This window comes from Canis aureus, chromosome 19, assembly GCF_053574225.1.
Source record: "Canis aureus isolate CA01 chromosome 19, VMU_Caureus_v.1.0, whole genome shotgun sequence".
NCBI lineage: Eukaryota > Metazoa > Chordata > Mammalia > Carnivora > Canidae > Canis > Canis aureus.
In genome coordinates, this window is record NC_135629.1 from 28,249,551 (window position 1) to 28,493,343 (window position 243,793).

A 243,793-nucleotide genomic window follows, 5' to 3' on the forward strand; every position below is an offset into this window, starting at 1 on the left:
AGTTGTCCCCATTCTCACTGGTGTGAGGTGGTATCTCATGGTGGCTTTGATTTGTATTTCCCTGATGGCAAGGGATGCGGAGCATTTTCTCATGTGCTTGTTGACCATGTGTATGTCTTCCTCGGTGACATTTCTGTTCATGTCTTTTGCCCATTTCATGATTGGATTGTTTGTTTCTTTGCTGTTGAGTTTAAGAAGTTCTTTATAGATCTTGGATACTAGCCCTTTATCTGATAGGTCTTTTGCAAATATCTTCTCCCTTTCTGTAGGTTGTCTTTTTAGTTTGTTGACTGTATCCTTTGCTGTGCAAAAGCTTCTTATCTTGATGAAGTCCCCAAAATTCATTTTTGCTTTTGTTTCTCTTGCCTTCATGGATGTATCTTGCAAGAAGCTACTGTGGCCAAGTTCAAAAAGGGTGTTGCCTGTGTTCTCCTCTAGGATTTTGATGGAATCTTGTCTCACATTGAGATCTTTCATCCATTTTGAGTTTATCTTTGTGTCTGGTGTAAGAGAATGGTCTAGTTTCATTCTCCTGCATGTGACTGTCCAATTTTCACAGAACCATTTATTGAAGAGACTGTCTTTTTTCCAGTGGATAGTCTTTCCTGCTTTGTCGAATATTTGGTCTTTTTTTTTCTAATTATTTTAGTAATCTTATGCCTGCCATGGGGCTCAAACTCATGACCCTGAGATTGAGAGTCACATACTCTACTCACTGAGTCAGCCAGGCACCCCTGTCTTGGTCTTTTTTTAACGCCAAATTCAAGAATAAAGTTGAAGGCTACATTGGCTGGCATCATGTGCAAATGAGCCAGTGCCCTGGAGACAAGGCTGCAAGCCATTCTGAAGGCAAAGTCAAACCTCTCTAGCTGTCAGGGGAGGTGGAATTGCCTTGTCTTAGGAAGAAGCTGGATGCCTCCGTATTGCATGAGAGAGTACAGAGAGGGCTCTTATGAATCTGACCTACAGGTGACTTTTCCTTAAGGCTCTTATCTTCCCACCTCTCGCTGGCATTAACCACTGATTAAGCAATACAGATCCCTTGCCAGCTCACCTCTCTGAAGGGTACTGAAAAAAAGACCCCCGCTTCATTTCAGTTTTAACTTCATGAAGCAGGCAGGAAAATGACCTCTTTCTCTTTGCTCTTGATTAGTAACGAAGAGCCCTCTGAGTCTGGTGGTTTCTGCCTATGTGAGCAAAGGACCACCCTAAAAAAAAATAGAACAAAGGTCTTTGAAGTTCTATCAATATGGAACTGACTAAAATTGAAATACTAAAGCAATCAACTTTGGTATAGAACAAGTTGTCATGACTTTTTCATCACAGAATTGCCCAGAGCTTTGGCATTAAACATTACCATGTGGCATATAAACTGTAACTGTTTATTATGTAGCATCAGCTCGTACTCTCTCACCCCACATAGGGCTCCATAGCAGGCAGGGTCATGTTTTGCTTTACAGTTTGTGAGACACTTTGATGTGTATTAACTCATTGGGCTTCTCAGAAATGCAACTGGGGTGGTGGTGGTGTCCTTTTACCCATTTTACAGATGAAGTTATTGAGTCTTGCAAGAGCTTAATATGTTTATTTGTTCATAGTTCCTCTGACAGAATGTGAAGAACTTGCCTTTATGTGTCTTCCTCCTTCAGCCTGGTCAGTCCCCTTACTGTTCTGACTGAGGGCAAGCTGGCCCTGCAGTTTGGGAAAAAAAATGAGATGTCACCACGGTGCCCAAGCACAGGGATGTCCCACAGGACTGAGCAGAAAATGTGAAAACACCAGCATACACACATGTATTTATGTACATGTGATAAACAGAAAGAGTTCTGGAAGCAGAATGACCGGTAACAGTGGTCCCTTCTGGAGAAGTACAGATGATGAGAGATGGGACCAGCTTCACTATTTATTTCATATACTCGGGTACTGTTTTACTTTATAATAACTAAGATAAGTTACATTTATGACCCATTTTTTTCTTTTTCATTCAGTTTTTAATTTTAATTCCTGTATTGTGAACCTAGTGTTATATTAGTTTCAGGTATAAGATAGTGATTCAACAACTCCATCTATTACTCTGGGCACATCGTGAGGAATGTACTCTCAGTCTCCTTCACCTATTTCACCCATCCCCTCACCCACCTCCCCTCTCCTTCGAAGTTTCCTTTATTGAATATACAGACTAAAACATCCCCCTACCTTAAATCTCTGTTCTCCCTTCTGTCTCCACTTCTGTAGATCTGCAATAAGCAAAAAGAACATAATTATTTTCCATGTTAAAACTAATCCACAGTGACACACATGCACATGGCTGGTGTCCCACGGTACATCACACCTGCTCTTGTGAGAGGTAGTCCGTGAGTGTAAAACGAGGAATGAACAAACATTAATTCCTTTGTATGTGAAAGGCTCTTTCCACTGTCAGGTGATGTGAGCCGTAGGTATATACAGAGAAGGCACTCATAGCCCTGGTTCTCCTGTGATAAATCCAGACCTCCAGAAGAGCAGGCGACTTGCCCGTGATCACATATAACATGTGGGAGAGCTGTGATTGTGCCTCTTCTACACTGCAACGCCTTCTGGAAACTAGCTTAATAAAATTGTATTTCAGTGTAATGTACAATCCAGATTAACCATCATTTGGTTTCTATTTCTGCTTTTGTGAGACCTTTGAGTTTAATTCCTCTTGGCAATAATCTGTGTGATCCTCGCTTAGAGAAATAGGGAGAGTCCCCTGGGAGAAAGACCAGGGCCGCTGGTTAGTGTCATTTTGTTGTTGTTCAATATAAATTTTATTAGCTAAATAGAATTTTTGATGGTGGAGGCACTGAATGAGAGTTGGTGATAGCAGCTCTCATGGAATTTAAAGCTGCCTCTTAGCTTTGAATATTCAATTTCTACATTGTTGTCTCTTGTGTCCCACTGTCTTGTCCTTGGCCCAGACCTTCTCTAAAAGGCTTCCACCTGGGAGGAGCAGATAGGTTGCAACTCTAGAGGTATCTTTGTCCCCAGATAATATTGCATATCCCCTCAATTTGTATTAAGCTCCTTGACTTTTCCAGGGTCTTTAACTGAAATCTTGGATAAATGGTACTTGAACACTTAAAAAATGACCCCACTCTCTCATGTGAATCTAAAAGTTTGTTAAAGACCAAGGGAAAAAAATCCTGGAAGGGAAGGTCACCAAAATATTAACAGTGATTATGTGAGGTGATGAGATTCCTAGTGATTTTTTACTTCTTCTTTACACCTCTCTAGTTGTTTTCAGATTTTCTACAATGAACATGCATCTGCTTTATTTTTTTAAGATTTCATTTATTTATTCATGAGAAACAGGGAGAGACAGGCAGAGACATAGACAGAAGGGGAAAGAGGTTCCCTGTGGAAAGCCTGATACAGGACTTGATCCCAGGACCGCTGGATCATGACCTGAGCTAAAGACAGATGCTCAACCACTGAGCCACCCAGGTGTTCTGCATCTGCTTTTTAGTCAGAATAAAATGTAATTTTTTCATCTAAAAAGCAGGATGCAAAGGCTTACTGGTAATATTATCCTATGTAACAAGGGTGCTTAAAAAATTATTGGGGGAAAATAAGCCAAAATGTTTATGATGTCTGTTTCTAGGTAAAGGCATTATGCTTGGATTTTGTTTATATATATATATATAAAGTATTGGCTATATTCTCTCTCAGGAGCCTGTGCAGGATTTTTATCCTTAAATAATAAACATTTTTATAGTATTGAAGTTTGATGAGGAATGTGTGTGGCAGGGAAGAGATTTATTAAACTCCAAAATGTTGTTGTTATTATTCCCATAATAATGGCATATCTTCCTAATTCCTGGAATAGTTGAAGTTTCTCCAAAATATCTAATATATACTTGGGGAATAATGTATTCATCTTTTGGGATCTGATGCAAATATGCTCTTAATTCCTCCCAAACAGACCAAAGTCATTTTGCTCACAAAGTACATTAATGAACCTCTACTTCACACCAGATATGGTGAAGGACACTTTGAAGGACATCCTCAACTTCAAGTGGCCTTCCTTCATCGGAATGCCCTGGTTATCTTGATTTTCCCTCTAGACTTCTGCCTCAAAAAATTAAAGGGGTCTGGACACATACCAAAAGTCCTTCCATGCTCTTCCATTCTTTCTTTTCTTTCCTTCACTCCACAGCTAGAGCTATGTTTATGGCTTCCATTCCTATTAGCGTAAATGAGATTTCACATCCTAGACAATGTGATGATCCTTTGACTTAGCAAGTTACCATCTACTTCATTTCAAAATGGTATCAAATGCAGTAGGTGGAGGTGAGAGGGCAAACTTGATGGAATTCATGTAAGAAAGGTCAGCATTACCTTCCTAATTCTGTGAGTCCTTTGTTCATCCTTGAAATTAGGACTGAATCTTATCTAGCAGTTGTGGCTTAGAAAAAAAGTCCTTTGGCCAGCTGCATCTAATTTGAGACCTTGTTTCATTAAATACAGTAAGGTCTGGCAAATATATGAATTAATCTATTAGGCTAGATCCCTTTTTAAAACATATAAAGAAAAAATAAAACATATAAAAAGTTCTGATTTTATGTCTTAGTTTAAAACTGGAATTCTTTGCTTTAAATGAATACTTTAAACAAAAAAAGGGGGGAGATATTTTTTTCTATGAGGAGGAAACAGTGACTATAAAGTACAGATGTAAATCAAAGCACCATACCAGCATCAAAAAAAGAAATCTGTTTTTGGAGCTAAACATTCCTTCTTTGACACAATACAGTAAATGCAATATGGTGACACAAACCATTTAAGTAAATACCAGCTCTAATAATAGCTGTGTATCAATTGGAAAGTATTTTTATCATGTGTGTGCTAGCTCCCCAGCCGTAGCCTTTATCAAGCTGAGCAAAACGTGTGATCACTCTGGCCCCCTTTCAGAGAAAGAAATGATTGATTGTTTGATCCGTGGAAGCATCGATGTTGCTTAATGGGTCCTTAGCAGGAAGAATAATGGAGGAAAAAACGCTGTGTGTCATTTGATAGCCTCCATGGCTAAGGAGAAAGGTTTGGAAGGGAAACGAGTGGAACAAGAAAAGAGATTTAATTCCCCAATTAATCTCACTCTGCTTTTGACATAATTCTGGATGGCATAGAATATTAAAAATCAGCATGCCCAATATTCACATTCTTCTCCTCCATCCTGTCTCCTATCCATCTCTGTCAGATTTTCCCTATAGAATAGGGACAGGATTTCTCAAGGACTTGTGAGAGAGAGAAGACAATGAGTCCTCCCTACATTTTATATTCTTTGATTCAGTTTTCACCTGAAGTTATCTCTACGTGGTTCTATGAGATTAAAGGTGTTCTCCTCACAATGGTTTTAAATATGCCCACACTCTCTGACATTCCCTTTAAAAAGTGGAGCTTAATTCCCATGAGTGTGGGTTGGATTTAGTAACTTGATTCTAACAAATAAAATATGGCGGAAGTTACAGCATGAGACTTCTGAACTAAATCATGAAAGTCAGAGTTGTCTCCCTACCACTATGTTGAGAGGCAACCGTCATGTTGGGGTCCAGCAGCCATGTTGGGAGAACACCCAAAGTGGTCCCGTGGAAAAGGGACTTGATAAGGGACCTCTATCAAGAACCTCTGCAGGAAACTGAGACCTACGGCCAGTAGCCACATGGGGGAGCCATCTTGGAAGCCAGCTTGCCCACCTCAATCAACCCTTCAGATGACTGCAGTCTAGCATCTTCAGGAGACACTCAAGTAGAAGCACTGAGCTCAGCCATTTCCTCTCCCAAAGAAGCTGTACGATATCGTAAATATTTGTTGATCTTACTGCTGAGATAACTTGGTCGATAACATAGCAGTTAGTTCTTCACCTTTCCTCTTGAGGGCTGAATAAGAACACATTCCTCATAAGGATGTTGATGACAAATTTAAATCTTGAGCTTGTGTGTTTATTTACTGTGAAGATTTGTGTACCTTTATATTCCTATATTTGAGGTGGATGTAGGTTCCCTAGCTGCTTTTGGACAGACTTCATCATTTTTATGTCATTCAGCCATCTAGTTGACACTTATGGTTTTGTAGATGCTGGATATCATCTCAATCATCTCATTTTACAGATACATCAAAAGTGACCTGGTTGCGCCCCAGATGATGGTTGTTGGCAGAGATGCCAGTGTCTGATCAGGATGAGTGACTTCAACCATTTAGATGTGGTGAATTTTAACAAATGGAATAGTAGCAGGGACCAGGGTTCTCCTTAGGAAGATAACTGTCTCTGAAAAAATACCTTGATGAGTTTCCAAGAGAAAAGATAAAGCTTTAAGGGCATAGATTTGTCAGGAGTAACAACAGCATTTAGTTATTAGGAAGAATTCCATGTAACAATAGAAGTGGTGGCGGGAAGAAGTGAAAGACCAGGAGACTAGGAGGGACGCTACAACTAATTCAAGCCATAGAAATAGCTGTGGCTCTTTTAGAAACAGGATTTTTCTAGTGTTAGATTTTTAGTGGTTTGAATTTCAGCAATAGAAATCCCTACATACATCTTCTAGGCTTTTAATAAATGCTCTGGTTGTGTGAGGGGTTCATTTAAAGGGAATTAAGAAAAGACTGAGAAGGAGTGGGAATGGAGATAGTAGAAGATTAATTCAGAACTGGAAGTTCAGGACCATGGTAATTCATTGACACCTAAGCCCCCCAAGGAATTTAGAGAAATCTTGGAGATAGCAGTGAACTTCTCAGAATCTGTGAAAAGCATGTGTGGTTCAAACAAGGTAACCCAACTGACCTCCATATTAGGAGCATAGCTCATCTCAGACTTTCAGATGATTATAAATCCTAACTATGGAATTTTGCACATGGTCACACATTTTCCTTTGTTTCTATGCTCAGAGACCTCTCTCTTCAGAGTGTGATGTTACCTAGACCTTATTTTTTTCATGACTTCCTCTACAACATACACATAGTGATTATCATCTAATAGCATGATTTTATCCTTTGTGTGTCCAGTGTGTGTTTCTTAGCTTGCTCTGAAGTGTTACATATGGGGTGCTGAGTAATGCAGTTGATTGAACCTCCGACCCTTGGTTTAGCCCCAGGTTGTGATCTCAGGGTTGTGAGATTGAACCTCACACCAGACGTACGCTTAGCACAGAGTCTCCTTGGAATTCTCTCTCTCTCCCTCTGCCCCTCCTCCTTGTGCATGTCCTTTCTCTAAAATAAACAAATAAATCTTTAAAAATATGTATTTATAAAACATTTATATTAAAAAAGGTGTTACATACAAAAGTCTATATGACAATTGTGTGAGGTAGACTCCTTTACTATCATCATTTTATAAATAAAGAAACTGAGACTTGGTGAAGTTACATACATGTTCCAAGACATACAGCTAATAGATGAGATCAAGACTCAAATTTGACCTTGTTCAGCTGAACAGCCTCAATTGTTGAGTTAGGTGCTGAGCTATCTTTCTACTGAAAAGGGGTGAAATTTTGCAAAAGATCCCAAAGAGGACAAGAAGGCCTGAGAACAAAGCAATGGATTGAGGGTCAAATAGAAAATAACAGGCAGCCAAAATGATTAAAGCAATGTATTATGTAAATACTTGAACAGGAGAGATCATTGACATGGCAGGTCATCTAGAAAGGCTTTGAGGAGGTAGGTTTGGGATGAGTACTGAAAAATAGAACCAAGGGAGGCATAAAATATTCTAGGCAGGGACACGTCAGGCTGGTTACAGCCAGAGAGGTGAGAATGTTCTGGCATATTTACAGAGCAAAATGGCCTTTCTAGGGTGAAAGGCAGTGACTGGTGTATGGGAAGAGCAAGCTGGATGAAAGTGGAGAGAAGAGGGGGCATTATGAGAGATCGCAGCTGCCAAGTGAAGAGCAGGGAGGAGTGTGAGGCTCTGGAGCTGGGCCGTACCGGCTCAGAGCTGGGGTCCCTTTGCTCTTGAGATACTTTAATACCCTACCAAATGCTTCTGTTTCTTTTTCAAGAAGGTTCATTTCTTATTCTTCCCAACATCTGCCCCCATTCATAACAGGGTACCTGATGCACAGAGGCACTTATTCATAGATGAATGAATAAATGAATGATCAAAATACGAAGAAAGACAAAGGGTGGTAGCACAGAGTAATGGTAGAGTCAGATACACCTGACTGCCCACTTCCTTTCCACTTAGTGTCTCGGTACCTTTGGACAGATTTCTTCCTAAGCCTCAGTTTCCTTGTCCGCAAAATACGATGAATTGCAGTCGCAACCCCATTGGGTTATTGTGAAATAATGTGTGTAAAACATTCACTGTGGTGCTTTCCATAAAATAAGCTTTCACTACAGTATGTTAATGTTGTAAATCAACTTGAGTGAGTCTAGAAGAGAATATAAACTCTAGAAATTAGGAAAAACCTTAGGAAGAATTGTAAACCTTTCTCAGGAACCAAGAGAGGGGCTCATATTGCATTTTGGATAGGTCTCAAGGAGACATGTTGACCTCAGCTGGCCTCTCAATTTTAATTGGAAAAATGCCAGGGAATGTGATTGTGGAGGGCCTTGAATGTCCTGCCAAAGGATGTTGTTGAGTAAAGTAACAAGACTGTATATCTCTTTCAGAACGATCTATCTGGTGGCCATGTGAGTGATGGCTTAGGGAACAGCAGGAGTAGGGCAGTTCCTTGAGAGGCTACTGCAATGGTCCTGGTAAAGTTGATGAGGATTTGCATTAATGCTGTGACTTTGAGAACATAGAGAAGTCTGATTTAAGAGGCCATGAGAAGAAACTGCCCCAGATTTAGAGACCAAATAAATGTTGGGGCAAGTAAGGAAAGAAGGCAAGAATCACTGAGGTTTATTTGAGCATCTGGGTGGCAGGCAATGCTGGGGACAGGAGTGAGGGCAGAGGCAGGAATAACTGAGGATTTTAGTTTAAGCAACCAGGTAATTGATTAACAAAGAGAAATTAGGAGTGGATGAATTTTATTTATCTCTTTATAACCTCTCCTTTCAGGAACACTTGTCCAGACAATGAAGGCTGGCCCTGACTTAATTTCCAATGGACTTTATCCAAAAAAAAAAAAAAAAAAGGAAAGAAAGAAAAAAAAAAAAACAGTCCTTAAGACAGTCCTCTTATTCACTTTTGACCTGGCACCTCTCTCCACCCCGTATTTCACCATATGAGGGAGATCTTTGCCTCAGGGAGGTCTATAGCTACAATGAAAATTTCTGTGCAACAGAAAATCTTCCTCCTTTCAACTCATGACCTCATGAGAAGTAAGATAAAAAAAAAAGTCAATACTAGAATGACATTCCTACCCAGCAAAAGAATCCATGATTGGATTTGGCTTGTGTGTCCATGCATCACCCCTGAAATACACACATAGAGAAATACGCAGACACAGAACACACAACACTTCAGAAAACTCCCTTTGAATCGGTCTGGGTATTGCCATGGTAACATGAACAAAAGCCATCCTCCTAACCACCAAGGGGAAAACCTGCAGTTCTGTGATAGGCGCCTCGGGGGAGGACTCCAGCCGCTGCAGGGACCTGTTCAGCTCATGATGCTCCAACAACCTCACGGGCTGTGTTTATCTAGACTCTTCCTAATCTTCCTCCTATCTGCTCTTTCGACCGGCCTTCCTCTGGGACCATGGCACTCCTCCCTGCTATGCTGCTTGCTTCCAAGGAAAAATGCTTCTCCGAGGTTCTTTTGGCCACTGTAAATGGGGCCTTTCCTCACTTAGAGGAGTGTGGTGCAGAAATAAAATGATTCTGCTGTGCCTTAAAGTTATTTAAAATTATATATCATTTAAAAGTAATCTTTAAAAAGAGGCTTCAAAATGCCAGCAGCATCCATTTCTCGGGTTACTTATGCACGCACTCATGAAAATGATGTGTCTCTGACCTACAAACTTGAAATACCAAGTCAGAGGTCTGCTACCTGTCGGTGAGGCTTAGGAATGCCTACTCAATCCCTGCAAAAGAAAATCAATCTGGCCTTTATTATTTTTCTTAGGAGAATCAGAAATAGCATTCATTAGAGAAATCTACTTCCCTCCAACTCCCAGGGGATTTCAAGTTTTCCAATTGTACTTAAATATTGTATCTCTGGTAATAATTGTCCTAAGGGAGAGGTTCTTTCTTCGAAATAACATTCAAATAATAATCTTTGAAGGCTTCTATCTGCTAAAACTGATATGAAAATTGCTTTTTACTTAAGAATTTGTCTTTAAGTACCAAACCGTTGTTTTTGCTGCTGTTCTGTGTTGTTCAAACCTAAAAAAAACCTGTTTGTTGTTGTTCAACCAACAACAGGTTGTTGTTCAAACCTGTCAATGATTTTCTTCTGAGGTTTAGTTGAAACAGAACTTGAAAAATTTAACAGTTTATTAAAAAAAATTCAACAGTTTAATAATTTTAGAATGTTTTATGGTAAAGATAAGTTTCTGTGTATTCACACAAATGTGCACATATATACTTGTATGTACATGTGCATATGTACATATGCACATTATATGGCATAGAGGTGAAGAGGATGGGTTCTGGAATCAAACTGTCATGGTGTGATTTTTCTCTCTTGTGTGGCTTTGTATAAGTCATTTCTACCTCTCAGTTTCATCTGTAAAATAGAAACAAAACTAGTAACCACTTCCTAGAACTGTGTGATGATTAATGAGTTAATAAATATTTGTGCTTAAAACAGAGCCTGCCACATAGTAAGTGATCAGTAATATTAGCTAGTTTTAGTAGAAGTAGTCTAAACTGGCTGATTGTTTAAAAAATTGAGTTACCTGCAAAGAAAAAACTTTTAAGTTACTGGCATGTTTTACGTAATATACCCATTTGTAAAGGTAATGGCTTTTTGCTATTATTTGCTCCGACTGCAGAGCATGAGTAAATGGTGTCCTTCTCCTGTCATATTCTCTGCTTTCATGACACCATAAGGAGAATCTGGATCCAAGGCTCTCTTTTGCAGAATTTGCCATTCCGGTGGCAATCCTCCTTTAAAGACTTCAACCTGTAGAAGTGCAAATGACATCGATGCAGAGGAACATGGTGCAGGGTGGTGACTTGTCATTATTAGTGGTGGTCCTGGGGGCACTGTTTATTTTGAAAATTCCTTTCATTGTTGGTGTAAGAAGAAAGAAAAAGAAAGAAAGAAAGAAGAAAAGAAAGAAAGAAAGAAAGAGAGAGAGAGAGAGAGAAAGAAAGAAAGAAAGAAAGAAAGAAAGAAAGAAAGAAAGAAAGAAGAAAGAAAGAAAGAAGGAAAGAAAAAGAGAAAGAAAGTTTCTACAGTGGGCACCTATATTCAAGCAAGGTTGGAATCTCAGAAAAGGTTATAAAATGAAGACGATTTATAGATCTGCTTATTTTGAAATCCAGAGTCAGGGTGACTGGGTGATGGGCACTGAGGGGGGCACTTGGTGGGATGAGCACTGGGTGTTATGCTATACGTTGGCAAATTGAACTCCAATAAAAAAAAGAAAGAAAGAAAGAAAGAAAGAAAGAAAGAAAGAAAGAAAGAAATCCAGAGTCAGTGGTGGTGGATGATGATCGCAGTTATGGTGGGGAGTCTTTCTTCAGCTTATTAGTATCTTGGAAGTTAGACACATACCTTCTATCTTCATAAAAGCTGGACTCAGGAAAGGCTAATGACTGAAATAAGAAAGAGAGAATGAGGAATGTTGCGCCCTCTACCCTGAGCTCTCCCTCTGAGCCAGGCACTGTACTCTGCTCACTGGGGACCATTCCTTCCCCACGACATCACCCAGGGAGGGCCCAACTGGGCATTACCACAGCCCTTACCACAGTTCCGTCCACACTTCTACTTTTGGGTCTTCAGATGGCTCTGCAATAACACTTTCTCTAACCATGTATAGAGTGCTCTTCCAACTCATTTTTAATAGACTTTATTTTTAGAAAGCTTTTTTTTTTTTGACAGATAAATTGGATAGTACAGAGAGTTCTGATATATCAGGTGCCAAGTTTCCCAGTTACTAATGTCTTAATTAAAATGGTACATTTGTTACAGTTAATGAATCAATATTGGTACATTATAATTAGCTAAAGTCCATATTTCCAATTGTCTGTTTTTACTAATGTCTCTCTCTCTCTTTTTTTTTCAACCTACTGTCTCTACTTTATTTTTGCCTAGTTTTCCCTAATGCCCCAGGACTCCAGATTCCATTGAGTTGTCCTATCTCCTTAGGTTCCTCTTGGCTGTGACGGTTTCTCAGACTTGGCTTCCTATGACCCTTACAGTTAGAAGAGAACTGGTCAGATATTCTGTAAGATGGTCCACTATTGGAATTCTTCTGATGTTTTTCTCATGGTAAGCCAGCCAGGAGGCTGCCTGGCTGGCTTAGTGGTTGAGTGTCTGCCTTTGGCTTGGGTCATGATCCTGGGGTCCTGAGATCGAGCTCTGTTTTGAGCTCACTGCATGGAGCCTGCTTCTCCCTCTGCCTATGTCTCTACCTCTCACTCTCTGTGTCTCTCATGAGTAACATCTTAAAAAAAAAAAAGGCTGGAGTAGAGGTTATTGAGAGGAAGACCATGGAGGTAAAGTGTGTTTTCATCACCTCTTACCAAGGGTGGGAACTAGTAACATGATTTATGACCATTTGTGGGATCTTGGTCACTTGGCTGAGTCAGTTGTCCAGTTTCTCCACTATAAGGCCACCCCCCTAATTTCTTCATACAGCGCTCTCCAGAGGGAACCCACTATGTACAGTCCACATTTAAGGAGTGGGAGTCATGCTCTCCCTCCCTGAGGGCAGAGTATCCACATACATTATTTGGAATCCTTCTTCATGGGAGACTTGTAAAGTCATTTTTCAAGTGAGACTGTGCAAGAAAATTGGTCAAAGAGAAAATTATGCTCAACAGATGTGTAGCGATGAAGAGGAAGTATTGAAAATAACAAAGAAGAAGTCTGAGGAAACATTTTTTGTCTACTTAGAAAAATTACCTGGATAGCCAGACAAGGGCTCAGAAATACGTCCAAAAATGTTCATTGCGCATAATCCCTAGAAACAGAAAGCAAAAAAAAAAAAAAGAAAGAAAGAAAGAAACAGAAAGCAAGGAGAGTATCCAAACAAATTATAGTACATTCATGTAAGTCAAAAACCATTTTTATATATGTATATATATAAATTATTGGCACAGAGACAACAATCTGCTGGTAAATGAATTATATACAATATGAGTACACTTGTGTAAATACACACACTTATATGCTTAAATAAGAACACACGTATATAAAAATACAATATAAGTATATGCACAAATGTGTGTGCAAGTATGTGTGTAAACTTAATGCTTGCAAGGTTAGTTTATACAAAAAAAAAAAAAGGTCATTATCTCCAGCTGGCAGGCTTATACGTCAGTTAGAATATTCCTTTTAATACGTATACCTACCTTCTTTTTTCTTCAATAACTTTTTATTCATCTAATAAACCTAAATATTAACAGAAACTTGCTTAAAGCAAAGGCTTTACTGACACATATAACACTAGCACGTGGTGTCAGTAATCTAAATCGTTAAAAACCCACTATGTAAAGTCAGCCTCTGAAATGCCTCTACTAGGACTCATGACAAGTAAGGAGGGTAAGAACTTCCCTAGTGTTTCTATTTCTCTAATACCAGCTAATCCTGACCAGGTAGCTCTCCATCCATCCTGGGACGCTAGACGCCGAGACCCACAGAATAAAGGGCTGTGTCACCCCGGCCGTCCCCCATCTCCTCTGCTACCCCAGTGCCTTCCTTCCACCCCTCACAACCTCACAGGATCCTCCAATCCTCTCCTCTGATTTTTCACCTCCCAGTCATACTCCAATATGCCCACTGTAACTTTCTCTGTGAACTCATACCATCACCTCCCCCTCCAGCTGCAGGTCCTCCACGATACACCAGACTCCTTATATCATCACACAAGACCCTTCATCATCGTGCATCGAGGCCTCTTCAAAGTCAACCTAACCCCTCACTTGAATCAAAAAAGTCTCACTCCAGCCAAGGTGTCTACGTGGCATGTGTCATCTTCCTAAAGTGTCTTTTTTCCCGCCTTCCTGCACCTCCCCTCCATGCCATCACCTCGGTTCCCCACTTTCTGACCCCTCTCTTTCCTTTCCCCCCATAAATACACACACACACACACACACACACATATACGCACACACACTTTCCCAGCTACCTCAAAGCTTGTTCCCACTTTCCCTTATCTTCCTATTGTCTATCAACTGGGTCTTACTGGAAGCTATCTTGGACCATTACATTTTCATCATTTTCCCCAGGAGCTGGCAGGTTCATCTTTCAATTACTCCTGGTGCCTCGGGTAATGGAATGAATGCATGTGGCCCTCACTAAATATTTGTTGATGCTTGTGACTATGTGACAGTCACAGAGAGAAAGAAGTAAAGGTGTAACAAGTGGGGTTTTTAAAATAATTTTTTAAATTTATTCATGAGAGACACAGAGAGAGAGAGAGAGAGGCAGAGACACAGGCAGAGGGAGAAGCAGGGTCCATGTAGGGAGCCCCACGTGGGACTCCATCCCGGGTCTCCAGGATCACGCTCTTGGCTAAAGGGGGCGCTAAACCGCTGAGCCACCCGGGCTGCCCTAACAAGTTGGTTTGAGGTAAGAATCAGTATCATATAAACCGAGCATTAAAAATAGCCACTGGAGCCAGACTGTCTCTGAGCTCATTTGCCCACAAGCTGAGTCATCTCACACTTCTTCCTCACCCTCTCTGAGTCTGTTTGCTCCTGTGTAAAGTAGGAATGATGATGGAATGATGATGGCACCTAGTGTGTAGAGTTGGTTGAGGATGAAATGAGTTGAGCCCTGTGAAGCGCTCATGATTTGCAAGTCGTTAGACAAGGTTGGCTGTAATCGTAATTACCTGCTTGGTGAACTCGGCCTTCAAAATCATATAGACTATGAGCACAAAGTTTATCTCACAGACCACTGCTGCACCAACACAATTTAGAAGCACACATGCTCTCGAGGATTCAGAATGATATCTTGTAGCTGTTTTAAATGTACCCACATTCTGTTTTCATCAGGAATGATAGTGACAGACATAGAGACAATGGCCTTTGAAAGAAGACTTTATTGCTCACTGTTCTCAAGAGAAGGGGGACACACCACATCACGTAGGGCCATGTGGAGAGGCACCAGAGTTGCTCAGGAGGCAAAAGGAGTGAAGGAGAAGCATGGATGAAGGCCTTTATTAATATAGCAGTGGGCAGCTGGCAGATGGGCATATCCCTTATTGGGCAGGAAGTGAAGCAGAGTTGGGATTTGTGGTTGGATGATTTGTAGCATGAATCCCATGTGCTAGCAGAAACCCAGGGCCAGTACTGTTGTCGACAATTTTGGCTGCTAAGTTGGCCCCTGACTTCACAATGCCAAGTCATCAATTACAGGATATCTAGAGCAATTATGACAGAAGTGTGAGCCACTGCCTCACTGTGATTGCTCTTCATCTGGTCTTCAGTGACTCTGATCCTTTTCACCAAAGTTTGGATCTCTTGCTATCTTCTTGACATGACCCCACTGGACCTTGGGTTTTATTTAGATCTTCTGTTCTTTGGCCCATTTTGGTTTCTCTCTCTCCTACTCTGACTCTGCTTCCGTTATACCTAGAGATTTTCTCCATTTTCCCCCCTTTCTCATACATAGGAGAGCTGCTTCTTTCCACAGACAAGCATAGAAACTTGGCAAATAGCGGGAAGCTCAGTCTGTGTTGCCATGTCAACCGAAAGCAGAGCTGACTTTTCAGCATCACACACTAATCGTTCCGGTTTATGGACTGGCAGGGCCCTAGAAGACCATTTTCATCCACTGGAAAGTCTCCCGTCAGTTATGAACGGGCTCCAAGGCTAGCCCATCCTGGCTGTGGGTGAGCTGCTGGTGGGACCTTGGTGAAATTATCTCACTGCCAAGACAGGACCCAAACCATGGCCCAACACCCACCTTCCTTTCTCCCTTTTCCTTTTTTTTTTTTTCTAAGATTTTATTTATTTATGAGAGACACACACACATGGGGGGGGTGGGGGAAGAGACATAGGCAGAGGGAGAAGCAGGCTCCATGTAGGGAGCCCGATGTGGGGCTCAATCCTGGGTCTCTGGGATCACCCCCTGAGCTGAAGGCAGACGCCCAACCGCTGAGCCACCCAGGCATCCCCTTTTCTCCCTTTTCCAAAGAGGAGCCTCACTTAATATCCACAGCAGCCCCTGGCTGCATAATTACAGGAAATCCTGGCTCCCCTCAGCTAAAAAGACAGAATTCTTGAGGAAGAATTTCAGGCTCTTTTACTATTTCCCTTTGCCCTGTAGTCTGGCTCTGCGCCCTCATTTTGCTTTCTTTTCTCTGTGGTGGTGCTGTGCCCCCCCCACCCCTACCCCTCACCCCTGCCACCCTCCTCTTAGAGGAACGTGAGACTCTTGATATGCAGCCTTCCACTCTAAATTAGCTGAAATTCTTTCTCTTTAGGGAGAAAAGTATATATATTTTACTCCATAGCTCTTGCTTTCTTCTTTTATTTTTTGGCTTTTTTTTTTCTTTGAGATAGGAAAAATGTATTGGTAGCTAGCAATCTCTCTAGTTTTGATTCTGCTCCCTTTCATGGGGCGGGAGGAGGCTCTTACCTGATTATATCCTTTAATGATGGCAGCAAAAGAAAGGAGGAGATTCATTCAGAGTTCTAGAAGGACCTCTTGGTTTAGGTATATATTTATGAGCAGAAGAACAGATTCAACAGGAGCCCGGGGATTTATAGAGTGAGTGTCTTTCTCTGACAATTGTACTTTCTACAATTGGGCATCCTGTTACCTCACTTGGAGTGTCACATTGCAGGTTTCAGCAAACGGGACAGAGCAGATCCGTGTTGGGTGCATGCGGAGGGGAGCCTGCCAGTGACCCACTGAAACCATCCGAGTTCTGGTGATGGAACTGATTCCAGCATAGGTTCCAGACAGAAATGCAGCTGCATCTTTGCTTCGTTTGACTGAAGCAAATGCAATCAGTTTTCATCTTCTCTGACATTTATTATTTTGGGGAGGGGGTGTCAGGGGAAGGGACATTAGCCACAAATATGACAAGGTTAAAGGACAATGAGTCTGGTCTGAAGCATTGCATTCTAGACGGTTGACATCCTAAGTTCATCAATCAATATTATTGACTTGGCCGTGCTTCAAGATGGAGTAATTTCTATAATGCGATTTAGCCTGTGCCACAAAATGGTGTGTTGGGGATAAAATGTCTGAAGCCAGTCAGTCGTCTGTGAGATACATTTTGGGAAACATTCTTAATCTTAAAAATAGAACTTGAAGTGTTTGCAGCCAGGAAGATGCTTAATTAGATTCACATAGGAGCCACCAGCTGTTCATAAGACAAACAGAAATGTCTGAAGTCTCTTCCGGTTCTCTGGAGACAGGCAGAATGGCTCCCCTTTTCCGAGCCAAATCTGAGAGACCCTTCAGTGAAAAGCTCTCCAGGCCTGAGTGGCCAAGCTCGGCACACAGAGCTCACGTTTTCCTCTTCCTCTGGCCTCTTGCTCTGCTCTCAAAACCTGAGGAGCTTCTAGTTATCCTGGTAAAATGTCCACAAAGTGACACTCCCATGGAACGGGCCACACTGTGCCATGTGTGCCCGGCCCTATGCCCACTCCTTCCTCCCTCAGCTTCTCTCTCACTCAGTGAAATCTTGTCTTCACCAGACTGACTTCTGGATCTTGGTGATGCAGTTGAGGAAGAGTATGGGGGAGGCAGGAAGAGGACCCATGTGAAGGAAGCTGGGAGGCAGGAGGGGAGGCAGAGAGACTTTTCCAGAAACATAAAGTTGATCTGTATAACCAAGATTTGGGAGAGAACAAGAGAGTAGGGAGGGAAAGTCATGAGGCTCTGTATTTTGGTAAGTCATGGCTCCTGAATTGGGGAGGGGAAAAGGAGACTGTGAGAAGTATGGTTAGGAGTTTAGAACCTATCGCGAAGATTTGGAAACGGGGGTGCCTGAGTGGTTCAGGGTGTTGAGCATCTATTTGGGTTCAGGTCATGATCCTGGGGTCCTGGGATTGAGCCTCACGTCAGGGCTCCCTGCTCAATGGGGAGCCTGCTTCTCCCTCTCCCTCTGCTTTTCCCGCTGCTTATGCTCTCTCTCTCCCGCTCTCAGATAATTAAATAAAACCTAAAAAAAGAGAGAAAGAAAGAAAAAGAAAGAAAGAAAGAAAGAAAGAAAGAAGAAAGAAAGAAAGAAAGAAAGAAAGAAAGAAAGAAAGAAAGAAAGAAGAAAAGATTTGAGATGAGTTACCAGGCTCACAAGTTGACAGGAGAAAGGGACCTTAGAAGTGATGTAGCTTAGCCTTCCATTCAATGCGGGAAACTCTTTTAGGGCATTCCTGCAAATGAGCCATCCTACCCTCACTCAGAAACCTCTGGTGATAGGCACTGTGCTATTACTCTGGCAGTATAGAAAAGTGGCCAGGAACACAGATGCTAGAGCCAGACTGCCTAGGCTCAAATCCAGGAGCCACCAGTTACCAGCTGTGGCACCTTATGTATTTTGTTCCCATAAATTAAAGATAGTAATAGTAGAGGGTAGTTATGGCGATTAATTTTACATGTATCTTTAATTCTTCCTAAAGGATATGTATCACTTAGAACACTGCTTGGCACGTATCAAGTATCCTACAACTATTTGCTATTATTATCACTATGGTAAGGTGGTTCCATGAATCAGGTTCCAAATCTAAGAAATTGGCTTCTCTTATTCCTGACTGTTGATCCCATTTCTCAGCTCTGAGATAACTCAAACCAAGGCTACTCTGCCTTCCACACGGGTACCACCAAACATCTGAAGATAACTATCCTATGGCTTTTTGTTCTTATGATACAGAGGAGAGTTTTTTTTTTAATTTTTTTTATTTATTTATGATAGTCACAGAGAGAGAGAGAGAGGCAGAGACACAGGCGGAGGGAGAAGCAGGCTCCATGCACCGGGAGCCTGATGTGGGATTCGATCCCGGGTCTCCGGGATCGCGCCCTGGGCCAAATGCAGGTGCCAAACCGCTGTGCCACCCAGGGATCCCCAGAGGAGAGTTTTTTGCAAATGCTATTCCTTCTGTCTAGAACACTGTTCCTGCCCCCATGTTCTTCATGTTTGAAGTCAGATTCCTTCTTCAATACCCCTTTGCACATCTGAGTAATTATACAATATTTTATCCACATTCTCTGTGTATAAAGATGAAAGGACATAGAGCAGATTCTCCTAGCTGTTGGTATGTGTTGCCATTGTAACATGTGCCTTGTGCATCTCGGTAACCAGCAGCTAGCACACAATTCTTATTGAATGAATGAGGTGGAATATGAAAGATGAATGGGTGTACAGCAAAGGCCCTCTTCATTTGCCTTGGAGACTGGAGTCTTGGGAGTCAGGAGCCAGGTGAAATTGTCAAACGATTGTAGGAAGCAGGCATGCCCAGAATTCCTACAGCTCATAATGTTGTCCCTATTAATTCAATCAGAAACGAAAGTTTTCCTTGGATTCTTGATTTTTTTGATTGGTTGGTGACAGTGTCAGATTCAATTTTCTTGTGCAGAATCCTGTTCATGGGAGAATTGAAAAACAAGAAATAAAGAAGAAAGCAAGAATGAGTGGGTCTAGATAATGAAGAAACAAGGCAGGGAGTGAAGATAGGGACACCAGAGGTAAAAGAGCCCCCAGGTCGAGATGTGGGCAGAGGGTCCCTTGGAAGAGGAGAGAGACAAGACAGCATTCTGGTAGATGTCTCTGGCAGCAGTATCAGAGACTTTGAACCTGGAATATCATCTAAAGAGGCTTAGGGAAACTTGCTTTACACTAAAAACATTTTATGCAGAGTTTTCTTGTAGGACTGAGCAAGATTCACTGGCTTTTGATGTGCATTTTCTATGAGACTGCTGTTTCTTTAACTATGATGGAGCCCAGAGCCCCAGCTGTGTGGATCCCCTGATATTTAGGTTATGTTCTGCTTTGGCTGGTCAGTTGGGTCGACACTCAAATCCTTGGGTGCTTTTGTTCTGTAGGATGCTGATTGGTGCTTCGCTATAGCACCTGGCAGCCTTGTAAGAGAGCAGCTGTGACATAGGGCAGCAAGTCTATGGTGATAAACGTGTGACATAACCAGACATGGGTACAGTTCAAATAGCCCCGAGGCCTCCTAAGTCTCCCCTTTGTATTAATGTGGGTTGTTCCTCCTAGCTTCCCAAATGGATCCAGTCCTCATCACCCTCTTTGCCTAGAGACTGGCCCAACTTGCACATTATTTGGAGGTTAAGACCAGGGCAACGATATTTGTTGTCTCTATCTTTTTTTCCTATAACCTACTGGTGGCAATGTTAACCAAGACAGAAATTTTATGTAAAATACGAGCATTCTTTTCCAGACCGAGCTACTGAATTCCACCAAAAGATATTGGAATTAAGTCTTTTGCTGCAACTTCTGCTTAAATTTGCAAAAGCCACCCATCAGAGGAAATATATACATGCTCTGGTTGCACAAAATGTAAAAGGACTAGCTATTCCTATCCAATTATGGCCACATGTTCATATTTTCAAGCTGCTGTTTTAATTGTGCAAAGAAGGGAAAATCGACATTCTCTAGTTGTTCAAAGGAAAGGTGATGCATACACCCTTCCCATTAGAGGATTATATTCACTTTTAAGAAAAGCATCAACCAAAAATACAGAAGAAATGGCATTATGGTAATACATGGAAAAAGGATCTTTAAAAACAATTCCCTGTTGAACCATTTCTTAGAGAATGTCAGTTTCTGCTTGTGTTATACAAATCCAGTCATCTTGCCGGTTTCTTAGTTTGTTGCTCTTTTGGGGTTAAGCTTTTCCACCTTCATTACAGAACACTTAGCATAAATACCATAATTAGCAACTTGGAATTTGTATTTAGGTAATCTTCCCAGACAGCTCCATCAGAACTGGCCTCAGCTTTTCAGGAATATGTTTGAGTTCATTTATTATTTGACTGTTGGAACAATGCCAATTTGCTACCAAATCTTGACTTCATTTTACCATTAAAATTGACTTTAAACATTTGCAGAAAGCTTTTTCTGAAATTCTCTCTGTTTTTAAGAGATTAGATTACTAGACACCAACACGGTAAAAGTGATTATCTCTAAAAGGTAAAATTACAATTTTAATTTTCTTCTCTTGGATAATAGAAAGAAGCCTAACGAAAAAAGTAAACGTTATTTTTAAATATATTTTTAAGTACATTATAAAAGGAGACTGTTTCCTTTGTGTTCCCAAACTTTCAGAAGAGGTAGAGGGCAGATTTCTCTGGCATCATTCACATGTGTTCTAGATTGTTTATAAAAAGAAAATTCAGCAAAAAGAGAGAAGGGGGGTAAAAAAATTATGCATGGTGACATGCAAAACTGGTTGTATTATAAGTGTCTGTAAAGTTTGAAAGTGATTTAAGCTTGGTCGATGGCAATTACTCAACCAATTTAGGTCAAAAGCCACACTTAAAAAAAAAACAAAACACTGGCAATTCAAAGAAAAGTTTTTCCTGGGTTTTTTTTTTTTTTTTTTTGATGTATAGTTGACATGCAATGTTATATTAGTTTCAGGTGTGCCACATAGTGATTGGACAAATACATAACACGATGCTCATCGCAATAAGTGTAGTTACCATGTCCCCAAACTTTTACAATATTGTCAACTCTATTCCCGAAACTGTACTCTCCATCCCTGTGACTTACTAATTTTTAACCAGAGGTTTGTCCAATTTTAATCTCCTTCACCAAACAGAAGCATTTTATCTTCATTAATTTCTATTCCGTATAAATGTAAAATTAGCCCAAGCTTTTGGAAGAAAAAAAAATAGAAGCATTCTCATTCTCTCCATCTCCTGCTCAGAATGTGAGCGCATCATAGATGAAAATAAAACAGGTAAGGTCAGAGTTTCAGCAGGTATCATCCTGGGAAATCCAGGGAAGGCTGAGAGTGGGTGGTGGGTGAAGAGATATTAAGAATAAAATCTCCTAAAAAAATAAATAAAAAATAAAAAAAGAATAAAATCTCCTCTTCTGGGTTGCTGGATTGCCGGTGGAACTGTGCCCACCCTCTGCTTTGCTCTGGCGGAGAAGCTGAGCTCTCACGTGGCTCTGTGACATTCCATGACATGTGCCTCAAAGCTCTGAGACATGGCAGGGAAAATGTCACAGTGTAAGGGCAGTCTGTCTCAGGGCAGCACAGCAGGGCTCTCCGAGGTACTGCTTGGGGACCGAGTGAGTCTCAGAACACAAACACTGAGCGCTATCGATCTAAGGACAAGACGCTCCTGAGGTCGGGAGATGCTCAGCAAGTACAGGGAATTACATGGCACACGCGGGCCAAGAAGGAAACTGGGGACAGGAGTCTACGTGCAGGCGACAGAAGCGATGACAGTGTGTTGACAGCAATATTTTGTGAACCACTGGCAGTTGTTAATAAAGGACACTCTTCAGAACCACCAGAACAAGGACATACCTAAGTGAGCCCAACTGATAACCATATCCTAAGGTTTGAGTTTTTTTGTGTTTTTTTTTTTTTTTTCAGCTCAAAGGCAAATTGCTTCAGAGCAAGCGAAATGCTCTATTTAAGATTCATAATTGGAGGGCACTTTATCAACCTAATGATCAGGAGCATGCTGTTATTAGCAATGCCTGCATTAAAGACACTAAGCACATTTGCGTTCGGTTCAGAGTTAGAATAAAGTGAAAATAATCAGGATGCTCTTAGGATATGGATCTTAAGTTCTTTGCAGCCCTTGTGTCAATGGCTCTCTTGGAGTTCAGCCTCAGAGAAAGTGAGCGGAGAATAATCCCCCCAGTAGCCAGCGTGGACGCTGCCTCCCACCGCACAGAGAGCTGTGCCCCGGGTTATCAGCAAAGGCCGTGCTCCCCGCAGAACCCGGCACCGGCCCGGGCCAACCCCGAGAGCTCACAGGCAACATTGCACGGGGCCCAGCAAAGGAGAATCCAATCTTGTTCTATTCACAGTGAAGAATAGGTCTGCTCCTCACTGCACACCCACCTCCTCTCTCTGTTTTCCCTCATCATTTACATAGTTGAGATCAAAGTGGCATTTGGGGTCTGACTTACCGAGCTAATGACCTCACTTTCTCTAATTCATTCCGAATACATATATGTAGCCTTATTTTCAAAAATAACTTAAAATAGTGACTTGGTGCCTATGTTAAGAGGTGTCATTTTTTTTTTTATTTGAATAGATATGATGAGCATATGTTTAACACATGATAGGTACTGGGCATCTATGAGTGTGTGCTCTCCCCACTACACACACACACACACACACACACACACACACTTTGATTATACTGTCCTCAGGCAGAGAGACTGGAGGCAGGGAGGCCAGGAGGAAATCACCTGTACAGTTGTCCAGCAAACAGTAATAAGCAGTAGAGCATTGGGAGTCATATGTTATATTTCGGGATCTTGGCCCTCTTTCCTGGTTCGGGCACCAGAACTCCCAGATCCATTTAAGAGGGAATTAACAGGATGTGGTAACTGAGCAGATCTAGAAGAAAAGAGAAAAGGAGGAGCTGAGGATGGGCCTGATTTTTCTGGCTTAGGCAGCACAGTGGATGGAGAGGCCATTACCAACAGCAAGGAAGTCAGGTCCTCGGGTCATCCTTGAGAGCATCAATCACTGTGCTGTGTTCAGAAGCCCCTGAGGGTTATTGAGCTGTGCCGGACTGTTTGCTCTGCTTTTTAATTTTCTTGCTTCTTCCTTAGCTGACAAACTGTCAGCTGTCACTTCTTGCTACTGGCAGTATGCCTGCTTCTAAGCATTTCTCTCCTTTACTTTCTAATTGGCTGCTTCTGGAAAACCCAAGAGGCAAGGTTGCTAGAAATGTATGTAAAGCAAGAGTCTATAGGGGCAAAGTGATGGCCCAAGGACTGATGTGTATTATAAAGCACTAGCCATATTTTTTTAAAGATTTTATTTATTTATTCATGAGAGAGAGGCAGAGGGAGAAGCAGGGTTCTCGTGGGGAGCCTGATGCAGGATTCGATCCCAGGGCCCCATGATCATGACCTAAGCCAAAGGCAGATGCTCAGCCACTGAGTCACCCAGGCGCCCGAGGACTGGTATATATTATAAAGCACCAGCCTTTGTGCCTGCTGTCTCGGCTGTGCCAAAGACTCTAATTTTAAATGGACTAGGTCTTCACAGAGCTGGCATTCATATAGCTAAAGAGATATTAATTTCTATCCGTATAGCAACTCTGAGAATAAAACAGTTCCTCACATCATCTGGTGATAAATTTTTAAGGTAGGATTTTAAAGTTTCTGGGCTGCCACATAATAAATACTAGCTGACATTTATTGGGCACTTAGTATGTACCAGGCCCTGTTCTAAGCGTTTTTCTTGAGTATCACGAGGAATGAGCATAGTAGCACTATGGATCGGGCAATGTTATTATTACTCATTTTATAGATAGGAAATCTGAAGCTCTAAGTTAATTTTTCCAAGGCTACAAAGTCCATTAGCAGCAGAGCCAGAATTCAAATGCAAGCCGACTGACCTCAGCCCCCGTATTCTTAGCACTTTGCTGTGTTACTCCACAAAGCGGGCCCTGGGTGGAGGGCGGCAAACCCAAGTGTACTGTAGTCTCTCTGGTTAAATCAGTGAATGGGGCTTAGAGCAAACTTGCGAATTGTTTCAGTGAGTCTTTGGGGCATTAAGATTGTAGTTGATCAGTAGCACAACCCAGTCTTAACTCCCCTCCACCTTCCTCTAAATTCGCCACATACAAGCCTCAGCCACATCCGACCCGTGCGCAGTGCCCCGACATGGCTAATAATGCAGAAAAGCAAAACAAGGATGAAGCAGTGTTCAGAAGTTAGGGGGGCAAAGTGAGTGCTGACTTAATAACAGAGTGTCCCCAGCTGGTTCCTGAAGGCATGTGGATGTGCGTCGCCCTCCCTGATTTTCTCCCAGCCTGCGCCAAGCAGCTTCTCACCATGTGTGTCCGTTCTGTTACAGGTTGAATTCTGTCTCCTGATAATTCATATGTTGAAGTCCTAACCACCCCCCACATTACTTCAGAATATAACTGTATTTGATGATAGGCCTTTAAAGAGGTTATGAAGGTTAAAAAAAAAAAAAGGTCATATGATGGGTCCTAACACAAAAACTGGGGTCCTTATATGACCTGTTTAGGACATAGACACCTACAGAGGAAAGACTACGAGAAGACAAAAGAGAGCCATCTACAAGCCACTGAGAAAGGACTCAGAAGTTAAGCCTGCCAACGTGTTGATCTCAGACTTTCAGCCTCCAGAACACTGAGGGAGTCCATTTCTTTTTGTTTTTTCAGATTTTATTTATTTATTGATGAGAGACAGAGAGAGATGGAGGCAGAGGGAAAGGCAGGCTTCTCATGGAGTACAAAGTCCGATGCGGGGCTCAATCCCAGGACCCCGGCATCATGACCTGAGCTGAAGGCAGATGCTTTTTTTTTTTTTAATAATAAATTTATTTTTTATTGGTGTTCAATTTAAGGCAGATGCTTAACCAGTTGAGCCACCGGGTGCCCGAGGGAGTCAATTTCTACTATCTAAACCACCTCACATGAAGTACTTGGTTCCGACGGCCTTAGGAAACCAACCCAGCGGCCACAGGTCTGTTTGCAGAGCCTAAAGTAGAGATTTCCTGAAAATAGCCATCTCTCTGTCATTTTCCCCCCAAAGCTTAAGTTTATTTAGGAATGACCTTAGGAAGAAGGAAAGAAGTTGAATTTCTTGATGGAGTTGGAGGGGTGGAGGCTTAGAGGTCAGAGGTGAAGAAGGCTGAGGGGTGAAGAAGATTCACCCAGGCCAGCAGGGCACCTGGCTCGGGGAGCAGAAGGCCTCCTAGACTCTGGGGCCCAGGTGTTTTCACTTGCCAGGGACAAGTATGGGACCAGCTGGACCAAATGGATTGTCCCCACCTTTTGAATCTTGAGAAAAGTGATCTGAGGAAGAGCAGATGCTAGAACTAATTCAGCCCGACTTTCACTCCCTGAAGTAACTGGCCAGATGGCTGGAGTTCCTTGGCGCCCCTGTAATGAAACTAATTCTGCAGGGTCCACACTTCCCTCCAATAAGTTTCCTTTTTGCTTAAGTCCACCAGAGGCCGCGTCTGTGGCTTACAACCACAGAGCCTTAGTCAATATAGTGACTGTGGAAGCAGACCCTGGAGGTTAAGCGGGAAACAGCAAATATTGACCACCATCCTATTGGGAATGTCATCATTGCCTGCTGTTTATTGAGATTTTCAGCCACCCATTTCCTCATAGGGGGGTCAGTATGCTAAGTTGCAATGTAAAAATTTCCAGATGAGAGACCATTTGCCACTGAATCTGGAGTTGAAACCATGATTGTTCTGTGCAACCAAAAATGGGCGTTATTTCAGAGCCATGTGGTGAAAGTAGTGGTTCTAATTCACTGACTTAATTTGTTCAGCAAATGCCTATTGAGTGCCTGTTTTGTGCCAGAACCGTCTAAGCAAAGCGGATACAGCAGCAGATAAACCCCCTGAAAAATCCCTGCACTTGTGGAGTTGGATTACAGTGTAATTTTGAATAAATAAGCTGAGAACTCAGAATTGCGTAATGTTATCTGTCTATATCTGTCAAGGCAACAGAGGGGAGGAGTAGGGTCTTCCTTTTACTTATTTAATTTGGTATCAGTTTTATTGAGATACAATTTCTACACAACTCACCCACCCAAGTGCAATGCATTCCCTTTCAGTACAGTGCTAGGATTGTACAACCATCAATACAGTTGATTTTAGTACTTTTCATTACCCCCAAACAAAACTCTATAGTCCAGCTATCAACTTCTAATGTCCCTGTCCTCGGCCACCCACCACCACCCTCCAGCCCCAAGCATCACTAATCTATTTTCTGTTTCTATAGATTTGCATGTTCTGGACATTTCACATAAATGGAATCATAGAATGTGTGGTCTTTTGTGAGTGGCTTCTTTCATTCAGAATAGTTATTTGGAGATACATTCAAATTGTTGTGTGTACATTGCTTTTTATTGTTAAGCCATATTCCATGGTATGAATACACCAAAATCTGTTTAATCATTCATCTCTTGTACATTTGGGCCATTTCAAGTTTTGGGCTATTTCAAATAAAGTTTCTAGGAATGTTTTTGAATGCATGTTAATTTCCTATCCCCTTGGTTATAACTAGAACTGCCGGATCACACCTTTTAAGAACGTGCCATACTATTTGCTGAAGTGTCCTAACATCTTATGTACCCACCAGAAAAGGGTTAGAGTTCCAGTTTCTTCACATCCTAGCCACCACTTGGCATGGGCAGACTTTTTAATTGTAGCCATTGTAATAGGTATCTCTTGAGGTCTTAATTCCTATTTCCCCAATGATTAATGGGGTTGAGCACTTCTTTATGTGCTTATTTGCCATCTGTTTATATCTCCTTTGGCAGTGTATCTGTTCACATCTTTTGCTCATTTTGATTGGGTTGTTTCCTTTCTTATTGTTGAGTTTTGAGATTTCTTTAATCGGGATACAAGTTTTTATTTTTTTATCTGATATACACTTTCCAGAGAGTTTCTTCCAATCCGTGGCTTGTCTTTTTATTCTCTTATCAGTGTCTTTTGAACACTAGAGGTTTTATATTTTCATAAAATCCAGTGCATAAATTTGTTCTTTTGTGGATTTGGGTGTTAAATCTAATAAATCTTTTTTTTTAAAGATTTTATTTATTCATTCATTCATGAAAGACACACACACAGAGAGAGAGAGAGAGAGAGAGAGAGAGAGGCAGAGACACAGGCAGAGGGAGAAGCAGGCTCCATGCTGGGAGCCTGATATGGGACTTGATCCCGGGTCTCCAAGATCATGCCCTGGGCCAAAGACAAGGGTTAAACGGCTGAGCCACCCAGGGATCCCAAATCTAATAAATCTTTGTTTAACCTGAGGTCACAAGGATTTTCTCTTGTTTTCTTCTGGAAGTTTTATAAACTTAGATTGTAATGTGCTGAGAGGTAGAGATCCAAGTTCACTTTTTTGCATATGTATATCCAATTGTTCTAGGATCATTCGTAGAAAAGTGACCATCCTTTGCATTGCCTTTGTCCCTTTGTCTTTTGTCAGTCAGTTGTCCATGGGGTGGCAGGGGCGGGGTAGTATTTAGGGCCTGTCTAGTCTGTTCCTTCAATTACTTTGTCTATCTTTACACACTAGTACCATGCTGTTTTGATTATTGTAGTTTTATGATACTGCTCTGTGTGTGTGTGTGTGTGTGTAGATTACATATATCATGATAATTCATCCCTAAATACTTTAGCATGAAAGTTCTTTTGTTTTGTTTTTAAAGATTTATTTCTTTATTTGAGAAAGAGAGAGAGCACATGCAGGAGCAGGGGCAGAGGGAGAGAAAGTGAGAAGCCTCAAGCAGACTCCACTGAGTGTGGAGCCCAACACGAGGTTCAATCCCAGGACACTGAGATCATGACCCGAGCCAAAATCAAGAGTCAGATGATGCTTAACTAACTGAGCCACCCAGGCACCCCTAACACAAAAGTTTTAAGGAGAGGGGCTTTGTCATACTTGTGACAGCAAAGAAAGTTAGTGGTAATACCCAAATATCATTTAATATATAATCAATATTCAAATATCTCTAATGTCTCCCAAACATCTATAGCTTTTTGAAGAAATATGTGATAGATCTTTTATCAATATCTTCAGGGCAGCCCGGGGGGCTCAGCGGTTTAGCGCCGCCTTCAGCCCAGGGTGTGATCCTGGAGACCCGGAATCGAGTCCCACATCAGGCTCCCTGCATGGAGCCTGCTTCTCCCTCTGCCTGTGTCTCTGCCTCTCTCTCTCTGTGTGTCTCTCATTAATAAATAAAATCTTAAAAAAATATATCTTCAGCTACATTTCGATCATTCAAAAGTGTAAACTTTTTGCCTAGGTCAGTTTTTATAACCGATCATATTGCTAAGAATTTGTCCTTCCAAGTTTTGAAAATTGTTACAATAAAACTGACTATTCTCTTAATTTATTTTGACCACTTCTGTCTCTGTGGTTATTTCTCCTTCCTCCTTTCTAATCTGACCTGTTTCTGCTTATCATCTTCCTTTACCTCTCTCTCTTTCCATTTCTTAATCATGATCTTAAAAGGTTTTTAAAAATTTCATTAGCCTTTGCAAGAGGCAACTTTTGGGTTTATTTATCAGCTCTCCCATCTACTTTTTCTACCTTATTACTTTGAAGTTTTATCTTTATCTCTCTTTCTTGTTTCTTTGGGTTTGTTTTATTGTGCTTGCTAGGAAATGATAACTCCTTAGTGCCTCTTGGTCTTCTGTCTTTAGCCAGGAAGGCATTCAAGACCGTGAACTCTCAGGAGGAGTCTTACTGTCTCTAAAAGGTTTTGTATGCTCTGTACTCTGTTGCATTCTAGATAGCTATTGATTTTTCTTTATGACTTCTTTAATCCAACCTTGTCTACACCCCTTTTTCATTTCCAAATGGAAAAGATTTTCAGGCATTTTTAAGTTACTTATACCTGATTTTATTTGATTATGAGTTGGAAAATTGTGGCTTATAAAATCTGAATGCTGTTGAATTTTTATTTTTCTTTTTTCTATTTTATTTTACATTTTAAAAATTTAAATTCAATTTGCCAACATATACTATAATACCCAGTGCTCATCCCATCAATTTCCCTCTTATTGCCTGTGACCCAGTTACCCCATCTCCCATCCACCTCCCCTTCTGCAACCCTTTGTTTATTTCCCAGAGTTAGGAGTGTCTCATGGTTTGTCTCCCTCTCTAATTTTTCCCACTCAGTTCCCTTCCTTTCCCTTATAATCCCTTTCGCTATTTCTTATATTCCACCTATGAGCGAAATCATATGATGATTGTCTTTCTCCAACTGACTTATTTCACTCAGCATAATACCCACTAGTTCCATCCACATCGAAGCAAATGGTGGGTGTTCATCCTTTCTGATGGCTGAGTAATATTCCATTGTATACACAGATCACATCTTCTTTATCCATTCATCTGTCAAAGGACATCATGGCTCCTTCCACAGTTTGGCTCTTGTGGACATTGCTGCTATGAACATTGGGGTGCAGATGTCCCGGCATTCACTATATCAGAATCTTTGGGGTAAATACCTAGTAGTGCAATCGCTGGGTTGTAGGGTACTCTATTTTTAACTTCTTGAGGAACCTCCACCCTGTTTCTCCGATACTTGCCTTCCCAGTCTTAATCAGTGGTGGAAGAATGGTCTCAGAACTATTTGTGTCAGTTGACCATTTAAGTTTAATAGTAAAAGACTGGTTAATGATAACAATGCATCGTAAAACCTTCAGAAGGAAAGGAGAATGTTTTGTGGACCTCTTGTTTTGTGTGTATGTGCGGCAGTTTTAAGTTATTAGTTTTTTTTTAAGATTTTTAAAATTTATTTATTCATGAGAGACACACACAGAGAGAGAGGCAGAGACACAGGCAGAGGGAGAAGCAGGCTCCATGCAGGGAGCCTGATGTGGGACTCGAGCCCGGGGCTCCAGGATCACACCCCACCCAGGCTGATGACTGTGCTAAACTGCTAAGCCACGGGGGCTGCCCAAGTTAATAGTTTTTAAAATTGGTACTTTTTAATGGAAACAACTTGACCAAAGATCTGTCACAGAATTTTGAGACCCATTAAAACAAAAGTTTAATGAGAAAAAAAAATGCTGTTGAATTTTTAAAGTTTTAATTGTGGACTTATGCCACTTCTCTTGATACCTTTGAGGATATTCCTGGACTTTTTAAAATTTTTTTTTAATTTTTTTATTCCTGGACCTTTAAAAAGAATGTATATTCCCTCAGAACACCTGGGTGGCTAGGTCGGTTAACTGTCCAGCTCTCTATTTCAGTTCAGGTCATGATCTCAGGGTTGTGGGATCGAGCCCTACATCGGGCTCTGGGCTCAGTTTGAGATTTTTTTCCTCTCTCTCTCTCTCTGCTTGAGATTTTCTCTCCCTCCCTCTGCATATGTGTGCATGCTCTCTTTCTCTAAAATAAATAATTATTTTTTAAAAATGTATATTCCCTCTTCAATGGATATAAGTTTCTGTAAGTACCAGTTTCCTCAAGTTTATTGATTGTATTTTTTAAATTCCTTGTGGTTCTTAATTTTACTGCTAGATATGCTAAGGGAGCAACCTAGAAGACTCTGATTATAATAGTAATTTTATCAAGTTCTCCTTGAATTTGTAATCATTTATTACTTTATGCTTTTAGCTTCTAGAGTTTGGTGCATAGGTTGCTATGTCTGTTAGATTGGTTTAACAAATACCAGCTTTGTGGTTGCAACATGGCACTCAACATCCTATTGACTGGTTGTGACCTCTCCATTTATCTTCTTCCATCTTGGGATCTCTCTTTTGGCTCATCTGTGGTTAGTTTTGAGTCTTTATTATTGCCTTGGCAAGTGGTATCTGGGTATTATGGTTTCAGGCTATTTGCTTATCTGCAGATATCTTCCTTTCAACCTGACAGATGGGAGATATCTTGGCTGGGTAGAGGAATCTTGGGTCCTTCTCTCTTTGATGCGACCCTACTATGTCAGTGTTGCAGGTGAGAAGTCACAGGCCCTTCTGATGAGTTTTTCTCCATGTGCATGTTGGAGGAGGAGGTGTAATCTGAGAGGATGAGGAAAAAATATCAACCAGAATTGGTACCATGCACAATTCCAGGAGGCATCAGCCATGTTAGCTGTCCTCACAAGAACCACACAGGGCCAGGGGTCAAATTCTTCCCAGCATTTGTCATTCTCTTGTGCTCACCCAGCTCATGGGGGAAAAATACTCCCACAGGTTTCTCCACTAGAGCTTCCACAGAGCTGAAGGCTCACCTCAACCCCATTACCCTGACTTCAGCAGAAGGACCCCAGAAGATTCAGAGAGATGGAGGCGCACATGAAGATGCAAATAGTTGCTAACTTGCAGCCTTGTTCCCAGAACCCTCCTCATCTTTCTCGGCACAAAGCTTTTGGAGCAAGGCTTGCTTGAGATGTTTCGTGCACTCTGCATAATGAGAGATCTCTCAGAGATGACAAAGCTCCTGGACAGTAATTGTAGCATCCTTTTAAACAGATAAGGTGCTAAATTATTTTCCCCCAAAATAAAGCTGAATGCGTGGAACCAATGTTCTCTATTTAAAAAAAAAAAAAAAAAAAAAAAGGAATGCTGAAAATTTCAGACATTTGGCTTGTACATGGTCTAGGAAATCTCCCAGCCAACTTGCTTTTGAAAAGGGATAGATAAGATTCCTCCGTGCATGGCGTGGCAGTCCAGAGCCTTGGTGACCCCTCTTGGAGAAAATATGCCACAAAAGACCATCTGATTGGAAAGCAGAGTCCGTGAAATAAACTTGGTTGACTACTTCTGTATCCTTTCAGAAGGCCTGTGCTCACTAAGAAGAAACAAAAGACTGTTCCTATAAGCTGGGGACAGAAAAACAATAAAAACCACTAGAGACATTCTGAAAGTTTTGTTTTAATCTTCCACGGATCAGAGGGAGGGAGAAAGCAGGAAACCTTGCATGGTTCAAGAATTAGTGGGTTGCGTGGAGAGTTCCCGTTTTCTGCATTGTATAAGGGTGAACAATAACAGGAGGAGGGAGGTTCAGAGAGAAGCAGCGATTGGTCTCTTGGACTAGAATAGAGCATATTCTTGAATTTTTTATTATAAAATATATATAACATAAAATTTGACATTTTGATCATTTTTAAGTGTTCAATTCAGTGGCATGAATTATATTCACAGTGTCGTGCAAGCTTCATGCTATTTCCAAAATGTTTTCCTCTCCTCAAACTGTCACTTTGTGATGATTAAGCACGGACTCCCCACTTCTCCCTCCCTCCACCCCCCTACCCTGTAACCTCTATTCTCTCTGTCTTTATGAATTTACCTATACAATGAAGCATTTTTTGGACTGGGGAGTAGTAAAAAGTTGGAGCTCAGGTGAAAAGACTAATCCTTAATGGAGTCAGTACTTAATTCTGCAGACAAGGGAAGCCATGTAAGGTTTCAGAGCAAGAAATACGGCCTCATACGGATGTTGCTTTCAGATGCTTCCTCTGGCAGAGGTTTTCAGGACGGATGGGGGTCTGGAGACCAGTTGAGAGGCTGTTATAAAGGCCCAGGCTGAGGGGAGGGAGCATTTGAAACTGCTACTGAAATGGAAAAGATTTAAGAGGTGTTTTAGGGAATATAGTAGGGGAAGCCACTGTATGACCTGGCAAGATTACCTTGGGGATCAGGGGAGGGAAGATGACAGCTGTTTTGAGTCTGGGTGTAAGTCAGGTGATTAATTTCTTTTCATTAACTCATGTTTGACCTATACATTGGAAATTCGGCTTCTATTTGGAAGTCACAGAAGCAGTAGTTTAAATTACCAACACAGAGTACAAGCAAAAGTTCAGATGAGTGAAACCCACAGGACACAAGAGAATTCGATCTTCTCTTAAAATGCCAAGGTTCATGCGACGTGGCACCTCCGCAGAAGACTGAGAGGCAAAAGATTGAGGTCATCTGTCTAGAGAGACAGAAGGTTAGAATTCAGGGGAAGATGGGACGCCTGAGTGGCTCAATGGTTGAGAGTCGGCCTTTGGCTCAGGTCATGATTCCGGGGTCCTGGGATCAAGTCCCTCATCTGGCTCCCTGCAGGGAGCCTGCTTCTCCCTGTGCCTCTCTCTGTGCGTCTCTCATGAATAAATAAATAAAATATTTTTTTTAAAAAAAGAATTCAGGGGAAGGAGAGTGAGGTAATTCTATGGGAAGGTTTCATGCTTGCGGGGGCACATGGTGTGGTTAATGTTTGACACCAGGAAGCACGATATCATGGATGGGAGCATCCACTGGGATCCAGACTTCCTAAATTGAAATCCTACTCCGTCATGGACTAGCTGTGTGGCCTTGGTCAAGGTAGTTAACCTCTCTGAACTTTTGTAATACAGGAAAATAATAGTGGCTACCTTATTGAGCTGTACTGATTAAATGACTTAATATCTGTTGAGTGTGTAACAAGGTATCTAGCACACCGTAAATGCTGTGTGAGCTTGGTGCTATTATTATTTGTAGGCTAATTTAAAATATAAACCAAAATAAAAGTTTCCCTGTAAGTCTGAACAACTCACTTACCAAGGACATCAGGAATGAAGAAACCAGAAAGTCTGAGAAGCAGCCAGGACTCAAATGTCTACTCTCTGTGGTTTGAGTTAACCGAGAGCGCTAGCTTCCGGATCACTGCTAAGTATTCTCCTTTGGGTTAAACATTATTTTAAAAATACATAATTAGGACCTTCGTAAGTCAGTTTTAAAAATTCATTGGCTGAGGGGATCCCTGGGTGGCTCAGTGGTTTAGCACCTGCCTTGAGCCCAGGGTGTGATCCTGGAGTCCCAGGGTTGAGTCCCACGTCGGGCTCCCTGCATGGAGCCTGCTTCTCCCTCTGCCTGTGTCTCTGCCTCTCTCTGTGTGTCTCTCATGAATAAATAAATAAAATTTTTTAAAAATTCATTGGCTTAGGACCTTTTTTTAAAAAGATTTTTAAAATTTATGTATGTATATATGTATGTATGAATGACACAGAGAGAGGCAGAGACACAGGCAGAGGGAGAAGCAGGCTCCATGCAGGGAGCCTGATGCCAGACTCAATCCCAAACTCTGGGATCACCACCTGAGCCAAAGGCAGATGCTCAACCACTGAGCCACCCAGTCATCCCTTGACTTGAGAGAGAGAGAGAGAGAGAGAGAGAGAGTTTTAGATTTGTGTCCAGGGCCAGAGGCTACCTTTTCTGTCGTGTTTTGTCTCCTGCCACACACGTGAGAATGAGTCAAGCCCATAGCAGGGGCTGAAGGAATGAATAGCTTCATGCTTGACTGTATGCGCGATATACTCAGTTATGTCTGTGTTTTCCGATTTTCAATGGTCAGGATCTAAAATTAAGAATACAAACCTTGGGGCAGCCCTGGTGGCGCAGCGGTTTAGCACCACCTGCAGCCTGGGCTGTGATCCTGGAGCCCTGGGATGGAGTCCCACATCAGGCTCCCTGCATGGAGCCTGCTTCTCCCTCTGCCTCTCTCTCTGTGTCTATGAATAAAGAAATAAAAACTTTAAAATATAAAAAGGAATTCAAACCTTTACGGATCTTTTGCTTCCACTGTAACTAAAACTGGGGGGGGGGGGAGGGTTGCAAAGGTCATATTCAACTTTTAAATGAGGGGGTCTTCCTGATTTTTTCTCCTGTGAAATGAAGAAGAGGCCCACATTTGCTGTGCTTAGAAGTGGGGGGCTCTGCGCTGCGCAGGGTCGCGGGGAGGGGGTGGGGGGCGCTCGGCCCAGTCCTGGGGGCCCCCCCGCGCGCGGGCTGGGCGGGCGCTGCTGCCCTCTGCCGGGAGCCGCGCCAAGCACCGCGCGCCCCGCGCTCCGCAGGGCTCTGCGCGGGAAGGGGCAGCTCGGGGCTCCCTCCGTCCCCATCCGTCCCCATCCATCCCCATCCATCCCCATCCCCACCAAGCCAGCAGGGGCTGCAAATAAAAGCGCTGCTGAGTAGTGCAGACGAGCCCTAAGAAGCGCAGCACCCGCGTGATTTATGCACAAGGCTTGTTTAAATATTCACTATTTAATTTGTTCCCAAAATTCCCTTCCTCGTGTCTTTTCCTTGCTGAATCTGCTGGTGGTTGAAACAGCGGCTATTGCAATGGGTCCTCTGTAGGGTTTTCCAGGTTTATCTTAAGAAGAACAAGGAGCCCCTGTGGTGCAGCGGTTTGGGCCCGCCTTCAGCCCAGGGCCTGAATCTGGAGACCCGGGACTGAGTCCCACATCGGGCTCCCTGCATGGAGCCTGCTTCTCCCTCTGCCTGTGTCTCTGCCTTTCTCTCTCTCTCTGTGTCTCTCATGAATAAATAAAATCTTAAAACATATATAAATTCAAAGGTAACTAAGGTGGTGGGCAGTGTAAGGCATTAAGCAATGTATAAGGTATAAATTCAAAGGTAAGGCCGTAAGCAATGTAGACAGTGTAAAAGGTACAGAGGTAGGCAATGTAAAAGGTATAAATGCAAAGATAACTTATAGGACACAAAATATCAAAAGAGAGAGAAGAAAAGTGGGCCTCTGATTTGGGTTATCAGAAGAGTCTAAGACAGGACAACCGTGGAGCATGACTGGAACAGGGTACCACCAGCCCAGTGGAACACATGGCACCTGAGTTCCTCCTCCTCCTCCTCCGCCTTCTTCTTCTTCTTCTTCTTCTTCTTTTTAAAGATTTTACTTATTTATTCATGTCTGACACAGAGAGATAGAGAGAGGCAGGGACACAGGCAGAGGGAGAAGCAGGCTCCATGCAGGGAGCCTAACGTGGGACTTGATCCCGGGTCTCCAGGATCACGCCCTGGGCTGCAGACGGCGCTAAACTGCTGCACCACTGGGGCTGCCCCAAATTTATACTTTTTACACTGATAACTGTTGATTTCTGGAAGCCACTCCATAAAAGGTCTTAAAGATCTCCTTTACTCTTTTTCGATGCTGCATAGTATTTCATTGTATGTTACGTGCCATAGTTTGTTCAGCCAATTTCCTATACTTGGCCATTTAAATGGTTTCCGGCACTGTACAGTTTCAAATGCCCTCAGGCAAATATAACCATGTGCAGGTATATTTTTGTATTCCTGGAGGTGTGTCTTCAGGGTAGGTTCCTAGAAGCGATTGCTAGATGAAAGGGTGAGGACATGTGTAGTTTTGTTCACCTTTACCAAAGGGCTCTTCCTGTGGGCAGAGAGGCACCCTGAGACTGTTAGTGAGTAGCATTTAATGTAAGGATCCCTGTGATAAAGAAGGAGGGAAGGGAGGGAGGAGGAAAGGAAACTGGAATATTAGCCGTGTGGTCCGAAATGTTTCATGAGTCCTCCAGAAAGTAGGCTGGTTGGTGAGGTGGGGGCGAGGCTTGCTCTAGAGCTCGTTGGAAGGTGGCAGTGGCACAATTCATCCTCATCCTCCTCCAGCTCGATTTGCTGCTGGTTCTGGACCTAAAGCACCCTTGATCCCTTCTCAGTGTGAGGTTGATGAATATTCATTCTGGTATGTGAAGCTACTCCCTTCTGTCCGTCTGTTCTGCCAGAAGACACGACCTTACGTCTTTGCCCTACCAGACGTAAGCACACTCCTCCTGCACCCCCTTGCCCATGGTTTCAGCTTGCTCCTCACTTATGGCTGCTCTGTCCACCATCCTCTCTCCTCCACAACCATGGTTTCTGTGACCACTACTAAGTGGTGATTCTCACCCATTTCTAATTCAATTTCTGACAAGTCCAAGTCTGAGTGCCCCATATCTTCCCTTTGGGTCAGAATTTTTCATGCCAGGACCTCTCCTAGGCCACAGGTAGATTCCCACCTGCAGGTCACACTGCTGTACCCAGGGCCACGTGCTTACCTAGAGCAGCCCGTCCTAAGGGGCTCTGGGGAGATGAGAGGTACCATGACTGATATGTTCAATTTAGCAATTTACCAGAAATGGGAGAGTGGCCACTCTTCAGACTTTGGTGTGTTCTCCAAGGCTGCATGAGGTCAGTTGCAAATTCCTGCTCTTTCCCATCACTCTTGCTTTTAAACAGTGAAGGGAAAAATGCTATAAAACCTTTCCATCACTACTTATATTTTATGTGAAAGGAAGTCATTACCAACGAAATCAAGAGACTTGGCATGAGGTAACTTGTTTAAGTATGATCCTAAACCAAGCCCATCCTTTTTTCTTACCCTAAATGTCACCTCACCAAAGAGCCTTTCTTAGTATCTCTGCTCCACTAATGTGTCCACGTTATCATGGTTCTGGCCACTATCTGAATAATTTACTTACTGGTTTAATGTTTGCATGGTCTTTCCCCATCCTTCCCCACCAGAACACAAGCTCCATGAACCTAGTGGCCACTGGTCTGTTCCACACCCCGGCATCTAGAACACAGTAAGAGCCACACTTGGCACATAGCCACAGCTTGGCACACAGCAGGAGTCCAACAAATATTTGCTCAGAACATCAGTGGGGTTGCGTGATAGCGTCATATTGTGCCAACACATTTGCCACTTCCTCCTCTGTGCCAGTGGCTTCTAGCAATCCAAAAAGGAAAACAGACATGGTTTACATCAATTACTCAAGCTTGATAACCAGATCCAGGAATAAGAGCATTTTCTAAGCCCTCTTCTGGCTCCAAAATGATCCTTTGGAAAGGTGTAATTTAGTGAGGAAGAAATGAGCATGCTCTATCAGTTGATCATTGTGTTGCAATAACACTGAAATTCTGTGCTTTCCGAGCAGATGCTCTATGTAAAGAATGTGTCCTATAAGGTGTCATGAATTACTACCCACCAGGAAAGCCACTCACAGGAGCAGAGATAATTGCCCACACACACAAACCCATCTCGGACACAAGCAGGGGAGCCGTGACCAGAGCCTCTCACATCAAGTCTTTGAAACTCAATGAAAAACCCCAAAGTGCATGTAATTAAAAGTGAGCACCACCACAGCCAAGCAGATAGAGTTAATTATACAGTAAAAAGAACACTTTTTTTTTTTTTTTTTTTTTGCAGTGGGTATGGTACTCATCACAATCAACAGCCGGCAGGGCTGGTACGCGGAGCAAACTCCATTCTGCTCAGAATGAAAGAATCCAGCACCCTGAAACAGAACATCCTTTTCAGAGCCAGATGCTCAAACATAAAGGCAAAGAACAAAGGCTGTGAAGGAGGAGGAGGGCTTGCTTGCTAGGATCTCTAAATAAAACCAGGCCTGAAGAGAAAAGGGCTTGTGATACAGCTAATAAAAAATGAAGAAAGTCTGATTTTAAAATAAGCCCCAGAAGCAGAGCAAATAACGAAGGCGTATGTGCCCTTAGCTCATCTTAGCCTGTTTTGATTAAACAGTCTAATTTCCGTGGAGCCACATTCTACAAAGAAGATGCATATTTATTTTTTCTCTGTGATAGCACATGGATCCCAAAATTCCAGGTAAAAGAAGGGTCTTTGTAAAAGAAGTTAATCCAGTCCACTTGAGTTAATGGCTGCAGAGAGGTTCATGGAATGGGTGATTTAGTGTTCAATAATGAGTTGTCGATAGGGGCAAAGAGCCACTTTGGTCAATGAAATCATAGCAACAGGCCAGGGTTCGATTGATCTCTCAGCAATTAGCGGTAACAGTGCTAAAAAGCCAAGAAAGAGACACATTTGACTGGAAAGGTGTCTCCCCTGCACTGAATGGAAAACCTGGCAGCAGGACTGTGTGAGTGGTTCGGAGGATGTTGGCACCTGGGGTGGGCACCCATCACGGATCCCCTGTAATGTTGATCCTCCGGCGGTGGCGATCTCAGTTTGATTTATGAATCTGTACCAGGAAGAGTAGGAGACCAAACTGTATCAGTTCTAGCTAATTTAAACTGCCTTCTCTCTATAAATGATGATAAAGGCAGGTTTTCCCTTTAAACTTAATAATGAATCTTCCACCATATACCCAATTCCTGTCACAAATCTGAATCTCTGATGATCACTTACTTTTTAATTGTTTGCTGATGGACTTGAGTTAATCCAACCCCTCCCCCTTTGAATGGAAATATTTCTTGTCTTAGCTCTTAATTTTATAACATTGGGTAATATGCATATTGGATTTTGTGTAAACCTGGGATTCACCTGAACTAATCAAATTACAGAAATAGGGTGCCTGGGTGGCTCAGTGGTGGAGCATCTGCCTTTGGCTCAGGTCGTGATACCACAGTCCCGGGATCGAGTTCCGCATCAGGCTCCCTGCAGGAAGCCTGCTTCTCCCTCTGCCTGTGTCTCTGCCTCTCTCTCTCTCTGTGTCTCTCATGAATCAATTTAAAAAATTACTTATTTATTCCTGAGAAACACAGAGAGAGGGGCAGAGACACAGGCAGAGGGAGAAGCAGGCTCCATGCAGGGAGCCTGTCACGGGACTAGATCCCAGGGCTCCAGGATCATGCCCTGGGCCAAAGGCAGGTGCTAAACCTCTAAGCCACCCAGGGATCCCCAATCTTTTTTTTTTTTTATTACATAAATGACTATTTTCACACAATTAACCATGAGATTTATCTTTATACACACACACAAAATGTGGAAACTTGGGGTGAGAGAAGTAATAAATGACCACTAAAAGCATCCCACGTATAAAAGTCAAAATGTCTTCTGCATTTGCTGCAATCTGTGCATTATTTTCATTCAGGAATGCTCATTGGTGTTGGAATTTACCTGTCTGTCTGTGGGGGTAAAAGTAATTCCTCCAGTGGAGAACCTCCACCAGTGATGCAAGTTTCCAGAAGTGTCAACAGTGAGTACTGCATTTACAAAAGCACACTCATAATGTATCTGTGAAGAAGAAGAATTTTAGGAGGCAAAAAGTTGCAGATTAAAAATCTTCAAAATTATAAATTCAAAAGAGAGTTTTAAGACAAAAAAGCAGAGCCTAGTCTACTTTTCTCAAATATTTAAATATGTTCCCCAAAGTATTCAAGTCATATATGATTTACAAAGATTTATTTTGGGGAAAAAAGAAAACCCACAGTGCCTGGATGACAGCATTGCCCTAATAAAATTCTGCTGTCTGGAGACCACGGCTTTTCACCTTGTGTTTTGGGGGGTTGGCCCTCATATTTCTAAATGATTTACTTGTGCTACTTTTTTCTTCTTTTCCAGTTTTACTTATTAACTTTTAACTCCCTACTATGGAAGATAAAGCCCCACAGAGACACACATTTTCTCAGACTCTCTAAGAGTAGGTTCAGTCCTGGCTTGTAACGGGGCGCAGGGGTGCCAGGGCACCTGACCCCAAGGTCCTGAACAAACACGGCTCAGCTACTCACCGCTGACAAAATCCAAAGGCAGAGATGTGAGTGGTGGTGAAACTAGAAAGTAATTTATTTCAATGAGGCCAACACTGGGAAGATAGTGAACTGGCATCTCAAAGATCACCCCCAAAGAGCCGAAAATACTTCTGGATTATATAAGGAGAATGTAAGACGAAGGCCGGTGGGCGGTAGGGACTTGCAGGTGGGCAGTAAAGCAGGTGGATCCTTACTTTGGGGTTGATCACGTGGGGTCTGGCTGACGCCAGGGCTGTCCCTATTGCTTGGGGGCATAGTTTAGGTTCCCATCACAGTATGCTTTGCCCTCTGGGTCTTCTGCTAGAGTTAAGAGATAAGCTGGAAAGAGGAACACAATCAATTAGAAAGTACTGACTGAGGGGCGTCTGGGTGGCTCAGTTTATTGAGCATCTGCCTTTCGCTCAGGCCGTGATCCCAGGGTCCTGGGATCGAGGCCTGCATCAGGATCCCCACAGGGAGCCTGCTTCTCCCTCTGCCTGTGTCTCTGCCTCTATTTATTCTCTCCCATGAATAAATAAATAATTTATTTTGAAGTCAAAATGGAAGTAGTTGGAAGTTCCTTTGTCAGGCTGAAGAAAAAAAAAACTTAGGACAAGAACACGGGAGTCGGTGCTGATGTAGAGCACAGCAATCTGCCTCCAGTCCCAATCACTGGTCTGGCCCTCATCGGTCCCGGCCCCCTCTCTATTCTTCGTGTCTCTTTATGTCACAGCTTCGTGTCCATTCTTGCCCAGGCTTTACATTTTTACAACTACATAAATGTCACCCCCAAGGGAGCCCATGGAGTATTTTGAAGTTACACTTCCCTTCTTGTACAGTTTTGGTACAGTTGGAATTCATAATTGTCTTGTGTTCCTTTGGCATAGTTTTCCAAACTCCCATGACTGTCTCATCCCTGCTATCTTGGGCAAGAGTATAGATGTGTTCTCAGGATTTTCAAACTCATTATGTATTGATCTGTTTCTTCTTCTTCTTCTTGGCGACTCTCTTCTGGAGCCCTACCCCATTTATTCACTCATTCATTCATTCCGGAAACATCTGTGAGGGCCTGCCAGATGCCAGGCTCTGCTCTCAGCACTGGACGTGTAGCAGTGCACATGTCAGAATCACCGCTCTCCTGGAGTTTACTCTGGAGTTGGGGGAGACAGAAATAGCAATAAGTGTAAGAAAAAATACGACTTTAGAAGATAGTATGTTTTATGGGAAAAATTGAGCTTGATAAAATGGATTGGAAGGGCAGGCAGGGAGACATAATGAAATTCTAAATAGATGGTGGTGACTCCTCTGAGAGGTAGCATCTGAGTACCCTTGAAGAGAACGAGGGTATCTTGGGACAGCACTTTCCAGGTAGGGAGATGGTCAGGGCAAAGGCCCTGCTGGGAGAAGATGCTACGTTGTGATGGGGGCCAGACAGGGGCCAGGGGGACAGTGGCGGGCAGCAGGGTGAGTGGAGGGAGAGGTCGAGGGGCACAGCAGGGACTTCAGGAAATGATATCTTGTAGGGCCTCATCGGCCACTGTAAGGACTTGATTTCACAAGTAAAATGAGCAACTTGAATTCTGAAAGGATGATGCCTTACTGGGAGATCGCAAGAAGATCGCAAGGGGTCTCAGGGAGACCCCTTAGGAGAGCACAGTGATCCTGGTAAGAAATAATGGTGGGCTGGACCAGAGTGTAAATAATACAGATGGTAGAGAGAGTGGTCAGCTTCTGGATAGATTTGGGAGTTAGACTAAGATCTCCTTGTGGACTGAGTGTGTGTGTGTGTGTGTGTGTGTGTGTGTTAAAGACAGAGAGAGAGATAGAGGCAGAGAGAGTGTACACACACAAGAGACTTGTCAAGGAGAACCCACTTCTTGCTGCACTTCTGATGGGCAGCTCTCCAGGTCACCTGCAAGGTTGTCCTGAGGTCTACCTTTACACCATCCTAGAGATCCCTCTTCTCTTGGGGGGGATTCCTCATTTTCTAGGGACACTTCATCCTTACTTCATGGGAAGTAAGTTTTGAGATGTTGCAGGTCTTTTAATGCCCATATTTGCTGCAGAATAAAAGCTGAGTATGGAATTCTAGGTTGGAAACCATTCTGATCTTTTTTTGAAGGTCTCGTTCCATTGACTTCTGGTTACCAGTGTTGCGTGTCCAAAGATACCTTTCACTCCAATTCTTATTCCTAAGTGACCTTATTGTCTTCTCTTTGAAAACCTTGAGAATTTTCTCCTTGGACCCAGTGTTCTAAGCTTTCACAATGAAAATTTTAGAAAAAAATTCTGCATTGCTGGATGTGCAGTGGATTCTTTCAAGCTAGAAATGCCATGTCCTTCAGTTTGAGGATGTCTGCCCCCTTGGGTTTCTCTATTCTTTCTAGAATTATTATTCAGGTATTGGCTTCCCTGGACTGGTTCTTTCTGAACACCACCAGGGAGTTTCCTAGTTCAAATTCTCCTGAAGAAAACAGAATTCACCCAACCAGCTCATCTAGTCAAGACAAGCCAGATTAGTCATGAACTGCCAAGCAGACAATGAATTGGTTTCCTTTGGCTTCACTTGGTTTAATCAGCTCTGGGTCATGTGACACAGAGCCACCACTCCTATGAGTTCCATTAGCAGGAGGGTAGGCATTTGAGAACAGGCTTGTTTCATTAAGATAAAGCTAATTGCAAATATTCTTTGCTGTCAAATCTTATGTCAAGTAATGGGTTCTGAGTTTAAAAAAATATGGTTATACTGTGTATATATATATATATGTATATTTTTGACTAGTAAATTGTAAAAACATTTTAAATATGACATACCATATTCTTTAGACATATATTCCAGATGGATCAAAGATTAAAGCATTTGAAGAAAGAAAAGACAAAAGAAAGAGAAAGAAAGAAATATATTAGAGGAAACACGGGTTAATAATTTTCAAACCATGATGTTGGAAAGATCTTACTAAGACTTGACAGTAAGAACAGAGACCATAAAGGAAAAGGAAGATAAATTTAACTATATAAACATTGAATATTTATGTTGAAAAAATTTCATAAAATGTAAAAAAAAAAAATAACCAGGAGGAAATTTGCAACACTTGACAAGCAGTTAGTATCCTTAAAATATGAAGAGCGCTTACAAATTAGTAAGAAAATTCCATAGAGGAATTGACAAAGCAAAACAGGCATTTCTTTTTTCTTAAAGATTTTATTTATTTATTCATGAGGGACACAGAAACAGAGAGGCAAGGACACAAGCAGAGGGAGAAGCAGGCTGCCTATGGGGGGCCTGATGCAGGATTGGATTCCAGGACCCCAGGATCATGACCTGAGCTGAAGGCAGACGCTCAACCACTGAGCCACCCAAGAGTCCCACAGGCATTTCTTAAGAGGAAATATACATAGTAGAAATGTGAAAAGAATTCAACCTTATGATAATGAATGTAAAGGATAAACAACATTGTTATAATTGTCAAAGCTTGAAATGGTTGATAAAAGTGTACTGGCAAAGAGAGAGACATTTCCTCTTTTTTATATTGGCCAGAATATAAATTGTTATATCGTTTTTTGGAAAAATAATTTATATAATCCTTATGTAATATGTCAAAATACAAAGTGCTTAAGACCTTCTTTTTTTTTTTTTTTTTAAAGATTTTATTTATTTATTCCTGAGAGACACAGAAAGAGAGAGAGGCAGAGACACAGGCCGAGGGAGAAGCAGGCTCCATGCAGGGAGCCCGATGTGGGACTCGATCCAGGGCCTCCAGGATCATGCCCTGAGCCGAAGGCAGGAGCTAAACTGCTGAGCCACCCAGGGACCCCCAAGACCTTCTTATTCAGAAACGACACCTCTAGGGATTTGGGTTAAGAAATGATTGTACAGGAGCACCTGGGTGGCTCAGTTGGTTAAACATCTGACTCTTGGTTTTGGCTCAGGTCATCATCTCAGGGTCCTGGGATCGAGCCCCACATCAGACTCCATATGCTCATCAGGGAGTCTGCTAAGGATTCTCTCTCCCTTTCCCTCTGCCCCTCCCCCTGCTCATTCTCTCTCTCTCTCTCTCTCTCTCAAATAAATAAATAAATAAATAAATCTTAAAAAAGAGATGTTTGTATAATTGTGAAAACATGTGTACATAGATGATTAACACTATGGTATTTATGAGACTGAAGACATAATAGTTACCCAGATTGATAGCAGTTAAAGATTGATGAGACAAAATTTGGTACATAAACACAGTGGAGCCCTATGAGGTCATTAGAGGTGATGATGTCAATCCGTATTTATTGGCATGGAAAGGTATCTACACTATGTGGTGGATGAGCCACCCAGGGATCCCCGATGATGATGTTTTCAAGAATTTCAAAAGCCCGCCCGCCCCTAGACGTTTACGAGCAGAATGACGGACTAGCTAAGCGTGGAGCGAGCGAGCGGGTCCGGGAGTCGGCCCGAGCCCGGATCCTGGCACCGAGCGAGGGAAAGCCACACGGGGGCGCCGGCGCGCAGGCCGCGCCGGGCGGTCCAAGCATGTCCAGCAGGGGGCGCTGCCGGCGGAGGCCCACCCGGGGCCGGCCGGAAGCCGGGCCGGAGGCGGCCGGGCGCCGTCGCGACTCCTCCCGCTTCCGCTGCCGCTGCCGCTGCCGCTGCCGCTGCCGCTGCCGCTGCCGCAGACGCCGCGGCCCCGCGCCGAGCCGCAGAGCGCCGAGCCGCAGTCCGCGCCGCCGCCGCGATGCCGCTGGAGAACCTGGAGGAGGAGGGGCTGCCCAAGAACCCCGACCTGCGCATCGCGCAGCTGCGCTTCCTGCTCAGCCTGCCCGAGCACCGCGGGGACGCGGCCGTGCGCGACGAGCTGATGGCGGCCGTCCGCGACAACAGTGAGGCCCGCGGGAGCGCCGAGTCAGCGGCCTAGGCCTGGGCTGGCCCCGGGGGGGGGGGGGGCGGACGGCGGGGGGGCGGCTCTGGCCGTGCGGGCCTCCCCGGCAGGCGGTGCCCGGGCTGCCCGGACGGGAGCGGGGAGCCGCGTGCGAGGAGCCCCGGGGGGCGGGGGGTGGAGGGGCGAGGGGGCGCCGGCGCCGCCCCCGCCCCCGCCCGTGGGTAAGTCGGGGCCGCCCTCTCTGGCTCTCAGACATGGCTCCCTACTACGAAGCCCTGTGCAAATCCCTCGACTGGCAGCTGGACACGGACCTGCTCAATAAAATGAGGAAGGCCAACGAGGACGAGTTGAAGCGTTTGGACGAGGAGCTGGAAGACGCGGAGAAGAACCTGGGGGAGAGCGAGATCCGGGACGCCATGATGGCCAAGGCCGAGTACCTGTGCCGCGTCGGCGACAAGGTGAGTGGCCGTGGCGCGCGTCTCCGTGGGGCTCGCGCGGGACACCGGCTTCCGGGGGCGCCCGCTTCTCCCTCTCCTCCCGATCAGGCGCTCGGTCCCTACTAAATAAATAGCGTCTTTTTTTTTTTTTTTTTTTTAATATTTTACTTATTTATTCACTAGAGACCCAGAGAGAGAGAGAGAGAGAGAGAGAGAAGCAGGCTCCATGCAGGGAGCCCGACGCAGGACTCGATCCCGGGTCTCCAGGATCACGCCCTGGGCTGAAGGCGGCGCCAAACCGCTGAGCCACCCGCGCTGCCCAAATAAATAACATTTTTTTTTGTTTTTAAAGATTTAATTTATTTATTCATGACTCAGAGACACACAGAGACAGAGAGAGAGAGAGGCAGAGACACAGGCAGAAGGAGAAGCAGGCTCCATGCAGAGAGCCAGATGCGGGACTCGATCACAGGTCTCCAGGATCACGCCCTGGGCTCAACCCCTGAGCCACCAGGCATCCCCTATAAATAACATCTTTAAGAAAAAATTTATTTCAAAAAAAATTTAAAAGTTACCTTCTTTTTAAAAAATAATTGCAGAGGTAATGTGCTCACCTGGCCTAATGCAGCAGCACAAAAATGAGTGACAAAAAGTCGGTTTTCTTGCTACCCCCTCCCCCCCTTCCTGGCCAGGTGTGTGTGTTCTGTGCTGTGTCCATGCCAGTAAGACCTTAAGGGCACTTGCAGAGATTTTTGTTGGTTTCCTGCTGTTACAAAGGTGGGATCATTCTCAGTGGTGCACACTTTTCTCACCTTGGCGGGAAGCATTGCTTCTGCTGAATTTGAAGAATTATCTCTACAAGTAATAGTCTCATTATAAGAAACTGAACATTACAGATAATGCTGAAGTTCTACTTGATTTTTATTTCCTAGCACCTCAAGGTAACCTTTTAGTTTTATTGTACATTTACAAGCACATACATTAGGTAGTATTGTGTTTTTAAAAATTGTTTTTAGGGGCACCCAGCTGGCTTGGTCAGAGGAGCTTGTGACCCCTTGGTCTTGGAGTCATGGCTGTGAGCCCTATGTGGATATTACTTTAAAACAAACAAACACCAAAAATGTTTTGTTTTTTTTTAAAGTGAGACCATACTGTACTCAGGTGTTCCCATTTACTTTTTCATGCAGCATTGTATCAGGATCTTTCCACGTTAATGTACATGAATCTTGCTGATTCTGGTTAACTGCTAGCCAGTAGTCTGTTGTAGGGCTGTGCCAGTTTGCTTACCTCTTCAGCTGTTGATGGACACGTAGGTTTGTTTTCAGCTGTATTTGCTTGTACAAGACACTTTTGTAGAAATTTGATTGAATGTGTCTCCTGGGAGATAAATGCTAATGTTCTCTAGGGTATATTCTGGGAAATTCAATTGGTGGGACAAGGTTATGATCTCAGGTTGGTGAGATTGAGCCCCACAACCCCATGACTCACTTTGCACTCAGCGGGGACTCAGCTTGAGGATTCTCTCTCTCTCCTATATATATTCTTGCAAATGAATGAATAAATCTTAAAAAGAAAACAGCTACTAGTTTGTGTGGTTTTCTTGGATTTGAGGAATTTCAACAAGGACGTGCTTGAGTCAGCATTAGGAGTTATAAATTGGTGATGTGCCCATGTCATTTTCCATGTTTATTAAGTTGCATTTTTCTAAAAAAGAAGAGCTTTCTTTTTTTTATTCCTGTTTACTCTCATCTGAGATATATTATTTACTGTTACCTAATGGATTTTTATCATTCACTGTGTTACCACTGATCACAGTCATTACTCTTTCATGGTGCTCATCTTGTTACAGGCGTGTTAGTGGGAGCTCCTTCAAGAAGGCTTCTTTGTTGGACATCTCCTTGGTCTTCCTTATTTTCTCATATAGCTGGCTATTATAGGCTCACCTGTTATTTTTACTCTCCAAACCTGGAATCATCCATTTCTCCAAGGATCCTTGGTTTTAGTGTGTGGGGGGAGGTGTATTTAGAAACGAAGATCTGTGTGTCAGCTGTGCCCATTACTGTCTTGCGAGCCCATATTACTTATGAGGTGTAACTTCTATAAAACAAACCCAGACGCATACTAAGAAGTATTACATAGTCAAATGATTTTATTCATGTTTGTGTTTTTTAAAGCAGTAGGAACATTTTATTCTACATACTTTGACAGACCAGTGTGTTTAAATCCTCCTTTGTATTCTCATAGTCAGTGACTAAGAGAAAAAAATGCTGAATATGTGGAAGAAAGAATGTTGAAACGATTATGAATAGATTGTGAATGTTTTTCGTATATTATTTTTTAGAATGTTAAGTATATGCTTAAGTATGTCTGATGTATTTTTTATATTTTATACAAGTGGAGAGAAAAGTATAATGAATCCCCATGCAGTGGTTACCTGCTTCCACAGTTATCAGTTCATGGGTATCTTATTTTATCCCTACTCCTACGTTTTCCCTGTATCTCTTCCTAAGAGAATTCCAGACAGCTGATAGTGTTTGAAACTTTTAACCTTTTCTCACCCGTTGCCTTGGTTCTCTTGACAGGATGGTGCTCTGACAGCCTTTCGCAAGACATATGACAAAACTGTGGCTCTGGGTCACCGTCTGGATATTGTGTTCTATCTTCTTAGGATTGGATTATTTTATATGGACAATGATCTCATCACACGAAACACAGAAAAGGCCAAAAGGTATTTTTTAATCATGGCAATATATTCCCTATAAATTACACTAAAAAAAAAAGAAACCAATGTAAGAAATTGGCTTGTTTTATTTACAACTAGTAAATTAGGTCAGATAATTGATGTGCTTATTTAGTAAAATATTTTCTTTAAATATTTCCTTGTAGCTCAAGTTGTTTTCTGTTTGAAAATAACACAAAACTTTAAAAAAGTGGCCTTGTCAGTTTCTAGATTGTGACCTTACTATTTTTTATTTATAGCTTAATAGAGGAAGGAGGAGATTGGGACAGGAGAAACCGCCTAAAAGTTTATCAAGGTCTTTATTGTGTGGCTATTCGTGATTTCAAACAGGCAGCTGAACTCTTCCTTGACACAGTTTCAACATTCACATCCTATGAACTTATGGATTATAAGACCTTTGTGACTTACACGGTCTATGTCAGCATGATTGCTTTAGAAAGACCAGATCTCAGGGAAAAGGTAATGACTAAATCTTTAATACTTCTATTTAGAAATTACTCTAGGCTTTTCTATCCTAAATAAACATGAAAGTGTACATTTGGGGTTTTTTTGGTTTTTTTATTTGTAGGTGATTAAAGGAGCCGAGATCCTTGAGGTGCTGCACAGCCTTCCAGCGGTCCGGCAATACCTATTTTCACTCTATGAGTGTCGTTACTCTGTTTTCTTCCAGTCTTTAGGTAAGGATAGAGCTGCTCATTTCAGTGATCTGTCTTGTCTTAATTCTGATCCTGTATGCAGATAACAAAGATGTCTCTTCACATCTGTGACAAATATACTGTGCAAGTCTTTGCTGCAGGTCTTTGGTTAGTGTGGCTAAATGTTTTGCCCCCGCCCCCTTTTTTTTAGAAGAGGGGCTTAGTGGGGATCCCTGGGGTGGCTCAGCGGTTTAGTGCCTGCCTTCGGCCGACAGTGTGATTCTGGAGTCCAGGATCGAATCCCACATCAGGCTCCCTGCTGGAGCGTGCTTCTCCCTCTGCCTAGGTCTCTGCCTCTCTCTGGGTTTCTCATGAATAAATAAAATCTTAAAAAAGAAAAAGAGGGGGTTAGCAGACTGTGACTTGTTTTTATATGGCCCGAGAGGTAAGATTGATGTTAACACTGTTAAAGGTTTGTTTAAAAAAATATTTTTTCTAAGATTTATTTATTTTAGTGAGCAGGGGGAGGGGCAGAAGGAGAGGGAGATAGAGAATCTCAAGCAGCCTCCACAATGAATGTGGAGGCAGATATGGGACTCGATCTCAGGACCCTGAGATCATGACTTGAGCAGAAACAAAGAGACTCTTAACCAACTGAGCCATCCAAGCACCCTCGTGCATATTCTGTTTTTAAGCAGGTTTTTGCCTGTGTTTAAGGAGTGCTTACTCCATGCATAAAAGGCTGTTTCCTGAGAATTCATACTATCCCTCTGTATGTGGGAAGAAGGCCCTTTAGGCATGATGAGTCACCTGCTTGGCCTCATCTCATATTTATACACAGGTGCATTTGCACATGAGATCATATTGCAGAATTATTGTTCATCCTTTTTTATGCTTGCTGCTTGCCTGGTCATTACTCTGCTCAGATGTGGGGCTCTTAACCTTCTTCCTTCAGTCAGAATGAATCCCTTCCCTGCAATTCCTGGGGAGCTTTTATTTTATGCCCCCCCTTTTTATTGAGATATAAATTACATAAAGTTCACCGGTTTCAAGTGTAAAATTTGGTGGCCTTATTATCTTGATGAGGTTGTGCAGTCATCATCACTAATTCCTGAACATATTCACTGCAAAAAGGAAATCTGTACCCATTGAGCAGTCAGTTCCCATTCCTCCCCCAGCTACCACTGGTCTATCTCCATGGATTTGCATCTTCTTACTCTGACAACTGATATGAATGGCATCATATCTTTGTGGCATTTTGTGCCTGGTTTCTTTTCCCTAACACTTCCATGGGTCCTCTGTTGTGGCATGTATTAGTGCTCCATGTAGTTTTTGCAGATGATGCTCCATTGTATGGATATACCACATTTTTTTTTTTTTAAGATTTATTTATTCATGAGAGACCCAGTGAGAGAGGCAGAGACACAGGCAGAGGAAGAAGCAGTCTCCATGCAGGGAGCCGGACATGGGACTCGATCTCGGGTCTCCAGGATCAGGCCCTGGGCTGAAGGCGGTGTTAAACTGCTGAGCTACCCGGGCTGCTCAATACACCAACATTTTAAAAATCCCTTTATCCATTGATGGATATCTGGATTGTCTCCCCTTTCTCGCTGTATAGAACACTTGTGTACTTTTTGTGTAGACCTATGGTTTCAGTTCTCTTAGGTGTGTATATATTTAGTAGTGGAGCTGCTGGGTCATATGGTAACGCTTCGATTAACTTTTTGAGGAACTGCTAACCTGTTTTCTAAAGCAGTTACACCCCACCAGCAGTGTGTGAGTTTGTCTCCTCACATCCCGTGCTTGTTGTGTCTTTGATTATAGGCATCTTGGTGGGTGTGAAGTGGTATCTGGTGGTTTTGATTGACATTTCTCTGACTCATCTCTATGATGTTGAACTTCCTTTGTGTGCTTTTTGGTTAAATGCCCCATTTTTAAAATACTACATTATTTTGTGATTCTGTCTTAACAGTTTGTCCCTTCTCCTAACTGGTATTGGGAGCAGAATGTTTTTTGTTTTTTTAATCTTCATAACGAACTTGACAGTAGCTCATTGCCTATATATTATTGAGTGCTTGTGCAAATCTGTTGTATTAATTACATAATTTAAAACTGAGGGGAAAAAATGGTATCCTTGTATATGAAATTCATGGCTTTGGGAAACCTTTTGAATTGTTAAGGTATTAACCTCTTCCTACTCTTCCCATTTCTTTTTTTTTTTTTAATTTTTTTTTTTTTATTTTTTTTATTTATGATAGTCACAGAGAGAGAGAGAGAGAGAGAGAGAGGCAGAGACACAGGCAGAGGGAGAAGCAGGCTCCATGCACCGGGAGCCCGATGTGGGATTCGATCCTGGGTCTCCAGGATCGCGCCCTAGGCCAAAGGCAGGCGCCAAACCGCTGCGCCACCTAGGGATCCCACTCTTCCCATTTCTGATAGCAATCTTTTATTTGAACACGATGGATGAAATTTTTCTCTCTACCAAATTTATGTTTCTCAGAAATTTTAAATGCAGAAGACAGGATAGTTAGATTTTCTTTTATGGCAGAGTCATCATTATTCATATCATTTATTCCCTCTAGTGTAGGGAGACCTGTAGGGTTTACTTCCTTTTTTTTTTTGTTTACTTCCTTTTGTAAGCCTTTTTCCTTCCCCAAATAGTTGTAGTATGTGTACTTTAATATATTTCATTTGAAAAAGGAAACTGCATCCTTTCCTAGGTAAAACCCGATTGCTTTGAAAAAATTTTTTTTGAACTTTTTATTTATTTATGATAGTCACAGAGAGAGAGAGAGAGAGAGAGAGAGAGAGGCAGAGACACAGGCAGAGGGAGAAGCAGGCTCCATGCACCGGGAGCCTGATGTGGGATTCGATCCCGGGTCTCCAGGATCGCGCCCTGGGCCAAAGGCAGGCGCTAAACCGCTGCACCACCCAGGGATCCCTGCTTTGAAAATTAAAAATAAATTGAAAAAGTCCTGCTCCCAGATCTATAACACGTTTGCTCACAGAATTCTTCCAGAGATGATAACCATTTTGAAATTTTGTTACATATTTTTCCAAACCTTTTGTTCATTTACACGTGCTTTAAGAAATGGAAAACAATATACCAAAAAACCCAAGGTTATATGTACACATGGAAAAATTTTACCCAGTGTCCTATAAAGACGACAAAGGCTCTTTGCTAACTAGTGATTGCCAGGGTTCTTTTCTCTAGAGGTGACTCCCACTATCAAGTTTCAAGCGTGTCCTTCAGAGACATTTGTATCTGGAGATACAAGCACGTAACACTATTAAACATATGTGGGTGTATTTTACATGCTGTTTTCCAGGTAGCTTTTCTCTCTTCATAATATAATGCAAATATCGTTTCATGACTCTATAAAAATAGTCATTGAGTCAGTAAGTATTTTTAAGTAGCTGTCATGTATCAGACACTGTGTATGTAGTGGCAGATCAAACAGGTGGAGCTCCTTGGAGCTTCTAGTTATCCTTTTAAAAGACCTTCTATTTCAGTGTGTTGGATGTGCTAGAATTTAGACTTTACTGCTAAAAAAAAAATGTTATTTTTCTCCTTTGTGAGCAACTTTGTTTTGAACATTGTGTTATAATTCATCTTTTCTACTTCCACTTACTTCCTTAGGAAAACCAAGAAGGTGAATTTTACAAAGTGTAAATACATTACATCTTGATCACCGTTGCCCTCCAGAAATATTGTGCTAATTTACATTTGCACAATTTTTTAATTGAAGTGTCAGCTTTGGGTGTACAACACAGCAATTTGATATTTATATATATTATAAAATGATTACCTTATAACCTAGTTACCATCTGTCACCATACAAAGATCATACCTTACTGACTATATTCCGTATTGTATAATACATCCCGTGATTTATTTTTATGTATAGTTCCAGTTTCTCTCAATTTACATCAGTTCTTTTTAAAGATTTTATTTTTAAGTAATCTCTACACTCAATGTGGGACTCAAACTCATGACCTTAGGATCAATAATCACCTGCTCCTCTGAGCCAGGCACCCTTCAATTTACATCATTTGAAGAGAGCCTTTCCCCTACCAATCTGAGAGGAGAAGAATAATATTTTACTCATTTCTTGCTTGTTTCCAAGGATAGTTTTTATTGAGTCTTTTTTTAATGGCACATAAGTGATAGAAGAGTTTTATGTTCGGCTTATGAATGTGACATCCTCACCATGACCAAGAAACATTTTTCTTCCCATTCTCTTCCATAGGTTTTCTTGCTTTTTTTTTTTTTCCAGTTTACTGAGATCTGACAGATAACATTGTAGAAGTTAAAGCTGTACAGCATAATGACTTGACATTTATGTATTTCTTTTATCATTTGTGAGAAGGAGCATCCTCTCATTTTTAAGGCTATCAGTTTCCATGTTGCTAAACCATGTGTTTCCTTACTTGTCTTAACGTCTTTTGATGTTGACCAACCTCTGCATCTTGCCACAACTTCATTCTCTTGAACAGTAACACACCCTTGTTTTCCCCAGACATAACACATCATCCTTTGTTGTGACTGCCTCAGACTTGGTCATTGCCCTTGTCACCATCTTTATTTTGTCTTCAAATACAACTGGATGGCAGTAATTACTAAATTCATGTCTCCAGCCCCAAACTTTCCAGTGAGTGCCAGACTAATGCCTAAATGTTTCCTTGGTATCTTCATTGGATGTCTGATAGGTGAATCCACTTTATCACTGAAATCTCCCTTGCCCTGCCCTAAGTAAAAAGTCTCCAAAACCAGAAAACAAAAATTCTTCTCCAGGGATTTGCTTCTTGTTAAAGCCAGAAACACAAGTATATTTTTTATCTTGCTCACCTTCCACATCCCCTTGCTGCATTATACTGTATCTGTCATCCTTTCTCTTCTGGGGCTGAGCCTGGCTCTTACTGACTTGAGACTTTACAGTATTTGCATTGCTCTGTACCTCCTGCTGTTTGGCTCCTCAGAGATCTTCCCTATCCACTCCAATCCAGGGGAAGGCCTCCTCCTGGTCCTCATGTTACTCTTTTATTTCCTATGCAGAAATTTGTTACTAAGAGTATCTTGTTTATTCATTTATCTCTGCTCTTTGAAATTTAGTTTCTGTGGCAGCAGTGATCTTTTCTTTTGGCTTACTGCCATATCCTATTAAGAGCAATGATACATAGTAGTTATTTAGTAATTTGTATTTCTGTGGATTGCTCATCAGTATCCTCTGAGTTTTACCATTCAGGCTTTTTCTTAGTGAATTTTTTTTTTTTTTTTTTAGTGATTTCTAAGAGCTGTCTATAATCAAGGCTGTTAATTCTTACATTATAAATATGTTCTCCACCTTATCCCTTATAATTTGTCATCTTCATTGCAGCTATTGTGGAACAGGAAATGAAAAAGGACTGGCTTTTTGCTCCTCATTATCGATACTACGTAAGAGAAATGAGAATCCATGCATATAGCCAGCTGTTGGAATCGTATAGGTCACTGACTCTTGGCTATATGGCAGAAGCCTTTGGTGTTGGCGTGGAATTCATCGATCAGTAAGTTTAAATAATATTACGTTAATATATTATTAGAACAATCATTTGTCATCTTTGCCTTCATGATGTGCCCCCTTTTATTGACAGATGGGGAAACCGAGTTGTAGAATGGTTAAGTGATTTTACAAAAGGGCATCAAGTGAGTTAACACAATAGTGTTCTGTCCCTTTTTTCTGGACTGCACTGCTGCTATAGTAAAGAGTCCTAAGGTCGCATTTTCTCTTGTAAGGCTTTCATTGGTTTTGGTTGCTGCTGCGGTTCTGGTCACATTAAAGATGGGACTTTTAGCCTTTAATCAGTGATTCATTAAATACTAACCCATTACTGTATGGTTGGCATTGTTTTAGGTTCCTGTCGTCATGGTCTTTAATATTTGATAGTCTTTATATGGGGATAGTTAGCAACTAAACAAATATATAAGGTAATTTTGGATAGAAATTAATCTCTGGAGATTACAAAATGAAATAGAAAGATACATGGCTGCAGTGTAGTGGTAGCGGCTGGAGAAGGACAGTTGTGGGAAAGTCAGGCAGTTGTATATTTGTGCAGGGCCTGGTAGGCCATGGTACGGAGCTTGGGTTTTAATCTAGGTCCTTTGGAAAGCCACTGAAGGATTTTAAGCATGAGTGATATGATTTCATGCTGTATCTTTACAGACTGCAAGGGGACAGGGGGATTAGTTGGGCTGTTCAGTACAGTAGCTGATGGAGATACCATGGTGGCTTCTAGGGTGGTGGCAGTGCAGTGTGGGAGAAGTACATATTCAGAATATGTGCAGTTAAATTTTGTTGTAACCAAAAAAGAAGCTGTGGCCAGATTATCATAGTTCAGAATGAGCATACCTCGGAGTCATTGAATTGGACTGAAGTGCCGGAGAAATTGATATATCCACAGATGCTGCCTTGTGGGCCTTTAGACCGGATGTTGTTGCATTTTTAAGGTTTCTGTAAGAGGCTAAAGAAAAAAGTGCTTTCCCAATGGAAGAAGTGGCACAAATAAATATAGGACCATGTTTTTGAAACCAGTAGTCTAGTTGTACTGGATAGAGTGTGTCGCGGTATATACAGGAACTGAGACAAGAAGTGTTTTAAATGCCAGGCTAAGGAGTTAAGCAACTTGTGTAGAGTCTTGTCGAAAGCCTCAAGTCTGGTGAGGCTAGGCATGGGCAGCAGCAGTTGTGCTGTCAGCATCCATATACCCACAGTCAGGCTCTTAGAGTGGGATGGGTATTGTCCTACTAATCTAAGCAGAGGGCATTCTTGCATCAGAGTTTGTCTCTAGAAGCTTGTTTGGAAAGTCAGAGCCCTTTCAGAGGTTTCCCCATCTTAGGTTTGGGTGGGATTAGGAAGGCTGCTGGTGGTTAAATCTTGTCTGATTCTCTGAACCTCAGCCCCAGAATAATAGTTGCAAAAGAGTTAGCAGCTCCCTGTGGAGATGGAACTATTTAAGGTACAGGAAAATGAACACAAGTTTAGAAAGCCACTCAGTATATAACTCAAAAACAATTGAAAATTGGATCCAGATATATTTTGATGGAGAATATAACTATGTTTTAAGTGTGTGCTAGTTTAGGATGACTTCTAGCTTAAAATCTTCCAAAAGCATAACTTTTTTGTCTTTCAAGATTTTTGAAACTCATAACCAGATATTCCAAAATTATACATACCCTTACTAAAAACATTTAATGCTTTTTCATTCTTTAAGTAATAAGAATTAGTTCCTTTTCATAGAATTTTTTTTTCATTGACACAGCTGGTACAGAAGGCATAGTGGGTCATTCACCACTGACTACCAGGGGCAATTAGTTATGATACTTGATATTTCTAAAGCACAAATCTAAGTAACACACTTTCTCATCCAATGATATTTGTCTCTGACCTTCAACACTGTACAATGGCATTTCCTTACAGCTCGGAATTTTAGTGAAATTGATCTTTTTTGTGTATGTACTTTTTTTTTTTTTTAATGATAGTCACACAGAGAGAGAGAGAGAGGCAGAGGGAGAAGCAGGCTCCATGCACCGGGAGCCCAATGTGGGATTCGATCCCGGGTCTCCAGGATTGCACCCTGGGCCAAAGGCAGGCGCTAAACCTCTGCGCCACCCAGGGATCCCTACTTTGTGTTTTAATGAGCCATTTGTCTGGTTTGTTGTTGTTTTTTTTTTGTTTTTGTTTTTGTTTTTTTTTTTGCAAGCTCATCTGTCTACATGGTTGTTTAGTCCTATGTGGACATTCTATTTTCTTGCATAGTTTCTAGGATTTGTTATAATTAGGTTGCTTCAAAACTAAATGAGCCCTTTCCCCTGGATTTTGTTAGAAATTTGTTTAGGATTTAGTCTCTTTTTATTGGTGTTTATGTGCTAGGATCCAGATGTTTTACTATCTGGGAGAGTAATTATTTTTATGTTAAAGGCATCATCTTTCCATTTAATCTCTTTGGTAGCATCGTAAAGTCTTCATACAGTTTTTAAAAATATTTTATGTATTCATGAGAGAGAGAAAGAGACAGGAGCAGGCTCCATGCAGGGAGCCCAACGTGAGACTTGATCCCAGGACTCCAGGATCACACCCTGGGCTGAAGGCGGCGCTAAACCGCTGAGCCATCTGGTCTGCCCTTCATACAGCTTTTGTTCCTTTTTCCTCATTGTTGGCAGACCATCCTTGATAGTGAGTCAGTTTTTATGTGTGAGGTTTGAGTCATAACTACATAGATATTCAGAAATATCTTTGTCACAACAGACTAATACTGGCTGTGCATTCCTGATCCTTATTTATTGGGGCTTATTCTTTAGTCTTTATTTTTAAAGATTTTATTCGTGAGAGACACAGGCAGAGGGAGAAGCAGGCTTCATGCAGGGTGCCCGACATGGGACCCGATCCAGAATTTCCAGGATCACACCCTGGGCTGAAGGCAGGTGCTAAACCGCTGAGCCACCCAAGCATCCCCTTATTCTTCAGTCTTAAAGTAATTTGGAAGCTTTTTTTCCTTCCATGTTCTGAAGGATTTTGAACTCCTATCATGAGGTGACCCCCCATACACACACCCAAGATATCTTATTTTTCTGCCTCCAAGTTTTTCTCTGAAGCTCTAAAGATGTGCTTATGAATGATTTCATTCTTAGACACCTACACTCAGTATGAATTTGCTGCTTTTTCCAGTAAGTGATTTTAATCTCTTGGGATGATCCCACAGATCCTGCAGTGTGCCAGCAAAGATCTTCTCAGCTGCTGCATAGTCAAGAGTGCAGGCTGGAAGCCAGCTAAATGGTTACTTTGAGAGAGTGGAAGCATGTATTTAGTGCACTATGTTTTTTTAAGAATTTTGTATAAGGCTCACGCTAATGCCCTTTTCTCCTCCTCTTAATTATAGAGAGCTCTCCAGATTTATTGCTGCAGGGAGACTACACTGCAAAATAGATAAAGTTAATGAAATAGTGGAGACCAACAGGTACTGCAAAGTTTGTGTGTCATTTGTGTGTTAGAATAAGGGGCATTCTTAAGTGTTATCTTTTAAAAGTAGGTCAGTTCTTGTTATGGAATATAATGTGACTGGTAAATAATTCATTTTTTTCTTGTATTTATTTATAGACCTGATAGCAAGAACTGGCAGTACCAAGAAACTATCAAGAAAGGAGATCTTCTACTAAACAGAGTTCAAAAACTTTCCAGAGTAATTAATATGTAAAACCACGTAAACGAGGGATTTCCTTTAGAGATAACTATTTGGAATTTTTATAGCTTACTTTACCCAGTTCAGCTGAATAAATACTGCATTGTTGTTTCTTTCAATTTACTTTTTTCTTATTAATATATATATACCTTTTAAAGATGGGGTCCAGAAATATTAAAATAATGTCACTTTTATGTCATCTGAACATCTCTGGCTTACTCAGAGACTGTAGTGCCTGGGTTCAAATCCGAACAGTAAAACAGGTACAAGTCTCTTGAATTTTAGAAGTATAGTAGTCCATAACTAAACACAGTGTCTCCCACTTAGTATACAACAGACAGGACAAATAAAATGGAGGCTCACATAACCCTGGATTCCAGAATCTACCGAAAAAAAAAAAAAAAAAAAACCTATGTCAATAGTAGCAGTGGGATCTTTTTTCCCCAACAACCAACCACAGTAAGAGAAACAAAGTTGTTCCTTGTTTTTCTCTTAAGTGTAAGCTCAGTGAGTCAAATGGGAATAAGTGCTAGGAAAAAAGAAATCTAAAACCAGATTAAAGGAGACAGTGAAGTAGGGTGTGATGGGTTGTCACAGAAGGCCTCTGCTAAGGTGACATTTAGAAGGAGAATATCTGGGAGAAGGAGAGAAAGTCACTGCAGGTTTTAAGCAGAGGAAAGGCCTGATTTGACTTACCTTTTTAAGTGTCACTGACTGCAGGAGATGCCTGATACTGGTGTCATGGACCCGGGGGGCAGCTGGGTTTGCTGCAAGATTAGAATGGGGGAGAGGGTGAGAAAAAGTCTGGGATGATCCCAGGCTTTTGGATCCTGACTCTGACATAGAAGTTTTGGTGGAGCTGAGTTAGAATGGGAAATGGCATTTTTACTGTAGAAGGAAGGGGAGAGAAGTATGCTCTTTTTAGTTTACATGGTGTTTTAGTTATATGCTGATTGGAATCATTTGTTAACATCAGAGAAGAAAACCTCTTAGTCCATGGAAAATAATTTGATACAATTCAACATTCATTCATGACAAAAGCCTACGTAGACTAGAAATAAGGCTAGGAAATCAAAGCACGATTGCCAAGGACACCCTTAATGGCAACGTGTTGGCAGGATTACCTCAACTATCCTCAGGATGGTACTGCAGGAGGGGCTGTGGGATGACCTGGCAAGGAAAGCAACGCGCCTGGAGCTGTGCACTGAGCAGTTTCCTGCAGGCGCGGAAAGTGCTGCATATGCCTTAAGCATTTAGGAATATCCACTTGTGCATTTCCAAAAATGCTTATGTATTAAAAACTTTAACAATGATCCACTATAATTTCTTAAAGAAAATGTGACTATAAGGACTCTACAGACTTGTGATCCTGAAAATCCAGGCAATTTGTTAAATCCAAGTCATTGAGAAGAACTCTGTGTTCCTTGTGTCCATTTAAAAATTACAAGAGTTGTTCCTAGCAAATTGACTCATTGTAGTTCACACTAAAGGGAAAAAAGTAGGAGTGAAATGTCAGTTTCTTAAAACAGGCTTTTCCCTGGACTCCCACCTCTAAGACCATTGGGACCGATGCAGTCACAGAGCAATTCTGGCTTTTCATTCAAGGCTTAGGCTTACTCTTGGTTTAGACAGGAAATTCTCAAAACTCTCCCCTGGGTTGCTTAAAATGTACTTGATTTTATTTTTCTTTCACTACTTCAGCCCAACTGCCTTAAATTAATAGGTGAAGAAGACAGGTAAGAGAAGCTAAAAGAAACAAGTGCTATCCATTCCCAGTGCATGATAGGAAAACTGAAAACTCAGGAGTTGATAAAGATCTAGTAGAATAAAATACAAAGGAAACTACGGATTTGAGGTGAGGGAGTCCTATTTTTTGCCTTTTTCTGAAAAATAATGTAAGCTAACTGCAAAAAAATTGAAGATTTTTCAGAAATTGAAAAAAGGTGGTTTGCTTTGTGGCTCTACCTGGCATGGATAGCTACTGTCAACTCTCCACATTTAATCCTAGGCATATGTAGTTTTTAATACAAAACTGGAGTCTGTTACACATTTTAATAAGTTATTCTATGTAATCACAAATCCCAGGGGAACACTGTTAACTTCAAAGTATCAGTTTGGAGGTGAAAATAAAGTTAGAATCCAACATAGGCTTTTTAAATGAGGCCATATGGAATGGGGGACATAGCACTTACACTAAAGCTAGAAAAACCAAATTTTGGTCCCAGCTCTCCCCATACCTGCTGCCTGATGCTGGGAGAAATGAGGCTTATGCAGTTAGTTCACCTTCGTGACTACTAAAGCACTACACACGAAAGCAGTATACCACAGCATGTATGTCTTAGCACACTGAATGTTAGTAGAAAAGCTCCTGTCACATGACGAATAAATTGGGCCACCTCAGCCAGCTTGTATAGGATAAGCTGAAAATTTGAGGTTTTTTGTATTTGATCTGGAGATTAAACAAGTTTTTAACAAATACACGTTCATTACATAATTATGGAATGCTGTCTGCCTTATGGACAGGTGAGTATTTTAAACCCGATAAAAGCCTTGTCAGAAATTTTAGGTCCAGGCCCATGGTTCCCACAGGTGGGGATCAAAAAGCTCAAAAAACCAAAGCCAGGATGGCGAACGATGCCTCCTAAGGACACAAAGTTGCATAGTGGTTGCCTACAAGCCCTCCCTTCCCCCAGTTAGTTTTCAAGATAAACACTCATTTTTGGTCATCATCAGAAAACTAAAAATCAGCTATCCAGCTTCTGTGGAATAAGGGACAGATTAGGCTGACTCTGGGCTCCATTTCCCAGTAACGCTGCAACACAGCCTGCTGACACCAGGGGCATTGGAGCTTCTAGTTTCTGCATCACCACCCCCGTGCCGCCATGGTGTACACGGTTTATGATTGAACACATTTAGTCCTTCAGTAATCCGACCAAGCACTGGTATTAACTGATCAGGTTACTGATAATTAGTAAATTGCGTAGCTTTGAATTAATCCTTGGTGTTTTTAACCTGTCTTCTAAAGAGGATTAATAGGCTGATAATTGGAATACTAGGTTTCCCCATGATTAGGAGAGCGAAAGGAGGGGAACTCAATCTCCCGCTTTCCTGATGCTGTACAAATTACAAATTGTAGCAAAGCTGCCACCTCCACAATGGCAATGGGGGAATAAAGTTCAATCTCTGTCTGGAAAAAAATGTGAAAACCTTGATTAAGCAGTAACGTGGGTTTCAAAGGTAGAAAACCACAGGTCTGCATTATTCTTGTGTTTCTGAAGGCCTACAAAAGATATTAAGAATCGTAGCACTTTGGTCCAGCCCACCATAACCTTGAAATACACGGTCAAGGGGGAGGGTTACCTTTGGTCATTCAGAAAACTTTGCAATAGTTTCCCCTGTACAGACTAGTCGTGAGAAGTAAAAGGGACAACCTGCCAAGGAATGATCTGCCTCAGCGTAGCTGCTACACCCTGAGACTGCCTCAGGGAAGTGACCACTGTAGTCAAGACCGCCAGTAGGTGGCGTCCTGACAACTTTAGCAACCCCCTTCGGGTTCACCAGTGTCCAGGCTGATGAAACACTTGGGTTTTGAGGATTCTGCATTTCTTGACGTCCTCCTCTGGCTTAGAGGCTCTTCATTCATATAGACCTCAGGAACTTGGAGCCAACGCTAAGTCTGTGGTTTCCCACTCGGCTGCTCTCTCCTGACCATGGGCTTTCCACCCTCATTCAAAATGCTTTCTCTTTGAAGCTGCTCACCACCCACCTATACCACCAACTCACTGTGTTCACTGCCCTCAGACCTCCAAGCTGCTCTATCCTACTCACACCAGACCCAGCAGCTGGCTCTGTTTTCCTCTCAACCCCAACTACTTTGGAACTGGCAACCTACACAGTCAGACCCTCGCCTCGCAGTTTCTTAGCCTGAACTTCAGTGCTCTTTTCCCCCAGACCACTTCTACCCTCTGCTGTGGTCTCACCCAGGACCCAGGAATCCCAAGCACCTCTGAACAGCTGCTGTTTCCGGAACTGTTCCTAGAAGTGCTATGCCACTAGCATAACTCCGTAACCCGGGTCCACCTCTATCAGCCTCTCTTCCATTACCAGCCATAGGGAATTGAACATGGACTTAGCTCTGTGACCAGGATTAAATCACTTAACTTGTCTCATCACAAACAAGTTACCTGGTAGGAAGACTTAAGACTTATCAAGAGGGCAATTACAAATAAATGTCTTGAGAACATCTGCAAGGATTCACTACATGGCAGCTTCCAGTCCTATTCCTTGAATTCCCCAATCAAGGCCGTCATCAATGACTTAGCCATACCCTCAGATGTTTTCATTCCTTGGCAAGCTCCCTGCCCAAGTTCTAACTTTTCCACTCAACTAATACCTATTGTTTCAATTATCCTGGAGAAAGATGCAGGAGGAAAAACAAAAAACAAAAACATTACCTGAGTGGGTTGGTAAGGTTAATTACAATGGAGTCAACTGTCTAAACTTCTAGCCAAATGTCTTCATTTCAACCTCATCTTCTTCACCAAAAATACGCTGCTTCTCCAGGGTTTCATCTTGGGATTTCTTCTTTCCCTGGGCCATGGAGGATGGACTTTAGGTTTGTGACGTCCTGGACATGAAAAATAAAATGTGGTGTGTCTGTGCCTCTGGCAGAGAGAATCCATACTCCTTTCATGCAGTTCTCAGAATCTGTGAAAGAAAGAAAAAAAAAAAAAAAGATGAAGAACCACTGATCTGACTGACGTGAATTCACAGCCCGGCAATGCTACCAGTAGTTGTGGAACCGTAGGCAAGACACTTCACTTCTTAGATGTTCCCCATCTACAGGGCTGTGATAGCAAATGCCTACCTGTAGGGGCTGTGAGAGATCGTGTCTGTGAAATGCTTCAGTGAGCATTTTAAGCATCCAACTAGATGGGCATTATTTTAATAATTTAATAATTTGGCCCTAGATGGGCCAAATCTAATAGTTACCTATTTTCCCTAAGTAAGCTCATGCTCCCATGACCTCCCTTACCACCTAAGAATGAAAGACAACCCTTCCTTCTACAGCGCACACCTTTCTCTTAAGCTCCATCCAGACTGTACATAGAGCCACTGGATACTAAATTTATGTTTCCCAGTGGCTTCTCAGGATCATCATTGTAGGTTTTTTCTCCTTTGTCGTATATCATCTATATAGGGCTCATCAACCAGCTTGGTTTATTATCTTGGATTCAACCTTCCCCTTAACGTTCAACATAATTAGGCCTCAAGACCTATTGGTTCTACCTTTAAAGTATCTCTGCCATCAGTTCTCCATTTATCCCCAGAGTCACCGCCTTGGTTTGGAAACTCAGTAGCTCTTACCTGGATTATTACGACAGCACTGTAACTTATCTTTGTCCCAAGGTTCTCACCTGTCTGTGCTGTCCTCCGTAGTTACTGGAGGGCCCTTAAGTGATGGGGATTTAAAAAAACAAAAACAGGATTAAATTATGTGTTTGATTCTCCCCTTCATCCTGAAAACTTTTTCCTTTGGCTCAGTATCACCCTCTCCTGAAAAAGAACCTCTGCTAGTGCCACATTTGGTCCCTGGGCTTTGGCTGTGGAAAAGAGGGGAGGAAGTGCCAAGAATCACTTAGCCTTACGAAGTGAAAGACAAGTTTAATTAAACCCCATTACCAACAGGAGCAAGAGTTTCTTACTAGAAAGAAAGGACTGAGTAGAAAGTATGGTAAGAAGGAGGAGCACTGTAGGCTTAATTTAGGAGAGATCTTTTTGATTAAGATGGGGAGGGGGAGGAGGAAGAAGAGGGAAAGGTATAAAGGATGAGGTGTTAGGCAAAAGGGAGGAAAGTGCATGAAAAAGGAAAAGAGATTAAATGCTTTGTTTTTCTGGCCCCCAGGAAAGATCTGAATGGCTTTTACTTTTGGCACCTGCAGCATGTTTGCAATGGGCCCTGGGAATCTCTGGGCTCTGACAGTTACATTTGGTTAAAGTGTATTCCTGAGGATGAAGGTCCCATGACCCCCTGAGGTCCTTGACAATCTGGTCCCAACTTATGCAACCCTTCAGCCCCCTCCTTTCCAGACGCTTCACCCAGAATGGTTCTCTTCCATATTATTCCCCAGCTGTGCATGCCCCGTCTGCTCCTTCTGCTGACACTGACCTTCCTACTCTGCCTTCCTGCCAAGCCCCTTTCCTTGAATCGGGAGAGTCCCTGCTGTCCACAGCCAGGTTACCTAAAGGGGAATGGACGGTAAAGAGGGTTAAGAAACCGAGTGAACCTCTTCCCAGGAAGTTTCAGAAGGGCTCCTAAGGTGAAAGGAGCTTATTAGAAACGGTTTTAGGGAGCTGGTGGATCTAAGGAGGGAATGGGAAGTGCATCGCAGGGTGGGGGTTGAAACCAGACTGACTCTTCCAAATACTCTATGGACATTTTCTCCAACACACATCAGTTGCTTCCCTTACTATCTGAAGCAACAAAAATAATTTTTAATTTCTTGAATGATCTGCAAATGGAAAAAGTGGCCCAATTTCGAGAGATAAAAGATTATGTTGTGCTCTGAGTAATCCCAAAATGTGCTTGCACTGCCAGTGAGGGAAGAAGGACATAAGAGCCAGGAAGGGATCAGACCAGCTGCGGTTAGAAAACTTACCTCTGGAGAAAAACGAAAACTGACCACATGCCATCAAATTGACACATAAGCAAGAACAGAGAGTACGTGTTTCTCAATCTATCACTTCCCTTTTGTTGACAAATCTGCAGGGTAAGAATGCAGCAGTATTCACAGTTTACCCAGTTCCAGTTAAGGCATCCCTTAACAGAGGCATCCCAGTTCTTAATTTATCCAAAGCAAAGCTGTGTCCAAGAATGGAAATATCTTAAGCCTGGTATTTAAGCTTACACAGAAGGGAAGGAAAACAAAGGTGCTTCACAAGGGTGTCTGATGCCAAAAATGAAGACAAGTCAGACTAGATTGAAAGGGGTTTAGTGTCACGAGGCAGAAACATGTAAAATATTTCATGCAGCCAACCTCATTTATTGAGAAGTCCTAATTTTATTGCCCATTTAGTAACATGTTTGTTCCACAAACTAATTTCTCATAAAGCAAAGCACAACCTTTTCTTATAAATAGTATAAATTATTTTATTTACAGAAACTTGTTACAAAACAAATAGACTATATATTTCTTCTCTTTTAAATATCCAAAGTAATTTTCTATCCCTTGACATTTGTTCATGTTCTATACAGCAGCCAACACAAAGTCCAGCTGAGATGCTCTTGATTATGTGTACAAATTATCAAACTATTCACACATTTTAACACAGGAGATTGCTTTTATAACCAAGCTCAAAAAAACAAAAACAAAAACAAAACAGCAAAATGCTTTTCAAGGCCCTACATTCACACTGACAGTATGTAGTGCTCATTTAAATGATCTGAAAATGTAGAATGTTTTGCACAAAATGTAAAAATGATTATTTTTCTGCTAAACAACGAAACTTTAACAATCATTTTCCAAAGTCCCCTACCCCCCCGCCCCGGACAGAATGAGATAGTAAGAAATTCCTTGGCAACAGAACTCTTGCAGGAAGACAGCTGCCTTTAATAAGTTACATTTTTCAAATTATACATTTTTCAATGTTCTCAGAGGTACTTTGTATTATATTTTTGGAATATAAAATCTTTTAAATATTCTATTTAAACTCTGTATTTCATGAGGGAATAACAAAACGGACATATTGTGTAAGTTGCTGGCTGACAAAAAAGATTTGTAACCCTTGGTGCCACCAGGCAATCCGTCACCAGTTCAATTACTGTGAACCAAAAGGCCTTAATTTTAAAACACCTCATAAAATTACCAGCATTGGTGGTTTTCAACTCCTCCACTAAGATTTTAGAAACAATATTTAGGTGGAAAAAGCAAACTCCAAAAGTTGAACTGAACATTCAAGTCTTTTTAAAGAATCTGTCGAAGCTTAAAACTAGGTTCAGGCACTTTCAGTTTTTCCCGTTAGTTTTAAACCACATCACACATGAACACACATGTGCTCAGAGTGTACACATCCAAACGCACAGGCACGCGGGCGCACTCACACTCACACATAAAACACGAACAAAAGAAAAGCAGTGTGTCACTTCGTTACATGTAGTCTATCGGGAATCAGGCAACTAGAGAAGCAATGCCCACTTAATCGGCATGAATCCGCTCCCGAGACATGAAAAGGGACAAAAAGACTTTCACAGAACAGAGGCATCCCTTAAACTGTAAAGGAGGCAGGTTCTAGAACTATTGGCTTGGCAGTGAACCACTTCAAATTATAAAAAGGTATTTACTTTTATTAATTAATAAATAAATACTAGATGATCTCAATTGTACCAAAACAGGATATCAGAAAAAAAGACCTGTGCAAAAATACATATTTAAATATGTACAATTCATTTTTAACAAAATATGTCTTCTGAAATAGGGATACTTCCATATTTATAATAGAACAAGAAATTCCAAAATAAAGATACAAAAGTAGGTTTTGTAGAATTCTTTGTTCATCAATGCAGCACTTTTTTTTTTTTTTTTTGTAGGTTAAGAAAACTGCAGGAGTTGTCATGAAATTCTATTGGAAAGAATATAAAAATTATCTTGGTTTTAAATTGATACCAAAGTCTGTCTAGAAACAACCCAACCACTGCAAATTTGGTTTTCGCAAGTTAATTTAATTCAAAAAAATACTTGTACTCCCGTGTTTTAAATGGTCTTAATTGTTCATTATAATAAAAAGTAGTTGTAGGAGAAAATAAAATATTTGAACAGTCTAAAATTCAATAGCACTGTTTAGAATAGGTCTGTTTGTGGCAAGCAGAATCCAAAATGGCTAATTTCCTAGTCCCGATGACCTGTGTTCTCCCGGGAGACATAGTGAAATTCAATTAAAACCTCAGTCTAAGAAATCAAATGATCAACACTCGCTTATCTAAATATCTACATAATTCTGAATCAACGTGCTATCGTGGATCCTATTCACATCTTTCGGAACAACATGATCTGTCTATAAATTCCATCGCTAAAAGCAACTTTATATCCATCAAGTCCCCTTGGCTCTGAAAATAAATTCTACCCAAACCCCATTGCACTTGTCACCAAGGAATCAACAAAGTACGTTCTGATTCCCTCTTACTTCCTTCTCTCCCTCCACTGGGATGGAACAACCACGCTGATTTCTCCTTAACTACACCAAACTGGCCCATCCATGCGTTCTCCTTACTAAGCTCTCCTATAGTATCATTTTTAAAAAATATTTACTGATTGCATAATAAGTGAACAAGATACACTTCTCCCCTTCCTTTAAAAAAAATCAATATTTTACAACAATTTATATCTAAAGTATCTGCATAAAGTTTTTGTTGCCTTACATAATAAGAATAATTCTGTAGCAATTCACATTATTAGGCTGGTAACCAAGTATTTATTCATTCTACTTGTTGACTTGAAATTCCCTGAAACTAAAGTTTGTAACCCAAGAATTGTAGGGAAAAAAAGGATGCACTCATTGGCTCGGTCCAGGCCCTGCCCAGAGCAATGATCGGAGCCTGGGGAAATTTACCCTGTGATGTTCAGCAACTTTGTGTGTTCTTCTAAGTAAAAGTGCCTGGGTTCTTATTTCAGGAGCTATGATCATGGAATCACCAGTTAAAATGCCCCAGCTCATCCCCCAAATTCAATGATACCTTCTCAAGCAATGATGTTTTAACACAGTAAGCTCTTTCTTTTGGGATGGGGTATTCAAATAATAATAATAATAATAATAAATAAATAACTTCGAGGGACTCCAAAACTCTCTCAGAAAAATGGCTGGTATTAATCCCCAGAAAGGAGGGTTTGTTGGGGAAACATCTGCATCACATCATGTTTGCCTCCTCCCCTCCCTGGGTGCCTAAACTCCCCACCCAGCGGCATCCAAATGAACGTATGGAGAGGAAGAGGAGTGCACACACACACACACACGATACGGGGAGTGCTGAAAGCAGAAGTGTACACTGAGTCCCAGGACGGTAGCCACAGAAACTGAGGGTAATGCACACAGTGCCCTGGAAACATGAAGTATCTTAATGACTTAGTGAATGACAGTTTCTGCTGCATCCTAATAACTTCACTTTACAAAGGCATTTTTTTAAAAATAGAGGAGACTGGGCAGGGCAACCAAGCCAATCTGCCGTACTGTGTAATGTGTAACACGAAAACTTAAAGGATAAAAAATTCCATCTCTTTGGAAATTGTGGAAAAACATTTCCCCCATACTGATTTTATCCACCTCCCTTCCTCCAACTAAAATTTGGCTTTCCGTTATCAAAACTAGTTTGCATTTGCATTTTCTTAAAAAAAAAAAAAATCACACAGAATTGCTTTTGTACCATGAAAAGTAAGCCTCTAAAATGTGGTATACTTGCTCTCTGGGCATCAATGGTTTTAAACCAGTTTGTAAGTTAGAAACTTTTGACACCGTCTTGCCCCAAATTACTTGCAAAAGGCTGGGGAAAAATACAGGCTATTTTGTCATGGTGCCTCGTGCTACCATCCATATTCCATTCCCAGAATATTGCTCTAAAAACCTAACAACTCATTGCTTCTCTGGAGGGTTGCTCATGGTGCAGCTCTGCTCTCCTCTGGAAGGTGTCTCCAGATGGGGTACCTAATTGCTGGAGGGTGACCTACAGAAGACAGTGTAAGGTAAGAACTGGGACGGGAAGGGGGAGGAGGGAGAAAAGTCTACAGTAATGCTCTTGCCAAGACATTCTTTCGCCCAGCCAATCTACTCAAAGAGTGGCTCCATAATTTACTACAAGTTAAAAATCAAAGCAACAACTTCTCACAGATTGGTAGCAAGCAGTCCAGACCACTTTAACACTGATAAAAGCAATTCGGTGGCTGAACTTGATCCAGTGTCCTTTACAAGTACTCACTGCTACAGACATAGCTTCAGGGAAATCCTCGTTACAACAACAGCCCGGCAGATTTCTACCCTCGAGGCCCACAGGAGGTTGGGAAAACAGACTCAAAGGCATCGTGGAGTCCATAGTGCTGAGTGGAGGTGTAACTTGTCGTCAAAAGTGTCCAGATTATTCCTCCCCGCGCTATTTTCAGCTGTCAGGGACGTGCCTTTGGCTTTCAAAAAAGAGGGGGTAGGGAAACAATGAAAAGGTAAGTAAGCAGTTGTACGCGGCACCGCCCCAACGCCCAACACCATTGAGCGTGCCGAAGACCGCTCCGCTCTCCGGGGCCAGGAGCTCTCAGCTACGGCATTCCGCCTTAGCCTTCACTGCCCTTGCGCACAATCATTCTAAAAGTCTGACTTTTAGGAAACTGTCTAGAAAAGATGCAGGCCAGGTTGCTAGCTTAGCGAGAAGGCTCTGATGTTTGCCTTGTGGTTTTATTTGCTGATTTCCTTTCCTTAAAGGTCTTCCAGATTGTCAGGTGAGAACTGAACAAGGTTATTTGGGGTGCTCACACCCAAGGCAGCGCCCGTGCCCAGGGCAGGGGAACTCAGGCCCCCAGTGACCACAGTGAGCTATCTGAGCCCTTGGCGGCAGAGGCCATGAGCAGACCAGCCGGGGGAGGTGAGAGTGGAGGGGCAAAGCTGCCAAGTTCCATCGGCCAGGCTTCCCAGGACAGCCCGCCACGTTCCCAGGTTTAGGGAGCCTCTACCAGCGCAGTTATCTCTGTTTTAAAATCAGCTCCACCAGGGGCACCCGGGTGGCACAGCCAGTTCAGTGTCTGATTCTTGGTTCTGGCTCAGGGCATGACCTAAGGTTGTGAGACAGAGCCCTGCACTGGGCTCCATGCACAGCATGAGGTCTGTTTGAGAGATGCTCTCTATCCCTTTCCCTCTGCTCCTCCCTCTCTTTCTGAAAAATAGATTAATTAAATCTTAAAATCCACTCCATAAGATACAGGGAATTGAGGCTCCTACTTTTCCAGGAACAGCACTCTCTCAAGCATTTTGGAATCATGCTTGGAGACTCTGATGAAAGCTATAGGATCCCTCCTGCATATAAATGAACACAAATATTGAAAATATCCAGCGTTTTTAGGGGCTCACCGATCTTCCAATCTCCAGCCATGGACCCCCCACCAAAAATTTATGCAGAATAAAAAGGTTTTCTACTGCACAGAGGAAATCTTTCTGAAACACACACTTAAGTTAAAACTAATTTTAAGGGCAGCCCCCGTGGCACAGCGGTTTAGCGCCGCCTGTAGCCCAGGGCGTGGTCCTGGAGACCCGGGATCGAGTCCCATGTTGGGCTCCCTGCATGGAGCCTGCTTCTCCCTCTGCCTGTGTCTCTGCCTCTCTCTCTCTCTCTCTGCATTTCTATGAATAAATAAATAAATTTTTTTAAAAAAAAAAACTAATTTTAAGAACCCAAACTCAAGACTGTCTTAGTGGGGCAGAGCCCTCCTCGCTGGTGGCTATCAGAGGTGGCAAACTGGTAGCTCAAGAGCCATACCTGGTCCAAAGGTGTGTGGACTGTACCATATTCCAGAACAAAATACTACATAACTTTTAAAAATGACCAAATTTCTCATGCAAGTCCAGATCTGCAGTTTCAAACTGGTAACAAGTTTCTGGGAGCACCTGCTCTGCGGAAATGGGCTCCCACTCCCTCATTTTCCACAAGCAGTTTATCTCTGCTGCACCCACCAGCCTCTTCCTCTCCTCTCCTGTCACTTGTAGGCATGGATACACCCAGGCAGAGAATGTGTTGGGCATCACAGCACAATGGAACATGCCTCCTGCAGGTTCAGGAAGCTACACTCAGAAGGAAGCTACACTCAGAAGGAAGTTTTTAAAGGATGGCTATACCACTTCCTGCAGTATTTGAACTGTATTTTTATGCTGATAAACTATAACGAATAACTACAAACCAAGAGGTAAAAGCTAATTTTCCTATATCCAGGGACCCCTCACCCAAGGAGCCAAGCAACATACAAATGGCTCCTACATACTTGAGGCTCAAAGAGAGGAATTTTAAAAGTTGCTATTTAAATTCATGGATAATTCTTTCCCCACCCCTTTGGCACTGGGCATTAATTAGTTCACACAGGGGGGATCCCTGGGTGGCTCCGTGGTTTAGCGCCTGCCTTTGGCCCAGGGCGCGATTCTGGAGACCCGGGATCGAATCCCACATCGGGCTCCCGGCATGGAGCCTGCTTCTCCCTCTGCCTGTGTCTCTGCCTCTCTCTATGTCTATCATAAATAAATAAAATCTTAAAAAAAAAATTAATTCACACAGATAGTGGAGGGAACTCTATCCTGGTATTTTCTGACAAAGTCCCAACCTGCCAATTGAATTAAGTTCTGGAGGTAAGGAATAAAATAGGACAGAACAGCCTCACCCTGTAAATCTGGGCTCTGGAGGGTGCTGCTGAAATCCCGGCACACAAGTAAGCACAGGAGATACGCTGATGAGTGAAGGGACAAGATGAGAGATGAACTGGGACTCAGAATGGAGGAAGCAGCTCCAGAAGAGGGGTCGGGGACAATGTAACAGGTGGAAGAGGGGGGAACACAGAGGGCAAGACACAAAGACACGGATCATTAGGAACCTGACACCCAGTTAGCCACTGCTCTATAAATGGGCCTGCATCCACATTTCTACTCTCCTAACTTCAAGGAGGTTTTAGTCTTCGTCTCTGCCCACTCACTGCTGCTCCCCTGCCTCCTCAGAAAACTGGGAGAAAAGATAAGGAGAAAGTTAACCAGAAAATCTGAAATCCTCTGATGGGAAAATTATTAAAAGGTCTTTCTTTCTTAAAATTTAAAGCATCCCTTTCTAGATCAGTGTGCTTGCAGGCCAGCGTTCTTCAGAGGAACAAACGAGAGAGCCACTCTCTCGGAACACACAGCCTGCATCCTCCCCAAATGGTGTCATGGGACACACGTGCTTCCCTGGGACTGCACTCACTGGCTATGCAGGGGACCCCGCCATCACGTAGGATGGCTTCAGCAGCTTTGGCTACTGAAATGTACATCGTGATTTCCTAACCCAGGAGCACCTCCCAGGTCATAAGAAATTCTGGCAGAGACACACTGTTTCACCTTCATATGGCCATGAACCCCTCCTTTGTGAAAAGAGACTGTGAAGCTGGACATGTGCTTACAGCAAACAGACCAACCACACCACACCGATCTCTGAGTTGGTGGAAGGGCTTGTGGGAGAGGACACAGGCACACCCACAGGGCTCACAGTCCATTTCCTACCTGATGGAGAAGGGGACTGTGCGTCAGTCCCTGCGCCCCTGGGCTGGCGCCTGTGTGTTTCATGTGCACGTTGTTCATGGCTGGCAATTTGGCAACCTTTGTGGGTTTGTTGCTGCTGTTGTTGATGCTGCTTGAGCCAGGCGAGCACTTCCTTTTCTTTCCTATGAGTCTGTCTAGAGGAGTGTGAGAGTGTGAGTAATTGGTGTGGGAGTTGACGGACAGCTCACTGGACTGGTGGATGAATGGGCCGAGGGAGAGTGTGGAGTCGCCACTGTTCACCATCACACTCATCCTCTTGATGGACTCAGCGGGGCTCCCACCTGGGGGCCCCCTCCCTGACTGGTCGTGCCGGACGCTCACAGAGTTCGCCTTATTTACCACACAGTTGAGGCCCATGCCATGGGAAGATGTTACCGTTGAGGGGTAGGGAGGCACAGAGTGTGCCATACAGTTTTTCCTAAAAGACTCCATGGAATGAGAAGAAGACGAGGAGGAGGAGGAGGAGGAGGAAGAGTGAACTAACAATGGGGAGCTGTTTTTGCGTTTCTTTCCTGAGCCGCCGCTGGTACTGCTACTGGCGTTGTGACAGTTAGTGCTGTTACCAGAAGACTCCTTGGGCCTTAAAGACTTGCTGGATTTCAACTTCTGAGGTTTCCTGGACATAGGGGAGGAGGGCACTGAGGAAAGGCCAGAGGGTGTGGAGGGAGACGAGGATGAAGAGGACACTTGTCTGGATTGCATACTGCACACAGGATCCATTGCCCCAGAGGTGGCGGGCTGTGCATTTAGTGTGGTTCCATGAGCTGGTACCGATTTGCTATTTGGGGAGATGCAGGTGGACGAGAGCAGGACTGGGGATGTAGACACAGTGGCTGCTGCCAGATAGCTGACCCCACATTGTGATGTCGGCACAGAGTTTGTCCGGTGAGGAACACGTGTGGAGACAGGTGGGGTGGTGCTGGGCACGGGTGGGATTTTCCTACAAATGAGAGGGCAGTGAGTAATAATCACCACATCCACTCACAGAAACCGTCAGCTGGATGTGCCCTTCCCTTCTGGCACGGAGTAGCACACCCCTGTCAGAAAGATCAATCTGAAATGTACAGCCAATCCTACCATTTCTCTCCTTCAAATTCCTTACTGCCTGCTGGGGGCTCTCAGAATAATGGTCTGTAAAGCACTGTGTACCTCACTCACTTCTGGTGCCCAACCTCACACTGCCTCTTCCCATCCACCCCCACCCCAGATCCCTGATTCTACCCACTGACCTTTCTTACGTTGCAAAACAGGCCTGGATGTGAGGCACTGTCCATTTTCTGCCTACAGCACTCTGCCTCCAAATTCTGCTCACCCTTCAGTTTCAGCCCATCACCACTTCCTTAGAAAATCTGTCCTGACCATCCTGACTTGCTCAGTTTTCTACAGACGCACACTGCCTGTTCCCAGACTTGGGGGCACTCAAGGCAGTTTCCATATGTGACTGCAGATCCCTGTCTAACTTCTCCACAGACAGAGCAGTCCACAGCGTATTTATAACTGTAGCCCCAGTGCCCAGCACAGTGTCAGGAGTTCAGAAGGCACACAGATGTTGAAAGAATTCATGAATAAGTGAGGAGAAAGGAAGGGCACAGCAATTTAATAGCAACTGCTAGGTCCTACCTATGGGCTTGAATCACATCTCAGGGGGCTTCCAGTCACAGTGTTGGAACAATGTATTTGGTTAAATAAAGTCTGGGCTAAGTACCCATCTGAGGATAAGAGGGTTATTCAAATGGCAAATCAGGGAGGTCCCCTTTTATTGCTCTGATTTTAAAATAGGACAAACCACAATTTCAAAAACCACTATGGCAGAATTAACACCAAGGTAACAACACAGAAAATGGCCCGAATGGAAGGCAAGTGTGGATACCAGCCTGCTCCTGACTTTATGGGGCAGCTCTGGCAGGTCCACGCACTGCACTAGCCGGAGCTCCAGCTCCTCATCCTCCAAATGAGAGGTGTCCTAAACTGCTGCCGAAGGGCCTTCCAAATGCTCTCTAAGGCCTACAGCTATTAATAAAAAGGAACTATTTACTGCATTTGTACCAGCTGTAACCGCCCCATTCACGAGTGGAGTCCTGGCCCTAGAGACCAATACATCCACACTGACCACACCCAAATCCCTGTGGGGCAGGGTCCAGACATGAGAAGTTTCTCAATCTCTCCGGGAGATTCCAACATGAAGCAAATACTGAGAAGTTGGGCTCTATTCCATACCTATCACAGAGGACAAACATGGAAGTTATCAGAAAGGCTCATGAGAAATGAGGAGTTCCTGCACCCCACCCAGACCTACTTCATCAGAATCTCTATCTCAACAAGATCCCCATGCTCTCGTGGGCACTGGCCCTCTGGCAAGGTGCATGCAGGGGTGTAGTACCGCTCCTGCTCACTGGGTGCAGTGGCTGCTTGCGGCCACCAGGTGGCTCAGGGAGACGAAACCTAAAGGTGCTGAACTAAATCACAGGAAAATGAAAAGCTTCCATAGAGGGAGAGATGCGGATCTATCTGCACAATATATTGCTTCTTGGTATTAAAAAAAAAAAAAAAAGTCTTTTAATTCACTCATTACCTTTCGTATAAAAACAAGACAAAGAAAATGTAGCATACTGACCCATGTCTGTATAAATGAACTGTGCAAAGATATACACGCAATTCACAAAAATGCTGTGAGGGTGGGAAGGGAAACAGGAATGTAGGGACCAGGGGCACTACAACTTTGGACTGTATACTTTATGAATGTAAAGTATATACTTTATGAATGAAAGTATAATTTTATGAATGTAAAAAATTACATTCAGTTTTCTTTTTTTACCCAAGTGAATTTATTACCGATCTAAAAAATTATGTACCAATGCCCCCCATCCCATCCCTCACCCCCACCAAAGAAAAACCCTTTGCTAAGGATCCCATCCCTTCCTTAGGGGATGTGGAATAGCAGTCCCCAATCAATAGCGGACTAGCAGTTGACAGAAACCACAGGAGCTCAGATCGGCCTCTTGGGTCATGGCCATACTCCGGACAAAGTGCTGGTTTAATTTCACCACTGTTCAGACTCCGACTCCATACACTGAAGATGACTTATTTCATGGCCATATTCAAATCCCATTTCCATTTATCCCCACATTAACCACAATTGAAAGGTAAGGGACTGAGAAGCCTGCCACCCATACTGGGGGATCTCCTGGAAGGGAAGACTTTTGGCTGAGCCAGTAGGACGGGACCTGGACCATGGTGGGAGTTTCCCTGAGTACATCAAAGATGCCACCTGATGACCATTCTTGAGCTGAGAAGTGCTGAGCTCCTTTCAGAAAATCTCAGGGGCTACATGAGAAGCTGGCCTCTGTTGGTCAGTCTGACTCCCAGCACCTTTCTCCAAGCTCCTGTCTGCCCCAGGCCTGTGTGCCAGCTCATCACTGAGCAAAATGTCTGTCTCCACTGTAGTGACTTTTTTTAAAACCAAAGTTCAAGTTAACACAAAGGCATGATTTCCTCCTTCTAAACTCTTAGGAGTACACTAAACGCACAGCTCAGGGAGCTCAATGAACTCTTCAAGTCCTAACAGGTAGTCTAAAGAATAAGAAGCTGAGATTTCAACTATTTGGGAGGGTTCTGATGTGGAGGGACCCCCTAGAATCCCAACAAACCAGTGCCTAGACTCATTTTTCTGAGCAAAGACAATGTGTCTTCATAAAGAGGGAAGAGGAGTCTCTTATCTAGTAAAAACCAGGAAGAAATGTGAAACAGAAAAGCAGAACAGCATTGCTCTGGGTTTGATTTTTCTAAGAGAACAAATGCAAGTCCTATTGATGATCATGAAGCTGGTTCAGACAGTGGACTATCTGAGGCCCCTGACCAGCTAGCTTCCTGACTTTTATGAGGAAACCAAGGCAGCAAGGCAAATGGATATACTGGCAGAGTCCACTCAGGAAGTCACTAGTAAATGATGCCCAAATGGAGAATATGGAGTGACATATGGATGACTGGATAGCCCCCTTCCATTAGCAAAACTCAAGATTTCCCAAAGTAGGTTCCACCAAACATTAGTTCCCCACGATGCTCCCCTGAAAGAGGTTCCTGGGTCAAAGGAACCTGGGAGATGTTCCACATTATATATGATAGCCCCTGCTTTGAGAGTTACAGTGGACAATATACCCCCTTAAAGGCTCTGAGAAGATCTCAGGGTTGTGGGATTGAGCCCAGAGTCTGGCTCTACACTCCTCAGAATGCCAGCTTAAGCTTCTCTCGCGCGCTCTCTCTCTCTCTCTACCTCTGCCCTTCCCATGGCCCACTTGCTGTCTCTAAAATAAACAAACAAATAAATAAATCTTTAGATAAGCTTATCTTCATTAAACTAGTCCCCTAAGAAACAGAGGATGCAGCACCAGGTAAAGTCAGTCTCCAATCCCTACCCCAGAGGTGGTGTGACAGGCACTCACTTCCACAGCTGCGCGTTCAGATGCTTCTCCACCATGAGGTTGAGGGCGCAGCGAAGCCGGTTCCACCTGGAGTCAAACACGTAATAGCCTCTTCCAATCTGCCGGCTCCCGAATGTGCAAAACTGCAAGAGAGAGCACAATTGCACATGCTTGCTAACTCTGACTGTGGCACAAGCGATGAGGGTTCTCTCTCCTTTAGGAAAGGAGCTAACCATGAAAGAGCTGACTCTGAGTTATCGCAGGCTGTGAAGCATGAGAGTGAAGATGCCTGGCCCTGAGTTTCATGGAAGAGAAAGGGAAAAGCACGAGGTGTCCCAGGAGAGAGTGCATGCCACCTCCGGGGCACCCTGTTCTGAGCTGCTCTCACACCTTGATCGCGTCTCCCACACGTGCGGGCATGCCAAGGTCCCTGGCACGCCCCCCTGCAGTGCCCTGTCCCTGCTGCGTGGGGAGGGTCAATACGGGGGTGCATGTGGAACTTACAGATGCTGGCTGAGGATGATGACCTGAATAATGACAGTCCAGTTTTTCAACAGACTCTTCTTTGTCATCGCCTTCTCCCTCCTCACTGGATAACCGAGAAGCTGGCTCAGTGGCAGGCAGGGGAGGGTGTGGAGATTCATGGACTGGAGGAGGGTCAATGGGGGCACTCCCACCTTGCTGAGCAGGGCAGCCTGGAGGCCTTGGTGAGTAGAAAGTGCAGCACCGATCAGATCACACATCTGGGAATCAGCCGCCTTAACCCAGATACAACAACGTGTCCGAGATCACCTAGGGAGGCCTGGGGTCCCCCACTAGCACTGGCTCAACAGATGCTGATCAGGTGGCCTGGGAGTGAAGAATCCACTCTCCTGAACCGCACGATGTCACATGAAGCCGTCTGCCAGATTTATCCAAAAGTAACTTGTAAATGGTTCTCCTTTCTAGAGACAATTGAGTGGCTCGGGGCCTCTTCCTATTCTCCCCGAAGAAGAGGAAATAGAAGTGGAACTTAAGACCGTTCTTTCTTTGACTCCTCTTCAAATTCTACCTGGACTTGGGTTACTAAGGCAATAAATAAGACAACTGGCAATGTGCTCTAAACCTGAAAGGGACAGGAGGTGATAAAAGGAGGAGGCAGCATGGCCACTGCAGGTGGCTTATCTACAGCCTACTAGTCAGGGGCAGTACTGTATGTTTCCCACATATATAAATGCCTGGTGATTCTACAATTAAGCTTACTTTTTTACAGATGGAAAAATTTCAATGAGAAGATGGCTGAAGAAAGGACTTGCCAAGAAACTGACAGCCTGGGCTTGGCCATTCTCGGGAGCCGCCTCCAATTGCGGCTCACAAACCACTGTGCTCCTCACAAACCAGAGAGCTCTTGTTGGGATGGGCTCTACCACACACAATTGGAGTTCCATGAGCAGCCACTTCTACCCCTCAGGCAGCCATGGCAAGGAGCAGGCACGTGAGGGGAAAGGTGAGGCATGGCAACCAAGCATTGGCACGTTCCTAAGCAGAAGCCCTCGCTGCCAGTGGCCAACAGGGAAGGCCTTCATTCTCTATAGCTTTCTCTTTCCCTTCTCTCTAGAAATTGGGGACAAAGTCCTTTACTTCAACTTGGTTAAATATACAAGCACAAACACACACATTTTCAAGTCCACCTTCACGATCTCCGAGGAATGTAAATTCTCATAAAACACCCTGATATCCATCACTCACTAAATAGCTAAGATGCCTAATACATGCTTAGGCCCAGGTCTCAAATGAATGAATGAAAAAAACAGGTTGATAAATGGATGCTGTAAAAACTCAGGCTGAATGCCTATTCCCAGCAAGGACTCCCACTGCTGTGTTTTGCAAGAAGTGAGACAAGTGAATGGGAAACTGCTGCCAAAGCTGTGTGAGATGTTCCAGTCACTAACCTGCAGTCAGGACCCGAGTCTCAGCCCTGCTCAATGGGGTTAAGAGACCCTTAACGCTGAGCAGGGGTGGAGCAGATCATTCTTGCTTCATTCTGCTGCTGGCATTTGGCCAAGAGCCCTGTTTGAAACTTACTGATAAACTCAGCATTTTTTTTTTCTTTAAATTAAAACCCAATTAGAAAAGTCTCTCATCTTCTTAGAGTGAGCCTGATGTACATTCCTTGACATCATGACTACACTGGGGTTTTACAGCATCTGCAAGTCTGTTCTCGGAAGGGGGAGAGAGTTGGAGGATTTGTCTTACCTTGGAAGACTGGGGGTGTGAGGTTTAGGTTTACTAGCTACGAAAGGCTTTGATTCAGAAGGAATCACTCCGTGAGAGTTTTGGTGTGGCTCCTGTGAAGGTCTAGGAGGGGCGGGCTGCGGGTCCCTGAGAGGCTGCGTTGGTTGCTGAGAGTCCGGATGGCGAATCGATTCCTTTTCCCTGGTTTTGTTTTTGTGCTCGGCTAATAACACATCAAATCGTTTTCTTCTACCCTGGACAGCCCTCCGCTGAGTTAAGGAATGTGTCTAAAGACCAAAAAAATACAAAAACTGAGGAATCTCAGAAATAACTGTTTCTCTGTAATATACCCAAAAACACCATTACCCATTCAGAAACAACAACAAAAAACCAAAAAAACAATCTGGACCACTAGCATTGTTGAAGGCTGCTCACCACTTGATGAGCTATAAATCATAGGAGTGTGACCTTCTTTCTTTTGCTAGAATAGAAGCACATATTCCAGGCTCCAAATACATGAGAATTTGGTGATGTTACTTCCACCAGAAGAAAGGAGGAGTGTTAGCTGTGCCACCTGGTATGTAAGTGAACGGCAAACAGTAGAAACAAACAGGTGTTAGGTAGTCATGTTTCATGCCATTATAACAGCTTATTTACTGGGGCTCTTAACAACTCGAATAGAAAAATCCCTCTTTGGGCCACTTAGATTTTAAATATTAAAAGGGAAGAAACACTTATGCCATAAAAATGTACGAGAGGAGTGCCTGGCTGGCTCAGTCAAAAGAGCATGCAACTGGACCTGGGGTCATGAGTTCAAGCCCCACATTGGGCATAGAGCTTACTTTAAAAAAACAATGTATCAGAGACTCCTATTTCATTAACAGCCAGAGAGTAAAAATTAGACAAAAGTTTCTCTATGTTCCAGTGAAAATGCCATGTTGAGAGAGAAAGTGGCTCAAAGCACCCTGGATATGGGACTTCTTCAGCTGAGGAAGCCTGGAAAGAAGCAGACTACCAGACCAAGAGGAGACAGGTGTGAACAGGAAGAAAGATGAAACAGAGTCAATCCCTATAGCCAGATACTCACTATGCAAAGAAAATAAGACAGCAGTTCTGGATCTTAAGACAACATTTAACTGCAGAATTAGGAAATGGATACAGTGAGAAAAAACGGTCAATGCTGGCAGGGAAACTAACATCACCAGTGCTTGAGGCATGTCTTATAAAAAAATGTCTGTTCTCCAAATGCACTTGATAATTTCTGTTTTTGTTTGTTAAGGCTCACTTGGAGCCAATACTATTCCAAGAAGAAGATAAAGTTAAGTTAACCTGACCATTTCCTATTGCTGGGGTCTTAGTCTGCAAAAAATGTAAGAAGACAGTGGCCACAAATCACACATAGCAAATACAAGTCAATTTATCTATAGATGCCCTCCACCCTTTTATGTTACAAAAGTAACAAAAGGGGTACCTTGTGTTTATGACCTTAGGCATTATACAAATGTATTACTGCTCTAGATGTTTAGAGGAGTGATGTAATTTAAGGGGCTGGAGGGGAATTAGGCTTTTAATGTCCTTCTGAAATTCAGTTAACATATCACAAATTATGCCTGCCCCAAATTTAGGCTGGCATAGATAGTTATACCAGTGAGTTTAGTTTCTTTTTCAATTTTTACTTTATTTCCTTTAACATGTAATATATATATCCACAGTAAAGTAACCCAAATGAAGATAAGGAACTTTGTTTAGTGCTGTATTAGCTACCTAGTTCTATACTTGTTACTCAATAAATGTTTCTTTTTTAATTTATGATAATCACACAGAGAGAAAGAGAGAGGCAGAGACACAGGCAGAGGGAGAAGCAGGCTCCATGCACCGGGAGCCCGACGTGGGATTCGATCCCGGGTCTCCAGGATCGCGCCCTGGGCCAAAGGCAGGCGCCAAACCGCTGCGCCACCCAGGGATCCCTCAATAAATGTTTTAAACAAAAAGTATATTAAAATAATGACCCTCTATTATGTGTTAAACAAATGAAAGAATATATAACATCATTGGTCCACCTGTCTCTCTAGACAGATGTAAAAGCTGTTTCTCACCTTTGAATGTCCCCTTGTGCTTAGGACAGAAAGACTAAAGTCAAGAATGGAGGCAGAGATGACCAATAGTTCCCCAGCTTGAAGAACAAACAAAATTTCCACTGAGCTCCCTCCCCCATTAGAACTCCTCAGGGCTGCCCAAGTATCACAGGACAAAGGCTGGGTATGTAACTAAGCTCCTGAGGCCCTGCCCTCTCTAATAGTCATGGCCCCCCAAGTGCCTCCTTCTCCTCCTACTCCTTGGCCTTCTGGCTGGCCTTTCAGACCCTAACATGTCTACACTGCCCCATCACAGGATATTTACACATGCTGCTTCCTTGGCTTCCCCCAACCTTCTTTGCCCAGATAAGTCATGTGTATTTCAGCCCAGTATTCCTGTGGCAGAGGAGACTTCCCTGGCTTAATCCCCTACTGAAGGCTGTCATAACATAGGCTTCCTTCCTTTTTATTACTCATCAGTGGTAACTTGACACATATACGAGTGATTATGAAGTTAACCCCCACCTGGTTCACTCGATGGTAAGCCTCTCATGGCTAGGGCACTGTGCCTTGTTCTGTTAAAGCCTCTATCCACTGAGACCCAAAATGAGGCCCGGGTTCAGATGTATGCAATAAACCTTCCACAATGACTGGCAGGCAAGGATACTAGAGCCAAAATCTATTTGCATGGAAGACAGAGGGGACATGAAACAGGACATCAGACAGACAAGAAGTCAGGAGGGGGCCATGCAGGTGGCAGGCAGACAAAAGGGACGAGTGACAGGAGTGGGCAGCAGCAGGTCCCCTGACACTGAAGAGGAAGGACTACATTCTCAGTCTGAGGCAGGATAGACCTGGGCAGCAACAGGGGAGACATTCAGTGGAGAGGTACTCAAGCATGGGCAGCCTCAATAATGTAACAGATTCAGGCCAAAATGGAGGCAAAGAGACGGGGAGGCCGTGGCAAACAAACCACAGAAGGAGAGGAAGGACAATGTGTGAAAGGGCAGGCCTGCCAATTCTATGATGAACTCTGTGACACACCAGGGCTATAGATGTGTACTAATGTGAAAACAGGCCTGGCACCATGCTATGCTGATGAAACCCCTCACAGAACACACGGGGAGCAAATGTGACTTAAAAAGGAAGACAGGACAACAATTCAGGATCCATACGAAGTCTGTTCACCCATCAATACTGGTTCAGGAAGAAGGCTGGTCAATCTGGCACATCAGGAATTGATAAAAGCTTTTGGTTCACCAGCATGTCCTGGAGATGATTGAAGGTGAGGATCTTGGATAAAGCAAGCACCCTTTGTTGACCACAGATACCCTAATACTGAGAGATCTAGGGTCCTGAGAGCCAGGGAGGTAGCAAGGGAGCCAAGTGCAGTCGGCAAGCTATGGCCACATTGTGGTACTGGACCAAGGCCTACTCTTGCAAAGTCCCTCAGGGGTGGCTGCAGCAGGCCCCAGGTCTACAGAGCTCAAATGGCTACCTTCCAACAACACACCACTATATGTGTACAACTAATGGTACATAAAATAAGAGCAATTTGTCCTGAGAAAGGAGTCTTTAAGCCGAAGATTCAATGGTGGGGCTTAGGGTGAAAATGTCTATGAACCCTTGAGACAAAATGCAAAATTCAGAAAATATGTAAGTATGTAGATATTTTTCCTAAGGGGCAAATGATGTGATTTTTTTTTTTAAGTTAGATAGTTAAAGGAACTCTTGGCCAACACCTTTCCTTAAAAGATTCAGAACCACTGTTGTAAGATAAAATCTACATGCTAAAATTGAATTAGAAATTTAAACTAAAATAAGAATCACTTAGAAACAACATTTCCACATTCTAAAGATTTTAATATTCTTCCACTGTTAGGGGTTGGAGTAGGCCCTGAAGTCCTTTACTCAAACCTAATCTTTGGTAACATTTAAAATAATAGACCGAAAATTTTATTTTTAGAAGACAACACTGATTTTTATAATTCTTACCCCCTCCTCCAAACAAGCATTTTTAAATTACGTTAAAGCAATGATTCTGAATTTTCAAACCCTTCTCTGAAGGCTAGCTGGGGACATTCTCCAGGGAAATGCACTTGAGCATACAGGCTTATTTATGTAGCAAGTCCACTGAAGCCACTCCACATCAACTCTTATTTTACAGCAAATAGACCACCTTCTTATTAACATACCGGAATTTTAAAGGAAAATCAAGGACAGAAAAGAGGGTCAGAATATTTTCTTAGCTTAGTGAGATTGTATATTATCTAGTACTTTTCTTAGTACTGGAAAAATAAGTCTACCTCAAAATCAGATCATCTTCAAGTGGCTCTTTAAAACTGAAGAACCACAGATTACAAGCATTTTAAGAATATTCACACATATGCAAAGGAAGTTTCCAGACCTGTTTCAAGTCCACAGTAAAGGGTAACTGCTTATATTAAATTTCCCTACAGAAACATTAACAGTCTTTGAAAATAACAGACTGATGAGGAAAGAATGCTATTGCACTGGATGACACTGGAAGCTGGTAGCAAAACATCTCAAGATTGCAATTTATAACAAGATTTCACATTTCCTGAACCGGAGGCATTCTTCATCAAAATCCTGTTACTCCCTCACTGACGAAATTCAGAACAGCTCCCCTCTGGGTTAAAGAGACTCTGGGGGCCGTGCCATAGATCCCATCTCCTTGAGTTTACCAGGAGTATTCGGTTCTGCAGGAGACCACCTACCTTGCATGTCAAAGAGCGGGTGCAGGGCTTCTTGGTGTCGAGATCGATGACCCCACAGTGTATGTCAGGATCAAACTCTCTTTCTGTCAAAAGCACACTGACATTACAATGGGCTCATCAAACATTACTTATTTTGAAAATAGGAGCAATCTCTGAAGACATGTTGTAACTTGCATAAAGTCCATCACATCATCAATAAACATAAAATTACAACACTTGAGCACTGCAGAGCAGCAGCAACAGACCCCAGTAAGAGCATGGGGGAACACTGGCAACACCTGACAGGCAAGAGAGTGTGCCAGGCAGCACTACTACCCCACTCCACTCAGAAAGATGCACTAGAATGCTATTTTTACATTACCTACAGACACATGTACTTTTAAACGCAAGACTGAAGAGGTCAGGTATATTACCTAAGTAACTTCCTCCTAGAGCTGAAGCTGACCAGTTCTAAAAAGAGGACTTAGAGACAGCAGTCCATTTGCTTGCTCGTGAATGCCCAATCATATACAGAGAAACATTAAGACAAAAAATGTGAAGTTACCTGATAATCTCTTATTTAAAAATTTCCTGTTGTTGGAATTATCTTCAGACTTCTTTTCCAGAGTGGATGGTGCAGGAAGCCCTTTGCCATTCAGAATCTGTCCAGGTGAAGGCAAGGTTGGCTTTGGTATTGAGGAGCAGTTAAGGCCAGGCTTGACTGAGGAACTCACAGTAGCAGGACAGGTAGGCCCCACCGCAGATTTCAGTAGTGTGCCATCCATCTTCGGATGAATCTTTTCCACTTTGACAGAGGGCGTCATGCTGTCAGAGGGGGAAGCAGGACATCAGCACTCGAGGGCCCAGCAGCCCAGGTAAATGGGGAGCTAGAGGGCAAAAGGCAGAACCCGGATCTACCTACACACTGCAGAGACCTAGGTTCCCAAAGGCGACTTAGGAAAAATGCATTAGGAATAGCTAGAAAACTCAGTTAAGATTCACATTTATTCAGTCTATAAGCTCTCCTGGTGAGACAGAAAGCTCCAGTAAACCATCAGATTTACCTGGCCTTTTCATTATCCAGGACAACCTTACACTTGAGCCTGTGGGAGATCTAGACCTGATACTCAACTCAATGCCTGCAAGAAGCAGAACATGAAAACACCTAAAGGGACCAAAGACTATCTGCAAAACCTTTAGAGAATTTCTTTTGAGAACTATCATGTTTAAGAAAGGATTCATCAAAACAAAGTAAACCGAGTGAACAGAGGAAAGAATAACTGGAATTAGAGAATATGCCCAAGAAACATCACTAAGGACATACAAGAATTCAAATGAGCCCAACCATATCTCCGAGAAGAGGCTCTCTGCCTCTGTCAATGAAGGAGAACAATGTTTAATTAGTTATGTGATGTGTCACTGAGGTGACAATTCTCCAGTCTCTGAAAAAAGTTTCTACAGTAAGAGCTCAGAATTTAAGTGTCTGGCACACAGCTGGTGAACAGTGAATACTTAGGCCACTAATAAAGAATTGAGTTTTCAGGGGATCTTACCGACGCTATCATTTGGGTGGCAAATGTTAGTACAGTTGGCCTGGTCCCCTCTAAAGCCCAGCTCCAAATAAAGAAAATTTGGACTGATGAGGTTTTATAAACTTTGTTCAGTGAAGTCAGTGCTCAAACAGCTGTTAAGCTGGCGAGTGACTTACACATAGCACTGGCATTTTCTTTGGCTTTCAGACAGGTCCAGGAACGAAAGTCCAGCTTGCTGTACTTGTACTTCTGACAGATGAGCAGAGGCTGGGGGCCTAGCAACCAGGACAAACAGCACCAAACAGCTGTACCTGGGACAGCCCGACAGCAGCAGAGATACTGCAAGAAGCCATGGCCTCTCCCAGCTGGCAAGGTCCTTGAGCAGCAGCAGGTGCTAGACACTGCCCAGAGATTAACCAGGTTATCAGACCTTGGGACTGAGATGTGTGGCATACCCTCCAAAAGGGAGGCAAGCCAGAAAAAGCCACCCACCACCACCAGGGCTGCCGTGATGAGGCAAGACAGGTTTCTATGGAGTGCACGGCTGCTCCCTCACATGACCACGAGGAGCCTGGCAGCCTACAGATCCACTATGAAAATGTGCCAAAGCCTCTCCTGGCAGTGTGAACTTCTTCCATTCTTTCAGTCTTTCCCCGTCACTGCTGTGACGTGAACCCAAGACTGCAGGGGAAGGAAGCATTGTTTCCCTATTGCTCTGCGGGCTTCAGAAAATCCTACAACAGCATCTGGGAATCACCTCACCTTTTTATTCCTATTGTTATCAATGGCAGCAGCAGAAGCACCAATGTCCATTCATTTATTGTCTCCTGGGGGCCAAACACTATGCCAGGTACTTGACGCTACCATGTTAATTCTACTTCTCCCAGTAGCTCTTCACAGTGGCTTTTATTCTCAGACTGAGAGAGAAACAGTGCCTCACTCAAAGCCCTGCAGTTAGGAAGTGATAGAAGGGGTGTGTGAAGCCAGGCCTGTCTGACTGGAGCACTCCTTGGCTAAAGCTCCTTGACCTTATTATGTTTCCTTCTCCTTATCTGCAGAATGGGGATAACAACAAGACCTGTTTCATAGGGGTGTTGTGATCATTAAATGACAGGACACCAAGAGAGCCAAGTTTCCCTAGCTGGCACACACACAATAAAGAATCAATAAATAAGTATTGTTAACATTCCTATTACTATTCTGTGAAGCCTCCCAAAACAGGATAGGGAACAAAAGGAGGAAACAACATATATTTGATTTTCCCCCACAGCAGCCTGTCTTTGACACTATCCACAGTACTCCCAGATGCCACTGGAGCACACAGTTCCACGCCTGGCAGGGGAGCTCTCAGAACCTCTGGGCCATACTCACATTCTACCATGGGGGACTCGACTCTGCTGAATGGGATGCATTGGCCTGCTGTTCCCCCTGAGCTGCAATTTCTCTTTGGGTGATTTCAGCAACTTGGAACTTAATGAGGATGCGCTTAGAACACCTCCACTGGAAGAACGGCTGCTTCCACTTCCGCTGCCTCCTTTGCTTTTGGACAGAGAAGGGAAGAAGGAAAATACTGAAGTGGGAGGAACGGCCAAAGAAGGCTTGCTGGATGAGCTATGTCTTCTTTCTGAAAATGAAAACGGGGGGAAAAAAAAAAAGGACATGGTTTTAGGCAAATCGCCAATGGAATCCTGGAAGAGTCCCCTGAAATCAACACATTTAGGTTCAAATATGCGTCACTAAGTGAAAATATATTTAACTCAGCAGCTTTCAGAAATGGCTTATCTAGGCCCCACAGACTTATTTAGGATTCTAGGAACTGGTCCTTCTGCTTCGGAAACATCTCAGCATAAAGCGGTTTATCACACATAGATAGCCATTAGGAAATTAAACAGCCATTCTAAACCTGAGACTATTTGGTTTTGCATGCTAGAAATGACCCTCACTCGCTCCAACTTGCAGTTGGAGGCAAATTATTCATTCATCTGCAGAGCTGTACTAATTGACGCTGCACGGATTTCTTTCTTCCTTTCGAGCATACTATCTTTCCAATTTTCAGAATTGCAAAATGTTAAGAAACAAGTTGTACCTTAAATTTTTTTGTCACTACCCACCAGCATATGATACCAAATAAGAATGTTTCTAGGGTTATCTTATCATTCTTTAAGAATCTGTTCTGCAATTTTTTTTTTTTGTTCTGCAATTTTCCAGTGAATCACTTTACTCACCCCTCCCCCCCTTTTTGAAAGATTTTGTTTATTTGTTCATGAGACACAGAGACAGAGACGGGGGGGGGGGGGGGGGGGTGGGGTGGGGCGGGGAGGTGGGCAGAGACAAAGGCGGAGGGAGAAGCAGCCTCTATGCAGAGAGCCCGACCCAGGACTTGATCCATGGTCTCCAGGATCCCGCCCTAGGCTGAAGGCGGCGCTAAACTGCTGAGCCACCTGGGCTGCCCTCCCCCCTCCCTTTTTTTAATAATCTCACTTGACTACAGATGGCATAGCTCTGGTTCATGCCACTAAGATGCCAAAGGCACAAGACAAAAATACCACAAATAGCTACGCCTGTTTTTTTAAACCAGGAAGTAATTCATGGTTAAATACAGACTACACAGGTTTAACTGAAAATAAGTCTACTCAGTGGAGAATCAGGTTTTCTCAGCATAAGGCTATCCACACTAAATAAATTGAGAGCTGCTGAAGAATGTTACTATCTGAAACACGTAAATTATTTAGTGACTTTATCTACTTAAGTACCTTATGACGGTAGCTTAGTGAGTGACTTCAATTAAACTTGCAATTTAAAATGACACATGGCTTAACTGTAAGTTTTAAAATGCAAGGGATCCAACATTTACTTATTACAGTACAGAAGCTATATGAATATTTACAAAATTGAGCAAACTAGAATCAATAACTATAAGCATCACATAAATGGTTTATTTCTAAAGGTCATTATATACCAGTCCTGAGGCTCTCTGGGAAGCTGAGATGACTTATTCCCAGGAGGCCATTAGTTCAACAATGCTTTATGTCGTACTTAAGGACCTGCACTACAACAGGACAAAATTATACCTATCTACAGACAAAATTCCAATTGTCCAACTAGACTACACAAAAGCCACAACCAAGTTAGGATGGCTAAACTGATAGTGATTTTTAAGTGCCTGCTGCTTTTTTTTCCCCCCTAATGAAAATTGTGTGTATGGGAGGGAAAATTTTTAAAAATTGAGGTTTAATAACTTTCTAAATTTGGCATCCTAGAGGTTTCCCCCTCCACATTCTTTTTTTTTTTTAATTTTTATTTATTTATTTATGATAGTCACAGAGAGAGAGAGAGGCAGAGACATAGGCAGAGGGAGAAGCAGGCTCCATGCACCAGGAGCCTGACATGGGATTCGATCTCGGGTCTCCAGGATCGCGCCCTGGGCCAAAGGCAGGCGCTAAACCGCTGCGCCACCCAGGGATCCCCGCCCCCCATATTCTAATTTAGTTTCTCTCTCCTCTGTCATCCCAAAATATTGTCTGAATATCCTTCCAAGCATCAGCACTTGTCAGCCAGGACTGTAAAAATCAGTTTCCAGTTGCAAAAATCAGTTTCCAGTTGCCACCTCCCTTGGATGGTGAAGCTTCCTTTCTGGGTCATCTCTGCCCCTGTGAGGCATGGCATAGAACAGACCTTCAATTAACATTTGCACTAGTGGTACAGCTTTTCTTGTGAGGAGGAGTGATTTTCAAATGGCCCTAGACAAATGGTTCTTAATCATGGTCACACATTGGCACTGACTTAATGAGCTTAAAAAATACTGAGTCTCACCCTCAGAGATTCTGATTTACCTGGTTTGGGGTGTGGTCTGGGCATCGAGACTTTTATAAGCACCCCAGTGTGATTCCACTGTGCAGTCAAGGTTGAGAGCCTTCCTTCTACAAGGCTAATGCTCCAGACCATTAGACATGGCTGAGTAAGTTAACATTTGTAGAGCACTGAGAACACTGCCTGGGCCATGGCACTCTATATCAGGGCCTATTAAATAAAGCTCACTGCTACTACCTGTTCTCAATTTGTGCTTTCCAGACTTCCATCAACTGCAATTTTCATCATTCTTACCAAAGCTACATAAAATACTATTTTTTACTTTACACTTTTATTTAAATTATCAACTCTACGATTCCCTCATCCTCCTTAGCCAACATTAACTGGTCTCTCTCATGGAGGCATCATTGGTATTTCTGACAGGACAATTCTTGTACAGGATTTCAGGATTAGAGAGAGGTCCTGTCCACTATCCCTTAATCACCAGCAGTGCCCCTATGCCAGGGGAACCTGAAACTACCCTCCAATTTTCACATAACCCAGTGTGAAGCATGGTACCATCCTGAATTGAGAGCTATTTCTCCAAACAACAGTATCTATGAAACAGTAGGTTTGATAAGCTTGTTACAAAGATTTTTGAAGTACATTATAATAAATAATAAAATATTCCTCCACGTTCATCCACAGCAATCTTCTGTGCTTCTGATGGAAGCGTACTAAAGAAATACCATGTTTCTGCTATGAAGAAGGAATAAAACCCCAACTAAAACTTTTACTTTAAGGGGCAGCCCGGGTGGCCCAGCGGTTTAGCACTGCCTTCAGCCCAGGGTGGGATCCTGAAGACCCGGAATCGAGTTCCATGTCGGGCTCCCTGCATGGGAGCCTGCTTCTCCCTCTGCCTGTGTCTCTGCCTCTCTCTCTCTCTCTGTGCCTGTCATGAATAAATAAATAAAATCTTAAAATAAATAAATAAATAAATAAATAAATAAATAAATAAATCTTTTACTTTAATGAAGTACACTCTTTTTACTATTCTCTAGGGATCAGAATTCTCAAGTGTCTTAGAGAACAAATTCTCAATCTAATTCAATACAGTTTTGCTTGTAATGCTTGTGTTGAGAAAGTAAATTTATTATAAAGCCCCTGATATACTAAGGAATGATCTGAACATAATGAAATACTGCACTTGCTTTTGCAAGATCTCATCTGCAAAAAGCACTACGTCAGAGCAGAAAATTATACCTGGCTGAAATGAGCCACGGGGGCGTACATAAAACATACCCCTCCCCCCAAACATCCACCATCTACCCCAGTTCATCATGGATGTGAGGAGCCACACCCATCCACAACTGGTGCTATGACCTTCCCTCGATTTCAGATAACCTTCCATCCACTACTTCACAAGAGCTCACAAGCTGCAGCCTCCCTTCCAACACCTACTTCCAAAAGCAATTGTCAGGTTATTTTTTTTGCATTTACCTACCCTTAACCACTTAATCTATGTAAAACTGTGCTACCAGTTTTGTTAGGTTGCTACCTTTTTTGTATCATTAATGAAGTTTTTTTTTTTTTAAGATTTTATTTATTTATTCATAGAGACAGAGAGAGAGAGAGAGAGGCAGAAACACAGGCAGAGGGAGAAGCAGGCTCCATGCAGAGAGCCCGACGTGGGACTCGATCCCGGGTCTCCAGGATCACGCCCTGGGCTGCAGGCGGCGCTAAACTGCTGCGCCACCGGGGCTGCCCCATTAATGAAGTTTTGAGTGTTGTGCCCATAACCCCATTTTGCCAATGAGTCTCATGTGGATTCTATGACACGATTTTGCACAGTGCAGTAATTTCTTAGGAATGTGTGCTGTGTGACAGCAGAACTGACTGTAACTTCAAGCTTGTCCTTTTAATTCTCCATTCCCATCCTAGTCCACTCCCAGCATTTTCTTCAGCTAATGCTTTTCTAGTCTACTAGCTCTTGATACGGGATTTTGCACTAGAAAAATCAAGAATCAAAGCCTCCTAACATTAGAAGTCAGCTGATGTATCGAAAACATTTCCAAAAAATTGTGTTTTCTATTTCAATAATAAAAACTATTTAAAGGGATGCCTGTGTGGCTCAGTTGGTGAAGCGTCTGCCTTCGGCTGAGGCAGGTCATAATCCCAGGGTCCTAGGATCCACTGCTGTGTCAGGATTCCTGCTCAGTGGGGAGTCTGCTTCTCCCTCTCCCTCTCATCCAGGGCTTTTAGAAAAAGCATTTTAAGATGCTAAGAATGGCAATCTATCATGTGAATTTCTTTCATTCACTAAAACTTGAAACAGACTTGTGGGGTGTGCGTGTGTGTATGTGTGTGTGTGTGTGTGTGTGTGTGTGTAACAGATTCTGGCTGAAAAGTGCCAGCTCAAATCCTTGTCGTGCTGCTGAATTAAGCTGTTCCTTCACATTATGGTCTGGTAACTTACTCTCTGGAAAGGGCGGTATCTGGCTTACCCTTTGCGAGAAAGCAAAAGAGGAAAAAACAAATTTAATTACAGCTGAGTTGGACTCTCATCTTTTCACTGTGGGCCTTTATTTTTCATAAGATTTTAAGCTGGGCTTCCAGCTTAAAAAAAAAAAAAAGTGTTTGTTCCTAGATCAAAAGAGAAATGGGCAACTTATGGGTAGGGTTAGGGACCTTATATTAAGTGGGCAAATTGGTGGCCAGATGCTAAGCATAAACTGCAATGTGGTTTGGTGAGGAGTCCAAGTTGAGTTTTCAAAGCACTCCTCTCTCCAGGGTCTGGCACCAGCTCAGAGAAAGCACACTGTTGTCCCTGAATGAGGAGGGCACTTTGAATGGCTCCAGCAAGAGGGAGAGAGAGTTAGGCAGACCAACAGAGAGACAAATACAGATATAGGGAAACACAGAACAGAGAGAGCCAGACTGAACCGACAGGCATGGGTGAGCTGGAGTGGGGGTGACATTGGAGGTTTGGGTTAAACAAAGCAGACAGGCAGATGTGGGGAGAAAGAGGCAGACATAAATGGTTGTGGGGGAGGGAGAGAGAAAGAGACTGTAAGCAAGCATAAAAAGATGGATGCACTGAGCTTTCTTCCTCCTTATGCCTTGAATGTGTGCTACCACTGAAGGCAATGGCAGGATATTGGGGAGGGCTAAGGTAGAGGACAGCTCTTTTAAAGTCTTCAAAATGGAGCGGCACGTGGATGGCTCAGTTGGTCAGGCATCTGCCTTTGGCTCAGGTCATGATCCTAGGGTCCCGAGATCAAGCACCACACCACACCAGGCTCCCTGCTCAGCAGGGAGTCTACTCTCTCCTGCTGCTCCCCTTGCTAGTGCTCTTGCCCTACCCTGCCCCCAAACAAGCAAAGTCTTCCAAAATGGAAAGCAACCAAGAATACTTACAACCTGGGATTTATGCTGAGGTTTAAAAATAAATGTATGTACGTGTTGACACCCAGGTACAAACCAAGTAGGAATTCAAAGCAAATAATTAGATCGATCTTAAGTCATAAATAAATAATGCTTTGAAAATAACTAAAAATAATTCATATGCACAAGTGTCAAAGTTAGGGCACAAACCTAAAAAGCTGTCAAAGCAAATTGTAACTTCGAACCACTCATTCAGGGGGAAAAATTTAGAAGGATGTATGTCAAATTTTAAGTGCTTATTCCTGGAATTAGGGTCTATATTTTTAAAATTTTTTTGGATAGTTTCATTTTTCTATAATGACTATGGCTTACTTGATTACACTTTTGAAAAAAAGAGAAATTTCATGTGGCATTCTAGCCTCAGTTTCATACATGCCAAAATACAGCAAGACATATTATCATCTATGAAGAAGTAATCAATCTGTTCTATTCTCAGTGTTCATCACATAAGAGCAGGCAAGAGCACCTAACAGCTATGAAGACCACTTCACAAACTTATTTTTGCTTAGGGCTCTTTTGTTAATGTTTTATAATTCAAACAACTGACTGATCAGAAGTCTCACCTTCAGCAATCTCAACAATAGTAGCCATTGTTTACTGGGCAGAAAACACATGTCAGGCATCATGCTGCATAATTTGCAGAGGTTATCTCATTCAGTCCTGACCATCTCTGTACAAAGCAGATACTGTTGTGATCCCATTTCCAGATAAGAAAGCCAAGACTTTATTTTTTTTTAAAGATTTTATTTATTTGTTCATGATAGACATAGAGAGAGGCAGAGACACAGGCAGAGGGAGAAGCAGGCTCCATGTAGGGAGCCTGATGCGGGACTCGATCCCAGGACTCCAGGATCCGCCCTGGGCCAAAGGCAAGCGCTAAACCGCTGAGCCACCCAGGGATCCCCGGAAGCCAAGACTTTAAAGGACTTATGTGGGTTATCCAACATTACCCAACTAGTTAAGAGGCATAGTTGGGACACAATCCTAGGCAGGTTGACTCTACCACCCAGGCTGGATCACACTATAACCCACCTGCTCTCAAGTGGTATTATTAACAAACCATAATATGTTGTCCAAAGGCAGGCAGAAGAGAGAGGCGAAGGTGAGGGCTGGGGCATATAACGGTAAGAAGCCCATCTTCCCAGGTGCTCAGCAAAAGCAGGCTAACTGCCAGCACAAAAGATTGCAGAGGCTAAACACACAAGGTCGAGACAGAATTTTAGCGAATTCAGGAGAGGGATCCAGAATCTGTTTAAGGGAGAACCAGGTTGTTGTGGATTTCATCTTTCCATTTTGTAAGCTGCTATCCCTAAAGATTAGCTATGCATGTCAGCCAGTGTAGCTTTTTTCTTTTTTGCTGGGGCGGAGGGGAGGGGGGGTGGGCAGTGTTTAAAGCATCAGAGATGGTTTGAAAAGTGAATTTTTGTAGAAAGTGCCAAGCAGAGCTGTCTTTCTGGCTAAAAAGAAACATTTTACAAAGTTCCAAGATGAGTCTGTTTTACTAAGAACCAGCAGGAGGGGCAGCATATACCTGTTCTATAGGATTAGGCTGGCCCCCTCTGGACCAACACAATGCATGCTTATTGTCACTCTGGGCTCTGGAAGGTCATAGTCACCTTTCCAGCAGAGGCTCAGGGCTGTTGGGCACAGTCTTGACTTGGACTAAGTGACTAACCAGCTTGAAAAGAATCCAAACTAAAATAAAATGTCCCCTGAGAGTATAAGAACTTTTGGAATCAGACAGATGGGTTCAAAGCCTTGCTCTGCCCCTGACCAGCTGGGTAATGCCGGACAATCACTGGATTCCACCCACCTTGGCAGCCCCTTCATCTGTTAAGCCTACCCGGCAGGGCTATTGGAAATTGAATGATGGAGTGTAGTCGAGCCCTAGCACAGGGACAATTATGGACCAGGCACCATAACACCACTCAGCAGACATGGAGACACGTGGCCCCCGGTCATTCAACTATAGATTTCTGTGAGAAAGGTGTGCATATGATCAAAACAGCCAGAAGTCACCTACTACTAAACCTAACCCACTGTAAATGATCTTCTCTGGCGTGGGACAGGTAGAGGCTTCATACTGGGTGTATATGTCTGTCAGTCCAGCAAGACACTAAGCTCTTCTCAGAAAAGCTCAGAGGAACAAGTTTTAAAATTCATTTTAAAATGAGTAAATTTACACCAACCAAAAAGAATGTTCATTCAAGCTAAAGTTATTTCATAAACAAAAAGTTGGCTCATTTTCCCGACAGAAATAAGTCACTGTGGAAGAAGTGCAGGTGAATGGAATGGAATAAAGTGAAGATCAAGTCTCAAATTCAGCTTATATATCCAAAGGTGGAAATCTGAGGCAGATTATTGAAGAAATGACTCCCTAAAACTCACAAATTTTCCTCTAAATGAAACTGACACTCCTGGATAGCTTTGGTTAGATAAGGTTACAAAGAGTGTGTACTCTGTACAGAAAGGCCTTATGAAAAATACCAATCAACACTTCAAGGAATGTATGATTTCATGGGGTCTCTGACAGCCCCAACCCACTAATACTCTATAACTGCTCTCTTTTAAACAAGGATTTTTAAATAAGTGTGTACAGAGCTATCAAAAGTTAAATGTGCATGTGTGGATCATTTGGCTAGGCATAGCAAATAATAACTGCATATAGCAAAAGGTTAGGTTTGGAAACTTAGGGTCATTCTTTAAGCAGGCTCTTCACAGAATTTATTAAGTTGTTTATTTTAACATCCAGGTTGAAAAATAACCATAAATGTGCTATTATTCAGCTCCCAATTAACACAAACTGTCATACTTCACTTTCAGGCTGCCAGACACAACTTGTGAGGTGTCAACTGGCATCAGCTGTCTGTCTTAAGAATGACCCCTAAAAAAACATCCAAGATCAGGAAACTATAAATCAAGACTACATATACATTTTTCAATTTGCAGAGCATCTTCCTTGTACATCTCCCTAGCTCCACATCAGCATTTGCCCTAGACTTTTGACATTCAAAGCTGAATCCCACTTTGGACCTTTTGTCATTTCTGCACATTATCTAGATTATCTACTTACTATATTTTTCAAGTTCAGCAGCTGACTAGGTATATGTAATTTCATATTATCCTAATAAGCATTATCTATAAAATCATGACTTGGCGTCCAACACAGTATTTATTTTTTTCCCTAATAACTTTTTTTTTAAAGATATTATTTATTTGTTCATGAGAGACACCAAGAGAAAGGCAAAGATACAGGCAGAGGAAGAAGCAGGCTCCCTGTGGGGAGCCCGATGCAGCACTTGGTCCCAGTACGCCCGAGCTAAAGGCAGACGCTCAACCACTGAGCCACCCATGTGCCCCTTACCTAATAACTATTATAAAAAATACTTGGCATCCTATCTAAATTCACAGCATGGATATGAAATCACTGCACGTGGACATGAAGCATTTGATGATGTCTTCTCACTACTTTCATGGTCAACTTTTCCTTGTAAGTTTCCTTCTTGTAAAGGCACTCTCAAGCGTCTGACCAGCAAATATGGTCCTACCCTACTTCCTGTCCTCACATATTCTCTTTAATCCTTGATCTGCTTTTTCCTTGATCCAACTTCTTTAGTATCCCCAGACACTCAATTAGACTCCTCCAGAGAGAGCCGGGTGTAGTCTAATGCTAAAAAAAAAAAAAGCCAATCCATGAGACTGTCCCTGGAACATTCAAATCACAGGTTGAGGAATCCAAAGCTGACCTCTGACAGGCAGTGCCTCAAAGGACAATTAGCTAAAACTGGAGCTGGGACACAGCCTCAGGAAGGCATGCTTAGGTGGGTTACAAACGGCGCTGGAAAACAGAGAAGAAGAAAAAGTCTTTACCACAAAGCACTCAGCATCATTTCCACTAGAGAGATTTAATTGAAAAGGATGATTTCAACACTGGCTGCCCTAACAAATTAGTCTCCAACTGCGACTTCTGCCAAATGCATTTCTCCTCCCCCTAACGCAGAGGTGCTTTTAAATTAAAACATAAGGGGAAAGTGCAGAAGAGAGAGTCATTTATAGCACTTGGGCCACTTGAAACAACTTTTCACCAAAGGTCTATAATCAAATTATCAAGCTCTTCAAGTCAGTGCTTTATGACGGAAATAAAAGCCCCACTAAAGTATTCCGGGTCTCTTGGCATTTCCACGTCTCTGGGCAGGGTGCACACTGCAGCATCCCCATTCACACTAGCTGCATGAAAGAGAACAGATCACAAAGGGCAGATTACAAGGGAGAACAACTCCAACTCCAGTGGGGGAAGGGACAGGCGTGAATGGATTGTAAATAATGTTGCTAAGAAGGGAGCAGAAATATGGCAACTTCAAATAATCCTCTTGCCAGGAATTCTTCCCATGGGGAGGGACTGTTCTTTCTGTACTTTGCTTTCAAGTATGTGAGAAATACGAAAAACTTACTACCTGGGGGTACTCCTACCCTGCCATCTTAACTTGTAGCCCTTTGCAAACATTGTTACAATAACTTTTTTTAAAAACCCAAGTACTTTATTAGAGGAGAGGAAACCCGAGAGAAAAAGAGGAGGCGCTGAATGGTATTACAGGCAATTCTTGGTTGTACGTAATAACATCCCTTCTTCATAATCAGTGTCATAAAGCAGTTTGTTTTAAGGAAAAGTGAATCGTCTTAAAGATTAGTTCATCTCCTGATGTGGGCCCTTCCTATGCATCTGCAACTGTGTTCAAGGTGCAGACTCTGAGCTAAGGATTATCATGATCACACACAGGCACACACAGATGTTTTCAGTACAAGTACCTTTGGGGAAAAGGCTGCAGCTGCCTTGAGCAACATACAGCCACCGAACTCTAATTTCACAGCCACCATTTCTGACTATAAGATATCACACCACAAATGACATGCTGGCTGACACTTCTATGTTGCTAACAGTCACAAGGACTTCTCTCTGCCGTCCTCAGGAAGCACAGTGTTACCCAAAGGATGCTAGCAGAGTGCAGCAAGCAATCACCCTGACTGAAACAAATGTGATCTGAGTGGTACATGGCATTTCCCCCAAACTTGCTCCCTGCTCTCTCTCACAGTCATCAATGACTTGAAATACTTGCATTCCTCAGATATCAACATGTGGGGAAAAAAAGAGCCAAAACCAAAACTAGACCAATCTCCAGCTACTTCTGATTTAATCCTTCACTGGTTAGGGAAGGAAGCATCCTCCAGTTCGGGGAGTTCTCATTTGAGGTTTAGTCTTCCAATTCATTATATACCATGTACAGCTCAAGCATCAACATACTCAATCCATACCCAAACTTCTCTGTAGTCACATTTTGGGCTGAGGTCCCAAATGAAAGACACAAGGTTTTCATCAAAATGCAAACAGTAATCTAAAAAAAACTAAAGTATGCCTTTCCCACTCCAATCCAAATTTCACACACACACACACACACACACACACACACACACACACACACACACGGGTAGAAAGAGACAATTAAAAAGAACCCGGTAAAACTTAAGAGTTCTCCTTTTCATTGTTTTCATTCTGTTTATCTTTTAAAATGAAAACTGCTGTGCAGGAACCCCCACAGGGAACACTATTCCTAGGCCCAAAAGGAGTAGCAAGTCCAAGGTGCAATGGAATGCCAGCTCCATCTGCCATCGAGAGCTACACTGAGTCTAAGTCACATCCTTATTGGTTTTCCCCACTAATTTGGTATCCTTTTAATTTCAATTTATTCCGGATGGGGGAGGGAAGCAGACTGAACATGGGAACAACAGAAACCTCAAACTCAGAATACCGCTCCCCAAGCCTTCCTCATTAAGCACTCTGGTTAATAAGGAATGAGTGATTCATTACTTCACAATGCCAATGTTTTCAATGAATTTGTGGCACACATTTTTTTTTTTTTTTGAAAAGAGAAACAGTATCTGCCCCACCTTCGGGCTGGGGCTATCAGCTAATAAACATCAAAAGCAATATTCAAAAACGAAACCACAAACAGCAAAACTAAAACTGTCTGATGAGAAAGTTCTTAAAAAATAAATTTTAGGGAATTAACAGCAATTTGATTAAAGATTTAATTAAGACCTGCCGATATCGACAGACCTTTAAAGTGGTGGGAGCTAAATTTCAACCTCAATTAAAATTATCTGGTCAAGCTCATTAATGCGTAAGCCATGAAAAGTGAATCCAGGGAAAGGTAAAGAACTCCACGGTCACCTCACCCACAGAAGCATGGGACAGGGCAACTTTGAGAACAGACTCCTAACAGCCAAAAACAATTAGCTGAGCTGCCCTAGCTACCTTGATAACAAAACTGAAAAAAATCGTTCTTTCTGGCAGTCAGTATGTAATTAAATTTTTATACACTCAATTTAAGTTACTGAATGACTTTCCAGGGCTACTGTTTGTATTTTGAAGCTGTTCGTCCTCTTGACACAGTGTTCTGTTTGAAACTTTGCTGTGGATTTGAAGTATCTGACAAAACAGCTTTCAAACACATTCTACAGGAAACACTATGAACTGCCTGTCATAAAACCTCACTTACCACAAGTGAGATAAAAAACAAACAGTTAAAGCGTGTAACAGCGTTCCTCCATTTTTAGAGAGCAGCGTAACTAATGCTTTCCCTGTTTTGAGATACGGGAACTGTTTGGTGCAAACCTCAGCATTTTGTTGGAGTTAATAACAAACTAGACTCCTGTCTGCGTTTGAACTTTGTCCAGACCACTCAAATGACATTTCAGAATGGCTCCGGCGAAGGGCTTGCAGCAACTAATCCCCCTCGTTGCGATTACCCACTCTGATCCACTAGCTCTGCAGAGCTCACTCCCTCCACCAGTTCAGCAACATACAGCTCACGGCCTGCTGGCAGGGGAGGCCAAATGCCAGGAGGAAAGAGGCCTGCAGGAACTCTTCCCGCTCCGTTTGGTTCCATGTAACATTAGCAAGGACCTAACCCACCTCCCACAAGCTCATCCACAGCTGGGCCCAGAGCCAAGCCCAGCCTCTAGAAACTGCCTCCGAAAACTTACCCAGTGGAGCTTTCAGCCCTCGTGCGGAGGAAGGGCTGTTCTGGAGAGGCTTCTTGTCACCTTCCATTCACATAATCTGGCTGTGCTTCATTGCACACTTGCTACTGCAAGCTTGCATCATGACTTGGGTCTGCCCACCAACTCCAAATATGCTCCATGTTTGGTCTTATGTAACATTTGCTACTACTGTAAAAAGCACTTGAATTACAAAGGTCCTGGCAGATCAACAGAAAACAAGGGGTGGAGTCTAATTTCATCTAATATGGTCATACAAGGCGTCCTGGCTGGTGTAAATTAATCCTTCTATTTGAAAGGCAATTTACCAAAACTGGGGAAGATGGAACTTACGAATTTAACCTGCTAAAAAATGTGAATTTACTCACACCCTGATTTTTCTAAATACCTTTAAATGGATGCTGCTACCAGGTATATTAGAAAATTTACATGATTCATTATACAGCCTACATTTTAAGCCTCCACAAACCCAGAAGTTTTAAAGTTAATGCAATTTCTATAAAAATCAGCAGCCTCTCTCATCATTTCATTTCCCCATGATCTACACTTAAAAATAATTAAAACTTGTCATACCAAAGCTTATTTTTCCTTCCTAAATCTAGTAACAAAAATCTTAACCAATTTTCTATGCACATTTGTAAATACATCTAATTTCAGAAAGATATACACCTGATTGGGAATTTGGTGTTCAATCATTAGGTGACTGACTAAAGCTGAGACCTTTTATGCTTTTAATCCAAAAACTTTTCTAACTAATGGCTCTTTATAAACAGTGTCTTCCTGGTCTGTTTCCCTCTCTGACCCCTATTATACTCCCCACAGAACTACCCTCCTCTTCTCAATCCCCAAATCTTACTGTGAAATAGATATGGAAAAAATAGCCAACTCTCCTGAGTTTTATGATGATAAAGGCTGCATACATAGATTTGGATGCCTGATAGTTCAGAATGAACACTTTTAAATGTCAAAGGGGCAGGGGGCGGGGGGAGGCTGGAATTCCTCTACAGAATCCCATCACCCCATAGAGAATATTTGGCAAGAAGTCATGAATTATATGTGTGGAAAAGATTTGGCCTGGGAGGGGTGGGAAAGAGTCGTGAGGTGTAGGAAATGGTTTCTATTAGACCAGACACAAATTCCAAATTTAGTCTAAAACACAAGGATAGTAGCCACACTGCTTTATTTTCATGGCAAGCATTTAGATCCCAACCATGGCAAAAAAAAGTAAGATCCAGAGGTTTTCCTGAAACCTACTTTCTTTCTTTTTTTTTTTTTTCCCAGACTTCTCATAGTCACAGTCAAACAATGCCAAAACTATGGCGGTCCTTAAAAGACACCAGGAACACCAGGTAGGAGGCCTCAGCAGGTCTCAGAAGCGCAAGATAAGAAAATCTTACAAAAGTTTAGCAAAAATATGAAGTTTAGAGTTAATTCACCAAAAGTCTTCTTAAGTTGGAAGAAAAAAAATTTCATTGCTATCCTGATCGCAACAGGTCTTAGCATTGTTCACTGCACCCACCCGCCCTCCCCAAAGGGCAGCTGAGGAGTCTCTCCTTGATGTCATCAGCCACAGGACAAAGCTGAGATAAGAAGCCCTTTCTCAGACTAAGCTTCGGTTCCACATCACCGCACCTGTCAAGCCAGACCCCAGAATCCTCGCTGTTCTAGCACAAATGCTTGCCTTTCCACTGTTCCCTTTTGTAGATGGCGGTAGAACATACTGGGGGAAAAATCATTAAAAATCCAGCCAATCCATGAGTTCCAAGAACCAAATCTTTTTGTAATTCTGATGAAAACTAGGGAGAATTTCTGCATACTTAATTGCTACGGTACAATCTATATTTAACTTCATAGTTAATTGATCCTTGAACAACATGGGGGTTAGGGGGCCTGACCCCCCATACCAAAGGGCCAAAAATCTAACTTTTGACTCCCCAAAAAGTTAATTATGAAAATCTACTATTGACAAGAAACCTTACTGTTAACATTGTTAATTAACACACATTTTCTATGTTATACATATTATGTACTGTTTTCTTAAAATGAGCTACAGAAAATTATAAGGAAGAGAAAATACATTTACAGAACTGTACTTTATTTATTGAAAAAACTCCACACATAAATAGGTAAAATCTGCACAGCTCAAACCTATGTTGTTCAAAAGTCAATTGCATAAACAAGAGAGAAACAATTTAAACTTACTTTTAAGATCTATATCCTAAAAGGGATGAATAAGCCAGGAAAATATAATTTTGTACAGTAAGAATATACACAAATACACAAAGAATGGGCATAAAGCTTCAAATTAGATTTTTGAACACACACATTCTCTCTGAATGTCCTGAGTAAAATGTTTAAGCAAATACTTCAATACCACTTTGTTCTGCTTGGACAGCATTCTTATGATTTTCTACCAACCATCTCCCAATATCCTATCCAAATAAAGTTTATTTTCATACTAAGTTTCTCAGTGACAGCTCATATTTAAGTGTCTGGGTCTGGGGACATGGTCACATTTCATTTTTCTTATGGAAAAAAAATTCAAAGACTACAGACTAAATAAAGGCTACAGACTAAAATACCATTTTAATAGAATAACATCCATGCCTTACAGACCAAAAATTATAGGTATTGGCTGTGTTATGGATGGTGTGCATTCATCAATTTTATTCTGGTGGACAAAGGGAGTCCTGAACTAACAAAAATTCTTCTGTGAATGAGCCTGCTCACAGCAAACAAGCACACCAGCAGCAGCCAGGAAGGGCAGTGCCTCAAAGGTGTGGGTTTAGGGGACAGCCCGCAGGCTCATCACTCCAGTTGTGCAGCCTAGGCCAAAAGCCTTCTGTCCCTCAGAGCCTGGGGCCTCTCCTGGGAAAGTGCCACGACTGCCTCTTCCCACTGGGCTGCGGTGAGGAGTAAGGAGGTAACGCACAGAATGCAGTGTCTGCCACCCTTTCAGTGCTCAATAAATGTTAGCTCTTATGGTTGAAATCAAGGAGAAATTAGATGGTGGGCATCAGTTCAAAGAAAGGCCAAAAAGGGAAAAGAGGTTCCTACTACAGAAATTAGTGACGTCACCAACAAATCTTGGGATTTCCTCAACAAACCCCTGAGAGGCCGGCAGGTGTCATCTGATTTTCAGCAGGGCAACCAACAGGCTGCTGGCAGCTGGGAAAGGCTGTGTTCCTGTCCTTGGTGGCAGCCAGTTCTCTAGTTTACAGGAGCCCAAGTCTTTACTGACTCCACTTCAGTGTCTCAGCAGGCCGGGCAAGTTATAATTGGCCTTAATTGGCACTTACAGGAGCTTTAACATTCCTTACCTGCTGCCAAGGAACACTTGAAAGGGGGAGAAAGTATTTTCAAACTTGGAAATACCAAGCAATTCATTCAGCTGTGGGCCTGGAAGCCTGCTATCCAGAATCAGATTAGCTTCACCAAGAAATGTTGCTACATTATTATCCAGTGCTCATTAGGTACTCATGCTGGATTAGGAGAGGTGGGAGATGAAGTTTAAATGGGGATAATTCACCTTGAGGGCTAATACCATGCAGCAGCCTTCCTATAGCTGGCATCATCTGATCTTCTGGTGGATGGCTCTTCAGGGCTCAGCCACACTGTGTGTGTGTATCCCTTTTCAACTGTTCTCATTGTTCAAAGGCAGGCAAATAAAGTAAGCATAACTTCATGGTCTGATTTACAAAGGCTTTATGTTAACCACGGTCCAACCTCAGTCCAGTCATTATTTGACACACAAGGTGAACACTGTTAAAAGGTGACCAGTCACACCAAATGCAAGGAGGATAATGAGATCAGAAACAAAACTGACAACAGATTAACTAACATCATCAGTCCTACAATTAAATCTACCCAAAACTGTTATCTTCCAGGAGCCTAAACATGTTGCTGAGAGGAATCCCAGCCTAGCAGACGCAGATTCTCCCCTAAGGTAAATTCCAAGTAGGATGAATAGAAATTTCCCACAGATGCCAGGAAAAATTGCTGATGACTGCTTAAATGAATATTTTTTTTTAAGTCACTGCTCGTTTTGAAAGATCTCCTTGCCTCATATCATTCCATATTACTCAAACTCAGAAGATATATGCCTGGTAGTAAAAACATTTGTGCTTGTTTCAGAAACTTAGTTCAAAGTCAAATTACAATGAATCACATCTGTGTGTGTGTGTGTGCGTGTGTGTGTATAAAACACTTTAAGATGCTTTAGAAAAAGAAACTGAATTTTAGAAAGATAAATAGAACATCTACTCCTGGTGGTGACACTGTCATACATGTCTAGTAGATACAAAGTATTACAACCTTTGTGGAAAGCAATCTAGTAGCAGCTATTAACAATGCATATAGATATCCTTTCTGACCCAGGAATCCCTTCCTGAGACTCTAATCCCACAGAAACAAAACCACCACAGGAGTTAAAGATGTTATATATGTAGCAGGAGGGTTACTACTGTTTTGCTCCTGGAGGCAAAAAGCAGGAAATACGTGTATGTCCAACAGGCAGAGGACTTCAAGGCGGAAGCTACTGCCTGGCCACACCTTAGAATAGTAAGCAACCATTAATAAGGGGGGATTCGTGTTATATCCTGGCCTGTGAATGAATTCTCTTGTGGTATTGTTGAGTAGGAAAGAAGCAGAAGTGTATATAATAGAATCCATTTTCCATAAAACTATGACCAAAAGTCCTTAACTAATAAATCACAGGATATGTGCCCAAATTCATTAGCATGAGAAAAAATATAGTATATACTAAGTTAGGTACTAACACTTTCTATATATATAGAAAAAATATAGAAAACGTACTAAGGTACTAATACTGTACTAAGTTATAGATGGTTTACAGAAAGAGAAGACTTATAGTTGGAAAGGGTGGGCAAGCAGAAAGAGCCAATAAAATAAGTAGGCTAAACCGAAAATAGCTTATTTGAGATCATGTTTGTGTATCTATGTAAAAATATGTTTATATATTTAATATATTCATGCATATTCAAAAATCCACAAAGAAACTAACAAATTTTTGTTCTTAAAGAATGCACTGTGAAAGGAGCTAGAGAAAAATTTAGGCAGCCTTAAATTCTGGTATTACATCAAACAAGGAGATCCTGATTAGGGCTCCTATTTCATTTGTTTGGCTAAGCCAACTGAGATTCAAGTAGCACAACTGAGCACACTAAGAATCACAAAGAAAAAAGGCCTATTAGCCACTCTGGTGAAACAATATTTTAACATTCTAAAGCTCACTACAGGGACGCCTGCGTGGCTCAGCGGTTGAACGTCTGCCTTTAGCTCAGGGTGTGATCCTAGGGTCTTGGGATTAAGTCCCACATCAGGCTCCCTTCTCTCTCTGCCTGTGTCTCTGCCTCTCTCTGTGTCTCTCATGAATAAATAAATAAAATCTAAAAGTAAAATAAATAAATAAAAAGCTCACTACAAATCTTCAGTACTTAGACATTCTAACAATCTTTTGAAAATATCAAGCATAAGAAGCAATAAACAAATTTCATTCCAGAGTTTGTTTCTGGCCTTAGGAGACTACTGATCAAGAACTCTATCGTGTATGATTAGGGATTTACTGCTTTTAACTTTTAAAACTGAGATAATTACCTTCCCTGCCCTCTCTCTCTCTTTTTAAACATTAAAACACAAGAGGAAAAGGTATAAAATTTCTTTTGAAATTCAATCTGAGAATTGTTATCTTAATAACAAAATGTAGAAGTAAGCCTAAATACTGGGGTTTCTATATACACAATGTGAAATGAGGAAGGAAGAGCTAAATTTAGTCACTGCTCCCTTGCCTCAAACCAGTTTGTTTTGTGGGTGTGGGCTAGCACATGCACGAGAGGAATTATTCCAGCCAGGTAGTAGGTATTAGCGCATAAAGAAGCAATAAAAACTCCCTCTTCTGGTCATAAGTAAGACCACAGCTGAACGAGTTTTGAAATAGCAGCTGTGTAACCAGTAAACATACACGTTAGTCTTGTGAAATGACTCGGGAAAAGTATCTTTTAGCAAGTTTAATTAAAATGCGGCTTTATATACTGAAATATCCCCTTTAAAATCTGCAGCACAGCCATCCTGATGATTTCTATATATACTAGACAGGTCAAGAAGAGCACTGGTGAATAAAAAATATTTATTTACTTATTGATTAATGCCGCTAGAAACTCACATTTTCACTATTTTATTCTGGTGACACACATTAGAAGAACTGTTGGAAGTATTTCGTTAAATCACAGTAAAAGGGCAGCCCCAGTGGCTCAGCGGTTTAGCACTGCCTTCAGCCCAGGGTGTGATCCTGGAGACCTGGGATTGAATCCTACATCGGGCTCCCTGCATGGAGCCTGCTTCTCCCTCTGCCTGTCTCTGCCCCTCTCTCTCTCTCTCTCTGTGTGTGTCTCTCATGAATAAATAAATAAATACTTTTAAAAAATAAATAAATAAATCACAGTAACACTAACCTAGAGGGCAGCTCTGAGCAGCCTCCATGTGGAGAATTAATACACTGAAATAAATGACAGACGCTCCCAAAGAAGAATGTTCTTTAAAGCACTGCCTGTCATAAAGCAACACTGAGAAACTACAGGTCTACCAATAGAGGACGGGTGAAATTAATTTAATTACACCAATAAAGTGGAATAATAGTCTTTAAAAAGAAGTAGTGTAGTATGAATTCACATGAAAAAATAAGATTAAGTTATTAAGTTAAAAAAGTAAACTTATAACAAATCCAATATTAACATGTATGAGGGAATAAGATATATACAGCCAAATATGTCTACATGCAGGGTCTAGAAACTTTTATTCATTCTGATTTCATATTCATCTTTCTCTTTCATATTTATTTTTCTTTTACAATGTATACTACTACCTTAATAATGAAAAAAATCAAAATGCATGTGTTTTTGCTTTTTAATCGGCATGTTTTTGTTAGCAGAATGAGAAGCTAAGAAGTCCCAGGAAAGCGTGCACATCCTCTTTAGCTTCCTAGCTTCCAGGGCTAGATAACTACCGTTCCACTAAAACAACAACAACAAAATGCCAAAGTTTGGCATCATTGCAATAATCATTTTCAGCCCCTACAATATTTACAAAATGCCTAAAGAATGAATATAATACATCAGGACCCTTCATTCAGGTCAGAATACCACATTAAAAAAAAAAAAAAAAAAAAAGTCCCACACACAAATTGGAAGAACAGCCCCTTGATTCATCAACTAGGTAAAATCATCCAGCTGCCTGAGCCAAAAACCCCATGAGTCGTTCCTCATCCCTTCTTTCCCCATATTGCTAATCCCCAGTCCATCAGCAGGTCCCGCGCTGCCTGTCTACTTCTATGCAGACTGCAATTCTGGCCACAACTCTCAGCCTCTGCTCCAATCTTCATCTAAGCTTTTTCTCCTGATCCAGCTCTCAACTGGACTAGGGCAAAGCAGCCCACCACCTGGTCTCCCTCTTCTGCTCTTGTTCCTATGTTCCACAGAGCAATCATCGATCAAATCAGGACACTTTGCTGCTCAAAACCCCAGCAACTTCAAATTACCTGCACTGTCCAATCCTGATCCTTTGGTGGCCTGTAGGGCCCAGTACTCCCTTTTCCAAATCTTAAGCCACACCCCTCAGGTCCTTACACTTTGCTTCTCCACCTCCACACTGGCCTTTCTGCTATGCGCATTTCCACCTCAGGGTCTTCTGCACTTGCTCTTTTCTCTGTGTGCAACAACAGTCCTCCACATGTTCACATGGGGGACCAGAGACCTTTTTCTTGCTGACCTTCAAAATCAACACCTCAGAGAAGCTTTCTCTGACTAGCCTTACCTAAAGGGCCTTAACCCGGTGGTCGTTCTCTCTCACATTACTCCTAGCATTTATCAATACCTGAAGTAATCTTATTTTACTTGATTTTGTCTCCACCCTTCCTAACTAGAATAAAAGCTACATGAGAGACACTGCTTTTATAGTTCAGTGGGAGCAGGGACTAGAGCAGACATTCAGTACTCAATAAATATTTGTTAAATGCATAAATTACAATTTACTTATTTTTTAAGCAACTGGAAACACATATTAATAAAGGCAGAGATTCATTAAGAGGAAAAATCAATACATTTTATAACTATTCATTTAAATGTTGCTTCTAGGGATCCCTGGGTGGTGCAGCGGTTTGGCGCCTGCCTTTGGCCCAGGGCGTGATCCTGGAGACCCAGGATCGAATCCCACGTCGGGCTCCCGGCATGGAGCCTGCTTCTCCCTCTGCCTGTGTCTCTGCCCCTCTCTCTCTCTCTGTGTGTGACTATCATAAATAAATAAAAATTTATAATAAAAATAAATAAATAAATGTTGCTTCTATAAATGGCATAAATAACACCACTTAAAGATACTGCTTATTATATAAGTGAGGAAAAAGATAAAATTATATTAGCTAGGGACAAAGCAGTCCTTTATTTGATGCTACTGAAGTTATATGAAAAAATTAATTAGCACTATTTGGCTTGTGGCAAAGAAAAATTGAATTCACTGCATTTACTTTATACATGCCATTTTCAATGACAAGTTTAGGTCAAATGGTCAACTGTAAATTTCCACTGAGAGTTAAACTAACATCCACCTTGACATCATTCACATTTTGATATGCCTGCTCTGGTTAGCTCCCTTCCCTGACTCAGCCCTGACTGCTGGAGAAAGGCCTGGCATATGTCTCAGCAAAAGAGTGAAGTATTTTTGGCTCTGCAACAAGTTTCAATCTTTATACTGACTGCAGAAATAAATATGCCAACCAATTCTCTAAAGAAGCTACAGAATGTCATGGGGCTGGAACAAAAAGAGAAGGAGCTTAGCTTTGGTTACTAATTTAGGGTTAAATAGAGTAGGAGAAGAGGCTGAAGAGAAATCCAACAACTATGCTAAATCAACTACCTACTACTCATTACATCTTCGAATTACTAAATGTTCTCTCTGAGGTAATGGGCTCACAATGCCGACCCAGCTACTCTACATCAACTTTACAGTTCTACCTGGGCTAGGACATCTGTCACCAATGATGATTTTTGTGACATGTGGAATTCATTACATCTTCCCTGGATTTTCTTTTAACTCTATCCATCCTTATTACATGCAAGAGAAATAGATATGAGTTGCCGGAAAACCTGGCCTGGTACATTTTATCCATGTGAAAGAAATATAATTTAGGAGTTTTATTTGTAAATTGGTAATATAACTATCCATTCACTGGGTCGCTAAGAACAGGAAATGAGACATACATACAATGATGCTTTGTGAATCACCAAATACTATTAAAAATCATCATTAGTCTGTGGACTTTTAGATGAATGGCAACCCTTAAAAGATTAACTATCACTAAACGTTTCCAAGTAGAAAAAGGCCCCAATTATAAAAATACAGTGGCCAGATTTAGACAGCACAATGGACAGAACAGAGAAACATTTTCTTCTTTATCCAAAAACAAAGTTACTTAATAGCCAAATAAAATAACTCATTTAAAACGCCTGAAACTGTTACTTTCAATCAGATAGCAAAAAGAGGAAGGGTGTTCTTTAATAAACAGCAAAAACCTCTGCTTTGGGATGTAGATTAATTCAAAGGGCAGCAATCACCAATCACAACCATGTGAAATGCTGTACACAAAGGGAATCAGCAGCATTTATGCCAGAACCAGCCCATGGGATCTCGTAGATTAAGACTCATTTTGCTCCCCCACTAACATTCTCTGAAATCAATTTAATTAGCTCAAAAAAGTATGAGTAATTTCTATTTACTCATCTTCATTACATTTTTGAAAAATATAATTTATGCTGGCATCTAAAAGAATCCAAACCACCTCAGTGTACTTCAAGGAACATTAAATCCAAGCAGCGTGTGTGGGTATTAATTTTGCGTGATCTTAGTATCTACAAGTAGAGAAAGTTTAAGATCACAGCAGTGTTTCTGCTAACACTACTTTCACAAAGTTAAGAAAAACCCAGACTTATGATATTACACCCTCTCCAACCCCCATCTATGAACAGGTCTGAGAGAGGAAATATGTTTTAAACTGAGGACCAGACTTACACACCATTCATGGTGACTGGCAGGGACTCAGTACATAATCAATACATAACACCAACTGATAAAAGACCAAAGATATTTGTCCTCTGTGATGTGAGAATTCTGCTTCCTAGACATGACAACTTCTTAGGGCTAGAGTTGGACAGCTCCTTAAACAACAGAGGAAACCAAATCCAATAGCTTGAGCTGGTGTTTCCCAAAACACGGGGTAGGTATCACTCCCCATCATTAACAACATTAAATCTCAAGTGACAACTTACTTCTTTCCCAAATCTCCTTCAATTCTTCTGATAATATCACACTACCATGCGGATAACACTGCCTAAAATGTGCTAGTTTCCTTTTCCACAAAGGGAGCAGGTCCCAGGCCTCAGCAAGAACATCAACTGGGAAGAACATCAACAAAGAATTTAATCATCTTTTTACTACATTTTTTTTGACACTTAGCATCTATGGCAAACACAACCACCAGTCTTCCTTTTGACGTTTCTGGTAAGGTTCTCTTTGTAAGGACTTCTTTAAACAGAAGTGGTCTGATTTAAAGAAAAATATTAAGTGGAATTATGTAAGCAAATCATAGAGAGCCCGACTGATTAAAATCAGGGAAAGGTGGCAGAGGCAGGTGTGACTACGAGGCCTTGCTCAGGGACCCAGGGCTGAGCCAAAACGTGAACAAATGGGTCAACTTAACTAACCTGGGGCAAAATACTTCAACAGCTGACATTCAAGCAGGGTTTCAATTCATTAGAGATTGTAAATGTGGCACCTGTCCCAGCTGAATTAACAGCATTCACTTATTTCACCTAGGTAAGATCACCTCATGTCTGCATAAAAGATAGATGAGAGAGGAATTAAGGTATTCTTCATAAGCAAACTCAAAGAGAAGGAAGCAGCAGAGCAAAGAACAGCACAAGCACACAGCATGTCAGAATCACTGGGGAAGCTCTTCCAAAACAGAACCCCAAAGGCACCCCAAGTCATCAGCTAGTCCAACCTGTTCAGCTCTCTAGCCAATGTATATAAACAGGACCACACATCTTATGCTCCTTAGTAGCCAGCATAGGACCAACACATTTCTTACTGAGATTCCTGCCTTGGTAAACAATCTCAAAAGAAGGGTGCTCCGCCCTCCTCCAAACTCAAAGTTTGAGGCAATTAACAGGACATTTCCAGCATGTAATACCAAAAGTTAAAAATCAGTTTAAAAAAAACAAGGGCCTCCGTTCGTGCCATCCTTGCTAGACTCAACACATTTCTGAGTGCCAATCTACGTCAGCCACTGTGCCAGGCGCCAGGAATACAAAGCAACAACCCTGCCAGAGAGGAGGGCGGCTGTTATCACAATGCATCCCAGCCAGCCTGTGGGTCAGCATCGGTCTCTGGAGTGGTTTAGAATATAGAGTCCTAGGGCCTATCCCAGAGATTCCCATCTAGTTGGTCCAAATGGTCCTTGGGAAGCTGCCCACTTAGAAAGCTCCCCTTTGATTCGGATGCACAGCAGGTCTGGGATCCAATGATTCAAATTATACTTTTAAATCTGAAATTAACAGTAAGGAACATCTTGCTCTCAAAAATACCAAGTAACTAAAAGAAAATATGAAGTATCTTGGACTACTTCAAAACATTAAAACAGCAGCAAGAAAGTATGGTATTACTATGAAATTTCCAAGAAAAAAAAGCAATCTATACTTAAAAGCAAAAAGACCTATTAGAACCTGGGAATGACACTACCATCAATCACCATCACTGCTCACATGGAAATCTGGGTTAACCATTAGCTCCCTTTCTAGGCAGTTTGGCTAGCAAAAAAAAAATATATTATCTCTCACTACTGTGGGTAATAAGCTGCTCACCAATTCCCAGTAACACTACCACCACCATGAATCGATTTATAAGCCTCGTTGGTTATTATTGCTTCCTTCTCTGTCCTGGCAGCAGTAGCTTTAAAGGAATTGCCTGCTGGATTTCATAGCAACAGCTCACTTGTTCATAAAAGCCACAGATGAGTATCAATAATCCATTAATTCACAGAAGACTGTCTGCATATTTTCACCAATTTCATGCAAAGATGAGAAGAGAATCCTTCCATTGGCAGGTATGGATTCTTCCTAATACCTAATACAGACTATAATGGCCACTGGGAAGAATTTTGAATTTGAAAAGTGTTTTCGGTATTGACAGGTTAAGAATGGGCCTTTGGGAATTACAACAACAAAAAACACATGGATTCCAAAAAAACTTTTCCCTGTTACAACACCTATCCCCAAAGAGAGGAGAGACACTGGCAGCAATGGAAATGCTCCCTGGTACTGGGAACACTGCTCACCCCTCCTGCCCTCTCCATAAGTGGTATTTCAGTCCCAAACCTCTCCAGGGTCATCACATGGTGCCTCTCTCGATTTCGTGCAGTGTACCCAACCCCCAACACCTACCCACGTCCAAACCTCCGGTTTGTTTTCCATTAGCTTTCTCCTTGGTGCTGCCTCACAGAGGGAACTCCTTCACCAGTTCCCAGCCGAAAACCTCTCTCCAAACACCCAGACCCCATCTTTCTGCCAGGGACTCCTCTCTTCCAACTCTTCTTTCAGCTTCCGTATTTCCCTGGCCACTAGAGGGACCAAGCCCCACCCCTCCTCACCCAGTGGCTTTATCAGTCCCATTCTAGCTCCTGCATAACCATAGAAGGCATGTGAGCACGTGAATCTTGCATTCACATCTTCTCATTTACACGTCTGAAGTGACCACCATTCCTTTCTCCTCCAACAAGTATCTTATTAGAAGATGGTGGGTAGACTAAGTACTAGAGAAAAACGGCAAAAATATGACTTTCTGGAACTCCCTCACCTCTGCCCCCAGTACACATTCTTAAAGAGAGTGAGAAAAAATCACCTCCGTAAGATGTGCTGGAACAACTGTGTGAAGTGCTTCTGGAAGAGGGGACCAAGGGAGGCCCCTTTCTGCCTGAGGGAGTCTTGGAAGAGTGAACACCTTTCAGTGGGCCTTGCCCCAAGCTGCAGCTGTTTACACACTGCCATTTGTTCTCCTGCTCCTTGTCGATCCATTCTGCCCACCACTCCTCCCTGAAGGATCACTAAGTCATCACTTAGAAAGAAACCTGCAGCAGGTTCCCACTGCCACATCAAGGCCAGGGGTCTCTAGTGGGCACTGAAGCTCTGAGAGCTAGTCCCAGCTGGTCTCGGCACACTGCTCATCCACATGTGGTAAAATCAGCTTTGGCCAATGGAGACTCCATGCAGTATATCCCAGACGGCATGGAATCTCCTGCCTCTGTGCTTGCTCACATCATTGCTATTGTCAACCTGAGGCCACACGGTGGTTCAGCGCACAAACTGTGAAGTTATATATGGCAGCCCTATCTAACCCCATCAAAACACTGCCCATTTTAGGGGATTATAGGTGATTTTTATTTTTTTTTATTTTTTTATTTTTTTAAATTTTTTAAATTTATTTATGATAGTCACACAGAGAGAGAGAGAGAGGCAGAGACACAGGCAGAGGGAGAAGCAGGCTCCATGCACCGGGAGCCCAATGTGGGATTCGATCCCGGGTCTCCAGGATCACGCCCTGGGCCAAAGGCAGGCGCTAAACCGCTGTGCCACCCAGGGATCCCTATAGGTGATTTTTAAAAAGTATTTTCTGCATCTTCCACATTGTACATGTATCACATACCTAAAAACTGAAAGATAACATTTGCACATGGGACAACAGATCCATTCTACTCTTTGGAATAGCCTAACCTTAAGGTAATGTTCTCTAAGAAGCCTTTTCATCAAGAAGCAATCTGTGTTCCTCCTTATTCTTAAGACACTGGACCGTTTTTTCACTTTAGACACAAATCTTTCTGTATCCACAGCTGTACTTTTTCTCCCTCTCTCATACCTATCATGCGTGAGGTGTTGTAGAAGGCACTTTACATGTTGTTTTCATTTAATGGTCACTGAGAACCTATGAAGTTGCTATTACCATTCGGACATTGTAACAAAGGAAGCTGAGGTTGGAAAACTTGCTTGGGGCAAACAACCAATTTATGGTTTTTGCAAGTTTAAATTTAAATCCAATCTAGTTTGGCTTCAAAATCTTGAACTCCAAAAAAATTTGGTAATTGATTAACTACTTTTTCCAATACTAACCTCTATGAGTCTTAATCAAAGAAGACAATATCTTATTCACCTTTGTACTCACTCTAGTGCCTACCCCAGGGCTTCACTCAGAATGAGAAACTCAAAAAACCTTTTTATGGTTACATAAAAAAATCTATTCCTTTGTGAAAACATGGTAGGACAATTGGTATGATGGCATGACTCTTAAAATGACTTTTGTCCCAATAGCAAGCCTTGCAGATTTTAGTCTTAAAATGCATCTCAAAGCTATGTTGTCTCCCCAGCTCTGGTGTCCCACCTTAGCCTTACTTAGTCTGTTTTCATGTCTTGCCTTTGAACTATTTTCCCTGCTTTTACTCTTCTCCTACAATTTACTCTCAGCAAATTAACCAGTAAGGTGGGCCTGTGTTACTTTCTTATATAATAAGCCCTACATTATATGCATCTTATATAAAGCCCCCAGGCTGCTTCTTACTCTGTCCTTCAAGGCCGTGCACAATCAAGGTCCCTGCCTACAAGGGCAGACTTCTCTAGTCTCTACTTCCCTTCACTATCCTCCATCTAGTGGTCAGCTATGCATCACTTCTTCCCTCTGTATAAGAAAGCTCTTATTCCAGACTGCCACATGGCTCCATCCCATCACTTAAAGCTCAGGTCACCAGGGTCACTTCCTCACTTCAGAAGCTTTGCTTAAACACTCTACCTATAGACGGATCTCATCATTCTGTCTCAAAGTTTGCATAGTACCGAGGACAACGAAGAAACAACTTACAGTTATTTAAAAAGTATGTCTAGTTAGTTTTGCCCACCTCTTAATCTAAACTATAAACTCCGAAGAGGTAAATAAGGATTATAGTATATATCCCCATGCCTGAAACAAGGTGTACACTCAAATACTTCTGAGCTGTAACTGAACCCAACTGGATATAAAACTATGTCTTTAGGTGGCATTATGACCATGCAAAACCATCTTATTTGGATTCTTCCATGATTAAACATCCAGACAGCAAGTGTGGAGCCTAGAAGCCCAGAGATGGTTCAGGGTTCATGAAATCCCTAAAGACACAATGCTTCATTTCTCAGTACATGTGAATTTTAATGGAGAAGATGTGACAGCTTCATCATATTCACAGATTAGAACATGATGTCAAGCTGGATTTCAAACTACTGCACTTGGACGTTTCAAAATCACATTTCTTTTTAAAAAGACATGTATCCATACTGTGTGTGCATGTATAATTTTACCATCTACTAAATTCACAACCATGAGGTGTAGAAGGAAATAAACCTTTCACTATACTGACTCAATATTTCAAAAGAGATTTTATAAAATACATTTTTCCCTGTCCAATTTCAATAAATTAGAAAATGCACATCACTTCCAATAAAATTCAGAAAATACCCAACATCTGACAGGCATTAACCCATTCAATGAATTAGAAAGCCTACCTCCTGACAGAGGGAGGGATATTATATTCTATCCCTGCTGTCACTGGCCTTCAGTTTAATCCTGCTTTACCTTTTACCCTCTAATAATGATTTCTGAATGGTTATGCACTTACCATAATGTGATTGAAATGCCTGCGGTTTGACAACCTGATTACAGTCGTTACACACCACCAAGTAGAAGTCATCGTGGGCTGGACACAGACCAAATATTGGCATGTCTGCAATAAAGAAAGAGCATCACTCACTCATCTGGTTCTGATTAATATGAAACCATTTAGGCTAGCAATACTTTCTAAAGGAGCTGCTTTAAGATGAAGTACACCAGTACAAATGTTACTCCAGTATCATTTAAAAGTAACTGATGTGGCACCATGACTATTAAGAGAGAAGTCAAATCAGGCTTACAGAATCACTGTTCAGAGAGTCAAAATAAAAGGCACCAAAAGTCATCAGTAAGAGGTGAAACAGACAAATCTATTAAAATGCAAACAATGCATACACTCACACAATAAAACAACTTTAGATAACTCCACCAAGGGTTATAGGGAAGAATCTGCAACCACATAAAATGCCTAGCAAGTTACAAAGCTGTATCATCTAATGATTTTATTTAACTATGCATTCTATTCCAGCCATTTGGTCTCTGAGTTCTATGGAAAATTTAAGAAAGGAAGCAGAGGTTTCACTAAAGAGTAAAATTGCTGGTTTGGTCAGTGTGTAATACAAAGAAATTTATTTTTATACTATTTTTTCAGGTCACAGGAACCTCTAGTCCTTTTGCTCACATACTGATGCTCCTGAATACATGGAACTTTGGTACAAACACAGCATTACATACATTAATCTCAGTTCAGTTACCAGAATAGGGCAAGATACAAGTTGGATTTTTTAGTTAGAAAGTTAAATTAATTAAAACACAAATGTGAAACTAAACTATCTGCATATATACAAAAACTGAAAGTGACTTGATATATGGTTAACTAAAAAGTCCTAACCATGAATAATTACTTATTACAACAATCTAGGTAGGGAATAGCACTAACATTTCAGATCCAGAATCTAATCTCTTAAATATTTCAAAAGTGGTGATTTTAAGGGTGCCTGGCTGGCTCAGTGAGTAGAGCATGGGACTCTTGATCTTGAGGTGGTGAGTTCAAGCCCCACACTGGGTTAAAAGATTCCTTTAAAAAAAAAGACAACTGCTGATTTTTTTTTTAATAAATTTTTTTTAAGATTTATTTATTTATGATAGAGAGAGAGAGAGAGAGAGAGAGGCAGAGACACAGGAGGAGGGAGAAGCAGGCTCCATGCTGGGAGTCTGACGTGGGACTCGATCCCGGGACTCCAGGATCACGCCTGGGCCAAAGGCAGGCGCCAAACCGCTGAGCCACCCAGGGATCCCCACAACTGCTGATTTTAAACAAGTATTGTGTACACTATTTAGAATATCTGCAATAAATGGATAATTAGCACATTTCAATTAGGCAAATAGTTGAGTACATCAAATACCAAGTTTGAAGGGGGAAAGAAGTCCTAAAACTAATTAGCTTCTGTTTTCCTTCCTGTAAGATTTAATTTCACACTTTCTCCAGCTTGGGTGATCATGGCAGGTTTACAGGAAAAAGAAAATACCCTGAGAAGATATAAAGTGATCATAGTCTCAAAAGTACTAAATTACTTATCTAATATCTACACACAAGATATAGCTCAGATTTTGTTTAAGCAGTTTCTATTACACTGAATTACACAGATCGCTAGCTATAAATCTGAAATATACCAGGGACCAACAAGATTCTGAGATGCAGTGGCAGCACTGAGCAGCTTCTAGGTGCTATTATCTCAATTCTTTTCTCACAACTACCTAGGTAGATACCATTACAACCCCACTCTAAAAAGAAGGAAACTGATTCACAGAGAGATGAAGTACTTTGTCTACGTCAGAAGCTGGGATGCCATTCTGACTCACAACAATGGCTTGGACCTGGTCCCTTGAAGATCAGAGGAACGTGATTTCTAGAAATTCCTTCCAGTTTCCACCTCCATTAAGTTGGAATGTCAGACCTGAACACCTTTGATAAACTGATTAGATAATGTAAGAAGCTTCTAGTAGACTGCTGACTTCTGTGACTAAGCTTAATAATTTAATGAAGAATAAGAACCAAACAATGTGCTATTTTCCTTGAAAGCATGCCCACATTGAGTTAATAATAGTACATGTGGGAGAAAAGGAAAGGTTATATCCATGCAATGATCAACATGTAATAAGCCATTTTCCATGGCTACAATTTGACATGATATTTCATTTTAAAAATAAAATTTAAGTAGTTTTCTTTTAAGTTCCATATACTCCTATGCTAAATGCCTCTAACACAAGACCAATTAAGAAAGAAAATCTGAATTACAGAACATAGCATTCATAATTAACAGTTGTAAAGTATGAAATGTCTATAAATATCAAGTTTCATTAATGAAATTGACTCAATTAATTTTATTAATTAAATGGTAGTTAAAATGGCATTAAATCAAGTGTGGTCTCAGTTTAGATTTAGGCAACTGCGATGTGCTGGTTTGTGTGGTTTCCCACAGCACTCAAAGTTAAGCAATGCTGTTTAAAATATATCACTTTGTCAGATACTAGCCCCCCAACCCCTTTATAAATAAAGCAATTTGAAAAAATTAAAAACTATACCAATCCTTTCAAGTAGTAGCAATTCAACTGGCTACAATAATGTTTATACAGAAAACTGTTCTTTTTTGAATCACAGATTCCTTTCTTCCTTTTGTGAGACTTAGAAACATTATTAAAAATAAGAAGGTAGGAATCATTCTGTAAGGGACCAGGAACATAGACTTCTGTAAAAACTTCAATTTCCTCAGTAACTTAAGATCATTTGCAATCGATGATGACAGTAATGAAGATAAAACAGTTGGCCTTTACTGAGAGACTGCTATGTACCAAAGGCCCCGTGCTAAGGACTTTTTATATGGTTTATCCTACAATATAATCTTCGTTTTACCCATGGAGACTTGAACTTGTTTACTATCACTCACCAAGAAAGCATAATCATGACTCAAACTCAGGTGTGCTCTTTCTGTGAAGTCAGTTCTTAATATCTCACCAGCACATCACACTCCCTAAAAAGCCTGCATAGGCAGGAACTCTCTCTCTCTCTCTCTCTCTCACACACACACACACACACACACACACACACACACTCTCTCTCTCTCTCTCCCTCCCTCCCTCTCTGGAAAGAATCATGGTACACACTTAAATCCAATTCATGCTACCCTAAGAAACTGAGTTCCAGTTATGAAAATCTAAAGCAACTTTAATTTTAGCTTTCTAAATTCTTTACTTTCAAGATATCCATATTTGGAAGTAAGCTAGAAGATACAAAATAATTTAAATAAAATGTCTTCAGGAGAAAAAAAAAAAAAGAGTTCTATATCCTTTTTCTGCACTGGGACATTCCAGAGGCCTTAGCAACAGGAACAGAATGTGGAATGTTGTGGCAACAGAGAAAATGAAATTTTTGTGAGAGACAGTATGTATGTTTCTGAATATTTTTAAAGAATGTTTATAATCAGCCCATCTACAAACTAACATATAAAACTTGTCCAAATGCAAGGAAGTAAAAGATTTAAATCAAAAAATGAAATAAGAGTTGATAAAAATGTTACTACTGAGTTTTTTTTAAAGTTAATAAAATACACTGTAAACATACAACTTAGACCATTATGTACTTCAAAATAATGAAAAGTTTTTAAATCGTACACCTGGCTCCCTGGACTCCAAAATAATTTGAAAGAATGGATTTTATTGTGTGTGAGCCCTAAATCTTTTTCAGGATTCAGGTCATTCCAATCTTCCAATTAGCAAGTAGCCCAGCACCCACATCTAGGCCATCATGTACTTTGTGGAGACCCCAGGCCAGCATACAAGGAAGGACTGGGTTTAAGCACATGGACACATGAGCACCTGTGCAGAACCTCCACAGACAAGTGTAGAATGAAGGCTCTCTACCTGAAATCAGATCCTAAACAGGAGGGAATGTATTCAGTTACTTTGGTGCTACTATCCCCAACTTGAGAACTGAGTTCAACAACAGAACGTGTGTGTTGTAAGCAAAAGCATCCCACCTTTGCAGCACCCTGGGTATCTCCCTTCTCCCATACTCCCCGATTTCTACATGCCAATGACTCCTACATTTCTATCTCTAGCCCCAGATGGTTCCTGAGCTCTGTCTACACTCACATATCCAACTGCCTACTAGACACTGCCATCTGGATGTCTTATATACATCTCAAAAGGATAAGCATGTCCAAGAGAACTCCACTTTCCACCCTGCCCTGTTCCCACCCCCTAAAACTTCCCCTCTCTTGGGTAAATGACTATTCATCTCCTTGATTCCTCAAACTAAAAATCCAGATGTCATCTCTTGATTCCTCTTTCCCTCTTCACATCCAGGCTTGGCTTTACCCTAAAATCTCTGTCCACTTCTCCCCATTATCTAAGCCACTGCTCTAGAGCCTCCCACCAGCACCTTGTTTCTAATGGACTATGGAGGTAGTCCATCTACCAGGTGGGTCTACAATCTCTTCCACGCAGCTGCCTAAGTGATTCTTTGAAGTCCTCCAACAGATCGTGTCACTACCATTAACATTTCTCCAGTGGCTTCCCACTCCTCTAGGAATAAAATCTCAGCCCTTACCACAGCCCCCAGGGCCCTGCCAAATATTCATCTACCTCTCTCTCACTCTCTGCTCCCTTATTCCTTCTCTGCTCCTCTCTCCTTGGCTCATTCTGCTCCAGGTACACTGTCCTCCATTCTCTCCTTAAACCAAGAAAGCTTTCTCAGCTAGTCTCTGCCCTTTCTCTTCATAAAATGCCAAGTACATTTGTACATTGTCAGGTCTGGTTCAGCTCTCTTCTCTTCAAAGAACTCTCCCACTAACCATTAGTTAGTTGCTCTCTATCACAAATAAGCAGAGGTGCTAACAGAGAGGATCCCTCCCTATCACTCTGAATCCAATGTGTTGATGGACAAGTTCTGTAAGCCCTTCAAACTTCAGTTTCTTCATGTGTCAAATGGTACTGATAAACAGTACCTAATTTACTGGGCACTTCATAGGATTGAAAGATTAAGAGTTAATACATGCAAAATCCTAGGAGACCTCCTTAGGCAGTGCTCATGTAACAGTCCCCTCCCCAGCCTGTGAGATAGGAGTCATGCACCCACACTATTGCTCAGGAAACAAGGCACAGACATTGAGACTTTACAAGCTCGTAAGTGGCAGAGTTGACATTTGAAGCCAGATGTGTGGGGCTCATGAGCCCAGGCAATTCCCAACAGTCTCTCAGAAACACTGCCTAAACCTGCCTCCTCCATGCTACACCCACTGCCAGTAGCCACGGTGGTAGCTTCCGCACACTAGGACAGATCTCCTAACAGAACCTGTTTCTTCCCTTTTCAGCCTCCTCTGCCCTACTGCCAAAGCCACAGACCTATAAAGCAAGAACACTAATCCTCTCCTCAAAGACCTTTGCTGGCTCCAAAACAGGGCTTGGAAAAAAAACAAACAAACAGGGGTTGGACCCCTGACCAACCTCTCCTTGACCAAGGGCCCTAGCATCTGGCTTCTCCCACCTCTCCGGTTTGAGTCAACCTGCTCTAGCCTTCTCAGAGCTAAAAGGGCCACTCCCCTGGCCTTCTCAGAGCCTGCCTTGTCTTCCTACAATCCCATCTGTTGCCCAGAACCGTTCCTAGAACATAGAAAGCTTTCCCCTCTTCTTCCTGGAACTCCTACTATTTATTATTTAATAAGAACAGTTTCACTGCCCTCTCTACTGTGCTCTTACTCATATCATTCATTATCCCATTGGAGTCCCTCCATCACTGATTTATGGATGGTAATTTACAAGCAGCCACCTCTGTAATCCTGCCTAACAGCAGACTCCTTCTTGCTTTCCCTAGCCCAGATCCTGAGAAGCAAGCTCTCACTGTGTGTTAGTGAAGTCATGACTGGCACTTGGAACTTGTCTGTAGCTTCCAGTTGCTCTTAGCATAAAAACTGGATCATGAGGCCTTAAACAGCCTTAACTTGCCTCTTTGCAGCTGGCCCCTCTGGCCTTTGATTTGTTCCTGGAGCACATCATGCTCTCTCCTGCCATAGCACCAGGTGCTTGCTGTTCCATCTGCCTGGAACCACCACCTTCTCCACATCTTTACCTGGCTTGGATGTCAGGTCTCAGCCTGGATGTCACTGTCACGGAGACTTGGCTAGGCAGGCCCTGTTATACGTTCCCAAAGCACTGACTTAGTTATTAGCCTTACCACAGCGAACTATGCTCAATTTGTAACGACCCATCTCATCGTGTGAACCTTAACCACCTCCCACTAGAAAAAGTTCTGTATTTGTCTGACTTCCTACTCTAGGGACAGTGCCTGACAATGCCTAAATTGACCAATAGGAAGCAGCAAATAAATGTGTCATATATTACCTGATGAACAATAAGTGAAGTATTAAAGTCCTTGGGGGGCCATCATAAGTCAAGGTTATAATTGTGCCTTTATGTCATTTAACGACAGAGTCATCCACTAGAATTGAGTATGCCATTTAGTGACACAAACATTTGAGGTGAGAAGGTTTCCCTTAAACATGTGATCAATCCCATTCCTGTGGGATGGGATGAACCAATTCATGTGTCAGGGTCTGATTCTCAGAATGAACAGCAGCAATTTCTCTTTTGCTGGTTTATCAATGCAGCAACTAAGAGCAGTTGTAGAGTCAGACTACTTGGACTCATGTCCTTATTCTTTTTCTTACCAGCTGTGTGATCGTGGTTACATTATTTAACCTCTTTGAACTTCAGTTTCCTCATTGGTAAAATACCGTTAACAGGACCTGTATTTCAAAGTGTTATTTTGAAGATTAAATGAATGAATCCATGGGGAGCACTCAGGGCTGAGCAGGTAGTAAACCTACTCAATAAATATGAGCAAAAAACCCCAAAACACAAAAATAAACATTTGCAGTGTCTGCTGCAAGGGCCCCAGCTCCCATTAATTAAACTCACAGAAGACTGATATATACACAGACAGGGACAATTTTACAATGCGAGCTGAGCACTCAAGTGGACTGATGCTCCTACTGCTGACCACACTCTACTCTCCGTAAGCAAGAAAGGCAGCGGGACAGCGGAGAGGGCTCACTGGCACTCCTCTCCCTGTGGAGGGTCAGGGCCCATGCTTCCGAGTTTAAGCTATGCCCCTGCAAGCCACAGAGAATCCAAGATAGTAAGTGAGGAAGCCACATTATAGAAAAAAATCACTCTGGCATAAGTGTGGATCAACTCAGGTGACAGCAAGGGGGTAGACAGATCGAGGACACTGGTCCCTAGGACTAATGCACAGAGTGAGACATGAAACACCTGTGCAATGAAAATGGGGGCAAACAGGCCAAAGACAAACTCTGGAGGACCCCGCCAAGCCCTCAGATTATAGGTGGAGTATAAGGCCAGGGGAGGAAGCCTAAGATGGCGCTGCACTTCCTTCCACACTGCAGCTAATGTGAACGCATAGACCCTGGTAGACACGGATGGAAGAACTTGGTGTGCAAAGGCAATAGAGCCCAGTGGCTAAAGGTACAGCCTCTGGAGCCACACTGGCTGCATTCAGATCCCAACCATGCTACCTACTAGCCTTTACTCAGTTCCCTCCTCTATACATGGGTAATTGTACCTACCTCATGGGTTGCTGAAGGGATAAGGAATACGAAATCCTATAACAGTGAAAAGTACTTTAAAATGTGAGCCACTTTTTATCCTCTTCCCTACCACTGCTCTCTGGCATTTGATCTAAATAGTAGCTATGCTCCCTTCACCTTTTCCAACCTTCACTCCCCTACAGCAACCAGTGATGTTTTTAAATCAAAATATCACCTAGTCTGACTTAACCCCTTAGTAGTTCTCCAATGTAGTCAGAATGAAAACCAATGCTTACAAGGCTCTGCTTGACCTCTGCAACCTCAAGACATAGTATTCACCCCACAATTTCCACTCCAGAATTCTAATCTCCTTGACAACTACACCAGCATGCCAATCACAGGGCCCTTGCTAATTCTGTTCCCTCAGTATGGAATGCTTTGCCTGGCTGGCTCCAGACCTGGCTCCAGGTCTCAGCTTACATTCCAACAGAAGGATCTTCCCTGACCACCCCCACTTAAAGCAGGCCTCTATCTCTTCAGATAATTCTTCTCTTCACTCATTAGTTATTTCTTATTTGTGCTTTGGCTCTTTCCCTAAGATGTAAGCTCCATGAAGGTAAGTGCCATATCTGCATAGCACAATGCCTAGCACACAGGTTCTCAAAAAAAGAACTTGAGAAAGCCCTCTGTATCAGACCTTCCGAGTTTAAATTGCAATGCCATCATCATTCACTAGGAGTGTGACCTTGGGCAAGTTCCCCTGCTTCAGTATTCTCATCCATAAAATGGAGATAATGCTAGCAGCTATCTTAATGGGTAGTTACAAGCGTAAAGTAAGGTAGTATGCAGAAAGCTCTTAGAACTGTCGGACATGTGCTAGGTCTGCTACTTTTACTGTCAGTGAATTACATTAGTCACTGCTTCCAATCTCTGCCATCAACAGCCAGCACCTCTTATAATACTATGTATTAAGTACTTACAAGTATCATGGCAAGTACTCTATATACATTAATGCATTCATTTACTCACTCATGTACTGAACCCCTACCCTGCCTATACACCATTCTGAGTACTAGGTAGGTACCAGAGAACAAAAATCACAACAACAAGAAACCCTAAGAAGCATTAATACATAAAACAAAAGTAATAAAAGTTTACACTTACTAAATGCTGCCGATGTTCCAAGTACAGCACTAAGTATTAAGTCATTTGATCTTCATAATACTACACCTACCTTTCACAGTAACAAAAGTATAAACTTTTGTTACTATATCCACACTTCACCAAAAAAGCAAGAAAGGCACAAGGTGATTACCTGCCTGAAGTGACAGCATCAGGAGGTGGAGGAGTTGGGATTTGAAGAAGGTGGCTTTCAAAAGTCCATGTCCTTCTCCACCTCAGTAAACAAGCTCTCCACTATCCAGTGCCCCCCTTACCCTTCAGGATCGCTCTACTCTTCTGCCTTGTTTAATCAAAGCCAACCAAGGCATTCTATCAGAAAGTAGACTGCTTCATCCACCTCTGGATGGTGTGCTCTCATCACTCCTTAAAGGCTTCCTTATATACCAGGACGCTCAGCCCTATTAGCTTCTGAAACACTTCTAAATAACCTGACCAACCTGGAAGGCTAGTCTGCACATACTAAACTTTTATTACAGTCAGCCCCAAATTGATTTCAAATGCTAACTCTTTTTTTTTAAGTTTGTTTATTTATTTATTTATTTATTTATTTATTTATTTATTTATTTATTTATTTATTTATTTATTTATTTATTTATGATAGACAGAGAGGCAGAGACACAGGAGGAGGGAAAAGCAGGCTCCATGCCGAGAGCCCGACGTGGGACTCGATCCGGGGACTCCAGGATCGCCCTCTGGGCCAAAGGCAGGTGCCAAATCACTGAGCCACCCAGGGATCACCCTCAAATGCTAACTCTTGATTCTAGAAATTTAAAAGTAATATCAATAACATAAAAAAGTGTTTGCTATTAAATGAGCTTTAATGTCTTAACTGGGAAAGGATAAAATAGAACTTTATTTCTACCCTCCACACACATTTCTCCTGAACTCCTATCATCTGCTCCAATAATTAAAGGCAATCAGACTTTCCTTTGACCATAAGATGTTACATAATGGAACTAACTAGGGACAAAATATCCAATCAATAGCCTGCTAAAATATATGTTGTTTGGGGCTCTATCTGAACTAAAGTAGTCAATAAAGATTGGATTAAAAAGAAAACTGACATATTTTAAGTCAAAGAGCAATTAACCAAACAGCAGAGGACCAAAGAGTTAGAGCAAAGAAAATAGTCCTAATATTTATGAATCACTAACCACCAGTGGCCAGCCTCACATTGACCCTCCCCAGAAAAGTCACAAGTGCTGATGTTGTCACTGCTTGTACCGAAATTGAGATACAGTGCCTGGAACAGAAAAGAAGAGGCAAATATCGAAATCCTAGGGAATCTGCATTAGGGAAGTCACATCAGGCTACAAGGGTGACCAACTGGGCAGTACACATGACAGGCTGTCTCATGTGTACCTTAAGCTACTCAAAATACTGTCAGTAAATTCTGACCTTTCAAATCAGAACCCAAGCCTGAAATGCCATGCATCCTAAATCTGGAAGTGCCTGCCAAAATCCTTACTGAATCTGATTTGCAACATTACCACTCAGCTAAGCTTGTAGCCTATGGGTGAGACATAGGCTAAAAGTCTACCACTTTGCTACTACTGTAACCTCAAGCAAGGAACTTAACCTCCTGACTTCCAATTTCTGGATTCGAAAAATGGTAAAAACAATGGTATCTATCTCAGTGGATTGTTGGACTGTATGAGATACTCCACTAAAAATGCTTAACTCTATTCTAAATACAGTAAGGAGAGTGTATATAAAGGATTCAATAAGAGTACTGTTAATTTTACCATCATTATTGTTAGGGTTACAGTTACAATTTCATGACTGAATTAAGAATACCCTTACCTCTTTTGTTCAAAAGGCAGTCAATACTGTAACACCACACCTGCCAGTATCTTGTAGGCAGAAAATCCATGGCTCTCATATAACTAAGTACAACTTTAACTATAAAATGGCACTGCCTACTGACCTATCTCTGTTCTTAAATGATCAGCCTTCTACAGACCATACCCTGGGACATAAAACAAACCTCAATAAATTTTAAAGAACTGAAATCACACCACTTATGTTCTCTGTCCATGACAGTATCAAATTAGAAATCAGCAAGAGGAAGATAACATGAAAAATTCCCAACACATGGAAACTAAAAAGATATTTCAAATAATCCATAATCAAACAATGTAGTTATATTAACAGGCCAAGGAAGAAAAATCATACCATCATAAATGATGCAGGAAAAAGTATTTAGGATAAACAACCACCACCTCCACAAAGCCAGGAAAAGAAACTGCTTTAACTTGACAAAGAATATTTACAAAAACACCTACAACTAATATCACACTTAATGAATGAAGAAAGATTATATGCTTTCCTCCTAAGCTCAGAAACAAGGATATCCACTCGCACCATTGTCATTTAGCATAATAGTGGAAGTTCTAGCCAGAGAAATAAGGCAAGAAAAGGAATTAAAAGACAAACAGATTGGAAAAAGAAGAAATAAAACTGTCCCTATTTGCAGATGACCTGACATTCTCTGTATAAAATCACAGGAACCTACAGAAAACCTCCTAGAATTTACCAGTTTAGCAAGATGACAAAATACAAAGTTGCCTTAGTCTGTTTGGGCTGCTATAACAAAATATTATAGAATAGGTGGCTTATAAGCAACACACTTCTCACAGTTCCAGAGGCTAGAAAAGTCCAAGATTAAGTTACCAGCGTGCGTATTCCATGTCTGGTGAGAACCTGCTTCCTGGCTCAACAGTTTTCTTTTCTCTATATACCCTGCTGCTTAAATACGAGCCATGGACCATACCTTCCATATCACCAAGAACTAAGAATTGCAGAATTTCAAGCCCTGACCCAGACCAAACAAACCAGAGTCTGCATTTTAACAAGATTCTCAGATGGTTTACATAAATGTTTGAGATGTGCTGAAAATAGAGCATCATACAATGTAGACTGAAAGCTGAATAATGTTAGCAATACTGGAGAAATTATTCATATCATAATTCGTATTTTTTCAATCTATCCATCAAATGCACCTTAAGCATACTTGCTCAAATGTATATGGCTCTAGTGTGTACTGACTATATGTGCATTGTAGAATATAATAAATGTATACTGTATAATGTATACTGAGTATATTAGCCTGTAGTTTTGGTCTTTGGCTTCATATATCAGAGTACTGGTCTCATAGAAAGAGTTGAGAAGTATTCCTTCCTTTTCTATGTTTTATAAAAGGTTGTATAGAATTAGCGTTAATTCTTTATACATTTAGTAAAATTCCTCAGCAAAGCTGTATGGCCCCTGGCTTTTCTTAGTGAAAAGTTTTAAAGTTACTAATTCAAATTCTTGTACTAAGTCTATCTGGATCTTCTAACTCTTCTTGAGTCAATTTTGGTAGTCTGGTAATGTCTTTCTAGGAATCTGTCCATTCCATCTAAGTTATCCAACATGTTGGTACACAGTTGTTCACAGTATTCCTTTATAATCCCTTTCCACTCTGTAAGGTCAGTATTGATGTCATCTAATTCTGGATTTTAGTAATAGGAGTAATATGGTGAAATCTAGCTAAAGGTTTGCCAATTTTATCAAAATCAGAGCCTTCTGATCTTGTCAAAGTACCAGCTTTTGGCGTCACTGATTTTATCTTATGGTTTTTTTTCTGTTCTCTAGGTCATCTATTTACACTCTAACCTTTGTTATTTTCTTCCTTCTGCTTGCTTCATACTGAGTTTGCTCCTTTCTCTAGTTTCTTAAGGTGGAAGGTTAGAGGACTGATCTGAGATCATTCTTCCTTTTTTATAGAGCTGTTTATAGCTTTATATTTTCCCTTAAATACTGCTTTAGCAGCAGTGTAAAAGTTTTGGTACATTGTATTTCATTTTCATTAATTTCAAAGTATTTTCTAATTTCTCTTATTTCTTCTGTAACCCATTGCTAATTTAGTAGTGTACTGTTGGGGCACCTGGGAGGCTCAGTCAGTTTAGCATCTGACTTCAGCTCAGGTCATGATCTCTAGGTCCCAGGATCAAGCCCTACATCGGGCTCCCTGCTCAGCGAGGAGTCTGCTGCTCCCTCTTCCCTCGGTTCTTTCCCCGTTCTTGTTCTCTGTCTCTGTGTCTCTCAAATAAATAAATCTTTAAAAAAATTTTTTAGCCTTTTGTTTTATTCTTTAAATTTGTTAAGGATGTTTGTCAATTTCTCAAATTTCCTTCTGTTGTTAATTTCTAATTTTACTCACTGTGATTAGAAATTGTACTTTGTACTTACATGATTTCAGTCTTTACATTGAGGCTACCTACATATGATACTGGAAAATATTCCATGTACATTTGAGAAGAATGTGTATTCTGCTGTTGTTGGTTAATCTAGTTGGTTTATGTTTTTCAAGTCTTCTATATTTTTATTGGATTTTCTGCCAACTGTTGTGTCCATTCTTGCAAGTGAGTTACCAAAATCTTCAACTATTATTGTTTAATTGTCTGTTTCTCTCGTTGGTATCAGGTTTTGTTTTGTTTGCTTCATGTATTTTGAGGCTGTGTTGTTAGGTGCATATGTCTTTATAATTGTTATTTCTTCCTGATGGACTGACTTATTCATGATTATATTATGTCCTCCTTTATATCTAATGACATTTTTTTTAAAGTTTATTTTGTCTAATATTTGTATAGCCAGTCTAGTTCATTTGTTTGTTCTTTCTCTCTCTGTGTAATCTCTATACTCAATGTAGGGCTCAAACTCACAACCCCCAAGATCAAGAGCTGCATGCTCTTCTGAGAGTCAGCCAGCCACCCCCTTGACTAGTTCTCTTTTGACTGCTGTTTGCATGATATGTCTTTTCCATTAACTTACAACGTATTTCTGACTTTGAACCTGAAGTACATCTCCTGTTGACAGCATATTATTGGGTGATTTTTAAAAATCCATTCTGCCAAAAACAAAAACAAATAAAAAAAATGACAAAAAAAATCCATTCTGCCAATTTCTACCTGTTGATTGGTAGTATATTAATATTTAATGTAATTATTAGTAAGATAAGATTTACATCTGCAATTCTGCTTTTTTATATCCTGTCTTTTGTTCTTCCTCCATTACTACCTCCTTTTGTGTTAAACTGATATACTCTACTTTTTTTCTTGAGAGGGAGTTGCGGAGGGGAAGGGCAGAGGGAGACAGAGAATCTGAAGCAGGCTTCACATCCAGTGCAGAAACTGATGCGGGGCTCAGTATCACAACCCTGAGACCATGAACTGAGCTGAAATCAAGAGTCAGATGCTGAACTAAATGAGCCACCTGGGCACCCCTCTAGTATAACTTTTTAATTCCCTTTTTCTTTTGCCTTTTTGTCCCAAGTTATTTTATTAATGGTTGGCCTGGGGATTGTGATTAACAACGTCAAACAATGTAGTTTGAATAAAACCAACTTAATTTTAACAAGATAAAAAAAGCTTTGCTTTGACATGACTCTAATTTGTGCTCCTAGTAGTAATAAATATGGCCCAGCATGTGGGCCATATTTTGCTGTGTCTTTGCCATTCTTATAATTTTTTGAAGACTGGACAAATACTATAATGTGGCAACTCTGGAAATCACAATCACTGTCCTTGTTTGTTTAGTGATTTACCTGGTCTAATTGTTTTAAAGTCTATTCTGTTATGTGTGGTTAGCTAATTATTAGACAGGGATTTCCTTAAATATGTTGAGCCAGTGAGTCTCTGGACCTTGTCGAGGGGCTCTATGTGTATGCTGGAGCATGCCTTCAACGCTCTAGCAAGCATTTTTTTTTTCCATTTCTTTTTTTTTTTCTAGCGAGCGTTTTACAACTCTGCTTCAGCCTTCATTTCCTGCTTGCTTATGGCCTTCAAGGTCAGCCAGAGGTAAAAAAATGGGGCTTCCTCCCCAGTTGCAATCTCTTCCCTAGTGTTTCCCACTTAGATTGTTAGTCGACTCTTGTCTGAGGTGGTGATACCAATTGAGGCTAACAACTGCAATGTTCAATAATTGCCACTAGTCTGAGGGGTTTTTTTTGTGTGTGTGTTTGTTTTGTTTAATAAACAGAACGCATAGTAAACCTTAAGCCAGCACAAGTAAAGGCAAGTTCTGGGAATGGAACTTTTTAGGGCACTAGCAGGCAGTTCAAAGAATGACAAATGCCTGGGAAGAGGACTCTGGGGGAGCTCCAAACTCCTTCTGTCCCTTCTAGTAGCTTCTAGGCTGCTGGTTTTCACCACTATCACAGTTGTAGAGGAGTTAGTTGGTTTTCAAAATTACCATGGAGCTGGTGATGGGGTTTGAGCAAGGGTGAATTAAAAACCCCCAGAGTTTGCTGTATTACAGAGATTCAGCTTTCTTTCTTGCATAAGTGTTCAAAAGATCCTGCCACTCTTAATTTTCAGAATGCTGACAAAGTTAATTTTGACAATTCTTGACAGTGTTCTTACCACTTTTATGGAGAAGATTTTCAGGGGTCCTTACTCTGCCGTTAAGTACTTACTGCAAGAGTATCAATCAGACTGTTTATCACTATTTTCAACACTGCTCAGACTACAGTGTGGAGAAGGGAGGTTCATAGTTCAAAGCAGAAGTAAAAAAACCAGACAGGAGCTGTTTGCAACAGTACAGATGAGAGACATGGGTCGTGTGGACTTGGGGATGGCAGTGAGATTGCACAGAGACAGTTCTGAGACGTTTAGAAGGAAATGTTGCCATGACTTTGTAATGGCCTGGACACAAGGGTGATGCAGAGAATGACGCCACATCTCCTGTCCTGCAGAACAGGATGGATGGGTGGTACCAGTATCTGAAAAGGAATTCTGCAAGAATGCCAGGTCTGCAAATAAGGAACATACACTTGGGACATTTGAAATCTAGGTGACTCTAAGACTTCCAAGAAGATACTAAAGAGGCATTCATCCAGAAGACTCCCCCCTAATTTTAGAGCAATGTTTTATGAATTCTATGAATGTCTTATAAATTCATTGTTTCCTCCATATGGGAAAAACAAAAATAGGCAAGGCATGAATACTAAGTGTCAATAATTCAGTCACCCAGGAATTAAAAATATGGTTCCAAGAATGATGAGAACCAGGCATAAGTGCCTGAAACTACTCATGGCTTACACTCAAGTGAATTAAAGCTTTCCCCAAAGGCAGATATATTTAAAGAGAAATTACAATAAAAAATAAAGATAAATCTTCCCTTGTGTCTAAAAAGATGCTGTTGCACTCGTACACATGTCAATGTAATGTTCTCAATGATGCCTGTGAAAAGAGCTCAAATCAATCAGATTCATTCATGCCTCCACTCATTGCATGAATACTAGATGCTTCCTGACTGGCAGCACTTGGTCTGACCTAGGAGACAGCTGGATCACACCAGGTCACCAATGTGCAAATGGTTCTTTTAGTCTTAACACCGACTTTTCTGAATATCATACATTTTTAGTTGTATAAATATTTCTGGTAGTCCTCCCTTTATGCAGGAAATTTTCCTGTAGAGTGGCTGTCTCAGGAGAGGTGGGGAAGGGGGTACATGGGGAGGGGAGAGACTTAGAAGGAATAGTAAGGGGAGAAAGAAAGAAGAGCGTTGACTGCTAGTTAATTACTTTTACTCGTAATCTCTCCTAATGTTACAAAGGCTTCCTCTGTTTAAACAGATCTGATGTAGTTTATTACTATTGGGAAATATTTAAATATCTCAAGTTTGTTCTGACTGTTAGCTCATTTCTGTTTCAAAAACTCTTAAGAGCTAATGGGTAATACCTTCACCAGAAAGCTTCATGCATTCTTCTATCTCAGCTGTACCTCCTTAGACAGTGCAGCTTCACTCCTTATCCTTCCAGGGCAAACTGCTCAACACACCTGAACAAGGTACTCAAAGCTCAGTTACCACAACCATATGCAAACAGATGTGGTTGGCAGATAATACCCTGCATAGCCACAATTGAGAGGGATGCCACAGGTTAAACACCTGTTTCTCCTCAGTTGTTTGTTTGTCTGAGTGCTTATAAAATAAAATGTCAGACAAATGTTTAAAATACAATATAATGATATAACACATCACACATTTATCGAGCCCTCACTGGGCTAGGCAGTGTGTTCAGTACTTTACATGCTTTATGTTATGTAATCTTCACAACAACCCTGTGACATATGTGCTGTTATTAGCCCAAGTTTACAAATGAGGAAATAGGCATGGAATGATTAAGTAACTCACCCAAAACTGTACAAGCTGGCAAGAGATGGGCCTGGGGTTAAAGGTTACAAAATAGTTGGCTCCAAGATCCTAGTCTCTAACTGGCATGTACTCACATGTCACTGGTTACAGAGCTTCAATCTCTCCTTCAACAAGTTATTAACTAAGGGTCCCACTATTTTCACCTCTGGGGAAGAGTAAACAGGAAACACAAAGATTCAATCCTTGCAGAATTGACACAGCTTCTGACATTATGAAGACGGTTAACTTTAAGACACTTGTGTGGGCAAAACTGTTCATATACGTTACTTTATACACACTACTTAATATTCACCACTGGCCTAATAATAAATCCCAGTTAGCTTAAATTATAGTGTAAAAAATTACAATGGAAATGATTTCAGTGGATGGGGGTGAGATCTAAATATGTTCAATTTGGGGATCCCTGGGTGGTGCAGCGGTTTAGCGCCTGCCTTTGGCCCAGGGCGCGATCCTGGAGACCCGGGATCAAATCCCACATCGGGCTCCCGGTGCTTGGAGCTTGCTTCTCCCTCTGCCTATGTCTCTGCCTCTCTTTCTCTCTCTCTCTCTGTGACTATCATAAATAAATAAAAATTAAAAAATAAATAAATAAATATGTTCAATTGAAGTACAAAGCATTCAGCTATATTCTTGAAAGACTAACATGACAATCCACACTTTCTCCCCTCATTCAACACATCACGAGGCACTTAAGACAGAAAAAGAACTTTATGTACTAATAAATGGAAACAAAGTAAGCCTTTTCACTACAGTAAGCCTTTGGTTTATTTTATTTTAGTTAACAGGTTTCTGTCCTTCCTTGTTTCAGAAAAACAGCCAACACGCTGCCTTATTTACATCTATGCTTATCAGTAATGACATGGCTATATCTCTGCAAACAGTTGGTTAATTAATTTGTAGCCCTATCTTCTGGCAACCTGCCTATGCAACTGAACAGCAGAAATAATTACACTAGGCTAAAGTGGGAACATTTTCACTTTTCTTTTTGAGATTTCTTATTGTGGGGCTTATGCCGTTCTTTAACTGGGCTTAACTTGCAGAATGCTTGCAAATCAGATACAGTCATTAGAAGACTGTAATGTTTCCATTCTTCACTATAGCCCGAATATGCTATCCGAAAGAAAAGGGATGTACTCAAAACTGACCCATCAGTCAAAGGCACAAAATGTGAGCTGAGTGGAATCATGAATGAAGACAAATCAAGCTCTATTACAGGAAAGACCTTCATCTCTTTCATTACATTATAATCTGAGATTAATCTACCAACACATATTTACCTAGAAACTACCACAAGCAATTCCCTACTTCCTTATACCACACCATATGTTAAAAGTCAAACAAGAGGTTACTGGGATCCTGTATTCGACACCACAAATCACAGAATATCTAATTAGGGATCACCTTTGAAGCACAGTCTCGAGGAATATACGTCTAGTACTTGAAGGTAAACACTATAGTCCCCTGAGTCCAGCTAAAGCCCACCTAACATATAGTTGATGTTACAGCTTTCTTCATGCCTAATTATTTTCATCTGTCTTGATTTTAACAGTGGAGTTCCACTGGTTGGTTTCTAACATCAGTTGAAGTCATCCTTGGGAATTTCTCAGACACTGCGTGGAGGCCAACCAGTAAGTCCCACACAGCCAGTTGTGTCACTGTTAGAACAGATGGCTATTCCTACCAAATGAAATAGCTGGCTTGTATTTAGAGGCCTTACTACACAAAAATATCCATGTAATTGAACACCAGAATCACAGGACAATGAGATGCTTGCACTTGGACTCAGTTCCCACAAGCATCTCCAAATAAAGGAAAAGCAACCAATATTCATAATTAATTGTTTGCTTACTATATTCAAAACACTCCTTCAGGATGCTGAAGATATAGCTGTGAGGAAAATCCTGTCCTAGTGGAACTTACATCTTAGTTGATTCACACCTCCCTTTTCAAGCTCATTTCAGGACAATATGCATAGGAATGACTGGTAAAATTAGCCATACTGTTTTTGCTCTTTTGTACCACCGCACAGTATAATTTGCACAAGTTACAAGAAGGTATGATGCAACCCTCCTGTAAAAGTTTAAGACCTATGTTTCTGTTATCAGCAGTGTCGGAAAACTAGTTTATACTATATGTCTTTTTTTGTGAGTAAAATGCAGTAAAACAGTCACATAGCCACTCACAGACTGCTGAAATGGCAAAACAGGAACTATTGCATAAAACACTGTTGGTACTGACATCATGTGAGAGACTGCACTGCTTTTTGTCCTGAGTTGTGTGAAGGTCCAAAACCATATGAAAAGCAGTTTAAAGGCATCATCACAGAACAGTGAAAAGTGCAGGCTGTTCAAATGTTCGAGATTGTATGTTTGTGGCATTGTGCTGAGTACTGGGAAAAAACAGCATTAAAAAAACATCCTTTGCCCATAAAGAGCTTCCAATCCAGCTGCAAAGCTGAGACATTCACAGAAATACATCCCTTCATTTCAAAGCTGCCTCCCAAGTTTGTGTCAATTATCAGCCTCTGAGGAAGAATAAAATAATGTACCTTTCAACTTTATAATCCACTCTCATTTCAGAAATATTAAAAGGAGAAAGAAGTGGGACACCTGGGTGGCTCAGTTGGTTAAGCATCCACCTCAGGCTCAGGTCATGATCCCAGGGTCCTGGGATTATGCCCCACGTTGGACTCCCTGCTCAACAGGGAGCCTGCTTCTCCCTCTCCCTTTGCCCATCACCACCCTCCTACCTCCACTCATGTGTATGCATACTCACGCGGGCGCAAGTGCTGATAAATACATAAAATCTTTAAAAAAAATAAAGAAAAGAAAAAGTGGCATCTAGTGAAAGGTAATAAAGGGGAAAGGAGAAAAAATAAGTGGGAAATATCAGAAAGGGAGACAGAACATGGAAGACTCCTAACTCTGGGAAATGAACTAGGGGTGGTGGAAAGGGATGTGGGTGGGGGGTGGGGGTGACTGGGTGGCGGGCACTGAGGTGGGCCCTTGACGGGATGAGCACTGGGTTTTATTCTGTATGTTGGCAAATTGAACACCAATAAAAAATAAATTTATTATAAAAGAAAAAGAAAAAGTGGCATCTTGGAATCAAGGATATCCAATAACAGTTAACTCTGGGACTTCTGGGGTATGGCTGTGCAACATCAGTGAAGCTCAGGATAAGGAAGAGAGTGCTTCTCTTGGTAGTCACCCAAAAGAATGTAGTTAATGTTACGGCCACAACAATCTCAGCAAGGTATCTCCTCTGTAATACGATTTCTAAGGAAGGAGCTAGCTGTCTTTCAACAGCATCACACCAGCAACAGCAACATTACGTTATTTGTTCAAATATTTAACAAGAACCTAATAGGCATCAAATACTGAAGAACATTCAAGGACCTGAGTGAGGGGCTTTATATCATTAAAGTAGTGGCTCTCGGGGATCCCTGGGTGGCTCAGCGGTTTAGCGCCTGCCTTCAGCCCAGGGCGTGATCCTGGAGTCCTGGGATCAAGTCCCGCGTCCGGCTCCCTGCATGCAGCCTGCTTCTCCCTCTGCCTGTGTCTCTGCCTCTCTCTCTCTGTGTCTCTCATGAATAAATAAATAAAATCTTAAAAAAAAAAAAAAAAAAAGATAGTGGCCCTCAACCAGGGGCAATTTTGCCCATAGAGGGAGGCTGGCAATGTTTAGAGACATTTTTGGTTGTCACATCTAGGGTGTGTGGTGCTACTGGCATCCAGTGCAAAGGCCAAAAATGCTGCCAAATACCCTACAATGCAAAGGACATTCCCCCACAACAAAGAATGATCTGGCCCCAAATGTCATGAACACTAAGACTGATTGAGAAAAAAAAAAAAAAAACCCTCCATTAATTAAAGCACCCTCAAAACCCCTATGGGGGAAAGTCTATTTTAACCCATGCCCACTTGTGAGGAAATGGAGGCGAAGAGGTATTAAATAACTTGCCCAAGGTCAGTGGGGAAGTGATGGAACAGGGATTGTAACCCAGGAAATGTGAAGCACGGTGCAACAAGCATTAACACCCTGCAAAACTCTTGATGTGATTACAGGAACCCAGAGAGGAAGTACTTAAAAAAACTGAGTCACCAGGATGTAACACTTTTCATTTCACCCTCTCTTCCCTCAGTCACCATCCAGAAGTATTCCCTTTCGGCCTCTCACAAAAGTCATCTCTTTCCAGTGCTCCCCTATCCCATCTTGATCTCTGGAAAGAGGTGTGTAAGTAGGATGACTGATTTCTGATTCCTCCTTCCATTGTTCAGAGTGGTTCCCATCAGCATAAACAAAACCACCCCTTGCCCCCAAGAACCCAGAGAAACAGACAATTCTTTCTGTGAATTCTCTTCCCGGAAGTGGTGGAACATTGACACACAGTGCGTTGCGCCAAAGAGGCCAGACTCAGTCATAATCTTGGAGTACACAGGAATGAAGAGGTGGTGGGAGAGGCTGCCAGCCGGCAGGCAGAAATGAAAGGACAGGACATAGGGGGCTGGTTTTCAGACTTCCCCAGCTCCTGGAGGAATCAGTCTTTGGCTTCTCCAGGCAAATGCAGGGTTAGCCATTAAGTGCAAAGGAGCTAGGGCAATTGATGATTCTGAAAATAAGGATGAACATCAATAGCTTTTCAAGTGCAAAATCTACAAATGAATCAATCATCCAACTTCCAATTAATTTTCTTCTTCTAAAAAAAAAAAAAAATGAGGGTCCCATCTTCAAATGATACGAACTAACAGCAGCAACAATAAAAAATCAATAAAGCCACTTGCTCCGTTAGGTACCTGTGAGATATCAATTTTATTATCCCTTCAGCATGAACCATTACCCTTCTTTCTCAGAAAGGTTATCTAACAAACCGCTCTGCAAAGGCTTATTTCAATAACCAATGAAGATTATCATTTTTTTTTTCCAGGAGAAAAAACAAGGGAGACTACCGCAATCACAGGGAAATTTTATTTCCTCTTTTTTTTTTTTGTAAAAGAAAAGTAGCTGAGACTACAGTCACTTAACATTCTGTTCCTTATTCAACCACAAATCCTGTTATGAGATGTGCAGTTTACAAATCATGATGGACTTTCTAGAGGGAGGTAGAAAACAGCTTTTGCCTTTGAAACCATGAAGGCTGGCCATTTGCAGAGTGGATGAAGAAAGTCAACAACAGGTGGCAAAAATGGTACCCTAGATTCTGTGTGTATTAAAGAGGGAATACCCCAGGTACTCTGATTCTCAAATGAAGACAATCATTGTAACCAGGAAGTATCCAATGAATTCTTCCTTTAACAACAACACTTTGAAGATCAGATTGCATTTTCAAATCACAGGGCACTAAGTTTCTACAGGACAGAAGACTGCATTTTCAAGAGCTCAGAAATTGGGGAGTAGGAAATCAGGGGAAAAAGCCAAGCCTGCCAGTTTCTTAAGAAGAGACAGACTCCAAGAGAAAGGAACTGTGTGTTCTCCAAGCCATCAACAAACTTTTCGGGATCCCTGGGTGGCGCAGCGGTTTAGCGCCTGCCTTTGGCCCAGGGCGCGATCCTGGAGACCCGGGATCGAATCCCACATCGGGCTCCCGGTGTATGGAGCCTGCTTCTCCCTCTGCCTATGTCTCTGCCTCTCTCTCTCTCTCTGTGTGACTATCATAAATAAATGAAAAAAAAAATTAAAAAAACAAAACAACAAAAAAAAAACTTTTCTGTCATCTAAATGGACCTCTGACACAGAAAAGCCTTTCTGGAGGTTACTCTGGCATTATCTGCTTAAATATACCTTCCATTTGTCCGTTCACTTACAAAATCAGCAAATAAAAATTTCACTAGTGCTAAGAAGCTTGTAAAAGTACTTTAACTGTACCACTACTGATAAAAGCAGCAAAACTACCAAGAGCCTAAATATCCATCCACTAAGATCAAATTTATACAACCATAGTATATTCATAATACAATCTACAATGCAGTAGTTTAAAAAAAAAAAAAAAAAAGGCAGAGCTCTATGCAATGACATGGGAAGCTCTTCTTAATGGTTGAACACAAAAAGCATGCAGCAAACATAAAGCTGGACCAAAGCTCCAAAAGGCTGCCTGGAAGAACTATGGTTGAAGATGGGACCTAAGAGATGAAGGTTAATTTTCTTTCTCTGAGGGGAGAGATGGGCGGGTGGGGGTGGGGAGCAGAGCAGCGAGGGAAGGAGGGAAGGGAGTCTGGAGCAAGGGGGTAGTTACCGTGCAGAGGGACAGACATAACTCAGAGGGAAAAGCTAAGGAGCTGAGAGGCTGTGGTGGCCTCAGGCAAATAGAACCTTGTCCAGAAGCCATATTAAGTAGTTTTAGCTTTACCCCAAGGGCAAGGGAATCCATGAAGTCAGTTAAGCAAGAATATGTCATTTAAGCAATAATAAACATTATTCGATGTGAGTCTCAGATTACCCTGACTGCTACCTCATGTCCTAAAATCTGTCCTTTATTTGTCCTAAATTTATAAACAGGTTCATTACAAAATGTCAGGTGGGACTGAGCTTTATATCTATCTGCCTGTCTATCCGAAATGATGCAGATCCACAAGGCACCACAATAGCAAAAAAAAAAAATAAAATAAAATAATAATAATAATAATAATAATAAAAAAATAAAAAGGGTGTCTTCTCTTCTCAGGCTGGCCAGCCATGACTCTTAACTTTTAATGCAGCCGGAATACTATATATTTCTAATGAAAATGATAGAAAATAATAGTGCATGAAAGCATTAATTAAGCAAAACAAAAGATTTAGGAACTGAATAGGAAGGTAGCCAGGGTGGCTCAGTGGTTTAGCGCCGCCTTTGGCCCCGGGGCATGATCCTGGGGCCTTGGGATCGAGTCCTATGTCAAGTCCCATATCGGGTTCCCTGCATGGAGCCTGCTTCTCCCTCTGCCTGTGTCTCTGCCCCTCTCTCAGTGTTTCTCATGAATAAATAAATAAAAAGAAAAAAAAAAAAAAAGAAAGAAACTGAATAGGAGATTTTTAAAACTATCTTGAAAATGGACAAAAACACCTTTAATTTCAAATAATATAACAACAGAGACTTGCTCTTTGGGTATTTTTATTGGTAATGCCAAACCCTAAGGGGTTTTTATTTTTGTTTTAAGATTTTATTTATTTATTCATGAGAGACACAGGGAGAGAGAGAGGCAGACACAGGCAGAGGGAGAAGCAGGCTCCACACAGGGAACCTGACGTGGGACTCGATCCCAGATCTCCAGGATCATGTCCTGGGCTGAAGGCGGCGCTAAACCACCAAGCCACTCAGGCTGCCCCCCTACTGGGTTTTAAAAGGCTTCTGAGTATCTGTTTAAAAGTATATTCTTTTTTAAAAACTGTACTTAGGCAAATATAGACACTATTTTGCATATATCTACAAAGGGGTTGGAGGACCTCCCATCGCTCAAATAAATCCAGTTTTAGAAACCACTTATTTCAAAGCCCTTGCATTAGTTAGTTCTTTGTAGGTCTACTTCCACTTGTACACTTAAAGGCGACTCTTTCCTGACACAGTTGTGTGTCACAATTTACAGTGGTTGCCTACATCAGGATAGGAAATCGGAAACATTAAAAGGGAACAGGATATCATATGAACTCTTTTCCTCAAGTAAAAGTGGAGGGGTTGGGAAGGGCAATTTAAAGAGGGTGTGGGTGTACAAAGGAGACCACGTAAACCAGAAGAAATACAGCCAAGAGTACTGAAAACAAAGCAAAAAAAAAGAGATGGCAGTGATGTCCTTTTCTGAAGAGAAGGCAAAAGGCTGTAAGGAAAGGGGAACACTGGATTAGTCCCTTAGTAGCCTCAGAGGCCAGGACTCTGACTTGTTTTCTGCAGGAAGGACAAGTCCATGAACAGCCTCTCTCTGGTCTGCAGGGGCTCTTCCTTCCTGGCACTGTAGTCAAGGCCAGGCACCCTTCATGCATAGACTCCACGCATGGGTAATCACAGGTACTGCTCACAAACCCTTTATCAAAATTAAGTTAAAATTTCAAGTAATTAAGCTTCATGTTTTCCCCCCACTTTTTCAGAGGTGGGGGGAGGAGGGTAATGCTTACAAGAAAGAAAGAAGATCAACAGTAGAAACAAGAAGTTAGAACTTCCACTATACACTCCACTGACTCCAGCTCTAAGGGCTGACCTCTTCTAAACCCCTCTGTGTTTCACTTTAATTCCTTAGTGGTTCTCTGAAGGAAAGTGCTCTTCTTTCCCATGCCCTATATGGTCCTCTACTGCCAGATTTAACAAAATCAGTACAAATGCTCTTAGTAGGTCTCCACAGAAGTAGCCACCTGTCCACTGTCTTTTTTTTTTTTTTAAAGATTTTATTTATTTATTCATGAGAGATACACAGAGAGAGGCAAAGACACAGGCAGAGGGAGAAGCAGGCTCCATTGCAGGGAGCCCGACGTGGGAATCGATCCCGGGTCTCCAGGATCACACCCTGGGCTGCAGGCGGCGCTAAACTGCTGCGCCACCAGGGCTGCCCCCTGTCCACTGTCTTAAACGGTGATACAAAAATCCTTAAGCAATAGGGGTATGTTAGAAGCCATCCCAAATTTTAAACTATGGGATCTGAAAAAGATCAAGTGGCTATTCTTCTACCCTGGCTCTTCTCTTCATTTCACAGTGCCCAGATACAGACATAATTATGGCCAAGGCCTTCCAGGGAAAGCTGTGGAGGGGCCGCACACAAAGGGATCTTATTACGAGATATTTTCATCAGGCAAATAGGAACTTGAGTGATGATGCCAAACCAACCACTTGCAAGACATATTCCCTACTCACTCCCTAATTACCTTTTCATAAAACTGACAGCACTGAAAGTTTCCTGGGGATTTGGGAATAAAAATAAAAACTTGTTATCATTTAAAATGGAAGGAAAAGCTGTCTCTGAACAGGAGCTGCTAAATTTTACCAAAAATCAAACATTAAAGTCTGACCTCTCAAAGTAATCAGCACTATTTGAAAACCATTACAATATATATTAAGATCTATTTTTCCTGTGGAAGAAAGAAAAAGAAAAATTAATTAATTATGTCCAATTAGTCATAACCATTTAAAAACCCTAGATTCCTGCCAAAGGCTAAGGTAGGTAATTCCCAGTCCCTGTGGATGGCTGGGGAGCCTCTCAATCATCTCTGCACTGACAACAGGCAGTGTGAACCCACTGTGCGCAAGACAAAGACAGAAGGCTGGGAGTGGCTCTGCGGCCAGGGAGAGCAGGCTGACCTGGCCTTCAAGAAAACTCCCACTTGCCTCTGCCAGCCGGGCTGCACGTAGGCAAGACCACAGTAACGCAATATGACCAAAGCAAAGAAAAATATCTGATGGAAAGTTTTGTTGTTGTAACCTATTTCTCTTTTGGGAAGCACTACCAAAAACACCAGCAGAACCAGAGATGCAAAAAAACAAGAATGAGAGATCAGATCAATTTAGCTACTTAATACCAACCAGAAAAATGGTTTGGTGAGACAGTAAAATTTTCAGTCTCATTTTCAAAAAAAGACTTCCTGGAGAATCTCTGGATTACAAGCATCTCTGTGCATTATTATAAAAGACTGTATTGGCTATGTTTATTTATTTGCCCAGATGAAGATACTGTCCTCAAAGGTTAGTATATATGCCACTTCCTGTTACAATTAAGAAATGTCTCTATTTTTTTTGTTTCGATTAACCATTAGGATTTACTTTCAGAGTTAACCATTTCTCCACCAAGTACTCCAGAAATTATATTTACTACACATTTTAAATAAATCCCTGTATGGCCTAATACATATATATACCCATACACATGCATGTGCTCTCTCTCTGACCCACCATCCCCAAAGTTCTCAGACAATACACCCACTCTCCCCACTATAACTTCACTGCTGCTGCTGCTGTTGCTTAAAACACCAACCAAGTTATTTCCTTGATTTTAAACTGCTCTCTGGAGTGTGCACTGATACTTTACTTGCTTACCAATAAATTAAAGCCTATTCTAAGTGTCCCCTCATAAAGGACTGTTCAACGAGCAGAAATCAGCCACCACCAAAAGCAGCAAATCAGGGAACCATCTGGCTTTGGGGTCAGTCAGACCAAAAATCCCAGCTTTTCCACTTATAGACTGTGTGATTTGGGGGAAGGTAACTTTCCTGAGCCTCAGTTTTCTCACCCTTAAAATGGGGATAATATTGGGGCACCAGGGTGGCTCAGTTGGTTAAGCGTCTAACTTCAGCTCGAGTCATGATCCAGGGTCCTGGGATGGGTCCCAGCTTGGGCTCCATGGGGAGTCTGCTTCTCCCTCTCCCTCTACCCCTCCCCTTACTCCTGCACTCTCATGTGAATAAATCTTAAAAAAAAAAAAAAAGTAAGAAACACAAATAAATAAATAAAATGGTGATAATGTGAAGTACCTTCTTTGCAGTACTTTGTAAGGACTAAATGGGGCAAGCCATGTAAAGCTTAGTATAGTGCCTGGCACACAGGAATTGGTCAAGCAATGACAGCCACTAATACTATTAGGTACTGGCTAAAATGCTTACTTTCTCAAGTTCTAAAATACTTCTTAAAAGCATTTTCCCAGTGCTAAGTAAAATGGGTATGTATACCATATAGCTATCAGGATTTGACATGTTTTCATAATTCTTAAATGCCATTTGTTGAAATCCTATATTTACGGAGCCGTTTTTATTTCAGAATTACTAGTGAGGAAAAAGAAAGGATCTTTGAAAAATGTCTACAAACACATACACAGCAACTGATGAATACTAGTACCTACCAACTTGAGTAATCTATCTGGATGGTTTGGTTTTTAAACTATAAAAAAATTCGTTGTTTTATTTGTTACCCTGGCATAACTATCTCTTTAATGAGAAGGGACTATGATTCATGGAGAGATTGTAAACTCACACAACAGATTATTTTCAGCAACAGCCACCAGCTTTTAGGAAAACATCTACCAAACACACAAGATCTTTTAAAGAAATAGCCATTAGAGCTGCCAGTTAACAATGAAAAGCTTCTTGGACATGAGGCAAGATAAGAAGAATAGAAAATGTAGTACATAAAATCTAAGGTAAACTCTGAGCCTGCCCCTAGTACAGTGGTTCATCAGAGGAGACAGAAAAAGACCTAGAGATAGGAATAAAGGGATGGAAGAAAATAAATTTCCTATTCAGAGGCTGAAAAAAGCAGTTTATCCTGGGAAAGAAAACCCCGATGACGTAATAGAGAGATTCAAGCACACTGTCATTTATTCCTACAAAACCAGTTATTCCAAAACCAAAACCATTTCTCTCTTCACAGCACAGTTACTCAGCCAAAAAGAGGGTGCTAGAACACTAGAAGCAAAGGCGAACAAGGGTCTATCAAACTTTATATCCAACAAGGTAAAGAATGTTATTACAGTGAACACTACCCGCATTTCCCCAACAAGAGGCCAAAGAACATTATTAGCAGGTGATCTACACTGGTTCTTCCCTCTAGGCAGACCAATTTTGCAAATTTATTCAAGACCTGTGTTGTGATAATTCCTTCTACCCAGTATTTATACCCCAAACCTATCAGCATGCCACATTTCAGTAAGAGTGATGGCTTGCTTTACATCATCACAAGATACTAATGGACAGTTTTTGATAAGGGCTACAAAGGGATAATGATATGGAGAACTCCTTTTAGGAAAGTGACCCCTAAGCTAAGGAAAGGTGTAGGGGCAGGAGAAGCTCCCCTCCAAGCAGAGGGAGCAGCATATGCAAGGGTTCCCAGAAGTGGGAAAGAGCCCAGAGTGTGTGAAGAACTGGAAAGAGGCAAACACACCTGAGGTGCTGTAGGCAAAGGGGCAAATGGAAGGTGAAGAGGTTAGATGGCCTGGCAGCGGCCGGACCAAGCAGGACCTGTGGGCCACAGGAAAAGGATCTGAATTTGCACTGGGCTACGAATCCCTACAGGATCTGCCTCCCCAACTCAGCCCAAGCCCTCAGCATGTGACTTCTACCATATTTCTAATCAGCCTCCCCAGACACCCTGACCTCCTGCCTTTCTGTCAACACCCTAGAATCCTCTCCCAGCAGGGCCTTTGGAGTTGCTGTTCCTTCTGCCTGAAGCTCATCCACATCCAGATGGCTCATGCTTTCATATCCTGTAAGCCTTGGTTCAGAAAACTCACCCTATTTTAAACTTCTCCAGAGCACTCATTACCACCTAACATATATGTATTCTTTTTTTGTTTGTTTGTTTTTGTTTTTTAATTGTTGCCTGTCTCCTCCACTAGAATAGAAGCTCTATGAGGGCAGTTCTGGAACACTGGCTATTTTCCTGAAAATTAGAACAGAATCTAGCACAAAGTAGATGCTCAAGGCAGCCCTGGTGGCGTAGCGGTTTGGCACCACCTGCAGCCTGGGGTGTGATCCTGGAGACCAGGGATCGAGTCCCACATCGGGCTCCCTGCCTGGAGCCTGCTTCTCCCTCTGCCTGTGTCCTCTGCCTCTCTGTGTCTATGAATAAATAAATAAAATATTTTAAAAAATAAAATATAAAATGAAATAAAAAAAAAAACAACAAAGTAGATGCTCAATAAATACAGGCTGGCTGACTGACTGAAAAACAACAACAACAAACACAAGTTTTACCAGAAACAATCCACTTTAGACTTTTTTAGAAACCTCCCTTCCTCAGTTTACTCACCCTTACCTAGACATCTGAAAGTTTCACATGAAGGAGGTAGGCTACATGCCCCACTAGCCTCCAACCTCTACATTAGCCAGGGCCAGTTCAATCTCCACACAGCCACCGTGCTGATCTCTCCACATCTACCCTCTGGGGTGACCTTCCTCCTCCTGTAATCAGCTCTACCTCCTGCCCTCCAGTGCTCCCCTCCTAGGGCTGTAGCCAGGTTCCAGGCTCCTTTGCAGAAGTGTCCCCACTCAGAAGCTGCTTCCATATGAGACTGGCTAACTCCTTCAAGGGTTAACAACAGCTCCAACTCTCCCTTTTCACCTCCTCCAGGAAGCCTTCCTTCCTTCAAACCCCTGTTTTCCCACCAACTCACTGTGTTCTCTGTGGCAAGTTACTGAGATTCTTGATTTTCTGGGGTGGCCCACTCACCATCCAAGGCCTCAGAGGCCTTGCTAAGAAGTCTGGATTTCCTCTAAGTGAACTGGGAAACCTCCAAAGGATACATAACTGCCAGTTTACTTAGCTATCCATCCTCCCCTGAGCCATCTAGATGCTTTGAAAAAGTGGCAGACAAAATTCTTTCTATCCACTCTCAACTGATGACCTCCTAACTTTTCTTTCTTACTTCACAGGAAAGAACTAATTACCTTATCTTCCCCCAATTCCATGTATCTACCTACAATCAAATCTACAATCTCTCATTAAAACAGAAAAAAAGCTTCAGTCTATCAAAGCGGAATTGTCTACTTGGGCTCTGATCCCATCCCCTTTTCTCATCTAAAAGTATTATCCTTGTGATAATCCATTTTCTCCCGTGCAACTATCCCCACTCCGGGATATTTCCAGTGGCAAACAAATATGCCCTAATATTATCCAAAATAAATAAAATAAAATGGAATAGAATAAACTATTCCCCTTTATCCATGCACCCACCTGCCACTGCTGCATTGCTCTGTTCTCTTTCAGAGCAAAACCCTTTGGTAACCTGCCCGCATCTGTCCTCTCCACTTCCTCAGTGCTAGTCCTCCCAGCCCACTCCAACAGCCTCCTTCAAAACCCCTCCAACGGCCCCTTCCCATGAGGCATCTGCCTCTCCAACTCATCCTGATTAAGGTCATTAACCACCGCCACACTGACAAAGCCAAAGATCAATTCCCTCACCTGCCTTTGCATCACTTCACACAGCATCTGACATAGGCAATCACTCCTCAATTAAAGGTGTTTCTTCTCTTAAATTCTACACCAGCACATTCACCTGGATTCCCTTCCCACCTAGCAGAGATTCCTCCCTCCTCCTGTAGATTTCTCCTCACCCACCCATCGGCTCAATGAGAACTCTACTCTTTATGGACACTGACACTTTGGAGGAACACACCCGGTCCCACAGCTTTCCACATTCTCTGTGCACTGGTGACATAGATATACACAATGCCGCCAGCCAGGCTGTCCCACTGAGCTCCAGACTCTATATTCACTGCCGACTCCACAGATGCGTGTGAATGCTAAGTCCATCAGACATACTGTGGCCCAAACCTGAGCTCCTAACCAAGTCTCCACTTTCTCCACCATTCCTCAGATTATGGTACCACTTAGCTATTCAACCCTTACCCTTCTACCTAACCCACATCCAATTTGGCACTAAATCACATCAAAATCACCTCAAAAACATACCCTTAACAGACACCCTGTCTGCACTGCCACCACCTCTCACCTAGCTGCCTGGCCCACACTCTCCCCTCAAACCACTCAGCATATAAGAGCTGATGGTTTTCACACTTCACAATCAGGGCATTCTCCTGCTGTAGGCTCCCATTACACTTAGGATAAACCCAAATCCTGAAATCCTGACCTTTGTAAGCCTCATTTTCCTCCACTCTTCTCCATTCCCATCTTAGAGGCTTAGGTACTTGCTTTCTCCTTCCGCTTGGAACACTCTTCCCCCTCCATCCCAGAAGATCCAGTGGCCACTTTCACACCATTCATATCTCAGCTTGAATGCTAAACTCTCAGAAAAGCCTTCCTTGATCATGTTAGCTAGAACCCTCCTCCCACCCTCACATCATTAGCCTACTTTACAACGCTCTATGTCCTTGAAAAATGTTTGTGTATTTACTGTGTCTCCCTTTGGCAGAGGGCAGGGGCACTTTCTGACTTGTGTCACTCTATCTTCAACACCCATCAGAGAACCTGGCACTTAGTGGGTAACTCCATAAATATGTGCTGACCAACTGCCTGACTTGGGGGTTAGAGCTGTGCCTTCTTACCTTGTTTGCAGTCATACCCTCAGACTCTAGACCAGCAAAAGGCACACATAGAATGCCTATCAAACATTTGTGGGATAAAAACTAAATGAACAAAGGCAAAACAGCCAGAGGATTCTCAAGACAGGAATCATGCTGGACAAAATATCCTGAGGCCTGCCAAGAGACAAGGTCTAGACCTTGTCAGGAAATAAAATGACCAGGCTAGCAAGTTTGAGTCCTGCCTATTGTGAAGTGCCCAAAGCAGTTACATAGGTGTCCTTGATCAAGCAGGAATTGCCCTATGTCCAAATCCTGTAATTGACGATTTGAAATTGGCCAGAATGGGATTACAGAGAATGATGGCTTTCATGTTCCATTAGTAAAATCTTAACAATGAATATGTATTAACTTCTATAATAATATTTTTTTTTATTTTTTTTCCCATTAAAACACATATATCTATACAGTTTCCAAAGAGAACAAAGTAACTTAAATGAAGAACTGCTTCAAGCTGAACTGGAAATTTCTAAGAATTAAAAAGGCAATTTTCTAAATTCCCTCACCAGGCAGAAAACCCCTTGTGACCACCCCCCCCGCCCCCCCCCCCCCCCCACACACACACACACTGTCATCCTATCTACTTCACAATTTAGTGAGGATGATTTGTTCTACTGGCTGTAATTTACCTTTCTTGCTCAGAAAAAAAAGGTCTGTAAAACTTTTTAAGAAGCTACCTGAAGACAAACTTCAGGCTTTCAGAAGAGGAGCAGTGCCACTCTTTGCAAGCAGGAAAGCACAGATAACTACACTGGGCTGCTCTCTGTAAGTCAAACAGAGAGGACTAAAGGAGGAAACAAGAATTGTCAATTCCCACTTCTCATTTGCACTGGAGCGCAAGAAAACTCGAAACTCGGGTTTGTTTCCTACCCACTGCTCCCCTGAACATGCTGAGGTTTCCTCTCACTGCCAACATACCACTTGCTAAAGGAAAACTGGCATCTCACTTCCTGCTGCTCCTCTGACAGTCCTGGACCACCACTTGATTATAGGCTTGCTCGTTACACTGCATTCTCAGTACCCATAAAATTAACAGAATTAGCAATTAACCTTTAGTGGAACAGTTAACTCTGCTAGATGCTATACAAAGTGCCGGAACTGCATCATACCAATTAAGCCTCCCAACCACTATGAGGTACTACTACTATTCCCATTTTACAGGTCAGTCAACAGAGGCTTAGCAAAGCTATGTAGCAAGTTACTCTGCAACTACAGCTGAGATTTGAGCCCACATTTGTTTAATGCCAGGGTTGGTAGTTGCTGCCTCCAAAGCTGCCTTTTTCAAACTTACCACATGGAACCCCTTTTCTGCATAACTCCTAATAGCAGCACACGGAAGGAGGCATGGCAGACACTTTGAGAAGCTGATCTAAAAGCACTGGTTCTCAAATGCCAAAATACCTAATAATCTCCAAGAAGTCCACAAAGAAATGAGAGAAGGACAATGCATTGTGCCTTTCTTAAGCTTTCAATTAAACAAAAACCAACACTGTCCTTTATTCCGAAACAGTGGCCCTCATACTTCACGATGGCAAGAATTATATGCATGTCTAATTACATATATTCTAAAATGCTAGCAGCCCTTGCATTGGTCCCAAATTTATTTAGGAAACTTTCTGGTTTGAAATATAAAAGCCTGGGACCACTAGTTAAAAGCGTTCTTCTTTTTTCCTACTGTGTTACTGGAGCTCCAGATTGTGGAAAACATTCATATAACCTAGGAGGGAAATATTTTCTGTTTTAAGACTGTGGATATAATTGATAGTAACCTATGACTTTTGCTTGCCATAAGCTTACACAGAACAGAAAAAGCATTTCATGTTAGCAGGGTCTTTATTACAAAGAGGAACAAGAACACTTAATCTAGTTTTACGTTGAGTGCCTGAAATGCAAAAACCATTCTTTTCCTTCTATCGCTCATTTATAATAATCCCTGCTGTACAAGATGAATATAAATGTAATCCTCTGCCTTTCTCTCAAAAGTACAGTAACTCCAACTGTTAAGTCTACTAACAGGCTTCTTTTTCTCCTTAGAACTTCAATCAAAAAAATACTTTAATAATCAGAGGGGTACATTTATTAAAAATACTGCCATAAACTTTGAATATCAATGTGATTAAAAGCAATCTTGCCCTGAAATGCTATTTAAATAGTGAAATTTCACTTCTTTTTTAAAGAATTCTTTCTAATGGTACAAATCCCAGATGATTGTGTTTGCTATCTGCTGCAACCTTGGCTTTCATTTAATCTTTTTTTAAAGCCAATTACTTCTAACGCAAACCACACACACTACCCCTCCCCCTCAAAGAAACGATTTTATAAAAGAACTGCTAAACACAACGTATAGACTACTCTAAGGCACAGCAAGGAAAAGGCTCTGGTACCTCTAAAATAAATTGGGAAGGGGGCAGTAAAGTTCAGTTTTTCTAGCTGAGGATAAGGAAAACAAAGTCACAGCAACCTGCTCAAGCTCATGAAAAGCAGGTGAGCATTCTGGAATGGGCTCAGCACAGCATAGGGTCAAGCATTTGGGCCATGGAGTTGTGCAGATCTGGGTTAGTCTCTTACATGCTTTGTGATCTTACCAAGGTACCTCATTTCTCCGAGCCTCAGTTTCCTCCTCTGTAAAAGGGGGAAATGATAATACCTAGATCACACGAGTGCTATAAAGATGGTAAAACTTGTACTGGCACAGAATAAAAGGTCTCACCAAACTTAAGCTGTCCACATATGTACAGGTACATTGTGAGGTATGGCAATGAGAAAGCAGGATATCCTTATAAGAAATGAGGCCACAGAACATGTAGGTCACACTCAATAATGATGCATAAATTCCTCATGCTTCATCCCCAAAGTTAAAGTTCACAAGAAACAGAACTGTAACTGGGGTAAAGCTTGTGAACCCCATCCTACTATAGCTAATGTACATGATTTCCATTAATGACAAAGCCTTCAGGGTTGAGGAATTCAGCATGGATTGTGCTTGGTGTTACACTCTTCAGCAAGTACAGAACCCTAAAAATGTGAGATATAAGAATGCTATACACCCTCTCCACCCATCAGAATGCAGATTTCTTTCCTGGTGGACCTGCCTTTTAATTCCCAAGATGATTCCAACGGAGCTTCAGCTTCTCTAACCCAAATGCCAAGGGCAGAAATTCTTAAGAATTTGAGTCAGGTACCCCTTTGAAAATCCTATAAAAGTTTGATTCTTTCTCCAATTGAGCTTAACAGAAGCCAAGCAGCATCCTTACAGTTTAAGGCTCTTGAAAGCTGAGACAATAACAGCTTTGTTGATGCTGTATTTGAATTGCCCTGAAACAGACCTATGTCCTAGAGAAAGAGCAGTGAATGACAGAAGTAGACAAGGATAGGATCCTTCTTACACAAAACCTGATATAGTCTCACAAGTTCCTTCTAACCCAACGTATTTCTTCAATACTGAATAAACTTTTGGTTTAAGAAGAATGGATTTTACTAAAGATTCTCCACTTCAGAACAGAAAAGTTCAAGGAGTACCAGAAGCACACTCTGCAGAATGAGTTTCCCTTCATTAACCAAGGAATCTATTAGAATAAGAATTGGCAAACTCTTTCTGCCAAGAGTCAAACAGTAAATTGTGGGCCTGGCCGACTGTATGGCTTCGGTTGCACCTACTCAACTCTTCTGTTCTTGTATGGAGAAGCCGCCACAGACATTCAGTAAATGAGCAGCTGTGGCTATGTTCCAATGAAACCTTACTATGGACTCTTAACATCTGAATCTCTTATGTTTTTCACAGGTTGTGAAACAATCATTTTCTTTTGGGTTTTTCCTTCAATGATTCACAATGTAGGAACCATTCTTAGGCAGCAGACAGGGTTTGGCCCACACACAGGCTATAGTTTGCATTAAAGAACTAAGGAGGGTGCCTGGGAGGCTCAGTTGGTTAAGCGGTTAAGCGTCAGCCTTTGGGTCAGGTCATGATCCCAGGGTTCTGGGATCAAACCCCATATCAGGCTCCTTGCTCAGTGGGGAGTCTGCTTCTCCCTCTCCCTCTAATCCTCCTCCCCATTTGTGCTCTGTCTCAAATAATAAAATCTTAAAAGGAAAAAAAAAAAAAAAAGGAGCCAAGGAGCCAGAATCAAGGAAAAAGGAATCCCTGTTGTGGGAGGGTCTCTAGGCCTCTAGGGGTCTTTCACTCCCAAGTTAGACTTTACAGGTAGAGAGTTACATACATGAACTGTCAGCAAGGGCACTGTAAACTGTCAATACAGCCCTAACTCTCACCCACAAAGCATCAAGTGTGGGTGACCTGCAACTGAATCACCTAAGTGCTCCGTAAATGAGTATTAACATAAGTCTGATGCAGTGAACTTGGATCTCACTGATTCCTGTGTCTGAAGCTCAATTTCAAACTCCAGTTGAGATGCACGCAGAATGCAAAGACTGCCACCTGTAGAAGCTTTGTACCATGGAAGAGGTCAGGAATGGCAGCCTGGCTTGCCTCAAAAGAAGGCAGAGCTCACATATAGGCTCTACTTTGCAGGACACAAGTTGAATCCATGTAAGCAGAAAAAAGAAAACCAAAAGAAATGATATGCTGTCTGGGACATGCTTCACAATAACTCAGTGTGGGGAATAGGACAGAGATGAAACAAGATTGGGCCATGACTCATTAGTTGTTTAAACTGTGTGATGGATACAAGGAGGCTCATTAAAATTTTTTTCTGTACTTTTGTAGATTTTTCAAATTGTCCATAAGGAAAAGCTGCTAGAAAAATCAGGAGAGAACCCTAGAGAAAAATAGAAATGTCCTCCACTTCAGGAAGAGGGTTTTATGCCTATCATCCAATTACTTTAACAATACTTCACACAGTTACCTATTTGTTTTCACTTGACTGAACATTTTTTTTTTCCCTAGGAAAGAAACACTTGGCATTTTTTTTTCCTAGGAAAGTCAACACATCCATGTTGACTCGGTCTTTGTTGATTGAGGATACCCACCTCCTAGTCAGTTTTTTTTTTTTTTTCTTTTAATCTAGCTGCTTGTAGATGCCAATAACCTCTTTTTCATCTTGCCCTAGGCTCAATTATGTCACCCTTATTATGACAGGGAAATCACCTGTCATCAAGTGTGGCTATCACTCTGGGTTGCCATCCTACTCCCTTGCCTAAATATCACAGATAAGAGAGGTGGTGTCCTGTCTGCACTTTCTGGAAAGTGTAAATGGAGTGCTAAACTCAGGACAAAACAACAGGAAGTGCTGAAAGACAGCCTCTGGCCTTCCCTGGGGCCATAAAGCCTACCTCCCACAGAACAGGTACCTTTGTGGGGGGGGGGGGGTGTCACAGTGGAAAATTTATCATTTGACTTCTTCATCCTTGAGTGACTCAGTTCAATCTTTCTAAATAGCCCAATTAATTCATTTTGGGCAGCAAATATTTACTGAGCACAAATGGTGCAGAAGCTGAATATGCCTCCATCAACAATGCTCCTGTCCTCTGGGAGCTGACATTCTAATGAATGAGCCACCACATAATACATACTTTCCACTGGTGACAGGATAAGTGTCTATTGGAGAGAAAAATACAGGCTACTTTGTTTTACAGCAGGTGGCTTAAAAGAAGTTAGAGATGCTTTTCCCAAGAAAATGTCATTTTTCCAACTCTACTGCTGACTCCCACAATTACATGATTTTTAAAAAAAATCTGCCATGAAATTAAGACATTTAACATTTTCATTTTTTAAGGCTCCCTATATGTTGGGGCACTAATATGGAAACCTTAATCAGTTACTCATACCAACTGATTTCATCTAAAAACAATTTTGTTAAACATAGAATTTCACAAGTCACCTCTGGAAGAAAGGGTCATTTTTCTTCTAAGTTTAATTGTTTGAAAAAAGTAAAAATGTATTATCCATTTTTTCCTATCCAGGTCAACTCTGCTATCAACTAATATTACAAATTACAGAAAACAAAAGGCAATAAAAACATGAGGATGCAAACGAAAAATAGGCCGACCTCTGAGAGATAACTGAAATTTTATCCTAACATTTGCCTACCTGTGCTAATTGGAAGAAAAGGGATGATATATTAGGTAAACCACAAATAATCTCACTTCCATTTAAATCAATAGTTCTAAATTCTCCTGCAGCATTAGCCCTTAGGCAGTCTTGCCATGAGGGAACTGGCCAAACTAAGCTACAAGAGGAAAAAGAAAAGGACAGAAATCCTGGCTTAGCAGTTTTAAATTCTGGAGTTATGAAGGATCCTCGAGAATTCAAGAGAAGCTGTGGACAGCTGCCCTAGAAAGTAGACATACATACTTCCACTTAGAATTTCAGGGCAACTATAACAGCCCTGAAGCCCATTCAAGTCCCAGACTAAAACCCCTTGACCCAGATAAATACAGAAATACTGAAATCAGAAATCAAGTCTAAGATTATCAGCAGTTTAAAGGGTTGAAAGAATTAGTATGCACTGAGTCATTTTCCATACGTTATCTAACGTAAGGTCCACACTCCGACAACCTTGAGAAGTAGGTACTATCATCTCTTTTTACAAAGAGGAAAGCTAGATTCTGACAGGTTAAATAACAAATGCCAAAGTTAAGCAATCTGCTGTCACATACAGGTTTTTAACTCTTAGGTCCACAATCACGAACTGGATGAGAACTCAAGAAGTATGGTTCACAGTCCTAAGCATTTTCCAAGATGGGAAGTTTCTGATTTTTAGTGCTTCAACCATATGATCAACTTATCTACATTTCTTCTCCATGTAATCTCCCTGCCAAGCAGAATTAGTACAGATTTAGCTCCATGCACCTCTTCTTGTAAGGAGATAATCTCAACCAGAGACAAAAGACAACTATCTAACAATTTTTGATAATTTTAAAATGTATTTTGGAGTGCCTGGGTGGCTCAGTTGGTTAAGTATCTGCCTTTGGCTCAGGTCATGATCCCAGAATCCTAGGATGGAGCCCTGCACTGGGCTCTCTGCTCAGGGGGAGAAGCCCACTTCTTCTCCCTTCTCCTTTCTCTCTCTCTCTCGCTCTCTCCCTCAAATAAAATATTTAAAAATTAAAAGGTAAAAATAAAATGTATTTTCATTTCTTAAAAAGTCTAACATGAGCTGCTGGTTAGACAAAGCCCACTGCGTGGGTGCTGAACATTCTCATGCCTGAATTTTAAAACTGGCTCAGAAAATCATAAAGTCACAAATGAATTAAAAACTGACTGAATTGGGATCCCTGGGTGGCGCAGCGGTTTGGTGCCTGCCTTTGGCCCAGGGCGCGATCCTGGAGACCCGGGATCGAATCCCACGTCGGGCTCCCGGTGCATGGAGCCTGCTTCTCCCTCTGCCTATGTCTCTGCCTCTCTCTCTCTGTGACTATCATAAATAAATAAAAATTCAAAAAAAAAAAAAAAACTGACTGAATTAAAAACTTCAGTCTCAAAACACCAAGGTAGGGGATCCCTGGGTGGCGCAGTGGTTTGGCGCCTGCCTTTGGCCCAGGGCGTGATCCTGGAGACCCGGGATCGAATCCCACATCGGGCTCCCGGTGCATGGAGCCTGCTTCTCCCTCTGCCTATGTCTCTGTCTCTCTCTCTCACTGTGTGCCTATCATAAATAAATAAAAAAAATAAATTAAAAAAAAAAAAAAAAAACAACACCAAGGTAGAATTTCGGCCATCCTGTCCCATTCAGCATCCTCTGAGTAGTTAGAAGAGCTTTTAAAACACAGCACCTTTAATAATCACTAATCATTTGATAGGTCAGATGCACACACAACCAACTCTTATGACCCCATTTTGCCTCAAGAAGATAGTCAAGAGGTCTTAGATCCTCATGGTAAAACCTGCTGAAAATTACATATATGGCCAAAACTGGGTTCAGGCCACTAAATTTGGTTGGGTCTCACACCAGACCAAGTTGCCCAGTGAAACACGAATGTACTTACTCATCCTCTATTGGGGAATTACCAATAATTAGCACGCTGTTTTCACACAGATTTAGAAACCCTTTATGGGAAATGTATCCACACCCAAAAGAATAAAAACTAAGAACAGGAGTGGGTCAGGTCCTCTAATGCTCTACTCCAACTGCTTCCTATGAGAGTTGCCACCTAGTGATTTTAATTTTTTAAGCCCAGGCGGACTGCCAACTCAACACTAAAACCGGACTAACAACTGATTTTTCCTATTGCAACATCACCAGCAAGTCCTTTGCTTTCCCTCTCTTTCCTTCGCAAACACCTATTCTCATTTTCAAAATCAACTAATTTGCTCTATAATCTGTTCCAATTGGAAGCTCTCACAGAGCTGCCACTGGTATTACTCTTCCTCCCAGTGCCAAGAGGCCAACAAGAGGCCAGTTCAAAACACCAAAACAGCAAACGTGAAAAAAAAAAAAAAAAGAGAGGCCCTAAAAACAAGAAGTAAATATGGAGACAGTAACAAAGGGCCAACTCTGGACTTTAAAACGTTCAGCTCGCCAAAAATTCTACCTATTCTTGGGTGCTGGACAGTAACTGCCAAAGTAGATGGCTACACATGAGGAATGAAATTGCATTGGGGAATAGAAACTCAGTATTTTGGATACCAAATCTCATGTAAGGCCTTGTCCTTACTGCCACTGAAAGAGCAACTTAAACTGAACCTAAAATCGATTGGCCTCCAGAAATCCTTTGTGACCACAGTGTGCCCAGGCCTGGCACAGGCATTAGACAGCAAAGTTGACTATTCAGGGAAAAATAAAATCGGGAAGGGGAGTGGAGGGGACGGGGGGGGGGGGGGGGGGGGGGGGGGGGAGGGGGGAAGGAAGTCGGCCCGTTCCTAGATACCTGACCTCTCATTTGGAGACACACCTTCAGCTACAAATATTTTCCTAAGCATCCTTCCCTAAGTATCAAACAGTTTTATTAAAAACTGACCAATAATTAAGATCTAGGGTTTCACTAACTATGGACACTAAAGGCTCGTTTCACCATATAGAATTCTGGACTTTTTCCTGCCCTCATCTTGGCCGCTCACACGTACATAAAGTCTGACCAATTCCTCAGTTGTGATGATCCTTCTGTGGCATCCTAAACTCTGTAGCTTAAATCCCATGGAAATAAGGCTGCACAGATAACGTGTTATCTTTTCTAAGGTTTGCAACCAGTTTTGATTGCCAGCAGACAACAACTGGTGGAAAGATTTCCTTTCCAGAGACCCCGAAAGCATTCGTGGACACGCTTTCCAAAGCTTGAGAATTACTTTCTCCACTTGTGTTTCTCAGGAAGAGGGTCAGACCAGAAGGGATTTGGGTTAAACTCACCGCCCGTCCCCAAAGCTTATCATTGAGCAAGGCGGCTCAGGCTGCACCACGCCAGGCCTCGACAGAAGGGTTCCGGGACGCTCCCCATTACAGGAAGCCCTGGAAACCAGATTTTCCAAACGTTCCGCTCTCCCCCTCTTCCTCCTCGGACAGCAGCATCCTCGCGAGGGTGCGGGGCGGGTAAGGTGGGACAGAAATCCCCCACCCTGGTGAGGCCGGCTAGTAAAGTTCCTCAAGGTTTTGCAGGAACTCCAAAGGGGGGCTGGACTCACCTTCGCGACAGAGCCCCATGACTTCGCGGTTTTTCCCAAACTCCTTGAAACTTTCGTCCAATTCCGTCCCTAGGAGACACACACACACAGGGGGAGGGAGAGGCAGGTCAGTGCCGGAGTGTGACGCACGCGCACGCACGCACGGAGTAGGTGCGGGCACCTCCGCGCACCCCAACCGGGCGGCAGCATCCCTGACCCCGGGGGAGGGGGCGGGTCGCAGCGGGGGCACGGGGGACCTGGGGAGGGGGCGCGCGCGGACACTCACCGTCCTTCCCGGGAAGTTTGGAAGCCTCGACCCACAGATTCCACGACTGTCCCAGCATCGCTTCTGGGCTGGGCAGGGGCCTGCGCTCCCCGACGGTCGCCATTGCGGCGGCGGCCGAGGTGGAGGCGGCGCCGGGGCCGCCGTCCTCCGGCCGGAGGCGCCGCGGCGGCGGCGGCGGCGGCGGCGGCGGCTGCCGCTGGGGCTGGGAAGGCGGCTGCTGCTGCTGCTGCTGCTGCTGCCGGGCGGCCGCCGCCGCTGCTCCGCCCGCTGCCGCCGCCGCTCGGCGCGGCTCCCCCCTGACGTCATCCACGGCCCGCTCCGACATTCTTTCCGCTCCTACAATGTAACAAAAAAGGGGGAAAAGAGTCGCGCGGGGGCCGCTTTTAAGGAGGCGCCGGGGAGTTCCGGCGGCGTGCGCGGCCCGCAGGCCGGGTGGGGCGCGCTGACAGCGCCCCCCGGCCGCCCGGCCCTCCCAGCCCTCGCAGCCCGCCCCCTCCGGGCCACCCCCCGCCCCGGGCGCAAAGTCCGCGGCCCGGCTCGCTTTCGCTTTCGACTCCCGCGGCCCTCGGGGGAGGGGACGGGCCGCCGGCCGCCCGCCCGCCCGCCCGCCACCGCGGCGCAGGGTCCCCCGCCCGCCCCTGCCGCCGAGAGCCGCACGCAGGCCGGCGCCCCGCGCTGCCCCCGCCACGGCTGCCCGCGCCGCGAAGGCCGCGGACGCTCCCCGGCCCTCGGCTGCCCACCCTGAGGCCGCTCGCATCCCCGGGCCGGGCCGGCGGCCCCGCTCCTTCCTTCCGTCCGCGCGTCCGTCCGAGCGGCGGCGCCCGGCCGGCTCCCTTAAGCAGAGGCGCCTCCCGCCGCCTCCTCCCCCTCGCCGGTCCCTCCCTCTGCTCGCTCCGGCGAAGTTTGCACGTCAAGCCCCCGGAGCGGAGCCAGGGCCAAGTCGGAAACGCAGCCGCCTATGGAGCAGCCGGCCGGCGGGCCGCGGGCCCCGGGCCCCGCCGAGCGCAGTCGCCGTCGGGCCCTCCCGCCCCGGGGCTCGGGTTCGGGTTCGGGTTCGGGCCGGGGCCGCAGGGGCCGGGGGCGCAGGGGGCGCAGGGGGCGCAGGGGCCGGGGCCGGGAGCGCTCGGCTCTCGGCTCCGCGCTCCCCGCTCCCCGCTCCCCGCTCGCGGGCGGCCGCGCAGCTGTCAAGAGCATGAATGGCCAAGCCGCCGCCTAACGTAGGAAACCACCGGCCGGCGAGGAAACGCGGCCCAGGTGCCGGCCCAGGTGTCAGCCCGAAGCCCGGTGTTCGCCCGAGGCCCACCACTAGAGGTCACAGCGTGCGCCCTGGGAACTTGAACTTCTCGTCTAGCAAAGAGACCATGAAATCTGTGTAAGATGGAGAGAGGCGGAGGCGAATTTTGGAGACACGACCCGAAATTTCTCTACTTGCCCTTCCACTGCTTCTAGAAGTGATTTGTTCGCCCCGGGAAACAGCAACAACAATCTTGACATTTTAAAATCGGACTTTTTTTTTTTTTTTTTAATCGGACTCCTTTTTAATTCAAGTTCTTAGTCCCTCCCTCTTTATGGTTGCCTTTGCTTGGACAGGGCGCGAACCCAGGGCTTAGGGAATATACAGCATTCCTAGAAAATGTGTTTATAAGATAGTGTTTTGTCACATTTTGTACTAAACACTTGTCCACAAAATTTAGCCCCCCTTCCCAATACATACACACACACAGGATGCAAAGCTTTTGCTTAAGTGATAGGTAAAGATAGCAAAATAACAGGCTACTTAATGAACTGAAGTATGTGAAGTACTTGAAACAGAGGCAGACCACACCAACCACCTTCAAGAAGTACCGTGTTGTTTCAAACTGACATGAGAATCTGAAGCCTGACACAGAAACAAGGATTTTTTTTTTTAAGATTTTATTTATTTATTCATGACAGACATACAGAGAGGGAGAGAGAGAGGCAGAAACACAGGCAGAGGGAGAAGCAGGCTCCATGCAGGGAGCCCAACATGGGACTTGATCCTAGGTCTCCAGGATCCGGCCATGCGCTGAAGGCCGCGCTAAACCGCTGAGCCACCTGGGCTGCCCAGAAACAAGGATTTTAATCATGTTTCACATGGCAATAATATCAGCACTCTTGTGGCACATGTGTCATAATTGTTTGCTTACAGGTGCTTTCTCTAGGTGGAGAGGAAGAGGGTTTCATGTTTTTTATCTCGAACATCTGGCATGATAGAAGTGGCCAACTTCTCTGCTAAATAAACAAAGTCCAACTTGCAGAAACAAAAATATTTAAGTCAAAGTAAAAATTAAGAAGGAGATGTTATTGCAACCTAAACTTAATGCAGGGCTCCCATAAGAAAGGGTTTAAGTTGAAATTTTACAAGATTTAAAAATACACACATACACACACACACATTTATTTTTAAAAAGATTTAGAAATAACTGTGTAAAATTTTTCCTGGATTGCATGCAAATATAAATTCCAAAAAGTGAAATTATGCATGCTTCCTGTCCTTAACTAAGTAGTAGTAAAAACAGGGGTGTCTGGGTGGCTCAGTTCATTGAGTGTCCGACTCTTGATTTCCGCTCATGTCGTGGTCTCAAGGGTCCTGGGATCCAGCCCGAGTGGGACTATGTGTTAAATGTGGAGTCAACTTGAGTTTCTTCCTCTCCCTCTGCCTGCAGTCACACACTCTTCTATCAATAAAAATAAAATCTTGGGCAGTCCTGGTGGCCCAGCAGTTTAGCGCTGCCTTCAGTCCAGGGCCTGATCCTGGAGACCCGGGATAGAGTCCCACGTTGGGCTCCCTGCATGGAGCCTGCTTCTCCCTCTGCCTGTGTCTCTGCCTCTCTGTGTGTCTGTCATGAATGGATAGATAGAATCTTTAAAAATAAATAAATAAATAATAAAATAAAATATTTTTTTAAAGCAATAAAAACAAAGCAACCAAAAATGGTGGAAATTACTGAAAGGATAAAAAATCATTTCTAAGGCTTTGACTTCCTACATGAGTTGTCACTGAGAAAAACAAATGGGCAAAATACAGAAGTCCTTTGATATTAACAGGGCTCCTCTTTTTTTTTTTATGGTTTTATTTATTTATTCATGAGAGACACAGAGAGAGAGAGAGAGGCAGAGACACAGGCAGAGGGAGAAGCAGGCTCCACGCAGGAAGCCCAATGTGGGACTTGATCCTGAGACTCCAGGATCATGCCCTGAGCCAAAGGCAGACACTCAACCGTTAAGCTACCCAGGCGTCCCAAGGGTTTCTGACTCTTAAGATAGGCCTCCAATATTGGAAGAGAAGTCCCCAGTACACTTTGAATTTTTCATTCATCTCAAATCACTGAAAAGTTTGTAAAATTACATTAAAATGTCCAATTTCTCTGTTTTCCTAGATTAAAGTGCAGTTTATTACTTTGAATTTTGTAATTCAATATTTAAGATAAATGAAAATTTGAATTTTAATGTCACTTGGAACTGCCATTACAAAAACAACTTAGAGCAACCCAGCTATATAGACACAAAAGGGAGCTTGCCTGTTGAGTACAGCCCTTCTGATCTCTGAGAGAACACTGTGAGAACGAAAATAAGGGGAAGAATGGCAAACATGAAGTACAGACTCACTTCCCCAAGACACTGCTTGATTTCCCTCTTTTTACATGTGAAAATCCTTCAAGATTCATTAATATAACCTCTAGCCAATGGGCTCAATATGGCACTTCATAATACTTCAACTTCTGTCTTTAGTGATGCTCAATACTTTTTTTTTTTGAGTGGTTTAATAAAGAAAACACAACAGGGCATTAACTGTAAAATACTAAGTATCCTCTTAGCATTACAATAGTTATTAAGGAAACTATTACTAAAAAAAAAAAAAAGAGAAACTGTTACTAATAACAACTATCAGTTATTGAGTACCTACTAGATGCCAAGCACTCCCAGAGGTACCTTATTGCATTATCTCAATTAGTATTCAAGATTGTATAAGGTAGAAGTTGTATTACTTGCAACTTACAAATAAGAACAGTGAAGGAGGGCTCTGGAAGCTAGGTGCTATGAATTCTTTCTGGATCCATATACTGGCTCTTCCACTTACAAGCTGTGTAACCAGAACAAATGACATAACCTATCTGCACTTCAGTTTCCTAATATGTAAAATGGAAATAAAGCCAGGCTTCTTCTGAGGAAAAGATCCATAGGAAGCACTTGGTACAAAGCATAACACAAAATAAATATTATACCTAAGTGTCTTATATCAAACTAAGCAATCCAGATCAATTCTTATCTGTGAAATTTATTTAAAGTTGAAGATGTGGGAACCAAAAGAATAACAGGCAACTCCTGGCATCTCCCCACCAATTCTATTCTGCTGCAGCCAATACGTTTTACTACACTTTCTTCACCCATAAGTTAGTTCTAAATCCTTCCAGATTCTGATATCCATGGTTGGTCTGGGTTTCCCAATAGTTCAACTGAGTCCCCAACAAAACTCAAAACTGGTAAGCTGAGAACATACACTGTTCTGATATGCAAATTTGGGCAACATTTTCCAAGTACTCCTCATCAACAGGGCACAGTCTATAAAAAAAAGAGTACAGCAGAAACAAATATTTTCCCTACCAGGTCATAATAAAAAAACAAAACAAAAAAACAAACCTGAAGACTTCCTACCTAAATACCCCTCCTCTATATTCCAAAAACATAAAAAGAAAATTACCAATACAATTTGCATTCATTTCATATAATTATTTTAATACAGTAGTGTCCCTTGTATGCTATCAATCAGTATTCCTGCCAGTGTACTGATGATGTCTTACAGCTCTGCGGATCTTCAATATCCATCTGCACAGATAAATGATATGTTTCATAAGGTTTGAGTAATGAGGACACTTCCTGATTGCCTAACACATACCTGGCACTCTGATAGCACAAGGTAAACACAACATAGCAATTTTGCTGAAGACATGAGAGTAAGAAGTAGGGGGAAAAATTTAATTCATCAGGATGCTCGTATGCAAAACGCTGTCACCACCAATTAGACTGTATGTGGCTTAAGAACTAGGCCGTCAGAAGTGAAAGGCTGCCAAATTCTGAGCATTTCATCCCTTCCAGGGATGCATTTAAAATATGGCCTTACTTCACCATCCAAATTTAGGGATGTTCCCAGTAGGTGCCAAGGGTAACAAGGTCTCTCTTTACAAAAAGTATTCTTTGCACAGCAGATTCACTTGTAAAATGCTTTGTTCAAAGGCCAAAGGCATCAATAAGTGAACAAAAAAAAAAAAAAAAGTTGATCTTTTCCAGTCTTTAAATTCAGTTTAACGTAAAATGGCTGAAACTGTCCAAAATTTCTAAGATGTAAGACCCTACACAACCAGACTCTGTATTTGGAAAACAAAACAAAACAAAAAGCCCACTGGTCCCACTACAACATTTTAATAAACTTGAAAACCAGTAACTACAGTATATTTATCTGTGCAAATTACAGGGTTGGTAACAGAGATTCTCCATTATCAACCCCAAAGGACTGCAGTTATTTGAGTAACAAGAAACTCAGATCCCCTGAATTAGAAATATGTTGGCTTTGGTCTATTTCTCCTAAAATTGGCTGAGCCTTTATTCATTTCCTCTCTCCCTCCTCTGACCACACCTCTCTCTCTCCCTCTTTCTTCTCTAAAGCCAGGGCTCTGCTCTCTTCTGCATGTGGGGCTGGCAGGCAAGGACCCTTTAACCATGCTCCCTCTAGTGAAATACTTAGAGCCTGTCATGAATACTTCTATTCCAGCAGGGGGAGAATAGTGGAAGGAAGAAATTGAATTCAGCTCAGTGTCTGGCATTACTGACAATTAAGTACAAAATCAGAAATAATAAGGATAGCCACAAAGGTTTGGAAACTTAAAGAGGAAGGTAATACACTTTTTAAAGATTTAACCTGTACACATATTCATTCTACAAGCTGTGTCCATTGCTAAAAAGTTCAAAATTTTGAATGTTTTTGTTTTCTTAATCATATGCATAAGTTACAGACAAGTTCTCCCAAAGAAACATTCACCAGTAATAGCAAACTGTTTGGAGGAAGAAACGATTTAAAAATACAAAATAGGGGATCCCTGGGTGGCTCAGCGATTTAGCACCTGCCTTTGGCCCGGGGCACGATCCTGGAGTCCCAGGATCGAGTCCCATGTTGGGCTCCCGGCTTGGAGCCTGCTTCTCCCTCCTCCTGTGTCTCTGCCTCTCTCTCTCTTCTCTCTATGTCTATCATAAATAAATAAATAAATAAATAAATAAATAAATAAATAAATAAATAAATCTATCTTTTAAAAAAAGACATAACCCAATTTATATAAAAATAAATAAATAAATACATACATACATACAAAATAATAGGGGCACCTGGGTGGCTCAGTAAGTTAAGTATCTGCCTTCAGTTCAGGTCGTGGTCCCCGGTCCTGAGATCAGCCCCATGTCAGACTCTCTGCTCATCAGGGAGTCTGTTCCTCCCTCTCCCTCTGCCCCTGCTTGTGCTGTCTCTCACTTATAATAAATAAAATCTTTAAAACACACACACACACACACACACACACACACACAAAAAAAAAAAAAAACAGTAAGTCTTAACTTTAAACTGACTAAAGACCAACTGTTTCTAGGGATTTAATACTGGCCTGTAATTTTAAACTTGATTGAAAAATCTTCATTTAGAGCCTTTAAATGGTTTTAAAAAGAGAGAGAGAAAGAAAAGAATAAAAAGTTATGGGAAAAAAAATGAAAAGTCAGACCAGCATTTAGCTATAAAAAGAGGCTGACTATATAGTTAAAGCTCTAGTGCACTGCTTCAGATGCAATAAAATGCAAAGATTAAACAAACTTTTAAAAATAGTTTCCTGGGCAGCCCCAGTGGCGCAGCGGTTTAGCGCCGCCTGCAGCCCGGGGTGTGATCCTAGAGACCCGGGATGGAGTCCCATGTCGGGCTCCCTGCGTGGTGCCTGCTTCTCCCTCTGCCTGTGTCTCTGCCTCTCTCTCTCTAGCTGTGTCTCTATGAATAAATAAATAAAATCTTTAAAAAATAAAAAAATAAAAAAATAAAAATAGTTTCCTAAGTCTTCTTTGTACTGATACAGTTTTCACTGAAGTGACTGTAAATACCACCACATTACAGGCCCAGCAGTTAAGAACATGAGTTCTAGAGCTGATATGCCCAGGTTAACTAAATCCCTGTGCTACCTCTTACTAGCTGTGTAACTCTGGGTAAGCTATTTAACCTCTCTGTACCTGTTCCCTCATCTATAAAATCTGTAAAACAGGAGTATCCACCTTATGAGGACTATTAGGAAATCTCATAGTGCAAAAGCACCCTGTTAGCGTTAGCGATTCTTATTAATACTGTGTCTGTCATACAGAAAGCCCCAATTTTCATCTATTCATGCTATACTATCAGGTCAGTCTTGCAGAATGAAGAAATGCTTTAGTTATGTCAGTCCTCGCTCTGACAGTTTCAGGGGCTCCCCACCAACAACAAAATTCAATCAAAACTTCTAGCACTCAAGGTCCTCTAAAGTTGGTTGCATCTCACCATGTCTACAGTGTTCCCTCCAACAGGTACTCTACAGTCCAGCCAAAATGATCAATCTATAGCTTCAAACATGCTCCAGCACCCAAGCTTTGTTCAGAGAGGTCCTATTTATATTACTTTGCCTCCCTTGGCTTAAATCCTACTATTCAATCAAGTCCCTACTCAAACTCCCATTTCTTTAACAAAATCTTTCCTGATCCCTCACACTAAGCAAATGAGAACTCCTCTCCATCTCCAAATCACAGGACTTCATGGACTAGGGGGTTCAGAGTACATGCTCTGAAATCAAGGTGGCAATGAAATCTATGCATGGTCTTCCCAGGGATCAAATGTCTGCATTCCCAACATAAGGGTGTCATGGGAGCTCAGACCCTACCTACCCACAGACTGCAGATGTGTGGTGACTGGTTCCCAAAGCTAGGCAGCAAAATGCCTTGAGGCTGAACTCTAAGGCTAACAGAGCAGGTGTGTTAGTACAAGAAGGAAAGTACAACAACTCTTTCTTTCCCCTCTCCTCAGCAAAGTTCCAGCTCTGAGCAGAGCCCTAGATCCCACAAATACCACCCCCCCTGACTTTTCCCCATTCTTTGTATGCACCCTGAACCCATAGCCATTTGGGTCTGTATTGCTTCCCAAAGGACTGCTCCACAAAGACTTTCATCCCCTGTCTACCTCCAAAATAAAACATTCCTTTTCTTGGTGGACATAAATGGCATGCAGATTAACTATTTTTCACTAAACATGTAAAGGAATGAATATAGTTTTCTGTTTTCAACAATATGTTTTAATCCTAACATATTCTCTCATATAGAAGGGGAGACCTTAACCCAGATGACTTTCTAGATGTAATGGTTCCTAAACCATTCTTCCTAGAAACACACAACTACTGCATCTCTAAGGCCATTTTGATATTAAATGCCACAATCTATGAAAGAAGGCAAAGTTTCTGACATTTTAATCTATTTAACCTATTTTAACCCTTCTTTTGATCAATATAAAACCCGCAGGACTCTTCTCCACTTTCTACCACAGCCTCCTCCCCACCAAACTGCTCTAAGTAAAGGAACTCCAGGAGCAGAAAAAAACAAAATTGCTACTGGTGAGAAATCTACCTTTCCTACTTTCCAGAGCCTCCTGCCTCTCTCCACTTTAGAAAACAGGTATTTTCACAAAACATCGGGATATTTCCACATGGTTTCTGTGAGGACTGGAAACAGAGCACCAATCACATGTAAGTGGTTAGTAAGCTAGAATCTGACTTATCAGGTATTTCTTAAAAACAGAGCCAAATAAGTAAATTGGGCTTCACCCAAACCATTAAATCTTTGTGCTTCAAAGAACACCTTCAAGAAGGTAAAAAGATAACCCACAGGGAAAAAGTTTTTGCAAATCACTTATCTAATACGAGACTTGTACCCAGAATATATAAAGAACTCTTGGGCAGCCTGGGTGGCTCAGCAGTTTAGCGCTGCCTTTGGCCCAGGGCATGATCCTGGAGACCCGGGATTGAGTCCTATGTCAGGCTCCCTGCATGGAGCCTGCTTCTCCCTCTGCCTGTGTCTCTGCCTCTCTCTCTCTCTCTCTCTCTCTCTCACACACATTCTCTCTGTCTCTCATGAATAAATAAATAAAATCTTAAAAAAAAAAAAAAAGAACTCTTGCAACTCAAGAAAAAAAGGAAGGGGAGCAAATAATTCAATTTTTAAAATTGGTGAAGAATCTCAACAGACATTTGTCCAAAAAGATAACATAAATAACCAACAAACAAATGAAAAGATATCCAATATCATTTATCATTAGAGAAATACATATAAAATCCACAATGTGATACCAATTCCCAATCATTAGGATGTTGATTATCAAAACAAAACAGAAAATAACAAGCCTTGGCAAAGATATGGGAAAATTGGAATTCCTGTACATTGCTGGTAGGACCGTAAAATGGTACAATCCACATTGAAAACAGTCTGACAGTGCCTCAGACTTACAATAAGATTCTATAATTCTACTTCTAGGTATACTCAAAAGATCTAAAGCAGGGACTCAGAGATTTGTCCATCAATGTTCATAACAGCTTTACTTACAACAGCAAAAAGATAGAAGCAATCCAAGTGCCCATCAACTGACAAATAAAATTGTACACATCCACACAATGGACTATTATTCAGCAATTAAAAGGAGTAAAGTACTGATACCCTACAACATGGATGTGTCTCAAAACCAAGCTAAGTAAAAGAAGCCAGATGAAAAGGCCACATATAATATGATTCCATTTATATAAAATATTCACAATAGGCAAATCTGTAGAAACAGAAAACAAATGAGTGGCTCTCAGGACCAAAGGGTCCTGAGTAGTACTACTTAATGGAAACAGGGTTCTCCTTTGGGAGTGATGAAAATATTTAGACCTAGAAAGGTGGCAGTTATATAACATTATGAATATATTAAAAACTATTAAATGGGTAAATCTGTGGTATTTGATTCATATTTCAATAAGATTTTTTTTTTGTGGGGGGGGGGGAACGCCTGGTTGGCTCAGTTAAGTGTCTGCCTTCAGCTTACATCATGATCACTGGATCCTGGGATCAAGTCCTTGCTCAGCAGGGAGTCTGCTTTTCCCTCTACCTCAGTCCCTTCCCCTGCTCATGTTCTCTCGCGAACACACACACACTCTCTCTCTCAAATAGTCTTTTTAAAAATATTTAAAAAAAAAAAAAAAAAGCCAGCATTAAACTTGGAAAATTTCACACAAAATTCCAGATTGACTGCTGAGAAATCTCTATGATCTCACATCATTGGCCACAGGTTCCCTCAGCACAACCATCAGTGGGAGCTAAAACTTGTCCTGGAGCCCATCTCTGCCACTGCCTAATTCTGGACCTTAACAGGACAGGTTTTGTCTCTGCCTCAGTTAGCTCCTCTGTAAAAGGAGGATTGTAACAGTATCTACATTTCCTCTCTGCAGTATCATAACAGTATCCTACCTTATCAAGTGTTATAAGGAGTCAGTTTTATGTAATATGCTTAGAACAGCACTTGTCACATAACTGTAACACTTAACTCATTAAGTGTTAGCTATTTTATATTTTGTGATACCTCATCCTTTTTATAATATAAATAGCATTTGCTTTTCATTTTTTGTTTTTACAAATCAAAGTATAGCATATAATGTAGCAGTCCAAAAGAAATGGAAAGACAGTTGTAAAATTTTTTAAAAGCAATATACAAAATACTGTCCACAATATGTGCTTATTTTTGTGTAACAGTAATAATGATGAGGATGACAAGTCTATACATAGAAAACAGTCTAGATAACTCTGGACTTATGGGGAACAAGGAAGGAAAGAATGTAATTAAAGGGACTTTTTATTAACATACATATTTATATAATGTTTCGATCATTCCAGTTTTATTAGAATATAATTAACATAACATTATGTAAGTTTAAGATGTACATATTTTGACATACTTATTGCAAAATGATTGCCACAAAAAGGTTAGCTGACACATTCCATCCCCTCACATAGGTACCTTAATTTTTTTAACAACAACCTTTTATAAGATCAGGAACTATAATATGGATATTATATTTTCAAGGAGAAACTCTAAATTAATTTTGTTTGAGACCTCTGTAGGATTGTCACAAAATTCTACTGCTGGGATTCCCAAAGCACCAGGCTCTCTTCAGTCTCATTCTTTCTCATGAAATATATGCAGCTATGTTTTACAGCTGCCAATAAAAGAGATTCTGAACTCCTTGGTTCAGCAGGCAACACCTTTCATTACCTCGCCCAACACCCTTTTTCCAGCTTTATCACCTATCAGTCCCCCTTACAAAGGCTCCTCTTGAGCTGAACAGGACCGAAAATATACATGCCTCAAATGTTTTTCTGCATGCCATTCTTTTTTTTTTTTAATTGAGGTAAAATTCACATAACATAAAATTCACAATTTTAACCATTTTAAAGTGTATAATAGAGTGGCATTTAGTATATTCACAGGGTGCTACATCATCACTATGTGGCTCTGGAGCTTTTTTACCACCCCAAAAGGAAACCCTGCACCCATTAAGCAGTCAGTCACTCCCCATCTCCCATCCCTCCCTCAGCCCCTAGAAACCACATCTGTTTTTGTCTCAATAGATTTGCCTATATTGGATATTTCACATAATTAAAACCACACAATATGTGGCCTTTTGTGTCTGGTCTCTCTCAGCATAATGTTTTCAAGATTCATCTATGCTGGAGCACGTATCTATAATTTATTCCTCTTTATGGCTAAAGAGCCCAGTGTGCGGATGTACCCCACTTTCTTCATCCATTCATCAGCGATGAGCATTTGGGTTGTTGCCACCTCTCAGCTACCACAAACAGTTGCATGCCATTATCTTTCCCTTCCTTCAGTTTTACCTGCTAAACAAAGTCAAGCCCTTACCTGAGTTTCAGATCAACTCCAACCCCCCACCACCATCAATCAGCCTGTCCGAAGTTCTCCTCTTTTCTGAATGACTTCTCTACTTCTATAGGTGACATAGCAAACTTCCAGCACACGGCAGAGCCCCCACGGACTTATTTAGGTTTATTCAAACTGTTTTCTTAAATTAGTTGCTAACATTGAAAAACTCATGAAAAATAATTGAAATCGAGTTCAGTTCCCTTAAAAATTTGCCTGGATTATTACACTAACCACAGCTGAACTGGTTTTTATCCCTGCCCCCTAGAGCCTATCTCAATAGCATGGCCGCAGCAGTTTTATTAAAACAGAAGTCAGAGCAAGTCATTCCTCTACTCAGAGCCTTCCAATGGCCTCCCACTCCTCACAGAATAAAAGCCACGGCCCGCTGGATGGCCTTGAACCTGACTTGATTTCCCACCTTTCTGCCTGCCCACGAACTCCAGCCCTCACCCTTCTTGGACAGCCCAGGAGGCTCCTGCTTTAGGCCTTTGCACGGAATGCGCAGGTCTCGCCTTCCCAAAGAGCCTACCCAGACCACCCTAATTTAACAACACTGCAGTGCCACCCCTCATCAGCACACCTGGTTCTCATTACCCTGACCTGCTTTGTCTAACCAATTATCATCATCTAGTATAACATATTTACTTACTTACTAGACTTTCTATTATCTGCTTCTTTCCATGAAAAAGTAGGTGGCACAATGGCAGGGACTTTTATCCCTTTGATTTACTAATTAATCCCCAATGCCCAGAGAGCACAGCATGACATAGGTGGGCACTCAAAAACCATTTGTTGAATGGGTATTGGGTCTATAATCTGCTGGCACTGAAAAGAGGCTGCCCTTTAAAACTGTCCATGATTTTGACAGTTCCTTCCAATTCTACCTGGCCCATTTCATTCCTCTACCTGTCTGGACCTGAGTCTGTCACACTTCTTCCTACAGACTGAGTTTGTTACACTTCTTCCTTTCCTGACCCTGGTCATTGACTTCCTGGTATCAAATTAATCTTTCCATCTGAATGTTATTCAAAAAAGGATGTCATAATTGTAGCCTGTGAAAACCACCTCTTAGTCTCTTGTCTTCCTGAAGGACAATCCCTCTGCTCATAGCAGAAGCTCAATAAACAACTACAGATTAAAAAGATCCTTTAGCATTTCTGTCAAATGTGTTTTCTCCCCACCTTCCCCACCCTAACCCAACCTCCACCACTACCAGTTGCTCACTACCATCTAGGAAAACGCTGCTTCTTTCTTGTCTGGTACTTTCCAGACATTCCACAATGAATGCCATCCTTTGTGATGACTTTAATGATCCCTGAAGGGTACTTCTGAATCGCTGGCCTTCCAGCTTTAGGTCAGAAAATTTTAAGGCCCCTTTTATTATTTTTTTTAAATTTTTTATTTATTTATGATAGTCACAGAGAGAGAGAGAGAGGCAGAGACACAGGCAGAGGGAGAAGCAGGCTCCATGCACCGGGAGCCCGATGTGGGATTTGATCCCGGGTCTCCAGGATCGCGCCCTGGGCCAAAGGCAGGCGCCAAACCGCTGCGCCACCCAGGGATCCCTAAGGCCCCTTTTAAAGGTAGGGACTCCAGAGCTATCCAGTCACTTGCTCTAAGTACCTAAACAGAACTGCTACATCCTTCCTGAAGCTCCAAAATGTTATCTTTGAAGATTCATGGTCATGTTGTTCAAAATGTTTCCATCTTTGCTACAGTTGCCTAAACCTGATTAAAGCACTGCATTTTTTGCCTAAATATACAAGCTGACCAATTTCAGAAGCTGAAACACCTTTGGTCTTCACTTTTTGAATCATGTTCAGTTTTAACCCTCAGCAACTCATCTTAAACTACTTAAGCTCCTTATTCCTTTCAGGAGTAGATGGAAAGGTGGATTTTTTTTCCTTCTTTTTTCACAGTACGTAAAACTTAGCACCCTCCTCCTCAAATAGTAAATGCACAACTGCAAATATGTAGTAAGAAACTCAATTAATAGTGATCTAGGACTGCTCATGAGCACACACTGCCTGGCAGTCTGGGCAAAGGCACAAGGCCCAGAGCATGTAGCTGAAGAACTCCTGCTTATTTTACAATTTGCTTAGGACCTTCCCAACTCTGAGTAGCTGGTTCTACATTGCTTGCAGACAGAGAAAACAGGAGTGAGGAAAAATAGAACTGAAGAGAAACACAAGGGCATGCCTTTGGACAAATTGTTAGGAAAAGGTAGATATGGACGGAGGGTAGGAAATGTTCCTATCTCCAAAATCCTCCTACAGTGTTGATAAGTGGAGGATGGTTACTTAGCACTTTTTCTTTTGACAAACACACACCTAATTATATTGTACTCTTAAATTCATTGAAACTTCATATTCAGGGTTATACTGAAGATCTTACGCAGATAACCTGAATTTTAAAAACTATCATCCTTTTATAAAAGTCAAACTCTATTATAACGAGAAGCATTGCATTTATTTGTCTGTGCTATGTTGGGATAGCCAATTACCTTTACTTTGGAGGGCAGACCAAAAATCCTAATCGATTTACCAGTGGATCTTCATCTGCTGTGATTGTGGAAGCTCTTTCTTCTTAATTCTGTTCAGATCTACAAAAACAGAAAAGGAAAAAAAGGATGAAACAATGGATAAAGCTAATCAGAAATCTACAATCTCATTAGTTGCCAGATGTTCCAAAATTATTATGTGTTTTGAAACGCCAAAGTGTTAAAATTAGAGGCACTTTACCAATTTTACAACAAATGTAATTCAGTTGTGTGGTTTTTTTTTTTACAGTGAATTTAATTGGCTATATTTACAATAACGTAAGAACAAATGACTATTCAATGTGTACATAGAGTCAGCCTCCTGGGGCTTAAAATTATTGTGTGTAATTTGCCACTAATGACTTTTCACTTAATTTTTGAAATGGTTATTCAGAAAGTCTGCTCCTGTGAAACCTGTCAGTATCACAAATTTAAAACATACACACAGACACACACACACACACGCTGAATGGAATTACTATTTGGAGAGCTCACTCTACCCTTTATTATTCAGCAATTTATAAAAGCAATTCATAACACTACAAATAGAAAGCAAAAATTCAATTAAACCATTCTCCTAAAAAGCACAAGGGAATTATGTGTTCCATCATGCACATATTTTCATACACATGCACACATACATATTTCAAGTAGAATGTGGCTACTATTAAAATTAATTTGGAGAGGAGCATGGAGTTCAGGAATCAAGAGAGTGAAGGTTAACAAATTAGAGTTAGAAAGCCAGTTTTCAAGTTTGACATGCAGCACAAGAGAAAGAACGGCAAATATAGGTAATGACACAGCTATGAAGCAGATGCTGCTAGGGTGTAGAGCACAAGGCAGGCTTACTTCATAAGAAAAATTCACTATTGATACATTTTTCTTCCTATAATCCTCACAAGCTATATACCAAGGTTGGGTGGCAAGAAGATTGTTTTAACTTTTATTTACTTTCATACTCTGAGATAGTAAGCCAAACATTTCTATGGTCTGAGACATCAGATAATAAAGCAACTCTGAAAGTCAGCAGTTGAAATTCTATGCCATGTTTCAAACATTTATTCATAATTATCTTTACTGGCTCTAAGTTATTCATGGATCACATCCATTCCCTCTCCCTTTTTAAAACAGTTTCGGTTTCATTCACCCACAAAATGTTATTCAGTAATGTAAGCGTTCAGTAATCATTCCTCCAATCTTTATAAGCCAGATGTGTCTCTTCTCTATATTTCTAATTCCTTCCTAGTGCCCTTTTAAAAATTTTCTCTGATTTCCATTTTAGTGTTCTTTTTCTGCCTTATTTCCAATAAAAGCCACTATCTAGCTTAACATGTCTGTCCAGAGCCAAAATTCATTTCTTTGCATCCTAAACACTTTACAGCTATGCAAAATCACTCAAAGGAAGCTACAAATTACCAGGATAGACAGCCAATAAAGATGTTATGTTAGAGATAACCATTCAGCCTGCTGACAGTGATTCCTTCAGAGTAGACTGGAGATGGAACAACACTGGCAGCAGATTAAACTCTGTGCTTGATAGGATTTCATTAGGTCAAGCTATGTTTCCATTTTCCATCAGGACACTCCAGGCATATCTCCAAAGTATCCAAGGAAGTCATCAGATTTTGGGTGCCATGAAATCGCCCCCAAGATAGCATTTACCTTTAAAAGAATTCCTCATTTACTAGCCTGCATACCTTAAAAATGCTTTAAGGGAGACTCTATTCTTAGAGGGAAAAAAAAGGTAGTGGCAGTTACTAAAAATAAGCAGTTAAAAATAGTAACTTCTCTTAGAATGGGGGCAGAAAGACAACTATCGTATGTTTGTATATGTCCTTTTTTATCTTCACAAGAATACTATTCTCAAAAGAGCTGTTGTTATGATCCCCATTTTACTATCAAGGAAACAGACTGAGAGAGGTCATAATTTGTTCAAGATTACCCAGTAAATAAACGGTTTGGAATTGGAACTAGAATGGAGGCCTATGATGTAATTTAGTTCCCTTACCAGTACACCATACTGTCTAAACAGCAACTTAATTTTGTTTTGCAAAGACAAAGAAATTGTTTTTTTTGTTTGTTTGTTTGTTTAATATTTTATTTATTTATTCATAGAGACAGAGAGAGAGAGGCAGAGACACAGGCAGAGGGAGAAGCAGGCATCATACAGAGAGAGAGCCTGATGTGGGACTCGATCCAGGGTCTCCAGGATCACGCCCTGGGCTGCAGGCGGCGCTAAACCGCTGCGCCACCAGGGCTGCCCAAAGAAATTGTTTAAGGGGAAGACTGAAGAGCATGTTCTAAGAATAGAAACATAAAACTGGACAGCTTTTATTCATTCACCACCTAATATGTAACAAATAGTCAATAAATATAATTTTTAATAAGATAATTTTTAAATGACTGAGATGGGAGAGAAAGAAATAAAAAAGATATAAGGGTGCCTGGGTGGCTCAGTCAGTTAAGCATCTGACTCCTGGTTTTGGCTCAGGTCATGATCATGGGGTCCTGGGATTGAGCCCCACATCAGACTCCACATTTAGCAGGGGAATCTGCTTGAGATTCTTTCCAAAATAAATAAATATATCTTTTAAAAAAGAAAAAAAAGATGTAACTTGAGTTTCTCCAAAGTCTTGAGAAGCATAAATCTATTTACTCTTTTTTTAGGAGCAGGGGGCAAGATTACAGAAGATGCCTTTCTTCTAAGAGCTGCCTAACCCATGGTGATCCTTTTTCTAACTACTATGCCATATTTTCTATGTTCTCAACTCTATGCCAAACGGTATTTATATTATGCAACTCCAAACTCCTCCTTTGTTTTGGCCAAAGTTGGACACATGACCTAATCTGAGACATTCCATTTGTTCTCCTTGGAACTAGAATTGGAATGAAGAGGGTCTACTCTGGTCTAGGCTGCAAGCTACCCCCATGCACTCTCAGTCTATAGGAAAAAGCCAGTCAGCAAAGAGAAGAATAAACACAGTGCTCAGAACAAATCTAACCTAGGAGGCCACTAAATCCCAGAGGATAGAAAGGGAACCAGTTCCTGTCACGGATGGGTCTTGAACTTCCCTGTCTCAGGTATGGTCTTCCAGAGGCCCAAAGCATTTCCTTCCCAAAGGGTTTAAGAATTCCACGGACCTATAAAGTAAAAGGCTCCCTCTTCTGAGCTTAAATGTTTTTTAATTGATTCTTGATAAGTGCAACAAAAATAATCTTGCTCAAGACAGCAAAAACTTTTGTTTTTAAAAGGGCAGATATCACCAGAATTTGTTGTAAAAAAAGGTTCTGTGGAATGCCCAAGGGTTTGGAAAAGTCCTTTCATTACCTTTAAACAGAGAAAAGTCCACACTGTTACATGAGCAGTGTTATATCAACATTTATAGAGAAAAGGCCTTATTTTCTAGAACATTTTTATGTACTTTTAAGACTCTGAGAGCCTCGCTGTAATCTGGATCACTTATTGTACAGTCAAGTATGTCAAAATTAAACAAAAATGCCCTAGCCATGATAGAAGAAAAGCAGGCCGAACTGAGTCACTCTTGTATCGAAGCATAACATGAATTTTTTTATTTCTTAAACCTTCTTAAAATCTAGGGGCTTGAACCCCTAAGCACCCTAGGTGCTTGGAAAGGGCACAAAAGGGAAAAGAACAGAGTAGAGAGGGCCCTGCAAGGAGGATAATACAAGTTCTAACTGGAGGGAAGGCCAGCTCCAATCTCTCCATTTTGCGCATGGAAAGACTGACAACCAACAGAGGTTTGCCCCATTTATTTACTCAATAAAAACGTGCTGAGCATGTGCTCCATGCCAGGTGCCATGCCTGGCACCAGAGCAACTCCATGTATAACCTCTGGGCTATCCTCTACTCTTTGACCCTCACTACAAACAAAGTCCACAGGCCTAAAACAGTCCACTTCACTGTCTCTATTACTTTAGTGATCTTAGGGGAAAAAAGGAATTTGTTGCTAATATTTAAAAGGTGGGAAGATTCACATAAAATTCCACATTTCCTTTTTCTCTTGGAAAGTTAAAAAATGTGGCCACCGGTGCCAGCTCTCCTGGGTGGGGATAACTGGGTGATGCTGTCAATGGGATGCCCCTTGCCACTCCCTGAGTACCTTCTTTTCAAAGTTCCCACCTGGCTGCATCACTTATTTTCCTTATACACCTATCTCCTGTGTGTGACGTTTAGCCTATGATGTTATCCTCAGGCTCTTTTACATGAAACACCACAGACCAAACATTTCCAAATCAGATTGCATGTTATCTGTAATTATTCAGCAATATGAATTAGCACGGCCCTGAGTTTACTCATTCTCTTCCTTGCTTTCACCCTGACAGGCTTTTTCCCTGTCAAAGCAAATTTAAAAATGAAACTCTATACTCCACACAATCTGACTTCTCAATGGTGCTAGATGTCCACCTCTTCAAAGACCAGCTGAAGTTCTCCCACTTACTGAGCTACAGGGTCTGCTCTCAAGGTCACTCCACTAAACACACAACTGCTAAACCAGGAGCTGACATCACTTACTAGTAAGGACTCCAACACCTCTGGCCTAGGTTTCAAGGAGATATTTTAGTCATAAGGCTTTCTTGACCCTCCATGAAACTCCATTAAAGCCTCCATTTTCTGTCAGTGCTTGGCACCAGAACATTTCCATACACATTCAGCCCTTCTCAGGAAAGATTTCAATATAGCCATTTCTCACTTCCCTTGCCATTTCAGGTCACATGGCTCTCCCATCTCAAGCCCCATCTTTCCCAGGCTTCACTGACAGGGCTCTCCTTCCATTTGGCTGAGGGGTAAGCCATTTGTCCATCAAGCATAACTATAGTACACTATTTCACCATTAGCTGAAGGAGAAACAAAAATATAATTGTCAATAATTCCCCAGGTTGTGTAAAACGTTTGCTCAAGCCAGTAGATTTGCAGGTCTAAAGCAGAGTCCAGTAACAGTGGCTGACATTCACTAAGCACTACTTGCTAAGTGCCCAGTTTCAACACAGTAAACCCTTTAAATACATTCTCACCTAATCCTCCCGGTTCTATGATGTAACAACTTTTACTATCCTCCTTTACCAGAAAAAAATACTGAGACTTGTGAGATGAGGCCCCAAAGGGGTAGAACTGTGGCAACTGCATACTAAAGTGGAGCTGAAAACCATTCCTTCTACTGCTACCCTGCACAGCAATTCTTACCTCTTTCCTCCACACTGCTGTTCCTGCCATCCTAAACTACTTCCTACCTTCCAAGTAACTCCCATCCAGCCTTTAAAACAAACTCTGATAAACCTCTTCAGGTCATCACACCTACATCCCTAAGTGGGCTTCTTAGAGGCAGGGTCTGCAACATTTCACCCTCATACCCCCAGGGCCTGATATTCTAAGTGTTAATGCCTGCTGAATAGAATTGAATTCAATGAAACCACTGGGTCTGACAAGCTACCCAACCACTCAAGATAATGTGGGCCTGGGGTGGGATGTTCCTGCCTTGCTGAGAACTTGCAATTAGGCCTGAGCAATACATAGCTGTTGTGGCATCTACCCACACTCTTCCCAACCAAGTCCACCTATAGACGAAAAAGGGGAAGGAAGGATGAAAAGTAAAGTCCATGATGCCTTACTGTCCTCTTGACAGGGCAATAAAAAGTCTGTGGTGTTGACAGGGAAAAGGAAGGCCTGTGAGGGACAGAAAGGGTTTCTCCCCCAATATCTGCCAGGGGGACATCAATCTCCTGATCCTGGAGTAGGGTTATAGAATTCTAAAATCCACATAAATATACTCAGTCAAATCATTCTTTGCTACTCTAACACAGTCCTTTAGGAATGATGTCAAATAAATGAACAGCTAGCAAGTATTTAACTCTGGAGGCATACTTATTAACACTACCAATAACAGTAACAACTTTTACTGAGTGTCTATTCTGGGCCAGCCCCTGTGCTAAGTACTTTACATGCACTGTCCTGTTTAATTTTCACCACAGCCCTATGAAGAACGTTTAGAAGTGAGGAAATGGAGGTATAAAGTAGTTAAATGGCTTGCCTAAAGGTCACTACCAAATGGCTCACAATAGAAGCAGTTCCTAGTACAATAAATATGTAATTTTTATCAACAATGCCTGCAGGGTTTTTTTGTTTGTTTCGTTTTGTTTGTTTGAACTTTTCTACCCTTCCTCCTTAAGTAAGGCCAGGTAAATAAAAGCAGGCGGGGCTACCTACTGCAACTTTTACTAGCTTCTCTAAAAGATCCAGGGAAAGTCCTTCCTCTTCTGTTAAGCCTTTTAAATATTATTTGTGATAAAGATTGCCAATGCCAACCTGTATCCACATTCTTCATCTTCCTGAACACACAATTAGACTAAATTTCCCAATTTCCATTGCAGTAAGATGTAGCTATGTGAGTCCTAAAATATGAAGAGATGTTGGGTTCCACTTCTAGGCTTGATCCATGTAAACCTCTTTGTTTTGATCCTCAGTCTCTCATAACCTAGGTTAGTAAAATGGAGAGGGCTCCAAGCCCCTAGAGGGCAGAGCCACAAAACTTCAACCCTTAATAACTAGGTAGAGAAGAGTCTCCTTGCCAACCCATACTGAGCTGTGACCTGAGAGAGAAATGAACATGTATTAAGCTACTAAAGTTTTAGGTAGCAATAGTCAGGCCACCCTAATACAGTATTAGTATTGTTGTCTAATAAGGCTTTTACTTACACAGTTTATTCATTTCTCACTATGAGGTAGGTATCATCTGCATTTTATAAGTGACAGAACTAAGGGTCAGAGATCAATAATCTTGTCCTCCTCTGAACAACTACAGCATTTACAATCTGAAGGATCTATTTGGTAATTACTTATGGATTGCCTTATTATATATGTTGGTAGATTGGTAGGGCATTGATGGGTAGGGCAGTTTTCACTCCTGTAGTTAGCTGATTTTTTCTTCTACTTATAACTGGTTTTCCAGAGAGCTGTTAATGGGTGGGGTAGGTCCTATATCCCTATACTCCATATCACTTCACACATTGCCTCATGAACATACAAATTAATCTAAAAATCTATATTCTTTAAATTATCTACTTATATATAAATTAACATACATGTATCTTAATAGATACATTCTGTTTGGGGCAGAAGGGCTCTTAAATAAATCTGACCAAGAAGGGCAGCCAGGTGGCTCAGCGGTTTAGTGCCGCCTTTGGCCCGGGGCATGATCCTGGGGTCCCGGGATTGAGTCCCACATCAGGCTCCCTGCATGGAACCTGTTTCTCCCTCTGCCTATGTCTCTGCCTCTCTCTCTCTCTCTCTCTGATGAATAAATAAAATCTTTAAAAAAAAAATCTGATCAAGAAAATTGTCTTACGTGCTACAGAGTTACTTACTACATTTTTATACAGTGCCTGGCATACAGTTGATGATCAATAAATGATGGCTTCCCTCTTCCTCTATCCCAACCACTACTTCAAGTACAATCATGCTGCTTGATGAAAATAAGGATGATCAGAAGAAAATGTTAAAGTGGTAGGGAGCCGGGTGCCTCAGTGGTTTAGGCCTCTGACTTTGGCTCAGGTCATGATCTCAGGGTCCTGCGATTGAGCTCCCTGTTCAGCAAAGAATTTGCTTCTCCCTCTCCCTTTCCCTCTGCCCCTCCCTCTGCCCCTAACGTTGCTGTATCATCACTCCAGCTCGCATGCTGGCACTCTCTCTCTCCTTCTCATAAATAAATAAATAAATAAATAAATAAATAAATAAATAAATAAATAAATAAATCCTTTTAAAAAGAAAAAATGTTAAAGTGGTAAGTAGAGGTTGATTTTAACTACAAAGAATAGTTTCCTATGGGGAGGAAGACTAAAACATTAGGAGCTAGAACCAAATGAAAATCAATTGCCAATTACAAGAGTATCTCATTTATAAAAATCTGTTCTGACACGGTCTTCAGAAACATGAATTCTGGGCAAGCCAACCGGTGAGTGCTCACATCTCCCCTTCATTGCTAGTGAGCTGCAGAATGGTGCTTGGGGACTCACCTTCTATTTGCTCAGTTCATAGGTCTGGCCATATTGGATTCCCTAGAACTATGATATCATTATTCGTAGCAAAACACTAATGTGTCCTACAGCATCTAGCATATTTTTTATATTTTGTTAGAAAACAACATACAGTCATCTGAGGAAGATTTGTTCCTTCTGAGGCTGTTTGTTCCCATCCTTCATCTACCACAGTAAGACAGTATTAACAAGATGCAGACACTGGCCTTCATATGGTGACATTTCACACTAACCACATACAGAAGGTCCCTGACTTAACAATGTTTTGACTTAATGATTTTTCAACTTTACAATGGTGTGAAAGTAATATACATTCAGTAGAAATCATACTTACAATTTTGGATTTGGATCTTTTCCCAGGCTAGCTATATGTGGTATGACACTCTCGTGATGCTGGGCAGCAGCAGCACCACAGCTTCCAGTCAGCCATGCAATCATGAGGGTCAACAACCCACACACTGACAAACATTCTGTACCTATAGTCATTCTGGTTTTCACTATCAACACGATATTCAATGAACTACATGAGATAGTAACATTTTCTTATAAAATAGGCTTTATGTTAGATGATTTTGCACAACTGTAGGCTAATGTAAGCAGGTTTAAGGTATACTGGGCTAAGCCATGTTAAGTGGGTTAGACTGTTTTTTTTTTTATTTTATTTTTTTTAAGATTTTGGGTAATCTCTACACCCAACATGGGGCTCAAACTCACAACCCTGAAATCAAGAGTCACATGCTCTACCAACACTCTACTGACGGCCAAGAACCCCAGGTTAGATGTTTGGTTTTTGTTTGTTTGTTTTTACGATTTTATTTATTCATTCATGAGAGACACAGAGAGAGGCAGAGACATAGGCTAAAGGAGAAGCAGACTCCCCATGGGGAACCTGATGTGGAAATCGTGGAAATCGATCCCAGGACCCCGGGATCGAGATCTGAGCTGAAGGCAGACACTCAACCGCTGAGCCACCCACGCGCCCCAGGTTAGGTGTTTTAAATGCATCTTGGAACAACTTATGATGGGTTTATTGGGACATAACCCCATTATAAGTCGAGGAAGATCTAGCAATTCTTTCATTAATTAATGTAAATATTTAAATTGCTGTTCATGCAAATATCATGTCCCAAAGAGTCTCTCTCTGCAAAGCTCTTTCAAGAAGAAATGAACACAAATGAGTGTCACTTTATTTGGTAAAACTAAAGTATACACTTGGTTTTCTTACTCCTGCTCGGTAAACAGTTGCAATATTTAACTTAACTTGCTGATGGAATGGGCTTTTCCCGGGGTAATTTTCCCTTTAACGTTGCTGTATCATCTGTAACAGTAGGCAATAAGGTTAATGCTATAATCAGCTATTACCTCGGTACATACGACTTTAGCTGCTGTTCAAATATAGCAACAGAGTATAGGACAACCAAGCAAGAAAAGTACAGGTTTGAAAATTAGTGAATCAAACTCTGGACAACAACTTATTTTAAAATAAATATGTTTTTAAATGTTTAACATTGATGCTCTTTTTAAAATAAAATTCTTTTAAAAATGAATGAAAAATGCCAATCTCAAAAAAATCACATTTATGTAACATTCCCAAAATGACAAAATTAGAGTTGGAGAACAGATTAGTGGTTGCCAGAAGTTAGGGACTATATGGGTAACATGAATGACTAAAACCATTAGAGGACAGCATCAGGAGATTTTTGTGGTGCTGGAATAGCTCTGTATCTTGTTTGTAGTAGTGGTTATACAAATCTACATGAGATAAAATTACACAGAACTACACACATACTCTATACCAATGTCACTTTCCCAGTTTTGGTATTGAATTGTAGTTGGGAAAGATGTAACTTATGGGAGAAACTGGGTGAAGAGTAACCAGGTCCTCTCTGAACTGTCTTTGCAACCTGTGAATATTTAATTATTTCAAAATAAAAAGTCAAAAATAACTAAAAGTATGTTAGATTATAAACAGACTTCAAAGAATAATTTATGCAACCTATAAGATTAAATAAAACCCAAGCCTGTGCAATTATTTTTTTATCATCTGATTTTCCATTTGGTATACAAACTACAGATAATCTTAATAGAGGCAAGAGTAGAAATGAAGTAGGTTTTTTAATTGGTTTTGCTGTCAGGATGGTTACTGTTCATGACAATGTGAGTAATATCGAGCACTTGGGCAGCAAATATCTGGACTTTTTACAAAAGGCAAGTAGTACACAATGTAAAAAAATACAAATATATTTAAAGGCTTATCTTAAAATCCATTAAAGACATTAAAAAAATAGAAAGCAAAAAAAAAGTCATGGAACGGCATACTTGAAACTTAAAAATAAAAAACATATTTTCTGATTTCTGTATGCTAATGAAGATAATCTGCAAAATACATTATTAGACTCAATGTGATTACCAAACAAGAGATTTTTTTTTTTAATGTACACATGGGAATAGTTTCTACAATTCAAATTATCTCTGGCTAAATTCATATGAATTGCTGTAATACACCAATAATAAATAAGAGACAAAAAGAATTCCAGAAGCCGGGAGATGCAAATGAAACAAAGCCAGTACAAGTTATTCTCACTAGGGTTTTAGACAGAAATCTTTTTATCACTGATTAAATGTAACATTCTGGGACTACATCAAAAACATGACTCTCTGATTCCATGTATCTCACACCTAAGCTGGCTCCACACTGGCTCATCATAACTCGGAATCTAAAGAGAGGCTGGCAGCACTTCATAAATACCTTCCTGTTCGCTCCTTTCTACAGTGATGCAATTTGACCTACATTTCCAGTGCCCATTGAAACTTCATAGGAGGGGGAAGAGGAGAGTTTTTCATTTCTCCTACCCTCTGATTAACTAGGACAGCAAATGCCACTCAGGGGACTGCTACCAGGCAGAAGCAAAGGGGAAAAAAAGTCATGCCGGTAGAAAATTCCACAGGAGAACATTTAAAAATCCTGCATTCTCTGATTCTGCAAATAAACTGTCATGGCTTTACAAGATGACAGCAAAGAAGAGTTGTCCCACTTTACACCATAATCAGCCTAGAACACCAAGGGCTTTTATTTACTTTAGGCTCCCAGCATGATGAAAATTAAACTTGAACTACAGACTCTTGTCCTTGCCACCATCTTTTTGTAAAAATAAGCTTTCAATTTTAGAATGATGCTAAGTTTACAGAGAGTTGTAAAGACTCTACATTGTTCCTATATACCCTACACCCCGTTTCCCCTATTGTTAACCTCTCCCGTTGGTGTGCTACATTTGTCACAACTAATAAACCAATATTGACACATTAAGTCCATACTTTATTCAGATTTCCTTAGTTTTTGCCTAATGTTCTTTTTCTGTTCCAGAATCCCATCCAGGATATCACGTTACATTTAGTTGTCATATCTCTTTACTCCTTTTTAGACTGACAATTTCTCATACCTTTTTGATGACCCTGACAGCAGTTTTGAGGAGTACTAGTTAAATATTTATAGAAAGTCTCAATTTTCTAAAGGTTTTCTCAAGATTCTAATGGGATTATTAATTTTGAGGAGGAAGACCACAGAGGTAAAGTGCCATTCTCATTACATCATATCAAGTGAACACTTATCATTGTTCATGCTAACTTGATCATCTGGCTGGGGTAGTGTTTGTCAAGTTTCTCCACTGAAAAGTTTCACACCCCCTTTCCATACTATTCTCTTTGGAAGGATGTCATTAAGCACAGCCCACATTTAAGGGATGGATAGTTATGTTTCACCTCCTTTTGGAGGATTATTGACACTAATCATTGGAATTCTTCTACATGGAAGATTTATCTATTCTTTCCTATTTGCTTACCCATTCAATCATTTATTTACATCTGTATGGACACACATATTTTCCTTTTATATTAATGTTTTATTATATTTTTACATATTTATATTATCATTATTACATATTATATGTATATTGATTGTATCTTTTATTTATCTTTATTTTATATCTTGAGTTACAATTTTTTTTAAAGATTTTATTTATTCATTCATAGAGACACAGAGAGAGAGAGGGGCAGAGGAACAGGCAGAGGGAGAAAGGCTCCATGCAGGGAGCCCAATGTGGGACTCGATTCAGGGTCCCCAGGATCACACCCCAGGCTGCAGGCGGCACCAAACCACTGCGCCACCGGGGCTGCCCTTGAGTTACAATTTTAAATGATATTATTTGTTTAAATTGTCCCACCTTGGACCCACTAGGAGCTCTTTCAGGCTCCTGTGTTCATTTGACATACCCCATTATTGTGTGTTTTGTGTTTTGTTTTAACACTTTTGTGCTTTCTGGGATTAGAAGATGCTCCAGGCTCAACTTGCTTATTCCCTGCCCCCGCCATAGAATTAAGTCATGTCTAGTTCCTTTTACTGGAGAATGGAACTAGAAACCAAGGTCTGGGGATCCCTGAGTGGCTCAGCGGTTGAGTGCCTGCCTTCAGCCCAGGGTGTGATCCTGGGGCCCGGGATCAAGTCCCATGTCAGGCTCCCCGTATGGAGCCTGTTTCTCCCTTTGCCCATGTCTCTGCCTCTCTCTCTTTCTCTCTGTCTCTCATGAGTAAATAAATAAAATCTAAAAAAAAAAAAAAAAGGAAAGAAAGAAACCAAGGTCTGGGCATTGGGTCTTACCAGAGTCTTTGAATGTTTTACACTTTAAAATTTCCACACATGAACTACTTCTATAATAAATTAATATAATTACTTCTTTAAGTATCTTCATTATGTACTCTAACATGATAAATCATAGAGAATACTTAGTAATCAAACTACCATCTGACTGGCCACGTTTCAGGTTTGATATGTCCAATAAATGCCTCACCATAATGAAGTTCCCCCTCCCCCACAAAAATAAGATTTTTTTTTCTGTTGTTATGGGGGAGGGAGAAGAAGTCTAGATTTACTTTTTTCTTTTAAGATTTTATTTATTTATTCACGACAGACACAGAGAGAGAGAGAGAGAGAGGCAGAGACACAGGCTCCATGCAGGGAGCCTGACGTAGGACTCCCTGGTCTTCAGGATCAGGCCCTGAGTTGAAGGCGACACTAAACCACTGAGCCACCCAGGCTGCCCAGAAATCTACATTTAAATGCAGCATGCTTGCTGCTCTATGCAAGAAGGTCTCCTCTCCTTCCTCCTTCATTACCATTACAAGGTTTGCCAACCCTGAATTACCTGAACTAAAGGAAAATACAAATACAGTTGGATCTGGCTTTGAAATAGATTAGTGATGAGTTATGACAGCAACTACACCTTCCTATTTATGGTTTGTTTATTTTAACATTACACATAGCTTTTCTTCGTTGAAACTAAACTAATTGGGGATACCTGGGTGGCTCAGCAGTTTAGCGCCTGCCTTTGGCCCAGGATGTGGTGGTCCTGGAGTCCGGGGATTGAGTCCCACATCGGGCTCCCTGCATGGAGCCTGCTTCTCCCTCTGCCTGTGTTTCTGCTTCTCTCTCTGTCTCATGAATAAATAAAGTCTTTAAAAAAAAAACTAAACTCATTAACCCAAAACAAGGACAGAGCCAGGAGCTTCTTAAGCAGTGGGGGCACCCAGAGGGAAGCAAATATATTTCTGTAGATAACAACTCTACAGACAGGAGTCAATCCCCTGCAACACACAGGAAAATTCGTCACCTCAGACTCTAACCGTTAGTCTGTGTAAACATGCTATGCTAATAAAATCTTTAGTGACCTCAGATTTGTTTTTTGGGGTTCTTTTTTAGTAGAAAACAGGCTGGGGCCAGCCCCTAATACTGCTTTTCTCTGTCATCCTTTTCTCACTCATTCTGATTAAGATTTATAGTCCATAAATATTTCCTTGAGCCTCTACTATGTACTAGGCAGCACACTATGCCTGGTGCTTTCAATTAATCCAATAGACTAGAAAAACAATTAAGAGCCCTAGTTCCCATTTTTACCTCCAGCAGAGCTGCTGAAATTGCTGGAAAGTAAGTCAGCCTTTTACAATGCTAAAGGAACAAAATGGTTTGGAGAAGCACATGGTTTAATGCCTACTTCTACAGCTGTCTGATAGCAACACCTTAGAAAGATCCTAACTTCCTTATCTGTAAATTAGACACAATCAAACTACTTCCCAGGGATAATGCACGGAAAGCACAGCCCTAGCACATACCATGGGTTCTATAAGTATCAGCTCAGGTTCACATTTCATCATAAACACATCTAGGAAACACTAGGACTGCTCCAGTAAAATGGCTCATTGTCTTCTTTTCATTGTTATTTTATTATCTTTGTAAACACTGAAATCACAATCTTAAAAAAAAAAAAAGTCAGTTCCTCCTGTGTCCCAGTCAACCTGTCTTTGATAAACAATGCACATTCACTCAAGAAACATGGGCCAGAAATTGACAAAAAATAGATATTGATAACAGTAACAGCTAACATTGCCTAAAAGCTTATTTTGTGCCAGGTACTGCATGGATGTTGCACAATAAGCCTATGAGGTAGACATTTTAATTAACCCTAATTTCCAAATGAAAAGCTGAGGCTATAGAGGTGAAAGTAAAGTGACTTGTATGAGGTTGCTACCCATCTAGGCTAGGCAATCTACCCTCACAGAAAGACAATAACAATAGAATTATACCAAACAACTGAACATAAACATCCATTCCTTACCCCATGCTGCTAATTCCTTTTTCATAACACTACTGTGCTGGGTTGTACAGTGGAATGAAAGAACTAAAATGCTTACTTTGTTCCAGAGATGCAAAATGAGAGAAAAGCTATGAACACCCTGGCCCCTAATGGGGACTCCAAATTGGGACTTCTTACTTTCAAAATATTTTCAATAAATAAAAAACTCATTGATGTTTCCCTACAGCATTTTACAGCACATTAGCAACTCCTTGGCCTACCCTGCAAGGCTTGTCACTCTCTACCCCAGTTCTTGCGTTGGGGCATTTGTACTACTTTTGGCTTCAGGGCCCAGCTAACTTCTTCAGGATAGTTTAGAAGTCACTTGACCCTGGGGAGGGGTAGAGCCGTGAAGAAGTCACTTACCCCTTCACCTAAATGGGAGTTAATCCCACACTTCAATTCCCGAAAAGTGATTTAAACCTGCTTCTTCATGAATGTCAATATCTTCAGAATAGGCATCCATACTACTACCTGCATCAAAGACCTTCTCCCCTACAGGTTTTACCCCCAGGAATCTTCTGTCACTCCTTTTCCCCCAGGAAAAGGTATGGAGAAAAGCAATCAGTTTTTGGAATTAAACAGATCATTATTTAAATCCTGTTTCTTTTTTTTTTTTTTTAACATTTTATTTATTTATTCATGAGAGACACAGAGAGAGAGACAGAGACAGAGACATAGGCAGAGGGAGAAGCAGGTCTCATGCAGGAAGCCTGATGTGGGACTCGATCCCAGAGTCCTGGGATTATGCCTTGAGCCAAAGGCAGACACTCAACCACTGAGCCACCCAAGCGTCCCTAAATCCTGTTTTCTATTTACAAACTGTGTGACTTCAAGCAAGTCATCTCACCTCTATAATGAAGTTCAGTTGAGGAGATAACAGATAAAGCATAGTGACTAACTTGTACTAACTGCCATTATTATGCCCATTCTACATGGTAAGAAATTAAACCCTAATTAGCATGATACCAAAAGCCACAGAGCTGGTGAGTGATAGGGGTCAGGGCTAAAAGCCAGTTCTCTTTCTTTCTTTCTTTCTTTCTTTCTTTCTTATAGGCACACAGTGAGAGAGAGAGAGAGAGAGAGAGAGAGGCAGAGACACAGGCAGAGGGAGAAGCAGGCTCCATGCACCGGGAGCCTGACGTGGGACTCGATCCTGGGTCCCCAGGATAGCACCCTGGGCCAAAGGCAGGCGCTAAACCACTGCGCCACCAGGGATCCCCTCTATAATTCTTTATTGAGCACTATTACTAAACACCATGCTTGGCACTGAAGACATAGCTCTCATAGCACTTATGAAGGCACCCATCAAAAGTTTACACTAATAAGTTTTAAAGTATTTGAGGGAGAAGAGGAAAGTACCTGTCTATATACGGGTTTTAGAATAAGTAAAAAGATCCCTGGATTTTGTCTGGAAGGTCAGGGAAGGATCCTGTGAAGAGGCAGCATTTAAACTGGGACCAGTGGGATCCTGAGTGGCTCAGCTGTTGGGCGTCTGCCTTCAGCTCAGGGTGTGATCCCGGGAGTACCAGGATGGAGTCCTGCATCGTGCTCCCTGCGTAGAGCCTGCTTCTCCTCCCTCTGCCTATGTCTCTGCCTCTCTCTGTCTCTTGTGAATAAATAAATAAAATCTTTTAAAAAAATAAAAATAAAATAAATAAACTGGAACCAGGAGGCAAAAAAGGTGTTCTGAAATGAAGTGGAGCAGGCATCCCAGGCAAAGGGAATTTCAAGAGAAGACTCTAATAATGGTTTGACTGAAGAACTAAAGGCCAGGCCACCTGAGGAGGCTGGAGAGGTGGGGCCAGATCAGAGGACCACAGAGGGACATGATAGATAAGGGTTTGAATGTCAGGCATCCTTAGAGCAAAGGGGAGACGGGCTGCTCTGGCTGAAATAAATAAGGCTCATTCTGAACCCAGTTCCTTGAGCTTGGGGCCCTTTGGTATCTTTTTATCATCTGTATTTCTAAAACATGGCAAGTGTAAACTTTTGATAAATATTTGTGAGCTATAGGAATCTCTGGTAAAGACACATTGAGTAAACCACTTCTCCCTCTTATTAATCCTACAGCTGATGCTTCTATTAAAGGAACTATCAATGATTATTATAGTTGGGTGTGGACCTCTTCACTGGTCTTAAGTTTTGGGAAGCAAAGTATCTTATTTACCGTTTAATCTCTAAAAGCCAAGTGCTCAATAAAGTCATGGGTTGAAACAGATCCTCTTTTAATAGCTTAAAATCTCTTCTTGGGATCCCTGGGTGGCGCAGCGGTTTGGCGCCTGCCTTTGGCCCAGGGCGCAATCCTGGAGACCTGGGATCGAATCCCACGTCGGGCTCCTAGTGCATGGAGCCTGCTTCTCCCTCTGCCTGTGTCTCGGCCTCTCTCTCTCTCTCTCACTGCGTGCCTATCATAAAAAAAAAAAAAAAATCTCTTCTTATATTTCTAGATTGGCTGAGTAAGAATCTTCATGCCAATTTATCCACCTTAAATAGATCTGAAGGGATAATATGCAAGGAGTTAAAAAAAAAAGTTCCACTTTCCTTTTGCAGCCTAACTTTTTAAAAATATATATTTCATTTTTAAGTAATCTTACACCCAATAGGTCTTTTCTTTTTTTAAAGATTTTATTTATTTATTCATGAGAGACACACAGAGAGAGAGAGAGAGGCGCAGAGACACAGGCAGAGTGAGAAGCAGGTTCCATGCAAGGAGCCGGATGTGGGACTCGATCCTGGGTCTCCAGGATCACACCCCGGGCTGAAGGCGCTAAACCACTGCGCCACCGGGGCTGACCCCCAGTAGGTCTTAAAATCACAACCCCAAGATCAAGAGTTGCTTGCTTTACTGACTGAACCTGCCAGGGCATTCCTGCAGTTTAATTTTAACAACAAAAAACAAATTCACAATGTGTAATTAAAAGAATACTCTTTGGGGATCCCTGGGTGGCGCAGCGGTTTGGCGCCTGCCTTTGGCCCAGGGCGTGATCCTGGAGACCCGGGATCGAGTCCCACATCAGGCTCCCGGTGGGTGCATGGAGCCTGCTTCTCCCTCTGCCTGTGTCTCTGCCTCTCTCTCTCTCTCTGTGACTATCATAAATAAATAAATAAATAAATTTTAAAAATAAACTATACTTTTTGTATTTGTATTTGTATTTTTTTTGTATATTTTCTACAGTTCACATGCATATTTTTTTTAAATCTTAGTTTAATTTTAATCAAAAACAAAATGCCCCCAACAGAAGGTCTTTGGTGATTTTCCAATTCTTCTGAGAATTATTCAGATTATTTCTTTGACTATTTCATTACTCTGATAAGGTTAGAGTAACTGCATGGACTATTTATATTAAAAGATAAAACGGAGTCATAATCAATAGTTCACATGCCTTAAGGTTTATTTTGAGGTTTCAGGAGATGAGATTGAGTTAACAAGATGAAGTGCAACTATGAATATGCTACTATGGTGTGCTAGTAACTCTCCATTTGATCGCCCTCTCCCCATCGCAAGAGCAAATTTCCACCACTCTGGCCCTGCTCTGTGCCCCCAAAGACTTGACCTCTATGGGTAGCATCACCGCATCAATGCAAGCAGGCCTCCAGATAGGTCTGGCCAAAGAATGGGACTGGAAGAAGATCAAAGAGGGAAGAAAGAAAGTGGGGAGGGGAGTATTGCTTCCTTACTCCCTCTCTGCTCCGGGCTACAAATTCAGACAGTGGCTGAATCCATCCAAGGCCATAGTTCCTGCCAGACAGACCCCCATCCCACCCCCAGGTGTGGCTCCAACTCTCTCGCTGGACTCCAGTAAAGCTATTTCTTCTCTTTGCTCCTTTGGACCTAATAGTGATAACAGATTTCCACTGCGGTTGGTTTTGTGGATGACAGGAACCACATGTCACCCTTAACTCTGGCCTTCCTCGGAAAATAATCCTTTCATTAGTCTCCAGAACCATCTGAATGGGCCTGGTTTCCTGCCAGACTTAAGAATTGAAACCATAGACTTGTAAAACCAGCAATCTCCCTCTTTTGCATCTAGCAGTTATCATCACAATGGTTATTCATCTGCCAAAGCAATTCCTTCATACCAAGCACGGCATGTAAGCTGTTAAGATCCTCAGGCAGAAATGACACCTTTTAAACTGGTCAGTGCAGGAGAACACAGGAGGGCGCTCCTGAAAGACAGCTGGCAGGATGGAGAGGCTGACACAATTCTCTAGGCAGGAGTCTGTTACATGTCAAGAATAAAACATTTACAAAGAGATGCTACTTCCTCCTACTTATCCCTGGGTTTCCTTTCGCTAAGGGCTTGGGATCAAAGTCAGCATTGTATTTTCACACAGAACACCAAGAAGCTGTATCACTGCCTGGGTAAGTTGTCCTGCATGTCACTTCATTTTGCTAGTTTCTCAGACCCAGGGATCTGCTTACCACTAGGCCAAGGCACACAGAAAGAGAGCCAACCATCTTGTATTACTAGCCACCTGTCCATGATCTTTCCTTCTTTCTGTTTCATCCCAGGAGAAATCCTTCTTCTATGCTAGGGCAAAAATGAGCAGGATGAGAAAATTCTGCCTTGTTCAGCCTTGCCTGTCTCTTTAACAGATCTGACCAGATTAGCACTTTTCTTTTCCACAGGAGAGGACTGGCATATGCTTATACCATAATCTGCTCTGAGCTCCTTCAGATTTTTCTCTTATCAAGTCGACTGGATTTGAGGTTAGATGTTAAGTGAAATCACCTGGGTGTGTCTAACCACTTCACCTTGTTTTCACTTAGTGCAAGTAACCTGAATGCGACTGTATTTCTGAATATTGGGACAGTTTTTTGAGTAAGAGCTGATTTAAAGAATTCTTCTAGAGATGCCTGGGTGGCTCAGCAGTTGAGGGTCTGCCTTTAGCTCAGGGCATGATCCCGGATTCCTGGGATCGAGTCCCACATTGGGCTCCTTGCAGGGAGCCTGCTTCTCCCTCTGCCTGTGTCTCTGCCTCTCTTTCTGTGTCTCTCATGAATAAATAAATAAAATCTTTAAAAATAAATAAATAAAAGTAAAGAATTCTTCTAGGAGGCTGAAAAGAACTGATGTGGCTTATTCAACAAGCTACTCCACCAAGAACTCCAAAAGTCTCCTACTGCAACCAGTAGCCATTTAGAGTTAACAAAGTTGTTAAAATAAAAGACCTAAGGCAGAGAGACTGCAGTCTGCAAAAAAGATGCTCTGCCTCACTTCACCCAAGGCTAGCCAAAGGGCCCACTAGCTCTCTTCTCCCAGCCTGGGGTTGGTGAGGAGGAGCTCCTCACTTCAGCCTTTGGCAACACCTGTGAGACAAGGAGATTAACAAAACTTGATTCACACTGTATATCCATTTTTACCACTCATTACCCTTTCTTGTAGGCATTCATTCCAAAGGATACCCTGGGGATTCTATAACTAGTAGAGTGGATCTATATCAAATATTAATAGTAGTTTCCTTGGGTAGTAGAAGTATGAGTAACTGTTATCTCCTTCTGTATATTTGTGAAATTTTCCAATTTTTTTATGAACACCCATTTTTTTTCTGTTTACTGTTCTAAGAAGAGATTAACAAATCAAACACTTGATTTTTGCAATCAGAAAAAAGTTACTACACAAAAACCTTGCAAGCATTCAGAAACTTCAGTTTTGCATAAGAACCAAATTTATATAATTCTTTTTTTTTTTACGGAATTCTTTTTTTAACCTTTTTTGTTTTTATTATGCACTCCATTAATACACTGCATAACCTTCCAGCAGGGGTACATGTACATAACTGAGTTATTTTTCATCAATCAGGAAAATGCTTTTCTCCAAACCCTTTGACACATAGTTAACGATTAACTCCAGAGACACACCTATCTCTTTGGATCAGACTCCACTGATATGGAAAAGGATAAATAGGGAACCCTTTTCTTCTTGCCCCCTTTACTGAACCTGTGGATGTGCACGGTGGCTATGCAGAGGATGACAAAGTACAGAGCCATGACACCAATTCCGGGCAGAACATTTCGCATCACATTATGGTTACCAGGACCAAACTTTTCCTTCCTGGCCCCCTTTAGGTGACCCAGCCATGGCCCCTTCCTGGTAGGCTCCCTTTTTTTAATGGAATTCTTAAATCAAAATATTTTTTAGCTCCTGTGTATTTTAAGATTTTCAATACTACATTTTATAACTTCCTTTAAAATTAAGAAACCGGGGATCCCTGGGTGGCGCAGTGGTTTGGCGCCTGCCTTTGGCCCAGGGCGCGATCCTGGAGACCTGGATCAAATCCCACGTCGGGCTCCCAGTGCATGGAGCCTGCTTCTCCCTCTGCCTGTGTCTCTGCCTCTCTCTCTCTCTCTCTCTCTCTGTGACTATCATAAATAAATAAAGAAAAAAATATAAAAAAAAATTAAGAAACCATCCAAAATGTGAAAAACAAGAATGCTAAATTAGACTTAATGTAATTTTTCTCTAGTACACATCACAACCTTAATTTAGATCATTTAGACTCTTCAAGGTCAAAGTTCACTATTTTCATACTCTTTTCATACTCTTCATACTGAAGTAGTAATACAGTTTTTTTTTTAAAGGATTTGTTTCTCTTTGTAAGAACACCACAGAGACAATATCTTATGCAGTTATGTGGTTAAGAGACTACCGATAAAAAAAACAGACTAGTGTTTCTTCCACTATAAATGCTAGCCAATAAAAACTTTCCAGTCTACAGTTGATTAATACTTGACACCAGATCTATGGAAAGAAAAGCTAATCGTTGCTGACTATTAGCTAAAGCAACAGACGCACTAAGAAAATGCCTAGTATCACATCATGACTGCTGTTAACTATGACAACTGATTTTTCAGTTTAGCTCCACTATAGTTCTAAACAGAAAAATGCAATACTATCTTTTCTAGGAGCTACTGTTCTCATAATCTATAATAGTTAAACAGGTGTTACTCACTGTCCTGTAGTGTTGAAATATATTCACAGGGAATTTTAAAAACCATAAACATTTTTACTAGCTTCAGGAAGCTAGTAAATTTGAACAAGTGATTCTTTTTCAACTGTCCTAATGTAATGGTGAATGGTCTCTTTTCTAACTTCGATATCCAAATGATTTATAGTTATAACTACTAGAACAATAACAATCAAGAGGATGGGTAGTGGAGGGAGTAGCGAATGGATTCTTAAATATCTCCTTTTAGAGCATCTAAGAGGAGCTATGTTCCCAAACACTAAAAATGTCTTTGTGTTCAGAACATAAAAACTTAAAAACAGGAAAAAAAAAAAAAAAAAAAACCTTAAAAACAGTGTGAACAAAATGTAAACAGATGAAAATACGCATTTTTCTTTTTTTCTAAGAGAGAGAGAGGAGCAAAGGGAGAGGAACCAGATGACTCTGCGCCCAGCACAGAGCTAGATCCCAGGACCCCAGATCCTGACCTGAGGCAAAATCAAGAGTCGGCCATTTACTGGACTCAGCCACCCAGGCAGCCCAAGTATGCATTTTTCAATGAAGAACTTTGCTAGTACTCTTTTCAGGATTAAATTCAAGGATTCTAAAAATTCAAAATGCCTGCAAAATGAGACCATGAGACAAACTAGAAATGCAAGAGAAAAAAGACAGTTTTTTTACTCGCATTAAATGTTAACATGTTTAAAAGCTTTAGAAATCAGCACCTGAAACAAATTAGAAAAAGATAACTTAAAAACTAGTGTTAAATGTTAGGACAATGTTCTAAAAGCTACAGAAAAGTCCTGAGATGTCTCTATTTACAAAAAGTTCTGGCCAAATTAAGAACCACCATATTAACACTATGATCACGTTAATGGTTCAGACTACAGTGAAACTTTACAAGCAAGGGGGAAGGGCCTCACATACAACCCTATTGTTAAGAGCCCTGTCTACAGACCCTAATTAAACAAAAGTGTCAAGTACTCCTCTCAAAATCCCTTGTAGTGGTGGGCCTGAACAGCAGAAAGCAGAACAGACCATTTAAGAGTCCAGGGTTTGGGAAGACAAGTGACTACACCACAAGGTGGTAATTACACCGTGGGGAAGTAAAAAAAAGCCAGACTGAAGGGCTCCAAGAGGTACTTCAAAACCAGCTAATCATGGCAAGAAGAGGTGGGACAAATTGGCTTCTCAACTGACTATCCATGGGGACATAAAAAGACCCTGGGCCTCCAAAGCAAGAATAAACAAAGGTGACTACTAATGGCCAAGATGACACTAGATACATCCATTACATACCAATGTCCCCACAGTAATAAAGGCCAAACATATATTCACCCATCTCCAATTCAGCCCAAAAACCTGAGAAAGCAGAAGAGAGGCTTCTCCAGTTGGCAAACCAGTGTTCTTGAACTGTCCACAGCAAAGACCTGGTAGTCAGAACACCTAGGTTTTCCTGCCAACAGTCCCTATCTTGGAGGGGAAACCGCTTAATCTTTTGTAGACCATATGCTCAGCTGAAAAATAGGGAAAATATGCTTTTCTCTGACTTCAAAAGATTATAAAACAGGACTATATATGTGAAAATGCTCTGAATAAAATCACACTATTTTTACAACATTTTAACCCTAGAAACACGGTTTAACTCATAAGCTAAACGCTATATAAGGGCAGGTTGCTCCTTTCCCTCATGAACTTTAGGATCTAAAATGTTTAAGTATTAGCAAGGCTACAATGAAAGCCACTAGATACCTGAAGAAGACAGAAAAACAGAAGCAGGGCATTGTGGGGACATTGAGCACAGGGGGCAATAACTGTATTTATCTCACTTTGTCCTAAGGGAATCATTATGCACTAGGTAAGACTATTCCTAAAAGGAACGCTGCTACCAATAAATGGTTAAATTACAGTTCATGTGATTTTCTTTTAAAACTCAGGGAAATGGGGCAATGGGTGGCTCAGTCTCTGGGTATCCGACTCTTGATTTTGGCTCAAGTTATGGTACCAGAGTCATGAGATGGAGCCCCACTTACGGCTCACAATAGGCATGGAGCCTGCTTGAGATTCTCTCTCTCTCTCGCCGTCCCCAGCCCCTCCTCCTCCTTCCTTCTCTCATAAATAAATAAATAAATAAATAAATAAATAAATAAATAAATAAATCTTAAAAATAAAAAAAATAAAAATCAGGGAAAAAAAGGAAAAGATTACCTTGTAAAAAAAAATGGGATAAATATGTTATTGCCCTTAGAATGGTAAGCACTTATTATTAGTGGAAATGGAAATAGGTGGCAAAGTCACAAAAATGCTTCTCAAACTGGGGTTTAGGAACCTTTAGAGGCATGTGGGATTGGAAGGGAAAGGGGTGAACCAGAGGTCATCAGGGTGTTGTAAATAGTAAATGTGATCGATAATGCACTGAGCAGCTTGCAAAAATGTTCAGATAGTGGACATCTGTTGGTTTTATCAGCCCTGCATTCACTCCCCTGCTGGGGAACACACCGCCTCCCCTTCAGTAGGTATTCTCTTGGTGAAGCAGGAAACAAGGTACCTTCCAGGACCCAAGCTGACCCTAAGATACACTCTCAGTAGATAGTGGAGTTACAAAGAGTTGGAAAGGTTAGTAAGGCCAGGACCCTGTGAACCCTCTCCATTGAACCCTGGTTCTTCAGCTCTATTGTCAATTCGGGGAGCTACACCACATCCTTCCAGTAAACTCCTTTCTTGCTTAGGGTAGGCCAATTTTGTTTCTACTACTTACAACTAAGATCTTTAGCTGATTAGTTATTATCTTTGGTCTAGGAGAATCCATTTTCTCAAAGATTTGGGAAGTAAAATTTGACAAGTAATTTTAAAACATTAGTTTTCTGGTAAAATAAAGGGAAGTATCATGGAGTAGAATACAGACTTCATATAAAATTTTAAGATGTTCTATTTTTCTTTTGAGATTTCTAAAGATATGCTTCCTTCCCCTCCCTCCCCACTCAAGTTTCTTTAGCAATGGATTTAAGAAGCACTGGTATAGGGATATACTTTCCTTAACTTTTAGGATCTGCCCCTAACTAGGTAAAAGATCTAGGGCAAGTTACATAACCTCCCTAAGGCTCACTTATCACAACTTTAAAATGGGAGTAATAATAGTACCCACCTCATAGAGCTGTTATCCAAAGAGATAACACAGGGAAGCACTTAACCTTGTTTGCAATCATGGCAAATAAGGGTTAATATACAATAGCCAGAATCACACTGTTCGAAAAGATAGACACCAGAATACCACTGCCTCTCCTCACTGCTGTCAGCAAGCCTTATGATACGTACTTTGCAGTACCTCTCATCAAAAGGTGGTGCCTTTCAACCCTTAAATCCAGACTGGGCTTATGGCTGGCCTTGATCAACAGAATGTGGCAGAGTGACCCTGTGTGACTTCTGAGCCTAGGCCTCAAGAAGCCCTGCAGCTCTCACCTTGAAACACAAAGTCTCCATATGAGGAAATCTAGTCTAGCTGCTGGAAAAAGAGATGGTGTGGTGGTCAGATGAGTTGTCCCAGCTAGATCCCTAGACCAACTAGCTCACTGGAGATTTCAGATGACAATAGCCACATTAATGACCTCAGGCCAAACAAGAGCAATGGAAGAACTGCCCTGCCCTAATTGTGCGCAAATAAAGGGTCACTATTGTAAGCCACAAAGTTTTAGAGAAGGTTCTTCTTATTCTGCAATATGTAACTGATAGTATACTTCATCAATTATCATAGTATTTCTACATATTTAATTCCATGCATTTCTTAAAATTTCCTACAAACAAACCCAAAGCCCCAGTGTTTGCAAGTAAGTATGTCACAGCCAGATGTGGTTATACTTCTCATTCTTCATGGCCAGTTCGATGTTTCTAATTTCATAGAAACATTAAAATGTAGCCCAGAACATGGGGGTTTAGAGTAGAAAGTAAAACAAACTCCTAAACCAAAATAACCTAAGTGAAAATAAAGTTGAAAAATTTCTAAAATTATCACAGGTGCACCACAAGGATGCAGGTGCACACATAGTTGAGCTAACACTGAAGTAACTAAGAGAAAAAAAAGTGAAACACAATTGCTATGTTTCATTCAAATAGTAGAAATCAAAACAGATTCTCCCTTTTAACAGTTTTTACACCTAGTCTTTTCTTCCATATACTTTAAAAATGACTAGAAAAGAGGAAGGAAATGCTTGCTTTAGGTCACCATCCATTCATCAAATATTTACAAAGTACCAACCCCCTGGGCAGCCCAGGTGGCTCAGCGGTTTAACACCACCTTCGGCCCAGGGCGTGATCCTGGAGGCCAGGGATCCAGTCCCATGTTGGGTTCCCTGCATGGAGCCTACTTCTCCTTCTGCCTGTGTCTCTGCCTCTCTCTCTCTGTTTTCTCTCATGAATAAATAAATAAAATCTTTAATAAAAAAAAAGTGCCAACTCCATAAATGCCAATGAGTTGTCAGCCCCTGAATACTTTTTTCGACAGTGTACACAGAGATAACACGCGAAAGGGAGCATGACTGACGATGACTAGGTTAACCTAGACCACACTCTTGATCAAGGTACCCTCATTAGAGGGTTTAGACTGGTCAGTGTAGCAAACAAGGCTCTGCCCTCATGCAAGCCTCTGGAAGGAGGGAAATATTAGCAGCTAATGTTATTATCACCAATATTATCATTGTCATTATTATTATTATTATTATTATTATATACCCTTACCCATCCCATCACTTCTTCCTCCTTAGTTACAGCAAAGCATCTGGAACTCTGTTAAGCACTCACCTCGTTTAATCTTCATGACAACTTAGCAAGGTATTGCCTACATTTTCATTCATTCATTCAGCTGTACACGCAATAAGGCTTGAACTCATGACTCCGAGGTCAAGAGTTGCATGCCTGTTCTACGGACAAGGCCAGCTAGGCACCCCAGTATTGTACACATTCTACAGATGAGGAGACTGAGGCCCTAAATGGATAAAAGTAACAAAGACAGTAAGTAATGGAGCTCAAGCTTTTAAACATTACCCTTTACTCCTCCCATACATGTGAACTCCTTATGATTTTAGAGGAATTTCAATGGGGAAAAATCTTTCACAGCAAGAAATGAGGCACAACATACTATCATGTAAATGTCTGTGTTTCAGTGAGTTTCTTCTGAAAACTATTATTTAGTCGTGTATGGATTTTTTTCCTTTCCTCTTAGAAAAGTCTGGAAAATATTCTTGCTTATTAGCAAAACACCACCTTCGGCGGTATAAAATATATAAAAATGGTATATGGTATATACCATTTGGTATATGGTATAAAATATACTTTTAAGGTATATGAGAAAGCATATTTCACCTCAGATACAACAGACTATGAAGGGAAATAGTCATGATAATTCAATTGGCCATAAATAGGATAGATTTTAATTACTGTATTTATTCTTCAATAGCTTTTTTTTTTCAATAGCTTATTTTTTCCTGATTATAAAAGAAGCACATGCTACAGGAAAAGAAAAATTGAAAAATACATTTTTAAAAAAAATCACCCACAACTTTATTACCTACAGATAACAAGTTCCTATTACTTGGTATATACCCTTTCAGATATTTTCCTTTAGGTTTCTATACACAGTACTTTTGATTAAAAAATCATTTAAAAAATTTTTAAAAAATTAAAAAATCATTTAAAAACTCACACATTGGGACGCCTAGGTGGCTCAGCGGTTGAACGTCCACCTTTGGCTCAGTGCATGATCCCGGGGTCCTGGGATCGAGTCCCACATCAGGCTCCCTGTGAGGAGCCTGCTTCTCCCTCTGCCTATGTCTCTGCCTCTCTCTCTCTGTGTCTCTCATGAATAAATAAATAAAATCTTTAAAAATAAATAAATAGTCACAAATTATATATATTCTCATGCTACCCTCTTTTTTCTAAACATCATTCCATGTCAATGAATGTTGACCTGCATCATTTTTTTTAAAGATTTTTTTTAAGTAATCTCTACTCCCAATTCGAGGTTCGAACTCACAACCCCGAGATCAAAAGTCACATGTTCTACCAACTGAGCCAATCAGGTAATCCCTGCATCATCCTTTCTAAAGACTGCACAGTGTTTCCCTGCATGGGCAGGTCCTGATAGACTTAATCCTTTATTATAGGCACTTGCATTACTTTCTTGTTTCCTATTACTAGAAAATGGGGCAGTGAGCAGTCTGGTACACACATCTATATGCACATTTGACCAATTATTTGCCATTTTATGACTTTGGATGCACATTGCCCAAATTGTCATCTAAGAAATAGGTACCAAATTTAGCTTAAGAAAAAAAAAAAAGGAAACTATTAATATTTAAGTATAACATGTTTTACTACTGTCTACATAAAGTATTTTAAAAACTGCATCTTATCTCTAAATATCTAAAATACTGATGCGTAACTCTGCTATTATGTGTACATATAGAAGGGGGAATATTCTAAAATACCCAATAACTTCAGCATAATGTAGTTTTGAAGTTAAACTAAAAAAAAAACAAACAAAAAAAAAAAACTTGCTGCAAATTAGTAAAGAATGTTAAAAGGCAGGAAGGGAGGCAAAAATAAACCAATCAGCTACAGCAATTGCCAGGTCACCAAATCTGCATCCCATACAATGACCAAGGGAGAAGGGTCAGGAGAGAGAGAAAAGGTAAAACTACAAGCAGCAGCCCTCAGAACTTCAGGGATGGCCAGATGAAATCACACACAGACATATACACCTACATGCGCTGTACACATCAATCCTGGAACTAATCTCCAGGGGTTAGAGCACAAGAGGACTCTTTGTGTGTTTAATTTAACAAAACATCATGCAGAAATTGGGGGGAGGGGGGAGTCCGAATACAGATTTCCTTAAGGTAAGAATGTCTTGTTAGCAGCTTGAGAGCCTAGCATCAGTTACATCCCTTCCAGGATAAGGAAACAACAGGAACTTGAAGCATGAGACAGCTCCAAAAGCATAGATTCCTTTCAAAACCATCACACAGGACAGGGTTCAAATATTAAGCCTTATGGAAAACTGGGCAAGGTGAGAACATTTTTAGCAATAAATAAAATTTCCTGGTGATATAATAATGCATGTGCTAAGAAGGGAAGGCCGCTCACCATAACTAGGAACAACTAACCTGATGGGAGTTTCATCCTATTGGAGGAAGACAGGGGCCTTGGAAAATGCTGCCATACCAAAAGTATGGAATGCTTGAGGTGGCAAATGGCAACACATGTGCGGTGGTGGTGGTGGTGGTGATGGTGATGGTGATGGTGGTGATGGTGGTGGTGGTAGTGGCGGCGGCGGCTTGGTGATGCCACAGACCCCTAGAACTTAGGAGTCTAACATTTTTTCTAGGCAAAAGGTCAGCCTATGAGTCAAATCCTCCTGCTGGCTGTACACAACACATTAGTGGAAGCTATACCTATAACTTTGGCTGTCTAATTCTGGCATCTTAGAAATGCCTCCACAATTGGGTACCTGCATTGGTTTTCATTTAAATTACAAGTGAAGAGTAAGAGTTAAGAGGAGTCTTACACAGAGACAACTATGCTGTTGGTGGGCTGCTACTGTCTCTTTCTGCCCAGCACCAATGTCTCCAGCTTTACCAAGCGCACCACTATCTTCCTTCAACTTTCCCTCTGGATATCTACAAGGTAAGGACGCTTAATCCTAACTCATTTTTGAAAACCTAATTTTCAAAAAAGTTTCAATTATTGAGAAATAATATATATCATTACAATGTACCATGTTTATACATGTTCATTCTTATGTGTATTAGTGGTTACTGCATCTAGCTTCCAAGGCCTTCATATAGGCCCAATGAGGGGTTCAGATTTTTTTTTTTTTTTACACAGGGAACTTCATTCCTGCCTCTTTATGCTTCTACTGCAGTAGGCTTTATCCACGTGAGGAACTGGAGGGTCAAGTAGGTTAAGCAACTACAGCAATTGAAAAACCCAGATTTGAACTTAAGTCTGCTTTGATGAGAAACCTTTTCCTATCATGCTCTGCTGCTTGGCCAAGGCAAAAATACATTTTCTTAGAATGATTACCTCTCAGTCACATTTGAGATTTGCTGGAGAGCAGTAAGAGAGGGGAGCTGAGTGACCCATTTGCTCCAAGAGCTGGTTGTCAAGATCAAATCTCTGCTTATTGACCATCAATCTATCTGTTCTAAATTTTTAAATATAATTTAAAAACAGCCACAATGAACCCAGGACTAGCATGTCAAGCCCTTTATGTGTGTGCATGGTTTATCAACTAATAGGCAATACTTTATTATGGCAACAAAATGGAAGTATTTTTGCACCTCTAAGACCATATGTTTAGACTAAAGACAAGTTTAAACAGCAAGTAATGGGCACAAAGATCTCTATTTTCTTTTTTTTTTCCTTGTAAGAATTATTCTAACTCCCATTTTATTTAATAAAAACATACAACTGTAACGTTTTGGGGCTCTGGATCTCTTTTTATAACCACAACCACAGACCTTCTCCCTAGAAAGACACACATACACAAAAAGGTTTGGTCACAATTATAGGGAGTTCAGGAACCTTTGAAGCCCATTCATGGACCCCTAGAGGTCCAAAGACCCCAGGACAACCTTTGCTCTAAAAACATACTGCAGGGGCAGCCCTGGTGGCTCCAGGGTTTAGCACCGCCTTAGCACCGCCTTCGGCCCAGGTCCTGATCCTGGGGTCCTGGGACTGAGTCTCACGTCAGGCTCTCTGCATGGAGTCTGCTTCTCCCTCTGCCTGTGTCTCTGTCTCTCTCCCTCTCTCTGTATCTCTCATGAATAAATAAAATCTTAAAAAAAAAAAAAAAACTTTTAAAAACATACTGCTAAAATGTCTACATCGTTTCACAGGCCCAGGGTAAAGACCTTAGAGCCAGCTCTCTCACCATCCATTTCAGAAGGCTAATGTTAAACACTTAAACTTCCATAACTAAACCACCATACTCTCCAAGAAACCAGCAATCTAATGACTTGAGTAAAATCACCAAATCTAAGGTCATGTAAGTTCAAAGTTCAAATCATTTTTGTTATAGCTTAGAACCTGCTACTTCTTTCTGTCCACAACGGTTTCCCAATAACAGAAACATTAGTATGGCCCAGAGCTTGAGTCCTTCCTGTGTTTTTGTTTGTTTGTTTGTTTTTAGATTTATTTATTTATTTATTTATGAGAGAGAGAGAGAGAGGCGCAGAGACACAGGCAAAGGGAGAAGCAGGCTCCACGCAGGGAGCCGGAGCAGGACTCTATCCCAGGTCTCCAGGATCAGGCCCTGCGCGGAAGGCGGCACTAAACTGCTGAGCCACCCAGGCTGCCCGAGTCCTTCCTGTTTTAACATTCATGAATGCTTTAAGATATAATTATATGAAAAACGACTACTTTTAAAATTCACTAAAACATGTCCTTTTATGATAGGAAGAAAAGTCAATTAGGAGAATTCTTAAATGTTCAACATACAGATCTATATCAGTGCAGTTGCAAGTTAAATTATGTGGTTGGAGAGCAGATTTTTAAAATCTCACAAAGGCTCATATTTTGAGGTGTTTCAAACTACTTGGATCAAGAGCTTTCAGAGATGTTTATATTTTAGGTATACCTCAAACTTTAAAGTCTTTCAAATCTCTCTTGGTCTTACTGCTTTACAAAATTTCTAGCACTGTCCACCGTATTTTTAAGTAACAAAATGAACATATACAAGTGTCTGGCCAGGACTCCATCTATGTATATGAGACTGGATGTCTTAGGAACATTTAACAGTTACAAGGGATGGTGATATTCTGCTATGCACAACACTAAAGATTATTTTAAATCGCTAGATACTGTTTCAAAATCATTATATGATAAGATGAAGTTAACAGGTAGCTTACACAGAACACCATTTCACCACTCGACCAATTATCTTTTAAACAGTAACCATCCCCACCAAAACGCAGTTGGGATATATAATCAACTGGCACTCTCCATTTACAGTGTGTAGTACCAAAGATTCAAAGTAAGTCTTAAGAGTATCTTCTCTCCTTCTAAAACCAAGATGAATTGAGCCTGATGCCCATACACATACACACACACACACACACACACACACACACACACACACGAGTTTCAGCCAGTCTTATTTTAAGGCCGGGGGGGGGGGGGGGGGGGGGGGGCTTCACACCCTTGAGGAGGGCAAATTATACTTCAGAATCTTCAAACTGATTTGTTTGTTTGTTTGGGGTGGTGGTGGTGGTAGTGGTGTTATTTTTTCGCTTGTTTTCGCCTTTCTGCCAAAAGTCAAAGGTGCTAACTGTTGAGAACACCACTGAAGAACAGGGCTGGAGTTTCGACTCCATACACGTGAATAAAATCTCGCAGATGCTGATCTCCGGGTAGAGGTTCAACACGTTTCACTGCCATATACGTTGGCATTTACGACTTCTTCCTCTTTGAAAGGACCGGAGAGAAAACTGGGAGAATGAACCCAAGTTTCCCAAGGAACCAGAAAAAAAAAAAAAAAAAAAACCCGTCCAACTCACTTAACTGCTTCAGCCCGGATGTGAAGAGGTGGGGGGGGGATACTGGGGGGGGGGGGGTCAGGAAAGTTGGGCAATAACTCCACAAATCAACCAAAAGCGCGGCTTGGAACTCAGGCTTCCTGCAGCTTATGCAGCTCCCTCCATCTACCCCACTGGAGATCCCGTCAGCGGTGCCGGCTGTCCTCTCCTCTCGCCTCTCACCACCTCGATGTCGCCGTTTACGAGAAACTCATCCAAGTTGAAGCAAAGTGACTTTTGGGAAGAGATGCCGCCGTGACCTGCGCGCTGCTCCGGAAATGTGTCAACTCGGCACACACCAGGCAACGCTTCTCCAGGAGCACCCCCCACCCCCCACCCCCACCCCCCACACACACTGCACTTTCAACTTCCCCTTAAGACGGGCACAATCGCATAGACTTTTTTTTTTTTTTTGGAAAGTCAAAGAGGAAAAATATATATAATAATAATAATAATAATAATAATGGAGCAGCCCGGCCGGGCCACGGACGCGCCCTCCGCGCCCCGGGGGCAGCCGCTCCGCCAAGTCGTCCTGCAGGTCTGCAAGTTTCTCGTGGCCCCGGTCGCCGAGCACCCGGAGGGGAGGGGAGGGGGGGCTGCCCCGACCTGGAAGCGGGGCCTCGGGCTCGCCGGCCGCCCCCGCGCGAGTGCCCGCGTTCGAGCCCCGCCCCGGCGCGCGTGGGCGCCAAGTCCGCAGGAACCCGCCCCCACGCGCCCCGCCGTGCCCCCCGCCCCGCCGCGGCCGCCACCCTTCCCCGGGCCGGGCGAGCTCACCTGGCGGCAGGCGGCGGCCTCCGGGGCGGCCTCTGGGCGTGGGCCGGGCGGGGGGACCGGGGCTGCAGCCGGGGCCGCCGCCGCCCGCCGGCCTCGCCCCCACACGCGCCGGCCGCGGCCGCCCCCGGGCAGTGCGGGAGCGCGGGGAGCGCGGGAGCGCGGGTCCCGCGGCGGCGGCGGCGGCGGCGGCGGCTCAGGCTGCGGAGCGGGCGGAGCGGGCCGAGCGGGCGGCCGCGGGCGCCGCCGCCTCCTCCTCCATGGCTGTTTACCCGGCTGCATTGTGGGAGTTTGACCTCCGCCGCCGCCAACCGCCGCCTCAGCCTGCGCCGCCGCCGCCGCCGCCGCGCACGCCATGGGAGCCGTGACTGACGGTGAGGCCTGCCCCGCCGCTCCCCCAGCCCCGCGGGCCGCCCCGGACCCCGGCTCCCCCCTCGGGGCCGCGGGCGCCCGGCCTGGTGCTCGGAGGCCGCGCGGGGCTCGGGGCGCGGGGACGGCTCCCCTGTCCGCCCCCCCGGGCCCGCGTGCGCCCGGGCCGCTGCTCGGGGCGCGGGGAGGCTGTGCCGGGGGCGCGCGTGGGGCCCGGGAGCCGCGGGCGGGCGGGCGGTCCCGGGAAGGGGCCCGGGCGGTCGGCGGGCACACGGGGTCGGCGGAGTGGCGAAGGGGAGGAAGCGGGGGCCTGCGGGGCCTGCGGGGCCTGCGCGGCCGGCGGTGAGAGGGCTGTGGGGGGGCGCCACGGCCCGAGCCGTAGCGGTGCCCGCGTTCGGAGGGGGACCCGGGAGGAGCCTTCTGCCCTGTCGGGAGGGGCAGCAGCCCCAGACCGCGCCGCGGATCGCGACAGCCTCGGGGGGGGGGGGAGCGGGGGGAGGGGCCGCGCCCCGCGAGGACCGCCGTGGACCGCGCATTGGGAGACCATCAGGGAGTGAGTGTGCCCGGCCTGGGGGAGAGGAGGCCGGAGGCTTGTCGGTGCGTGTATCTGTGGGGGGGACGCTGGTTCGCGGGCGGGAATCGGAGGACGGAGACTGGGTTTGTGGAGAGGGAGGGCGGAGACCCAGGGACCGAGGTCGGAAGTAGACTAGGGCGCGGGGCGGGGCGGGGCGGGCACGGTGGGCACCTGGAGCGAGCGCCTACGAAGGTTCCAGCGGAGGAGGAAGGAAGTTCTTTAACACCTGGGAAGGGCACGTCGGGGGCGCCGTGTTTATCTGAGGAGCCAGTGGCCGGGAAGGGTAGATGCTTCTGAATAGTTGGGGGACAGCAGGCAGGATCTCCACTTTAAGTTTAAGGAGCCCGCCGTGGGAAGTGGAGTAGCGGGCCTAAATTCATGGTAAGAGGTAGTGAAGTGCGAGGCTCGTAAAGGTCCAGGACCTTCGTGGGAAATTTCAACTTTGCCTCATTCCGGTTTTATTTGTCCTATCTAGGCTAGGCCTTGCTTGGGATCAGGGTCCAGTAACAATAGGCAAGACCTACCCCCCCCATCCCCCCTCCCCCCCCCCCCCCCCCCCCAGATTCCAGTCTGGTGGAAAGACACCTTGGATAATCAGTTTCAAGGGTGGCAAATGTTACTGCAGGGGGGAAGTACAAGGTTGGAACTGTAGGCCTATGTCACAAAGCTTGCTTATCCGTCCTCAAAGATCAGCTTCCCTAAGACAGTTACTTTTAATCTCATTTTTAAAGAATGAATAGTTGTAGTTGGACCGGTGTTCCAGGTGGGGAACCACTTGTGCAAAGGCCCCAAAGTGTTGAAAGAACTCAAAGATGATGAATATTGGCTAGAAATTAAGAAGTTATAGCCAGAGATTTCTGAGGCAACAGGAAACGGGGTTTTTGTTTTTTTGTTTTGTTTTGTTTTTGTTTTTGTTTTTTTATTCATAGACACACACAAAGAGGCAGAGACACAGGCAGAGGGAGAAGCAGGCCCCATGCAGAGAGCCCGTCACGGGACTGGATCCCAGGTCTCCAGGATCACGCCCCGGGCTGAAGGCGCCACCGGGGCTGCCCGGGAAACAGTTTTTAACATTGGTGTGGTGTGGTCAGAATTGCATTTAAAGAAAAAAAAAAAAAAAAGAACCCCGCTACGCTCCACTAGGTGAAGAATGAAAGTAAGGGAAGAGAAGAGTTAAGTTCTAACATTTATGCTCATCATGTGTCAAGGAGTGTTCTAATTGTTAACTCCATTTTACAGATGCAAGGATGCAAGGAGGTTAAGCAACCTGCCCGAGTTCTTGCAATGAATAAAGTATAGAGCCTGAGCTCAAAACCAGGCAGTCTGGCTCCAGAGTTCATGTTCGTCACTATGGTGCATCTGGTTGCTCAGCTACTGCTGCACTAGTCCTAGTAAGAGATGATGGGAATGGATGTGAGGGGAAGGGCTGGTGGTTAGTCCAGGCTTCTGTCTAGTGACTGTGTGATTGTGCTACCTCTCTATGTATTCATTAAGGTAGGGTCAACACAGGAAATGGGAAATGAGTTCTAGTAACTGTATTAACTTCAGTCAAATGCCCTCACACACACACACACACACACACACACACACATCCTTAGAGGCCACAGGAGACCCCACTCTCCCCCTTATAAGCTGTCTGACCTTGTATAGGTTAATTAACCTCTTTGAGTCTCAGTTTCATTCTTTATAAATGGGGATAAGAACAAAATCTGGGGCACCTAGGTGGCTCAGTCGGTTAAGGGTCTGCCTTCAGCTTGGGTCATGATCCCAGGGTCCTGGGACCAAGCCCCACATGGGCTTCTTGCTCAGTGAGGAGCCTGCTTCTCTCTTCTCACTCTGCCCGCTTGTGCACACTCTCTCTCTGTCAAATAAAAAAATAAAACCTTTAAAAAAAAAAAATCTACCTCAGGGTTTTTTAAAGGTTTAAATGCAATAAAAGTTGTAGTGGTTTGCGCTGAGTCCAACATACAGTAACGTTCAACAAACACTATTATTTTTAAGATTTTATTTATGAGACACAGAGAGAGGCAGAGACATAGGCAGAGGGACAGGCAGGCTCCATGCAGGGAGCCCGATGTGGGACTCGATCCCGAGACCCCAGGATCATGACCAGAGCCGAAGGCAGGCACTTAACTGCTGAGTCACCCAGGCGTCCCAACAAATACCATTCAATGTAAGAATTGGTCTATTTCTCTTTCCTTCATTTTCCTTTGATGACTGTGCTTTTTTCATCTCTGTATTTGCACAGATTGATTGCCCTTTTCTGCCTGGTAACTGCCATTTGTTCTTCAAGGCCCACTTCAAATATTCATCTCTTCCCTTTTCTAGAACAAGTTAGCCTTTCACCTGTTAACCATGTTATTTTATATATATTGCTGTTGTAGCCCTTAATACTTAATCCATTTAAACGACATATTCTAGACAATATTTAAGGCAGCTCACCATAATGTGAAAACAAAAAATAATCCATGAGGAAATAGGGCAAAAAGAGCATTGAGAGGAGGGAAGACAAGAGGAAGTTATAAGTAGGGTAATCCTGAAAATGCAGTGGGTTAAATCTGGTGCATTAAGACAGCCAGAAGTAACTCTTGTACTAATTCGTACCAACAGGCAGGACATGGTCCACTTGTGATCTTGTGTACATGAGAAAAGGCAACATTAGATACACAGGACAAACACTTTCTGATTTTTTTTTTTAAGATTTTATTTATTTATTCATGAGAGAGAGAGGCAGAGACATAGGCAGAGAGAGAAGCAGGCTCCATGCAGGTGTCCCCACTTTCTGATTTAAACACTGAAGTTAAAGTTGATATATAGGTACGCATAAAGAAAAGCTAGTGTCGGGATCCCTGGGTGGCGCAGCGGTTTGGCGCCTGCCTTTGGCCCAGGGCGCGATCCTGGAGACCCGGGATCGAATCCCACGTCGGGCTCCCGGTGCATGGAGCCTGCTTCTCCCTCTGCCTGTGTCTCTGCCTCTCTCTCTCTCTCCTCTGTGACTATCATGAATAAATAAATAAAATCTTAAAAAAAAAAAAAAAAAAAAGCTAGTGTCGTATCCTTAACCTCTTGATGATCATAGGGCTGTTTCTTGGCACATCCCTGGCTAGGTCAAAGAAGGCTCAAGAAGAGCATCCGAAAGCCAATAGCTCAGGTGGTTTAACTGAACACTTCTGTTGCTCTGCCTTATTTCAGAACAAGGTTTTTTTGCTAATTGGTTTTAAGAATACTTAGGTCATAGAAGAATGGACAAAGTGTAACTTTGTAACTTGTGCAGGCAATCCTCTGTAAACATGGTTTTCATCAACTGGGATTTTGGTAAATAAGCAGAAGTGGGATGCCTGGGTGGCTCAGTGGTTGAGCATCTACCTTTGGCTCAGGGCGTGATCCTGGAGTCCTGGGATCTAGTTCCGCATCAGGCTCCCTGCAAGGAGCCTGCTTTTCCCTCTGTCTCTGCCTCTCTCTGTGTGTCTCTCATGAACAAATAAATAAAAAAAAAAAGAAAAGAAAAGCAGAAGCGAGTAGTGGGTATGATTGATCAACAATGTATTGCATACCTTCTGGGTCCAATTCGAGGTGCTGTCTACAGCAATAAACTACCGAGGAAGACCCGGCTTCTGCTTGGAGGACAGAAGCAATAGCATGCAATCAAATAATAGTTAATTTCTGATAAAGAACCTAATTAAGCTCTGAAATTACCTAAATTCCAAGAACAAACTGGATGGAATATGAAAGACCACAATGGAAGAGGGCTGCCAACAGTCAAGTATGATGACCTTTCTGAAAAGTGACCTTTAGAGTAAGGCCTGAAGGCATCAACCCTGCGAAGAGTCCAGGAAAGGATTCTGGACAGGTTACAACTAGTGCAAGGGCCTGAGGCAAAAATAAGCTCTGCCCTGTAGAGAAGATAAGGAATAAGATAAGGGGTGGTATCCTGGTGGGTCAGGATGAGTGTGATACCAAAGGAGACGTAAACAGGAGCTTGCCCAGAGCCACCTAAGCCATGGAAAGGAGGTTTGATTGTCTTCTGTGGGTACTTAGCTATGATTGGAGGCTTTTAAGCAGAAAAATTAGTAATCCCATACTTCTTTTTGATCATTCTAGGTTGCTGTATAGGGAATGGGTTTTAGGAAGGTAAGAATGGAAGCTGGGAGGCCAGTGAGAAGTGTTTTGAGAGTCAAGGTGGGTTTGGATTAGGATGATGGCAGCAAAGACAGGAGTTACTGAATAGCTCAGTCATCCTGCAAAGTTCTTGAAGGAGTACCACTACCTGTCTCGAGCTAAAAGGACAGCTGATGTCCTATTTCAAGTTTGAGGTACCTGGCAGGATGCTGTCCCCTCGTAATCCTTGCCTACCAGTTTGCCTGTCTAATCGGACTAGGACTTTTGGAGAAGTTCTTTATTCCCTGCACCCTGTACAAAGACACTTTGGTTAATTTGAGGAACTGCCCACCTCAGAGGGAGGGAGAGAGAGACATGATATTGTCATCTATGGATCCTGAACTGTAGATATTCTCACCAACACTGCCATCTTATAGGTGGAAAAATAAAAGGTCCTGGGAAGTGAGTGACTTACTGTCACATAGCTAGTTCTTGGCAAAGCCATTCTCTCTCCTCCCAGTTGCCACCCCAGCATTATGTTGTCACTGTTAAACTATGTTTACAGTTTGTATTTTGTATGTGTTAATTTAAAGGTTTTTTAAAATTATTTATTCATGAGAGAGAGAGGCAGAAACACAGGCAGAGGGAGAAGCAGGCTCTATGCAGGGAGTCCAATGTGGCACTCGATCTTGGGGCTCCGGGGATCACGACCTAAACCAAAGGCAGACACTCAGCCACTGAGCCACCCAGGCATCCCAATTTAAAAGGTGTTAAACGGTGTTAGACCCTGATAAAAACCATTTCAGAAGCATTTTTTTTTTTGAGAGAGAGAGAGAGAATCTTAAGCAGGCTCCACACCCAACTCCAGCCACCACAAGGCTTAATCTCATGACCTTGAGATCGACCTGAGCCGAAATCAAGAGTCAGATGCTAAACTGACCCAGCCACTCAGAAGCACCTTTTGCAGTACCAAGAACACTATGTACATACATCAGTGTGCCAGAGCACAGATGGGAGATGAGAAGGAGGTAGCTGGGAGCAGAGTATGACTGTACATTCCATTGAATACAGCTTGTTGGTTTTGACAGTATTTTTTTTTAATTGAAGTAAAATTAGTATATAACATTAGGTTCAGGTGTATAACATAGTTTGATATCTGTATGCACTACAGAAGTGATTGTCATGGTAAGTCTAATTACCATCCATCACCATACAATTGACCTTCCCTCATTTCGCCCACCCTCCAAAAACCCTGTCCCTCTAAAAACACCTGTTTTTGTTTTGGTTTTTTTGGATTGTTCATTTGTTTTTTCAATACCACTTATAAGTGAAATCATATGGTATTTGTTTTTCTCTGACTCGTTTCATTTAGTATAATACCCGCAGAGTCCATCCATAGTTTTACAAATGACAAGATTTCCTTTTGTATAGCTGAGTAATATTCTATTGTATATATGTTTTGAGTTTTTGATTAGAAAGTATAAGGCTTGAATATATGCTTGTTAGAACTTGAGATAATTGTTTTTAACATGCCTTTGAACAATGTGACAGAATAATGGAACTGGACTATGGCTTTCTAATAACGTGATTGTGTATCTTGCCCTACGGCAGAGCTGACCTTCTCATCTGCAAAAGGAAGATAATAATACATACTTTCTAGGGTTTCTTCAAGGGTGAGGTGTGATGATATAGGTAAAGCACTTCAGAATTGACTATTTAATCTCTTGTCCAAACTAGGACACTCTTCAGAGTGAAAGGAACAAATAAGATGTATGGTCCTCAAATAGGAGTGTATAAATGCTGTGTAAGTGCCTGCTGCTGCTGTTACTCCTATTTCCATTGCTGATCCAATGTTAATTGGACATTTGTGGTCACGGAGTTTGTTTGGCTTTTTCTTTTTTTCACTAGTGCCAATGGATTTGACCACTTGGTTCTGTTGGCTGTGATCCCAGCACAGGGGTTACTGATGCAGGGCAACTATTAAGTAATGTTTCTTTAGCCAAGATAAATGGTTTCTCAAAGCAAGATTGGAGTTTCAACCTTGACTTTATTAGCTCCACACTCTAAACATTTAAGTAAGTCTAGAGAAAAACAGAAGGACCTGAACACTATTTTTCTTTTTTTAAAAAAATGTATTTAATTTTTGCTTAAGTAATTGACTTGGACATTACCATGTATTTAGACTAGCCTTAAGTATTTCATGAGAGATCAATATTTACATGGAGAAAGCAAACCATATTATTTACTGTTCTTTCCACTGCCGTTTTGTGACTTAATATTGTTGGCCTTCAAAATTGTTTTAGTGATTTTAAGCTTCTTGAAAGGAGGGGCTACGTGTTATTTTACCATAAGTAATCTAAAGCAATGAGCCATAAGTAATTCAGCTTAATAACCCATGAGCAGTGGTGATTTAATGATAAATCTAAAAGGAATCTGCATGCACACTGTTTTTACATGGCCCTAGTCTCTCCTCTTGTCATAAGTCAAGCCAGTTTTTTTTCCTAACACATCATAGATTTATTAAAGAACATAGAATAGAGCTTACAATGTAGAAGAAACGGAGAAAAATAACTAAGAATGACCGATAAGCTCACTCTCCAGATAACCAGTATTGGTGTTTTTTTAAAAGAAAAGTAATGTGTGTCAGACAATTCAAGAGAAGACGCACCAAGTGACAAGTGAAAACCCTCCCCTCTTCACCTTCTATGGCTAATCCTTCTTCAGAAGTAATCACTATAAACTGGTCTTCAGTGTACCTTTTCAGAATGATTTTTAAGTGCCTGTAAAGGGTGAAAAACACCTTCTCTGGTGCCAAGCTTGTTAGTTTGAGTCTCAGCTCTACTCCTTACTTCCAGGGACATTTAATTTGAGTAACTAACTTTCAGTTCCTTCACAGCTAAAATAGGGGTAACAATATCTATAGGGCTGTTGCACAGATTAAGTGTGTTTATATGTAAAAAAACACTTAGACACTTAGCATATTGCAAGCATTATGTATATATTAGTTGGTTGGCCACTATTTATATATACTTTAAAATTTTATGCAAACATTTACACACTCTTCTATGTGTTATACTTCTGTAATCATTATATCTTAGAGCTCTTTATACCTCATTCTTTTGTATAAATGTGTAGTGTCCTATTATATTTTTTAAAATTCTCAGGTTACCTGGGTAGCTCAGTCAGTTAAGCGTCCGTCTTCAGCTCAGGTCATGCTCTTAGCGTCCTGGGATCAAGACCCATATCAGGGGCAGCCCTGGTGGCCCAGCGGTTTAGTGCCGCCGCCTTCGGCCTGGGGTGTGATCCTGGAGGCCGGGAATCGAGTCCCACGTCGGGCTCCCTACATGGAGCCTGGTTCTCCCTCTGCCTGTGTCTCTGTCTCTCTCTCTGTGTGTCTGTCATGAATAAAGAAAATCTTAAAAAAAAAAAAAAAAAAAAAACCATATCAGGCTCCCTGCTCAGCAGGGAGACAGCTTCTCCCTCCCCACCCCATCCCCGCCCACACCCCCGTCGTGAAGGAATGCTCTCTCTCTTTCTCTCATATCTTTAAGAAAAATTAATTCTCCACTAAACATTTAGTTATGTCCAGTTTTTTACTCTTACAAGTAGTATTCCAATGGAGATATTTGTATAGATGTCTTCACATACCTGTGGGAGTAATTTCTAGAAGACAGGTTAAAGAATATATGTACTTTTTATTTTTTTATGTTTTTTTTTGTACTTTTATTTTTGATGCATAGTGCTACGTTGCTCTTAGTAGCCAACTGTTTCAAATTCATCCTGTCTCAAAGTGTTAAATAATTTGTTGTCCCTTCCCATACTTTTCAGTTTGGATCTATAGTGTTTAGGAACACCAAGAAAAAAAAAAATGGTGCATTTCCATGCTAACAGAATTATTTGCTAAACTGCTTTTAGAAAGGAAATGCTAATCTTCACTGGTAGGTCACAGGATTGCTCTTTCCTAAACGCAGGTGAGATTGCTATGCTGTGAGGTCTTGCAGTTTCGGGAGGCCGGTTTGAGGATAGCTTAGCCCGAGCAGGAGGTTACATTAACCTTGAAGTTCTTGCTACTGGTTGTCAAGCTTTGACCTATCCCTTAAAAAGGAAGTTTTGAAAGTTGGCCTACCATTATCTTCCAAATTGTTTTCCTTTTTCCTCTTTTGAATATTTCCTCCAAGATGTTCTGAAAACTTGTTTTGTAATCAAGGTCTTAATAGCTCCTGTGAGGGAATAACAATGATGGGTTTTGAAAGGAATGTTAGTCGAGGTTTATGAGAGATTGTCCTTTCCGTGATAAAATGAGAACACAGCTAAAATGGCAGTGTCATCTGAGACCAGAGGCTTGGAGAAGGAGAGTTGGTCTAGTGACTGTAAAGCAGTCATTTCTTCCTGCCTCTCTGTTTATGGAAAGTGGGGTATTAAAAATCTAACTCCTTGAAAGGACTTTTTGAGGCTCATTTAGTGCCTTAGTAATCACATATTTTTTCTAGGTATAGGTCAGCATATAAGACAAAGATCTAAAATGTATCCCAAATTAATGAGCAAATGTTTGCTTAATGAGCATACATGTTTCATAACTGATTTTAAATTGATTCTGAATAGCAGGCAGACATTTGATGGGTATAATTACAGTACAACTCTAACTGAATCCAGTAGGAATTCTTCCTACAAGCCTAAAATCAGGTGGAAAAGCAGTATTCTTGGGGCAGATGTTAGGCATTTGGGGTTAAAAGCTTTTCCAGATGGCACTGATCCTCATAGTCAGTAAAGAAAGCAATCATGATGACTAAGGAATAATATTGATAACATCATTAAAAGAGTTTCTAAGCCATGCTTACTGTTTTTGTAGGGTGGGCCAAGGCCTGCCAGAATTAATAATATTAGTATTTAAGTTGCTTATAGAGAGCTTAAAGAAAGATGATGATTTATGGAGTCATATGTTTTAGGTGTGTTTGGTCTACTGCTAATTGGTGAGGTACCATTAAAAATGATAAAGCTCATGTCATCTGCATTAGGAACCATCAGCAGTCGTTCTTTACTTTTAAAAAGGTTAGGCTGGGCAGCCCTGGTGGCTCAGTGGTTTAGCGCCGCCTTCAGCCCAGGGTGTGATCCTGGGGACCTGGGATCGAGTCCCACGTCCGGTTTCCTGCAAGGAGCCTGCTTCTCTCTCTGCCTCTCTCTCTCTCTCTCTCTCTCTCTGTTTCTCATGAATAAATAAATAAAATATTTTAAAAAATAAAAAGGATAGTCTGTTTTCAAACTGCCATCTTTACCTTTTGTTTTAACTTTGTTCCTGCTGGAGCAGTGCTCTGTATTTTATCTGGTTATTTCAGAGTTTTTTATTACCAGAGAATCATTTAGGCAACAACTCTCTATACTGTGTTACTTACAACATGATACTATGGCTTTACAATATGAAGCTTGAGACGGAATCAAGTTTGGGAGAAATCTTACGTAGGCAAAACTCTGAATACCAAAGTACATAATATAGATCTACACGGTTATACAGATGTATCTATATATCTTTAAATATACCTTTCACGGTGTTCACTCATTTTTTTAACGTTTTCAGGATGATACAAGTTGTGGATTAAATTTAACATAAATATACGGATAGCTGTTTTTGTTTTGTTTTGCTTTCCCATCAAAAAGGCCTTGTGCTCCTTTGTATAGTTTCATTCCCAGAAAGTTTCACAGCATTCCTTCATAGTAAATATGTTATTCCCATTTTACAGATGAAGTGAAATTTGGTGTTCCACCCCCCCCCCCATCAAAACACACACACAAAGTAAAGCCTATATGGACTAACCAGAACGTTGGCCCCACTTTTTGACCTTGGCCCAGGGGTTTGGCTATGAAGAAAGAAATGCCCTTGGAGGGAAGAGGGATAGGGCTGAATTGGGAGAAGGACTTGAGACAGGGAATCTCTGGTGCTACCAGAATTGGACCTACCACATTCCTACACATGGCACCTTGGCATCAGCCCCTGCCTTTTCCTAACCTAGTCTCTGTTCATCCTAACCTGCCCCAGGACTTGTGATTCTAATTTCTTACTTTCATGCCATTTTAGCTCCTACTGCATGTGCTTTGGAAGCCTTCTAATAGATTCCCTGCCTTTAGGCTTTTCCCAGCTGCAGTCCATTTTGTACATTGCCATCAGCTTAATCCTCCTAGAAAATCCTGCTCCTAAATCTTAAGCAACTCTTAGCTGCCTACCGGCAAGGTCCAAGTCCACTAGTATGGCATTCACTAGTGCATCTCCCACTTTCTGACCTCTGTCTTTTTGTCCTTAGGTCCCAAGATCTGTCCAACCTTTTTAATGTTCTAATGTTCACATGTTCCACATCCAAACTTTCATTTTCCACCTCTACTAGAGCTCACAGCTTTCTTCTCCCTGCCTGGGATAGGGACAGGGAAGGAACTTTAGCTTGCTTTTTAATGTTTTTCCTCTTATTAAATATTTATTTATTTAAATATATTTTTAAGATTTATTTATTTGCAGGGGGAGGGGCAGAGGGAGAGTCTTCCATGTTGAGCACAGAGCCCCACTCAGGCCCTGCGATCACAACCTGAGCCAAAATCAAGATTTGGAGGCTCGACTGACTGCAACCCAGGTTCCCCAAAGATTTTATTTTTTTAAATAATCTCTATACCCAGTGTGGGGCTCTAACTGACAACCCCAAGATCAAGAGTTGCATGCTCTACCGACTGAGCCAGCCAGGTGCCCCCCCCCCTTTAAATAGCTTTATGAGGGATAATTTTATACAAAGAACTACATATTTAATATGTACAATTTGATACATCTGCACATATGCAGACACCTGTGATACCATCATCATAATCATAACTTTCTTTTATAAACAACAGCTAACAGATTGTGAGTGCTCATATGGTTCAAAAGTCAAATAATACAAAAAGATATGTCCCCATCTCCCAGCCTGTTCTCTATTCCACTTACACTGACCCTCTCCCTTGATAACCCCTTTTATTTCTTGTATCTCATTTCAGGGTATTTGTATGAATATAAGCATATATTCTCATTTCCCCCCTCATTTAAAATCCATGTGTGAAAGGAAACATGCTATACATACTGTTCTTCACCTTGCTCTTTTATCAAGTTATCTTAAGTGATCTCTCTGTATAAGCACATAAACATTTCCTCACTCTTTGTTTTTTCTTTATGGCTTCATAGTATTCCATGATATTCTTGTACCAAAATTTATATAGTTCCTGGTTCATGGACATAGTCATATTGCATACGGGCAAGCTTATCTAGAATTGTTGGGCCAAAGGGTATATGTTCTTTGAAGTTTAGGTAGATGTTATTAAAATACTTTTTAGATTTCTTGATTGATGATTTTTGTAAAGATGTTATTTATTCTATTTTTATTTATTTGAGAGAGAGAGGGGGAAAAAAACGTGAGGAGAGGGGGAGCAGAAGGAAAGGGACAAGCAGACTCTGTGCAGAGTCCAACATAGGGTTCAATCACATGACCCTGAGATCAGGACCTGAGCAGAAAACCAGGAGTCAGATGCTTAACCAACGAGCCACCCAGGCACCCCATTGATTGATGATTTTTAAGTATGAAATGAGCGCCCAAATTGCACTTGCCCTGATTCCCCCAAGCCAAAAGTTGCTGTCCTCCTAATCTCTTTTGGTGCATTTCTGCATCACTCACTCAACAATGCTAGCCTCCTCTGCATGTGTGTTCATATACATGTTATTTCTCTACCCAGAGCGAAAGAGTTCAGGTCTTTATCTCACATCCTCAGAACCACTCCAGTACCCTATGGACACATGTGCTCATGGATCAAGTATTCATGTCTTTTGTACACGAAGAGAAATCTCTGCTTCGGACCTGAAAATAAGATAGTTGCCTGCTGGTCCTTGTTAGTGTTTTATTGAAACAAAGCTCTGGGCAGCCCAGGTGGCTCAGTGGTTTAGCACTGCCTTCAGCCCAGGGTGTGATCCTGGAGACCTGGGATCAAGTCCCATGTCGGGCCCCTTGCATGGAGCCTGCTTCTCTCTCTCTGTGTCTCTCATGAATAAATAAATAAAGTCTTTGGAAAAAGAAAGAAAGAGAGAGAGAGAGAGAAAGCTCTGTGGAGGGCAAATAGTCCCAGGCAGGCACCACAAGTCTAATTTAAAATTATTTATTGACCACCAGAAGTGTAAAGACCCATGTGAAAGGTTGGAGAAGAAACAGAATGAATAAGACACAGGACTGGTCCTCATGAACCTTTTCCCCAAGGTTATTTGGCCTGTACAGTGTTCTAAACACTTTTCAAAAACTTTTATAATTGGGATATTGCATATATAAAAGTACACAGATCTTTTTTTAAATACTTTATTTATTTACTCATGAGAGACAGAGAGGCAGAGACACAGGCAGAGGGAGAAGCAGGCTCCATGCAGGGAGCTTGACGTGGGACTCGATCCCGGGACTCCAGGATCACACCCTGGGCCGAAGGCAGGCGCTAAACCGCTGAGCCACCCAGGGATTCCCAAAGTACACAGATCTTGAATACGCAGCTGGAATGATCGCAAAATGTGCTTGAAACATTTTTAGTTAGTCACCAAAACTTAAAAAGCTCTTGAAAAACCAGCAGTGGTAGTAGTTTCCCCCTTAGGGTATTTATTCTCCAATGTTGCTGTTCCCTATTATCCCTGGTCCTCAATAAAGTAGGATGCCCAGGTATCTGGGAGGAAGATGGGGTTTGTTCAGGGGTGGGGTATGGGAGAGCAAAGATAAGAAAACGAGAAATTGAACAAAAGAAAGGAATTGAACAGTGTCAAACATCAGACTGCTCACCTGCTGGAGATTTACTTTTAGCAAAGTTAAAGCATATGTGTAATAAAAAAAAATTCATTTTCTGCATTTTAATCTCTTTGAGATCTGTTTTGTCTCAGGCTCCTCAAATAACATTGTTGGTGGTCAAAAACTGAAAGTATTAGTTTGTATTTTAAAAGTGTAAAATTAAAATACCTGATGAATCGATAACTTGAGCTGCCTGTCAAAGCCATGACTCTGAGAACAAAACCCAATTCTAAAAATGTTTATCTGATGTCACAGAACAGATTTTAAAACTGCAGCCACCTGCCTTCCAAAAGTTTATCTCCACTGCACCTGCACTCAAAAATACTTCTGCCTACGCACAGGAACTATTGTTGAAAGATTTTGCTGTTGATTCATCATGCAGGCTCTCCAGGAATTATTCACACTTTAAAATTCATTTAAAAAAAAATAATGCATGCACGTGGTGAAAAGCAAACACAATTTGGTGAAACGATACAGAAAATTAAATTTTTTCTCATCCTCTCTGTAGTCCCTCTCACCAGAAGAAACCACTATCACCAGTTTTTTGTGTTCCTTCCAAAGATATTCTGAGTACACACATACATGTGTGATGTGCACATGTGCATCCACGTACATACACAAAGCCTCCTCCTTTTCTATACAAATGGCAGCAAACTGTGTGCTTCTCTGCACCTGTTTTGTTTTCATTTCACTTCATGTACCAAAGGAGATTTTTTGGCAGCAGTGTATACATCTACACTATTGGCTGCATAATATTACATTATATGAAGTTTTCATAACTTAACCAGTCTCTTATTGGTACATGTTTAGGTTTGCAGTCTTCCTACTACAAACAGCACTAAGAACATCCCTTTACATTTATCTTTGTGGTTGGGTACACATGTTATCTATGGGACGAATTCCTAGAATTGGAGCTCTGGGGTCAAAAAAAAGATATGTGCCTTTTAAATATTGTTTGTTATAGCCCATTTGCCCCACAAAGAGCATACCAGTTTACATCTCATCAGTGTAAGTGCTGTTTCTCTCAGTATCCTTGTGAATGCTTTTTATTGGGTATTTTGATCTTTGCCAAACTGATAGATGAAAATTATGTTTGGGGTACCTAGGTGGCTCAGTTGGTTAAGCCTCCAACTCTTGGTTTTGGTTCAAGTCATGTGAGCTAGCTGCTTAGTGGAGGAGTTGGCTTGGGGATTCTCTCCTGCCCCTTTCCCGGCATGCTCTAGCTCTCTCTCTCTCTCTCTCTAACGTAAATAAATAAATCTTTTTTAAAAATTATGTTTTCTTGGGTTTCAATATGCCCTTTCTCTTGTCATGATCCAGCATTATTTTGTCCAGCAAGAACACTAGCTCAGGGCTGCCAGACAGGCAGATTGGAGCTCCACTTATTACTCATTGTTATTATATGCCCTTTGATTTCATTTTCTTTTTCTTTCCCTTGGAGCAAAGTGAGACAAACATGTTTAAAAAAAAAAAAAAAAGTCTTCATGGGGAAAGAAACATCACAGATGTAATAACTAAATTACTCTTTTTTTCCTACAAATCCATTCCCATTTCTCTGACCCATCTCTCGTTATTTTCACCCAATCTGCCACTACCTCTTTCACATGTTTTCTTTCTGTGCCTTTTACCACTACCTCACACTAGTCAGAGACAGGAACAGTTCAGCCTTCCTTCTGTGTGAACAGGTTTTTCCAAAAGTTCTCCAAGAACCATAGTCTTACTTCCTTGATGTTACCTGAAAACTATTTCTACTCAGCACCCCAGCAGAAGATTTCCAGTTCTGTGAGCACAGGTGATAACCCTGATCCCTAGTACACTGCCTGGCACACAATAGACACTCAATAACTGTCTTTATAGTGACATAAAAACATATACATAAATTGTAATAAAACCTACATAACCTAAAATTTGCCATCTTAACCATCTTAAGTGAACAGTGTAGTGGCATGAAGTATATTTGCATCTTAGTGGTTTTCTTTTAGATAAATGAATAAGTTGTGATATTGGTTATTTGTCCCTGAAAGTTAACAAGAGCCAGACCATCATTTTAATTCACATTGTTCTTCCCTCCAGACGAAGTCATACGGAAGCGTCTCTTAATTGATGGAGATGGTGCCGGAGATGATCGAAGAATCAATCTGCTAGTGAAAAGTTTCATTAAATGGTGCAACTCCGGGTCCCAGGAAGAGGGGTATTTCATCTCACTGTTGTTTCTATACCAATGTCCTGATGAGAGTTTAAACCAATAGACGGGCCTGTCAATATTTCAGATTTTCACTCACCTTCAATGTCCAGTGGAGGCAACTCTGGGTTCATCCAAGTATAGATTTTTCTAGCCTTTATTTCTCTTCAGAGGCCTGCTTTATGTTTATTAATGTGCAGAAAGTGTAGTGGTAAGAAACAAGCATTAAATTCTGGCTCATTAAGCTGGTCACTTTTAGCAGAGAAACATTTAGTTAAATAAAATATCTAAATGAAATTTTCTCTTTTCAGGTTTTTTTTTTTTTTTTTTTTTTCTTAAGTAAGCTCTAGGCTCAATGTGGGGCTTGAACTCACAACTCTGAGATCAAGAGTTGCCTGCAATACCAACTGAGCCAGCCAGGTGCCTCAATTTTCTCTTTTTTTAATAAGCTAATAAAATGTTGCAAGATTTTATATATATTTAATAACTCTTTTTGCCTTAGAAAAATTTCCCTCACTTGAATTAGCTTTTCACATAAATCATTATAAAGAGTGAAAAAAATGTGAGAATAAGAAATTATCTTGATTAAAAGATTTTAAAAAGTGGGACACCTGGGTGGCTCAGCGGTTGAGCATCTGCCTTTGGCTCAGGTCGTGATCCTGGAGTCCTAGGATCGAGTCCCATGTTGGGTTCCCTGGGGGGAGTCTGCTTCTCCCTTTAAAAAGTTAAAAATAGGGATCCCTGGGTGGCGCAGCGGTTTAGCGCCTGCCTTTGGCCCAGGGCGCGGTCCTGGAGACCCGGGACCGAATCCCACGTCGGGCTCCCGGTGCATGGAGCCTGCTTCTCCCTCTGCCTGTGTCTCTGCCTCTCTCTCTCTCTGTGACTATCATAAATAAATAAAAATTTAAAAAAAAAATAAATAAATAAAATAAAAAATTAAAAATAAATTTTAAAAATTTTTAAAAAGTATTTTAAACTTATATTGGTAAGAACAGCAGGCCTATCTTTGCACTTGTAATTAAAGCAGTTTATAAATTCAAGTACACCACATTAGGAAAAATTAAACATAAATGAAAAGATATTCTAACTTATTTTAAATAAAGCAAATGATTCAGAACTTGATAGGATTTAATTGGTAAATCTTTGCCTGTACTAGAATGGTTCAACTTTGGTATTTCACAAAAAATCTTCATTCTGTTTCTCTTTTTCATTAGATACAGCCAGTACCAACGTATGCTGAGCACACTGTCCCAATGTGAATTTTCAATGGGCAAAACTTTGCTGGTATATGATATGAATCTCAGAGAAATGGAAAATTATGAAAAAATTTACAAAGAAATAGGTAAAGAAATGTAAATTAATGTTTCCATGTAATTTTAATTTTTATGGTCTAAAGGAGACAACATCTGCTAACATTTTTCTTTGGTTAGTGGTAAAATAGTAACAATGACAATATTAATAGAAAGAACATTGTAAACGTTAGCTACAAAACTGTAGTCTGGTATGATTACAGTACTTTGGGTTATAGCTGTTTTTTAAATACCAGCATCTATTTTATTAGCAATGGAATTTAACACATTTTAAAATTGAAAATGGATGAAGATTATACATGTTGTTACAACTATTTTTAAAAGAACCTTTTCGTATAGAATGTAGCATTGCTGGAGCACATGAAAAAATTGCTGAGTGCAAAAAGCAAATTCTTCAAGCAAAGCGAATACGAAAAAATCGCCAAGGTAAGGGTTTTGTGGGATTTAGTGTGCAAATACTTTATTATTGAGTACTATTTTCATGCAGTTTTTAATGTTGTGTGGTAAAATCTTCAAGAATCAACCTGCATTATTAAAAAGAATTAGAAGCTAAACTTATTCTTTAAAACTGTATTATTATTTAAAATGGATGAGGAAGGCTATGCTGAAAAACTGTTTTTTTTTTTTTTTTTCTGGATTGTACTAATTATCCAAATATTTCTTAAATATTCTTTTTTTTTTTTTTTTTAACTATCTTCAGACCCCTTTGCCTAAGTCATGGTATGGCTAATCAGCAAAGGCAATTCACACAAGTAAATTAGATGTTTGTTATTTGTTTGTTTCATGGAGTTACTTTCCAGAAAAAAGAAAAGAATTTAAGCTCAGTGAGTTTTTATTAAGTACAAAACAAATGAACAGTTGCAAGCTGCCTAAATATCTAATAAGAGAAAGGTTAAAATTTAGCTTTGTCCTGATCTCTTTTGTTTTTTAATTAGGGTAATGTCCTCCTTGCAGTCCATAAAAACTATTTCAAAATAATTTTAATGGCCAGGACATTGCTCCTCCTAGAATGTAAATGGAAAGAAATATAATACAAAAAAATAATAATAATACATAATCACAATTGTGACCTATATATGAAAAACTAGAAGGAAATGGAAAATGTTAAAGATTATTTTGGAGCTGTGGGTTTTTATGGGTTAAAAAGACCATCTGGTCTTTTTTCCTGCACTGATCATGTATTATTTTGTAATCTAAAAAAAATTTTTTTTAATCACACTTTTATTGAATTAATATGCTGATTTCCAAAACAATAAATTTTACTTTTTAATGAGCCAATTAAGATCTTTGGTTCCTTATTTTTAAAAGTTTGGTTTTGGGTTCCCTGGGTGGCTCAGCGGTTTGGCGCGCCTGCCTTTGGCTCAGGGCGCGATCCTGGAGTTCCCGGATCGAGTCCCGCGTTGGGCTCCCGGCATGGAGCCTGCTTCTCCCTCTGCCTGTGTCTCTGCCTCTCTCTCTCTCTCTCTGTGTCTCTCATGAATAAATAAATAAAATCTTAAAAAAATAAAATAAAAAATAAAAAAATAAAAAGTTTGGTTTTGAACTTGTTCTAAAATACAAGTGGTCAAGTTTGGTGGCCAATTTACAGCAGGATTTACCAACTTATTTGGTAATTATTATCAATCTAAAATCATTTGAAAAGGTTTCACAGTGTTTTTCTCGATTAGTTGAGGCTTTTAAATGAATGCTGCCATTCATCAGGTCAAGGTTAACAGGAAATAACAGGGAAACTTGGAAGTCTCAATGGAAAAGAAAGAAGGAATTTTATCATTTCTGAATTTTAAATCGTTTCTAAGTTGCTGAAATCTTTACCTTTAGAATGAGAATGAGAAGTATAATTTGCCATTGCTAAGATCTGAAATGAATGGTAGGATATATTTACCCTGCAGATCGGGCAAATAGTGAGTAAGATCCTCTTTAGAATCGGTGCACTTAATGATCAATAAATAGCCTAAATTCACTTATACTATGCTGGCCTCTTATATCCTGCCCAAGGATAAGTCAATGGAAAAATAGAGTGGGAGCAAAAGTCCTTGTTTGGAACAGTTTTGAAATCATGCACCATTTTAGTTAGAGTTGAACCAAGTGATATTGGCAGTACTCTTTCCATCCCTCAGTGTTTTGGGTTTTTTGTTTTTTTTTATAGTCATTCTGCATTTTATTTCCAAAACCAGTAATCATGATATAGTTTTCCATATTTTTTGACATTTAGCTTTTTTTTGTATATTTTTTATTGGTGTTGATTTGCCAACATATAGCATAAATACCCAGTGCTCATCCTGTCAAGTGCCCGTCACCAGTCACTCCATCCCCCCGCCCACCTCCCTTTCCACTACCCCTTGTTCCTTTCCCAGAGTTAGGAGTCTCTCGTGTTCCGTGACCCTCACTGATATTTCCCACTCATTTTCTCTCCTTTCCCCTTTAATCCCTTTCACTATTTTTTATATTCCCCAAATGAATGAGACCATATAATGTTTGTCCTTCTCCGATTGACTTCACTCAGCATAACACCCTCCAGTTCCATCCATGTCAAAGCAAATGGTGGGTATTTGTCATTTCTATTGGCTGAGTAATATTCCATTGTATACACAGACCACAGCTTCTTTATCCATTCATCTTTCGATGGACACCGAGGCTCCTTCCACAGTTTCGCTATTGTAGACATTGCTGCTATAAACATTGGGGTGCAGGTGTCCATTTTTTTCATATCCATGTTCAAAGAAACCTTAATTTGTTAAATATTTTTATATCTTTCAGAATATGATGCTTTAGCAAAAGTGATCCAGCACCATCCAGACAGGCATGAGACATTAAGGTAAGTTTAGAGTTTACTTTGAAAGGAACTATCTTTATATATAAATATTTACATATTAGTCTGTGTATTCCATTTTTACAGAAGTACATAATTTGTTTCAGAAGGAGGGGTTCAGATCTTCCAAATTACATATTCTATTACCGCTTGATTGAATTTTTTCCTTCCTCTGATCTTACTGTCTATATTCTAAATTAAATGCATATAATATATATCAAACAAAAATAGATAAATAGAATGTGGTATGGTTATATAATAGAATACTAAATGACTATTTTTTTTTAAGATTTTATTTATTTATTCATGAAAGACACAGAGAGAGAAGCAGAGACATAGGCAGAGGGAGAAGCAGGTTCCCCGTTAGGAGCCTGATGCAGGAGTTGATCCCAGGACTCTGGGATCATGACCTGAGCCAAAGGCAGATGCTCAACCACTGAACCACCCAGGTGTCCCTAAATGAGCAATTTAAAAGAGCAAACTAGATACAAACTATTTTTTTTAGATACATACTTTTTAAACTCAGATCTCAAAAACATAATCAGTGAAAAGAAAAACAGAAGATGTAATGAATTTTAAGTTACTCCTAAGTCTCTGTAACACATGCAGAATAATAACCATTTATAAAAGCTACCCACCATTATATACTGATACCATATATTATTTAGAGAAACAAATATATGTATGGAAAAGGATTGGGGGACACTTGGGTGGCTCAGTGGTTGAGCATCTGCCTTCAGCTCAGGGCATGATCCCGAAGTCCTGGGATCAAGTCCCACATTGGGCTCTTCACCGGGAGCCTACTTCTCCCTCTGCCTATGTCTCTGCCTCTCTCTGTGTTCTCATGAATAAAAAAAAAAAAAAATTATATATATATATATATAAATAAAGGATTGAATGATATAGTAATTGCGTGAGTAGGGAGCAGAGGAGGAGAAAAGGTCTGGTATAGAGGACAGCTAATAAGGTTCTAAGAAGATTTCAAGTTAATCTGCAACGTTTTATTTCTTTTACCAAGGGAGAAAAAAGAAAGAAGACAGACATTTTTTGTCATAAAGTATGATAAAATGTTAAAAGTTACCAATTCTTGGGGTGTGATAATCTATTATCTGTGTTTTTCTATGTTTTAAAAATTATCAGGAAATTTGATTTAATAAAAAAAAAGTGCATACTTAGAATTTAAGAAGAGATCATCCCTAGCTTGAAAGTTTCATCATGGGGACGCCTGGGTGACTCAGCAGTTGAGTGCCTGCCTTCCGCCCAGGGCATGATCCTAGAGTCCTGGGATCAAGTCCCGCATCGGGCTCCCTGCAGGGAGCCTGCTTCTCTCTCTGCCTATGTCTCTGCCTCTTTCTCTCTGCATCTCTCATGAATGAATGAATGAATGAATGAATAAATGAATAAATAAATAAATAAATAAAATCTTTAAAAGTTTCATCATAATGGGGTATAATAATTTCTTATCCTTTTTTTTTTTTTAAGATTTTTTATTTATTTATTCATGAGAGACACAGAGAGAGAGAGGCACAGACACAGGCAGAAAGAGAAGCAGGCTCCCTGCAGGGAGCCCAATGCGGGACTTGATCCTGGGACTTCAGGATCACACCCTGGGCCAAAGGGAGGCGCTCAACCACTGAGCCACCCAGGCAGTCCCATTTCTTGTCCTTTTTTAAAATTTTTAAAATACTACTTAGTAACTAAAAAGTTAGATATTAATTTTGAATTCTGTTCCCCCAATTAGCAAACTATAATACTGTTTTATTATTTTCAGGGAACTAGAGTCCTTGGGAAAAGAACTAGAGCATCTTTCACATATTAAAGAAAGTGTTGAAGATAAGGTATTTGCACACATATATTAGTCTCTGTAACATGTATATGTGTATAGATCAATGTGTATTAATTTTTTCTCATTAATACAGCTGGAATTGAGACGGAAACAGTTTCACGTTCTACTTAGTACCATCCACGAACTTCAGCAAACACTAGAAAGTAAGTAGAAATAGTCACAGTATGAATATTTATAATGACCAAGGAAATTGCTACCCATCCAGGCCAGGGATTGGTTGCTATTTCTACCTGACAGGATTTGATCATAGGCAGGGACTGATGACCATGCAGGTTTCCTGTCCTTCCCCTTTACAAATGGGACGTTTTAGACTTTTAGGTGATCCAGGGCCGTGCCTTTTAAAATATACGTCTTATTGAGAGTGTACACCTTCAGTTTCAGAACAGAAGTATATAGCTGGATGATGTTAGAAAGTATTCATGCTATTCAGCTTTCTGTTAACCACCTTTGAGTTAAAATACACATACAGTGGTTCACATTTAGAAAGTCAAGGATGATAGATTTGGAACTCTTCTTGGTTATTATAGTTTATTGCTATGAAGTAACAATTCAGGACCCAGGCAGGCAGTGGTGAGTGAGTGAAGTAATTAGTGCATAAGCTCATTTGCATAGTCAGTGAATGGAAGGTGCTTTGGGGAACTGGAGACCTGCTCCTTGTATTGACTGTCTCCAACTGGAATTTTTTTTAAGATTTTATTTATTTATTGACACAGAAAGAGAGAGGCAGAGACACAGACAGAGGGAGAAGCAGGCTCCATGCAGGGAGCCCGATGTGGGACTCGATCCTGAGTCTCCAGGATCACACCCCAGACTGCAGGCGGTGCCAAACCGCTGTGCCACCGGGGCTGCCCTCCAACTGGAAATTTCTATGTTACATGACCTCTTTATTTTTTTTTTTTATTGTTTTTAAGAAAAACCTAAAACCTAGATTTTTTTTAATGTATCCTATCACATAGATTTTACATTTTGAGTTAGCTAATGAACACCAGCAACCAAAACAGCATTTTTAAAACCAAACACTGTGTGAGCTGATGACAGTCATAGGCTGCCATTTTGCCATTTTTGTTTCAAATATATCACCTAATAAAGGATAAAAATGTTGTCATGTATTCATTAAACATATAATTTAAGCAAATTTGACTGAAGTTTCATGGTTCTTCTCAATTGCAGATGATGAAAAGCTCTCAGAGGTAGAAGAAGCTCAAGAAGCCAGCATAGAAACAGATCCTAAGCCATAGACAAGCTAATCGTTGACCATTCCCAAGAATGTGGAAGTAACAGCATGCGCCTAGTGTGTTTAGAATTTGTTGTGTTCTTGAGATACTTAAAGTTTTGGCAGTAAACTACTTTCCTATCAAATATTAATGCACAGTTCATTCATATTTCTTTACACAAAAGAGAAAAACTTCAGTATAGATTTGTTTGTATTGGGGAAGCCCGGGTTGCTCAGCAGTTTAGTGCCGCCTTCAGCCCAGGGCGTGACCCTGGAGACCCGGGATCGAGTCCCAAGTCGGGCTCCCTGCATGGAGCCTGCTTCTCCCCTGCCTGTGTCTCTGCCTCTCTCTCTCTCTTTCGCTCTCTGTGTGTGTGTGTGTCTCTCATGAATAAATTTTTTAAAAATTCTTTAAAAAAAAAAGATTTGTTTGTATTGAAATGTCTTTTTTATTCTTAAAAGAGGAAGCAATACCCAGAAATGTTTAATAAAATGTTTTCAAGCCAGATATGTTTGTGTTTGTGTTCATTAGTATTCTAAGTAGTTTTTAACTGGTGAGACTGGCTTGCTTATAAAATAAGTTAAAGATTGTGAGAAAGTAGCATTTCTAGGATATGCGTGAAAAAAATGAGTCAATCTGGAAATTGTTAACCACCTTTGAAAATGGAGTTCATGAACAGACTTTGTGAGGGCTGTGAACTTGTGAAATTGTATACAAAGTGTTGGTGATATGTGCTTATCTGGGGAGAGGTTTCCTGATCCTCATATTCACAATCAATGGTGTAAGAGCTAATCACAAGATGCAAAATAAATCAATATACATTGCTTTCTAGGTCTCTGTAATACTTGAGCAGTATGGCTGTTAAACATTTTGTTGATAAGTTTTCTTCTACTGTTTCATTATTTAGCGGTCATTTTCAGCAGAAACAACATTGACAAAGAAAAAGTCTCAAAAAAAAAAAAAAAGAAAAGAAAAAGTTGTCTCAGAAAAATAGTCTGTTAAGATAGTCAATCTTGCATGAAGGATTTAATGATCCCAACAATTGAGCTAAGGCTGAATCAGTTGTAATTTTCTTAAGTAGTGAATTTAATGTTCAATACTTGTTAGGTTCCACCCTTACCCACTTATTTTAGTTCGGAAAGCATGATTCTTTGCATGAATCATACCTTAAACAGTGTTACATTTTTGTAATTTTAATAAGAATTCTTATCTTTATAAGTATGAAAGTTTAAATTTAGCTCAGTAGTAGTCATATTAAAAGTGTCATAATACCTTTAAATGCTTCCTCTAATTTCATCTGGCAAATCCTGGGAGAAATTTCTTTGCAGAGTTGCTATGCCCTAATAAGTATTTCTGTTTTCCAATATTAGTAAGAATTATGAAGCAAAAATTTACTAACATTGACTCAGAATTAAAAATCAGTTTTTCAAAAAAAGGATTTTTTTTTAAGGACTGTTGGGTAGAATATTCTAAGAAATGTCCATCTCCCCAACTGATTAATTCACTAGAGAGATTTATTCAGGATTATGTACCAAAAGATAAGAATTCCTATAAAAAATAACTTTTATGAAGTCAGGAGCAAATCAGAAGCAGCAGCAGGTACATGGGAAACACACGTTTTTCAATTTATACTTCCTCATGGTTCTCTTGGATATCCTCTGGAATTGCTTCGAAGACTGAAGAATTTCGTCCCCTAGAAATTCACACTGTTGAAGCTCAGCGTGTCTTTGGGCCAATAACTGCATGGATTTATCTGTCACTGTTTCTATGAGGTCATCCACCTGTGACAGACAGATACAAAGAAATGTAGCCATATGTTGGGAAGCCTTGTCAAAACCAAAGGGATGGTGGCTTTTCCTAAGAGACCACTTCAGGAATCAGTGGATGTTTTGCAAATCCCAAAGTATTACTCTAATTCAAGTCATAGCAAACAGAGCTTGAAAACATAACATTTACCACCCAGTGGTAAAGGGAATCTCATTTCTTCTCAAAAGAAGCCTTTGTGCATGCCTTCATTTTAATTGAATTCACTTAATATTTATTAGGCACATAGCATCATCCTGGGTGACCTTAGCAATCCTTTAGCCACTCTCAGGATCCCCCCTACTAACATATTTCTTCATGTTAATAATTAATTTCATCGCACAACCATGCTGCCTAGCAGGGCTGTGTATTCAGTTCAACTTGGCCCTCTGTGATGCATCTGAAACACAAAGCGAAAGCCTTTGCCCACTACCTGCATTTGAAGTTTTCCTACTGTCAAGTCTGATTTTCGGAGGATGTTTCCCATGCTAGGTTTCTTTTTTTTAAGTGCTGGAAAGTGTGATCTCTTTTTTGATGAATACGGAACCTATCATAAAAACGCAAAAACACATCAGATTAAGAAGTACCCATATTATTTCTGTGATAGTGCTTAAATAAGAATTCTCACCCTTGGGACATTATAAACTGAACATTTGCCACATAACAACGTTGAGTTGGAGAGCGTATTCATATTATCCTCCACGCCCCATGTATCTCCTTTGTGCCCAAAGCTCTCTTTGAAGAGATCTATAGGGTGCAGAGAAATGAGATTGTCTGGTTCTGAAAGAATATACAGTGTCAGGAAAAAAGCAGGTCACTCGCAAGGGGAAGAAGAAGAAATTGCCTCTGTGGCCGCTGAGCGCAGTGAGAGTGTGGGGCTGCTGAGGACCAGTGTCCCAGAAAGCTCATTATCCCTGGATCTAGTTGTTAATTTGGTCTCTTTTCTGTAGGTTTCCTTATTTTCATAGCAGACATGCCTCCAAACATAAAAAGAAGGCTCTGGGTTCTTTTCGCCCCATGCCTGCTAGTTTTCCTAGCGTCCCTGGCTTGCTGGTTATAAGTACCTGTCCTAATAGGATTGCTATTGGAAATCATTCCTAGGTCAGGGCTCCTGGCTAATAGGCCCTTTTTAGTCTTACTGGGTTCACTCTTCCTTCACTTAGTAACTAATATTGAGACTATTGTGAAACCTACACAGAGTGGGATGTCGGAGTATATCTGGGGCCTACACTGTGTCTGAGTTTACAAAGGCGTCTGCTGACCCACCACTCTGCCCTGCCAACTTGCCCAGGCTCCCATGTCACTTGTAGGACCCTCCCCAATCCATCTATATATATAGTTGGACTCCACTTTTTTTCTCTCCATAAAACCCAGTACTTTTTCCTACTGAACGAATACTTACCACAACACTTACTGAACACTTACTAAGTTACTTCTCTGTTGAATACCGCTATTCTAAAGTCAAATGCCTAGACAGTTCAGGTAGGTTGTACAAAACAGGACCAGTTGCTGCTAGTGGTAATCTGGAGAGAATGTGCCTCCCACCAAGGGGCCAGTCTCTGCACATCTCCTGTTGTTATCATGAGGAATTGTAGGCCTAATGTTTTGAAATCCTACTTTTCAAAAGAAGTCTTAAAATCCAGATTTTTAAAAAATACTCTAATTTTTAAATGTGACCAGTTAATGCAAATATATTATTGAGGTCATTCTGAGAGCTAAACAAAACGCTTCGCAGCCAGTTGACAACCTTTGATTTAAGTCTTTTGCTGAACAGCAATCTTACTATATAACCAGATGTATCCTTTTTTTTTCTTTTTTATGGTCAGTGATACTTGTGTCCTAAGAAGTATTTTCTCTGCACTGAAGTCATTTCTATCAACTTCCAGAAGTTTTAAGGTTTTACCTTTTCCACACAAATCTATAACCCAACAGAAATTAATTTTTTTTAAAGATTTTTATTTATTTACTCATGAGAGACACACAGAGAGAGAGGCAGAGACACAAGCAGGCTCCATGCAGGGAGCCCGACGCGGGACTCGATCCTAGGTCTCCAGGATCACAACCCGGGCTGAAGGCGGCGCTAAACCGCTGAGCCACTGGGGCTGCCCAGGAATTAATTTTTGTATACAGTGTGAGATAGGGATCAAATTTCTTTTTTTAATATTTTATTTATTTATTCCACCCAGGGACCCCCCAAATTTCTTTTTCTCCATATGGACACCTACTTGTCCCAGTGCCATTTATTCAAAAGATTATCCTTACTTTAATGCTCTACAGAGCTGTGGTTTAATATCTATCCCCCTAATAGATTATAAATTTCACAAAACAGGACTATATCTATTGGATCTTTTTGCCCCCAAACCTAGAAATCACCCATTATAAAGTAGGAGTACAGTAAATGTCAACCAAGCACACAAAAAGCAAAATGCAGGACGCCCGGATGGCTCAGTGGTCCAGTGTCTGCCTTCAGCTCAGGGCATGATCCTGGAGTCCTGGGATCGAGTCCCACATTGGGGTCCCTGCATGGAGCCTGCTTCTCCCTCTACCTATGTCTCTGCCTCTCTCTGTGTGTCTCCCATGAATAAAAAAATAAAATCTTTTTTTAAAAAGGCAAAATTCAAAACTAATATTGGCGTATTCTAACAATGATACCCCAAAACAGCTCTGTTCAGTAGAACTTTCTGCAAAAACAGCCTCAAGCCACATGTTGTTATTTAGCACCTTGAAATGTAGTAAATGCAACTGAGGAAATGAACCTTATTTTTAATTAAATAGTCACATATACCTGGTGGCTACCATTTTGGACAGAAGTATAATTAGTATTTAGCCTAGTAGTTATGAGTAAGGACTCTAGAGCCAGATCTTCCTGGATTTGAAACCTGTCTCTGCCACTTATCTAAGTAAATTATTTAACCTCTCAGAGTTATCCCTAAAATAAGGATAGTATTGCTACCTACCTTTTATTTATTTATCTTTTAAGATTCTATTTTTAAGTAACCACTATCCCTTATGTGCAACTTGAAGTCATGACCACAAGATCAAGTCGCACACTCTTCCAACCAAGCCAGCCAGGCACCCCTATTACTATCTACATGATTAGACTGTTGTAATTATCATCTGAGTTGATATTTCCAAAGCACTTAAAACTGAAACAAAATCAGCTCTAAGTAAATGTTTGTTGTATTTAAAATAATAATAATTCAGTTGATTTAAAAAAATAGTGTGAGCAATTTAGGCTGAAGCTTACATATGCACAGATAAATATAGGCTTTGGTTTGGACACTCTTGGATTGTACCACCACACTGTCTTTACATGTGGCTATCTTTTCATTTCAATTACAATGAAATAAAATAAAAAATTCAGCTTTTTAATTGCACTGGCCAGATTTCAAGTTCAAAAGATACATGTGTTTGGGGCCTCTGGGTGGTGCAGTCAGTTAAGCACTTGACTCTTGGTTTTGGCTCAAGTCGTAAACTCAGAGTCCTGAGGTCAAGACCCGTGTTGGGCTCTGTGTTCAACAGTCTACTTGAGATTCTCTCTCTGCCCCTCCCACTCATGCTCTCTCTCTCTCAAATAAACAATTTTTTTTAAGTCATATGTGGTTAATGGTTAGTGTACCAGAATAGCATACACTTGCATCTTCACGCAAAGTTCTATCAGGCAGTGCTAGTCTAGTGAATTCCTCTCCTAGGGCAGCCCAGGTGGCTCAGCGGTTTAGCGTCACCTGCAGCCCAGGGTGTGATCCTGGAGACCTGGGATCGAGTCCCACGTCAGGCTGCCTGCATGGAGCCTGCTTCTCCCTCTGCCTGTGTCTCTGTCTCTCTCTCTCTCTCTCTCTCTGTCTCTCATGAATAAATAAAATCTTAAAAAAGATAAATAAAATAAAAATTTAAAAAAAACAAAGAATTCCTCTCCAAGCAGCATATGTGATTGACCTGATGCTAATATACTAACTCAATAGTTGAATGGTTGAAAAGTCACTATAAAGCTCAGAATTTCACTGTTGTCCAGACTGTAGTAGAAGTTGAACCATTAAAGCTCAGAAGCAGAGGAATCAGACCTGGAAAGCCTGCTTGCTGTGTCCTCAAGTCTTGGCTAGGAGAATACAAGCAGCAGATATGAAGGCTTTATTATGAGAACTTGGCTTTTCCCACACCCCTAAACATCAACTTCTTTGTAAGTCTTTAGAGGCGAGTTTGGTTTAGCATAGTACCTTTTGCAGTCCCGAAGGAAGGGATGTCACAGATAACCGCTTCGTGGTTCTCCTGGCCCGGAGCAGTGTACTTCCTCGGGTTATCTCCTCTGTCTCTGCTTCTACAACATCAAGTTGTATAGTCGCTTAGAGAGAAGGGAGAGGGGAAAAGAACCTGTAAGGATCACAAAAATAAACTTTTTCTCTTCTTCTTCTTCTTTTTAAGATTTTATTTATTTATTTATTTATTTATTTATTTATTTATTTATTTATTTAAGAGACAGTGAGGGAGAGAGCACACAGCAGAAGGAGAGGCAGAGGGCAGCCCGGGTGGCTCAGCGGTTTGGTGCCGCCTTTGGCCCAGGGTGTGATCCTGGAGACCCAGGATGAGTCCCACGTCGGGCTCCCTGCATGGAGCCTGCTTCTCCCTCTGCCTGTGTCTCTGCCTCTCTCTGTCTCTGTGTCTCTCATGAATAAATAAATAAAATCTTTAAAAAAAAAATAAAAGAAGAAGAAGGAGAGGCAGAGCAAGAGGGAGAAGCAGACTCCCCACTGAGCAGGGAGACTGATGCAAGCTCCATCCCAGGATCCTGGGATCATGACCTGAGCCAAAGGCAGACACTTAACCAACTGAGCCACCCAAGCATCCCACAATGATTACCTTCTTATTAGAAAGTATCCTGAAAAGACCAGCATCCCATGCCATCCCAATAGCTTTCTTCCTTGGAGTAAAAGATTTAAAAAATGGGTTTGCTTTTTTCTAATCTTATACTTTTTCCTGTGCACATTTGCCTTTTCTTGTGGTCACGACCTCAGTGGTCTCCAACCTGTTCTGGCAAGGTGGTTACGTCTCTTTGAGACTTCAGTTTTGCCCTTTGTTACTTTTTCCTTTAATTATTGTGGAATTAGAAAAAGTAACTCTCTCATGTGTAAGATGATCCCTTGAGTACTTGTTATTGATTGAAAGAATGTTTAAAGTTACTCACTCTCCAGCAATGTGATTCAAGGCTCTGTGGTCATATGCCATATTCACCGTTTCTCTCATTTTCCAGGAACCTTGGGCTCCTTAATATTTTTCTTTACATCAATTCAATCCTTAACACAATAAATGCCTTTATAAAGGAAACTTCAAGATACTAGCATAAATAAAAAACCAGTATCAATACATAGGCATTAATATTAATATGATAAAAATAAAACCATATTATTGCCTGTAGAAGGCACTACATTTGAGATTATTCTCCATTTCATTAAAAAAAAAAAAAAAAAAAGAGGGATCCCTGGGTGGCGCAGCGGTTTGGTGCCTGCCTTTGGCCCAGGGCGCGATCCTGGAGACCCGGGATCAAATCCCACATCGGGCTCCCGGTGCATGGAGCCTGCTTCTCCCTCTGCCTGCTTCTCCCTCTGCCTGTGTCTCTGCCTCTCTCTCTCTGTGACTATCATAAATAAGTAAATAATTAATTAATTTTAAAAAAAAGAGGGCAGAAAATAAAGCCTTTATTTCATGTTGGTGAAAGGATTGCTAGGGGCATTGGGGAAATGGTGTTTGCTATTTGCTCTGTGTTTCAGTGCTTTCCTGCTGTGCTCACACCTACAACCATCTTGTTGGGCTTGGGGGTCTATTGATAAGGACTTCACTAGGAGTGGTGGCTCTAATCAGTCTATGGGGCTCCACCTTCAGAACAAGGTGCTCTACCCAAGGACTCTCCCTGCCCTCCACTATCCAGCTCTTCCCCATACCTTACACCTTCTGTCTATGAATGCTTCTCCCTTTACCTCCCCATCTCCACCGCCACAACTAAGCAAGCTACTATCCTTCATTGCCTGAATGAATGGAAGAACCTTTTTACTGTCCTTTCTGTATCGGATATTGCCTTCCTCCCATCCAGTCTCTACTTTGCAGCCTGAGCTATCTTTAAAAGAAAATGCAAATCAGACTATATTAATTCCCAGCTTGAAAGTTTTGATGGTTTCTTATCTTAGGAGAATCTTAAAAATCTTAGGAGAAAGTTAAAAAATTATTAATATGACTTACAATATCCTGACCACCTTATTCACCAGCCTTTTCCTGGCTGATTTACTTTCATTTCTTTTTTTTACCCTGTGTTCTGTGTTTATACCCAATATATGGGATGAGAATATGCTCTCCCTTTCTCCTGGAAAACTCTTGCCACTCTTTTCTCATCTGACTCTAGTTGTCCTTCAAATTTCAACTGAGTTGTCCCTTTCTCAGGGAGGCTTTTCTGGAGCCCCCTCCCCAAAAGTTAGAACAGAGCACCCATGATGTGTTTCCATAGTACCTTGTGCTGCTACTTTGCATCAGATGTAATTATCTGCCTAATGTTGGAATGTCTCTCTATGCTATGACCTTATGAAGGCAGGGACCACGTCTGTTCTATCTGCTACTCTATTCCCAATCGCGTGGCAAACACGTAATAAGTACTTAGCAAATATTTGTTAAAAATGTTGCAAGGGTCAACAGGGAAGAGCCACTATCTTTGATCCCTGGGTGAGAGTGTCATAATGTTACAGCTGTGGCCTAAAGACAGATTTTCTGAAGAAATCTTGGTTTGGAGATGGGTTATTCCAACAAAGATGAAAATAAGCCAATGTACATGGGTAAGGAGGAGGAACTGAGCCTCTGTTTCCTATAGACTCTTCAACTCCAATCCCATCAGTATGGAAACATGCCATCTTTGTTATTTTCAATGAAAATAGATAAGTGAATCTATGCCGGGTAATTGCTAGATGCTTAGAAGCTAGCATTAGTGACTGCTATTTCCAGAAGAGAGAGTGAGTTTGAAAGGGCAGTCAGCTGGAAGCCATCAGTTTTGGGAGGAGATGGGGTTTCATTTGTTTGTTTTCTGGAAAAAGTACTCACCAGGTATGCCGCCTTATCACTGTATGAAATGTGTTATTGTGTGTGGATTCCCTACTGTAAGGGTTGTGTACGTTTCCTGATGCTCTGCGATAAAGGACATTAAGAAGCTACACAGGATATTTAAAGCAGTGAAGTTGTCCTGTGTCACACTCTAACGGTGGATACATGACGTAACTTGGTGGGTTTGTCGTATTAGGGCAAGATGCTAATAATAGGGGAGGAAGGGGTAAGGAGAGAGTATATGGGAAGTTAATCTCTATATCTTCCATTCAATTTTTCTAGTAAACCTAAATCTGTTCTAAAAAACAAAGTCTATTAACTTAGGAAAGCTACAGAGAAGAATGTGAATATTAGTGGTATTGTTAGTTATAACTCATAGGACCACCGCACCCCCCACCCCCAGCATCACTATTTTGTAAAAAAGATTTCAAGTTAACAGTTCAAATGCTGATTTTTCCATAAGGTACACAGAAAGTAGATACAATAAAATAAAATGTCTGTTATGACTTACCAATCACAAATTTTATTCATAGAATTCTCCCCATACCCTCCATCCACTGTAGGGAGTAGCTATTTGGAAGGCTGTATTACTACTTTTTCCAGAAACAAAATAATAGATAAATCTCACTTTAGTTTAATTTTCTAATATATATGTATGTATATGCATATGTATTTATGTATATGCACATACACACATATATGCCTGTGGACACACGTTCATTTATTTTTTTTAAAGATTTATTTATTCATGAGAAACACAGAGAGGGAAAGGCAGAGACACAGGCAGACACACTCCTCGTAGGGAGCCTGATGCGGAACTCGATCCTGGATCCTGAGCCAGAGGCAGACACTCAACCACTGAGCCACCCAGGCATCCCCTGTATGCATGTTTAAATGAAAAAAAATGGCTTTACAACAATTAGACCACTAATTGGACTGGGAGGGACCTCAAAGACAATATAATTCAGAGCTTTTTAAAAGGTTTGTACATGCAGATCACTTGGGGCTCTTTCCACATCACAGATTCTGACTCAGTAGACCCAGGCAGGGCCTGAGATTCTGCATTTCATCCAAGCTCCCAGGAGATGCCACAGTTTGGGGTAGCAAGGAAAGCCATCCCAACTTCACTATTCCTCTTGGCCTTGCCACTTAACTGTAAGTTGCTTTTGATTACCATTCTGTGACAGCTTTCTCATTCTTGGTTTAGTAAATAACCTGGGGGATGGAAGTTCCTTGACAATTCTGGGAAGAAGGCCCTGTGTGTTTGAAAAGGTTTCCTTATGGTTAGTAGAGGCCCCTCTGCTGACACTTGCCAACTTGCTTCTACATTTGTAGGACAGCATCCTTCCCAAAACAGTCTTCACTTTCTTCATCAGATTTTTTTTTTTATTTTGCTGGCTTTCATGAAATTCCATGTCGCTATCACCAGATGATTCCTCTTTGGGGATCAAGACATTTTGTTTTACTAAGTTGGTGGACACAGCTCTATGCCATCTAAACAAAATAAAAAAGAATTGGTATTACGGGAATTGAAAAGTTAAAAACAAATCATTTAAATCATCAAAATCCAAACTTGAATTGTGAACAAATTATATAATTCCAAAAAATAAAACTGATACCAAGAACCAAATCATAGAAAAACAAAGCCAAACCAACTACTTTGTGTTTTGTCCCCCAACTGTAGTTATGTGCATTCTGGCCACTACCTCATTGTTCCGTAAGAGGTAGGTAGGTTACACTATTATCTTCATTTCACTAATGAGTAAGTTGAAACACAGAGAGGTTAAATTATTTGACCAAGCATAGAATGCAGATTTTAATCCAGGTCTCTGACCATTAGAACACATATTGGCAAATTAGTAACCTTCTTTCAATGTTGAGAGGATATAATTTTGTTGGACTTGGTGGTTCCCAGCCTACAGTGATGAAAGATGAGAAATGGCAGGGGTAGTCAATAAGGTATATAATCCCAAGGCCCCATAAATGATGCATGTACATAAAACACTCATTTAGATAGAATAACTCTAAACTCTTATTTCTAAACTTCTGAACAAAAAAATAAATAAATAAAATAAAATAAAATAAAATTCCAAACAGTCATACACCATCTTCATCATTTTGGTCTATTTTAGTAATACAAAGAGATAATGAGGAACATCTGGGCTGGCTTGGTCAGTTGAGTGTCTGACTTTTGATTTTGACTCAGGTCATGATCTCAGAGTCGTGGGATGGAACCCTGAGTCCAGCTCTGTACTCAGCAGGGAGTCTGCTTGAGATTTACTCTCTCCCTCTCCCTCTGCCCCTCTCTCTGCTCATACTCTTTAAATAAACAAACAAATAAGATCTTTAAAAAAATACAAACAGGGCAGCCCGGGTGGCTCAGCGGCACTTCCAGGGCGTGATCCTGGAGACCTGGGATCAAATCCTACGTCGGGCTCCCAGCATGGAGCCTGCTTCTCCCTCTGCCGGTGTCTCTGCCTCTCTTCCCCCCACCCCGTGTGGGGTGAATAAATAAAATAAATAAATAAAATATTAAAAAAATATACGAGCAGATAATGTATCTTAGTAGTGTTCTATGTACTAAACACTCTTCTACGTTCTTTCATATATTTCATGTAATTTACCCCTCATCTGGTCATCTCCATTTCACAAATGAAGAAATTAAAGCTTCAAAAGAATAAAAAACTTAGCCCAGGATCTGATCCCAACACCTGTATTATTCTAAAATAAACATAATCTATACCGTGATACCATTATTTAGCTAATATTCTTATTCATTAGTATTGTTTTTGGTGTCATCCAAAGCAATAATATCCATAAAATCCCAAGGATTAAAAAAAAAGTAAACCTTCTGTTTTGAGGTAATTATAGTAAGTGTAGTTATTACAACATTGATACCGTCAAGATACAGATCATTTCTATCACCATCTTCATGTGTATGGCTGTACCCACTCACCCCCCACTGTCTCCCCAAGCTGTCCTCCTTTTGTATAATTTTGTCCTTTCAAAAATGGAATATAAATGGAATCATACAGTATATAACTTTTTGGGACTTACTTTTTTTCACTCAGCATAAATCTCTGAAATTAACCTAGATTGTTGTATGTATTAGTTATTCCTTTTTGTTGCTGAGTAATATTCCATCCATGATATGGATTACCACACTGTCTAATCATTCACTTATTGAAAGACATTTGGATTGTTTCTAGTTTGGGGCTAATATAAACAAACACAAACATTTGTGTACAGGTTTTTGTAGGAACATAAATCTTCATTTCTCTGACTGAAGTCCCAGGTTTTATATTATGTTATGTTACATTATGTTTGCAATAAATGTAACATATATTTCTAATATGGATTAAAATAAGTTAATAACTATTAAAAAATGGTCTTTGGGGGTGCCTGGGTGGCTCAGTTGGTTAGGTGTCTGTCTTCGGCTCAGGTTATGATCTCAGGGTCCTGGGATCGAGCTTTGCATCTGGCTCCCTACTCAGCTTCTCTCTCTCTCTGCTGCTCCTCCTACTTGTATGCCCTCTCTGTCAAATAGATCAATAAAATCTTTAAAAAAAATGTTCTAAAAAAATGTTCTTTGTATACTACGTAAAATATGTCAAGCAACACCAGCAGCACACACACCATCCCTCAAGAAATACTGTTCTAAACTGGAGCTAAATCATTCAACTTCTCCGTAATTATACATGGGAAGTAGTTCAGAAGAGCCCAGACACTGGGGTTAAATGGGCTTGTTCAACCCAACACCATACTTCCTAGCTGTGTGATCTTGGGCATGTAATTTAACGTCTATAAGCTTAGGTAAGCTATTTTCAGAAATGGGAGCATAAAAAGAAATAATTCATGTGGTTGGAACCCAATAAATAATAGCTTTTATTAATATGTGGATCACCTGAGCAAAGCGAAAAAGTAAAAGGCAAGGAGGGAGCTCAAGCAGGAGGTGGAAAGAAGGGGGAGACCATGTAGGCTAGTCCTTTTTGGGACTGGAACATTGGGACATTTTACTGGTTACACGGACACACAAACGCTAGGGGCGCTATTCACCTTCAATCATAGTGGTGTCTAAGTTAACTGAACTTTCTAACAGATGGCACTAAAGTGTCTCCAGGATAGAGTGCCATTTTATAATTTGCCCAAAGACCATTAACGGGCCAGGATTAATCTTCCTTAGAGCCTGTGAGAATCATTTAATAAAGCCATCAATTTCTACTACCCTAAATACATGCATACACACATACATCCTCTAAATGATGAAAATAACTTCAGGAATCTCAAGAACCCCAGAGGCCATCCACATAATCCTTCAGGTTAAAAGCCCAGCTCTAAGTAGTCTGAATCTCAGAATGTATCTCCCACTCCAACCCTTCTACCCTCATCCCCGATCTACTTAGAACATGACTAACAAAGGTGATTTTGCTCCAGGACATTGGACTAGAACTGATGAAATTTGTTTTGAAAAGAACCCTCCCCTCCTTAAGTTTCCAAATATCTAGATGGGTAATGAATTTATTTTGTAGTATTGCTTCCCCCTTCAATCTCTTATTCTTATTGAAAGTGGAAATCTCCACAATATTTCATTCTGTCCACAGAAGTTCAGCAGTTTGGTATTTGAGGATTCAGGCCTCATCAAAACACCTCATTTCTATGTCTGAGCTCTTGCTTATGAAGCCGGGAAGAAAGAAGCCAAAAGAAACAGGAAAATAAGTCATCTTGTTGATTTTCCTAATTAAAATGTATTATATTTGGAGTATTTCATTGGCTGTCTTCACAGTTTTCCCACTGACAGGAAATACCAGGTATAAGACAGTTTTAACATTACCTTAAAGGGTGTGCATGGCATGAAATACAATTAGTACATATTTCAGTACATATTGCCGGGCAAGGGAACAGAAAGCGTTGATCATGGACTCCTCTTTAAGAATATACTACTGAATTTTCAAAATCATAGTACTTGCATGGGATGCATGATATCTAAAATTCTGAAACTGGGCTAATTTTAGCATTATATGCCACATTAAAACTCAAATTTAAGTGGAAAGGAAAGGTTTTCCCCATTACAATTACACTCATAAAATGAAGCTTTCATTGTGGCACTAGGCTTCCCGACCAATGTATAAATGCAGCACCTCCCCCACCCCAATCCATTCAGAGTGTTCATTTCTAAAGGCAATGCTGAAAACCTTTTCTAATCATTGCAATGAATATTGTTTAATTAAAATCCAAAAAATCTCACTCAACAGAAAAGAAAATGAACTCCATTGGCCTACCTTTCAATCCCCTTCCTTTTGAATGGGCCATTTTTCTTTCTGGGTTGCTGGAGTCTTCGGTACTGACCACGTCTTCCACAGACACCCTTAAAAGACTCTGGAAGATACAGCTGAGGGTGGTCCATTGCTGTCAAGTCCACCCGTAGTAATTGTGTTGGATTTCTTCAGCTCTTGAGCTCCCAAAGTACAAAACAAATTCATGCAGTGCCAGAGGCACTTTTAACTTCTGGGCTGTTTGGGGGAAAGTATGTAGGAAATTTTTGGAATCATTTTCTTATTCCCTTCTAGGTGTGAGAGACATCATTCGTGGGACTGGCCCTGTTTATCACTTCACAGAGGTTGGGAATGATGCATTTGACAGAATGGTGGGAAATTCCTTTTTGCTTTGTGGAACATGTGTTCTAGATTCCTGGGCAAGGCAAATGCAGAAAAGGAGACCTGAGTTTGTAACCACTGCCATTTGGGTTGGTAATAAAATAATCACACACTAATTGATTATCACATTCAGATGTGCATGTTTGAATCTTAAAGAGGAAAGACCAGTAGGAATACTAAGGATCCCAACTTTTGTTAGATCTCTGAACTAGAGCCCATAAATACTTTCTCAGCCCTAGGGGACATACATTAAAAAGGCCAGTTTTTGGAATGCCTGGGTGGCTCAGTGGTTGAGTGTCTGCCTTCAGCTCAGGGCGTTATCCTGGGGTCCTGGGATCAGTCCCACATAGGGCTGTCTGCATGGAGCCTGCTTCTCCCTCTGCCTGTGTCTCTGTCTCTCTCTGTGTGTCTCTCAGGAATAAATAAAATCTTTTTTTTAAAAAGGCCAGTTTTTATTTGGCCATCTCATAGTATACCCCAAGGCTATTTTATTATATTACAGAA

At 41.5% G+C, this 243,793-nt stretch overlaps 4 protein-coding genes and 2 long non-coding RNA genes across 19 annotated transcripts; 3 read left to right on the forward strand and 3 right to left on the reverse strand.

Annotated features, from left to right (window-relative positions):
• Positions 1-10,446: 10,446 nt before the first annotated feature.
• On the reverse strand, positions 10,447-13,174 carry LOC144291225 (uncharacterized). Its single transcript, XR_013358548.1, has 4 exons — positions 12,977-13,174; positions 11,624-11,664; positions 10,800-11,026; positions 10,447-10,627 (listed from the first exon to the last, which is right to left on the reverse strand). It is a non-coding gene; the product is annotated as an uncharacterized LOC144291225 (long non-coding RNA).
• Positions 13,175-15,491: 2,317 nt separating this feature from the next.
• LOC144291226 (uncharacterized) lies at positions 15,492-17,673 on the forward strand. Its single transcript, XR_013358549.1, has 3 exons — positions 15,492-15,911; positions 16,687-16,792; positions 16,869-17,673. It is a non-coding gene; the product is annotated as an uncharacterized LOC144291226 (long non-coding RNA).
• A 27,932-nt stretch (positions 17,674-45,605) lies between these two features.
• On the forward strand, positions 45,606-58,968 carry PSMD6 (proteasome 26S subunit, non-ATPase 6). 3 transcript variants are annotated; one of them, XM_077858223.1, is made up of 8 exons: positions 45,606-45,822; positions 46,074-46,279; positions 48,841-48,986; positions 49,238-49,457; positions 49,567-49,675; positions 55,012-55,180; positions 58,550-58,637; positions 58,768-58,968. In XM_077858223.1, the coding sequence occupies exons 1-8, from the start codon at positions 45,678-45,680 to the stop codon at positions 58,771-58,773; spliced, it is 1,089 nt and encodes a 362-aa protein (XP_077714349.1). In that variant the 5' UTR covers positions 45,606-45,677; the 3' UTR covers positions 58,774-58,968. The 3 variants fall into 3 exon arrangements, with proteins under 3 accessions (XP_077714349.1, XP_077714347.1, XP_077714348.1); XM_077858221.1 differs by having other exon boundaries at positions 58,550-58,627; XM_077858222.1 differs by lacking the exon at positions 58,550-58,637.
• A 6,922-nt stretch (positions 58,969-65,890) lies between these two features.
• Positions 65,891-205,607, reverse strand: ATXN7 (ataxin 7). Of its 9 annotated transcripts, none has more exons than XM_077858211.1 (14): positions 205,541-205,607; positions 172,480-172,578; positions 157,943-158,278; positions 157,678-157,746; positions 116,147-116,251; positions 87,475-87,727; positions 85,137-85,396; positions 84,593-84,675; positions 79,801-80,066; positions 78,070-78,268; positions 77,587-77,708; positions 73,109-74,087; positions 72,244-72,309; positions 65,891-70,014 (listed from the first exon to the last, which is right to left on the reverse strand). In XM_077858211.1, the coding sequence occupies exons 3-14, from the start codon at positions 158,265-158,267 to the stop codon at positions 69,997-69,999; spliced, it is 2,745 nt and encodes a 914-aa protein (XP_077714337.1). In that variant the 5' UTR covers positions 158,268-158,278; positions 172,480-172,578; positions 205,541-205,607; the 3' UTR covers positions 65,891-69,996. The 9 variants fall into 9 exon arrangements, with proteins under 9 accessions (XP_077714337.1, XP_077714341.1, XP_077714340.1 ...); XM_077858215.1 differs by lacking the exon at positions 205,541-205,607 and adding an exon at positions 204,749-205,080; XM_077858214.1 differs by lacking the exon at positions 205,541-205,607 and adding an exon at positions 174,213-174,470.
• A 142-nt stretch (positions 205,608-205,749) lies between these two features.
• On the forward strand, positions 205,750-229,265 carry THOC7 (THO complex subunit 7). Of its 3 annotated transcripts, none has more exons than XM_077858226.1 (8): positions 205,750-205,911; positions 221,471-221,588; positions 222,794-222,921; positions 223,214-223,315; positions 225,647-225,704; positions 227,470-227,536; positions 227,618-227,687; positions 228,715-229,265. In XM_077858226.1, the coding sequence occupies exons 1-8, from the start codon at positions 205,893-205,895 to the stop codon at positions 228,780-228,782; spliced, it is 630 nt and encodes a 209-aa protein (XP_077714352.1). In that variant the 5' UTR covers positions 205,750-205,892; the 3' UTR covers positions 228,783-229,265. The 3 variants fall into 3 exon arrangements, with proteins under 3 accessions (XP_077714352.1, XP_077714354.1, XP_077714353.1); XM_077858227.1 differs by having other exon boundaries at positions 205,751-205,911; positions 223,229-223,315; XM_077858228.1 differs by lacking the exon at positions 223,214-223,315.
• Positions 229,266-230,254: 989 nt separating this feature from the next.
• On the reverse strand, positions 230,255-243,263 carry C19H3orf49 (chromosome 19 C3orf49 homolog). Of its 2 annotated transcripts, none has more exons than XM_077858225.1 (5): positions 242,915-243,263; positions 238,810-239,129; positions 234,776-234,876; positions 230,995-231,108; positions 230,255-230,539 (listed from the first exon to the last, which is right to left on the reverse strand). In XM_077858225.1, exons 1-5 carry the CDS (start codon positions 243,037-243,039, stop codon positions 230,342-230,344), a joined length of 858 nt encoding a protein of 285 aa, XP_077714351.1. In that variant the 5' UTR covers positions 243,040-243,263; the 3' UTR covers positions 230,255-230,341. The 2 variants fall into 2 exon arrangements, with proteins under 2 accessions (XP_077714351.1, XP_077714350.1); XM_077858224.1 differs by having other exon boundaries at positions 234,776-234,900.
• Positions 243,264-243,793: the final 530 nt, after the last annotated feature.

Bases quoted from the DNA above. Each gene is read 5' to 3' on its own strand.
- ATXN7 (XM_077858211.1), bottom strand. From the start codon at position 158,267: ATGTCGGAGCGGGCCGTGGATGACGTCAGGGGGGAGCCGCGCCGAGCG. The intron at 80,067-84,592 runs GTAGGTGGTCTC...TTTGGTCTTTAG, and splicing joins CCCGCTCTTTGACATGCAAG to ACACATTCCTTAACTCAGCG. The intron at 78,269-79,800 runs GTAAGACAAATC...CTACTCACCAAG, and splicing joins CACACCCCCAGTCTTCCAAG to GCCTCCAGGCTGCCCTGCTC.
- THOC7 (XM_077858226.1), top strand. The intron at 222,922-223,213 runs GTAAAGAAATGT...TATTTTTAAAAG, and splicing joins AAAAATTTACAAAGAAATAG to AACCTTTTCGTATAGAATGT. The intron at 225,705-227,469 runs GTAAGTTTAGAG...TATTATTTTCAG, and splicing joins GACAGGCATGAGACATTAAG to GGAACTAGAGTCCTTGGGAA.
- PSMD6 (XM_077858221.1), top strand. From the start codon at position 45,678: ATGCCGCTGGAGAACCTGGAGGAGGAGGGGCTGCCCAAGAACCCCGAC. The intron at 55,181-58,549 runs GTAAGTTTAAAT...TCTTAATTATAG, and splicing joins GGCGTGGAATTCATCGATCA to AGAGCTCTCCAGATTTATTG. The intron at 58,628-58,767 runs GTACTGCAAAGT...ATTTATTTATAG, and splicing joins GAAATAGTGGAGACCAACAG to ACCTGATAGCAAGAACTGGC.
- C19H3orf49 (XM_077858224.1), bottom strand. From the start codon at position 243,039: ATGGACCACCCTCAGCTGTATCTTCCAGAGTCTTTTAAGGGTGTCTGT. The intron at 231,109-234,775 runs GTACTATGCTAA...TTTTTATGATAG, and splicing joins TTCCTTCGGGACTGCAAAAG to GTTCCGTATTCATCAAAAAA. The intron at 230,540-230,994 runs GTAGTGGGCAAA...TGTCTGTCACAG, and splicing joins TAGGAAAACTTCAAATGCAG to GTGGATGACCTCATAGAAAC.